At 38.1% G+C, this 243,793-nt stretch overlaps 3 protein-coding genes across 12 annotated transcripts; 1 reads left to right on the top strand and 2 right to left on the bottom strand.

The window, feature by feature from the left end:
• The first annotated feature begins 2,031 nt into the window (after window positions 1–2,031).
• DNAH7 (dynein axonemal heavy chain 7) lies at window positions 2,032–118,053 on the top strand. 4 transcript variants are annotated; one of them, XM_061376660.1, is made up of 65 exons: window positions 2,032–2,138; window positions 7,330–7,398; window positions 7,857–7,965; window positions 8,078–8,228; window positions 8,542–8,635; window positions 9,804–9,984; window positions 10,795–10,864; window positions 12,804–12,929; window positions 14,136–14,255; window positions 16,042–16,225; window positions 17,688–17,867; window positions 19,160–19,435; window positions 20,946–21,073; window positions 21,256–21,334; window positions 27,656–27,880; window positions 29,306–29,452; window positions 30,049–30,734; window positions 32,618–32,804; window positions 37,243–37,436; window positions 38,527–38,725; window positions 40,611–40,751; window positions 43,620–43,832; window positions 44,739–44,848; window positions 45,313–45,481; window positions 46,724–46,826; window positions 46,928–47,055; window positions 48,287–48,499; window positions 49,687–49,785; window positions 56,944–57,192; window positions 57,358–57,507; window positions 58,524–58,706; window positions 60,861–61,037; window positions 61,319–61,450; window positions 62,110–62,331; window positions 63,855–64,052; window positions 66,803–66,958; window positions 67,499–67,667; window positions 70,057–70,183; window positions 71,047–71,266; window positions 72,463–73,335; window positions 74,170–74,399; window positions 75,462–75,792; window positions 78,391–78,737; window positions 80,660–80,840; window positions 82,069–82,254; window positions 83,309–83,472; window positions 89,531–89,685; window positions 90,603–90,793; window positions 93,635–93,768; window positions 94,476–94,811; window positions 96,269–96,395; window positions 97,021–97,215; window positions 100,030–100,122; window positions 104,177–104,353; window positions 104,625–104,786; window positions 105,525–105,725; window positions 106,557–106,718; window positions 107,776–107,961; window positions 108,373–108,510; window positions 109,171–109,401; window positions 110,244–110,396; window positions 111,960–112,137; window positions 113,495–113,598; window positions 113,990–114,216; window positions 117,873–118,053. In XM_061376660.1, exons 1-64 carry the CDS (start codon window positions 2,124–2,126, stop codon window positions 114,194–114,196), a joined length of 12,021 nt encoding a protein of 4,006 aa, XP_061232644.1. In that variant the 5' UTR covers window positions 2,032–2,123; the 3' UTR covers window positions 114,197–114,216; window positions 117,873–118,053. The 4 variants fall into 4 exon arrangements, 3 of the variants coding, with proteins under 3 accessions (XP_061232644.1, XP_061232636.1, XP_061232652.1); XM_061376652.1 differs by lacking the exon at window positions 117,873–118,053 and having other exon boundaries at window positions 113,990–114,246; XR_009728958.1 differs by lacking the exons at window positions 106,557–106,718; window positions 107,776–107,961; window positions 108,373–108,510; ... (4 more) ...; window positions 113,990–114,216; window positions 117,873–118,053 and having other exon boundaries at window positions 104,177–104,337; window positions 105,525–105,659.
• Window positions 95,459–103,237, bottom strand: LOC133225026 (baculoviral IAP repeat-containing protein 5.1-B-like). Of its 2 annotated transcripts, none has more exons than XM_061377026.1 (4): window positions 103,100–103,233; window positions 101,977–102,086; window positions 101,583–101,697; window positions 95,459–95,678 (listed from the first exon to the last, which is right to left on the bottom strand). In XM_061377026.1, the coding sequence occupies exons 1-4, from the start codon at window positions 103,175–103,177 to the stop codon at window positions 95,622–95,624; spliced, it is 360 nt and encodes a 119-aa protein (XP_061233010.1). In that variant the 5' UTR covers window positions 103,178–103,233; the 3' UTR covers window positions 95,459–95,621. The 2 variants fall into 2 exon arrangements, with proteins under 2 accessions (XP_061233010.1, XP_061233005.1); XM_061377021.1 differs by lacking the exon at window positions 95,459–95,678 and adding an exon at window positions 100,638–101,128 and having other exon boundaries at window positions 103,100–103,237.
• Window positions 114,397–203,007, bottom strand: SLC39A10 (solute carrier family 39 member 10). 6 transcript variants are annotated; one of them, XM_061376922.1, is made up of 11 exons: window positions 152,414–152,529; window positions 133,835–134,884; window positions 132,584–132,785; window positions 127,115–127,284; window positions 125,874–126,092; window positions 124,394–124,514; window positions 122,244–122,612; window positions 120,622–120,702; window positions 119,652–119,842; window positions 117,478–117,646; window positions 114,397–116,547 (listed from the first exon to the last, which is right to left on the bottom strand). In XM_061376922.1, exons 1-10 carry the CDS (start codon window positions 152,420–152,422, stop codon window positions 117,488–117,490), a joined length of 2,571 nt encoding a protein of 856 aa, XP_061232906.1. In that variant the 5' UTR covers window positions 152,423–152,529; the 3' UTR covers window positions 114,397–116,547; window positions 117,478–117,487. The 6 variants fall into 6 exon arrangements, with proteins under 6 accessions (XP_061232906.1, XP_061232928.1, XP_061232919.1 ...); XM_061376944.1 differs by lacking the exon at window positions 152,414–152,529 and adding an exon at window positions 202,828–203,007 and having other exon boundaries at window positions 114,397–117,646; XM_061376935.1 differs by lacking the exon at window positions 152,414–152,529 and adding an exon at window positions 175,390–175,520 and having other exon boundaries at window positions 114,397–117,646.
• Between the last annotated feature and the right edge of the window lie 40,786 nt (window positions 203,008–243,793).

Genomic DNA, 243,793 nt, shown 5'->3' with positions numbered 1-243,793 from the left:
TCTAGGAAAAGGAGTCACAGCATCCAGCAGTATGTGGTGATGTGCTCTAAACATGCTACTGCCTTCTGTAGATAGAGTAGATAGTAATTGAATCATTCAATATTAAACAGAAATAGCAAAGATTTCCCTTTGCATGGTTTCCAGCTAGACTGTTACGTATTATAGCCAGTACAGTGTACAGCTTGTTTGAATCTCCCTAAGATATGTTGAGTATGAGGACATTTCTCATTTCAAAATCAAAACCAGGCTTTGGTACTGTTTTAGAAAATGACTGGGAATTCCAAGTGATGTTGGATTTTCTACAGCTGGACAAAGCAGAAATACCCTACTGTTCTTTGCCTGTGGTATTTTAACAAAGGGACTTTTATGATTAAAACTTGATAGATGGACTCTTATAAAGCTCTATGTACAGTTCACAAGGTTGGTTACAGGCCTGAATAATTTATAGGGATTTTCCAGTAAGCTAACTCTGCTGTAAACTGTAATGCTACCTTTTTTGTACTGCTGTGAGAAATGTAACAAAACCTCTCATTTGAAATTCACAACCTACATAACATGGCAACAGCTCTTTCATATCCTATTGAAATCCAGACCTGGTCACAGTGAAGTGTTAGAAGTCATACACACCATACCAATTTATTTAGATAGCTCAAAGCATCAAATTCATAATGCGAGGAACACCCATTAACTACCAATGAAACTGAAAAAGTGTTTATTTTCTTGTACTCTTTGATATACTGATTGGGGGAGGGGGAGGAGGGGAATAGGCTGTTTAAATCCCAAGTTGATTTTGCACATGATGGCCTGATGCACAGTGCAACACCTGAAGAAGTATTTGTTTGCTGTTGTGGTTTTGACACTCCAGCCCAGCCATTAGAGCTGATGAAGATTTCGCAAGCACAGCTGAGTTCTGTTCCATGTTCAGTTGGAGCACGTCTCAGTGCCTTGCCTAAAGACAAGCACCTGTGTTCACTTATTGATACATATCGCTATATTTAAATGGTGAGACGAAACACCTGCCTGACGAGCAGTGAATTGGCACCTCCTACTCAAACCAACTTTAACTATCCTTATTTTCTTGAACTTGGCAGGCCTTAGAAGGGCATTCACTACAAGAGGGACACTGAGGTGGTGGAGCAGGTCCAGAGAAGGTCACTGAAGCCCGTGAAGGGTCTGGAGAACAAGTGTGATGAGGAATGGCTGAGGGAATTGCTGCTGTTTCGTCTGGAGAAGAGAAGGCTCGGCGGAGACCTTATTGCTCTCTGCAACTACCTGAAATGAGGAAGAAGAGAGGAGGTGGCTGGTCTCTTCTCCCAAGTAACGTGGTACAACAACAGTGGCCTCAAGCTGCGTCAAGGGGAAGTGTAGATCGGATATTAGGAAATACTTCTTCATAGAAAGGATGTTCAGGCATTGGAACAGGCTGCCAAGGGAAGTGGTGGAATCACTGTTTCTGGTAGTGTTCACAAATCATGTACGTGAGGCCCTCAGTAACCTGGTTTAGTGGTAGTTGTGGCAGTCCTGGGGCAATGGTTGAACATGATGATCTTAAAGGTCTTTTCCAACCTAGCTGACTATGATTCTGTGGTTCTATAAGCATTTTCTACTGGAAGATGCTCTGAGATTAAAATGCAGCAAAGCTGAACTTCAGCTTGACATAGGTGCAAATACATTGCCGTAGCTTAAAAACAAACATCCCAAGTGCAATGCGTTATTCTCTATCGTTTATGAGCTTGTACACACCAAACCAGTCTCCATCAGCCCCACCTGAGCAGGCAGCCTTGCGCAGCCTCGGGCTACTCCACCACACGCAGCCGGGGCTGGGTGCGCTCACCTGCCGACAGGGAACAAGCCGTACCTCGGCTTCAGGTGCGGGACGTTCTTCCCCGCTGCAGCTCCACACGCCTTTTGCTGTGTGGTAACGCGGTGAGGGCCGGAGGAGCCGCGAAGCAGCCGCCACCTTCCGCGCTGTGTCCCGCTGGGGGTTGCCCGGAGCGACAGTTGAGAGCGGCGGGCGCTGCCCCCCCGCGCCGCGCCTCGCCTCGGGCCGGGCCGTTGGCCAGCGGCGGCCCTAGCGCTGCTAGGTGACGGCGTCCGGGCAGCGCTGCCTCGGCCGCGCAGACATGGACAGCCAGCAGGTACGGGGTGAGGGAACAGCGGGCAGCCCAGCCCGTAGGCAGCGGCGGGAGAAGGCTGGGAGTCCCATGGCGGGCCTGCGGGGCCGTGCTGGCTGAGGTGAAGGGCCTGGGCAAGCGCTCGCTGCCTGCGGGGCACAGGGCAGAATGTTCGTGTGCACTTGATAACGGTGGGGTTGGTTCTCATCTGAAAAGTGGGATTTTGCCTTTAAACCTTAAATAAGTCGCGTGAATTAAGCTTCTGAAATCACACGTTTAATCCCTGACGTTTAATTAGATGCTTGCGCCGTGTAAACTGAGACCTCCCGGAGGGCAGCCGAGCTTTAGTTGTATGCTCCTGCATGAGTTGTGGGCTGGTTGTGCCTCGTATTTTCCAGAAAAACTCAGCTGTGGTGTCCGTCCTGTGAACTCCTTAAATGAGGTCTCTAGAAACAACATGGTCCTTCTTGCGGCTGCCCAGATTCCCGTTAATTGGGGGGGGGGGGGGGGAGGGGGTGTTGTTAAACATGAACCATGATGAGATTTTAATTAGTTCAGTTTGTTTCCAGAATTGCAGGAAGTTCAAATGCTGAAGCCAAAAGCCAGTAGAAGCTTTTAGCCATGAATGTGATTTTAGATCGCTGGGCATTAACAGACACTGATTTGTATTATTCTTCTGGTGACCAGATCGGGTTGTAGTTGGTTAATGTAATTATTGCTGTTCTTGGTTAGTGCGTCAGGCCTTCTGTTTTGGTTTTGCCCTCATTCTAACTTGTTTCCCTCTAATGAAATCTTTGAGACTTTTGAAAGTGAAATCATTCAGTAACCTCCTTCAGTGAGTTAAAAGCTCACCACTTTTCCTCTGGTGTGTCTTTCCTTGAGGTGCGTACCCGAGGGAGTGAGTTGGCTGCTCGTAACTGCCTGAGCTCGTCCTCACTGCCCAGGACTCTTTCTAGCATCTCTTAGTGCCAGCAGGAAGTTTGTAGTATACAATGTTAAAACATTGGTGCTGTTTTGAGCAGAACTAGTTTCAACATTATCAGTACCAGCGGCTCAGAGGTGTAAATTGTGGTGCTGGATTCTGGTTTTCAACAAAAGAAAACCTATACAAAACTCTGTAATGTTTTGTATGAATACCAGGTAGTCGTAGTAATTTTTATAGCTCTGTTATTTGTAAAAATACCCAGGTTTCTGTTATTTGTTCCTAACCAGGAATCTGAGAATTACGACTGTGGACCTTGTCACAGGGAGAAGTAGACCATACTCTTTTAGGAATTCAAAACCATTTTCTTCTATAGAAAAGACTTATTTAAATTCTTATTTTATTTTTCTCCCTCCACTCCCTTCAGAGGGTAGTAGACAGCATCTGTTCTCTGGTTTAAAATCTGAACCAGACAAACAGCTTTGTATTTCAGTCTCATTCTGCAAGACATGGAGAACAAAGTGTCTCTGAGTTCAGAACCACCTAAGGTGACTTTTCCCTGAGCCAGCTCTGGTTCAGCAGCTGCAAAGCTGTTGATAAACCAGAATCCATCAGGGATGGTTAGGGAGCTGGAGCACTTGGTGTGTGAAGAGAGACTGAGGGAACTATGTGTGTTCAGCTTGGAGAAGGGAAAGTGGCAGGGGAATGTAGTTACTCTCTTCATTGACTAAACTAGAGAGAAAATGGTGCCCGGTTCTGCTTGGTGCTGTGCAGCAGCAGGAGAAGAGGTAATGCTCTTAAGTTGCCAGGAGGAAAATTCTGAGTAGGCATAAGGATGATGTTCTTCACAGTGACATGATTAAGCAGGGGAGAAGGTTGTCCAGAGAACATTTCCCATGGCTTTAGAGAACATCAGATCTCAACCAGGCAAGGCCCTGTGCAATCTGACCTAACTTTTTGTACCTAGAACTGCTTTGAGAAGGAGATTGGATAATCAGAGGCCCTTTTCAGCCTAATTTTGTCTATAATTCTGTCATAGCATGTTTGTATAGAGCTGTATCCAAAACAGTCCAAATTGTCCACAGGCTGTACTGCATCCTGTAGGCTTACTGGCTTGATAAGTAGTTTTATGATGCTATGTGGATCCACTGTTAGGAGATGCATTCTGCTAGTATTAAACGACACTGGTAGCTGTTACATGGTTTGTGGTAAGAATCTTTTTGTAGCTGAATATTTAGACTACAGAGAAATAAATGGCTTTTTCAGTAGAGTTACAACTGCTCTGCTTACCAGACAAAAGCAGACTTGTCATGTAAACTTTTCTGTATTATCTGTTATAATACTGCTTTTCCTGCATTGATGCTGAAATAAGTTCCTCATCTGTGTCACTGCAGACTGAGACTGATATGGGCATTAGAGTCTTGAGGTGTTCAGAATCTTGTATGTGGGCCATGCCTAGCTGGAAGATAGACTGGCCAGAGCATTAAAGGACTGAAAGAGATCTGTGGTTATTGTGGTAAAGTCTTCACTCACTTTTCCTGTGTTTGCCAAAAAGCTAGGTTAAAAACATTAAAACTGGCCTGCTTGGTGTTTAGTGCACTTAAATTCACCAGACATTTTGATCTCTATTCAAAGGGATGTGTTTAATCTCAGAGTTAAGAGGAATACAGAGCTATGGTTCATTAAAAGAGTAGTGTTGTTGATTTTGAAACAAGATACTTTAAACATTCTGTTGTATGACTCCCTCTTGCAGCTAGGGGTAGCCAAGGAACCTGGCCCCATTGCATTCAGGGAAGAACTCCCTAGAGCTGGAATGAGTTTGCTAACAACTGCTAATGTCCATCATATTTGAAAAATCATGGCAGTCAGGTGAAGTTCCTGATGACTGGAAAAAAGGGAAATATAACCCCCATTTTCAAGAAGGGGAAAATGGATGACCCAGGGAATTACAGACCAGTCAGTCTCACCTCTGTGCCTGGCAAAATCTTGGACCACATTCTCCTGGAAGGCATGCTAAGGCACATGAAAAACAACAAGGTGCTTGGTGACAGCCAGCATGGCTTCACTGAGGGGAAATCCTTCCTGACCAATTTGGTGGCCTTCTATGATGGGGCTACAGAACTGATGGACAGCGGTAGAGCAGTTGATGTGATGTCATCTACCTGGACTTGTGCACTGCGTTTGATACTGTCTCACATGACATCCTTGTCTCTAAATTGGAGAGACATCAGTTTGATGAATGGACCACTCAGTGGATAAAGAACTAGCTGGAGGGCCACACACAAAGAGTTGTGGTCAGTGACTCAATGTCCAGCTGGAGACCAGTAACGAGTGGTGTTCCTCAGGGATCGGTGTTGGGACCGGTCTTGTTTAACATCTTTGTCGCTGACATGGACAGTGGGATTGAGTGCGCCCTCAGCAAGTTTGCCGATGACACCAAGCTGTGTGGTTCGGTTGATACGCTGGAGGGAAGGAATGCCATCCAGAGGGACCCTGACACGCTTGTGAGGTGGGCTGATGCCAGCCTCATGAAGTTTAACCATGCCAAGTGCAAGGTCCTACACCTGGGTCGGAGCAATCCCAGACACAGCTACAGGTTGGGCAGAGAAGAGATTCAGAGCAGCCCTGTGGAGAAGGACTTGGGGGTCTTGGTTGATGAGAAAATGAACATGAGCCGGCTTCAGTGTGGGCTTGCAACCCAGAAAGCCAACCATATCCTGGGCTGCATCAAAAGGAGTGTGACCAGCAGGTCGAAGGAAGTGATCCTGCCCCTTTGCTGTCATGAGACCTCACCTGGAGTATTGTGTGCAGTTCTGGTGTCCTCAATGTAAAAAGGACATGAATCTGTTGGAACAAGTCCATAGGAGGGCCATGAGGATGATCAGGGGACTGGAGCACCTCCCATATGAGGACAGGCTGAGAAAGCTGGGGCTGTTCAGCCTGGAGAAGGCTGTGTGGAGACCTTCCAGCATCTGAAGGGGGCCTATAAGGATGCTGGGGAGGGACTCTTCATCAGGGACTGTAGTGATAGGACAAGGGTTAATGGGTTCAAACTTAATCAGGGGAAGTTTAGATTGGGTATAAGGAAGAAGTTCTTTACTGTGAGGGTGGTGAGGCACTGGAATGGGTTGCCCAGGGAACCTGTGAATGCTCCATTCCTGGAAGTGTTCAAGGCCAGGTTGAAGAGAGCCTTGGGTGGCATGGTTTAGTGGGAGATATCCCTGCCCATGGCAGGGTGGTTGGAACTAGATGATTTTAAGGTCCTTTCCAACCCTAACTATTCTATGATTATAACTGATAATGTCTGTCTGTCTGTATTTTATCACTGGCATTATTTTGAAGGATGTTATCTTTGGAGCCTGATTTGATTTTTGGCTCACTTGGGAATTGCCAGAGTTTATCCTTGACTGCAAAATTCATGTGAATAGTTAAGTGCCTAAAACTTACTCCAGTTCTACTCCACAGAAACTTCATTGCAAATGATGGCCAACCCGACTTGGTTAAGGGTAGCTTGGGTATGTCTACACAAACTTTCTGCGCTTTGTCTTTCCTCCATTACAGCCTTTACATAGGACACAAAGCAGAAAGAGAATGGCTGTAGCATAGATGTGCAATGTTACTGTGAATGCAGCTGCATGGAAAGAGGTGTTGTGGGCAGTGGTGGGGTGGACACGTTAGTGTAAACCAGAGGAGAAATAGAATAGCCAGAGGCAGTTGTATTAGAGCCATCTTTAAATATTTTTGCAACTAGATTGTCTTGTTTGTTTATAGGAAGGTGCTGTACTTTGTGCTAACCAGAGTCCTGGGCATGGTCGGGGAGTGCTTTTGGGCAGCCAGCTTTGATGTCTGATGCTGAGGGATCAGAAGTATGGAAAAGCAGAAAATACTGGACACTTTTGAATGAAAGTTTATAGATTAGAAAAAAAAGACCATTTTATATTTTTAAAATGGTGACTGAAGAATGGGAATAAGAAAATTGTTTATTTGTATTATTTAATAGTATCTTGTAATGTTTTAGTGTATAGCTTGGCAGAAAGGTAACATACATGCTTCCCAGCCTAAAATTGTCAGAACTCTCATTTTTCAAATTCATTTGAGAAGGTTGTATTCTACGTGGAAACATTCTAGCAAGAATATTGGAAGTGATATAAAACTGTAGGTGTAAAAGTTACTGTTTAAGAGATAAAAATGGAATTAGAGCTAGTTTACAATTTTAACTGCTCACAAAGGTGATATTAGTGGTAATTTTAAGTTTCTAGTTGTGATTTTCCTCCTTTTGTTTTCCCTTCCAAGCCTAGGCCAAGTGTCAGAAGGAAGTCGACAAAGAAAACAGAGAACTTAGTACTACCACAGTTGCCTCAGGTAGTTTTGTTGGCTTTTTTTTGTAAGCTTTCATGTCAAATATACTTCACAGCATGATTTTATGAAGACCATAGTTCTCAGATATATGCTGAGGTATATTCTCTCTCTGCACTATGTATTTTTATTATATCTGTATATGGAGCATTGTTGATATTTCAGTACTTGAAAAACATTGAAAGTTCAGTATTTGACCCGGTTTGAAAATATTTAAGTAAGGCATATAACTAGAAGGTTTACAAATATCATATGTAAGTTTAACATGCTTTTGTCTTATCCATATTCTGAATATTTAGAATTGGAGGGCAACTTATTAGTAGTTTATTGGACAATTTTTATGCTGGCTTATTCCTGCTATGTATTAGGCTACAGTATTGTTGATTTGCTATATTTAAGAAGTCTTGAAGTGCATATAATAAGTAGCACTTACAAAAAACTAAAATATAAAATACTCATTCCAGATAAGGTCTAAACCACTATGGCAGCAGACTTGTCCTTCATTCCGTCTGAGCAGAGAACAGAAAGATGATGAGTCAGAAGAGTTCACTGTAAAAAATGAGTGTTCATCTGGTAAGGTTAATGTTTTTTGGTACTAATAAAACCTCTCAGAAACATAAACATACGTGTGGTGCATTTGAACCTTTTTTTTTTAAACTTAATTTCAAAACGTGTTTTCTGCAAGAATATCTGGAGATGAGATCCAAGAGACGAAAGATACGGGATTCTACAGGTAATAAAGGAGGCGCTGCACCATCAACTTCTATCCTGCAGAGCACCAGCCGTCTGAAAAAACAACAAGAACGATTCAGAAGTGCACTTGTTGACTTTATATTGTGAGTTCCCTTATCTCTGAGTAATGTGTTTTTCCCTTTTGATAGATGAACCAAAAAGTATGTATATGAGCACAAAATATATCACCAGTTTTAAAAGCTACCTTAGCAGGTAAAATACAAACTTGGTCACATGCGTCAGTGTTCTTTTTAAATCAGAATGTCATATGCTCATTGTCAAGTTTTGCCAGTTCCCTTTTTTGTTCTGTTTGTTCACAACTGACATGTAGAATGACTATATGTTACTTACACCAGTAAAACTATCTGAAGAATGCGATGCATATTCTTTATTTTATTGGGTTTTTTTTTGTCTCAGGCACCAAGACCTTCCTGAAGAACAGCTTCTGTCCCCTGATGGAATCCAGCCTTCCAAAGCAGATTCTTCTACACCAATAGAGAAGGACATTTTGGTAGCAAAAGACAGTTTTCTAGAGTATTAAATGAAATGCAGTGCCAGTCACTTATTGTAAATTTTGACAAGATGGTTGATACAATGAGAGATGACTGACAGTGATATATTCTTCTACTATTAGTTTCGCACCATGTATCATTTGTAGTGTTATTGCTGAGAATGGAGCATTAGGAATGTATGGATGAATCAAAGAATTTCAGAATGGAATAAAAACGGGAGGATAACTGATGTCAGGAAGTAATAAATGAATCTTTTCTACACTTGCTGAAGGCGAGAATAACTTGCAAGGGAGGGTGCACTGCTTTGAGCAATTGAGCAATTCTCTTTGGGTTACCCTTATCTAAAGGCTGGGATGTTCTTCATTCTCATTCTGGTTTAAGATACCTTCTATGACACAATTGTATACACAATTTTGTAGTTTATGTATCTTTAAGATAGACCAAGTTCATTTTGGGATAAATGGATTGAAATAGATTAACGTTGATAAGCTTCCAGTTGGTAGTCCATTCTTCATTTCTTCATCTGGGTTTCCTTTAGTGCTCTGAGGTTTTTTGTTAATCACATTTCACATGCCTGTTGAAATGCTGGCATACAAGCAAATGTACTTATTTGTGTTATACATTCATATTCTGAGCTGTATGTTGCATATCCAAACAAAACTCACCAGAATGTACGGCTTGCTTTTTGAGTATGTGGACCAGCCCCAGAGCTAATGAATAATAACGGCAGCACTGGAATTATGAGGTAGATGAATACATATTGGAAATCTATTTAAAGAAAAGGTTGGTACTTGGGCAGTGCAAAGGAGAGGCATCTCATCAGGATTATAGAATTGTAAAAGAGAAACCCAAACAGAAGCCAGATTTCTGTGAGTTATGTCCATTCTTCAATAAAATTTTTGTTATTTTGCTCTTATCAGAGAAATGAAATGGGGCTTATGCCACTATGCCCTTTTTTCTATCTTGGGGCTTTTTTTCATTATTCTATCCACTAGTGTTTGACAGGCTGATGAAGGCATTGAGATCAGATTTAATGATGTAATTTAAAACATAATATTAATTACATCTATTTTTAGTAAATAAGCCCATATCTCTAGTTAAACCTGTAGTAGCAATGACTGTCTAATACTTGACTTAACTGATATATCTTACTCTTTTATCCTGCAGAAGTACTACTACTACATTCGCCATGGAATTGATACAGCAAATGTGTCCCCAGTGGATCAGTCATGGATAGACCACATCTTAGCTTTAATTCCACAACACCTGAAAGTACACAGTGAAAGTATACGTTCACTGACCGGTGAAATAAAAGAAGATTATCTTCTGAGTGTAAAAAAGGCTATAGGTAGATTTCCAGAAGTTTACTTGCATTTTCTCCTAAGTTGCTAGTATTAAAGAGTGTTCATTGAGTGGTGTTTGCTGCTGAGAGCTGCCATTGTGGAACCGTTATAGAAAAGTGCTCTCCTGGATGTTAGGGGCACATTTTAATAAAAAGAATACTCAGGTTTTCTTATCTTTGTTATAACCAAAGATAATAATATTCATTATTATTGATCTGTCAATAGTTTTTAAAAGCATTATGTTGTTAATAATGCTTTCTCCTAAATCCCTTTTCATGTATATTTAGGTATAATCATTCATTTCAATGAGTTCTGTGTTTGAGTGTTTTGATTGGGACATTAAGGTGCTGGAGCATGTCCAAAGAAGAGCAATGAAGCTGGTGAAGGGTCTAGAGAACAAGTCCTGTGAGGAGCAGCTGAGGGAACTGGGGTTGTTTAGCCTGGAGAAAAGGAGGCTCAGGGGAATCCTTACTGCTCTCTGCAACTACCTGAAAGGAGGCTGTAGCGAGGTAGCTATCATTCTCTTCACCAAAAAGGTGAATTTTTTCACTGAAAATGTGATCAGGCATTGGAACAGGCTGCCAGGGAAGTGGTGGAGTCCCCATGGCTGGAGGTATTTGAAAGACGTATATGTGGCACTTAAGAACATGGTTAAGTGGTGGACTTTGCAGTGCTAGGTTAATGGTTGGACACTATGATCTTAAGGGTCTTTTCCAGCCTAAATGATTCTATGATTCTGTTTATTTGCTGAGCTTATTTTGGCTTTGCTTTTCTTCTTCCTTCCCCCCCCCCCCCCCCCAAATACTTTTTTTCAGTTGATTTTGTTTTAAGAGACACCAGGGAAAAAGATGAAGACAAGAAAGATGATCTCCCTCATTGTGCAGAGTAAGAGAATACATATATTTGAAAACACTAACTGCAGAATAGTGGAGTAGAATAGCATGTATAATGAACAATCTTCATACTCCAGTGTCAGCTGTAAATAAGGCTTAGTTATTCATTGTGTAAATTCAGATAGTATCATTATACAGCGGCTTTGGAAAATCCCTGTAAAATACATGTTTATCTTGAAAGGTCTTTGGAATTACTTTTGTTTAGCAGTACTTAACTGGTAAAAAGTCTAACAATTAACTCTGCAGCATTGGTATAGGTGGCCAAATGCTTATGTCTCAGCTGTTGTAATCTATGTAAGAATGTCATGTTTACACAGATTTCACTGAAGCTCTGTCTTGTTTACAGATTGTGAGGGTTTGGCTCAGTATATACGCAGATTTAAGAATGTAATAAATATAGACTGACTTGTTCTTCAGAACAGTTCAACAATATGAAGTGTAAACAGTGATAGATGTTGGGTTTTCCAGTGTGTAGCAACTTCCAGTTTGGAGAAGTGTATTTCAGTCCCATTTATACTTGTCTTAAAAAGTCATCAGTCTACAGAAAGCAAGTGTAGTGATACTCCCAGGATCATACATCTGTACAGTGTGAATCAGCCTACCAAGAATCAACTTTCGTAGCGCATATTTAATTCTTCTTGAGATGTGAAGGTGAAGAGGTACCTCATTCATAAGTGTAGCCAAAAATGGTGCAATATATTTGCCTTGTAGAGGAATCAAATCTTATGAATCATGCAGAAACAAAACATTTCCACCAGTATTAATCAGGCTCTGTATTGAGAAGTTTTATTGTAAATAATTTCTGGCCTGTGGTTTGAGGTAGATGCTTTTAGATATCAAATGGTAAATTAGGTTAAATTATAATAAAAGGGGTGGCTGTGACAGTTGTTACTTAAGCAATTTGCATCTTAAAAAGTAATACTCATTATTTTTGTTATTGTATCCCCTGGGTAAAAGATACGCCGTTTACATTAGATTATTTGTAGATCTTCTATATCCTCTAGGAACTCTGTAGGACATCACAATAGTTGGTATATGGGCTTATGTCTCGCGTTTAGATGCAAATCCAAACCTACAAAATTCTTCTAGTAGGATAATAATTGGTAACAGTTTAATTCGATTAACTGTATTTGAAATACGAAATTTTCTTCTAAAGAAATACATAGGATACATGTGGAAAAACTTTTTAACTTCCTGTGACAGCTAATTCTGTTTATTACAGAATGCAGATTCACTGAGAAATGGCTGAGTTTGATATTGGAATTACCATTTTCTTTAATAGGAGTTCATTAAGGAAATGAGAACAACAGTGTTATATGACAAGGTTGTCAGGAGTGTTTTTGCTTTTCCCTTGCAACATAAAGATTGCAATGTATACGACTTAAGTTGCAATGCTTAGTATTTTAATAGTAAAATCAGACTGCCTGTAGAAGTTGACAGTTGTTTTTAAATCAAATAAAGGCTATGAGTATATAAAAACCTCCCCCAAAATAGCTTGATGTTTTAAAAAATTTGAAAACAGACTGAGTTTATGAAAAGGCATTAAATTTATGAGCTTTTGTAGATTTGATGTGCTAAGCATAAACAGAGATACAACTTATTGTAGAAAAATGTATTGACTATACACATTATGTATGTATAATGATTTTCCTACATATAAGGCACCATGAATAGGCTACAGATTTCTTAGGATCTGGCCAATATTTCTCTCGTATTATTCTTTATCATACACTAGTCAATTTTTGAAGACTTTTTTTTGGTATCTGGATAATGAGGAGAAAGGTAGATTTATCTCCTGAATTTTGTTCTTTCTGGGACGCTGAACAACTATCTTAAAACAAATGTATATATATTTTGGTTCTTTGCACATCTACATTCATCTTACTGTATCTTGATGGCTTTGTGGTTGATTTTCTATTTCTTTTTTTTAGAATAGCAGTAGTGCCAAAGCCTTGGAACAAGTCTTTCTTGTCAGCATGCCGTTACATGAAGGCAAATTTGCATACAATAAATCCTACAATGCTTGCTGTTCTGAACTTATGGGAGACCTCATTTAAGTAAGTGTTAACAACATCTCTTAGGTTTCAGCTGCTCAGTGATTTCTGAATCTGTATAGAGAAATAACAAATGGTGATATCTTAAGATTTCCAGTTTGCCCTATTGAATTTTGCACTGCTACAATATATGCATCTGATCATGGTTCTGATGGCTTTGTTCAAAAGGCATTATCCCAGATGTGTTCTGTGGTCTCTCTAACTTTATTCTGTGAATAATTTCTTGCCAAATGTTCCTCAATAGTGATCAAGTTTCCTATCTGTACTTCCCCAGAAATCACATGGAGGGCTTTGCTGTTTTCATTTCCTTTGGTATCTAGGCAGTTTTAAGCAAGAAGCTACACATGAAAGTTGAATAGCTTAGCCATTTCATATTTAATTTTCTTTAGAGCTTGGTCTTTCTCAGGTCAGGAACATTCAAAACAGCCTGTCTCCCAAGAGAAGGGTTGCTGTCTTGCCTAGGGGGGCACATACATTTCCCCCCCCTCCCCCCTTATCTGGTTGGCAAGGGCAAAAGGCATTAGATGTGCTATTATTTTCTGCTTTCCGGAGTAGACCAAACTGCTTGCTTATTTCTTGACTGATGAAACAGAAAGAATGAACTGACCTGTCCAGGTCAGGAGCCAGAACAAGTTGCAGGGAGAGGGTTTTTGTTTTGCTTTGGGTTGGTTTTGTTGGTTGGTTTGGGGGTTTTTTGTCTGTTTTGGGGGTTTTGTTCTATTTTTGTTGTATCTGCTGAGTAGGAGACAAAATGTAGCCAATGTCTTTGAAAAAATCTAAACCCTGAAAATGATTTTGAAGCTAGGTTTAGGTGGTCATTTTTTTTTTTTTTTTAATGTTGTTTTGCTGTATTTGTAAGAAGCCATCCAGTCCTGGAAAGGAATGCTATATAATATATACACAAATTCTGACTCTGAAAATAGTTATTAATATGCTCAATAATTACTAGTCAGTAGTAATTACTGACTTCAGTAATAATTACTACTTCAGTTTAAGACCATGCATACAGGTAGTACTGCAGTGCTTTTGTGTGGTTGGTCTGAAGCAATAAATGCTAATTTCCAAAATGAACATTATTTTTAAGTCTTTATGTTTAAAAATCCTTTAATCTTTGTGAAATATGAAAAGGGTTTTATGGAAAAAAAAAAAAGACTAAAAAACAAGTTAGAGTGAATATGCTCCTGAAGTATTGATGTTACATTGTTTCAGAAATTTCCGCCTTCTTGATACAAAAATATTTCACAATCAACCAGAAGCTGAGGACCTCTCAGGATTCCGGAATAAAATCATGAAGGAGATTGGAAAAGCCAGAGCGATTCTATCTAAGAAGTATGATCCGATGTATCTGTATTTTTTAAGTTAGAATTAAAGATTGAACTTTTCCTTCACCTGTTTCTGAAACTGAATTTTCTGGAGGGAGAAGAAATGTCCCATTTTAGTCATACATATTGAAAAATGAGTTGTAGTGTTCTGAAATTCTTTGAGGCATTCGAACAAAAGCTGTTGTGTGAATGTTGAACATGGTATCACAATTTGTGCACTTTATTGTAACTTTTGGTGGCATGTATTTTGCTCACTTCTTAGAGATCAACAACACAACGTATTTCAGTCTGTTATGACAGAAGCTTTTGTTTTGTGGACTGATTTGTGCTGGATAAGTGAGAAAATAAAATGTTGTTGTTATTATTAATAATTTCACAGAGTCATAGAATAGTTAGGGTTGGAAAGGACCTTAAGGTCGTCTAGTTCCAACACCGCTGCCACTGGCACGGACACCTCACACTAAACCATGCCACCCAGGATTCCATCCAGCCTGGCCTTGGACTCTGCCAGGGGTGGAACACTCACAACTTCCCTGGGGAACCCATTCTAGTGCCTCACCCATGATATTTGTTTGTTCAGTCCAAGATGTTTTAAAAGGCAAACGGCAGTTTTCTTGGTAGTGCGCTCAGTATGCTGCAGTTACGTTTTCAAATAAAGCGTCAAAATTGCTAGGTCTTTTTTTTTTTTTTTATGTTTGTGGCCAGACTGCATTCACAGAAATACAGAATCAACTAGGTTGGCAAAGACTTGTAAGATCATCAGGTCCAACCAGAGAACAAATTTTACTGTTTCAAGTAATGATGGGCTGTGAGGAACCCCAGAAACGCACAGCATGTTTACCAAGTTCCATGGTCACTTTTTAAAACCTTCCCAGATGCTGAAGTCAGGCAATTGCCTTGGGCTCCCAGCCACACATCCAGCAGTGCTGAGCTCACCCCAGGCCCTGCAAGCACAGACTGCTGGAATTTCATACCCTTTTCTTAGAACCAATGAGTGGTTTGGGTTGGAAGGGACCTTAAAGCTCATCCAGCCCCAACTCCCCCCTGCCACAGGCGGGGACACCCTCCACCAGACAAAGCATTGCTTGTATGCCTCTGATCTTTAATCAGTAATGCTTGATTCCTGCAGTTATATATTACTACATTTTTACTATCTCAGATTTTAATTAACTAACAGTTGAGACCACTACAGTCTCAAATAAGCTGTTTTTCATGCTTTTAGCCTTGAAGGTTTTTATTTCTGTGCTTGCCCATGATTTTGTTACGTATTGCCTTTACTGTTCTCAGGTGTATTTTTTCCTTGCTCTGAAGATACCTTTCTGCTATTAACTGAAAGCTGTTTGCTTCTGTGCTTTCTTCCTATTTCCCAGCAATACCAGAGCCAATTTCATTTTTGTTAAGGGCAAGTGGGCAGAATTCCCTTTGGATTGAGTTCACATCTTAACAGCTACTGAGGTTACAAGGCTGAATAACGAACTGTGTAACCCTGGCACTTAAGCATGATGCCTGCAAAGCCTTTCTCTCCTGATAAATACGAGACCAAAGCAAGATAGCAAACTTAACTATCATACTATCTTTTATTTTAAATATGGTTCCATAATAATAGATAACATTTTCAGGGACATGATTCTGTAGATTTCAAAGATACAACCATGTGACATACTTGCTTTATATGGTTTCCCAAGCATACTGCAGCATCTTTTGACCTCATGTAATATAAGCAATTAACTTAAAGCCACAGGTTTATTAATGCTCATCACTTGAAAAATTTAAAGATGTTGTATTCTTTTAAGTTGGCTTCCAGAAGTGCAGAAAATCTTTTGCCAGGGAAATAAACGGAAACAAGTACCCAGCGGTGCCAGCACCAGGAAATTAGAGTCTTTCTTCAGATCTGCTGCCACTTTAATGACTCATCAACTACAACATTTACTTTTACATTCAATTCAAGACTTTACAGATTTAATTGCTCAACCTACAGTAAGTAGTCTTTCATATGCATACTAGCAGCATTGTTTATCCATACACATACAGTTTGTTTCCTCTTTATTTTGTTTCTTTTGGAGAAAAAATAGAAAAGTAAGTATAAATTTTAGTGGCATGTGCTTTCTGGAAAAAAAAAGAGTAATATTTTAGGAATACATTTTTAGTAAGTAGAGTTAAAATAACTTTTTTTTTTCCTCATGTCAGAAGGGAAATATCAACATATCTTAGATCTGATATCCTTGAGAATATATTGCAGTCAGTTAGACATACAGTAGAAATTCATTAATATGAAGGCTGTTTGCATCTTGTGTAAGTGGTCTGTGTAATACCCATCTGCAGACAACTCTTATCCTCTCTGTTACTAGTAGGTGTCTGCTGCATGCATTGGCAATCTAGTTCTTGGGGAAAAGTAAGAAAAATAAGTTTCTCTTTTGCAGTCACATAACTTCTGTTGTAGGGGTAAATATTTCTTGTTGCTGTTTGGTGTCTCGGAGTGCAACTGGATCTTTATTCAGCTTTTTGTTAATACAGACTTCCCATCAAATATCCACAGAACTCTGGCTCCAAATAATATTGATGAAACAATAGGCAGAGAATATGAGTAAGGACTCACGTTGTGGAAGCAGAGAATTTACTTTTTTATTCCTACTCCCTTGTAGTTGTTTTTAATACTTCTGAGATAAGTGAACTTTGCTGTATACAGTACTATTTTCTGCTATTATTATTTCTAAGTACATATTTTGTTATCCTTCCCAATGATGATCCTATGCTACCTAGTAGTGATAAAATGTTTCCTCATGTTTGCTATTTTTTAATGTAGTTATAATATGTTAGCAGATACAGGAAAGTTAAGAGGTGGCTGAATCAGATTAAAGATACAATAGAAAATCAAAACATACCACCAAGGACAAAAGCATATACAATTTTTCATACTGGAATACATGGGAATCCATACTGCAAATATAACCATCATAATACTCAGTTTTGTGGATCAGATTATTGATAAGCAAGTATGATTGGGTATAACACGTTTTCATTAGTAGTTTCATAGTGACTGCACCAAATGATGAATACATGATGAATACTGCTGTACATGTAATAATTTTATATATTGCTACCTTTGTGAGGGCTACTGCTGTAAGGCTACTGTGTCTCAGTCTACGCAAACAGTTGTTGGCTAGCATATAGGGGATGCCTCTAGTGCCTGCTAAAAATAATGTGAACATAAGATTACGTGAATTGCATCAGAGACATATTTCCTACTTGCATGGGTATTTTTCTTACAATTGTAGCATGTCATTTGCAGTTAAAAGCCTGGCAATTTGAAATGCGTATGCTGGAGTAATTCTTAATGATCCTTTGAGTTTTCCTGCACAAGTTAGGTTAACTAATAATGTTCTTTCTTTCTTGTTGTTGTTGTTGTTGTTGTTGTTGTGTGTGTGTGTGTGTGTTTTAGAAATCATTCCAAGCCTACAAACAGCCAGGTTTAATCCTGAAGCCAATCCTTCAGAATAACAATATTAAATTTGAACCCGACTTTTGTGACTATGAGGATACATTACTTAATATTTACACTATTATGATTCAAGCTGTCAGTGATATACCAAGAATTGAGACCAAGTTATTTTCTAAGTGGGTAAGAAGTTACAATACTTATGAGTTTTGTTTTATCGTTATATTGTTGGTGCATTTAGTTCCTAGGTATTTCATTGGATAGCCCTACTGTCAAAACTTGCATAGTGATATTACAATACTCTTTCAGGATATTTGGGACAATTTGAAATAATTTTATTAATAAAAAGCCTAATAAATGTTCTCTAACAAATAAAAAGCCATGAATGCTGTTTTCTCCTATGAGCTATTGTCTGCAGCAGCAGCTGCTGCAAATGTACTACAAACAAAATGGATGTATTTAAATTTTAAACATATTTCTGCAGTGTTCTGGAAAATGCCTTCTATTTTGGTACTGAAAAGGATGATGTCCTTTAAATATGGAAACTTTTGAGCAGATTATCCTTACAGATAATAAACTATAATTTTTAAGCTGTTGCTATTTTAGTTGGTTTATGTATTCAGCCAGGATAAAATGATAATTCAAACAGGAAACAATCCAAGTTAAGTAAAAACATATTGTGAAAGAATAGTGATGATAATGTATCTACTTCTTTTAGGATTGTGTGTTATTTTCAGTATAGCAGTCTTAGTTTTCATGGTGGAGAGTGAAAGTAATGCCCTATGCTGGATTTTAATCATTTTCCAGAGAGCCGTGGGAGGTGAATGTTTCTTTTTTCCTGAAGGAATATAATTTGGACTTTCTGTTGTCCTTTCTGTTTAGCACCAATTTGATTTTTAAATAACTAACTCTCACCATTTTTGTTAATATGCTTGAACACATGACCAAGCAGAAACCTGAGTAGTATGCTATGCTTTATAAAAGCACTAACTAGTAACCTGTGAACAGACAAATGGAACATCCCAAGCATGTCTAAATGTACGAGAGCAAGACTCTAGATCTTCTGGAGGTCTGCAGGAAAGTGTTTTCCATATTAGTAATGTTACAGATTCATCAGTTGATAGCAAAATTGAAGTTGTGCTTGTGATTCAGGAAGAATAAAGTCCATGTAGACTAAATTTAAAATTGTCGATGGAATTATTTTGGGTAAATAGATAAGTTTGAATTTCTGCAAGCAGCAGCTCTGATTTCTTACTTGTTGGAGACAAACATCCGTAAGCTAAGACTTAAAGAAAAAGTATGGCAGTAGACTGTAAATAGCTGTATCTACAAAATCAGGCTTATAGTTGGACTCTAATTAGAAAGATTTTAAAGTAACAGTTGATTTTTTTCTGTCTATGTTTAACTTCCATGACATAAGTGAGCTACAGACATAATTGTAACTTGAAAATGCTTTTGTGGGTTATTTTTTAAAGCCAAAAGGTGAGTTTTCATCAACTGTCTTGAAGCCCATTATCCTGGATGAGATCTTGGATGAGCATAAGAAAAGGATCAGAGAAGAAATTATCAAAGAGAGTGCTGCACCTGTGGAATATCTCAAGCTGTATGATAAGTACAGCTTCCTGATAAACAAACAAGCTGAACGAGATATTGATCAATTCCTGTCAGGGGAATATACCTTTGAAGAAATTAAAACAGAAATTATAAAGTACCAGAAACTTGCAGAGGAAATAAAATGTACTTCTGGGAAGGTAAATGATAAAAATGTTCAAAAAGAGATATGGATATAATTTGAATGTTGATTTTGTGCTTATGAATGTTGTCAAAGGTGCTGATAATTAGCTGTGAGATGGTTAAAATGAAATAGAATATTTATTTTTTAAAGCATTTCTGTGGCGTATTTGTTGTATTAAACAAGTTATTTTTGCTAGAAATTGTTCTGGGGCTTCTGAAGGCATTCGGAGTATGTTCCTCTTAGATGCTAAGGAGTAAGATAAAGTGTGGGTCCCGCCACCTACAAATTGCTTCCAAGTGTCTAAGGCAGAGAGCGGATCTTTAAGATGAACCACACATTTTTTTTTTGTCCCTGTAAGGATATTCTGTGGTAAGAATCCTCTGTGCCTCCAATCTGAAAAAGAACTCAGAAGTCTAAAGTGGTTTTCCTTACGTTGTTTCTCTTGTAATGCTCAGTGCTGTTGTGGTTTAAACTCACTCAGCCACGCAGGTTTGCTTGCTCACTCTCCCCCACTTCCTCCCTCCCGCTCCCCCCCCCAAGGGATGGGGAAGAGAATCGAAAGAATGTAACTCCCACAGGTTGATACAAGATCAGTTTAGTAACTCAGGTATAACACAAATCACTACTGCTACCACCACCAATAGTAATGATAAAGAAAATAACAAGGGAAGAGAGTACAACTGCTCACCACCTGCCGATCAATAACGAGCCTGACTGAACAGTGAACTAGCCCTTCTGGGTAACACCCAGTTTACATCCTGTGTATGACGTGCTGCGGTATGGAATACCTCTTTGGCTAGTTTGGGTCAGGTGTCCTGTCTCTGCTTCCTCTGGGATTCCCAGGCTCCCTGGCAGAGCATGAGATTCAGAAAGTCCTTGATCAGAGTAAACATTACTGAGCAACAACTAAAAACATCGGTGTTATCAGTGCTGTTCCCAGGCTGAAAGTCAAAAATACAGCGCTGCACCAGCTACTAAGGAGAAAAATTACTGCTACTGCTGAACCCAGGACAAGTGCAAACCTCCCTTCTGGAGAAACTAGTACTTACAGGCCTGTTATGAGGGTGTCTGTGTGTGGAAGTAAAGGTTACTTGCCCGCAAGTCAAAAAGCATTGGATTCAGGGACCAATTGGGAGGCAGAGTCCCTTTTTAATCCTAAGGAATGTCATGTGCCTCTAACAGTAACACAAGATTACCTATTTTAGATGTATCTGAAACTCTAATTTCACCAGACAGCATTCCTTGCCATACATTTATGTAGATGCCCGTCATTTTTGAGGAAGTAGATTTTTCTTGTCACAGTCAAAATCAGTAGAGGTAAGATTTAGATGAATTTTGATGTACAAATACAGAGGAGTTACTTGCAACTGTGGCTTTTTCTTTCCCTTCTTCACTTGAAAGTTTGAAAAGTATTTTATGGTTTAACTAAATTACTAGATGAGATCCCTGGCATTCTGCTTATGACAGTGAGAGAAAATACGTAAAAGCTCTTCAGTGTTCTGACACCTGTTATATTTGTATTGCAGCGCCTCCGTCTAGGATTGTTTGAATTGCATTGTGATGATCTAATAAATACTTTGGGAAGGCGAGCAGAAAATATTTGTGAAAAAGTGATTTCCAAAATGCTCGACGATCTTCAAGACATAAATATGAGGTAACTCCCAAACAGAAAACGTCTATTGAAATGCATTTAATTTTGTTTACAGTGTTGAATCTTTTTATTCTTCAAAGAATGTGTTGATCTTGTTTCTGCTGTTATAAATGTATATGATTGGTCCAAGGATGATTAAAACAAAACACAAATGCCAAACTGGGATTTTTTGATGTATTTTTCAGACTATGTGATGGGTATGAGAGAATATCAGAAAAAGCCCTTTCTCTTCCAGCTAACACGCAGGAACTTATGGAGCTTAAGGTACTCTTCTTTTTTCATGAGTCCAAGACATAAGTAGCTACCAATACTTTTGCTCTGGCCTTAAGCAGTAAGATATGCAGGTCACCCCCTTTACAGGTATGATTGTGGCCTTGTTAAAGTCACTGGTGCTGTGTCTTTTGTTGCAAAATAGAAATGGATAGGTCTTTGGCCATGAGGCTGAATGTCATATCCTGGCCCTTATACATAACAGTTAAACTAGTTTTTCTCCACCAAAACACCATGGCTGTGATCAGACTGCTAGTTTGGAGTAGTTCACTGTCTGTGCTGTCACCCTATACAGTGGCATTATTGGCAAGAATGCCAGTTAGCATGGACCAAAGCCCTGTAGGGTGCCTGTCTCCAAAGTAAGGGGTGTGCAGTCCAGAGGGTGCACAAGGTGATCCATTGAAGTATTTACTTCTTATCTAAAAAAAAGTGAGAAAGAAATTAAGCTTTACCAATATCTGATCTTATCTATGTGTCAGAGGGTCCTGTATCACATACGTATGTCAGGTTTCCTGAGGAAAGAGTGGGTGTTCCACAATGAAGGGGAATTCACAGTGGCACCCTTCGCTTGCTGTCAGTGTATTACTATCTGTTGCAGTTTGCATGCCCAGTTAAACAGTTTTGTGGATTATGTTATCTAGTTTTAATTAACCTAACTCTCACAAAATGGGCAACTGGCTGAAAAAGATCATCATAGAATCATAGAATGGTTTGGGTTGGAAGGGACCTCAAATACCATCTAGTCCCAACCCCCCTGCCATGGGCAGGGACACCTCCTGCTAGACCAGGTTGTTCAAAGCCCCATCCAGCCTGGCCTTGAACTTCCAGGGATGGGGCGGCTACAGCTTCTCCTGGCAACCTGTTCCTGTGCCTCACCACCCTCACAGTAAAATGCCCTCAAAGAAACTGTAGATTTAAGATAATACTAATAATGTGAGCACAGGTGATCAAGAAAGTGGCAGAGCTGATGCTTCTACCCCTAATACGAGCCCTGCATTGTCCACATTACAGAGTAGAAATGATGGTTCTAATCAGATTTGACTAGTTGGCAAAAAAAGCCCCAAAACCAAATTGGAATTATCAGTAAGAGTATTTGAAGTATAAGTTCACGTTCGTTATTGTTAATGATGAACTTTGCCTAAAAAGTCTATTGTGCCTTGACATTGGTTAATGATAGTAGCAAGACATGTAAAAACTAAGCATCTGGCCCATGAAAAGAAACCTCTACAATTTTTCAGTGATGTTTCAAGTCATGTGATACTTAATCCTACAAAATGTAATGATCTGTGCTAGAAGACTCAGAATCCTCTTCTTACTCAATGGTGAAAGAAAAAAGCACATACCACTGGGGAAACATTTGTTCTTGCTACCTGAATGTCTGAAATTATACATGGAAAACAATATGGTGACAAACTCAAGTGTGTTTGTCTTTGAAGGCACATAGAAAACATTTCTGAAGATTTGTAGAAACAAGTATTTGGACAAATTATGCAGTGTGGAGATTTGCTGTACAGCTGGGTGAAAGTACAGAGGTTTATTATGTCTCAGTTTATGGTATTTGCTAGATTTGACATACATGAAGAACATACAATAAGGACATACATGAAGAACTACCTTTTTCTGAGCCACTTAAAGATGAGTTATGCGTTTTTCTTTAACAAAATACAAGTGTTCCTAATTCTGCTGACCTACTGACAAGTGGCTGTCAGTAACATGCTACCTTGCAGATATTTTGGTAAAATAATGACAATCTTTCATTCAGGGTGCAGGTCACATCTTTCAGAATGAGTGAGAAATGAACTGCTTTTCAAAAGAAAACTCTGCTTTGGAGAGAGAATTTTGAAAATGGATGTTTGGAAATGCTTCCATTGTTACGTGATTTTGTTGCTGAAAACTGTGGCACTCCTCCACCCCCCATATCTGTACACTTTAAAAGCTTGGTAACAGTTTTCTGAGCTGTTTTAGTGGGGTTTGAATGCATTTGTTAAAAATGCAACACTTTCCAGGTGCAAGAACAACTGAGTGATGGCAGGGAAGATGGAAATTTACTAGATTAATTTCAACAAAAACCTTTGCATAATTGGTGGATGGGATCATGATTTATTAAGCACAGCCAATGATGAAGTTCTTCCATTTGGATCTATGTATCTTTGAGGGTTGTTTTTTGTTGTTGTTTTTTTTACTGACAGCCACTAAAATCATATTTAAATAAACTGAACTTAGAACAAGACCTGAATCTCTGTACCTGAATCTCAAAGTATTAGATAAAGCACATTTGATCATATTTCTTTCACTAGATATATTATTAATAATAGTAAAAGCAGAAAGATTTCTGTAAAATTAGTAAATATTCAATGTATTCCTTTCATCTTCATGTAATCCTTATTTAATTTCTATTGTGCATGCTTTGTTGTGTACACAATATGTTAGTACAGTAAAAACTAAGCATCTGGCTCATGAAGAGAAACCACTACATTTTTTCAGTGGTGTTTCTCAAGTGATGTTTGCTAAAAACATGTTTATAATATATATATATGTATCATATATCATATATACATTGCTTTCCTGATAGAACAAGTGAGCTTTTCACTATATTATAGTATGTCTATATAACGTGTAAATAAATACACATATGTTGGGGTGCATGCTGAAAGAGTCCTTGCTGGCAAGAATGTATGATCAAGAACGCTGGAGACCATTGCTGTGGGGGAGCTCTAGCAAGCAGTGTGGCTGGCTGGAACAGTGATTGAGCCTGTTACTAATATAAATACTTAGTTAGTAATACAGATATTACCTGGAAGTTTTTTCACTGATTTTCTGGAAGCAATGTGTTTGTAAATGATGGCTCGGAGTAAGTGCATGGTTGTATTTCTATCCCCATCTACCCATTGCAACCAGCTAGGAACTAACTTCTGTAGTGCAGGCAACATGCCAATAAAATTAAATTAAGACCGTGTGTTTTTCATGCTTCTGAACAGATAGCATAGTCAAACAGTGAATACCCCTTAGTTCTCCTAAATTAAATTCAAGTAATTAAATTAGATGTGGAGCATTCTGAATATTCATTCCCAATATTCTAAACTAATTAAAGAGTTGAAACCTGAGGTGCACGGAACTTTAGTGTGTATTTAATTCTTCATGAGAAAACTTTAAAAGCACTCATTGGCAAGTTGTACTAAATAGTTTTACCTTTACATACTTTGTTAAATGATTATTTAAAATTTAGCAGGTGTAGGGTTTTGCAGTTTTATAACTGTAAAATCCCATCTCACTTACAAATACTACTTTTGTAATCAAAATCCTGCTGCTTCTTTGATGTATTCTAATTTAGATCAGCAAAGGACTTATATTCACACTTGAAAGGTAATGTGACTTAGTCTCTCGCTATTCAGCAATGTCCTGATGTATGTGTCCACTGTTAAATGTGTGGAATGTAGAGATCTGCTTAAAACAAATCAAGTCTCTGAGTGGTTGGATAAATTTGTGTCTGAGTGATTTGAACTTTTGCTGAAAGTTTATCATGGAATATAACTGAAGTAACTTTTTCAAGTAAAAAGTAAAATCTTTAGATGTTGAACTCTGTGCTATCTGAGAATATGGCACTATGCTATAATTTTGAGTTGGAGAATAAACAAATTGCATGTAATCATGGGTAGTATATAATAATTGTACCAGTGTGAAACCCCTTCTAATAGTTTTTCCATCTGATTGCTGAAAAGTTTTAATAGTCTTTGGGGGTTCTTTTAGTAGCCAAATATTCTCTTGATCTATAGCAATGAGTATATTCTGAAGCATGGAAACTGCTGTTACAAGAGCAAAAGTGTAGATTTGCTGGACCGTTTATGCCTACCTGAAAAGTCTTTCCAGTGAGTCACGTTGTCATCATTTAAAAATTTTCTATATGTTCAATTGATGGATATCAAGTAATATTTACATATACTGGTATACTATTGATCTGTCCAATTGGCCAACATTTTTACTAATACAGCTCTTGTTAAGAATGTTTCAGGGTGCTTCATAAAGGATTATAGTTTAAACTGGTCTGTGTTGCCATTCTAAGAGTATCAATGCAGTTTACTACCATCTCTTGAGATCTGAAGGAACAGTGTAATTTTTATTTTAATTATACTGAGCAGTACAGTAGATGCCTATATTCCTTACATTCTTACTGGTAGGGAAGACCTAATTTTACATTGGGCTATGCAGTACTTCCCTTTCCGAAGTGTGTCCTTCTTTTCTCTTGTGGTTATCACACTGATTTTTTGTCAGTAGCAAAATGTTTTCTTTCCCAAACCTGCAGCACTTACAACAGGCTGTCTGGATTGGCTTCCATTACTCCAAACCTTTGTGCATGCAGCTTCACCCATTCTTTGAAGTTTTATTCAATAAAAGGTTCTGAATGACTTCCTTGCCTTGGTCTTCACTTGCAAAGGCTCTGACCGCACCACCCAAGTCTTGGAAGGCAGACGCAGGGACTGTGAGAATGAAGACCTTGGGCCCACTGTAGGAGAGGAACTGGTTCGAGACCATCTTAAAAATCTGAACGTGCACAAGTCCATGGGTCCTGATGAAATCCATCCGCAGGTCCTGAAGGAGCTGGCGAATGAAGTTGCTAAGCCGCTGGCCATCATATTTGAAAAAACATGGCAGTCAGGTGAAGTTCCCGACAACTGGAAAAAGGGAAATAGAACCCCCATTTTCAAGAAGGGGAAAATGGATGACCCAGGGAATTACAGACCAGTCAGTCTCACCTCTGTGCCTGGCAAAATCTTGGACCACATTCTCCTGGAAGGCATGCTAAGGCACATGAAAAACAACAAGGTGGTTTGTGACAGCCAGCATGGCTTCACTAAGGGGAAATCCTGCCTAACAACTTTGGTGGCCTTCTATGATGGGGCTACAGAACTGATGGACAGCGGTAGAGCAGTTGATGTCATCTACCTGGACTTGTGCAATGCGTTTGATACTGTCTCACATGACATCCTTGTCTCTAAATTGGAGAGACATCAATTTGATGGATGGACCACTGGGTGGATAAAGAACTGGCTGGATGGCCACACACAAAGAGTTGTGGTCAATGGCTCAGTGTCCAGCTGCAGACCACTAACGAGTGGTGTTCCTCAGAGATCGGTGTTGGGACCAACCTTGTTCAACATCTTTGTAGCTGACATGGACAGTGGGATTGAGTGCGCCCTCAGCAAGTTTGCCGATGACACCAAGCTGTGTGGTTCGGTTGATATGCTGGAGGGAAGGGATGCCATCCAGAGGGACCTTGACACGCTTGTGAGGTTGCCAACCTCATGAAATTTAACCATGCTAAGTGCAAGGTCCTACACCTGGGTCGGAGCAATCCCAGACACAGCTACAGGTTGGGCAGAGAAGAGATTCAGAGCAGCCCTGTGGAGAAGGACTTGGGGGTGCTGGTCGATGGGAAAATGAACATGAGCTGGCTTCAGTGTGGGCTTGCGGCCCAGAAAGCCAAACGTATTCTGGGTTGCATCAAAAGGAGTGTGACCAGCAGGTCGAAGGAGGTGATCCTGCCCCTTTATTCTGCTCTTGTGAGACCTCACCTGGAGTATTGTGTGCAGTTCTGGTGTCCTCAGAATAAAAAGGACATGGAACTGTTGGAACAAGTCCAGAGGAGGGCCACGAGGATGATCAGGGGACTGGAGCACCTCCCATATGAAGATAGGCTGAGAACTTTGTGGCTGTTCAGCCTGGAGAAGAGAAGGTTGTGCGGAGACCTCATAGCAGCCTTCCAGTATCTGAAGGGGGCCTATAGGGATGCTGGGGAGGGACTCTTCATTAGGGACTGTAGTGACAGGACAAGGGGTAATGGGTTAAAACTTAAACAGGGGAAGTGTAGATTGGATAGAAGGAGGAAATTCTTTCCTGTGAGGGTAGTGAGGCACTGGAATAGGTTGCCCAGGGAGGTTGTGGATGCTCCATCCCTGGCAGTGTTCAAGGCCAGGTTGGACGAGAGCCTTAGGTGATATGGTTTAGAGCGAGGTGTCCTTGCCCATGGCAGGAGGGTTGGAAGTTGATGATCTTAAGGTCCATTCCAACCCTAACTATTCTATGATTGTATGATTCTAAAAAAGCTAGTAGGGCAGTTGTATTAAGAATCTGGATGCTTTTAAAGTGGCTAATACCATGCTGTTCCAAATAAACACTTTTTCAGGTCATCTGTTTCCAACTTTATTTAATTTTCCTTGTAAAAAATTGGCTTTTAAAGTTTAAGTATTAACTACTTCATGCATTATTTTGGCATTAAATGATATTAAAAAGTCTTGATTTTTAATTTATACTTCCCAGGACGCTGTAAAGAACATACAAACATGTGACTTAATTGAATTGGAGCAGAAATTAGCGGATGCTGTAAAATACATTGTTTTCCTGATAGACTGCATCAGCTTTTCACCAGCAGACATTCGACTGAACAGTAGCGTTTTTCAGTGGCACGATCGAATGCCAGATATCTTTGAAGGCCACAGGAAGATAATTGAAGAAAAAACTCTGCAATTTCAAGAAGAGCTTAAGGTTTGTGATGACAATATTTTAAAAGTCCTTGAGCTCCTAATTTTGGATGGCATATAGGACATGGCATAATGGGTTGAATAATCACTTTTTTCCCATATATTTTCGTTCGTGAAGTCAAGCCATGATGATGGTATTTTTAAAAGAAGTTTGAAGTAGATGGTTTTGTATTGTTCTTGGTACTAACAAATTTTTCCTGCTTGCCACTCATTTCTTTTTCACATATCCATGAGTACTGCAAGACAAGCGATATCTTACATTTTGTACTCTGGAATCTCTTTGGTGACAGAACTTCCAGCAATGTTGATGAAAGTTGTCTGTATATGAGATAATAAAATTCAGATACATCCTTTAAAGACATATGGCTTAAATTAAGCCATGTGTAAGTAGTCCCTTTAAAGTCAGTGGCAATATATGAAATTTCTGTGATAGGTCAGAAAACTCCCAAACAAATCTTGCATTCATTTGTAAGTGTGATTTTGTTGTTAGGATAATGTCAAATAAGGTAGTTTTGTAATGTAAGTGCATCTTGATCCAGATCTGGTTTATATGTTTTTATTTTTTAATCTGTTACACTTTACCTGCCTTTTATCTCTCTTAGCTTTTTTCATTCTATTTACTAGCCTTCTACAGTACAGTTTGTTATATTATCTGGATGATGAGGTCTCTCCGCAAGGATTGCTAATTACCAGGCTCCTGATTCATTATGGTTACTGCCTGTAGAGCTGTCCACTTTAGTTTTCTTGTGCTCCTTAGTCTCCTCATCATTTTATCTTAGATCATACGTATTTTGAGATAGTGAGCTTCTCTGTTTATGCAGTATATTTAAAGAAGTAGCTGGTAAGTGTTACTGTGTTATAAATAAATGTGCAGCATAGACTCTTATCTTAGAACACCTTACTGCTTTATATGGTTTAATACTTAGTTTCAGACACTAACCACTAATTATTACTCCATGTGAAATGTGTTGTGGAGTTGTATGTACGAGGAAAAAGCTGTCCTTGAACTGTATGGTTTTAAGGCAAAAAACACCTCTGTCTTGTGAAAGTGTTTGGCTTCATCTGTAATTTGATTAATCCTATTATTTTGTTTTGAGATATACCAAGAATTTGAATTCAGCTATTATGAGTCTGCTGACTACTGATCTACTTTCTGATCCCAGAAAGCAGAAATTTTTATGGCCAACTATATCCTATGACACAGAACACTCTGTCAGCCCAATAAATTGCTGTAAGTAACAGCAGGAGACAGGGCAAATTCTGTAATTTGAGTGGAATAGATACTCATGCAAATATGTTGGATATCTTGGGTATTCTTTAAGTATGAAGTGTCCTACTGTAGCAAATCAGAATAGTTATTCCTTTTTTTTTTACAGAATTTATTGTGATCTTTTAAAAATGAGTCTATGTTTCCTTGATGTTTAATTAGATGCACTGTCAGCAATTTGCTGAGGAACTAGAAAGCTACACTAAGCAGGTTGAAGAATTTAGCACATTTGGAGATGTTCAGGAACTCGACAAGTATTTGAAGAAAGCTCAAGCATTAAATGCGAAATTGGATGTTGCTGGTGAAAAGGTACATGTTATAGTTTAATCTAGTCCAACAGTATAAATTATATCTTAATATTGTGTTATCAGAATCATCAGTTTGCTTAGTAATGCAGTTACTGAGATGTAGCAAAATAATTCTTAATTCAGTTATGAAATGTTTTTTACATGCTTTATATTTAAACTGCAAATTTACTGAGCGCAGTGATTTGTTACTATGTGGTTTTGATTAATATGGCAGCACTTTGCGTAATGAAAAAGTAGATTAAGTTTACATGGGTTTGCATAGAAATTATAATTTTATGTGCTTGGAAGTGCAATTCCTGATGCCCAATATTACCTCCCATCTGCTAAAGCCTTCATGGTAATGCAAATTCTAGCAGAATAGCCAGGTAGCCTTTTTAATCTCTAAGCATTTTCTTCTATTGACTAGCATGAATACTGAACTGTTACTGTTAGTTTGCTTTGACTGCAGTCAGTGGCAACAATTATAGTTGCTGGTTTAGTAACTCAAAACCTAATTTGAAGCTTGTTGAAGACACCAGAAAACCTCCCTAATCCCTGTTGTAACAACCTGATATCACAGACAGCTTTGTATTTCACCCCTCATTTATATTTCAACAGATGGATCAGTTTAATTCAGAAGAAGAGTCCTTTGGATGGCCAGTATCTCAGTTCCCTCAGCATAGAAGTGTCCGGAATACTCTTGCTCCATATCTTTGTCTCTATGATATGGCTGTTGAATTCAACAAAAAACATGAAGGCTGGACAGGGGGATCATTTGCAGAAGTGGATGCAGACAAAGTAGAAGCAGATGTAGGAAGCTACTGGCAAGGACTGTATAAACTAGAAAAATCCTTCCAAAATTCTCCAAATGCATTAGCAATAACAAGACAGGTTAGATCAAAAGTAGAGGAATTCAAACACCATATTCCTCTAATCCAGGTGATTTGTAATCCTGGTTTGCAAGAAAGGCACTGGAAAGAGATGTCAAAAATTGTTGGTTTACCACTGTCTCCTTCTGAAAACTCAAATCTCTTGTCGTATATTAACATGAATCTTGAACCATACCTGGAAAAGTTTGAGACCATCAGTGAAACAGCCAGCAAAGAGCATTCACTTGAGAAGGCTTTAGTGAAAATGATTTCTGAATGGGGTGAAATGGAGTTCAGTCTCCATGTCTATCGAGACACAGGAAGCTATATTTTGTCATCTGTGGATGATATTCAGCTGTTACTGGATGATCACATTGTCAAAACTCAGACTATGAGAGGCTCTCCGTTTGTTAAGCCTTATGAAACGAGAATAAGGTATTTTTTTTGTTTGTTTTTCTAATAGAAAGTCACCAAGTAATGTTACCAAATAAGAAATTTTTTCTGCTTCATCTGGAGGGGCTTCAGTTGCTTTTATTTATCCCCTTAAGCAGTGAATTAATATTGTTTTGAAAGGGTAAAGCTCTAGTCAGCTACGTGCTGTTTAATCCCATAAAGATGCTTTTGGAAAAGAAGTCTTTTAATTAACAATATGGGAAGTGCTAATACATTGGAGAGGTTACTAAACATTTTTAACATGCTCTGGTACTTAAGGTACTGCATGCATCATACCATTATATTTGTTTTACCAGGTGAAAGATAACTGAGGTATAAAGGGAAAGGTTGTAGACTAAGAGAATATAGTCTAAGCTTCCTACCTAAATTATAAAACTGCTGAATATTTTAGCTCTTCATTAAAATTATTAGGTCTTATGTGAGGAGATAAAGAAAATGAAGGCAAGTATCAGCGGAGTGATGAAAGATTCTATTTTATTTTTTTTTTAATGCAGAAAATTCAATTCTAAAGCTTAGCATTGCATGTTAAAATTTCCGTACTTCCATCTTTGAGCATAGATTTTAATCTGGTTTTATGTCGTTCACCTGAAGTTGGGATATAGTTATTTAGTTATATAGGCACCTCCAAACTCCTATTAACCTGCAGAAATGCTATTTCAGATTTTAGCACGTTAATAAACATGAATATATATATACATATACAGACATGTACTTTCCAATAGCATTATTAAGTGAACACAAAGCATTAATTCTCTAATTATTACTCTACTATAGTGTAAGACTTCCTTCCTTATTGTAAAATGGTAGGTTTTGCCTATGAAAAAGAGGAAGCACCCCTCGGTAATTTCATCAATAGTTGTTTGGTGACAACATTTTTGATAATGCAAGCTGTTACTGTTAATTCGGACTTTGAGATCTAGGCAATAACAGAATGGTTGCTTTTCTCAATAACCCAGCAAAGCAGATAGAATTCCCGGTTGCTGCCAGAGATCATTCCAAATCCCTCATCTTCATTATGGTGTATTTTTGGTGGAAGTAAATTAATTGAGCTGCCTAACTTACCTCTTGGAAAGCCACATTTTTCTCTACCTCTTGATAAATGCAAAATCAACAGAGGTGATTACTGTAGACTTCTTATGCAGGAAATCAGGCTAGGCGAATATAATTTCTGTTGATATCTTAAAACATACCTGTTGCACTTGCTGAATATGCAAATTTCCAAAAAGACTATAGCAGTCTGCTGGTGTGGCTTAATACTAGCTAACAATTACCATGCAACCACTTGCTCACTTCCCCCTGCTCCTCAATGGGGTGGGGAGGAGAATCAGAAAAAAGGTAAAACCCATGAGTTGAGATAAAAACAGTTTAATAATTAAAATACTGCTACCACCAATAATAATAATAATGAAAACAGAGAAATAAAATAAACCAAAACCCAAATAACAACAAACAACTGTGATGCATAATACAGTTGCTCACCAACTGCTGACAGATACCCAGCCCACCCTGAGCAGTGATTCGGGCTTCTGGGTAACTCCCCCCAGTTCATATACTGGGCATGCTGTGGTATGGAATACCCCTTTGGCTAGTTTGGGTCAGGTGTCCTGTCTCTGCTTCCTCCTGGCTTCCAGTGCCCCTCCTCACTGGCAGAGCATGAGACTGAAAAGACCTTGGTCAAGTAAGTGCTGCTGAGAACAAGTAAAACACTGGTGTGTTAATCAGCATTGTTCTCAGAGTGAAGACAAAACACAGCACTTGCATCAGTTACTAGGAAGAAAATTAACTATCCTAGATGAAACCAGGATAGCTGGAGATGTTTTACAGGAAGTATCAATTCATGCATTTAAGCTAATACTATTTTATAGGGAATGGGAAGGAAAGCTGTTGTTGGTACAAGATATCCTGGATGAATGGCTGAAGGTACAGGCTACTTGGCTTTATTTGGAGCCAGTTTTCAGTTCTCCCGACATCATGGCTCAGATGCCTGAAGAAAGTAGGCGATTCACTACTGTGGTTAAGACATGGAAAGAAGTGATGAAATCAGTTTTAGAGGTAAGTATTGCTCTTCTAAGAATATAGAGTGAATTTGTAGTATGTCTGATAATCTGTTTTCTGTTTCATTTTAACCTCCTTTCTTAGGTTCTTTAAAAAAACAATGATTTTGTAGAACTGTTTCAGGTAGAACCATAGAAACACTGATTGGGAGGGGCCACCACTGTTAGCCTGACTTGTTTCTGAAAGCAGAACTTTTGCCAGCGCTACATGAGTTCAACCACAGCATTGTATAGCCAAATTTCGAAAACCTCCAAGGACAGACATTTCTTGGAATTACTTCCAGAGAATTCAGTGCTGCAGTATCTTCCCAGTGAATATTTTTTTCCTAATGTCCAAGCTGAACCTCCCAGGCAAAGATTTGTACCTGTTGCCCCTTGTTGCACTGCCGAGAAGTTCGCTCTTCACTTTCCACTTGGAATCATAGAACAGTTTGGGTTGGAAAGGACCTTAAGATACCTAGTTCCAGCCCCTCTGTCATGTGCAGAGACACCTCACCCTAGATGATGTTGCACAAGGCTCTGTTCAGCCTGGCCTTGAACACTGCCAGGAATGGAGCTTTTACCAGGTCTTTGGGCAACCTGTTCACCAAGCTGAACGAGTCCAGCTCTCCCAATATCTTTTCATAGGGTGCATGGTCCTGCATCTGGGAAGGCATAACCCCATACATCAGTACAGATAGGGGCTGACCTGGGAAGTAGCTCTGTGGAGAGGGTGTTGGTGGACAGCAAGTTGTCCATGAGTCAGCAGTCTGCCCTTGTGGCTAAGAAGGCCAATGATATCCTGGGCTGCATTAGGAAGAGCATTGCCAGCAGGTTTGAGAGAGGTGGTCCTCCCTCTACCCTGCCCTAGTGAGACCACGTCTAGAGCACTGTGTCCAGTACTGATTGTTCCTTTTGAAAAATGCTGTTTATTTGCATATTGAATGTTGGATATGCCTCTGTAACTTTAAACTGTTTAGATATTTAACTTGATTCAAAAGTACTATTCTCATCTACTACAAATCCATACATAAGGCAATTGTCAGACAGTATCACTGCACATGCTTGGCAGTTCAAATTTTAGTGTCTTGTCAGTCTGCTTTGACATTTTCCTGAAGTTAGCATAGTTTTTAGGATCAATTCCTGAGATTGTATTTTTGTTTCAGTAGTTAGATTTATATTTCTGCATATTGTGTGCTCAATGATCTCTTTTGAGAAAATCTTCAAATATTCAGTGCTAATTGAATACAAAGTATTTTTTAAATGTGATATATGTTATCACTGCAGAAAAAAGATAATCTCTTTTTTTTGTACAGGAGAATATAAACGCCAGACTAGAAGTTTAACAATCTCAAGTTGATTTTGGCTAAACAAGCATGCACTGTTTTCCAGAAGATGGCAGTCTGTTTCCACAAATGTAGTGTTTAATTTCATGGCTTAAAAGAATACTCTTCCCCAATCTATGTGAATGGTCTTTCTTATATCATATAGCTAACTTGAGTCTGTCTGTGCTTGTTTGCACTATACTATAAAATTGCTGTGCATTATAAAACTCCTCTATTTGCTTAGCTTTTCATCACAAATTTGAACAATCATGTTACTGCTTAACTTTAAATACGTAGTTAAGCAATGGACATTAATGAGTTAAGTTACTTAGTGATTTGCATACATTTAAAAAATCTAGGATACTGAAGCTTTACTGTCTTTGTTGGGAAGAAAGAGAAAAAATAGAGCCTGAAACCTATGGTATGTTAAAAATGATATTTGGAAACTAGAGTTTGTGATGGTCTCTTAATAGGGTACTGAAATTACTTTTATACACTTGATTTATACTGTTTTCTTGGTAGTTTTTTCCTTAAGTGACACTCATAGGATCACAGGCAAAGTAAGTAACACGGACGTTTCATAAGACTGAGAATGATGGCATTACCTTTTTTTTTTCTTCATGCCTTAGCAGAACCGTAAATAGAAAATCTGTGTTGAGGCATAAATTATTTTTTTGCCTGACTTTTTCTCATATGAAAGAGAAAACAAGCAAGAAGGCTCCCATTTATAAAACGGGCAACACAGCTTTGATGTGCTTTACCAGTTGCACTTAATTCTATTTGTTGATGATAAATAACACTAAGAAAGGGAACAAAACCTCTTTATGCTGACAACACATAGTTACACAGTTGCTTGTGCATAAAAAACTGTTTTAGAAAACCAATTATGAACTATATTTGTATACTGACAGCTTAATTGTCTATGTATAGATGAAAAGTGTATGTAGTTATTGACTTTGGGTTTGGTGTGATGCAAGAGGCAAGTGACAGAAGGTAAATGTAGTACAAAGAAACACTGGTTATTGTGTTAGGGTGGTGCACCCTCATGATGATCAGCTAGATAAACATAGAATTCAGTAGGTTGGAAGTACATGTGTAACATGAGCAGGGAATTGAACCAATGCTGAAAGCACGTTGCGAATAATTTAAAATCTTGTGAGTTTTTGAACTGAAGCTGAACTTGGAATTTATTATTAAATTCTCCAAACTGAAGCTGAACAGTAGTCAGGTTCTTGGGTCAGATCTGCATTGTAGCCCTGTGAAGAGTTTGTTTCTTACAGATAGATACCTTTCGCTCCTTCTGGGCTTTGCACAACCATCTAGCCTGTCTCTCACCTCTCATCCTTTGCAACCTGAGCCACCCATGCTTCTGTTCTTTGAGACTTGTTCTGCAAACCCCATCAGGGACTTTTCTGAGTAGGGCATTCTATATTTGTAATGGTCTCTGACAAAACTGTTCAAAATGGAAATAGTCTGGATACATCTTTGATTTCTGCAGTCCGTTGTTTGGAGTAGTCTTTGTCAGCAGCTCTTACAAGCCTTCAGTAGACTGACTGGTCTGAAATTCTCCTGACCGATCTCTTTGGTGTTTCTTATCATTGAATAGACCTGTGTCTTTTTTAATCCTGGATACCACCTTCTATGGTGTGTACTTACAGGTGCAGACTCACTGGGCAGAACAGGGGATCTAGGAGTTCTAGTTAGCTCTGTTTCCATCTCACCTATGGTCATTCTGGCCCCATTCATATTATGGGGAAATGCAGTGTGATGTAGGTGCTGGAGGTGTGCTCCCAGAATTTCAGAAGTTAAACAGGGGATTGGGGTTAATCACCCCCCCTCCCCCCCCCCGTTTATTTGCCAGAACTTTGTAATTATAAAATGTTACATATTGCAACATGAATAGGTTTGAATCAGTTCACAGTTAACAAGTCAGTTAATGTATTGGCACAGGCCTGAACCAGAACTGAATAAATTCAGTCACAGGTGAATCCAAGCCCATACTGGAACTGAGTAGATTCATTTGCTTGGTTTGGCTTCCACCATCATAAATCTGTATAATTTCCTCCTTTTCAATGCGTGTAGTGTTTTGCTTCCCAAACCCCATACTTGGTGATCAAGATTAAAAAATGCAGTGATGATTATGCTATAAATTGGTCATAAGGCATATTAAATGCTAGTACCTGGTGTTCAGACAGCTGTATTGCTTTAAAGCCTCTTAGCTTGGAAACCTTATAAAAAACAAAAATCATTTTTTAATTTGTATTAACAGAAAACTTTCATCTTATGCAGTAGCTTTCATTTAATTTGAGAGGCTAATATGGAAAGCAGTAGAAAGCATTTGGAATGCACAATATGTCAATATACATTTTGTCATCTACCCAGTCTATAAAGAAAAGAAACCCAGTGCTTATCCAGTAATGTGTATTGCCAGGTGTTACTGTAAAAAGAAATAAAAATATAATTGATGTTCTTAAAGCAAGTATAACTTTCCTCATTTTGCTAGTGAAAATGTATGCAAGCAAGTAAATTAATTACGATCAGAAAATACCTTTTTTTCAGACCAGATTACTAGTTGTTAGTACTGAAGTGTTGCCTATGTACAACTTTGTCATTTCAATACTTACAATTTCAAATATATATATTTATATACTTTATATGGAAGGAAAGCTCTTTTTTCCTTTTTTTTTTTTTTTGCATTGAACTCTGAGAGATGATTACCACTTGAAAGACGTGGCTGCATTGTTGTCATGAAAGTACACTTTGAAACATCTTTCCAAACCTTTTAATTGTTCATGCCACTTAATTACATAATCCAGTGGTAATCCAATCGGTGTAAATTGATGTTGCTCCAACAGAATGATGGGAAATCTGTTGTTTGAATTGATTGCATTTTGAAAATCATTTTCAACAATAGCAGTTTATGTTTTACAAAAAATTATTGTAATACCAACTGCCAAACTAGTTTTCCAGTGAGCCCTGCAATGAAGGTGGCTAATAAATTGTAAACCTGGCAGTGGTTTGAGTAAAACAGAATTTGAAATAGAGATTCTTTTTGCTTAAGAATTGCTGCAGTGCTTTTTGACTTTCTTAAGAAGGCATTAACATTTTTATCTGGAATAATTTCTTTTCCAGGACAAGCACGTTCTGGCAGTAGCAGAAATAGACAGTATGTTGGAAAAACTGAGAAAGTGCAATGAATTTATGGAGCTAATTCTCAAAGGACTTAATGAATACCTAGAGAAGAAGCGTCTGTTTTTCCCAAGATTCTTTTTCTTATCTAATGATGAACTCCTTGAGATCCTTTCAGAGACCAAAGACCCTACTCGGTATAGTAATTTTTAATAGTTATATTTGCGACTCATGGTGAATGCAGGTAGTCTTGTCCTGTTGTTTTTCTGAGCCCAGAACTGATTTTTTTCTCACTGAGAGTTGTGGCATTAAGTATCTGCTTGTTAGAGTTTATGACAGGTGAACGCAGAGTAATTTTTAATATGGGTAATTAAATTCAGTTCTGTTTTCTAAACTAGTAACCCTTCCATACACTGGTTTTCAGAATCAGAAATCCATATACTAATTCATGGTAAAATGAACATGCCTGATTTTTCCCACTAGAAAATTGAATATCAGATGGAACTGCTGATGTGAGCTTTATCTTTTTAGGAGCAGTCCTAATTAAAGTATTTCAGAAGTTTTTTGCCAAGTTTTAAATCTCCCTGGGATTTCTACTCCCCAACCACATTCAGGATTATACTGAATGAGTGTATTAAAAAAAAAGTGTAACTCAGTATAAGCCTTTCTTACACTGAATGGAATTAACTCTATGATGATTCCTGCAGAAGTGATCTTACACTTAGAGCCTTTGCTGTATGTGGAGAAACTCGGGTTTGATTCCCAGTCTGCAGACTGCATAGCATTTAGTGAATTCGGTGGAAGGTCATGCAAAAATAAGGAGGAAAATGAAAACAAAATGCCAACTCAATCGCAGAGAAATATTCATAAGTGCAATGAACAGGGCATGAGATCTTGTGGGGAAAAGGTATTGTGTTAAGGTCATACCTGATTGTTTTACTCAAATTCCTTGATAATTACTCTAGTTTGCTGGGAAGGTATAAATAATGGCATTTTGGGTACTGTGCGTGGGTTAGCAGTTAAAGGATATTTGTTTATCTTTACCAGTTTATATGTTACAGGGATTAAAAGTAATATTTTACAAATTTAAAATCATCTTCCAAAATTGTGGTAAGCATCTTGAAGGGGTAGTACACCTATTGGTGAGAATAAACTTTTTAACAAAGTTGGAATGATCATTTAAGAAAATGGTTCAGGTTTTTTTTGGTTGTTTAGTTAGCTCTTCTTTGGTAGTATTGGCAAGAAAAAAATTATCACTAGCTGTTTGATACTATTTTTGTTTTCTAGAGTACAACCTCACCTGAAAAAGTGTTTTGAAGGAATTGCAAAAGTGCAATTTACTGATGCATTAGATATTACACACATTAAAAGTCATGAAGGGGAGACTGTGGAACTCATAGAGACAATCTCGACATCAGCAGCTAGAGGTCAGGTTGAAAGATGGCTGGTTGAACTCGAGAAAGCTATGCTGAAGTCTATCCACAAGGTAACAAGCCCCAACCTCTTCTTTTCTAGGCTAATGATTTCTTCAGTAAACATTAACACATACTGGAATCACTTTTATTCTTTGCATCTAGCCTCAACATTAAACCAATGAATTCAGTCTTTAAAGGTTACATAGTTTTTTAGTTCTGGTGTCAATTACTGGTCATAAAATTATCTAAAATTCTTTAAAATTAAATAGTACAAAACACTTGCACTGAGGATCTTTTTGCCAGAGATTGTTGATGTCAGTTGATGTCACTTTGCCAGAGATGGTCGATGCCACTTGGTGTTGCGTGAAGGGACAAGATTAAACTGAAAGTTTGCCCAGATTTTGTTTTTTTTTTTCTTTCTCATTTGTTGTGGTTTAAACCCTGTCAGCAACTCAGCCACACAGTCTACTCCCCCCACCCTTTCTTCCCTTCCACCCCCGCCTCCCGGAGGGAGAGGGAGGAGAATCAAAAGAATATAACTCCCATAGGTTGAGATAAGAACAGTCCAGTAAATAAGGTTTAACACCCTTCCAGGTAACTCCCAGTTACATCCCAGGCATGACATGCTGTGGTATGGAATATTTCTTTGGTTAGTTTGGGTCAGGTGTCCTGTCTCTGCTTCCTCCTGGCTTCCCCTCCTCCCTGGCAGAGGATGAGACTCACAAAATCCTTGATCAGACTAAACATCAGTGTTATCAATGCTGTTCTCAGGCCGAAAGTCAAAAACACAGCACTGCACCAGCTACTAAGAAGGAGAAAAAAAGACTGCTACTGCTAAACCCAGGACATTGTTTTACCGTTTCTCTTAATTATGGCTAATCAAGACCATTAACTCTTCAGATTTTATTGTTCTAGCGTTTACAGTGTCTCATCGCTGCGTTTGTATATTTAACCATTTCTATTGTCGTCTTTTTTGTGGTCCTTTTCAATGTCAAGGGATGTAATTGAATTCGCACACACTTTCTTACAGTTACAAGAGTTTAATTATTGTAGTGGCATAGCAGTACAGAATAAAGTGAATAACCTGATCTGTCTGATGCATACATGGACAAACTGAGGTGCATGACTAAGAAATGTTTAAGCACCATCTGCATGCAGTTACCCTTGACTGCAGAACTTTCATAATGATCTACAATGGATAACATTTACATAGTTTTAATGTCAATGCAGATGCATTTTTCCCTCATAGATGTATATTTTTTAATTTAGTTTATTGTGTATATAGATTGCTAAAAGCAAAAAGGCTTGGAGCTGCAAAACAAGTAGTAGATAGACACTCAGGTTGTTTTCGCTGTTTGAGGAACCATCTAAATTTGTTGAGGAGTTTGTTGATAATAAGACTATTCTTTCTTGGGTTTTGTTAATGAGAGGAAAATGACCTGTTGGTATAGACTGGAAGGTTTTTTCCAGTGCAAGTTTTGATTTCATTGTGGATATCTTTGAGTGGCACTAGAACCAGGTTAATCATTCTGTTGTTAGAAAACACACTTGAAGTTAGATACAAGTTTAAATAATACAATCTGCAAAATTAAAAGCTCTGGGTTTTTATTAGTATTAATAGATGAGAATAGTGTGGGATGCTACTACTAACTAAACTGTGTTTGTGCTTGCTTTCTAATTTCATTGTAGATGGATGTATAAAATTTATGTATCTGAAGGCAAGAATCATTTTAGAATGTATAGAGAAATTCTCAGAAATTTTGCATGATCACTTGCTCATATTATGACATTTTGGGCTTTTGAGCTTTATTGACAGATTTGCTTGCAAAATTATCACTATTATAGAGTTGAATTTTTGAGGCTGAATCCAGATTATTCAACACAATCTAACCTAAATTCTAAATCTGATTATTACCTGCTTTCACATGTAGTTATAGTGTGCTTTTTGCTGTCTAGGTCATTGGGGAGGCACTTGAAGCTTATCCAAAAACTGCACGTATTAATTGGGTAAGAGAGTGGCCTGGACAAACAGTTCTTTGTGTATCCCAAACTTTCTGGACATTGGAAGTACAGATGTCTATTAGAAATGGCCAAGTGGTAAGAATCGTTTAAATTAATGTCAAGTTGATAAAATGGAGTAGTAAATCAGACCTTTGGTAATAATCTTTTTGGATGAATAGGTGTACAATGTAATGGTTAATCTTTTAAGTATTTTCTTTAAAGATCTAGCTCACATGTGATCCTTGAAATTTTTCATGTTAGTGTTTGCTTTTGGATATAGGCATTGTTGCTTCTGCACTATGTCAGAGTGCATTCTGACAACATGTAGATGACATGTTTCTGTGAAAGCAGCCCAGTGGGGTATTCAGGTGGTATGGACTAGCATAGCTTGTCTTGTTCATCTCTGGTTCAGAAGTCTAACTTTCCTTCATTAATATTAAGAGCTTTTTATGAAGATGGACTAGGACTAGCATTAGAAGATATATACCATCCTCACCCTTGTCAAATAATGAATATATATGCCTGACTGGTACAGAATTTATAATCTATTAGTAATGCTACTGAGAATAAAGGCACTTAAGGCACTGAATTAAGATTCAGGATATGTGTTTCGTGGAACCTTTCTACTGTTTATCACTAAGGCTTAATGTTCTCCTGTGTTGTATTTGGAAGTGTTCCAGAATTGTCACCATCAGATGAGGCAGCTAATCTTAGAGATTTTTAGAGGAAGTTAAGCAAAGGTTAAATTAATTAATTTGATTTTGGGAATGTTTTTTACAGAATTCTTAGCCTAGACAAAAGTTCTTGTTCTTGTCTGTATCAAGTCTTCTCTGCACATGGGCATGTAAGGAAACCTGTCCTTCCTGTAGCTTTCAATCAATATCTGTTGTAGTGGTAATTCTGCTCATCTGGCTTCAGCCCAGAATCTTTGTTCTGCTGTGAAAAGGGACTTGTATTTAGTGAAATGGTGGAAAGGCATTTGCATCTCCTGACAATCTGTTCCAAATCTGTCAGGGATGGAGCATTTACCACTTCTTTGGGCAACCTGTTTCAGGGCCTCAACACCCTCACTGTAAAGAACATCTACCTTATATATAACCTGAACTTCACCCTTTAAATCCATTACCCCTTGTCCTATCACTACAACCCCTTATGAAGAGTTCCTCTCCGGCATCCTTGTAGGCCCCCTTCAGACACTGGAAGGCTGCTATGAGGTCTCCACGCAGCCTTCTCTTCCTCAGGCTGAACAACCCCAACTTTTTCATCCTGTCTTCATATGCTCTAGCCCCCTTATTGTCCTTGTGGCCCTCCTGTGGACTTGCTCTAACAGCTCCATGTCCTTTTTATGTTGAGGATGCCAGAACGGTACACAGTACTCCAAGTGAGTTCTCACAAGAGCAGAGTAGAGTGGCAGGATAACCTCCTTCGACCTGCTGGTCATGCTCCTTTGGATGCAGCCCAGTACGTGGTTTCTGGGCTATGAGCGCACACTGAAACCAGCTCATGTTAAGTTTCTCATTGATCAACGCCCTCAAGTCCTTCTCTGCGTGGCTGCTCTGGATCACTTTTCCACCCCATCTGTCGCTGTTTGATTAATTTTAGGTCCCTTCCCACCCAAACCATTCTATGATTCTGTGTGTTCACACATACATGCACATGCAAACACATATGCTCGCTTTTGACTGTTTTTGAGTTGTTTCCAACAAGTAACTTTTGTACATAAATCAGAGGTGCAAATTTCTTATTAACACCAAACAATGAACTAAGATGCTGTATAAAACCAGAGGGGTTTTGTAAATTTTGAAATTATTGTCTTGCTAGCTGTGTGCATTCTCCGTGATATACAATCTTATGGTCAGAAGGATAGCACTGAGGAATGTTACTGATATGGGAGCTCAGGACATAATCTGTGCCCCAAGTAATATCTCATGTTTGCTGGGGAAAGCTTGGTGGTAAGCAGGTGGGTTGTTATCCCTGAGTTGAGAGAGATAGTTCAGATTTTGTGCTGGTCAGGACTTCTAATGCAACACTAGAAATTGATTGGCTTTTGAGCTCTGTGCTTGTTGCTTCATTCTCATGTATAGAAAGAATTCATATTAAGCAGATGACTTTTAATACTTAATGTTTGGAAAATAACTAACTGAGAGATCTCAAAACCTCATAGTCTGTTGAGAGCTACCAGTGCCAGTGTTTGGAGAGGAACAGCAGGCTAGCAGGGAGAAAAATCTAAAACAGGCCTAGATGAGTTTTTCTCCAGGCAAGTAGAAGCTATGCCTCTATAGAAACATGATTTGGTGTGAATGTATTGCTAAGGTTGTTCCCACTTTCTAATTTCAGTTCAGTAAAGCACTTAAATCAGATCTAAGTACTGTCACAAATAGAAGCCCTTTCCTTTACCAGAAACCTATTATCATGAAAGAAACTATCAATTACAGCGTAAAAGAAATGATTAAACTAACGGAACCCAGACTATAACCAGAAGAAAATAAACTTAAAAACTAACAAGAAAATGCATTTTCTTGTTAACTTCTTTGAATTCTAGAACTGGGGTTTCTTTCTGCCTGTTGCAGGACATAAAGGTGTTTCTGAGGTGACACTGTCCCTTAATCATAGGAAGTATATTGTATATATAGATATTTAAAACATACATGGCATTTTGTTTATGTTAATGTGAAATGTATAAAAAGTTAAGGACTATTTCCTGTGTTCTGGGAAGAAAAGAGTGTATGCTGTTTTGTTTCCAGGTACATATCATTGATGCTTTACATATGGCTCTTTAAAAGTAGGAAATAAACCCCCACAAAACCCAAATCCAAAACCCTATTGAACTGCCAGTGAATGAAGGTTTTTGAACTACAGTGAGAAGGAACTTTTTAATACAGAGAGATAGAAGTAATGCTAAGAAAAAATAATCATGCCTTATGACTAGCTGTGCAACTTTGTAAATTGTAAACCTTTTTGCAGGCACTAGAGGATTATCTGAAACAGAATAATAAACAAATTGAGGACATCGTCACCTTGGTGCGAGGAGAGCTGTCTCAGCAGAATCGAGTGACTTTAGGAGCACTTGTTGTGCTTGATGTTCATGCTAGGGATGTTATTGCATCTCTAGTAAGCAAGAAAGTCAAAGATGAGGATGACTTTGAATGGTTAAGTCAGCTTAGGTACTACTGGGAGGTAAGTGATAACTCTCAATCCTATTAGAAGGTAATTTCTATTCACAGCTTTTCAATTTCTGCTTGCTTGCTTACACTGAGAATGGTTAACCTACTGTTGGAATTTCTGCTGATAATACCTGTAACCAATCATCTTATGGATTACTAAGTAGAATGGCCAGTAGCCCAACATAGTTTTTAATTAAAATTACTTTTTTCATTACTGCTGAGTCTCAGTACATTTGCTGAATTTGCAGAGGGGTTACAGGCAGAATTTGTTCAGTCAAAGACTATTTTGGTTGTCTGATTCTGCAGGATAGAGAATGCTATAGAGATGACAATTTTCAGTTGGAGTTTTTTGTGTGACATTGTCAATATTATTTTGAGCATTACATGTATTGAAAAAATAATTATTTATACTGGAAAGTGGTAGAATATGGTATTTTTACAAGCATCAGGATAAGATTTCCCATACTACAGAGGAAATTGCATGTGATATTAAAAAATTTATATGTAGAGATTGTATGTTGCTGTATCAGTCATCAGATTGACCATAACTGTAGCTGCTGGTGATGATTATTTCTGTTTACCCATTTAGAAAGCCGTTAACCTTTTAAGTGGCTAATAAGACAGTTCTACTCTGCTATATGGTTAGTAGGACTTTCTTATGGATAATGGTTAATGTAAAAAGTGGTCTTATGTTTGATACTTTAGTATCTGTTAATTGTTGTGGGGGGTTTATTATAAAAATCACATTGAAACTAGTGTCCTAGAGCAATCAGATGTTTCAAGAGCATCAGGCCTGATATGGAACTTGAGAAATCCTATTGAATTGTGGGTATGTGGGGGCTTCTTATTTTGTTTTGTTGTTTTATGTGGGGGGGGTTTTAATTCTTTTATTCTATAAAATTAATGCCTTTTTTCTTAGGAAGGGCATCTAGAAACAAAGATGATTAATGCTGGACTGAGGTATGGATATGAATATCTTGGCAATACTCCTAGGCTGGTTATTACTCCACTTACAGACAGATGCTACAGGTAAACCCACAAGTTAGTGAATGTACTGAATGCAAGAATTTATTTAACTAAGGTATTTTAATTAGTCCAGAGAACATATGACTACAGGATTTTATTTTTTAATGTTGTAATAGGCATAATTAGAATAGGCTGCATTTCTTCTGATGGAATAAAGTTGGTCCTGTATGAACATTTTAATTTACATTTGTGATAAAATTAAGTCTTTTGTGAAACTATAATTAGTAATAAATTGCAAGACAATATAGATAGTGGAAAGCTATTCTCTGTTGTAAACTTCATATATTGCTACACGTTTGTAAACTGTAGCTGGCCAGAAGCAAGTAACCTGTGCCATCATAGGAAAATGCAGACATGAAACAAAGTTTGTAAAGTTTCTATAAAAGGTAGAGCAGCTGGAAAAATGGCATAAAAATTTGTACTTCCCTCCCCTCACCCTCCCAATTGTTATATTGTTTTGTTTCCAGAACCCTGTTTGGGGCGCTACACCTGCATCTTGGAGGTGCCCCTGAAGGTCCTGCTGGAACTGGAAAAACAGAAACTACAAAAGATTTAGCAAAGGCTGTAGCTAAACAGTGTGTGGTTTTCAATTGTTCTGATGGATTGGATTACCTTGAGCTAGGAAAATTTTTTAAGGTTTGGATAAATCATGATGGTTGTATTTGCAGTTATATAAAAGCCATTTTATTATTCTAGCATTTGTCATTGTCTTGAGGTATTTTAAATGTATCTTTAGCCATTTCCAGGCTACTATATAATGCTAGTATTGTGCATATAGATGTTATTGTAAGTAAGAATCCAACTGAGATACCAGAATGTTTTTATGTGCTTTGAAAGTGAAATATACCATGGTGATTTTATTTTCTTTTAATAGGCAATAGATGCTGTTTCTGTAAGTGCATTTTTCATACCTGATTGTAAATTTTAGGGGACTTTAAAGAGTCATTATATTATATAAATCAAGCATATATTCATTTTAATATTAGCCTTAGTAAATACCTCTGTATCATGAAAACCTATCCTGAATGGAGACATGTCTTATAGCCCAGTGTCCCATTTTGGAACCGAATGTTACAAAAATAGAGCAAGCATGCTTTCCTCCCTGGCATTATTCTTACCTTCTGAGTCAGAGGTAGCATTGGTATGATGTGATTTCAAAATTCAGCATGATGGAAGTTCACCAAAATAAGCTAAATGAGGAGTTTTTATTTAGAATGATGAAAGCAAAATTCTGTGTCTTAAATGGGAATTTTAGAATTACTTGTAGCAAAGCATGAGATACTGTTAAAGGCTACCTACAAATGCGGCAGAGACAGTACAGTAGTATTTGGGGAGCGTATCTGAGAAAAAAACCCTATAAATTAACCAGAACTGTAGGAAAAGAGAATTATTCTTTAATTGCACTTTAGATAACATGGTATGCCATGAGATTCTATAACCAAACAGTGAATCTGAGTTCTGCAGAAGTCCTACATTGCCTTTTGTCACTTTAAGCACTGTTAGCATAGACAAAATAAAAGAGGGTTGTTTGGAGGCTTGTTTGGTGTTGCAAGATACTAACTGTAAAGGTAAAACACACAAAATGCATGTGTTTGATAGGCACTTTGCATATGACAGAAGAATAAGGATTTTATATTAGTTCGTACAGTTTTTGTGTCTTAATTATTTTGGGCTTTTTTACAAGCAAACTGTTTCTAAATTTTTGTAATTCTTTTTGAAACATTCTGGAGTGATTTTGTTTAGAAGTTAGTGCTCTGGATCATGGATATAAGTCCTTTCTTTGCACATTAAAGCTTTTTCTTGTTGCAGAATTGTTTTGATCAGTATGTCCAAAATAAGTAGTTACCTATTAATTAGTCATATGTCTGGTTTTTCTAGGGTTTATTGACTTGTGGGGCATGGGCTTGCTTTGATGAATTCAACAGGATTGATTTGGAAGTACTCTCTGTGGTTGCTCAGCAGATTTTTACTATCCAAAGAGGTAAGCTGTTATTTTAATCATAATTTTCACTTACGTATGACAGAGAATAAAGATGCAACAAAACCTGCCCAGCAATGACATTAGTTTTTATTTCTCCATAGGCATTAATTCAGGAGCTGAAATAATAGTATTTGAAGGAACTGAACTGAAGCTGAACCCTACATGTGCAGTTTTCATTACGATGAATCCTGGTTATGCTGGGCGTTCAGAGCTTCCTGATAATCTTAAGGTATTATAGCACTTGTAATTTTATTTCTTTTAATAGCTAGTGCAGGAAGTAAAACAAGAAATAAACTTTTGCCTAATAAAGAAATTAAGAGTGTTTAAAATTGGTTACCTTCATTTTTTGATTATACTAGCAAAAAAAATCTTAGAAGAAAAATAAATTTAAAAGAATAACTAGCCTGAAAATAGGAATACAGTGAGTTTTTGAATGTCAGGTTGCTTGATTCAAGGTCTGACTGTCAGGACAAAAGAGAGTTAAAAAAACCCTTCTTGAACGTGTTTCTTAGCTAAGCACCAGTGCTTTGTAGTGTACAAGCAGTGAATAATATCTTAATATTGAATAAAAACGGGGGTGTGGGGGATGTGGTATTAGTTTCTGGTTTTTCTGATAGTTTGGTTTGATCTGATGGGACTTACGGTGTTTTAAATGTCAGAGATTTCTATTCTGTTTAAATGATTTTTACAAGAGTGCTACATATTTTCTTACCCTTTTAAATAAATCTGTCCTGTCTCCATGGAAAGAAAAGGAAAGCTGAGCAAATACCTTGATAAATCAATAAAACCAGAGAAAAAAGCAGTCTTTATAAATATTTCCCACAACTTTATGGGAAGTTTGCTCACTAACACAGTATGAAGAGAAGATTCAGAAATAGTACTTGTATAAACGAAAGAGGATAATTCAAAAAACTTTCTGGTAGATATGAAAAGCAGTGAAAGTTTTAACTTTTTAAAAATCTTCTGATGCTCGTGTGGTAGAGCAGTGGTGAAATTGAAGCATGGGTTGCAGCTAAACGGTGCTAGTAGGAGTCTGACAGCATCCCCATATTTGTGGTAGTAGCTGTATTGCACTCCCCTATCTGTTTACAGAGCTTGTGGTGTTTTATGTAGGTTTTTTTTAGCTTGAATGAAGACCTAAAACAATGGGTTGTCACAATGGAAAATAAAGTATTTCTAATCATCCATGAAAAGCCAGTAAATATATTGTAGTCATAATTGTGATAGTTGAATTTCATTGGCTGTGACTGTATTAATGAAACAATGACAGAAAATGATGTAATTGTATTAATAGAAGATTCGGAAATACTACTGCTATAGGTGAAAGAGGATAATTCAAAAAACTTTCTGGTTGAATACGAAAAATAGGAAAAGTTTTAGCTATATAAAAAAGTCATACATAATAATGTGGTATGTGGGGTTTTTTCTGATGTGATTTTTTTTGTATGTATGTTCAATAGGCTCTCTTTAGAACGGTAGCTATGATGGTTCCTGATTACGCCATGATTGCAGAGATTGTTCTTTATTCGTGTGGGTTTGTTACTGCTCGACCTTTATCTGTAAAAATCGTAGCTACGTATCGTCTGTGTTCAGAGCAGCTGTCTTCCCAGCATCATTATGATTATGGAATGAGAGCTGTGAAATCAGTACTTACTGCTGCTGGCAACCTGAAGGTAAATGGTTTTTTAGTAACCTGTCTCTTTTGTAACAGAATATACTGTTACATTCTACATAATGGCAAGTACTTGTTTAAAATTTTATCCTGTGGTACCTATGGAAATGAAAAGGGTATGTTTTAGGACATAAGCTGTAGCAAGTCCAGAAGAGGTAAAGCTACTGGGCCATTCACCACACCTGTATGGCCATTCACCACACCACTTGTCACTGAATGGTGCCTATTAAGTGTGCAGATTATCTTTCAAGAATTTGTGTTAAATGCAGACATACTGAGTTGTTTGGCATGTTGGCTGTTGCTTTGAGCTACCTTTCTTACCAGGTTCCTTTGCCATAGTATGTGAACACTTCGCTGGCTACTATCTGCTATGTGACTTTCAACATTCTTATGGTGTAGGATGTAGTATTTTGGTTTGGCTTACATTGTAGATGAATGCATACATTTTACAAAAACCTAAGCTGTTGTTTTATTAACTCACTACCTTTTATTTAGACAGACAGGTATAATTTATAACTCTCTTCTATTCTAATTTTTTTGCAACCTACAATCCTAATATTACAACTCCTCCTACAGAATTCAGAATTAGAGAAGGGCCACGAGAATGATCAGGGGACTGGAGCACCTCCCATACGAAGATAGGCTGAGAAAGTTGGGGCTGTTCAGCCTGGAGAAGAGAAGGCTGCGTGGAGACATCATAGCAGCCTTCCAGTATCTGAAGGGGGCCTAAAGGGATGCCTGGGAGGGACTCTTCATTAGGGACTGTAGTGATAGGACAAGGGGTAATGGGTTAAAGCTTAAACAGGGGAAGTTTAGATTGGATATAAGGAGGAAATTCTTTCCTGTAAGGGTGGTGAGGCACTGGAATAGGTTGCCCAGGGAGGTTATGGATGCTCCATCCCTGGCAGTGTTCAAGACCAGGTTGAACGAAGCCTTGGGTGATATGGTTTAGTGTGAGGTGTCCCTGCCCATGGCAGGTGTGTTGGAACTAGATGATCTTAAGGTCCATTCCAACCCTAACTATTCTATGATTCTGTGATTCTATCTACAGAGGCAAAAGAGATTATCAAGTAGACTTGAACCTGCCAAAATAATTGCAAATCAGGAAGTGTTCTTAAAACAAACAAGTGTAACATCTGAGTTTTGAAAATATAAAAATCAACTAACACTATTTTTTTTATCTTTTAGCTGAAATATCCATCAGAAGATGAAGAAATTTTGCTCCTTAGATCCATTACAGATGTCAACCTGCCAAAATTCTTGTCTCATGATATACCACTTTTTGAGGTAGAAAACATACAGATTTTCAATAATGCAAAGTGCTTGCTAAAAATACTAGTTGATAAAAGTACAAGGTTTGTTAGAGAGATGGTCCAAAGACTTTTTTAATATAGTTTGTAATTAGTTTAAAACTTAGCCTTAACTTTTCCTTTCTAGCAAATATATCAAGTATTTGGGTTTTGAGGGGTTAGACCAATGGAAGTTTCTGCTATGTCTACCACTTGAAATGGTAACTTACTTTTTATATGTCATATAGTCAAGATTTCAGAATGCCTTATAAGTGTTCTTATGAAATAGGTGGGTACTAATAGTCTCCTATTTTCTCTTTATAATTTCTCTTTATAAGAGAAAAATCTAAATAGTAAGTAGACTCAAATAGTTCAAATAATAAATAGACTAAGTGGCCCACATTCATTCTTGTCATGAGTTGATCTCAATGTAGAACTGAGCTGAAGAAGATGATCTGTAACTCACTCACCTGATTTACAGAATGCACTAACAGCCTGTGTCCTAATATGTTCCATTTAGATTGGATTTCTAATCTGTTACCACAGGATGGGCATGTTTAATATACCTCTGATCTATCCAGACATTCCCAACACAGATGTGAGTTGTGAACTTCATTAGGAAAAGTCTGAAATCTTCCTCAGTAGCTGTGAGATTTCTGTGCTCTGTTAGAAAAAAAAGAAAGAATCTATGTTGGTATACATAAATGTTTGGAAACTGTGAAAGCCTTATCCTTTGTGTGTACAGTGTGTAATACTTTCTTAATGTAATTTTATTATGGAATAAAATGAGGCAATTTCTGTAAGAAAACATGCATGGGTACATAAAAGTAGTGTGGAAGCTCTTTCCTTTAGGAATTTTAAGGAAAAGCCTTAGCAATCTGAATAAAATCTTAGAAATCTGTAAAAGGTAATTGCCTTGTCCAAAGTTATATGAAAATGTCATGAATTAGAAACTGAGCGTATGTCTCTGGACATTGTTACTGTAATCTAAAGAAGAGTTTGCCTGAATTAGACACTTGTTCCTGAAAACAACTTATGAGATGAAGGGAGAATTCATATTTTCGTAAGTTTGGAAATAGCGAAGATAAACTTAGGAGAGGTCTGGGAAAGCTGAAGCATCTTCACTAATTGTTTCTCTAAATTTTAGTCTAAAAATAAGAATAGCAATGTTAACAATTTAGTGTACAGAAATTAAGTATATTTAAGAAGTAATATTTCATATGAATGTTTTTCCCTGTCATAGATTAAGAAATCGTTTAGAGATAAAACAGCCTTGCACATACTAATATTTTGCTTGTTGGCATATCCCAAAAATAGGCAAAAATTTCTAAGTTGAAACTGGGAAGTGTCACATTATTGACTTGGAAACAGCAAAAGGAGGCTAAGGAATGTGAAGCTAGTAGAATTAAAGTAGATGATTGTGGCAGTACAGAACAGATGCATGTTACAAGGAAAAACACCGATGAATGAGCATGACACCACAATGTCACTGCAATTAGTTATCCAGTTGGGGACAGATTTAAGAGTCAACAGTAAATTAGGCCTACACTATGTGGCTATTGTAATAGCTTAATTCTGTTAGTTCTAGAATGCAGTCTCTTTCGTGGACACCTCCTTGTCGTGGGGAAAAAGCTTGCGTACCCTTGTGAGGTTGGGAGCTATGCTGGTGGTGGCACATGCCTCCAGTAGGGTCTCCCATGCCAGACAGGTCTCAACTGAAGGGTCAGACAATGTGTGTCCATGGGCAGGATGGGCTCACTAGCCTTCGGGCAACCATCTTAGGAGAAGTACAACTCTAACTTCAAACCCAGGCAGATGGAGCTCGTATAGCCCTGTAAGGCCATCCATCTAAGAGAAGGACACTATAATCAAACCTACGACCTGAGGACTTTGCTGTCACCGTCCAAGCTCACTGGGCCCTGGCAGATAAACCTCAGGTATAAAGGGTGGGGCCAGTTCTGCAGTGCCTCACCTAAAAAATCCACTGCACAGGCCCGAAGGGTTTACCCACACTTGCAAAGCGCTGTAGAGACAGGTGAGGGATGAAATGGCAGGTGATAAGGTGCACTGGAAGTCGCAGACCCAGCCCTGCATACAGGTAGTTCAGGACGTTGGTCGCTTGAGACTGACCCAGGAGATGACAGCCTTGTTCGGCAACATCCGGAATGACCAAGCAGCCTTTTTCAAGGACAGCACTGCTTGCTCCATATGGAGAGAGGCCTAGAAAAGGTGGCCTAACCAAAGCTCATCTCCCCCTCCACCTGGTTGGCTAGCTGCGGCCAACAGGCATTTTCTGTTGCGGTCGTTTAAAGACAAAGAGACAAAGGCATACACCTGCCTCCAAAGGTGTGTCCAGATTGACACTCGCATGTTGGAACATCAGAACCAGGCTTGATACAGTGAACAATGGGCGTCCTGAGCGCCGTTCTGCGCTAATTGCCCACGAATTGTCGTGACTTAACATCGATATCGCTGCTCTCAGTGAAGTTCACCTTCATGAGGAAGGTAGCCTCAAAGAACATGGTGCTGGCTATACACTCTACTGGTCAGGCAAATCCAAAACTGAAAGTCGTCTTTCTGGAGTTGGCTTCATGATTAAAAACTCCATAGCCTCTAAACTTGAAAATTTGCCGATAGGTCATTCCGACCGTATTATCTCCTTACGTCTTCCACTACACAATAAGCAGCATGTTGTTCTTTTCAGCATATATGCTCCAACTCTGCAAGCTGACCCTGCAGAAAAAGAAAAATTCTACTCCAACCTGCGTCACCTCACTCAAAAGGTTCCTAAGTTTAGATTGGATATAAGGAGGAAATTCTTTCCCCTTAGGGTGGTGAGGCACTGGAATAGATCAGCCAGGGAGGTTGTGAATGCTCCATCCCTGGCAGTGTTCCAGGCCAGTTTGACAAGGCCTTGGGTGATATGGTTTAGTGCAAGGTGTCCCTGCCTATGGCATGGGGGTTGGAACTTGATGATCTTAAGGTCCTTTCCAACCCTAACTGTTCTATGATTCTATGATAAGATTGTAATCCTTGGTGTCTTCAATGCCTGAGTAGGTAAGAACTTTGAAGCCTGGAAAAGAGTACTAGGCAAGCATAGTGTTGGCAGCTGCAATAATGGTCACCTCTTACTAGAGTTCTGTGCAGAGCAACAGCTTACCATCACCAACACTGTTTTCCAGCAGAAAGACAGCTGGAAGACAACCTGGATGCATCCTCGATCTAAACATTGGCACCTTATTGACTATGTTTTAGTGCGCCAGAGAAATATTCGTGATGTCTGCCAGACCAGAGTGATGCCTAGTGCAGAATGTCAAACAGACCACTGCCTTGTGCGTTGCAAACTTAATTTCCACTTCAAGCCCAAACCTAAGAGGGGCGGCATTCCGAGGAGGAGGCTCAATGTTGATAATCTTCAAACAGCTGCAGTGAGGGACAGCTTTCAGGGTAACCTTCAAACTGGGCTTGAAGACCAGCTGATAGATTCTTCTCCTGAAGCGCTTTGGCAACATATTAAGAATAGCGTCCTGCAGTCCTCCGTAGAATCCATTGGGTTCTCATTAAAGAAAAACAAAGACTGGTTTGACAATAGCAACCAGGAGGTCCAGGAATTGCTGACAAAGAAGAGGTCTGCTCATCAAGCACACCTCGCTCAGCCACTTTGCCATGTAAGAAAAGCAGCCTTTCATCTTGCATGTAAGAAACTCCAACAGAAACTTCGAGACATCCAGAACAAGTGGTGGCTCAACCTAGCAGAAAAGACTAAATTATGTGCAGATCTGGGTGACCACAGAGGATTCTATGAGGCTCTGAAGGTGGTGTATGGACCCATATTTCAGGTTCAAAGCCCCTTACTTAGTGCAGATGGACAAACGCTTCTTACAGATAAAATCTCCATCCTGAATCGTTGGTCTGAACATTTTCAAACCCTCTTTAGTGCTAATCATGTAGTCCAAGGCAAAGGAATCCAGCACATTCTACAGCATCCGGTAAAAAATGAATTGGATTTAGCCCCTACTATGGAAGAGACTCTTAAGGCTATACAGCAGGTGAAAACTGGCAAGGCAGCTGGGGTTGATGGAGTCCCACCTGGACTTCCAGTCCATCTGGAAGCACGGAGGCCAAGAACTTCATGCTAAATTTCATGAAGTAGTTGTATGCTGTTGGGATCAAGGTAAATTACCATCAGATTTTTGTGATGCAATCATCATCACTCTGTGTAAAAAAAAAAAGGTGTAAAGTCAGACTGCTCAAGCTACTGAGGTATAACTCTGCTCTCCATTGCTGGAAAAATTCTTGCAAGAATACAATTGAACAGATTAGTACCCGCTATCGCGAAAGAACTTCTACCTGAAAGTCAGTGTGGTTTCAGAGCTAATAGAAGTACCACAGACATGGTATTTGTTCTCAGACAACTGCAAGAAAAGTGTAAAGAGCAGAATAAGGGGCTCTATGTAACTTTTGTTGACCTCACCAAAGCTTTTGACACTGTGAGCAGAAAAGGCCTGTGGCTGATCTTGGAACGATTAGGTTGTCCCCCCAAGTTCCTCAAAATGATTATTCTGTTACATGAGGATCAGCAAGGCCAAGTCAGGTATGGCGATGCACTCTCTGAGCCCTTCCCAATAACCAATGGTGTGAAGCAAGTTTGCGTTCTCGCACCAACTTTATTCATAATCTTCTTCAGCATGACGCTCCAAAGGGCTACGGTAGACCTCGACGAACAAAACGACATTTATATTTGATATCGTACTGATGGGAGCCTATTCAATCTAAGGCGACTGAAGGCCCACACTAAGACCCTAAATCATCTTGTCCGTGAACTGCTCTTTGCTGATGATGCTGCCCTTGTTGCCCACACAGAAGCAGCTCTGCAGCATTTAACATCTTGCTTTGTGGAGGCGGCTGAGCTTTATGGGTTGGAAGTCAGCTTGAAGAAGACAGTAGTTCTCTACCAACCTGCACCGCAAGAAGATTACCATCATCCCCACATTACCATTGGTGAGTCAGAACTTGAGTCAGTTCAGCAGTTCAGCTATCTGGGAAGCATCATTTCCTCAGATGCCATGATCGACAAAGAGATAGACAACAGAATAGCAAAGGCATATAGAGCCTTTGGAAAACTCCATAAAAGAGTCTGGTGCAATAAACACCTAAAGAAAAGTACAGAGATCAGTGTCTATAGAGCCATTGTACTGTCTACTCTTTTATATGGGTCTGAATCATGGGTCATCTACTGCCATCACCTGCGACTCCTCGAACGCTTTCATCAGCACTGCCTCTGTACAATTCTAAACATCCATTGGACTGACTATGTGTCTAATGTCACTGCCCTCGAACAGGCAGGGGTCACCAGCATCAAGGCCATATTGGTGAAATTGCAGCTGCGCTGGGCAGGGCACATCTCCAGGATGAAGGATCACCGTCTCCCTAAGATCATGTTTTATGGTGAACTTGCCACTGGTAGCCTCAAGAGAGGTGCCCCAAAGAAGAGATATAAGGACTCCCTGAAACAATACCTTAGCCGTGGCCATACTGACTACCATCAGTGGTCCACCTTGGCCTCCAATTGGGAGACTTGGAGACACACCATACATAATGCCGTTGACTCCTTTGAGAACTCACGCAGGACTAGTCTCGAGGAGAAAACGTAGAAAGAATCGCACCCCACCTATACCACCCAAGGAGACCTTCTGCTGTGCTTTTTGCAGCAGGATTTGCCTATCCCACATTGGCCTTTTTAGCCATCAGTGCGCTTGTAGTAAGCGTGGGTAGAGCCCTTTCCAAATCTTTGTTCGCTAAGTCAAGCCATGATGATGATGATGATAATGCAGTAGCTTTGTTTGAAATTCTTATCAGATACAGAAAGAATTATAGAAAGAGTTCAGCAAAAGTAATATGATTTAAAATACTGAATTCAATTTTAAGAATTATTTATATTTTTTAATATAAAAATAGTTATTTCTTCCCTCAATGTATATATCTTGCTTGAAAGAAATGGGAAATCCCCATATCCTCTGTAATTCATTTTAATTTTGCTGGTTCTCATGGTTTAAGCCCAGCCAGCAACCCAGAACCACGCAGCCGCTCGCTCACTCCTCCTCCCTTCTTCCCCCCCACTCCCAGAGGGATGGGGAGGAGAATCGAAAGAATGTAACTCCCACGGGTTCAGATAAGAACAGTCCAGTAACTAAGGTATAACACAAAACCACTACTGCTGCCACCAATAATAATAATGATAAGGGAAATAACAAGGGAAGAGAATACAACCACTCACCAGCCGCCGACCGATACCCAGCCCGACCCGAGCAGTGATCTAGCCCTTCTGGGTAACTGCCCCTGGTTTATATACTGGGCATGACGTGCTGTGTTATGGAATACGTCTTTGGCTAGTTTGGGTCAGGTGTCCTGTCTCTGCTTCCTCCCGGCTTCCCCTCCTCCCTGGCAGAGCATGAGACTCAAAAAGTCCTTGGTCAGAGTAAACATCACTGAGCAACAACTAAAAACATCAGTGTTATCAGTGCTGTTCCCAGGCTGAAAGTCAAAAAAACCAGCGCTGCACCAGCTACTATGAAGGAGAAAAATGACTGCTACTGCTGAACCCAGGACACTGGTTTTGCCTTTGTTGTTCAGGTGTCCAGTGTAGTCAGGTGCATCTGGCTTGAGATACCTATAACTCTTCTGTGTTTATGTAGGAGCATGCAAATGATAACATACTTTCCAAGCCTTGTTTTGCTCAAAGCTCTCCTTCACTATTTTAAATTATTTATGATCTGTCCAGGTTTTTTTTAATTCTAGATTTTTAACACATTCAGTTATTGAGGGAAAAAAAGGTAACATTTTCTTCAATTTCTAACTGCAAGTTTTATGAACTATTTTAATAAAAGCTAATGTTTATCAGGAAAGAATATGCTTAGGCAGTTAATTGCTTCTCTATGTGCCCAGGTAAACATGAAAAAGATGCATGAAATAAATATCAATAATAAATTAAAAAGTCAGAATTTTGGCTGATGCAACGGTGACATGAAATTAATAACTATTTAATTTTGATCAAAATAGGAATTAGTTTGCTTAGTGTCAACAAAGGTTTGATTGCATGAGTTTCAAACCAAATTACTGTGAAATTAAGTATACTTTTAATTAATTGTTTGGATAGGGTATTACTTCTGATTTGTTTCCTGGTGTGAAGCTACCAAAACCAGACTACAATCACTTATTGGAAGCCATCAAAACAAACTGTGAAGCTATGAATTTGCAAATGACTGATGCATTTACTATGAAGATCCTGCAGATATATGAGATGATGATTGTGCGTCATGGCTTTATGATAGTTGGTGAGCCTTTTGGAGGAAAAACATGTGCATATAAAGTTCTGGCAGGAGCATTGGGAGACATATGTAAGAAGGTATCTAAACATTTTTATAAAAATTTTTTGGTGAAAATTATTTTCAAGCAGATTTTATTTTTAGGAATATTTAATAATATATAACTGTAAAAATAAACCCAAAACAAATGGCATAATAAATCACATGTTTGGGGTTAAAAGATTTTATTACTTTCGTGCCTGCAGGGACTGATGGAAGAAAACAAAGTTCAAATCGCTGTTTTAAATCCCAAATCCATAACTATGGGTCAGCTGTATGGACAATTTGATCCAGTGTCACATGAATGGTCAGATGGTGTCCTAGCAGTGAACTTCAGAGCATTTGCTGCTTCTCAAGTAAGAGCTTATTGGGCTTAGAGCATTTTGGGAAATTACTTTTCAATTTATACTTTTAAAATTTTAATTGTAGGATTCATATGCGTAATCATTTGAATGCAGAGACTGCAGTTTGTCTTTACTGAATTGTGGCAAGTGCCATGCAAAGTGGTTTCTGGTGAATTAAGATTTGTGCTTCATAAATCCTTATGTGAAGATAAAGGGCCAGGGATTGTTTTTTGCATGTTATAAATAAATGAATGTTTAAATTTTCTACCATATTGTCATCCCATATTTTTTCTGATTTGGCTCGGATCTGTGCTATTAATGTATATCGACATTTTGATGTTTATTTTGGAAGAAACTGCTGTCTGTGTGTGGCTTTTGGCTGAACTTCCATTAAAGTCCATTGAAATATTTTCAGCAAGTGTAATACAAGACATATCTTTCTGACTGATACTTTGCTCTTTGTTGGTGATTGTATTATCAAACTCTTTGACTATAAATCTAAATAATATATTGAAGTTGATCAGTGCAGAGTTTACCATCTCTAATAACATTTTCAGAACTGCGTAGCTTCCTTGTATTTTTCTGTAAGGAGTATAATAAACACCTGTGACTATTTGCTTATTTTGTAACAAATCCTATATATTACATTTAGATATTGCCATATTCCTTAAATTAGTCCTATTGACTTCTATGGTAAGTGTGTAATAGGTATTACTATTAAGTAGTAGTAACTTGTATTAACATTCTCACTGTGTTGTAAGTCAAAGTATTTGTCTGTGTTGCAGTTTGACAGAAGCAATGTACTGTATTGCGAGTATAACTGAAAGAAGCCAAAGATATTAACTTTCTATAGTTAAATACAGTATATCCTTTAACATTATAGAACTAAATTGTGAATATAGATTGTGATTTCAGAAACTGAAATTTTGAATTTTTTTTTTAGTAAGTAACTTTAGATCTATTTATTTTAAAGTAAGTGTAATCAAATAAATTGCAGATATTTGATAAAAATATTTTCTGCTAACCAGACTCCAGATAGAAAATGGCTGATTTTTGATGGGCCAGTGGATGCAGTATGGATTGAGAATATGAATACTGTGCTTGATGATAACAAAAAATTGTGCCTTATGAGTGGAGAGATCATCAAAATGTCAGATAAGATGAGTCTTATTTTTGAACCAATGGATTTAGAAGTTGCTTCTCCTGCTACAGTAAGTATTTGTCTTTGATAATGGTCTAGTGTGAGGCATTCTTGCCCATTGTAACATGGTTTACTTTTTTAAGTTTTTAATGATCTTACAATATAATGTGACAAATTATGTATTTACATATGTAATGTAAATTATATGTATAGAAGACCCTGTAACTGTTCAGTCTGGCAAGTGCCAGACGAGAAAAACAAAATCATTTACATCCCAGAAAAATTCTGATAAAACCAACAATTGCTGCAAAAAATAACAAAAAACCCCCCAACCCTTGAATATGAAAAAAGGTTCATAATAATATGAACAGAACAAATATCTGCATGTTGTGGTTTAAGCCCAGCTGGTAGCTCAGAACTACACAGCTGCTCGCTCAGTCCCGCCCTCCGCCTTCTTCCTCCCTCTACTCCCATAGGGATGGGAAGGAGAACTGAAAGAATGTAACTCCCACAGGTTGAGATAAGAACAGTCCAGTAACTAAGGTATAAACAAATGTTATCAGCATTGTTCCCAGGCTGAAAGTCAAAAACCCAGTGCTGCACCAGCTACTAAGAAGGAGAAAATTGACTGTTACTGCTGAACCGAGGACACTACATAGTCATTCTGGGAAGCACTTTTTACTTCAAAGTTACATAAAACAATTAAAAGACAATTTTTAGGCAAACTAGTAGTTAGCTTATTATCTTTTGTGATTTTAATGTTGGAAACTAATTCTATTTAAGAGGAAAATCTGTCTTTGTCAATAGGTCTTCTGTTGGCTGAAATAACAAAGCAAAGTTTGAACCTTGTGTGCCTCAGAGTTCACACAGTTCCACTATACACTTTATACCAGCTTCTAATACTCCCAGGAGCTGTGTGTTGTAACACTAAATGTTACATTATGTTCTTGTAGATAGAAAAAAAACACTTTGAAAATAGCTTAAAAAGACACAGAATTGTAGAATCGTAGAATAGTTGGAGTTGGAAAGAACCTTAACATCATCTAGTTACAACCCCCCTGCCATGGGCAGGGACACCTCACTCTAGACCATGTCACCCAATGCTTTGCTTAACCTGGCATTGAACAGTGTCAGGGATGGAGCATTTACCACTTCTTTGGGCAACCCATTCCAGCGGCTCATCACCCTCATAGTATATAACTTCTTCCTTGTGTCTAACCTGAACTTCACCCTTTGAAGTTTAAATCCATTCCCCTTGTCATGTCACTACAACCCTATATGGAGAGTCCCTCTCCAGCATCCTTGGACCCCTTCAGATACTGAAAGGCTGCTATGAGGTCTCCACGCAGCCTTCTCTTCTCCAGGCTGAACAGCCCCAACTTTCTCAGCCTATCTTTATACAGGAGGCGCTCCAGTCCCCTGATCATCCTTGTGCCCTCCTCTGGACTTGTTCCAACAGTTCCATGTCCTTCTTATGTTGAGGACACCAGAACTGCACACAGTACTCCAAGTGAGGTCTCATGAGAGCAAAGTAAAGGGGCAGGATCACCTCCTTTGACCTCCTGATCACGCTCCTTTTGATGCAGCCCAGGATACGGTTGGCTTTCTGGGCTGGAAGCTCACACTGAAGCCAACTCATGTTCATTTTCTCATCGACCAGCACCCCCAAGTCATTCTCCGCAGGACTGCTCTGAATCTCTTCTCTGCCCAACCTGTAGCTGTGCCTGGGATTGCTCCAACCCAGGTGTAGGACCTTGCACTTGGCATGGTTAAACTTCGTAAGGTTGGCATCAGCCCACCTCACAAGCGTGTCAAGGTCCCTCTGGATGGCATTCCTTCCCTCCAGTGTATCAATCGAACCACACAGCTTGGTGTCATCGGCAAACTTGCTGAGGGCGCACTCAATCCCACTGTCCATGTCAGCGACAAAGTTGTTGAACAAGACCGGTCCCAACACCAATCCCTGAGGGACACCACTCGTTACAGGTCTCCAGCTGGACATTGAGTCGTTGACCACAGCTCTTTGTGTGCGGCCATCCAGCCAGTTCTTTATCCACCGAGTGGCCCACCTATTGAATTGATGTCTCTCCAATTTAGAGACAAGGATGTCGTGTGGGACAGTGGCGAACACTTTGCAGAAGTCCAGGTGGATGATGTCGACTGCTTTGCCCCATCCATCCGTTCTGTAGCCCCATTATGCACCTGTTTGTTCTTTTGCTTTTAGGTTTCAAGGTGTGGTATGATCTATATGGAGCCCCAGTTGTTAGGATGGAGACCATTAATGATGTCTTGGCTAAATACATTGCATTCAGGAATCAGCTCTGTGCACAAAGAATTTATAAGAAGCCTGTTTGACAGAATGGCTCCACTCTGCCTTGAGTTTATTAGGAAGTATACCAAGGTAGGATGAATAACTTCTCTGAGAAATTGAGACTATATGAATTGTTTTCACTTCCAAGTGCCAAAGGAACAAATTGTTTTATTTGGACCATATTAATTTATTGACTTTTAAGAACCGCTGTTAAGATGAAGGCTGTGAGCAAGGTTTCTGTGTCTTGTTTAACTTAATTCTGAATGTATTTTAGACATATTTATGCTACTAGTTTTTTTATCTTCACAGTGAGGAAAAAAAACCCTACTATTTAGCAGTCTCTTTTCAGTGAGTCAAACCTTTCTTTTCAGGAACTGTCTCCTACTTCAGATACAAACTTAATTCAATCACTAATGAATCTGATGGACTGCATGATGGATGAATTTGCTGATGAAGACAAAGTTAAAGAAATGAATGACCAAGACATTTTCTCTTGGCTTGAGGTAGTCAGTTTGTTAATCATAAAGAATAGGTAATTTTAAACCAGGCTTTAGTGAAATGGAATTCACAAGCAATAAAACCTGTATTTTGTAATTACAATTACGTATTTTGTAGTGTCCATTGAGGAGAATATTATTGAATTTTTTTCATAATTGATACATGGTTGACTCTGATATCTTTGATATCTTGATAAAAATTTAATGCATTTTGTACAAACCAGCCAAAATTTTAAATGATTCTCCAGTTTACGGTATCTCAGTTTATTGCTGGTTAGAACAATGCTATATAAGGACTGCAATTCAAGGAAAGCTCTGTGAACAAGACATAGCTATCACTGTATGAGATTGGCCTTTGAATAACAGAAAGATAATTTAAATTGGTCTGGAATAAAAAGCAGCTTATTCGTGAACTTTCTCAAAATAACAGCTCTGCACTGAGCATGTCAAGCATTCTTCTGTACAACAGAAGTGATCAGATACTGATAGTTAACGTAATGGCATTCTATTTTACTAGCAGTATGGTTCCATACTATATACATAAAATCAGGTTTGTCTAGTGTAATTTTGCTGTGATTTGTGTCAAAGGTTTCTTTGGCGTCAATGAATAATAACTTTGTAATATGCAGGTATTGCAGTTACATTTTGTTTTTTTCCATCTCCAGGGTATTTTTCTGTTTTCACTGATATGGTCTGTAGGAGCCAGCTGTAGGGACGATGGTCGACTGAAATTTGACATAATCCTACGAGAAATGCTTAACGGATCACTTAGTGAGGAGACAAACAAACAATACAAACTGTTGACCAAGTTTGAACAGTCTTCAAAAGCTTTCACAGTTCCATTTCCAAAAGAGGCAACAATTTATGATTATCGGTTTGTCAAAGAGGTGAGGATTGCAAAAGAGAATGTGGGCTTCCAGTTTGTAGTAGTCAATGAATCCTACAAGGTGTGTGTTATTACTGCAGATTTGTTTCTGCTGCTTACTTCTTTTATCACTGAATAGGGCAGACCTCCATCCTTGCAAGCTAGTGATGGTCTAATGTTCTGGTTGGGATGTGTAGCACCAAAGCCTGTCTTCTTGGCTACCAGAATATTTGTCTGTTGTGGCAGAACAAGTTTGCAGCAAAACTTGACCAGTTACTTTGTTTCTGTCATTTTTTCATTCTTGATTTCTTGCAAAATAATTTTATTTTGGAATTCAGCCCTTTTCTTAGGTTTCGTTGCTGTGGTAAGCTTCTTCTCTGCCTCTTCTCTGCTTTTTTTTTTTTCCTGGGATTAAGATGTGAATCCTTGATCCTCCGCTCTCCCAGTGGAGAGGCAAAATTCACACTCTGCATCTAGTATACTCCAGAGACTTAAAGATAAAATCAATGTATCTTTTTTTTTTTACTTTGTGATTCCTGTGAAGTCCTGTAGAAGTGTAAGAACTACTTTTGTCTAGATTTCAGCTCATGGATGATTCTTGCATCTTGCCAAGTGGCTGAGGTTTCAATCATCAGTAAAGGCTTTATTTCTTCTTCTTCTGATCATAATCCATAAAAACATGTACTTACAGCAAAGGGATTTTTGTGTACAGAGGTGAGAATATGGCCCCTCTAAGAAAGACAGAAGGAGAGAATGACTTCTAGGAGTTTCATATTTTATCTCAAGGTAGAATTTTTTGAGGGGATATGATAGAACATGCAGTTGATTCAGGGCTATTTACAATTTTTAAAGATCTCCTTGTATTCATTTACTGCTGGAGAATTTTGACATCTTTTATGACTGCTCTACTAGCCTGATCTAAAAGAGAAATCTGTGCTATGGAGATTCAGTGTTAAAATTAATCTGCCCTCAAATTGGCAGATAGTTTGGAGGTATTTATTATTGGAGTCTGTGAAAAGGCTGACTATGCTCTTTTAGCTTTAGTGGTTAAATTTTTATACAGTAATTTCCTAATTTAGTACATATTTATATATGTACTGTATTTAACGTATTTATATATGTATATGTTTATAATATATTTAACGTATTTATATATGTATATGTTTATAATGTATATATATGTATTATATATAATTTATTTATATGTGTACTGTATATAATGTGTAAATAAGTATATGTATTATCTCATTTTGTGTATATAAAATATAAAAATATGTGTACAGATATAAAAAGTAAGGTACATTCTTTGTTTTTCAGTACTTGCATGTTTTAGGCTGAGGTGTTTTTTTTTTGAGTACTCTTGATTTGGAAACACTGAATTTTGAAACAAACTGAGCGACTTATGAAATTATTTTTAATCTTTTAAAAATTGGTTCATAACCTCATCTGTTAAGTCATAGAACTTAGATTTTTCTATTTCCATTGGTTCTATGCTCTTTTTTCCTGTTAATTATTAATACATGACTTTTAAATACATTAAAATAGGGACCAGGAATTTGGGAACCCTGGGTGGAAGCACTCAAATCAGCTCCTCCTATACGTAATGATATGATGTTTAATGAGATAATTGTACCAACTCTGGATACTATTCGATACATGGCATTGATGGAATTGCTGACATTACATCAAAAACCTTCTATATTTGTGGGGCCCACAGGAACTGGGAAAAGTACCTATATTACTGTAAGTACTTCAATTCTGATGCTAGAAATAGCTGTGAAAGGGGTAAGATGAGAATACAACTTTGCTTAGAAAAACAGGAAAATGAGAGATGAATTTTTGTATATTACAAAATGACATATGTGTAAGTAAAAAGATATTATATTATACAATAATTAGACATTTCTTGTACATTCATTATGATAAACTCTTGAACTGCATGGTGATACACTTCCATGCCCTCACCCACCATAGGATTCTGTAAGAGTAGACAAGTCACCTAAGTCAAAATTTTCACAGGCCGGACACATTTTCACACTATGTTCCTCGTTTTCTGGAGGGCTGATTTGAATCCATGTATTCTGATTTGCAGAAGTGCTGTTCTTAAAAAATCAAGTGGTTGTTATCTCAGTTATATCTAGCTGGATAATATTTTACCCATTACCTTCCCATATCTTTGTACTGATATATACCATAGAGAAGCTTATTAATTTTGTCTTTGAATATGATTTGAATTCTTTTTAATAAATAAGATGAGCACTCAAGAGAAAACAAATTATTGACAGCTGCTTTTTAAGTTTAAGTTTTATATTGAGAGTGTCAAGATATACCTAGTTCTGATTGGGCCTAATGATAATCAAAACACATGACATTAAGTAATGAAAGCCTTAAATGTAAGTAATGACTTAGTACAGCCAAATGCAACATATTTCTCAGAGCTTGTGAAATTCTAGTCAAAGGGAATTACAATCTTGTAAAAAGTATTTTAACTTCAGCTATTAAAATAAGAATTCAAGATAAAAGTTTTGGGTTCTATTCCCATGTCTACAAATATTACTTTTTCTGTCTAGAGGAGTAAGCCAGACTGTATGATTGAAAGCAGATTTTACTATCTTTTTGACATGAGTCATAGTTATTTTGGGATCGTGTTTCCTTTTTTTTTTCATCTTAAATTACCAAGTGATGCTTTGTTAACTTTAATTTTGTCATGTGGCTACTAAAATAACAATACAGGTAATATAGAAAATCATTTTAGTAGTCGAGATTAAAAATGTGAGTTTTAATTCTTTAGGCAGATCTGCCAGGTCCTATGGCTTAAATACGGATGGCATCTCTTTCTGGAAGACTATTAAAGCCTGACAGGCAATGGAACTGTGCCAATAGAATGTTCATGGTGTTGAGGTTCACTTACAGAAATGTCCAAATTCAGCATTTTTCACAGGGTTCCATCTATATCCATGGGAAAGTATACTTTTTGAGGCAAAAAGGGTAAACGTAAGTGGAGATAAGGCAAAGCCATTATTGCGTTTTTAGCTACTGAGATTCTCCAAGAAAATCTTAGGAGGTAGAAGCTGAGAGGCACAAATTTTATATTATTTGTATTTATATACTAGTATGTCCTTATGTAGAGGATTTTGCTACCGTTGATTGCTCCAATGCCATCAGTATGAAGCCTGTGTACACCCAGTTGTTTTGCAGAGGGAGCAAAACTTAAAAGTTATGTAAGCAGATAAAATACATTTGGCTTCATGGTCTTGAACCTATTATCTTTCATTCCTTTTCTGTGATAAAAATTAACTGTGAAGTTACTAATGATTATTTTAACTTATTTTTGGTTTTAAGTTAATTTTCTGAAATAATTTTGAACAAAATAAATACTAAGACTAGAAGGAGATCTGTTCATAAAGGACTGTTGCTAGAGTATTGATGTCAGAAATATAATAAAAGTAAAACATTCTGTTTAATGAAGAACTTAACTAGTTTCTACTGCCCAGTTAATTCCTGGGAGGGTTGTTAAGAAGGTGATATTTCTTGGGAGTTCAGAACTGATAAAAGAAATAAAGTAAATATGGCCATTAATTTCCACTGACCTATGGCTTCCGTAAGTTGGCATTATTATATTTTTGTGGAGTAGCTCAGATTTTTTTTTCAAGGATAGAGATTAAACATTTTTTTCTGCTGAAAACCCCCCTATGTACTCTGAAAGGTCTCAACAGCTGTTGACAGAGATTAGACTACTCATTAGAGACAGTACTTTATCTGCAATAATGCTCTGTGACAACTGCTGGGAGGGACGGGAGGATTTCTTCCCCCTATATTTTTTACTCACACGTGAGTAAGAAATTAGTCCCATTCAGTCTTACACGGAATGCTAACTTTGATCCAGGTTTCTCACAGAGGTTTATTGCAGCTAACATAATGGACTTCAGAAGGCAGCTAGCATTATAAAATGCTGCCAGTCTTGATGCTAGTATTTTAAAGCTTATCATTAGATATTCTTGCTATGCCCTTCAAATTAAATACTCCTGGAGAATCTTCAAAACCAGGCATGAATATTAGAACCTGTGGATACTTTTGCAGATTTGGGTGTGAATTAGTACAGACAATATTTATCAATTGTGATTGTACTATGTATTAGTATGAAGTGCAAAATATTAACATACTGGATTTATATAATACACTAGGTGTATATATATGTATATTTTTTCTTGAGAAAATTTGAAAATGTCTATATTGGAGGTAGAAATTTTTCCCTGTCAAATTCAGTTTATTATGTTTTCAGTTATTCAAGAATATCGGTTTATCTGATGAAATAGTTATTTATAGTTATAATAGTTATCTTAGAGATAACTATTTAGAGATAAATTAATGAATAATATTAAATGATATAAAAATGGTACAAAAATGTCTGATTGCTATTTGCTAAAGTGCCATAAGGTTTGCTGATACATGTATATAAATATTTAACTTTCTCCTTTTCACAATTCTTCCAGAATTTTCTTTTAAATAATTTGAATAAAGATGTCTACACACCACTGCTCATTAACTTTTCAGCACAAACTACAGCAGCTCAGACTCAGAGTATTATAACGTCCAAGCTGGACAAAAGGAGAAAAGGAATTTTTGGACCACCTTTTGGGAAAAAATTGGTAACTGATACATTTCTGTATGTAAATAACCTTTAAATACAAACAAAATTGCTAGGAAATACTGAAAAGAAATAAAAACCAAAGCTGCATATACAAAAAGTCTACAGGCATCCTGAAAGTACCAGTATTTAATCGTACATATCTATCACAACCTTTTGACATTTTTGGGGGTTGTCTTCACTCCATCTTTTTTCCCAAGAAAAGCCATATATGTAGCAGAGTAAGGTTTAAACAGCAAGTATTAGTTTACTGTCTTTCAGTAAATACATTCAGAAATTAGAAGCACGGTTTTTCTCTCCTTGGTAGGTATGTTTTGTAATGGCTTTAGAATGGCACAGTTACTTCTTAAGTTTGATTTTTATTTATCTCAACAGAAACTCCAATATGAGCTTAGGGCCGCTTTTCAAACCCATATATTTATTACTACCATTAATTTTAATGGGAGTGAATTGATGTGCAGTGTTTCCAGAATCAAGCAGAATAGTGGCATATGTTCAGTAAAATAAATAAATGCAAAATCCTTTCTGCTTTTCTTTTCAGGTTGTATTTGTAGATGATGTTAATATGCCAGCACGAGAGGTCTATGGTGCTCAGCCACCTGTTGAATTACTACGGCAGTGGTTAGATCACTGGAATTGGTATGACCTTAAAGACTGCTCAAAGATTAAACTTACAGATATTCAAATTGTGTGTGCAATGGGACCACCAGGTAAGAGATGTGTCTTATATGCTTTTTCATGATTCTTTGGTTTCCAAAGACTGAATGCTTATTGATGAATAGTTTTACAACTTGGGTCTTTATGATAGGACTCAAGGAACCCTTTCCTTGCAGGAAACATGAGCAGAAGTCATAGTAGAGTGGTTGAGGAGCAGCAGAGACTCGTATTAGTCTTTGGGAGAAAGAAATATTTCTTCTCAGGAAAACAAGAATGCATCCACAAAGTATTTATGAAATCCCTGTAGTCTAATGGGACCCTCCACTGACCTTCAGTAATTTTTATTCTTCTTCAAAACTTGTCTAAATAGGACTAGGTGATATCCTTAAGCACATGAACCTTACTTTATTTGTCCAAAAAGAAATTAAGCATATGATGTAAAGAGGTCATTACTTTTCTGATAGCCTGCATGCACATTTACTATATGACCTCTTTAGTTAAAATTAAAAAAAAAAAAGAATCTGGTATATTTTGTCAGTTAAAATGAGGAATTAATGTTTACTTGATTCTGTTGTGTTTGATTTTATAGAAACTATACAATCTGTTTCCTTCACTACTGCAGGAATCATATAACAATTTCTTTTTTACAGAATGGTTCACAGCCATGCATCTAACATACCATATTTGAGCACATTTACAGTATTAAGTCAGGCTATGATTGGTGCTTTCCTTCTATTGTCTGCTTCAGCCTCCTTAGACCTTCCTCCTTCATTTTGTAGAGTTATTTACACACACAAGCATACAAAAAGAACATGCCATTTCTTTGCTGAGACTGCTTTTGTGTTTGGTGATGCATGCCCAGTGTAATAGGGTCCACTGCTGTTTCACCTGTCTGGTTTCCTAAGGAAGCAAAACTGCTCTTACAGTCATTTTAGAGTCAGTGTTCATCCACACAGTTTAAACTATCAATGTGTGGAATAACTGAGCAGAAGGAAACTGTGAAAGAATTTTGAAATTTTACATGTTAATTTTTTGTAAAGTTTTTTTCTGTAATTTATCCTTTCGTATTATGTTCCTATTCCAGCACAATGGTGTGATTTTCAACTGCTCTGAAATTGGCTCTAATTTTCCTTTCCCAGGAAAGCTTGTAGCTAATTTTGCTCCAGTACTCTTTCAGTCAAATAGTGAAAAAAATGGACTGAACAAATGTACGAGTTATGGTCTTAACTATTTGTGTCAAATATTACAATTCAACTGACTTCAAGGCTGAATATTTTATTTCAGTAGCTTTCTACAGGGAGCTACTTCCAGAACTTGCAAAGTTATATTCTCCTTTCTATCCTGTGTTGTTTTTTTTCTTCTACTAGGAACTGAAAATTGGAAATCTGTGCGTGTATTGCTATTGAAATAAATACAAAGCTATTTAAAGAACGTTTAAAGCTACTTGGCTAAATAGATTTAAAATTTATATTAGGAACGGATTATCTTTTATGTGAAAGTTGTATTTATATCTCAACAGGTTACGTAATTTTGACATCAGTGCACATGTAAACTTCAAGAAGTATTGTTATCTGCTGTGACTGAGAGATGACCTTAGTTAGGGTAGAAGGAAGCAGGATAAATAACTGGCCTATTTCACATAAAATATGAATCCTCAGCAGATACTAGTAATGCATGCACAGTTAAATATAGACAATCACTAATTCTGCTTGCAGACTCAGGTGGCTGACTGTCAGACAGCTCCAGGCCAGGTGTATTAGTTTTATTAGTGCAGGGTGATGCCTTAGGTCCAAAGTCACATGTTTTAAAAGAACTTACCATGCTAATTTGGTTGCCCTTATCTATGCTCCAAGTGTTAGAGATCATAGATTGCCCACATTTCAGCTAGGTTTTTTTCTGATTGGCTGCTGTAAGAAGGTTGAACACGCTGTGCAGCAACTTAACCCTGAATTCTAAACAAAAGGGGCAAGTATCCAATACATTTCTGGTTTACACCCCCTTATTTCCATAAACAGCTTCATTGTTCAAATTACAATTTAGTCATAAAAAATCCTAACTCTAGAACTGGGATAAAATTTTTAATGAATAAGGTATACAACATTACTTGCAGAGTTGTCTTTCATTAGGATGCTTTGAAAATCAAGCACATGGTTTTTGAGTTTTATCATACAAGTTTTCTTATATAACAGAAGCATAGTTAAAATTGTATCAAATCTATCTATCTATAACTTGAGAATCCAATCTGTATTTTGCAAACTATTGGTTATGGAAGAACTGATTGTCACATCTTGTTTTTATTAGACTTATGATGAAGTGTGGTGCTTTTTAATGTGAGCCTGCCAGCTGAATCAAAGATTAGGCAAAAAATGTTAAGCTTTTACTGCTTTATTTTAGTTTTCTTTTTTTCTGTTAGTTATAGCATTAATATTTTCTAATACTTAGGTGGAGGTCGAAACCCAGTAACCCCACGATTCTTGCGACACTTTAATACAGTTACTATTAATGACTTTGATGATGAATCCATGTACACAATTTTTTCTAGAATCTTAGACTGGCACTTAACAATATGGTAAGTAATCTCTATGTACTGGGAAAAAACAAATTCAGTGTTTAAATTACTGTACTAGGAAGTCTCCAAGATATGTTTGTAGGATACTGCTCTTAAAAAGAAATTATGATCTTTTATATCCTGTGCCTTTTTGAGTTATTCATTACTCCACAGAAACAGGGCTCATCTTAAAATACTCTGATAGTAAAGTTCTTGTTCTGATGTCTCTAACAGAGGTTTATATTAGCTAGGGCTAATTCAGTTAGTTGAGGTATTTCTGTAATACAGAATTCTTTCATGTATAGTAACTAAGAATAGAAGTTGGTGTCATTGTTCAAAGAATAGAACTGGAAACTGCTCTTAAATTTTCTGTGTTTCGAAAATGCTTACTCTTTCTTTGGCCTTTCACCACTACGTAATTTTTAATTGCATTATTAGGAATGGACTTCAGCTTTTGTTATCTATCTGTTCTGACAGCTAAGCCTCAAAAGGTGATCATACCCTGTTTCTAGACCAAGTTTGTGACAGTTTCTGATCCTTTGAGGGAAAGAAGTCCCAGGAGACAGCAAGAGCTATGTGACCTGACTTCCCCGTTGTTAGTCATAAAAATGAGAAGAGTATAATTAGCTATGTAATATAGCAAAGTTTGTCAGCGTGTTCCATAGTTAATAGGTTGGATTTGCAGAGTTAATCTGTTAATCTAGTGACAGAGCTAAGATTTTTTTTAAAGCTACATATGAGGAAGTATAATCATAGAAATTAAAAATTGGCATGAACTTATAAGTAAATCTGTGTACATGTAAAATTTTATTTATGAAATCATATGCTAATATGATGGGATTGTGAGAATCACTAGATGCTTACCACCTTTTATAACTTGTCAGTTATAGCTTTCCATCAGAATATGTAGAACTGACTCCACAAATTATAAATGGAACCATGAATATACATAAGGAAGCTATGAAGAATCTGCTGCCTTCTCCAGCCAAATCTCATTATTTGTTCAATCTCCGTGACTTTTCACGTGTTATTCAAGGTGTTTGCCTGTCAAGGCCTGAAACAACAGAATCTGACAGCATGATAAAACGTCTCTGGGTTCATGAGGTAAATCACTCAATAATAAGGAATTATATTTGTTTCAAGTAAGAAAAATGTGAATTTGTGTATTTTGCAATTCCGTCTCCTGTTGGCTAATAGCTGTGAATTGGTATCACACTCATGAGAAGGGATTTATTTATAAGCAGAGGAAATCAGACATTTTAAAAAATATGAATTGTATCTCAGTAGTAAAGTTGATTGTTTAAACCTTCACATTCATGTGATTATGTAGACTCTGTTTGCTGCTTTTAATGCCTGCAGAGTGTTTTCTCTTTCTTCTCTCTTTCCTCCAAAAAAGGCCAAATCAACAGTGAGATTAGTTATTCTTTTATTTTTCTTGTTTTTCTTAGTTCTGGGCTGCCTTTAGAAGAAATTCTTGAGCTTACTCTCTTCAGCAAATGCTTCTTGTCTTTCAGTCATAATAGGATAGACACTGAAAGATCTGAAGTGATCTTTAAAAACGGAAGGGAAAGGCCTCATGTAGGCGATATCTGTTCTGGGGTTTCTGTGGTTTTTTTTGTTGTTTGTTTGGTTTTTCTTTTTCTAGATTAAAAGAAAGCAAAGTTATTGACAAATGTTGCTTTTAAGTATTTAGAATTTTAAGTTCACAGAATCGAATCAGCATAAAGTGACTATGTAAGTGATCATTAGAATGCATGAAAGTGATGAACTATGGAAGTGATCATCCATCATCCTTCCACAAAGCAGGATCACCTGAAGAGAGGAACAGCAGTAACTTCTGGATTACTTTTTTTCCCTCCTAAAAATTTCTTACAGTTCTCTAAGTAAGGATGAAAAATGTTCAGACTTCCAGGCAATCTGTTCAAGTTCTTCACTATCTTTTACTCTAATATCCAGTTGCAGCCTTCTTTCTTGAAATACAACCCTATAACTTGTCCTATCCCTCTGTAGTGGACAGATCAACATGTTCCCATCCTCTTTGCAGCAGCCTTTTATGCATTTATGTAATAACATTTATAAATATATGTATATGTATGTGTGTATGTATTTTCCATCTGGATTTCCGTTTCAGAAGCATTATTACTGAATTCTAAATATCTGTGTAGTGTTTTCTATGTAGTGAAGTTTAAGTTTATATTTTGAAGTCTTTTGAAGAATTGTATTTGTTTTAACTTGTTTAAAAGAAGTACAAGTACAAGAGCAGAAGCAACTATTCAAAGAATTACTTCTTTATTATACAGGTTCTTAGAGTATATTATGATCGCTTGGTGGATAATCCTGACCGGGCTTGGCTTGTTGGATTTATCCAAGAAGTAGTGAAAAATGACTTAAATGAAGACTTTAATGAACTTTTCCAAAATCTGGACTTCAACAGTGATGGCCGAGTTGAAGAAGATGACTTGCGTAGCCTAATGTTTTGTGATTTTCATGACCCTAAGAGAGAGGACACTACATACAGAGAGATTACTAATGTGGATCAATTGAGATTAGTTGTAGAGAGTCACCTGGAAGAGTTTAATAACATGAGCAAAAAGCCAATGCAGCTTGTCCTGTTCCGATTTGCTATCGAACATATTTGTAGAATTTCCCGCATTTTGAAACAGCCTCGCAGCCATGCCCTCCTTGTTGGTGTTGGTGGTAGTGGCCGGCAGTCTCTTACTCGATTAGCAGCCCATATGGCTGAATACAACCTTTTTCAGGTTGAAATAACTAAAAGTTACGGTAACAACGAGTGGCATAAAGACTTAAAAGTCATATTAAGAAAATCTGCTGAAGGAGAAACACAGGGAGTTTTCTTGTTCACAGATACACAGATTAAAAAGGAATCATTCTTAGAAGACATCAATAATTTACTAAACGCAGGTGAAGTACCCAACCTCTTTGCAGTAGATGAGAAACAAGAAATTTGTGATCAAATGCATCAAATAGATCGCCAACAGGACAGGTCAAAACAGACAGACGGCAGTCCTATAGCTCTTTTTAACATGTTTGTTGCTCGCTGTCGAGATCAGCTACATATAGTACTGGCAATGAGTCCCATTGGAGATGCTTTTCGTAATCGCCTTCGTAAATTTCCAGCCCTTGTTAACTGCTGCACACTGGACTGGTTTCAGGTAAATACAAAGCTTTTGTTGGTATTCCACTGGAAATGCCATAGAAGCATGACTTTCAAGCCTTTTTATAACCAAATTATCTTTGTTCAAGCTAGTGGTGGAAAATATCTTGAATATTCTTAGTGTCATGTTTTAAATTATTTACACCATTAGAACCATTCTGACTGTAATAAAGGCCAGTATAGGCTGAATGCAAAATCATCAAGGAAATACCTGTGGTATAAGACTATACATGAATGAACATAGAACTGTAGATATTACAGACTTAAATATGTAGTGTTTTCTTTTATTACTATGACTGGCAGAATCTAGGGTGCCAAAAATGTTTGAAACTGATATACCTGTCAAAGACAGAACTTTTGATACAGATTTTTTGCCACTACTTTGCAATTAAATTATATCCTGACTGTGCAAAAGAACTTAGAATATAGCAGATGTAGAATTTAATCATAGAGAGAATCTGAGGAACTTAATTTTCATCAAGTCTTAAAATGTAGTGCTGTATCTTTAAAGGTTATTTTGAAGAGGAAGAGTGGAGACAGTCTCACACAAACACACACATATGGACATAATGAAAATGCAAAATACTCCTTTTAGTAACAGTATTTTTACTGGATGAAATGAAAAGTGGGCTTGAACGGAATCCCTAAGTAGTTTGGTTCTTACCAGTTATTTTATTGTCCTATTTGCTGATCTTTTCATTAGGAAGTCATTTCTCTGTGCCTTAGTAACTTTACATATGAAATGAGGTAAAAATGCTCTTTTGAAAAATGTTTTAAGATTTATGACTGTGAAACACTGAATAAGAGAAAGGCATTTATTAATTTGTTTTAGTCATGGCCTGAAGATGCATTAGAAGCTGTTGCCTCTCGCTTCTTGGAAGATGTTGAAATGTCAGAAGAAACTCGAAGTGGATGTATTGATATGTGTAAAAGCTTTCATACATCTACCATTGATTTATCAGACTTATACTGTGCAGAGCTTCAAAGACACAACTATGTTACACCTACTTCATACTTGGAATTAATCTACACTTTTAAAAGTCTACTTGAAAAGAAACGCACGTAAGGATTTATAATGTGACCTTTTTTAAAGGAGCTCAAGTTTACTAAAAATATTTCCTCTCTTATAGCCAATTGGAACAAAACAAGTGAATTGTTTTTAGTTAATTTAAATTGACAGAATGGCATAAAATGGACTGATAGGACACATGCTTTCTCACTGGATGGAAGGTCTGACTTGATGCTCTCAAAACATACTTGCATTAGAACACTTCTAACATCCCTGTTGACATTGCTATATGTTGATTATGTATATTATGCTACCAGAGTAATTAATGCAGTCTGCTTACTCCTTGCTTCTCTGGGGGATGTAGGGAAGGTATTATCTGAGAAACCGGCTTTCAATTTGATAGGTTTCAGTGGCTTGTTAGCAGGGTTCACCTGTGCTATGCATGTGCACATCTGTTCTATTCTCATGGCTGGTGAGGGAAAGTTCCTCTTTATATCCTTTCCTACTCATTGATAAGACACTACCATAACAATTAAGACAAGTGCTTAATTTGATCAATACACTGTATGAAACACTGCATGAGGCAAGAAATTCCAGGAAAAAAGGAACACTGTTTTGAATATAGTGATCCAGTGCCTTTGGAATTTCTTGATTCTGACACTACTGGTTATCCCCAGAGCCATTCACTTCTGCTAAAATGATTTTCCAAGTGATATTAATTCTATTTCAACCTCACCTCAACTAATAATCTAACAGGTAACTAATATAACAGGCATATCCCCATCTCTTCCCTCTTCTTTTCTGGTCTGTTACTACCATGCCATCTTGACTTTGTAGCTCCTGCCAACAAAGAGGCAGAAGCTTAACAATCATTTATTCACCTGTAAGTGATCACTTATTTGTTTATATTCCAATCTTCGAGTATACATGATAGAATAGTTCAAGACTGGCTCAAGTAATCCCTGCTATGTTTACTACTTTTTGAACAAATCAAACAAGATTGGCAGAGCATTTGATTATTCAGAGTAGCACAAAATTTGGGGAATGGATCCCAATGAATTAAGTGATCAAATACTGATAAAATACCTTTATAATAAAGTACTATCTATTTTCAGTAGGGTGATGAAATCAAAAAGAAGATACGAAGTTGGCTTGGAGAAACTGAACTCTGCTGTGTCTCAAGTAGCCTCCATGCAGGCTGAGCTGGAGGCTCTGCAACCTCAGTTACGGGCAGCTAGCAAGCAGGTTGATGAGATGATGGCCGTTATTGAAAAAGAATCTTTGGAAGTAGCCAAAACTGAAAAAGTTGTGAAAGCTGATGAAGAAGTGGCAAATGAGCAGGCTATGGCTGCAAAAGCTATCAAGGATGAATGTGATGCTGACTTAGCACAAGCCATGCCTTTTTTAGAAAATGCTCTGGCTGCTCTGGACACTCTCACTTCACAGGTATGGCTAACAAGACATATTTACATACTGGAGAGGTATGCAGATATCAAAAGTATGGAATATCTGCATTTTCAGATTTTACGTTTACTTACAGTTTTATAATTTAGAAACTTCTTGAAATCTTTCAGTTTAAAAAAGCAAAGTGTTACTATGTCTATTTTCTAGTGAAAGAGCTGTAGCAAAGTTTTTATGGATTACAAGACCAAATATTCTGGACACTTCAAAATTCATAGTAAAAAAAAATATTTTGACTCAACAATGGAGACATTAGAAAATGTACGCTTTTAACTTCCTTACTCAGAACCTGCCAGCCTTTCGACTAATATTTTCATATCCAGTTCTTCAGAGTCTAGAAACTGATGTTGAAATTCTGTGCTTCCCTGTAAGAGTACAACAGTGGAGGCAGCTGCCTCTGGTTTTGTGGATATTCAGGTTTCCTTTGCCTGTATAATGGATGGACTATATACTCCAGCTATAGTTGCTGAAAACAAGATTTTCGAAAACTTTCAACGAAACAGAAAAATAGATTTATTTTTTTTTATTATTTACAACTATTGCTTGGTATCAAAAGTTTTAGATTCTGGCATTCTCAAATCATTGGAATGCTTTGTTAAAACAGCTGTTTAGTCCCTTCAAGGCAATTGCATTATACTTGGCATAACAAGGTAAGAATGAGGCTTTGAAGGCTAATGAAGTAATAACTTCAGCTGCTGTCAGTGCTCAGTGTCTCCAAGAAGGGAGTATTGTAGTACAAGAGGGAAAAAAAAAAAAAAAAGTAGTAGGAACTTTCAAGGGAAAAAACCCAGTTTTTTCCTCAAAATATGTTTAAATAGCATGATGAACTCAAAAAACTCTGTGTGCAGGGAGATCTTTGAGGATCTGTACAGGACTCTCATTTTTGATTCACCCTTCACCTTGGCCACCACTGATGGAAAGCAGAGCAGGACACGTTGCAAGTTGTGCCTGTAAATCTACATACATAAATGTACAGATTAAATGCTTTGTTTGGAGAAACAGATCTACACATAATTCAGTACTGCTGACATGAGTATCTGAAGTCAAAAGGAACTGTGTACCTCATATGGTTCTTAGTTCAGCAAAGATTAGAAAAAGTGTAACAGTCTTAAATGTTATTTATCGTTGACCATCTAAGTTTCTAGCAGTGCATATACAAAGACACTGAAATTTAGAACTAGGAGGGGGTCACTAGAAGTTGTCTTCTTCAGCCTGTAATCCTGGTAATCTGTTTCACTTTACACACTTTTCATTAAGGAGATTTTCCTGGTGTTTACTTTTAATTTTACTCATTACAACTTAACCTTGTTTCTGTCCTGCCCCCTGTGAACATGGTTCTTTATCTTTTATGCAGTTAAAGACTGTATTCATTTATCTCAGCACTTCCAGTTTTCTTTTCTATAAACTAAGTAATCACTATGCTTTTAGTCTTTTCTCATAAATCAAATTTGCTTTCCTGGTTATTTTTTCTGGACTTTTCCATACTCACTTCAGGTGTTCTTTCTATCCAGACTGCATTTATATGCAATCCTATATGGATCCTATATATGAATATGATCCTATATGAATTCTATATGCATATATATGCAAGCTCTCAAAGGCTAAAACTAGTTGGCAAAATAAACATGAGAATCTAAAAATCCTTTAATTCACTGAAGTATGTGTTCTCTGAGAAAAGCTCTTAGAAAGAATATTGGTATTTCCATGCAGAGTTATCCTTTGAGAAGAGTAAGAGAGATTATTCTCCATAAATCCTTATATTAAAAACCCTTTGCTTAATTAATTGTACACATATGTGTAGGAGTATTTCATTCTTTTATTATTCTATATTTGCAGTTAAAACTTTGCTTATTAATTTCCTGCTATTTTTTGTAATGTCAGTACTTTTTACCCAGTAATTGTCTTCCTTTTAGCTGCCTCTTCTCTTCCTCTGCTCACTCTGGGAGTTCCATAACTGACCAGAATACTAATTGATTTATTTGCTGTGCTTGAAGAGCATAGATCATTAGTTCTGGGTTGAAGGCAGTTTTTACCTTGTTATCTTAAATCTACTAATCCACTGCTGCTGTGATCCTGTAGGCTTGGAAGTATTGTGTTACAGCCTGAAGTGAAGGGCAGACCATAACACTGGAACATCTGTACTCCATAACTGAGCTGCCATGCCCATTACTGAATTAGAAGCAGAACAAAGTGCAACTAAAAATGAATTACACATAAGAGTTTGTTGTTTTGTCTGAGCTGATTGTTGATTAGATTTCAGATATTTTTGTTTAGAAGTCAGTGTTAGTTTCACCTGCATAGTACCTTAGAGAAAAGACCAGAAAGAATGGAAAAAAAATTAAATGCACATGAACATCCCCCCAGGCAAACAAAAATGATAAATATGCATGGACAATGCAGGCTTGTGCTATGAACTTGAGATCATAGATGGTGTTTTAAATTATCAAGTATGAGAACAGCAAATGTTTATGTAAAAACATTATCTTGACATAAAAAAGGTTATTATTATTTCTGTTGTAATAGAAGAATCAATACACCTGTGTTCAGAGCTCTAAAGGTGTTTTTTTTTACTATAATTTTAAGGATATTACAGTGGTTAAGTCCATGAAGAGTCCTCCTTCTGGTGTCAAGCTTGTAATGGAAGCTATATGCATCCTTAAAGGTGTCAAAGCAGATAGGATTCCAGATCCATCAGGTTCTGGGAAAAAAATCGAGGATTTCTGGGGTCCTGCTAAAAGACTTCTGGGTGACATAAGATTTCTTCAGTCTCTTCATGAATATGACAAGGATAACATTCCTGCAGCTTACATGGCTATCATAAGAAAACACTATCTTACAAATCCTGAATTTGTACCAGAGAAGGTTCGAAATGCTTCCACAGCAGCAGAGGGTCTGTGCAAATGGGTCATAGCCATGGAGTTTTATGATACGTAAGTATGTATAAAGATAATTTTTGAAAGGTTAAAATAAATTTGATTAAAGAGATCAGTTTATTTTGGTGTTAAGGTATAGAGCCTGATTTTCAGTTCTGAATTTTTCTAAGAAGGCATGGGAGCAACAGTGTGCTCAGGAAATAGTTAAAGGCATTATTGAAATGCCTTTGGAAGTTTCTGGTAGTCATATCAAGACAAAAGGATATTTTTTGTTACACATCCTATTCAATGCACTGAAAGAATGTGTTTATTTTTTGTGATACTTCCTAATCTGGAACATCTGGAGCTCACATTTAACAGTAAATTAGCACTGGGTGACTAAAGTCAACCTGTAGCTTGAATGTTAAGTGATGGTAAGTAATGCATGCCTTCATTTGAGAGGATATTGTGTTACTTTGCCAAAAGATTAGTAAATGCGTGCTAGAGAGACTTCTCAAATTGAGAACAACTATTAACATTACAAGTACCAACTGATAGAAAGTTGACTATAAAGGTTGACTTTTAAGCAGATCTACAACTTGAGTATGAGAGTGGATTAATTAATTATGAGGTTAATACTTATGAAATGCTATCTCAGTTGAGCATAGGGACATTCTAACACATTTTCTTGCATGTTGGTTTTGGATAGATAAATAATATGTTATTTCCAATACTCTCCTCACAAAAGTATCTGTGTAAAAGACTGAAATCCTGAAAACTGGAAAATAGATTCTTGGATGTGCAAAGCTGGGGGGGGGGGTTTCCGTGTCTTGTATTTTATTTTATTTTTTTTTGTACAGTTGGCTGTATATGTGTGTACAGTGTCTGTGAATATTACTTAATATATATGATTATGAATTTCTAATGGCACAAATCCATAATGGATTCTAAACTGTCTTCAAATATGACAGTTTGGAAGCATAATCCTTTTTGCTTTTAATTGTTACCTGTTATTAAAGAAAAATTTGCAGAAACTGCTTAAGTGGTGAATGCTCCATCCCTGGAGGTGTTTAAGGCCAGGTTGGATTGAGTTTGGGGTGATATGGTCTAGTGTGAGGTGTCCCTGGCCATGACAGGGATTTGGGACTAGACGATCTCCAGGTTCTTTCCAACACTAACTATTCTATGATTCTAAGATTAAGTAGTTCCAACCCCCCTGCCATGGGCAGGGACACCTTCCACTAAACCATGTCACCAAGGCTATGTCCAACCTCGCCTTGAACACTGCCAGGGATGGAGCATTCACAGCTTCCCTGGGCAACCCATTCCAGTGTCTCACCACCATAACAGGAAAGAATTTCCTTCTTATATCCAGTCTAAACTTCCCCTGTTTAAGTTTTAACCAGTTACCCCTTGTCCTACCGCTGCAGTTCCTGATGAAGAGTCCCTCTCCAGCATCCTTGTAGGCCCCCTTCAGATACTGAAAGGCTGCTATGAGGTCTCCACACAGCCTTCTCTTCTCCAGGCTGAACAGCCCCAACTTTCTCAGCCTATCTTCATACAGGAGATGCTCCAGTCCCCTGATCATCCTCGTGGCCCTCCTCTGGACTTGTTCCAACAGTTCCATGTCCTTTTTATGTTGAGGACACCAGAACTGCACACAGTACTCCAAGTGAGGTTTCACGAGAGCAGAGTAGAGGGGCAGGATCACCGCCTTTGACCTGCTGGTCACACTCTTTTTAATGCAGCCCAGGATACGGTTGGCTTTCTGGGCTGCGAGCGTACAGTGAAGCAGGCTCATATTCATTTTCTCGTCGGCCAACACCCCAAGTCTTTCTCTATAGAGCTACTCTAAATCTCTTCTCTGCCCAACCTATAGCTGTGCCTGGGATTGCCCCAACCCAGGTGTAGGACCTTGCACTATGTTAATTTTTAAAATAGTAATCCTGGAGCGAGACTGTAGCTTTTGGTTGTTTAATTTATTCTTTGACTTTATTTAGAGTGGCAAAAAATGTTGCACCCAAAAAGGTAAAGTTGAATCAAGCTGAAGGAGAATTGAAGATTGCTATGGATAGTCTAAGACAAAAACAAGCAGACCTGAAGGAGGTTCAAGATAAATTGGCTGTACTCCAAGATACATTGGAATCCAAGAAACAGGAGAAGGTGAACTTGGAAAATCAGGTATATGATGGATATACAGTTAAGTTATTTAAAATTTGCTTCTTTGTCAAATGATTCTTCCTTTTAACTGCCAATATGTCTTAATTTCAGGTAACTACTTTTTTATTTTGGTGTAACAGTCCTGAACTTATAAATGGGCAAAGCATGGGGAATAAATACTTTAAAGTAATAGGAAATGTAGATGTTATGAATTTACTGATACCCCTCTCCTACACTCTCACTTATATCTGCTTTGGATAATTTTTCAATGATTGCACTAAGAATTTGATTCATCTATTAACTTGCAAGTGAATACATTTAAAGTTTTTAAAGTTATTTATGCCTTTTTTACTAATGTAATTTTGATAATGTTTTTGGCAAACTCTGCTCCCGACTGGTAAGTAGCTGTCACATGTGCAGAAATAGGCAATATTTAGAAGACTTTTTTTAAAGATTTGCAGTGCATCATCTTGAGCTATTTTACAAAAATAGTTTTGGAATTTGAAATGAAATCTTAATTCTTGTCTGTAGTTAAAGTCAGGTCTTGCTGATATGGTCATACCATGTCATACCATGCTGATATGGTTTGGAAGTAGAAGGGAGGGATAAACTACTCAAGCATTTTGTTACTGTGGTGTAAATTGGCTGCTATGGTTACCAGAAGAAAGACAGGATTGTAACAGCAGGGAGAGTTGACAATTTTCCTCCTATCCTGTGGCTGAAATGTGTCTTTACTTAATAGTAAAGAATTCTAACACAGCTGAATTAAATTCCTGTTAGGTTATAAACATGCCTGTAAAGCTGGCTTAATTAAAAAAACAGCAACAGAAATGCAGAATATGTATTCATAAGGATGGGGTATGTTTAGGGGTTTTTGATTGGTTGATTCTTTTGCAGAAATACTTTCATGAGACAGTGATGTCTTTGGAGGTGTTTTTGTTTCTTTTATAACATACAGATAGTTTCCCTATGAATATCTTCCATATTGCATATAGAGCTATTTTGAATTGTATGATTTATACTGGTCTTCTTCCTTTATTTGGATGAAAATGTAACTGAATAGATTTTATTGTACTAGTACTGAGATTGTTTTTGTTCTTTAAAATTTTTATTATAATACACAACTGCTTTCTATTTGATGAAACTACTTAAGAAAACATCTGCACAGGAAAATAATCCTTGAATGCTTCTAATATTTGTAAAATGTCTTTAAAGTCATCATGTAATCAGGCATTTTTTTCATTCTGAGGTTGACTTATGCAGCAAAAAACTACAGCGAGCAGAACAATTGATTAGTGGCCTTGGGGGTGAGACAGTTCGTTGGCATGACACTGCTTTGGATCTGGGACAGAAGTACACCAATTTGACTGGAGATATACTTATTTCATCGGGAATTGTAGCTTACCTAGGAGCCTTTACATCCAGCTACAGACAAGTAATATGTGCAGGGATTTTGTCCCTGTGTTTTGTAATAATTAAATTTAATTAATTTTTCTTCTATTACAAAGTTTATATTTTTTATTTATGTTCTAAAAGAATCCATAAGTGGAACCGAAACTATTGTAGGATTTTGAGTTTTGTTTTTAAGACTCTCAGGGGAAATTCTTCCTTGTTCTACTTATTGCAGTGTAAAGCATGGAGTTCTTTGGTTGCTTCTCTGAAGCAATTGCTGGTAACTTTATACCTGATGGCTCTGGTTACTCTCATTCAATGGCTAAATTCTTTTTAACTTGAAAGAAAACAGAATTAGGTTCTATTTCAGCAGCATCAAAATTAAACAAGTTCTGAAATTGGTCTAATTCTGTGAAAAAACAGACAAAAGATAAAATAGCTCAATAATATAGCAGACTTGTGCCTGTAACTCTTAGTGAATTCTGAATACAAAAAGATTTTGACATGGAAGCTGATTTTAGCTATAACAAATGTTGGATGTCAAGATTACCCTGACTTTGAAAGTTTTTGAACTCCAAACCTGAACACCAAAACCTGCCACTGAATTCAGCCATATAAATTAATCTCCATTTATTTTGAAAATCAAGTCCAGGATATAAAAAATTGCTAAAAAAGAAGAGAGAAAAGAAATCAACGTACCTGATTTTAGCATAGAATTTGGTTGTTATCCTTATTTCAAATTTTCCTTCGATGTACTTCCTTCATTCATTTTTTCTTAGAAAATTTTGTACTGTTGTTTCAACCAAATATGAATAAAGTATATTGTTAACTATACTGACATGGTAAATGAAATCATACCAAGGCTTTGACCAAATAAACTTGTATTTCATACATAAAAGTCACATACAAAGGCATTTTTTAAAGACATTTTTAGACATTTTATACAGAAAGATGAGTTTCTTTCCATCTGAAGATCTAATGATCTTGCATGTAGCATATGTTATGGGAAATGGGTTGAAAACTACTTTTTTTTTAATGGTCTGAAAAATTTGGGAATAGGCAGAACTTCAGTTAATGCTTGTTTTCTTTTTATCTAGACGCAAACTAAAGAGTGGGTATTGCTATGTAGAACAAGAAACATTCCTTGTTCTGATGACTTTTCCTTAACAAATACCCTGGGAGAACCAGTAAAGATCAGAGCTTGGAATATTGCTGGACTACCGTATGACACGTTTTCTATTGATAATGGCATCATTATCTCGTAAGTAAACACATTAAGAAAAGGAAAAATATTCATTATGTAGCTTCTCACAACATGCTTTTCTACTTTTATAGACAGTTTTCTACTGTATATCCAGGTTAACAATCAGAGTTATAAAATGACTGTAATGCTCAAATTTATAAAAAAATAATAATACTTTTTAACTTTATAAGGTAATTTTTTTTAAATCTGTGAGTTCACTCCCCTCCTTTTTAACCCCTATGGATTGACATAATGATGCCCCCCACTTTTTATTATAAACGTGCTGCACACTAGATTCAGTTTAAGTCCCTAAAGTGCTCCAGGGGTTAAATTTTGACTACTATTCTTGTAATCAGTAGATACAGAAGTAATTCTCCCTAAAAAAGCTCTTTGTTTTTAAAGAAATGTGCTACCATCCGTTGCTGCCAAGAGGTGTCTCTGCAGAGGTACTGAAGATTATTCTGCTCATCTTTCTATGAGAGTCACACACTTTCCCCCTAAAATGGCCCTGGAAGTATAGACGATGTCTTGATTAGCTCTGTATGAACAGTTTTCCAGTTTATGTTGCCAACTGGTAGGAAATTAACATCCAGGCTTGTAACATACTTAGTATATAAAGCCCTGACATTTTGGAAGTGTTGGTTTGTACACTGGGAACTTTATTTTGCTAGGGCACAATAACAAAACAGTGAAAAAAGGCCCATGTGTACCTTTTACTGAAGGCAGTAAAGAAAGTGCAAAAAGCTAGAATGGAGAGACTTTCTAGTCTTTCTTACAAACGATGATCCTAACCATGTGGTCTGGCCAGTTTCTTCCTCTGTCTCTTGCCTTTTATTCTGTGTACTTCTAAACTGCTTCAGAAAGAAAAGGTGTGAGATTGAGCTTTCCTGCAGTAACTTCTGATTTCACAAATGTGGGCTTTCACATCCTGTTGTGCAGCTGGGGATTAGATATTGGTCTTCCTCATCCATGTCATAGTTTTAGATATTTGGTGAAAGGTGAAGAGGTGTATCTGCACTGACAGTTTGGTGTCTGTTTTCTTTAGGGACTCATTTCCCTACCGGTACTTTATACAGACTAGTAATTCCTAGGATCCCTTCTGGAGCTGAACAACCCAGCATATTCCTAGACAACAGCTAAGAGAGCTTTGGGTTTTGGGTTAGTGTAGGGACCTCTTTAGTAGGAATTATGAATGGGGCACCACAAAGTCTTCTTTGCACCCATTCCAGTCCTCAAAGAACTTCAAAAAAATAAGTGAACTCATAAACTTGATTACATCTTTGGAGCACTGGAATTGACTAAATACTATTTATGGTTAAAAGCATAGCAGTTACAATTGCAGCTTCCTATTGTAATGTAATTAGAATTACAATAGGCTCATCACAAATTGAAGAAAATTCTGATAAGGAAAGAAGGATTTATTTTTCATTTTGAAATCCCCTATTTGTTTCTGAATTTTCCCTTTTGAGTTTATCTTCAGCTAAATACAAATAAAATCCTTTGAATTTATGTAACAATACATTGTTTGATCTAAAGCATTTTTAAAATTCTGCATCTTTAAAGATACTCTCATTCTTCTTTGTAAGGTGGAACAAATTCTGAAATCGCAATAATACTGACGGAAAGAAAATACAGATCCCATGAACTCTAAATCTTAATATTATTGCCTTTCACTTTTAAGATGATTCTACATTCTTATGTGGTGTTCCAGTACATGCACATCTGTCTCACATTAGTCACTAGAAATATGTTTGTCTGGGCAGAGTTCATCTGGTATATATCAACATCACGATCAGTGCAAACATCAGTGATTTCTTTGACAATGTGTAGCTCACTAGTGATTATCTTTAGATTAATGAGTTTACTGATGACTGAAGTATGTATGGCACTGACACTTTTGTTAAACACAGAGCAGGTGCTTGCAATAGACTAAGCTTTGTGACCTTGCATAAGCAGTTACGATTTTCATTTGGACTTTGTGTTTGTGAAACAAAAAAACCTCTCAGTCCTGCCCAGTCTGCTTGCTAATGCCTTGGTACTGACTTTTAGTTTTCAGGTTTTGTTCTTAGTACAGCTGAAGCTGAACTGACTGTGGAACAACACTGTTTTAACTGCTTTTCTGTTTATGATTGCTACCCATTTATGTCACGTCTGTTGGTTCATTTTTCTGAATGATGAATAAGTAATTCTTAAAATTCTTTTCCATAGCCAGGTTAATTGTTGTCAGTTTTATACAGTATGCTACTGCAAAATCTTACTAATATCTTTTATGTTTACTATGGTTTATACGAAAATTCTTAGACTGAAAATTCTACAGATTGAGTTTAATGTACAGTACCGGTGAATGAATACTTCTTTTACTGTAGAGTGAATGTTAGGTTTTCACACATAACTGAAATTGCATATTATAGGGTTAACCTGTGGAAGCACAGATGCATGGATAATACTTCAGCTTTGGCAATGGGATATGTGGCAAAGGACAAAATGAAACAGGACAAAATAATGCACTATCTGAAGAATCTTAATGTACTTTCACTTGACTTCAAAATTGGCATTGATTGTACTTCTGGAAGCAAAACTGCTCATTGAAGTTAAAGGATATACGCTGGGATTATGACTGTATATGTTACTATTTTAGGCAATTACTCTTTTAATAATGCAATCACTCAGGCTAAACAGTTGACAAATGTTAATGAATTCCACACTTCTACAGTACATCCTAGCACTTCACTTTTTATAAAGCTTTGATCAAAATTATCTTCAAACTAATGGAGAGATAGTTAGCATTTTAAAAGTAAATAATGATAGCTTTTAATTCTGAAATGTGAGATAGATTCTACTTCAAATTGATGATACACATTATGCCTGTAGTTATGAGTTTATGGCTAGATTAATTTTATATAAAGACCCCAGGGACCATATAAAATGCAAGTGAAGCTTTTTGTAACAGATTTGTCAAAAGACAGAATGGGAAAGCTATTCAGGGATAATTTGCAAACATACAGAGTGACTGCTTTTATGCATTCCCATCAATGAAGAGGATTTTATCATTAATGAAAGCTATGTGTTTGGCTGTTATTAGAGAATTACTCTTCAGTTATGCAGTCTTAAGTATTTTATGTCTATTACACAATAGGTCTGAACTGGGATATGCTGAAAACAACACCTGAAGTAGTTAGGGAAAGAGGCACATTCTGTAGGTTTTGGCTGAGGTTTTATCAAATTTAAAATAAAAGCGAGCAAAATCGTTACAAGCAAATGACATACATTGTGCCTGGTTTAGAATACGTCTAACATGTAAGTTCACTATGTTCAGTTTACAGTTTGCAGTTGCTATATTGCCTTGTATCATCTTAAAATCACCTGGCCATATATCCATTGGGTCTCCCTTTGCGTTCTCATAAGAAACTGAACTACCTACCAGTTTGGGAGCTCAGCAGTACACTTGGGATCCATTGGTGAACACTTACCTGCTGTGAGTTTGTCTTCTAATGCTGCTGATGCTACTTCCTCATCTGACAGATGTTCAGATTTCAAATCCTCTGTTTACTTCTCTAGACCTAGTGTGGTACCTAATTTTCCCTTATCTGTGTTTACCAAATTATTCAAAATACCTGTAACTTTACAAAGCCCACATTTTAACTTTCTTAATGTCTGCTTAGATACCACACTGTCCTGGTGGATTACTAATGCATTTCCTGAATCTCTCAATGCATTTTACTTGTGAAAACTTCTTCCCTTATAGGTAGGCTGGGCATGGTTCCTTTTAAATGACCCGTTCTGCTAAATCATTCTGTAAGGGGGAAGAAAGCCATCCCCCTTCAGCTGGTGAAGGGTCACTGCCAAGTCCAGTTTGTGATCCATAACACAGAATGAACCTCTGTATGGCATGCCACGTATAATCTCAGGCTACTGCCATACATGGTAGATTTCTCTTCCAAAACTTTTGCTCCTAAACTGCTATTTTGCTTCCACAATGTCCATTTTCAGTCCAAAGAACCTCAAGCTGCTTCTGCTCTCTAGCTCCATATATATATATATACACACACACATATATATACACATATATATATGCATACATAAGCACAGTCACATTCATTTGTGCACATTTTACTGTGCAGGGATTCTGCAAGCAGCATCAGTCACAATTTCTAAGTAGTAGTTTTTCACTAATATGCATGCATGATAATTAGGACTAACAGAACTAAGCTAAACATCCCTTTGCTCATAACTACATCAAGAACACTTTGTATGTTAGCCAGAAGGTTGATATCAAGGTGAGGAAATGTTTGCTTCTGTTGCATCCTGGCAAAGGATTGGTTGTTGATCTTGCTGAGCTGCCAAATCTGACATCAGTTGCCAAAAAAATGAAAACCAGTTTCTGCTTTCTTCTTCTTTGCAAAATTCCAAACCTTCTTGTGAGTTGCTAAGCAACCAACTTCCCTTTCAGCTTTGTTTTCACTTTTTCTATCTTGCATAGTTTTGCTTATCTGGTCTCTCACAGTTTAAAATGAAAAACTCAGTAATGATAATCTTGTCACACAGCTGTGCCCCACAGAACTGTGCCTGAGTTACAGCTGAACCCTCAGAAAAAGGGTTACTTGCATGTTATTGTGTACTGTAGTATTTACACATTTATAAATAGGCCTTACAACTATGCTTGGTCCTTAATAAGTTTATGAAATAGAGATTGTAATACAGAACATCAAGGATTTTTCTGTCTTAAACTGTGCTTTACCTATTTTAAAATTGCTCTCTTAAAGAGGATCAAGGTGTATAATGTGTTACACAGTTTTGCCTGCCAGCAACTTTGAAACTAATAATAAGCCTGCAAGGACTTAGATTGCATTGAACTAAACTTGTCTTAGCATTGTCTTTTAGAACTTTCACTGTATTTACAACTAATTCCTCTGTACCTTTTTCTAATTCAAGACTTACCACTTTCTTTTGACAATTTATGGAAACCTTTCATGAAACATCACTCTTTCGAAGAAAAAGGTATAAATAAAGATCAGACAAAACCCGAGATTGTGTTTTACTTAACCTGAGATTGCGTTTTACTTAACCTGAGATTGTGTTTTACTTAACTGCATACATATCATCTTAGAATTTTAAGGAAACTAAGAATATGGAGTAGACATGACAAGTTTTATTTATGAATCAAAATTTTTCACGAGGAAGAAGTTCAGTTTTTAAAAATACATTAAACTTAAATAATTTGCCATTATCACTCTGTGTAAAGTAACTTGTAATAATGGTAGAGGCTGTAGAAGTAGTTTGAAAGATTTCTTTTTAAGCTAAACTGGGGAAAAAAAGCTATTACCATTTTTTACCTTCCAGTCGTACACTATATTGTATCTCCTAACGAAATGGGATCTGATTGGGCCTCTTGATCCAATTTCTTAGCACTACATTTATTTTGGAATTCTCACTTCTGCCTGTTTAGATGGTTTCTAATTTAGGTGCTTATTGTTGTAATTGGCCATTAAAATGTTTCACTAGGTTTAGATATCTTGGTAATGTAACTACATGTGGTAGAGAGCTATAAAAATATCTGTGAAGTAGTTACTAAGTCTGACAGGAACAAAGCATAGAAGTTCTTTGTGTCCATATCTGCTTAAAGATTAGGGATTAAAAGGTCTTTGAATCTGCTTACACATTTTCCTTTACACTAGCTCTAGAATGGTTCTTTGGTGGAAATTTCCATTCATTTTCACTGAAAAAATGCTCACTTATGTATATGACTGTATTAAAACTTCAGAATTTCAAAACTAAGTGTGCTATTTTTATTTTGAAAGTGTTATAAAATTAAATGTGATTAAGATTTCTAGGAAGCAAGAAGTCTTATTCTAAGTACTTTTTTTGAAAGAGGAAAATTGTAGGGTTTTTTCAACAAAGAACTTTAATCTGTCTGCCCTTAAATTTGTTAAGGATTATAACTGGGTATGTGCCTACTATGATTTCATAGTGACATACTTTTGTTTTAATGACAAAAAGGAATAAATACCTTATGAAGTACTTTAAGGTACTGAAAAGCTTATATTTCAATTTTGAAAGGTTTTATTTTTCCATTCAGTAATGCAAGAAGATGGCCTCTCATGATAGATCCCCAGGGTCAAGCAAATAAATGGATAAAGAATATGGAAAAAAACAATAATTTGCATATAATCAAACTCAGTGACTCTGAATTTGTTACAACCCTGGAAAACTGCATTCAGTTTGGAAGTCCTGGTAAGTTGATTAATGGAAGTGTAAATTCCAGAAGAACCTGGAGGGGGCACAATTAGCTAAGAAATGAAACTCCGATGAGTATCGAATATTCTCATAATTAAGGAAAAGAGAATTTTTTTTTTCTCATTTTGAGTCAGATTAGTACTAAAGTAATTGCAGTCCTCACCTCAGGTTGTAAGATACTTCTTAGCACAATATAATACTCAGTTTAATTTGTATCTTTTAATTGCCTTATGAGATTTGTGATTTCTTTGTTTTCATGTTACAATAATTTTATTTCTAAAGAGTAACATTAGTTTTATTTGGCTCTTCAAGACTATAAATTCTGGATTGCTAAACTGTGGTCATTAATGATTCTTGTATTCTCTGTAGTACCTCTGTTGCAATTAGTCTTATTACACACAAATAGAAATAATGAAAGAAACACATAGTTACAACTCCAGCAATTTTTCAGTGGCTGACTAGAACACAAGTGAAGAAATTGTTTATTCTCCATTCCTTATTTCTTTATTTTGACAGCCTCATATTTTTACAGTGAAAATCGAAGCGTAAGTAGTAACCCAAAAATATTTCTGTGGCATGTGGTATTTAGTTTGTTGTTACTTTCTTTTTTAAGAACGACAGACCTAAAATGCTGTTCTAAGCCATTGGCAGCAGTAATAGTGATAGCATTTTAGTTCCTTCTTTTTTTTTTTTTTGCAAGTTGATATGATATTAGAAAAAGAAAAGTACATTTCTGTAATTCATTTTTCAGTCACCTGAGTATTGGAAGAGACTTAACCTTATCTCTAGATATCGACTGATATTTTTATTGTTTGCACACTGTAAATACACATTATACATACGTATTGTAAAGAACAGTTAATCGGTAATATAAATGCCAAGAATGTTCTACTAATTCTTGTGTTATTCTGAAGTGCTACTGGAGAATGTTGGGGAAGAACTTGATCCTATCCTAGAGCCACTTTTGCTCAAACAGACATTTAAGCAGTCAGGGAGTATATGCATGTGCCTTGGAGATGCCATTATCGAGTATGCTCCTGAATTCCGCTTTTATATTACAACTAAGCTGAGAAATCCACATTATCTTCCTGAAACATCTGTTAAGGTGAGAATCTTGTAAATGAATGTGCGACTCTGTTTTAATTTTAAAATGATTCCTTGGCTAAAGCCAGGGAAGGATTTTTGGTCCCCCCCTTCCCTGCCAACATTGCCTTTTTTTATTTTACACTGCTTGAAGACTAGTGTCACCTTAGAAGCGTTGACATTTCTCATATCTAATACTTCACCTTGCAATGCTGTCATTCTTTCATACTGTCAGTTCTTTAATTGAGTAATTTTATCACTGTTCCCAGTCTGTATCTCCTGATGCTATTTAGTCATCTTTTATTATAAATATATTTTCAAGGGTTTAATAGAACAGTCAGCTTGCATTCAAACTTGGCATTAGGCCTGCATATTTGTGGTTTTTATCTGTAGTATGGTTAGGGACAGGAGTCTGAGGAATTCCTGGCATTGTGCCTTGTTTTTATCAGATAGAAAATATATTTATAGATTTATATAACTATAGGTAGTCTTATTTTTCTATCTTAGGACAAAAAAAGGTGGTTTCCCGCTTTGAAAAATTGGTGTTTTAGTCTTTTTGAAGTTGCTTGGGAGATGTATTCCCCCTTTCATTTATTATTATTTTTTAAGAACTGTTTATAGAAAAGTATTGCAAATTTACAGTTTGGCTAAACATAGACTATATTGAAACCCAGATCCTTGAAATCAAACTTTTTAAACTGTTATGACATTCAGTAAGCTGTTTTGATAATGAAGAAGTACTGATGCAGAAAAAAAATGTACATATGTATTTTAAAGCTATACGAATCTTCTGTAGTTGGGTGCTATGCAGCATGCAGTCAGACATCAGCTGTTAATTGTTCTGATAAGGAGCAGTTCCTTCATGCCATGGTTGAGTATACTCCCAGCTACAGCACATACTGCTGAGCTATCTGACTTAAGGTAGCTCACATACAGGGAGCAGGAGGCACAAAAGTAGTATTTCAATATCTTGGTCTGAAGCCAATTTCAGCATCCACTGGTGAATTTTCCGTGAGTTTTATTCAGGTGCTAGCTAATGAAACGAGTCTGTGGAAAAGGGTTATTGATATGGCTTTCATATCTCACAGAAAAAGACTACTGAATTCTAATGTTACTTACATAGTGAAGCCTGCAAAGAGACATAGGACATGGATTTACAAGTACCTGCATATATATGTATTTGCAGTTATTACCCATTTGGAGTACCTTTTTCCTGCTTCTAGAAGTATTAATTAAATGCAGTAAAAACCACTAAAAAAGTCAGATAATTTTCAGGACTGCTGAGGGAAAGGTGACTTATTCACATCCATATGAAACACCAGCCTGTTCCTCAGAGACCAAGGAGAAACATAGAATGTATACAGCAGTTTGAGCTTAGACCTCAGAGGTTCTGATGGCTGAGCCAGCCAACCTTTTGGAGCGTGGCAGCTCTGATTAAAAGGTAACTCATAATATTGTAGCTAGCCTTTTACTTTGAAGGAGAGGAATTGAGCTTACAGAAAACTCCTGAAGTTTTGAAACGGGTCCCTCTTGTACTTCCCATTACTAAAATTGTTAAATTAGGTGTGGAAGAAATAGGCCATGCTGTTTGTGAAGATCTTACTGATTCTTAATGTCATATAGACCTGAAGCTCCTTGCAAAATTCCTGTGTGAAAGGTGTGATGTGCTCCTAAATTGTTTTTTTTCAGTTGAGGCTGTAACAAAAACCTATTGTTGATGTATTTTAAGGAAGTTAAAATAGTACCCTCCTAACTTTACAAACAAAAGTCATGAAACAAGCCTCAATATTTGGACAGCTTTCAGATATTAGTGGCAGAAGCAGATCAAGACAAGTTAACTTCACAGGTATCCCATATTGTAACTGATCATTATGCTCAAGATGAATGTTTTTTGTAAATATAAGTCAGTGGTATCTGTACTCCCCAAAAAAGCCTAGCGAATCTGTAGTTACTATTACCTAGTCATGAATTAAACCCAATACTATCATCAATCTTGATGACTGATAAGTAGATTATTTTCTTGGGTTTGGACTACAGGTGTTTCCTACCCTTCTGCTGGCAATTTATTCCATCCCTTTTTCATGTGAAATATTGTATGTTTTTGCCACTTTTGCAAGATTATGTGGGTTTTTTCTGGATCCATTATAAATATGGCATAGGATGGGAATTCTTTTAAACAATAACTGTTTTTCCCAGTCAGTTATTTTCTCATGAAAAAAAGAAAACATGTTGCTATCCTGTTCTGGGATACGAATATCCCTGTAATAACACCACCACAAATTGTATGTGAACAAGGCCAATAGAGAGAAAATATGTGGCAGAGACAATAATAGTTTGAAGTACAACCCCAGTATGTATGTTACCACTTACTTTATGAAAACAGCAAAAATTTCATGGGGGAAACATTTGTAAACACCAGAAAATGTGATCTACCTGTTCAGATGGAATAATTTTGGAAAACAAATGATAATCACATTTACTTACAAAATCTGTACATTAAATTGAATCTTCCATTCATAGAAATGTTTTGCTTCTTTCCCTGTGAAGGCTGTTTGATATAGACAGGCATGAAATGGGCAGATCCTTCTTGAACTGATATTCAAATATTCAGTGTAATTTCGAGGAACAGAATGAAGTTCTGTAAATCCTTGTCACATCACTTTTGTAGTTAACTTTCTGGGTTAGTCCTGAAGTTAGCTTTCTAACACATAATCTTAAGCCCACAGCTGCAATTCATTTACTCTCAGACTTTGGTTGAGTATAATACATGACATTATATAAACCTCATCTTGTAAACAAAGAAGCATTTTAAATTGCATCTGGCCATAACTGTTCTATCTCTCAAAAATATTTCTTCTAACAGGTAACATTATTGAACTTCATGATAACTTCAGAAGGAATGCAAGATCAGCTTCTTGGAATTGTAGTTGCAAAAGAAAGGCCAGATCTTGAAGAAGAAAAACAAGCCCTCATCGTTCAAGGGGCTGAGAATAAAAGGTATCAAGATAACTTCTCTTGTTAGAGACAAGCAGATTTCTGTTTAAGGAACTACCGTCATGGGAAATGTATTTGAGAGACCCTTTTTTTGTTGTTATTGTTTGATTTAACAGGAAATTCAAGACTGCTATTTTTGAGAGCCCAAACTTAGGCTTCTGTTTGGGTTTTTTAGGTGGATTTGGATAAATACTCTTATTTATATTCCTACTGGCTGTGCCTTCTTTCTTCTGATATGGTTTCCTATTTGTGGGATTATTGAAAAACATTAAAAACTTAATTGCAGGTTGTGTCATTGCAAAATGTAACTCTTGATCCTGTCCTCTGGTTTTATGCATCCCTTCAATGATGTTGGCGCATGATTTGCAGTCCTCACAAATTTTCATTAGATATTAAAGGTTGCGTTTTAAAAATGTTTTCACTGTGTGCTAGATTTACACCGATTTTACATGGCAAAGGGCATCTTTCCCCACGGGTCAAAGCATGAAATGTGCAGTATTCAAAGTGGTCTGTCATTTCCTCCCTTAGCCATATGTTTTTAGCCTGAGTGGATATATTTTTAACATATTTAAGGGAATATTTAACAAGAAAAAATGTTTTTAATGTAAGTTGCATACCAAGAATAGAATTTACATGTTGTTTTATTTTATAGAAACTAACAGAAAACAGTTGTAATTTTGGTATGTAAAAAATCTCGTATATTATTTTAGGCAGCTGAAAGAAATAGAAGACAAGATTTTAGAAGTTCTTTCGGCCTCAGAAGGAAATATTTTGGAGGATGAAACTGCTATCCAGATATTATCTTCTTCAAAAGTTCTGGCTAATGAGATTTCTGAAAAGCAAGCTGTAGCTGAAGAGACAGAAAAGAAGACTGATGCTGCCCGTATGGGCTATTGTCCTATTGCTGTCCATTCGACAGTCTTGTTCTTTTCTATTGCTGATCTAGCCAATATTGAGCCAATGTACCAGTATTCACTCATGTGGTTTATTAATCTTTTTGTCATGTCTATAGATAATTCAGAGCAATCAGAAGATTTACCAACAAGGTAAGAGTGATAATTCACCATTTGTAGTTAGTGATGTATTTCTAGCTACTCCAGAAATGGTACTGTCATTTCTCCAAAGTGTATTGTCTCAAGCACTGCGTTTTGAAATATATTTTGTACATAACTATGTCAGATATTTTCAGGGAAAATGATTTATTCATAGGAACAAAATGGTAAAATATATCACAAGTGTAATGTATTCCACTACTTCTATTTAGTAATTGCTACCTCAAGTTGTGTGTAAAATTACAAAGTATCAGATTAAAATGGCCCACTTGCTTTGATTTTATATTTCATCTAGTGACTTCGTATGCCTTCAAGAAACAGATAAGAAACTTTTTCATACCACTGGTGAGAGAGAATGAAGTCTTGTGGTTGGGGTTTTGGCTGTAGAGTGTGCATGGCACTAATTATCAACCCAACCAATTTTTATTTAGTTCAGTTTCATTATTTATTTTTTAAATAAGAAGGTGTCCCTCCATCTTTCAGATCGTTCATGAGAACAGGAGAAATTGCAATTTTTAATGATCTGAATTTATTTTACATGTGATGAACCTCACTATTATAATTACATTAGGAATGTTCAAACTATATCCTTGAAGTGAATTGTCTACACAGAGATTATTTAAAGAAAGCTTTTCAGTGTTCTGTCACATCAATTACTAAACTCTAGTGGCTTTATTTGATTTTCGAATCACAGAGCATTGCTTCTGTTACTTAGCTATTTGCTTCTTCATCAGTCTTGATCTTCTATCAGAAGTTTTCCTCTTTTCAATTATGATTGATCACACTTAGGTTTCTGAATGATCGCTATCTTTGAACTGCAGGAATACCCTCTCGGTTGCTCCCTATCAAGGGATTGGTGACCTATGTAGTTGAAAAAAAAGCCATAGTACACAAAAAGCCAAGTTTCACATCTTTGTTACTACCTTGAGAGAAGTATTTGAAATCCTTGTGAAAGTTCAGATATTGAATTTCTAACCAACTAAATGGGCTTTTCCTTTTTTTGACTAGGAATTCAAACTTAAACCTTTATAAAACAATAGATGGCCTCCTTGTTTTGTATTTAAAGAAAAATATTTATAATAAATCAAAGAAATGTAAATACATTTGTAGTATAGTACTTATTTCAGATAACCTTTAAAGATGGACTGCTTTGGTTTTGCCCCAGTATTCATATTCATAATGAGTTTTTAAATTGCTGCTCTTTTCTGTCTGTCCCAAAAGGGACCTCTCACTTCCTCTGAAAATCACGTGTTACTAAGATATAATTGCACTTCATTTTTTTTATGTTATTTACTCACGAAATAGTACATGCATTTAGTGATTGCTTGGGGGTAACTGACCAGAGAGTATATTAGAACAAAGAAGATGCAATGATTTGTAATAGGTTTCCAGAGCTGCACAGTCTTCCGAGTGGTATTAATGGAAGGTTGTTCTTTTTCCGACACGTACAGGTTGAAGACTGTCAAGGATCATTTTACTTATTCACTCTACGTCAATATCTGTCGCTCCATCTTTGAAAAGGACAAGCTGCTGTTCTCTTTTTGTCTAACTGTGAATCTCATGAAATATGAAAAACTGGTAATTAAAAATAATTTGTAGTAAAAGAATAGAAAAATAAATTTATAAATAAATAGACCACTTAAGGTTCAGCTTTGTGCTGGTTTATTTCCATTTTAATAAGCAATTTAGAAGCACTGAAAAATATTCTCTAGAATAAAGTAAATACATAACAAAAAGGTACGGCAAAACTGAGGTAGATGATAACAGTTTTTCTAAACATTGTTTAAATCAAAGCCCAGCCTATGTTGTCCTTACAGAGAACATTTTGTAAAATTTTACTGTAATGTAATTCTGAGTTCTAAGAGAATATCAAAATAAACTGTAACCACTGATTTGAGAAACTACTCTTTCTGACTTAAGGTGCACAATGTGTTTATTTTTGCATAGAATTCCTCAAAATCATGCACTCTGCCAACTGAATTATATTAATTTCTAGGAATTCTTTACAAAATGTTTCTTACCTGGACTTTTAAAATTCATAATGAAGCACACACATTTTAACTGTATATAAGCTTTTAGTGGTTGTATAGAAGCTTTTTCAACTAATGCAAGAATTCAGATAAATGTATTTATTTCTTACATAATATACTAAAACCGTTAGATTTTATTTATTTAGTCCTGAGAATAATGTTTTTCATTGTAGATTAATGAGAATGAGTGGCACTTTCTGTTGACTGGAGGCATAGGTTTGGAGAATCCCTTTTCTAATCCATGTTCCTGGCTTCCTCAAAAATCATGGGATGAAATCTGTCGACTAGAAAATTTGCCATGCTTCACAAATATTAGTAAGGATTTTGCACAACTGAAGGATGGATGGAAATCAGTATACGACAGTCTGGTATGTTAACATTCCTGATTGCTTGCATTCATAAGCCAATTAACATACTGAAAATATTTATACAGGGAAAAAAAAGTGCTGTCATTTTACACGGTATGTTCTTACATATATTAATGTAAATATTTAAGCAAATAGCGTGTAGTAGATCATTGCCAATTTGTCAGGTGGCTTCTGAATAGCAAGTCAGGATTTGAAATGAATTTGGATGGAGAAAAGGCAAGAAAACCTGGAATGGGAAGGTGAAACTTAAATTTGCTAAATTAAGGCAACCATTTTCCCTTGTCAGTTTATACATTTGTTTACTAAGCTTTGAAGCTGCCTTTTCCTGCTGTTACATAGTATGCTGCTTTCCTGAATAAGTGTAAAAAAACCCCAATTACTGTCATGTAGAGAAACTAGAATGGAGTTTAGGAGATCTGTGATGCCTTATTCTCACAGTGACCTGATGTATGCATTAATGACTTTGTCTTTGACTTCACCACTGATTCCTTAGAATCTAAATATGGGCACTTTAATCTTAGTATTAAGTCCTTTTTTAATTTTATTATGCTCCTTTCTTCTGCTTCTTGATAGGCAAAGCGCTCATTGTACACATACTTCCTGGACAAATGATTAAAAAGTTATCCTTAATTCCTGCTTGCCCTATATCTGACCATAATAACTTCCATTTTCAGATAATGCTGTCCATTTGTGCTAGTCCATTGAACCACTTTTCTTACTGTTAACTTAAATGATGAAAATTTATCAGCAATATTCAGTCAAATGACCCAGGACTTCTTACACCCATTTAACACACCATGTGTTTTATTCATTGTAAATGTTAAGGATTTTGAAATCCTGCCTATTTAAATATGGGCTTAAAGATACAGCAACTTGAGGACTTCTGTTCTTTGGGAAATAGTTGCTTGGAAAATGAAAAAAAAAAATTACAGCATTTGAAAAAGAGACTGAGGGAGAGGATGACTATGTCCCCTTTGGAATTCTAGCTTTTTAAAGCAATGCCCAATATAAATGAAAGGTGCTGACTTTCAGAAGTAAAGATTCAGAAATGTGTAATGGCTGTGTGGGCATTCACATAGCCAAATGGAAATAAACAGAAGTTTCTTCATTTAAGTAGTGTTCAACAAAATGAGATCTGTGGAATCGTGTCATCAGTTAGTTAACTGATAAACAATCTGATAAATAGTAATACTAAAGCCAAGAACATTCAGTTATTGAACCTGTAGTGCTAGGAATGGCATTATCTATCACTGTTCTGATATAGGAGAGTCACTAGGCCTTTTACCTGCTACGTAAAAACGTTTTCATTACCTATCTAGCTTTACTATTAGTACTTTCATGTGAATGCACTAACATTTTCAAAAATGCCAGTTAATGGTCTTGGAGAAAATTCCTTTTTGACAGTTGCATTTATTTCCTTTTAATTGCCAGGATCCTCAGTAATGTGCAACCCACTCTTTTTCCTGTATTGTCAGTGGTACAGGAATCTTTTTAAAATGGCAGCTTCATGCATGTATCCATTTGCGTTAGAACACACAAATTGGTGTTTCTTGAGCCACTCTGTCATCAGCAACCATATGCAGAATAGGACTTTTTCAAAGGAGTTTGACATGCACTTTTCTCCTATTGATATAGATCAGGTCACTTCCAAAACCAGGGAACTCCTGACTTCAACTCCCCAGTTCAAGGATTCCATGTATTTTATCTGAAGTTATATTGCATATCATCTTGGAGTAGGGACCGAAACTCACTTCGCTGCTAGCTGGCTGACTTGATCTCAAAGCTACTGATGCATCCCTTCTCGTAAGAAATTAAGAGTTTTCAGCACAGTGGCAATACTCAGTGGAGTCCTCAGTGTTTCTCAGTTCACTCTGGTTTCTACAAAGCTTGCAAATTTTTAGCTACACTCTTCAACAGCCATTATAAATGTCATCCTTAGGTACCTGTTTTTTCCATATATTAATATAAAAATATTGCAGCATTCTGGATTCCAATCTGAAACCAAGTGCCTAGAAACTGGGGAAGGCAGGAGCCATGCTGCAGATCCTTAGCAGACTGTGAGCTCTATTATGACTTGATTTGCTAAATCAGTGTTGCTCAGAATGCAGTTTGTGTTCATTTGTCTACACACCTCTGTGGCCAGCCTTCCTCGGCAAGTGCAAGAGGCTCATGAGCAGAGAAAAATGTTTCCAGAAAGGCATAATGTACTTCTGTCTAAAAAGAAGTTAACACGGCACACAACGACTGCTGTTCCTAATCTGATAACTGCAATAACAACAGTTGGATTATTCATAGGCCATTCACAAACTAAGTTCCCTGGTGCATTGTTTGGCTTAATTTTCCAGTTCTTGTTTTCCTGCACTCATTTTCTGCAGTCAGATGCAACCTAACTCATAGTTGTCATATAATGCTGTAATGATTGTCATTGATTATATGGCTATCATTGTAATACTGAAGACTGACACCATAACTCAGTTCTAACAGAAAGAGGGAGGTAAAGTGCATTTTCAGGTTTCTTCTACCTCATTCCTTCTCTGCTTCCTAGAGAAAAAAAATTGGTTTATGGTCTTCTAAACACTTAGAGATTACTGTAACTTGCCTGCTATAAGAGGTTGTTTGTGTCTTTTGCTTTTTGGTTTTGGGATTGGGTGTGTTTGGTTTTTTTTGTAGTTTTGTTTTAAAGTATGTCAACCCCATTTGTTTCTGTAGATTAAGAAATACATCATGTATTAATGTGGCATATTAAAAGATAATTTACTCTCACTAGAGGTAATTCACAAGTGTTTTAAATAATGTTAAAATGTGTGTTTCTAGAATCCTCAGAATGAAGATTTTCCTGCTGAGTGGCAGGACAAATTGGGGGAGTTCCAAAGGATGCTTGTCATTCGCTGCCTGAGGCCTGATAAAGTACGTATGAAACTTTTATTCAAAAAGGTCTGTCCATCTTGGACGCTAAATGTATTTATAACCATGCATTGTAATTGTGTTGTCTACAACCATTCTGCAACAGTCTGTCATAAAGGAAAATGGGAATTAATGAGATTATAAAAAAAAAAAAAATCAGCAAGTTTAAAATTGTAATTAAAAAAGATATTTAAAACAGAAGGTAGGCCTTTAGGTTTTGTTAAGCGTCATGTGCATAACCAAAATCTCCAGAGCTCTTCTTCCTTTAGGCTGTCTTACAAACCTTGTGACTTTCCTTTCTCAGTACATTTACCGTATTTGCTTACACATCTTTTTTGATGGATGTCATTATGGTGAATTTTGCCTGATCTAAGAAGATAACGTAGGTGTTTAAAGGTGGCAATTACTGCACACACAGTGATCAATTTTGTTCTATGGAAGGTGTTTTGAAGCAGAACTGTTCTGATTTAGTCTGTCTAGCTGTAAGGCTTGAACATGGCACAGGTCACAAAAGGTGCTCAGAGTTACAAATCTTTATTCCAAAGAAGTCAACCCACTAAAAGCCGGAATACAAATATTTGCTTGGACAGTTGACATATATACACAGGTTGAAGGGACTATTATTAGTCTACACCTAGCCATAATGACAAAGCATACTGTGAAAGATAAGAGGTAATATAAGGAATTAGGGCTTCTATTCCAGAAAGCCTGTGAAAGGAATTCACTATACTTCCTCACACAACTGTTTAGCTTTACAGTAGTATTCAGATAAAAATATGAATGTTTGTACTATGTGAAGAAGAGAAACCTTCAGACTTTACACTTCACTGTTGTTTTTTTTTGACTGGTGGTGTAAGCTTTTAGAATGTTGGGCAGATGGCTCAGCATGGAGAGGCACTGATGGGAGTGGTGTATACTGATGCTTGGAGACAAAGTTATCCAGAAGACGCTGCCTAGTTGCAGCGACTTCTTCTTCAAAAGCGTTTATGATGCTTCTGCCAGTTTTGCACTTAAAACAAAGCAAAAGATTGAGACTTTCAGTTGAGCAATTTAACTGTGTAGTTCAACTACCTTCAAAAATTAGATCCTCATTAGATCCTCCTCCTAATCTCCCCCTAATTCTAGTTTAGAAGTCTACTTTTAGCCTGTGGTTAATACTGCTACCTGAATGATGCAGTTTGCCAGCTATTTCATATGCATAGTCCCATTTGATTCAGAAACTTCTCAACTAGTCTTCCAGTAGGGCTCAGTGACCACTTTCAGTTATGTCTACTATACTTTTAAAGTATACTAGAAGTGTTCAGGTGCAGATTTCTTAGCCAATAATGCACCTAAATCATTACTTCAAAGTAAGTTGTGTTCTAGCCTTACACAATCACTCCTTGCTAATGGATGGAAATACTAGACATGAAAGTTCTTGTTTTCATTCTAGCTTATATTAAGATTATTTGGTTAACACTTACAAGGAAGGTTCTCAGCCGTGTCATCTCCAGCATGTAGTACTCCTCCATGGTCAGGTCATCGAAGGGCTTAGTGAGGGATAAAAAGCCACAGTTGTAATGTTTCATGTGTTCATTCCTGCAATGAAAACACAGAATAAGAACAGATACTAAACCCGTGCAAGTTCCATTTCAAGCAATAAAGATACCTGGACAGTTCTCTTCAGTACTTCTGCCATCTATCATACAGAAAACATATAGATCTTACTTTATCTCAGATAAAAGCTAGCCAAACTTTCCATAGGCTTCAGTTCCATGAACCACTACAGAGGAAACTGGTAATTTTATAACAAGTAAGGGGATGTTGTCAAAGAAATTTGGAGGAATACTTCAAGAACATTGTCACATCTGTGCTTACCATGGGTCATCATTTGGTTCCCAGCCTTCCAGTTCTATCAAGCAAAAGAAACATTTTACTACATCTGGTTCATTTTCATCCGGACAGTGGATAAAGCCCGCCTTTGCCATCTGTAGGTGACAGTTTGGAAGTTTAGAGCCTCATCCAACATATGGCTCATGTTCACATCAGTAAACTCTGAAAGCTCACAAATAATGCCTTTCCCCACGATGTCTATCAGCACAGATCAGAGTGAAAAGTATGTTTTAAGTGCGAGGGCTGCAAGCAGGCAGATAAGCAACTAGTAAATGAACAGGCTGCAAGCAGGGAACAGATTTATGCACAACTGTGGCATGTGCAGGCTGCCAGGGTAGTTTTGCTCTACCAGAAAACATCTAGTAGATGTTGTCATGCTACACATGCATTTCAGTAGCAGTGCATGAGATCTGCCATAGCCAGGACTATAGAGAAAAAAATAGCACAAGCCCATGGCCATACAAACTCAATAAGTTATGCAAGTAGAACACTACATCTTTAACTGGCCACAGAGGGAGCACCTCTGGTCAGAAAACTAAAAGTACATTTGTTTCAGTTATCAAACTTCACACATTCTCAGAGAACTCTTGCAGTGCGACTCATCTGGGATCCAGCCTGGAAGTTTTATGTATGAGCCAAAGTACAAGTCAAGTGGATTCCTATTTAATTATTTATTTTTAATGCTCAAGCCAAAGGCTGCAGGGACATAAACATCAGGTTTTCTACAATTTAAGTAATTTCAATTTCTGAATTTGAAGTAGTGATCATTCTGCTACTTCATCCTTCCTGCTGGATGTCTGCTTGTTTCTTCTAATGTAGGGTTGTTTTTTATGAATGAAAACTTGCAATCAGAAAGACTACAAAATATAAGAATTAACTTTTAAGCAACAAGAGCATAAAACGAGTAAAACCAAGAGAAGTAACTATATTCAGTTCTGTAGGTAGATATGCAGAAGCCAGTCATATTACTATAGTACTTCTGAGCAGGGAACAGGCTTAGCTGAAGCTCACAACTCTTCCTGAATATGAATATACTTAACAAAGCTTCACATTCATGCACAGTATACAAAAAATAAAGCATAGCCAAAATAACCAATTTCAGACTTACATTCTCTGGAGTGCACTTGCAGTTCTCTCTAAAAGGCCAGTTTGTGAAGGTTTTTAACCGGTTCTCATATTCATACATATCCCTAAATTCAGTCAAAAGCTTGGAAGCTGAACCACATTCTTTCAAGAGCACCTCCATCTTTAAAGCCTGTAACTGGTGTAGCCTACAGACTCCCTCCTGCTCCCAGATTTAAGGCATTATACTAATTAGTGACACAATGCACCTGTAAAGCAGGGTAAGTTTTAAAGGAAATAAAAACACAGGTGAGTTTGTGAGCAGGACTATCAAGAGTAATAATGCTATTGGAGCTTTTTCCCTTACATCACATTCTGTGCACTTTACATTACATATTTATTAACTAAAACCACCTATGCTAATGCAGTATGAAAATTACCAAAGTGGTTGAATTAACATTGCTGTTTGAAACCTTTAGCATTTCTTGAATTTAGTGTTCAGATATTAAATCTCAGTATCACATTTGTGAATACTATTGCATTATTGCATACTAAAGGGGAGGTGGTTATGGTACAGCACTCTAGAGTGTGTCCACAGGTAGAATGAATGGTGATATTTAGAAGAACTATAAATAAGAGTTTACAGGATGAAAGCATTAAGCTGACATTTTATAAATTCTCATTTTGGTCCAGAGCCCAGTTGACTTCAGTAGGAAGTTTAAACACTAGTATGTACAACAGGGCTGTACACAGCAGTTTTCTAAGCCAAGATTTTAACACCTTTGAAAGGTGTTGCATTATGAGATTTGAAAATTGAAATCCTCTCCCTAATACAGATCAAGTAAGTGCAGGAAAATATCTTTTTTCCTATACCAGCACATTAGTCTGTTCTGATGTGGTGACAGAAATGAGATTAAAGGTCATTTGCATAGCACTTCCAATTTCAACCCTTTTAGAACATATCTTTTTTTTTTGCCTAGGTTTGCACCTGCTAAATCATTGATCCCTCTGGGACAGTATCTGATTTTACATGCTGTCCTTGAGATTTATATGAAAATATTTAATGTGTGCTAATGCTTACACAAAAATGGGACATTTAATTCTATTTTTCCTTTTCTTTTAGATAATACCAATGGTGCAGGAATTTATCACTCACAACTTGGGCCGTCCATTTATTGAGCCACCTCCATTTGATTTGTCAAAAGCATTTTCTGACAGTCATGCTTGTGCACCACTGATCTTTGTACTCTCCCCTGGTGCAGACCCCATGGCAGCCCTTGTCAGGTTTGCGGATGATCAGGTATTTTAATATCTCCAGGCTTTTTTAATGTAGTCGATGCGTGTGTGTGTGTGTGTGTGTCTGCATACCTTTGCATGAAACAAGGAACTTCAGATAGAATAGAGGTTTTCAGTCAACTGTAATGACATGAAAAATAAGATTTAAACTGTATTTTAATATATGCTGTACATTAAATATTTAAGGAATACATATAGATATGAACTCTCATACCAGAAGGTTTATTCTATTTATGCAGTATTATTCTTTCTTATAACATGCTTTCTGTATGCAGGGATATGGTGATGCAAAGCTTAGTTCTCTGTCACTTGGTCAAGGCCAAGGCCCAATAGCCATGAAAATGATCCAGAATGCAGTAAAGGAAGGAACATGGGTAGTTCTGCAAAACTGCCATCTCGCAAGTTCATGGATGCCAACACTGGAAAAAGTCTGCGAGGTAAAAATAAGTATTTCCTTATAAATACCTTTGAAGGCATGTCTGATCCATTCAGGTGACTGAAAAGCCAGCTTAGCAATATTTCATGATGATTTCCAGCTTAGCAATATTTCGTGATAATTTCTATCATATAAGGGTAATTGTCACATACTGAGTTTTTCCTTCTGCCTGCTGGAATAGAAAGTGCTCACAAGCATGATGGGTCTGGCCTGTTCCCTGGATGGTAAATCCCAGCTGCTACAACAGTCTCTTCAGGGCATCATATGTCATATATAGATATGACATATCATATATAGCAATAGACATATGTCAAATGTCTATCACTGCAGAAATGCACTATGTTAAGGAATTTTACTCTTGAACAGCTATAGGTTTCCAAAGAGGTACTAGTGTATATTTCTTTCTTTTCTTTCCCCCTTAATAAACTTAACACATTTCTGATGTGATACTATTACTATAGCCCTCCCCGGAACACCTGTGCGACACTAAGTGCGTTTTGGTCACATATTGCACAAACGTGCACAGAGAGGACAAATTTTAGTTCAAAATACTGAAAGGCTTCAATAAAAATACACCAGCTGTGGAAGGGAAGTTGTCATTTATAACTGTGACTTTCACTATAATCTCATATAAGTATCTAAGAAATTAAAAGTATAAATGGCTTTAATAATAAAACTTGTGGTGTGTATTAATTTAGCGTGTCTTCCAATTGCCTGTATTTATATGTGTTTATTATAGGAGCTAAACCCGGATACAACACATCCAGATTTCAGACTTTGGCTCACCAGTTACCCATCTGCCACGTTCCCAGTGTCTGTACTTCAGAATGGAGTGAAGATGACTAATGAAGCACCCAAAGGTTTACGGGCCAATATAATTAGTTCGTATATGATGGATCCAATATCTGATCCTGAATTTTTCAACAGCTGCAGCAAACCAGTTAGTAATGTCATCCTGTAACTTTGCAAATCAGTTAAAGCAGACCCTAATGACTCTATGAGTGCTCTGAGGGAAAAGAACCTCCCAGATTAAATAGTTGTCTTCACTGCAATGAAACACTTTTGGTTACTGGCAATGGTGAAGTTATTTTTTTTTTTTTTTAATTTCATTGCTTTTCTCCTACTTCTTCAAGTGAAATTTTGTGGTGGGGCATTAATAATAGAGCTCTCGAGTTAAAAAAAAACCCAACACAGTACGACTGGTGATAAAAAGTCTTTTCATAATTAGATGTCTGTTTGGATGCATATTATTTTACGTTATTTTTCTATAATTAATCTAGTTCTAAATGAGGTATTTCGCTTTGCTGAATAGTCTCAATTGAAAAACAAAAGTTCTTAGTGAAGTTTTTCTTTACAGGCCTCCTTCTTGATAAAGAGAAAACCAAACCCAAAATCACAACAGAGATATTGTATGAATGAACAGTGTTGTATAATACAGTGGTGTGAAAAAAAATCAGAGCTCTGTGGTCTCATACACATAGTTGTATGTAACATGTATATTATATACATGTATATATAGCTTTTAAATGAAATTGCTTTGAGGGTTCATACAGTTTTAAGTGAGTATTCAGAACTGATGTTTATGAAAACTGTTGTTTATGCCTTTGTATGTCAAGAACGAGCTACCCCTGACTTGCAAACAGTATGTTAACAAAGCAGGAGAGGCTGCTATTTGTGTGACTCAAAGACAGCACTGTTATGCAGGCTGTGAGAAAAATGAAATGGTTTAAACCAGCTATGATTAATTAATGCTGTTGCATTTGGTTTTAAGGCTGAGTTCAAGACACTGCTGTATGGCCTGTGCTTCTTTCATGCGCTCGTGCAAGAAAGGCGGAATTTCGGACCATTGGGTTGGAACATTCCATACAGTTTCAATGAGACCGACTTGCGCATCAGTGTGCAGCAGCTTCACACCTTCCTCAACCAGTATGAGGTACAGCAACCTCTCAATGTGGTCACCAGTCCTTGCTTGCACTTTCTTGAGCTGTTAGTGCATGTGTCAAGGCAGGCTGGGTTCTGCCATGGCAAATGGGGAGCAGTGAATTAGAAACCGAGGTCTACTTGCAAGGTACTAACTACAAGCATTTTAAGTGGTTAGCACACCTTGATCAGTATATAACTATGTGGGAAACTTACTTTCAAATTACAATTTAGAAGTTCTGCTATGCAAAATAGAGCAGTGTTTATTCCATACAGTTGTCTTATTCATTGGAATCTTATCCTATCTCTAGACAGGAGCTGTAGATTCAGCTGATAGTGATGTTACTGCAAACTGTAAAATAGTGTACTAAAATACTTACTGCTAACTATGATTTACTTAATGATAGGGACAATATTAGACCCTGGCCTGTTGTACCTTAATCTATTTGTGTAAACTTGGCAGGTGACATTTCCTTCCCTGTTTGCAGAGCTAGGCAGTGTTTCAAAGCTGCTGTGGAATTTGCTAGCAATACATGACACTTCCTTATGTTCCAGCTTTCTAAGCAACTCCCTATAGCCAGAATCTGTTAAAAGTTGTGGCTGGGGACAGGAAAGGGGAGTTAGTTTTATAACACTGGCAGCCTGGAGTGGGTTTGGTTATCAGTGTGGTTAATAGGTAAATTGTGATTCAGCATGAGAAAGTGACTTCAATAAGGTGTGTGTTTCTTTCCCTGCAGAAGAGTTAAGGGGAGGTGTCGGTGATGGAGAGAGAAGTATGTATAGAGAAACAAGGAAATTTGGTAAAGTTTTCCAAAAACATGTACTCATGAAGTTCTAGCTGGACTACTACAGAAACTTTTGAGGCTACTGTTCTTCAAAAGATGCAGTGCTGGGTGACTTGATGGATGATTATTAAAGTAGTTGAAGCATGAACTAGCAGAAGTAACGTAACACTTTTTAAACTTCTCAGTGAGAATTCTGGATGACTTTCAAACTACAGTCACACCAATATGGCTGCCCAGAGAAGTGCTATAGACTGCAGTTCAGATCATTGTCTTGTTTTTTTTCAGGAGGTGCCATATGATGCTCTTTGCTATATGACTGGAGAATGTAATTATGGTGGCAGAGTCACCGATGACTGGGATCGGCGTACGCTCCATAGTGTTCTAAACATATTCTTTTCCTCAGAAATCATTACAAATGTAGATTATAAATTTGATTCAAGTGGCCTTTATTTTGCTCCTCCTGAAGGAGATGTAAGTATCCCAGAACAACAGGATTATCAACTGCTTACCTTTTACAAAAATAGATCTCTCTTTAGTGACGTTGCTATGAACCTCAGAGCTTACTGCTGTCACTGCCTGCTTTTGTGGCTTAATCTGTTTTATTAGAATTTATTTCATTGACTTCTAAGAAATGGAAATGATGTGAAGAACACACCCCAACTACTACCCACTACATTGCCTTTGTTCTGTGTGAGCCAGCATCCTTAGGGGATGGTAAGAGAAAGAGCCTGCTGAAGTTAAAAGCACTACAGAATAGGCATAAGAGAATTAGTTGATCATACCTGCTGTAGCTAAAAAAGACACAGTAAGCAGCTTAATTTATTGCACAGGAGAGCGTGGGTCTATAGGGTTTGTGGTTTTTTTTTTTTTTCCATTTTTCAGTACCAAAGCTATATTGACTATACAAAGACACTTCCACTGAATCCTTCCCCAGAGATATTTGGAATGAACGCAAATGCGGATATTACCAAGGATCAGTCAGAAACACAACTGTTATTTGACAGCATTCTTCTTACACTGGTATGTAAAGTATGGAAATCACAAACCATGTTGCCATAATATTCTACTCTATCTCTACATTTTTTTTCCAGTTTTTGCCCTACCTTATTGCGTTGTGTCTCAATTCTGGTGAAATTACTGTTCTACTTAAGAATCTTCTAAGGCTTTTTTGGCTTTGCATTTTTTCCTGTCTTCCCAAGGAAATGTACCTACACTTCTCAGCTTTTAATAATTTTCAACTTCTTGGCCATTTTCAGTTCAGTTTGAAAGCCAGGTACGATCAAGGAATATTATACTTCCTGTAAGCTTCATGAGGAAGATGAAGAACAGAGAACAAGGGGAACAGCAAGACAGAACTTGTTCTGTGCCATTTCACAGTACCTGGCCAGCCACTGTCCTGATGGGTACACTGGAGATGGGGGTAGAAAGACTGGTTTACAATGGAAGCAGGATTTCCACAAAAAAAATGAGGAGGGTACAAAGATGAGGGAAACTAAATTTTGTTAAACTAATTACTTATTGCAATAATATGGGCAATTCTGAAACAAATTAATTTCAATCCATCACAGGGAAAGAGGGCTGGAACTGTAATGGTCTTTTAAACAATGCCTTTGTAAGACCTAAATTACTCTCCTAAGTCGTCTTTCTCAAAATAAATGTGATTTTTTGGCTCTCCGATAGTCCCAGGCATCTGGTGGTGGTGCAAAATCCACTGACGAAGTTGTCCATGAAATCACAAATGACATCCTGAGCAAACTTCCTCCAAATTTTGACACTGAAGCAGCAATGAGACGATATCCAACTACTTATACCCAAAGCATGAATACTGTGCTTGTACAAGAGATGGGACGCTTTAACAAGTTATTGGAGACGATAAGAGACTCCTGTATTAACATCCAGAAAGCAATAAAGGTGAGCTGAAGACAACCTTTAAAGGCATTTACCTAGAACCTAGACTTGATCTCTGTCAATGCAAGTGCCCAGCAAAACTGACCTTGGATTCAGGTCAGTCAAATACTTTAATGAATCCAAGTTTGAAATGGATTTATTGGTCTGTATCTTAACATCTGGTAGGAGTACAATGGACTATAACAGTACTACTGTGCCTGTTGTACAGAAACCAAATCAGAAGGTTTTCAGCTACAGCTTTTCTAGCAAGACAGGCAGTATCTAAGTGCGCATCTGTTTTTCTGCCTCACTGGTATGAAAGACTTGAAGCACCTCACAGAATTTCTCACAGATGAAAGCAGATGTTCTCAACATCTCAAATAGCAACTTACTGCTAGTGAGGATTCCAGTTAAGATATCACAGTCTAAAGTCAATGCTCATTCTCAGGATCAAAACGAGTAAAAGCTACAGCTGTGCAAAATACAAGGGGAAAAAAAAAAAACAAACCAAAACTCCACAAAAAAAAACAGGGGAAAACAAAGTTTAAGGAATTTTTACTTATCCCCAAAACCACTACTCCTCTCCTTGTTAAAGCCAAACTACAAGCTAAAAAATCTGCTACTTCTGAATAAGGCACTTGCAGCAATGTCACAGAGTTTTCAGGAAACTTTAAATAATGATAAATAACAGTTAGTAAACTCAGAGAAGACCAGTGGGATTGAGTGCACCCTCAGCAAGTTTGCTGACCACACTGTTATGTGGTTCAGTTCATACATCTGTTGGACAGAGCACTACGTTGATTAGCATTAAAACAACCTGCTTAGGCCACATGTTTTGATATCTTCGTTTCCAAAATTTACTTTAGGGGTTAGTAGTGATGTCTGCTGAACTGGAAAACGTGGTGGATAGCATTCTGAAAGGCAGAATTCCAGAACTATGGATGAGTAAGTCTTACCCAAGCCTCAAGCCTTTGGGCAGCTATGTGACCGACTTCCTTCAAAGACTGAAGTTTCTGCAGGTGAGCACACTCCATTTATTTACACACGTTTGTTCAATGCTGTTTATTATTTTTGCCTGTTGATGGCAGGTGACATCTCCACCAGTGAACATACACACGCCATTTACTTACACTGAATAACTGACAGGGTCAGTTCATCCGCACATCCATTCTGTACAGCCCTTTACCCATCACAGCATCTGATGAAGCACTACATTTTGCCACATACCCTCCACCTCACAAAGAGCAAGCTCCTGTGTGTCAGTAATACTGTATGACAGAACTGGCCTTCTGATGTAAATTTACTAAGGGCCTCTTCATACAGATCTGGTGATGGTAATGAATTTAATTCAAACAGAACTTAGTAAAATACTGCTGAGTTTCTTTTCCAGTGTGCAACCTTATAAACATTTGAACACAAAATCTTTATGTTCAAAGTCAAATACCAAGCTTTCAGTAAAATGCTGAAAGCAAGCTGGATGAGTTAATCAATCAGTGGGGCTCTTTCACCTATAAGAGTGCATTCCCAAAACTTGACTTTAAATGAGTAACAGCTAGAGTTTCAGCACCATTCTATGGCTTAGTAATCACTATCAACTTAAGAAAACCAAACTTACAGCAGGTCGCCCTACTCCATACCTGTTGTAAAAACAGGTCCCAAGATAGAACTAAAATCAAAAGTAAATTAAAATAGCAAAAGCAGCAGCCAGTTTTGGGTCTAGCAGGATATTCACAAATTCTGCATTTCCAGAGAACCTCAATTTTACATGCTGGGGACACGTCACGCAGTCCCCATGCCTCGGTAACTCCCACTTTTATCTGCAGAAAGCCTGACAGTAGCTACAACGATATTTATTTCTTGGGGAGAAAACTCTTTACTAGCAGAGACAAACGGTGTAGTTTCTGCACTGTAATTCTCTGCAGTGTAGGAATTTTTTTCAGACATTAGTCAAAACTGGTGTTTGCAGCAATCAGAAAAAGGTCTTCTTGCACCCAGTAATTATTCACCATTGCAACAGACCTCACATGTATTATAACCCAATCCAACAAATGTTGTCATTTTTAAAAATATTTCCATAGATGCCTCCACAGTGTAAGTTATTAAAAACAGAACAAGAAATTAACCAAACACAAGCCCCCAAACACAGCCCCCTACGACCAGATTACTTTAATTATAAAACATATTGTCCCTCCTCATCTTCAGCTTGGGTGTACACACAACACGTGACTTTGACCCTGGAAGGGAAATATGATCCTTTCAAAGAGAAAGCAGCCTCCAAAAGAGACCTGTCATTTGCACAGAGAAACAAAGATACATAAGAAGGGAGAGAAGGAGGATTTGATGAACTTAAGAGGGATGATGCATGTTTAACGGACTTATTGAAACTAATCTTATTGTATGTGATTTCTTGTGTGGTTGTGCTCAGCCATCCAAAGTTCCACTGCTTTCAGAAAAGCAGCCCTGGATTCACAAAGCAAGAAATTACTTCTGCTGTTATTCTAGAAGATATATGCTTTCCTAATTTCTAATAAAATCAAAGGCACATTTGGTTATTTTCCCCCCTCTCTCTTTTGCTGCTGCAGTTGTGGTATGAAAATGGAGCTCCACCAGTCTTCTGGATTTCAGGATTCTTCTTCACTCAAGCATTCTTAACAGGTGCCCAGCAGAACTATGCCAGAAAATACACCATTCCAATAGACCAACTAGAATTCGATTATGAAGTGCTGGAAGATAAGGAATACGACACTGCTCCTGAGGATGGTAAGCAAATGCATCAGAGAATTATTTGCCTTTGCTGATGTATTTAGAAGGTAACATTGATGTGCAGGCTCAGTTATGCAATTAAGTTAACGAATTCAGCAGGCAACCATGCACATCTGCACTGCTCCCCATGAGATGCACAAGAAGCAAAGAGGCAATTTTAAGACCCTAGGAACAGCTGAGATTAATTCACATCCTGGATTAGCATGTAGATACAAAATAACACCAACAGAGGACATTCCTTGACCCAAACTTCCCACAAGAGATTAAACTTTCTTTTTTTTATCACCCCCCCCCCCCTTTTTTTCACTCTACTAGTACATACATCTCAAAATGCTTATTTTTCTAAGCCAAGGAAAACCAAGCATTCAGCAGAGAATTTACGTATGCTACCTTAACTATCCCTAGACAAGTATCTTACACACATGATCACAATGGGAAATAGGGGACCATTCTTAAGACGGGAAAAGCTCTATCTTTTATGACACTGCTTTATCATATACTACTTACCTTAGGTTTCAGTTGCAGTATGTTTGTTAGCTTACCCTTCCTCAGAAAAAAGGAGAGATTAAACAGAACTGTTCTTAGTACTCTTTTTAATACCTTTCTGAGGATCAATTTGACTGGAAGTTGTATAAAAAAGAAGGGCTTAGCATGTTGCCTGGGAGAGCCACATCCAGTCAGTTCAAGTCATTTTCTATTAGGGCTGGGGCACGTTTATTTTTTGTTTTGGAAGTTACAGTTTTCAGTCTACAGAGCAAGAGGGTGCAAAACTGATGAAAACCAGGCACTGTTATCCTTTTTTCTTCTGGAATTCTGAGGGAATATCATATCATGTCATCGTGACATGTCAAATAAAGATATTTATGGTTTTTAAACATTTACTTCTTTAATGAACAGCCTTAGAAAGGTATAAGCAAATAGCAACTTTAAACATAAGCAATGAAACAATGTGAAGACTAAATAGCAAAAGACTGTTTATATGATAAAATCTCCAAGTTTGGAAACAGTAAAGCTGACAATATGTAGTATGTACAGAAAACTTTATAATAGTGACAAGTTTAAAAAGAGCGTCCTGTACTGCGGAATCATTCTTCAGCTGTCACTGACCATTCAGAAGAGCCTGGATACACTGCGATATCACTAGACATTGTAACTTTAAAACCTCACAGAGTTGTAGCTATAAAGTATATGATTGTGTTTGTTACACTCAAAGTTATTTGATCATCACTTAGAACACACAGAAGTCACACACACTCAGTTAACTGACAGCTAAGTGCACTGCACTAGCTGCTGCTCTCAGCTAGCAGACATTTGCAGGTTTTGGGTAACATGCTATCCTTTCCAACTGATTCAGGTGTCTACGTTCGGGGGTTGTTCTTGGATGGAGCACGCTGGAACAGGCAAACTAAGATGCTTGGAGAATCTCATCCGAAAGTCCTCTATGATATAGTGCCTGTGGTCAGTATTTCTTGTTCGGTGACATTTTATAGTATTATATACTAACAGATGATGTAGAATTAGTACTCTTGAATTTCTAGTCTTCAAGGAATTAACATGGTAATTCTTACAAAACAATTTAATTAATCTGTTTTGTGTTGAAATAGAAATAAATTGTGTGAGAGGAGCTAAGATTATCTGCTATTAAAGACAGCACCAGGAAGTTTGGTGTTGCGTATTTTGGGAGAGGAAGCGATCTTGTAACAAGAAACAGGTTGCCAGGGCTATCTTTTACAAAGCAAACAAACCAAAAACCTAACAAACAATGTCCCAATACTTTAGCAAAGCTGAGACTGTTCCCTGTTTCTTTTTTTAACTGAGATGAGGAAGATTATTTTATTCTTCACTGCAGATATGGCTAAAGCCGTGTAAGAGATCAGAGATTCCAAAGCGACCGAGTTACCTGGCCCCATTGTACAAGACCAGCGAGAGAAGAGGGACTCTGTCAACAACAGGCCATTCCACCAACTTCGTCATCGCAGTAACTCTTGCTTCAGACAAACCCGAAGAGCACTGGATCAGAAGGGGTGTGGCGTTACTATGTCAGCTTAACGCATAAACCTGTCCCCATTTTGGGAGGTAGGTGCATTTTCCAGATCACTTATAAAGGATGCATGTTGGTCCTGAAAGGCCACGTTAAAAGAGAAATCACAATGAATTTGTTTGCAATGTTGCATTTGTGCCCTTCATGGAATTTGAAATACCAATACTAAAATACAAAGATGCACAGCAAAACTGTATAAAAGCCAACGAAAAATCTCTGCTCCTTGAATAATTTTATTTCTGGAAGCTCCTTATTTATAAGGAACATACATAAAATGAGCACAACACTGTTGACAATGAACAAAACAGCATTTGATCATTTCCAGCTTTATAAAATTTAAAAAACCTATTTAGTTTTAACAAAAAGACTGACAGCTCAGCAAGTTATATCTTATAGGACCAGAATCACATTTTAAACCATAGACTTAGTTGTTAACGGGGAAAGAAAAACAAAAGTTAAAAAAATTAAAAGAAATCACACTGCATCTAGCAACTACAGTATTTTCGAAGCATAATCACAGCGGATTGAGTGCAATGTGATCTACATCAAAATTCATATGGGATGTCACACAGTGACAGCATTGTAATATACATTTATGCCCTCCAACAAATACAAGTTAAATGAGACTCTGGATTCAAGCAGAATGGAATGTTGAAGCCAAGTAGAAATGTAGTGGAATTCAGATTGTCTGTAACATGACTCAAAAGCATACATTAGAATCACCTGGAACGCAATACTGGTGGAAACATACAGAAGTCACAGCTGTTAGTTACACTGCTCTTCATAACTTGCAATAAATACTAGAAAACAAAAGGAAATAACCATATTTCATGAAAAATACAGTACCTACCTTCAAGGACCATGTTTTTCCCTTGTCTGAAGATGGTCTTGGAAGGAAGTTAATTATTTTTCTATAGAGGCAGTGTATTAAGCTATAACCATACTCCAACTAATACACAAGTAAATATACTACCTGAAATACAGAAATCTTCATTTGAACAGATTTTAAAGGAATAACCTTTGAAAAATTATTTGACAAAGTATCAGTTCAACCACATAATAACCCCTTTATACTCAACAGAATTAACAGAAAAGGGTCAGTTTAATACCTAAGAAACAGGCTGTTTAAAATTAGATCCTCAGAAGGTATGCAGTGAGTTAAGTCTCTCTGAAAATGGTACTTGGTGACCTGACATGGGCACTATGAAAAAATGTCACCCAGGATCTTTACACTGCAGAAATTCAGTCATCTGAAGCTAACAACAGTGTGTTTGCTAATCAGGGTCCAACAGTAAACGTGTTTAAAGAAGGAAAAAGAAAACTTGAATTCAGAGCATCAAATGGCTGCATGCCTGAACTCTGGGCTTTTGGCTTCTTCACTGAAGAAACTGTGCCCGTCTTTGAAATGGACCCTTAATACTGTTTCTTGATACTGCATTAGAAGAAATACTGGCAAGAACCAACCGATATCTTTAACATACATGAGCTGCTCTCAGTAAAAATTAAATTGACCAATGAAGCTTGAAAAAGTAAAAGGGCCACAGGAAACACATTAACTTGAAATGGAATGAAGATACCAACTGGCTCTCATTAAAGGCGTTAGAATCAGTGTTCTTAGCAGTTACACTGGCACCAAGCAGACCTAAACAAAACTTACGGCACATAGTCAAAATACAGCTTTTATCTGGCATACACATAAAAGAAGATGAACTGCATGTTTTAAAAAACGCTACTACCATTACTTAGAACTGGTACTACAGAATCAACTTGCACTCCTCACAAACTCATGTTTTTAAGGAGATGGGTACAAGAACTAACTCATGTCTGGCAATGTAAGAATATCAGCACAATCCGCTCTAGGACAGCTGATTGGAGAAGTTAAGGCCCAAATTTTCAGTCTATCTTTCCAAATTACACATACCATGGGTCTATCATATCTGCTTTTTAATAACCTAATTAATACTGAAAGTGTAAGAAATATCTTAGAAATTAACTAACTGGTTTATACTGGAAGTAGACATCCTCTTACATACTCTCTACCACCAGAAATGGCTGGTGCTACAGTATCTGATATCAAAGGCATTGCAGAAACAGATTTTGATCTGGTATTACAGTATTGTAAATAACCTACCAGTACTACATCGCAGACCATAATTTAACCTTTGTGCCTAGGTTCGGTAACCTAGTTATCTTTCTTACACTTTGGATTGTTTTAACATGAGGAGGAGAAAACAGACCAAAACAACTGTTACTAAAAATGGAGAAAATTCCCATATGGATTCTCTGTTAAAAGAGTTTGCACAAATTCACAGCCACAAATCTTCAGTAGTTTATGCTGCAAGTGGCACACAATACATGTTTAGCATCTGTAAAAAAGAACCAGAAATAGCTCAATAACTCCAACATCAGGGATCTCCCCAAACTAACACTAATTCTACTGCATTTTGCATTTTCCTACTAATATCAAGGAACAAACATCAAATAAATCTTAGTCAGGAAAAACATCGTCAAACTGATCCTCGACAGAACATAGCACTTTGCAGAATATATTGCAACAGCCTGCCTTCTTACACATGAGATTTATAATGATGGAGTGTAGCTTAACACATATTCTAAGAATTTAAACAGTGTTTAGCGGGTTTTGGTTTCTTCTTCAGAATTTAAACCAGCACAGTGGTTTCCAGTCATGGGCTGTTGTGAGATTTAATACTTCAAGTCACCACTATGCAGAAGAATCAGCACAGAATGAATATATACACACACACGCACGCACATGTACATGGCATGCACATCTGTATATATCTATATATCCATCTCTATATATATCTATATATACATACAGATATATATATATATATATATATGTGAGCTACTTAAGACTTATGTGGCACTAAACGCTTACTCAGGTTCCTTGCAGAGGTATGAACTTCAGCTGTAACATTTTCTGGGTTCTGTTCAAATGTACTAATGAAATGGCATTTTCCCACATGTGTAGATCATTCACTGCACTTTTTATTTCTTAAACAAGCAGTGCTTCCTATCTAGTACATGAACTTGGCATTTATTTCTCATATTTAGTATTTCCTAATTGTCACTCACTTGAGTTTATAAGATGCATTGGGTAATCTCATCCGATTTCAATCAGAAAAAAAGCAGAAGTTAATCTACACAGAAATGAATATACTGTACTTGTGTAAGTAGTGCAAGCCACTGCTTTTCCTCTGAGCAATGTGCATACAGTGAAACAGTGCAGACTCAAAGCCATACAGTAACATTATTGTAACCACAGTGATTACCAGAATTAGGTCAAAACTGGATGTCAAGTACAATTTTATCTTCATAGAGGGCAATCACCAGCATGATAGCAAATCCAAGGAGCAGGCCTAGATTCTGAAGAATGAACTGCCCCACAGGACAATAACCATGCTCTTCATTATCTCCATCTCCATGAAGCATTTCTGGAAGCTAAAACAAACAGCAATTTAGGAAGTTATTTCACCTTCTATTCCATTTATACACAGACAAGTGATGATACTGTAGAGAATAAACACACCAGGATTCTATTACAAAAACAATACACTAAGACACAGATTAAACTCTACCTAACCACTACATCTGATAAAAACATGATCACATCATGTATTTAAAAACAAACTGAAAATGCCTTTCCTTTCCACTTTTTTTTCTTCAGCTTCTACTGGATCAAACATCTACTGAAAGTTCCTCAAGATAAGGACAAGCCCAGCATTCTTCCAGCTCTGCTCTTCTGAGTTTTTACTTGTTTAAAGTTGTCATGTTCAAATAAAAATAATAAAAAGCTTTGACTATTTCTACAGTAATTACACTGCTATAAATATACCCTTAATAATGTCTTTGCTGATTAACTTAGCCATTTGTCATGTTACATGCTTACACATGTAAATACACGAATAATAGCTACAAGTAATTAAAGAGAAATTCTATGTGATGCTATAAAAAAATCTGAAAACTTTGGATATTCCTTATATTCCTCACCTGTGAAGAAAAGTCCAACAGTACTGACAAAGGCAACACAGAAATAATAGTGGAGTTGGAATATGTAAAAATAAATCTGATGAAGTGTCTTACAAAACAACCCATAGAGAAGAGAAATACAGAGTTTTACAAAGAAGTTAATTCAAGAAAGCATGAGGTAAATGAAGGAATTCCTTCAAGAAACACCTAGTTCAGAAAAACGTAATACAGTTAAAAATGGAAACTTCAGGTAGTACATAGCAGAAGTCTCTGTATTGCTCTTCACTGGATAGGCTAGAATAGTTTGTTAATTCTGAGTACCCGAATACTGTACAACAATGACAAATTATCAGAGAATCAAATGTATAATACCCATCTGTTCTTGTATGACTGTATTTCAAAATGATACATAAAGCTGACAATTGATTCCACCCACTATTTAAATATAAAAATATATACTGGTGTGCAGAATATTTATCACCTCTACGACAGACAGCTTAACAGCAAGTAGTATGCTAGATTTCAAAGTACCGTTAGGTAAGTCATTAAGAATAACTGAAGCAATCAGTAGTAAAGATTGCTATATAGCTGTCATGTTGGCAGGCAAGAGTTGCTGCAGAACTATTTTCATTTTAATAAAATCACACTTGTATTCACCAAGTAATAGCAAACCCAATCAGAAAACTGTGCTTGACCTGTTGCTGCCAATTCTCACTTCCATGTTTTCTGAATGGAAGATCTGCATGGAATTCAGATTTTGTAACTGACTTCTACAGAGATAATAAATATTGCTGTGCCAAATCTGAAGATGCTTTTAAGAGTAATCCAAGAATATTGTGGCAACTGTTGCAAAACACAGTGCCTCTGTCTCCGTAACTTCCAGGGTTTCCTGTTCCATGGCCATGAAAACTGAGAGTATGATGAGTAGAAGTGAAGTCTTAGTTACGGATAGTGAGAGATGTCAGATATTTCACCAGGTAAGTTTTTATAAAGCTAATCACCACAAAAGCCATCTATTACCAGCTCCTCATGCCAAGAGTTCAGATTAAGCTTCCCAAATCTATGAAGATTAAATTTTAATGAAAAACAATTCTAAATACTGGATTGATCTCCAGCATGTAAAGGCCCATCCATAAAACCAGAGAACTGTCCTACTTTTTTTATTGGGAAATTATTAACTTTATTGGTTTATTAGTGGGAAGTGCGAGTGTCTTTCCCAGCCTCTCTCTACTTTTTTATATTTTAACAGGAGTCACTGGCAGGCTTTGGTAGCAGAAACCCAAACAGGCAAACAACTGTAAAACTTCACTACACCTCCCAAAGTATCTTTAGCATTTTAAAGTCATGTAACAGAAACACCCATCTACTGTCTACACATATTTTATGTGTTGTAACAAAAAAAGTTCTGTTGCAGGTGTCACTTCACATCCTAGGTTTTATGAACAGCATGCAAAAATGACATAAACAACAATCTTACCATGTCAACCAATGCCACATAGAGGAACATGCCTGCAGTGATTGCAAAGATCCACAAGGTGATGTTATTAGCATACTGTCCTACTGCTGTGCCTATCAGCATCCCTATGTAAGCCATCATGGCAGACAGGAGGTTGTACACAATAGCTTGCTTTACTGTCATACCTGCTTTAAGAAGCACAGCAAAGTCACCTAAAATGGAGACAGAACACAGGAGTTTAGTCTCAGTGCTTCTCAGGAGAGTAAGTGGTAGATAAATTAGTCTGTATTATTATGAGTACATAAATTGCACACGGTTTAATCTAGTACAAGTTTCATGCTGCTGGCAATAAGGATGATGAGTCTTCTCTCTAGTGGCTCTTAAGTCTCAGGATGCATGCAATGTAAAAGCATGTACAGTAAAACAACAGTTTTCATCTTGGTTACCTAACCCCAAGAAGAAATGCTTCAATTACAGGGTAAGAACCAGTGCATCAATGGCACTGGCAACTATGTCTACAAGTTTCACCCTAAACAGTCACCCACACCTACTGGACTCGGCAACTACTGGTACAAAGCATCTTCTGAAGATCTCTACACAGAATTCTACTTTTGTAAACTTGTGTTTACTCATGTGATTTTACTTAACTTTGTAAGGCAATGCCACAGAGAGTAGTGTGAAATGCTCTCTATAAAATGCAGAGGTGTAACACCAAAACTAAGCTGTTTGCTCCTAAGAACATTTCAGAAACATGTTCACAAAGCCTCACAGAACTGCTGCAGCCAGCTAACCTGCAGTACAAGCCTGCTTTAACATTCTCATTATGTACTTACTCTGAAGCAATATGGCTCCACTACTCTTTGAAGTTCTGGTTACCCCTGCAGCATCTGCACTGCATTATGCTTATTAGGATGAGTATCACAACAGCTTTTAGGTAACTGTTTTGTAGAGATGAAAAGCATGAACACATTGAGTATATTAAATTAGTTACCTAATTCATGGGGAAGCTCGTGACAGAACACTGCTATAGAGGTACTAATTCCTCCTGTAAGTCCAGCACTAAACGCTGCTCCTGGGGAAGGAGAAGGAAAAAAATGAAAAGAAGGAAAGATTCGACTTACATTTTACTATTTTCAAGTCAGAAAATTTAATCAACAGTCTTTCCAGAGGTGATGCTCTACTCTTAGTGCATGCTCTCATGAACGCACACTCTCATGAATGCGTGGTTTATCATGTCTGTGCCCTGTCTGCATATAAACTGAATTACGTGCATTGCCACTGCAGGCTTTATTAATCAGTTTATGTGAAAGGCAAATCCTGAGAGAGGAGAACACACTGAGCAAAACAGAGACATAAATGCAACAAGCTAATAAACAGCACCACTTTTACAGTTTTAGGAACTCTCAAGCACATTAGGACAGTCAACATGAGCAACAGCCTGAGCAACAGCCTGGCTCTCTCCAGGCTGGAAATCCAAACTAATATTTAACCCACAACCTCCCTATATCCCCCGTATGCTTATTTGTAGAGCACTTATCAGCAATATTAATAAGCCAGATGTGGGAAATAAAGACAAAAAATGCTGGCATAAAACTCTTTCAGTAACTTTTGTGTAAGCTAATTTAATTCAATCAACTTTAGTGTACAAGCCCTTTTTGGCCTTAGAAGCGAGTCTAAATGTCTTAACCTATTTAATGTGACAATGAAGAAAAAAGTTTATGGAGTTTAGTTTCTTTAGAAATTGCCTGGAGAAAGTGGAGAAATTTTAGTAGATTCCATTGTGAACTAAGGACCCTCACACATAGCTTATCCCTCATCCTTCAAAGTGAGTATGTTCCTTCTGCTAGTAGTTTGGAACCCTGTGCACTCTTGGTTGCTACTTTAGTAAAAAACATGCAGTTCAGTACCCTCACCATCATTTTCGTTTGTATGATAAATATATATTCAAATTAATGTGTATTTTACAGTTCAAATCACATTTAGAAGTCTATGTGAATCAAAGTTGATTTAAAAAGATCTAGTAAGATCTGCTTGGTACTTCAATCTCTTCTGTGTTTAGTTAAAAAATAGATCTAAACTGACCATATGCCAACAAAATACTTCGCTCAAACAAAAACTAAATTATCCTAAGTAGTACTTTAAAAAGAACTATTTCAGCAACCTAACCATAGTACATTTCTTATTACTGTTTATTACTGTATAATTCTATGTATTAATAATAATAGAAATAGTATTAATATTACTAACAAGTATCATTATAAATAAGACTGAAAGGCCCATTTTATTATCCAAAGGGACATATTAAGACACTAAAACCAAATGTGCATTACATGTGCTCCATAATTCATAAGGAGGTTTGTCTGCACCTATCGTTATCTGGCAGAGATTGCAACTGTCACTACATCAAGACTACTGTAATGATAGAAGCTGGTCACAGAATATTAACAAAGGGAAGACTACTGCAACTGATGGCCTTTTAATTTCTGCTCTGAAGGAGATTAAACAATGCCAGCAGTCACAGGAACTAAGTAGAAACCTTACCTGTGATCACTGATAATTAAAATATTACCAAAGTTACTAAAGATAAGAAGAAACTTGATGCTTTTTGCTTACCGATTGCTAAGCCATCACTAAAGTTGTGAATGCCATCTCCCATAATTACCATCCATGCAATATTAGCTATCCCAGTATCTTTCAGGTCTTTTCCAGAATGACAGTGGCCATGGGAATGATGGGAATGTTTGTGATGCCAGTGGTGACTGTGCTTTCTAGCTATCATTTTATCTTCGCCGTGGCTGTCATACTCTGAATCATGAAGATCATGCTCTTGAGCACTGTGTGAGATATCATTGTGAGAATGGTGCATATTGTTGTCCTCTTCCACAGACAAGAAGTTTTTGGGAGGGGATTCCAGCTGGCCATCTAAATCAGTTAGTTCAGTTTCATTGAGTCGATCTTCAGACAAAACTGAGTCGTCTGCTCCTACATTGAAGCCAGTTAGGAGAGACATGGCATTAATTCTTATTTAAAATACCACCAGCAACTACTGAGCATCACTGAGTTAAGAATTCAACTGCTTTGCAAAAGCAAAAGGAGTATTTTAACACATCCCAATCCAGCAACTTTGTTGTCAACATTCAGTTTAGCCCATAATTTTCCTAGTGACAAAGGTTATGGCTCAACATTAGAAAAGGACAGCTGACAGAACAATAATAATGTCTCGCACATTGCAGATGGAATCTGAACGGCTCAGGAAACCTTAACTGGCTACTCAATGCACACCCATATGGGTCACAACTTAGCCTTCACTGAAGCATTCCAGCATCTGCCACTGATAAAACAGGTCTTCAAATAGTTTCTGTACTGCATGCATCTTTGTGTCAGACACTTGTGTCATACGGTGAGCTCCTTCAATGTTGCTTATTACGCCTGCTTGCAATCAAAGCTCCTTTTATAAAGAAATACAAAATGAAAACTATGCAGAAGGCAAATGTGCATTAATTTTAAGTCTACTAGTATTTCTAAGGTATTAATAAATAAATGAAACCGTCGATCTGTGCTGATGGAAACAAAACTGGTTGTGGGGAAAAAACGGCAGTTCTGGACAATGAAGTTATTAGCTCACTATAATTCAACAGAAATATTCAGTCAAAAATAAGCACAGAGTGCCTAAGCAGCAATGAGTTCAAGGAGTTCCAGATAAACAGGTTTTTAACCATCATTTGGAAGCTTTCTGAAAAGAAATGGCATGGCCATTCAGGTCAGTGGTAGTGGCACTGCAATTAAACATTCAAATTCAGCATGGGCTTACAGTGCCAGTAGCACGAATGATTTACTCATCCACAGAAGAGTGCAGTTTTAGAGGCAGTGTAATGAAATCAGTACGTGCTCCATGTTATTAGAAGCAAAATTCTGCTGATTGCCAATTGAAAGAAAATGAAGACATTGAAAGAAATGAAGACATGAAGACACATACCACCATCTGAAAGCTGAAAGCTGTTCCACATCAATGTCCGAAATCTCATTTTAAGTTGTTTGAGAAGACTACAGTCCTAGCTCCCCCTTTCACAGACCATTCAAATTAACAAAATCGCATTGGTATAAATATAGCCTATGGATTAATCATCACAAATTAATTCAGCAGCCACACAGGCAACAGGAAGGGAAGGTTATGAAGCAAAGCCCTTCCCTCATCCTTTTGAGAAGGGCCGTTCCACATGAGCATCCAAACTGCCATGAAGGAACAGCATCTGAAAGTTGTTTTGGATGTTTGAATAATATCCAGAGTACTCAGTTTTATTTATGAAAATACATTAATGTTGTTTAGCCCTCTTAGACAAACTATAATTGGTCAGAGGCTGGAACCTTCAAAGTGAAACAGGCAACCCCTTTCAAATTGTGTGTGCTCATTTTTGATCTCATTTTTGCCAGGGCTGAGCTAGTCAGGCACAGCTTAACCAGAAAACACCTCAAAGCCAAACAAATAATCCCCCCCTTCAAAAAACCACAGCCACCCAAAACCTCGCTGCTTCAGAAGTCTGAGAACCATTTGTATAGCATATTAGGAAGCATTCAGAGTGCTCTCAGATCTAAGGAAAACAAAATAAAGAAAGATTTAATAGGGAAAGCCTATTAAGTCTTATTAATGATGATTTGCATAACAGCAGCAAAACTGTACAAGAGGTTACATGCTACATGCCATAGGTTACGTGCCATTACTTTGAATCTCAGAGTCAGAGAAAATGCTGAAAATGAAGGCCTACCTGCAAGGGGTTTGAGCTGAAGCCAGTCAGCATCTGGTCTATTATTTAACTTGTGATCAGAAAGTTTCCTTCCAATTGGTGATTCTTCAGTCTGGGGTTTTTTGCACCATTTCTGCTTACTCTGTAACAGGAAACAAATAACATCTGCTTTGTAAAAGCACATCGGTGGAAATAAAAGAAACTGAATGGTTGGTCAAAAATCTCTTCAAAACAGACTTAAGTTACTCTCCCTACATCCAACAGAAGTATGGGACTTCCAGGGCTCAGCATCAATACCTATCCCAGTGAAAATTCTTAGCTGCCCACCATAGAATCTCACTCACACACAGATGGTACTTCATTTCAATAACAGAGTACAGGATGGCAAGGAAAGCACATGGAGGCAGTTATTATATTTGCTTGTTTTGCTCAACAAACAGCAAGAACAGCTCCTCTCCTTTGTTCAACTTCCGTTTTTTTTATACTCCCATAAGTTCCTTGTATTTCCCTTTAGAGAAATGCTTGCTACTTTTCTACCTGAGGCACATAGAACAGAGATCATATTTTTGGCAAAGCAGCGTGGGGATTAAATTCCTTAATTAACCTCAAAGAAGAAATGCCCAATATGACAGCTTTTATCTCTTTATCAGAAGATCTAAGAAATACCTCCTCTTGCTGCCTGTCCAGCTGAAGCAGCAGGTCTGATGTGAAAAAAAAAGAACTTCTAAAGTTTCCATGCTCATCTAGGTGAAGGAGTTACAGCTTCACCAAAATAATTTAATTACTCAAAGCTGAATGATGGAGGCAAAAGCTGAAAGTGTATTTATGGCAGGGTGTTGGAACTAGATGATCTTAAAGTCCTTTCCAACCCAAACCATTCTATGATCCTATACTGACTGTTGGAAGAATATGGCTCTTTGGTTGCTTGAATCTCAGCCCACTGTCATTCACGTACCCTGAGGTTCTTCCTCTCCTTTTAGACCACATGCTCCCAGCCCTGAAAATCCAATCATTTTCAGGGAATCAAGTTAAAATTTGACTGGCAATTTATAGGAAGCAGGAGGTCTGCAAATTTTACCATCTTCTCATGTAGAAAAACTGAACAGCTCTTTATGCTGGCCTCATTAGCTAGCAACATACAGTTAAATTGTCTGACAACTGTCCGCTCTATTCCCAGTTCTTTCCTACACACTGCCTTTCCTATTTTGCAAAACAGAAGTCCTGATGCTTTGGAGAAAGAGCTGTCATCTCTTTTACTCAGGTCTACCTCCAAATATATCTGGCCAAAAAGCTGCAATCTCCCCCATCAGATTTCTACTCCATCTTCCCAAATTACCTCTTTTTACAAAAGGGTTTCCTCTCATAAAATCAAACAGAATGCAGATAAGCAGCACTCGTTCATCTTCACAATATAATGAATCATCACAAAGGTAATTCCTCAAAAGGCAGAAGAGAACTTCAGGTAATATATTTTAACACAGCATGCAATTTTAGCGCATACCTTCTGTTTATTGTAATGCTTGTACATTCTTAAACAATGTTCAATAATGAACAAAACATAAATGCCTCCAAGTGCCACAAGACCTTTCAGCACTGGATCATTTTCTTCCAGAAAACCTTCTGTCTGCACTCCATGTCCGTGGGCATGTCGATGAGAACGCTTGTGTTCATGTACATGACCTTGGCCATGGTGGTGACTGTGGTTGTGGCCTCCATGTGACTTAGGAGAGAAAACAATAAAACAGCATGACCTGGTGCAATCAGGAGACTGAAATGGATCCAAGCTCAGATGACAAAACACGTAACATTGCCAGAAAAGTAGCAGAAAAAGACTTACAAGTTGGGTTGTGTGTCCGTGTGGTTTTGGTTGTTTGCTGGGTTTTGTTTGTTTGTTTTTAAAGCACAAATGCATTTTACTATGGAAACTTCTCACTACACCATTCATTACCATAATGAATAAAAGAATATTCCTCTGGGAAATTTTTCAGCGGTGAAAGGGAGATAATCTAGTTTCAGCTTTTTTCCTGTCATAATGCTGAACATAATGAGGTTGTCACAATGCTACAGCTAACGAGACTAACACTCATACTGTCACAAGGAACTACCATTCCCACACTCCCATTAGCAACCAAAGATGATTTAACAGTTACAGCCAGTTACAGTCTTACTTCTGATATGAAATCCAAACTTTGAAAATGTTTGAAATTTGTATTAAAATTTACACAAAGGAAACATTCAAACATTAGACTTTATGCTGAAAGAATTAAGATAACAACATTCAGAATTACAGTACACCACCACAAACTAAAACCTGCTTACCTTCCCAGGAACTGGGACAACTTCTTGGTTCAGTAAGTTAGAAGTTACTTTCTCCCCAAGGACTAATAACTAATGAGGAAGTTTAACCCCCCTAAATACTTTTAATTGCTACTGATACACCTATTTCAGTAGACAAGAGGTAGTAACACTTTAAATACTATTGTTGGTCTCACTGGATGTTTTAAGGTAGTGTGACACAAGTTAAAACTATGAATACACAACTACTTTAATCCACATTGTCTTTCTTTTTGGTAACAGAAAGTCTCAAACAGTATCAGGCTGTCCCTCACAGTTAAGTCAATCCGCATCAGCAGCAGTGAACATTTGTGTTGATACTTGTCAAACAATTCTTTGACAATGCTATTATCTAGTTACAATTAAGAGGAAGGAGGGGGGGAAAGAAGGTAAGGAAACCATACTTACATGTGGCAAGAGATGGAGTAGTGCATCTCCACTCATTGTGCCTACAGCCAGAGCTACCAAGAAAGTTAGAAGAAATTTGAAGCACCATTGGTTAATGATGGGAACCAAGATCACACCTAGTAAGGAAAGCAGGCTAATGACGGTGATAGAGATGATACCACAAAACCAGGCTGTGGGAAGAAATGAATACAGAAAGATTATCAGAACAATACTTGTAAGACTTTTAAGGCTGGTTAATGAATTTCAACTCTCTCCTAAAATGTCACCTTCCTTTAACCTAATTGTGACTGTTCATTCACAAAATGCTGAAAAATATGAAGGTAATGCTGAAGTCCACAGCAATACACACACAGGCTTATCTGCAGTACAGTACAATAAAGGGAAAGACACCAGAGAAGACTTCCTGGCTATAAGTTCCAGGCTTACCTCTGTAGCCCTTCATGAAACACAAAAAGCAAAAGATTTTGTGTTGGAACAAATCAGTCTCTGGATACTTAACAGGGGTCTTTGAAGACTAATTCATATTTAACACTTGTTTTTAAAACTACTCTGCTGCCAAATTTAACTGCAATCAGTATTTCTTCTCCTTTGTTAGGAGGCACATGTGCAGTTAGGCACCATTCATTTCACCTGGTGCTTTGAAACACAAGTTTTTATTTGGGAGAAGACCGAACCTTTGACAGAGGAACTTCAAAATAAAATGCTAAGAGCTTGAAGAGCTGAAATTAACTCACTGCCAACACAAGGCATTATGTGATAATAGGAATATGGTCACCCAACATAATCCTATCAGCAAAGAAACATGGCTCTTCCAGTCAGCATCTCACCCTAATAAAATATTTTCTCTTCTACCTTCAAGTCGTCAGTAAGGCTATGAATTAAAACTGATGGGGTTTTCCTCTTCTCTCTTTGCCTATCACTTCTCATTTCTTTCCATCACAGAAACTTCAAAGAACAGTAAGTAAAAACTGTTCTATTACAACAATACAATTCAAAAGGTTCACAGACCCAAAGACAGCAATAGTTGGTGCTCCTATTTTACAAACATTAACTGTTTAGGCTGAGATTTTTCATGAACATGACTTCCTCAGTCTGAACTATTCTTTTGTTATTTTAGCCTAAATGCTTCCGTTTTTTCCAATTTTTTTGCTATCTTCATTCTTAATCAAAAATGTTGACATAGTTTGCCAACTTTCATGGAAGTTAACAACTCATTTGAAATCATCAGCATTTCCATACTTTGGTGCATGAATTTTCCTTACGGGTCCACTCATTTTTGATCAAGTGGGATAAAAACACCCTTGGAAATGGGGGGGATGGAGAGAAGAGGTGAAGAAAAGAGGAATGAATATGTTGTAGCTGCTCAGTGAATTACGTGATTTAGCAGCCAAATGTTCCAAGAGTTCTCTCTGTACCAAAACCGCTACAGATCAAATTTGACAAGACTTTGCCACTCAAACTGTGGCTGCTGCAGGCCTGGTCTGTTCAACACCAAGACTTGCAACATCTGCTGGTTTCCATCTTATTTTGGATATCAGTTCTTATGAAATCTGTAGCTGTCATTCCACAACAGTGCAGAAAAGGAAACAATCCAATTCAAATAAAAGGGTACAAGAGCACATTCACCAGGAGAAACTGATAGAGAAAATCTGTATAAAGTACACAGTGTACATCGAAATGCATATTGATATCACGCGGAAAACATGAGAGCTGGTGAAAAGGCAAAGACTGCCAGCAGATGAGGAACTAAGAAACCAAGGTTGGAAAATGAGAATACAAAAGCAGGTCTAGAGTAGAAGCATGTCCCTGCTAACCAAAATGCCACCACTACACAAGCCTTGATTCATCCCCAGAGCACTTCAGTCATGTAGTCTTGATTAACAGGCTCTGCTGAAAGAAAGAGCATACATGGCCGTGTAATTCAATGCTGAATTATGCAACCATGCACAAGTAGCCCAAATAAATATTACACAGTCATTCGGCAGGACTTTGGATCTCCAAAATGGACACGGACATTATGATGTTAAGTGCCAGGTTAGATGACCAAGAGCCTTACATGGAGAAAAATGGAAAGAGATTATGTCTTCAGTTTCATATATCATAGCACAGATGTGGCAAATGCATCTTGGAAAGTCTTACATACTCTGATGAATTATACAGTATCTAAACATGGCACCATGATTAAGATAAGGCACATGAGAATTAGAATATGGCATCTGTGCATCTCTCAGATGTTGGTCATCAGCTTCTGACTCTGTTTAAACCAAAATTATCAGCAAAAGATTAAAAGGTTGCTCTCAAATCAATGACTAAAAAATATATACAGAAACTGTACATGGCCCCACAGCTACATCTATGTACCAACACTCCTCATATAAAAAGGACTACTAAGGAAGACTTGTGACAAAATTCCAATAAAATAAATTTATGGAAAGATTTCATTGATCTGTAGTGTTCAAAACACTATTATAGAAGTGGAACTAATATGCAATATTATGCACACTGCAAGAGCTCTTAAGTTACAAAAGCTTGTTGTATAACACTCCTAGGAATACTGTATAAAGCCTTGGCAATGTAGGTGAAGTTATTGTGCAGGTGCTTATAAAATGGAAAAAAAGAAGAGGTTTGTGACTGAACAATTTCTTCAGTAAGGGCCCTCTGTTCCAACAGTGGGTAACAAACAACAGACAGCTTATCAAACTGGATTTGGACAGCTACCTGTAAATTAAAACAGACTAATTCCATAGTAAGGCAGACTCCTTGGAAGGCCAACAATGGTTAGGTAGCTTGCTTTTCTTGTTAAGGCTTGCAGATAACAGAAAGGCTCCACTGAAACAAAGCCTTCCTGGGTTCAGGAACACTGGTACCTGCACAGGCAGATGTACAAGGTATTGGAAACACTTTTAATTGATAGCTCTAACTGATCTCCACTATAAAAAGACCTGTTACTGTTTACTTGTATCAATTCTATTAGCTTGATTCATAGTAGGGTGTACCTTTCCTTTTAAGTCAAATTATTTAGAAGCCCTTGATGATTTCAATGCCTCCTCTCCCAGCAAGGTACACTGTGAAAACTCAGCTGTATTTAGAAGCCCTTTAAAATACTCTATTAGTAGAACTAACTGCAGAACTATCTGTAAATTACAGGAAGAAAACCTAGCATGGCTTCCTCAGTTTTTGGTCCTCAGTTAACTAAATTAGCTTGCTTTAGAAAACTGCACTATCAGAACTAAATGGAAACCTTACAGGTTAGTATCAATGAACAGGAGCAGCACTGCTCTTTGGTTTTTTGAAAGCTTTAATTAGAACTAAAGAAAATCAGAGAAAACAAGTGTTTAAAAATGTCTGTATCCTCCTAACTTTGGCAAATACTCCTATCTAAAAAGGTTTACCTTAGCTCAGGTAAGCACACATTTTCATTTTCATAGCATCCTACAACCTGCAGGTTAAGTTACTCTATGACTGACATTCGTCCTACACCTCCTACAATCCCCATATAGCAGCTAAGATTTGTTATTTTGTGATTCACTTCCTCAAGAAAGGAAGATGATTATTACAAAAACTGAAATCTCACTGTAGTTAGCACAAGGGTACACAGAAGATTGTTATGAAGAATGATTTATCATTATCTAGCCAAGCTGACCTGTTTTAGAGGTGTTTTCACAATCCATAACATAAAACCCGATTTTTCACAATTAACTGGCAAACACACTATTTATACTTAAGATCCCAGTTGCCATAAAGCATGTTAAATGTTCACAATAAGCTTCACTGATTTTGCAAACTAAGTTCCTTAAAATGTTGAAGGTCATCAAGCCAAGTTATTCATCTACTGCCTTCCTCATTATACAGAAAATGCATTCTTTTAAATAGAAGCACTCATCTGTAGAAACTTCCTAATTAAACTGGCTCAAAGCATGTGCAACATGGCGGTTTTTGTACATGGTTTCCACCTTTTAATTGGCAGAAAATGCTTAGAGCTACCCTAGAAATCCTCTTGGTAATAAGGCAGGGGTCAACCCTTACTACAGTGAAACTACCCCACAAAACAATCTGCTGCCATATAAAACACACACTAGATCTGGCTTACCACCTTTGAACAGTTAACAAGATAGTAGCTGTGTCACTGCAGGAGATTCATGTGTAAAAAGGCAATTATTTTAATGACTCCAGCATTGTTAAGAAAAATTAGCAGCAATGCATTCTTTCCAACAGTTATCTACGAGAATGTACTTACTTCATGCTTTATTTTGAATGGTACTAATAAGCACCTATGTCCTAATAAATACTCGTAATTACCAGTATTGTTATTCTCAAAACATGGACATTGTACCCAAGACTTTTTAGATTTTTAACACTACACCAGAGCTAAACACGTCAACAGTTCCATTATAACTTCAGAAAGACAGCAAGAGTAAGCATGTATTGTAAAAGCATGCTCAACTATGAAATCACAATGGATGCCACCCTTACAGTAAGTGCTTTAACAGGAGTAAAAATATTTTTAGCTTAAAACTATGGTAAGAAGAAACAAAAGTCTACTGATTTTAACTCAAGGCAAACTGCCTTAAAACTGCCAACAGAGGATTCTGGTTGAATACTTCTCATATGCTTAAGAGAGCAGCAGTATAGAAGAATTGATACTGGAAGTCAGAAAAGGGAAGTGGTTTCAGAAATGGCAATTTGAATGTTTTTGTGTCTTGCCTAAGTCTTTGTATTTCTTCAGTTCACAAAAAATTCTGGATGGCAATTTTACAAGTTTGCATTACTGCTAGAACATAAAACCAGTAACAGCTAAACTAGTATTTTGCAGTGAATGAGTTCTGATGAAGGTGTTGTTCTCAATTCCTGAATACATAGATCCAGATCAAATTCATTAAGAAAATTTCTGCCAAACTAATGCTGCAACTTTCCAACTTGGAGATAGTGACGCCAGCCCACCTCAATCACATTAAGAGACAAAGTACGTAACAGAGTTTAAGAACATAATCGAAACTGTGGGTAGACTTGGTCACCTTTATAGGTCCTTTCATCCCCAAAGATTCTGTACCTTGCCTAGGCTCCTAAAAGAGCCCAATATCCAAAGATATGTGGGACAAATCCAGGCCAAAATGCCTGGGCCACAGGCCAAAAGATAGGATATTAGGCCCCAGTGACAGAAGACCCATAAAAGGAAGTAAAAATAAGCAAACATAAAATAAGAAGTGAAAATAATGAAAAAGGATAAAAAGTTACAAGAAAGAAAGGTATGCCTCCCTGAGCCACTGTCACTTAGAAGCCATTATACTGCCAAACAGGATGCTGTTTCCTGATTTAAAGGAGCATGCTGTCTCAAATTTCTTCTAATAGGTATGTTAACTTGTAACTGTACCTTTACAGTCAATACTAAGTTGTATGACAACTTTAAGCTTTCAAGTTAATATTTACAATGCAAAATGATTTTGAAGACTTTAGATGTTAAACACCTACCTGATGCACCTGTTTTATCCTTATTCTCAACTGATGCATTTTTACTTTTCATAACATCTTCAAGCTCATCATAATGTACAATACAAAGCCTTCTCTCAATCTGGTATAGCAAAGCAGGACACATGTATACAAACAATTCAGGAGATATTGGAGAGCTGGTTTCCAGACCATAGTACCGTAGCAGCTGGGTAACATTTAAGCACTGCAAGCAAATTGTACAAACAAATTAAGTATGAAAGCAACTACTTCATTAAAAACTATACTTATGGAAAATATAAGCATACAACTTGAGAACACAAACAGAAAGTGGAAACTCCGGCCCACAACATTTCACCAGTGCTAAAACATGTCTTAGCTGATCTAAGTGGTTTATGAAGAAACAGTAAAAATATCTGCACTATAAATTCAGACACCAATATGATTTTTGATAGATGTCAGTGAGAATGAGTTTCCATAGTCTTACTATTACAAAGTACAAGCAATGAAGAAAGAGCAACAGGAGTGCAAGAACATATATCCAAACCATGTTTTCTAACACTTCTCTTGGTGACCTTCTCTGTTAGGAGCTTCATTTCTTAATTCAGATTAAAACCTCAACCTCAGCACACACTCCATCCTTTCCTATCCTGACTTCTTGCTTAAAACCATGACAGCAAAATGCCCTGCTTCAGTAGTTAACTGCAAGGGGGAAGGGAAAGTATACTTATGGTCCAGGCAGAAATAATGGATGCTGCAGGGAGAAATGAAAGAGCTTACACTGACCACAGTGCTACTGAAGCTTCGTTTACATTGCTTTGCAATCTCTTAGGACAAAGAAATTCGAAGCATGTTGAAAAAAAAGATGCAGTTGTTTCTTTGCGAAAGAGTCTCCATGCAGTTTCCAAATATGTTAATCATCTTAGATTCAGAAAGAAATCCAAAATAAAGGGAAGAAGGTTGTGAGTGAAGTATTAATGAATACTGGGAAGAGAAACAACCCCACCTGTAAGCACGGTATCTCAGAAAGCTTTAAGGAGCTCTTTTATACAGGTAAATATGTATGAAAATAGATCTCTGAGAAAAGACAGGCAGACAGAAAGCAACACCCCTACAGTAAACTCAAAACTGTAGCAGTAACCTCTCACCTTTTCACTCTGCAACCTGTGTTATGCAATGGTCTCAGTGCTTCTGCACTTATTTGTGGGCATGTACCTTCAATTGTTACGTAACAACAGTGAAAGTCAACTTACCGGTTCTTCATTTAATACTCACCTCTTCACGACCACGTTCATCCTCATTATGATCCTTATGACTATGCGATGGAAAAAGAGCACGTTTTCTTACACTACCCTGTTTACGAGGTGCCTCTCGTTTGCTGGTATGGTGGTGCCCATCCTCATTACCTAAACTGGAATCTTGATGTCCACGACTAGTAGAACGATCGCTACTGTGCTCATGACGGCGTACATGCAAGTGAGATGCATCATGTGCATGATCAAGTTTATGAACACGATTGTGCTCATGCTGATCACCCGAATCATGATCTGAGGCATAATCTCCTGAAGTCTCACTGATCTTCTTTTGCTTCTTCTTCTGTTTGCGCTGTTTTCTTTCTGGCTGATCTTGAGTTGTGTTTGTCTCGGTTGAAGGTTCATGGTTCTGTTCTCCATGTTCACTATGACTAACTGAATCATTACGAGAATGATGTGTACCATTATGGTCATGATGATGTAGACGAGGGTGGTGATGACGATGATGACGACTCTGGTCATGACTGTGTTTGCCATCATCTTTTACTGATAGTGCTACTGTCTCTCTCTCAGGGTCACATTTATGATTTCTCTTTACAGCCATGGTTTGGTTTTCTGAATCTGAGTGGCTATGAGGATGGTTATGAGAATGAGAATGCTTTCCTTCCTGGACTTCTAAAGCATATAAGTGAGAAACATGATCATGGCCAATATCATCATGATTTATCATCACTACTTTTACCTCTCCTAAACCAAGGCTTATTAACAGCTTTTCCAGGCCAAAAAAGGATAATCTTCCATTTTCACCATAACGATCAAAAATCTTTTCAATGTAGTATTTTTGTTCATTTTCAGCTTCCAACGTTGAAAATTTACTCGGCATAGATTCTGTTCCTCCATTCTGGAAGTAGGAATCATTTGAGATCTGACAGTCATTATGGTAGTGTCCACATTTCCCTTTGGGACCACGGTGATGTCCATCTTTATGGCAATGATTGCACTGATGAAAGGTAAATGTCAGCAAACAAATGATGCAAAATTTTGTGTGCATGTGTACCTTCATCTCTGTTTCCTATAAGAAACACAAGGGGAAGCACTTAGGTGTGAGAGCAATCTTAATGTTTGTACTACATGATTATCAGTTTGGTGCTTCTTTGTACCAACTGAATTACTCACAAATCCTCTTAGATACCGCCATTCACAGAATAACAATCACAGTATTTTTACTGCATAAACTGTATTAATATACTTATCCAACAGTAAGATAGGCTCTGTGTATTTTACAGATGCAGTCTTACATACCATACTAACAGGAGGCAGTTACAATAAAAAGATCAGCATTTACAGTCAGTCATATCAGAACATTTTTTGTGTATATTTTCAGAGGCACCTGTGTTTACAATATCGTGTAATACCGAAAATCCTGTTAAAATACAAGTTACAAAGAATAAACATTATTTTAAACCAACCATACAGTATTTTCTTATTTATGAGGATGACAGGCAGATAATACAGTTGAAAACCCACAGATCATTTGTTCTCTCGTGTACTGTTAAAGTACCCCCACTAAAGACACACACTGCACAATTCCCTATTTCACAGAATCACAGAATAGTTAAGGTTGATTTCGATTGGTAATTAGTGATTTAAAAATAAATTGTCATTAATGAACTTCAATATATTGTTGAAATGTTTGTATTTTTTGTACTTTTTACTTACATGAGTTTACTGATTTCAAAGATCTAAGTGGATGTTCATTTAAAAATCACGTTATATGGAAAACATCTGTTTATGCAACTTAAAGTGCTGTTAATGCTGATACAATCAAGCTCAAATAAGTAGTACCAATTTATAGAGATTCTATCATCTACACATGTGGTTTTCAATTTTGTATTAAATGCAAGAAACTTACTATTCAACATCAGATAACAAGAGGACACTGCAGAAGTCGATCTCGTGTTCAGAGCTGGAAACAATTCACTATGTTACAAAGTACGACAGTGTTCTTTTGTCTACATCTGCTAGTAAAAATACATGTAAAGCCAGAATAATTATTCTAAGAAAAACTTTAAAGAAAAAACAATCCAAGCTTATGTAAAAATGTCAATGAATTAGAAAGCTAAATATAAGCCAAGAACTGTATTTTATGAATTCTGTTTTCTAGAGACTTAATTTTGGGAAGAGAATAACCTCTAAAATACTTGGAGTTTTTAAAGAAAAAATAAATCATGTGAAGACTGCCAGGGTTTTCTAGCAAGACTTAATTTGTTCTGCTGGTTACCAAGCCAAACGAAATGTGGAACATTTGCAAGAGTTCTGGTACATACACATAGCAGATAGTCAAGCCCCCCTATCAGCAAAGGAGCAAACAACAAAAAGAAAGCAGCATAGAGCTTCCCAATCGATCTGAACAGTTGAATGACTAGTCTGAGCAGTTTAACAAGGTTAACTAAAATAGACAAAGGAAACAAGTACAGTAGGGCTTTTTACATGTAACTAGTTAAATTTAAAACATGGCTGACAAATGAGAGCTGAGAGAAAGGGTAAGGACAGAAGTTCCATCCACCCTGCTTTCTGCATACCCGAACGCTACCACAACATTACGGCAAATGCAAGGATGTAAAATAACAGGAAAACTGGTGAAGTTTATAACTCTTTTTACACTGAAAGCAGTTTTAGTTCCTTATGTGCACCTTGAGTAGAGCTGTGACTGATCCTACATTCACAAAGATGCACGTGACCCTGTCCACACATCCTAACATGATACTGTCTTTCAGACAACAAATGGTAAATTTAGTTGCCTTTCTCAAGCCCTCCCCAGCTGTGAACTAAAATGTGCTTTGTTAAATTGGTCATGAAAATGCTTTGCAGCAAACCACAAACATTTAAGATCCATTTTAATTTCCTAAAATATCATTGTGGGTTTTGTGCTTAAGGACTTCCAAAACTAATGCACAAAAAAACCCACAAATAAATTCTCTTGGAAGCTCCTATACATGCAAAAGATTGACAGAGGAAAAGAATCAAAGGTAAAGAACGGATACCTTTTAATGACTTTATATAGAAAATAAATGTGTTGACGAAGACTGAGGGAAATTTTTTTCCTGTTAACCTTCACAGAAGATGAAAATTGAGTTTTCCTGAAGCTTCAAAGCTTGCAAGATTAATAACCACAACAGAACTCTCTTTTGCAATACTGACCCCTCTTCAAATATAAGACCAGAAGAGTAACTGTCAAATGGAGGCACCTGCAACAAAACTGATTCCAGGCACGCCAGAGAGCTCAATGCGTAATCACTGTATACTACTGTTTTATTTTTATGAACACCAGCTCAACCATCAGTCTGGAATGACCCCAGTTTGCCTCCAGTTCAATCACCTACATTGCAATTATTATTTTAATGGCTGTGACCATCTTTTCAAGTAAATTAGTCCACCTCCAAAAGTTACTGAGATATTATTTTCATATAGTCATTTTCACTCATGGATTCCATGTAAGGCATCCTTAATGTTTGTATAAATACATCACTGGCATTCCAATAGAAACACTGAAAGCATCTCAAAGCACCTTCCAAAAGCTTTCTGAATTCTCCTTTGAGGAAACAGATAAGTACAGAGTTGTTACTAGTAGAGTACAATGAAACTGGTTGCAAATCTTTATCCAAAAGTCACTGGACTAAGTCAACTCTCAGTTTGTATAATTGTCTGGAAACTCACTCCATAACCTTTAAATAAAGAACATATGCTCTTTCTCACACGGGCTGAGAACCTGGGCTCTGTGACTTACATCATCCCAGGAAGCAGAAACATTCTGGCAGTTAAGTAAAGGTACTGGGTCAGGAGTATGACTGGTGACAGATCAACAGAGCTCCACATTTCTATGCAGATTTCCATCAGTGGGATTTACAACGCTGAATGTTACCGAATGCAAAGAACAGGTTCAGGATCTGGAATAAGCAGTTAAGATACACACAAGACAAATGAAAACCTCGGGAGAAAGGTGAACTTGAATATGCTTGCACAGAAGACGTCAGCAGCAGGTAAGTACACGCAGTGTACTGTAATGCTCTAGCAAATCGTTCAGTACCTTTTTAACTTCACTTTCTCACTAGTGAAAACAGCTTCTCAAGTTTAAGTAAATTTTAGTTACTCAAAGGATACTACTTCTGTAGGTAAGACACCTTTTCTCACTCTGCCACATAATGGTAATATAACCAGAAGAAGTTAAATTATTCTCATTTAAACAAGCATGGATTCAGACTAAAATATCTCTACCAGGAAATTCATGATCATAATCCTTTTCACAACCTCATGATCTTTTTCATGTGACTGTCTCATACAATACTAGGAATACATTACTTTGAAAATTTAGTCATGCATCCCTAATTCTAGTGTTTAGCTTTGAACGGTACCTTTTCTCCATGCCCTATTGGTTAAAATAGTTTGTAACCGATGACCACAATTCACTGCTGAAATACAAGAGCTGACAATTATCAGACCAATTTCAAGATCAATTAGACATCTCACTATTTTCAGTTTAAATAGTAATAACCCTAGCACAATATTTTTAATCTTCTATTATACAATCTTCTGTATCTTCTATTGTAATTCCTGTTACAGAACAGAGACGCTTACAAAACAAACATACCCATCATAAAAAAGCCTCAAACAGGAGAACTATTTAAGAGTTGATTATTTATTTATTTTTAAACAAGCTTCATTATTCTCTAGGCAATTATAAATAGCTGTCATCTTTAACCTGTCAGGCAGTATTCATATGTGTAGAATACCAGAAACCTGAAGTTTAAATTCTATACATTTCAGTGGCACAGAATTGTATATAGCTGATCTCAATATAGGAACATTAAGATTCTTGAATCCCTCCAAAACAATATGGAACGGCAGCCTGAGGCCAAGGCTACAACAAAGTTGAAAAAGATTCTGCCTACTATTGCTGTCAGCCTTTGCCGTATTTTATTCACTCATTTGACTCCCTTCTGCCTCCCCAGCTCAGTAATGGTTAGGAGACATGGGGGAAACCTCTCCTAGCTAGCTGTCAGGTAAGAAACTACAGCACCCGTGGGCCAGAGCTGGAAATAGAGCACCTAATCCGGTTTGAACTACAAACAAGAACAAGTATTGCAGGATTCACACAGGCAGTGGGACACCTCCACCCTAAGTCAAGCTGCAAAGTTAGAACAAATGTGTAAACTTACAGTAGATAAGATAAATAGTTCGGCCACACCAGCTGACATAGCACAAATCACATACAGTGCTGCCAAATGCACCCCGTCGCCTCCTCATTCACAAATGCAAGCAAATCATTCATACTAAAGGCAGTACTGACTGCATATGCATATACAATGTTTTAAATCAAAGGTTTGAGGTCAAAGTCCCTGAGCAACACATCAGCAAAGTTCTCTTTTCTGTACGGAAAACTCACGGTATTTCTGTGCTAAACCACTGTCTGCCTTTGGTGTTTCATCTATTAAACTAAATCACCTCTGATGAAAGTTGGTATTTTTTTTACAGCCTTTTTCATTCAGTTTCCCTTGATTCCTAAAACTTCTTCACAATGCCTTCTATTTCAACTGCTCTTCTTTTCTAGCACTTTATTTTTCAGAAGACCTCATTTAAAGCCTGGAATATAAAAATGATTTCGGGAGATATTTTATCTATCACAAACTAGTTTGATAGCTAGGCTTTACTTAAAACAACAAACTTTGGTTCAAGTAATGTGGTCAAACAAAATTCAAACTCAACTGAAAGTCCCATCTATCATTTTTTGTTAGTGTACAACACCAACCAAAATATTCTGAACTGCCCAATTTTCTCCCCTCTTCCCGTTTGCTCCCAACAATTTTAATAACCTGAAATATATGTAACATAAATGTTCTCCCCTTCCCATGCGCCGTTCCAGGTTGTTTTAGTTTCAATCCCTTTTTAACTCTTTGTTTTCTCTGAAGAATGTGTTGCCCTCTTTTTTTCTACATGGCGAAGAGATCTTTGAAGAGTATCTCTTACTCCTCTAAGTAGTTACTCAGCTTGAATACCACAGTGAGTAAAGTGCCTTAGTAACACCTCACAGGCAACCAGAAGTTTCAGAGAACTGAGAAACACAAAAGGTGTTAAAGACAAAGCAAAATCCTTACCAAACTACTTCCCTTGTTCAGGACTGGAAAGTGTTTATGTCATGAATTTCTATTAAGAGCTGCTCAGAATAACAGCTCTGTGATAAATGGCTTTTTTTTTTTTTCTTAAAGAGATGACAGCTTTTCTTACAATTCCTGAAAATTTAGATTATTGCCTATATTGCAGGTATTTACACCAATGTACATGCAGGAGAGATGCCTGCAGCCCCCAGCCACTTCCACTCCAGCAACTGTGGACTATTTCATACCAATACTCAGTTCAGAAAAAGGCTGGAATCTGAACATCCAAATGAACCCACAGTTTATTTTCCAAATTCCAAGTTTTTAACAAATGCAGGAATATAAAATCCTGTTAATCTAGCACATATTTTAAAGGTAAATCATGTTTTAAAATATTAACGTGAATTTAATATATTGCCATTACTGAACGATACCTTAAGAAAGCCATAAAAACATTTAAATAATAATCACTTTTTGTTTTATCAGTTTTAAGCTGATGTTAGTTTCTGGATATGCAAACAGGAAAACACACTACAGAGCTAAAAAGTTACAATTAACCACTTCTAACTTGTAGTTCTCACCCATCTCATGTATTTTCTTTCCTCTTCAATTTCAGTGAAATAGGTTTGTGGATTTAAGTAAAAGTCATTTGAAAATCTACAGCATGGTAGGAGGGGCACTTTGTAAGAAGAGACCTTTAACTAATTGATCCAAGCCATATTTGCTTAATGCCAGATAAGACTTAAGTAGGACAGACAGCATTTATGCATAACTGAACACCCCAGGAAGCCTTTAAAAATCTGAAATGTTAAGTATTTGAAATGCTAAATCCTAAGCATGCTAGAAAAAGATCCTAAACTAATACAGTAGCAATCTACTAGCTCAGTTATCCAGAAAGAGGCATTTATTTTATTCTGAACAGAAGTGGACAGCCTTCTTCAAAAAGCCAATTTGTAAGAAATTGCTGAGTACAGGATCCTTCTCAAAGCTCAAAAGAATATAAATCCATCAAAACAGTTGGAAATTGTGTAAGTATTAGTTTTGCTTACCAAGAATTAGCTTTCAGTCTTTCATATATAAACCGTACGTAGTCCATAAAACATCTATTAATGCACAAAATTTATAACTGAGCTGGTTTGATTTTGTGCCAGCATTCTACTGCTTAATGAGATTCTTTCAAGATACCAGTGCTGGGAAGAATTAAATACTTGAACCAGTTACACCTGCATTTTAATATCTTATTTTTCTACTGAGAGTAAGCAAATGTTTTTGTTAGAACTAAGGCTGAAGTCCAACAAACATTTTAAGATGGTGGTGTACTTAAAGCAGCAGTCCCGCCCTCCTCCACTGCTTCATTCACTCATTCCCACAAACCATTTTTGTCTAGCATCACGTTTGTTTGCTGATCTGTTCACTGTGCAGCTGTACAACTAGATTCTGCTGAAAAAAAACAGCCTAGAAAATAATAAAAAGATTATTTTCAAGACAGATTACTTTTCCTATCTGGTTCACTGTGCAGCTGCACAAACACCACAGTCCACACAAAAAAAAGATTAGTCTTGCTTTTGGTGGCAGCACCAGCTTACAGATTTGGTTGACCTGCAGCCTTACAGTATTTTGGCCTTAGCACAAATAAAACAACTGTTATTCACATTCAAAATGTGAATAACACTGAAAAAACAGCAGTAGACAAATTTCCTATTGAAAGCTACTTGAGAATAACTTATCCAATTTTCTCTTCAATACAGAATAATGTTTGCAATAAAGTGTTAAAACCAGTTGCGCTATTTTTCTTCTTCCTGTAACTTAAACCACTATTTCACTATACCTATTTCATCCTTGTGCTGTTAAAATACTTGAATTATGCTTAAAGGAACTAAAGGCATGGCTTTGGTATGGGTTTAATTCCTACTATTACAGTTAAAAACCCCCTATCACAGCTACAGTCCAGAAGGGATGATGCATGTCTACTATAAAGCTGATAGACTTTATTAAAGCTAGCAAGTATAAAAGTCCATTAAAAACCAGGACTAAGGCATGTTTCTGTTACAAGTGCTATGCCAAATTAGTGCCTGGAGGACTATAATTATTAAAGCCTATGTCTAGAATTTAGAGGTTGCAAATTTTTTTACTTGACAACATATACCACTGATTGAAAGATGTCTTCTTTTTTTTTTTTAATAGATTAAGTTAATGAAGCACTGTCACAGACTTTTATAAGGCCCTCTGTCAATGTGCCATTCAAATTATTCTTAGCAAATTCATTCTGTCAAGACTACAAATCAAGATAAATCTTAAGAAAGACAGAGCCTTCTTTTCATATGAATGTACAGGCAATTTGGGAGACACAGGCAAGCTGCTGGAACCCCTCATACCTTGAGTTAGTGGGCTTCCAAAGATGTCTTTGTTCAATAGATGTGGGAGACAAAAGTGTAAGGACATCTTGGCTGACTGAGAAGTAACACTGAACCAGTCTGACATGTGATCTAAAATATCCATATGTATGTCAACCGGCACATCCACAAGGAAAATGCTGAACAAAAATGTGTAATTTCCATCACGTTGCAAGTAAGACATCAACAGAATTCATTGCCCAGCTCTCATTTTATTTTAGCCAAGATTATTGTTAAAGATCTACATGGCTGTTACAGGTCTGGCATGATTGAGGCAACCATTCAAAATGACACAAAATACTATCAGCTTCAAAAAATCACCTACTTTGAACTACTAGCCTTTCTTAAGGTATTAAAGCAACTTTGAAGGGACACAACTTTGAGGTGAATGAATGAAAATGTACTTGCAGCATTACTCTTACTGCAGGATTAGAGGCAGAACAGGGGAAAGGAAGAACAGCCCTTAAGAACCTTAATCTAAAATGCAAACAGAGATATCTTCTAAACTAATCCAATTAAAAACACTGATGGGCTAAAACTTAAAAATAACATTATGTATATGTACTTCCCTGTGTCAATCACCATGCAAGTATAGGTACGTTCCAGTAGCAACACAGACAAGCAAGGACAGGAAAGTGAGACTGCATTACCAGTTTTTCTAAAACTATATTACAATTAGATATATCTAACCCAGGCTATGTTGTAATTTGATCTAGTATCAGTTCCTGGCTTTTAAGGTAAATGGAATTTGGTACATTCGTCTTCTATACCTGTCCTGAAACACAGATGTTCCCCTGTCATTTTCCTTGAGTGTCACCATGTCTTCTTCTTTTTACTACTTAAGGATTTTCTGAACTAACTCCTGATTTGGCTCAATAACTATTGCAGTCACCATCTTTCCCAATGGGATCACTAGGACATTAATGTTTTCTATGCCACTCCTGGATCACTGATACGTTCCATCTTTATTACTGTTTTCCCTTGCTATTGGGCTGTCTTCATTGTACCTGATTCTACTACTTCTTAAGGCTCTGTGTAACTTCTGTAACCCGTTTCAGTAAAAAAAGAACACTTTGCATCAGGAACTTACTACTTTGATACATCCCCCTAATTATACAAAATCTGTCAATTCAGTTAATAAGGCAAGTGAACCAACTTATTATTATTTTTCTCTATCATTAAAACTTTCTACTGTCAAACTGTGGTACAAGAAACAGTTAAAAGTTACTTGAAAAGCTACTTGCTGTCTCTACCTTTAACAGGAGTAATCAGTAAGTGTATCTCAAAACAAATCCATTCTTTTGGAAGAACACGACTAATCAAGAGGCACATTCCACAAAGGATGATGTAAAATACTTGCAGTTTTTCTCTTCTGACCAACAGAAATGGCTTGGCAGCATACCACTGAAATTACGGGTTACTGAATGTCTTAAAGATGTTTATGCTCTTTGGCACTAATAGCTGAATCCATATGAAAACTGGACTCTTAACTCCAACATCAAAGGGTCAACAGTCAGTTGTTAATGTTACTTCACAGGTTCAACGTCAAAAATAGAGATTCACAGAATGTAAACATGAGTTTCTGTAACAAATGCTTTGTTATTCCACATGGATAGCATTTTCTGTTAAATGATCCTCCCTCCCTCTCCTTTTGCTATTCTAATTGCCAGTACATCACCCCCTTCCCAAGTCTGCTGAGAGCATCAAAGCTGTATTACAAAATACCTGACTGCGATCATATTAAAGCTACTGAAAGTAAATCCATTATGTGATCAGGGCTGCCCATCTTTTCTACAAATCTATCCAATTAGAACTATGCTATTTCAAATTACATGTTTAACTAATTAAGAGACTACAAAACAGACTTGTGGTAGAAAGCAGCTTAAACCATCAGGCTAAACCAACAGAAATCTATCAAACTGATAGGCATCAGCAAAATTAAAATCTACTGGAAGAACCAGTTACGAATCAAGACAGTTACAGTCCATCCACACCTCTAAACTTATTTTAATATCTAAAATAGTTCAGTTTAAAGTATCATGAAACATAAACAGTAAGAGAATTTAATCCTGAGAAGCTTTTCATTCCAGCCATCAACACCTGAAGACACCTAAGCACTTGGGTGCTGTTAGAAGAGTCTGAAGTTTTACTTTTCTTTTTTCTAGATGCACAACAGTTGCTTGTGAATCCTCTGATGCTCTTCGCAGTCATTTAAGTTCTTACGATATCTTGTCACTAGCGTAACATAGCCGGCCACCTCACTGCCAGGTTAAGAAGTTTAAATACTTCAATAAATAGGTTCACTATTTGGCACCCAAACGCGTATCTGGCATCCATATCTAGCTAGTCCTCTACCACAGTCCCTGACCAGAGAAGTTTTCAACATAGGGGGAAATCTTATAACCTGATACCTGAATAATAATTGTTGAAATACCATTTTAGAAATTTAGCAAAGCTAACAATGGATCTTATCTTTGGCCAGCATAATTGCATCCTCAAAGCAAAGCACAACAAATAAACAGAAATACTAAAAAGCATTTTCTTGTCTGGTAAGCTAAGCTCACTGTTTACCCATTTCTGATTAAACTGCATGTACTTTCAAGTTTTTAGCTTTAACTTTAATACCGTAAATGTAAAGTTTAATAAGTCATTACTGGTAAGAGGACTGCAAGGTAAAGTTAAGGATCTTCCTTTGTTGTCAAGTAAAACCAAAGCAAAACATAACTGCATGGACAGAAGAGAAAACAGCAGAGCACATGCTACTTCAGATTATTATTCAACTGCTTCCTGGAACTACTGTGTTATGTTTTTTATAAGGGCTAAAAGTCAGGAAAATGTATTTTTTTTTTCACAGTTAAACCACGTTCTTTTTCTTTGAAGAAGTATGCACTTCTCTCAATGTTTTGCTTTGAGAATATTTTGTTTACGAAAATGTAATTAATCCTTTGCTTTTCATGTCCAGATTCTGAATTTTTTGTTAACAATTAAGCTGTGGTAAGATAGAAAATTCCAGTACATTAATTTATTTGTACAAGCACTCAGAATTTTCCCTGAAGTGAAAATTTGCCTTTTTCATATTTTTTTATGAAGAACTCAGCAAGAATTATGCTGTCTTGTTCTAAAACACTATTTTGATTTGTCCACAGTCCAATCAATAAGAACCCATTAAAATATTAAATCCATACATTTTAAGGGGTTTTGACTTAAACTACACCACAATTAAACTATGAGAGGTGTTCCTATGCATTAAAGGCTAAAAAGCACAAAAATAATGCACTCTTTCATTAGACAAATGCAGCCACTTAGCACTGATGAAACAGCAGTTTCTGTGGGGAATACAAGACCAGGTAGGTCTTCAAAGGCAGTGAAAGTGTTTTTACATTGCCTAGCATGACTGCTTACTGCAACTAATTTGAGCCACAAAGTTTGATTCAAAGAAACAGAAGTGAGTCATAATAATTTGTTACAGTTGCAGCATCATTAAACCATTTCATCTTAATCCATTCTTTTAGGAGTCAGCATAAGCCCCTTGCATTCCTCTCCCTACTATTTAATATACACAGTCAGCAAAAGCCAGCATGGGAATTTTTGCCCAGAGCCACTAAAACTGAAATTCTCCTGGGATTCTCTGTACCTTACCCTGCAAGATGAAGATGCATAAATTTGGACTACACACTTCACACAACTCAGTCACTTCCCTGTAGTATAAAAACAGTAACTGTGTCAAAAAGTAAGTTTTGCATGGGAGGGAATTTTGGCTGTTTGAGAACAAGCAAATAAAAGTCTAGAATATAGAACAAGCATTAAGAAATTATCTATGGGCATATAATAAAAAGCTAAATTTTGTTATACATCCTGCTGTAACTACTGTATAGTTAACTGAATATATGGTACAAGTCTTGAGAGCAGCTGGACAATTCAAGCACCATTACCTAATACAATGCATCTGCTAGTCAGTTGCCTCAATACGCAGTTCAGAATGGAAATGATGGCTAGTCTATCCTGTTTATGTATTATATTAGACATCAAATAAACAAGAATATTTTATTTTTATTTAAAAAACCCAAACAAACAAAAATCCCACAAACACCAAATATGGAGCAATGCAAGGCTACCGCATCATTTAGACTGCAGTCAAGTAGCATATCTCTATAGTTTTAGTGTAAGCTAGCACAAGTTAGAACTGTACTTTTCATCTGAGATACTGTATTTTACAGAGAGATATATTCAGGTCAGTAATAAATAAAATGCTTCTATGCTCTGCAAACAGAACTAGCAGATAAATATAGCCTAAATTAGATGGTTTGAATTTCATGGAGTGAGAGTACTTACCAAGGTAGCGGAGCCCTGACTTAAAAGAGTTCTTTCTTTATAGGAATGGATCACAGAAATTGCACAGAGCCTTGAGAAGTAATATCTGTTATAACATAGACTACAATATTCCACTTGACAGTAAAGAAGCTCTTCTGGTCTGCTCTGTGTATGATATGAAGTAGTGCCTACAGTGGCAAAATAAGACTTCAACCCAGATGAGTACCTGTGCACTACTGCCCTTGCAGGAAACACTCAGTTGTAGTATTATTAGTAATTGTGAAAGGTGAGTTAAACTCAACTTACAGCTGTAGAAATGACATATGGTTACTATCATGAACAACTTCAGAACCAGTCATCCAGGTATACAGTGCTACTCAGTCCTACTTAAAATGCAAATCAATATTGGCAAAATATTGCAGATCAAGTCATAGGCTCATGGAATGGTTAGGGCTGGAAAGGACCCTGGGCCATCAGCAGGGACGCCTCAACTAGATCATGTCACCCAAGGCTTTGAATATTAATAGAATACTCAAAACACCTATTTGAGGAGAGTACCTTGGGTATTAGCTGTATTTTTAATTTGTTTGGCTTTGATACTCAAACCTAAGTTTGGCTGCAAGCTATCATCAGCAATAAGCTTGCTTAAAAGAGGAACTATTTATAGGCACGAATCACCAGCTGTAAATCAATTACAATTTAGTTATCTTTCAGAATTCAAGATATTATTTTTGTCCATTAATAATCATCACACTGCAGTGATAACAATGCTGCTGCAATAAAAACATACGAAGATCGGTTTATTAATGTGTTACAAGTCAGGTAATCTTGAGGCATCTATCTTTCTGTATAAAGTTTATAACACCACCTATCTGGAATTCACTTTTTATTACTACGAGCTGTGATTGGAAACTATTTTGAAAGTGTTTACGACCTACATGCAGAAATACTGCACAGTCTGTTGATCACGATTCTATGGAAATCCTGCAGTCTCGCATAAACATCCTTCATACATTCTTAATCTGAACAGTTTTTTATTTCATGTATGCATTTACAAAAAGACTAACCACAGGAATATTTTTACAGGGCTTAATTTGATTAATAAGTTTCAGATGGGATCAAGAGTTATTCACTGACTTTCAGCACTATGCAGACTTTATCTCAGTTCTAGATTGGTTTAGCTACCTAGTATCAAGGACTTCAGAAAGTCTGCCACTTAAGAACCAAATGCTTACAGGTACCATTTTCTGTACCTTTTAACAGTTAGAGCTCTAACTCCTCTCTAGTCAGTACTCCACATTTTGTACATACTTGATATCTTGTTTAATACTGAGATGATGTGATTGTCAACACAGAAGTAAAACAGGAGTAGGTTTCTGTAACAAACTTCATCATAAGGCTACAGATATGTTCCTTGTAAGTGAAAATGAGATTTTAGAAGTGCTCTTCAAAAAAAAACCACCTTAAGAAAACCAAATAACACCCCCCCCTTCCTCCCCCCCCCAAAAAAAAAATCAAACCTGGAGATCAGTTTTATTAATTTGCACTGCACAAAAACTCTAATAAACACAATCTAACTGATCTAGGTTAATTTTGCTCATGTTCAAGACCCATTTAAGAGTATTTCCTATTCTGTTCACATTGTTCACAGAACCACAGTAACAGACAAATACACCTAAATTCAGACTCTTCAATAGACAATGCAGTATAACTTTTGTAACAGGTCCATACATTTTTAGCAGCAATCTCATTTTGCAGTAGCACAACCAACAAGATTTTCTTCATTTGTGCTTCTCCTTTGGAAAGCATCAAGCTATAGAAAAGGTGATAGCCAGATGAGAATGAAGCTCTTAGGTCATCAAAAGCTGAGAAAGAACAGACAACAGCTGAGTCATTCCTCCTCTGCAGCAACAAAGTCAGAAAACTGAAAGGAGAAGATGAGGCAGCACAATGTGATACCCAGAAGATGAGGATTTTTCCAGTATAATGAACTGTGTCCTCCAGCATGAGTACAACACCCTACACATAATTTCAGCATCCCTTCTTCTCATAAGCTTTTGAGTTGAACACCAGGAAACTATCATCTTATCTTCCCTGTCTTTCATGCTGGCTTCCAGCTTTTTGGGCATTAAAACCTGTACAGGATTTGGATTATCACAACAGGTAACAAAACACAAGTGACTTCAAACAACTACTTTTTAGCTTCTTTACCCATCCGATTTCTATTACATAAAAAAGGGAGAAATAAAAGGAGCAACGGCACTGATGCAGTAGCACATGAATTAGTATGAATAGGTGGGCTGATACAGTGCATACCTTTCCTTCAGATTACAATGTAGGCAGGACAGAGTTTCCAGCTTTTCAATCAGTTTCTGAAACTTTAAAAAGAGCTTTGATATAGCTTTGCCTAATGGGTACACATTTCCTTTTCAGACTTTACTGGGTGCATTTCAAGTAATATCTCAGTTGTAATTTAAGAATGACCTAAAACCAATCTAAATTCTTTCTGCATCAAGCGTTACTTCAGGCCTTTATCAAACTAAAATTACTAGTTCTCATTTAAGGTAACTTCAGCGGCCCATCCCCAAAGATGAGATCTTGTCATATGATAAAATTGTTTTAGATAATTGCTCTCTAAATTAAGTTGGACTCCCACAGAAAAACAGGAAGTGATTCTGATTCTCTCTCTTCACATTAGGCCAGAAATTGCGTCCCTAAAGACAATTCTTAGTATTCAGAGAACTCTCCCAGCACCTAAAGCTAATTCTGTGAAAAGTATACCTACACCAGGGACAGAGGACTTCAGATTAAGCTCACCTTCTTTGAAACATCTGCTAGTATTTTCCATTGTGTTGAGAAGAGCCAGGATACACTCATTTGACAATTCTGAAAACATGCTACAACATGTGATAAAACAGCAAATGCTCTGACAGTTGATAACCAAACTGTTAAGAAAATGGAATGTTTTCTTGTTCTGACATAATTTTCATTGATACATACAGTTATGCCTGTCCATCCCTGATTTGTAAAGATGCCACAATCTTTTCATTAAGTTTCATCAGTTAAGGACCAAATCCTGACTTGCACGAAAACTGTCATGGAGCTCAGCTTTTAAGTAGTTTGTGCAATTTTAATTCAGTAATTCCATCTGATGGAAACAGTTGTTTCAAATCCAGACTGATTTATCAAGTGCCCATTGTACATTCAAAATAAACTTCCACTTCCATAAAAACTGTGACAAGAGACAGGAACAACAGTCATTACAATAGGCACAATCATGATCAAACAACATGAAAATCAAACAGCCAAAGCAAACAAGTCTAAACATACTTCCTTTGGGACTATACACCCAAGTTTGAGGTCCATGTGATCTGGGCACTACCTAAAAGCTTCTTCCTAGCTAAATCAGCCATTGTTTTGCTGAATATGTTTTAAGGATATAAGTATCTAAATTACAGTTGCTTGACTTAGTGAAGACCACCAAGGAAATCTATGCCAGTTGGATATAGTAATTTTTTTCTATGTGCATATATCTGTACCTTATTTTTGTAAGTCAAACTACACAAAAAGTATGCATCTTAAGAAGGCTTCCTACCGAACACTCAGAACGGTTTATTAACACGAGGCCTAAGTACCAAATGCACTCAATAGTCTCCTCCTGACTTTTCACATCTAACTCCAGAAGATGGATACTGTTACAATGCCACACAGATCTTAGCCTGAGATCACTAATTAAAGAAGTATTTCCAAGCATCGCAGTAGACAGAGGTCAGCACCAAGATCTGCGCTTTTTCACATGGAACTTTCTGCAATATACTTGAACTACCCTGATGATTCAATTTCACTCGATTTTTTTTGTAATGGGAGAAACGAATGTTAAGACAAACGAGCCTATGAACACATTTGCGTCACTGTAAACGACTTTTCTGTAATAGCACATTCTATGACTGACTGGATACACACTCCCAAACTTGACAACCTGGAAAAGGCACGAAGACCTACATGAAAGCAAAGAACGTTAATTAAAATAAACCTTGTTGGAGTTTTTACCTAGGCAGAATCACTTTTCATGTTGCCTATTCCAGATAAGCAACTGCATATGATCCTTCCACATCTGCCTTCTTGTGGACACTAGGACACATACACATATAGAACTACTACAGTAATCTCATAAATCATACACAATTAATTCACAGACTATATACAGGCCACATTCTCTTTTAGAAGTGGATGGCATGGCCATGTATTTTCTTTGTCACAAGTATGTAAGTGTTGAAAGCAGTTTAGAAAGCAGCACTGCAGGACAGTGCCACCAGTTCTAAGTTTACAGCAAAAATGTAGTTAGTACTAAGTCTATAGTCAGTCTCAAGAGTTCCTGGGAACCACAGGATTTTTTCCACATTATTTTCTTTTATTATACTGAGCGTTAGCCTAAGAAGTTACTATTAATAAGTCTGACTCTTGCTTTGAAGTTGAGTCATATGCTCCACCAGTGCACACAGAACACCCATTCCCCTATGCACCTAATGGAAAACACATTCATCAGTGACAGAACTCGAGTGTGTTCTGTTAAAATAATTTTTAAGACATAATAGGATACCTGTTTTGCACAGAAATACTCTTTTATTGTCATCATATCAGTTACTACACTGTGACACTAGAAGATACCAGCTGGAACACTCCAGAAACATTTGGTAACTAGATGGCAATTGCTTCCATGTTTCTGAAAATTTAACCAGGCCTTCCAGTGTACATTTCTCAACAGTGCATTAGGCTCCATGTATCAGTTTCCCTCAGTACTATCATACTGAGGCATGGTAGGACATCTTCACTTAGAAGAATTATGATTGCTGCTTAAAGGCATACCGTTTTTAGAGTGCTAGAAACCAGAACTGTTTCTAAGTCACGCAGGTCTTGCTCAGAGGCAACAGCTGAACAGCCAACAGGTATCAACTTTTTACAGAAGCCCCCCCCACAAAAGAAAAAGATAACTAAACGTTTTTAAGAGTAATTTTATTCCAAAGTTTCGACATTAGGTATGTTTCCAATGCATGCAGCGTAAGCAGTAGAAACAGCTGAGATCAGTAATCAATCCCTTTAACTCATTTCTGTGTACGGCATACTACAACCAGCGACAAAACCCCCAGACCCGCTCGTAACTTTAAGGTTACATGCAGGTTACAGCCCAAGTGCTATTTCTGCAGTTTTAACGCTAACTAGAAACGTCAGGCCAAGAAGAATTCAATCCTGTGGCTTCATCATCCATCATCACTATGTTGTCCAACAGATACGACAACATACGAGACAGCCCTACACAGACACAGCACCCAGACTTCCCTCTCCCGCACACCCGCTGGCAGCGACCCTCTCCTTGCAGCAGTACCCTGTGCGGAACCGTAAAAGCACCAGCACCGTCTGCCTGCACCCGGGAACTCCACATGGCCCCGCACAGACAGCCACTCCCCAAATCGCTCTCGGGACAGGAACGGGACGATAAGGAAATGACAAGCGCCAAGGCAAAAAGCGCGCTACGCGCTGCCCGGCGACACCCGCCGCCCCGGACATAGCTCAGCCTGCGGCGGGACGCAGCGGGATCCCTCGGCGCCCCCCGCCCCCAACCAACCGCCGCATCCTGCCGCCCCCCCCTCCCTTTTCTCTCTCCGCCCAGAACGGCGAGGGCAGTTACGGCCCCGTAGCCGCCGCCACGTCCCAGTCCCCTCAAGAGGGAAAGGGGGGCGGGTTTACCTGCCGCATGGTCGACTCAAGAGCCGGAGAAAGAAAGGGGTGGGGGGAGATGCGCCAGGACTACGGCGGCCACTCATGTTCCGCTGCCTCAGGGGGGAGGCCGGGCACAGCTCCCCCTACCCCCTTCCAACCACCGCCCCCCGGCTCCCCGCCAGCTTCCCTCGCCCACCCGCGCAGCCCCCCGTCCCGATGGCGGGTCTGGCCGCCGACACGTGATGAGACGGCCGCGCCGCCGTGTCCCCCGCTCCGCATCCCGGGGAAGCTGGTGTCCGTTACTGCCGATCATCACCGGCTCCTTCTCCTCGTTCGCAAGCCCTGTGCGCCCCTCAGCCCCCACCCCGCCGCCAGCCCGCGGCCAGCCACCACCCGCACCGCAGCGCCGGCCGGTTGTGGGGGAGGGAATGTAAACAAATGGGGTTTTATAGCTACCTCACTCGAGTGCCGTGTGCATCTCCCTCTCCGCTCGGTACCAAACCGCCGCGGCGCCTCCTCCTCCTCCTCCTGCAGCTCTTGCTGCGGCCACGCTATTCACTAACCGCGGCTACGCCAGGCCCCACACTCGCCACTACGCACCATGCGGCCCGTTCTACACACGCGTCCCCGCAGCCCGCTTCACCCAATACGGAGCCATTTCCTCCCCTCCCCCCCGCAGCTTCACTCCGCTCCCCCCTCCTCTGCTCCACTACCGACTACGAAAATGGCGTAGCGCGGTCTGTGCCCTCCCCCCCTCCTTGCGGCGGCTTGCGCTCATCACTCAAGCGATCCGAGCGGGGAGGCGGCCGGGGCGGGACGCAGCCCCGGGGCAGGAGGCCGCGAATCGCGGGCACCGCCGGACGTAGCTGCGCCGCCTGCTCCAGTTCGTCTGGCCGCACAACGTCCGCGGGGCCCGGGACAGCAGCCTCCGGCCCAGAGCCTTGCGGCCCGCTCCTGGCGGGTGGCGGAGGGGGGAGCGGATCCGCCGCCCGTACTATGAGGCGCCGTTGGCCGCTACCCCGGCGTCGAACAGCCGGCAGCTCGGAGAGAGCCGGGCCTGCCCTGGGGTCGGGCCTTCATCTGCAGCCGCGGAACTGTCTCTGCTCTCGGTGGCAGCGGGAGAAGGGGTGTTTCATGGCTGGAGCTTGGCGTTCGTGTAGAGATGCCTCTCCGAGAAGGGGATACGTATTACCCGCCATTTATTTAACTCTGGAAACCGCTGTTTATCTAGATGATAAACATTCCCCCTGTCGGAGGAGGAGCCCCTCATCACGATGCATTAGATTCCTAGGCAACAGCTACAGAACTAAAAGTAATACCGTATGTAAATTAAAACCCTTTCCAGAACAACACCGAAAACGTCTTGGTTTACGACAGAACACCTACAGAATACAGGAGTCCTTCACATCAAATACTATTTCAAAATAGACCAGCTTTCTCTAATGGTTAGTTATAGAAAATTATGTTCAGAGGCTGAAGTGCTGTTGCAGAGACACCTCAAATGAGTTTTAGACTCTTTGATTTTTCTTTTTGAGGAGTTCGTATGCAATTTTAAGCACAGTTTCTTCCAGAAATAACTGAAGTTTCTGTAGCAGGCTTCAGTCTGCAAGCAAACCACCACCACCTCTCCCTTCGTTAAGGACACATGTATTTCTCTTTTAGACTCTTAATGTTACCAGATTGAACTAACTCACCTTTCTAAACTTAACCCTTTGTTAAACCAGATGATTCACACCAGCACAACCTAAGTCTGGCCTTTCAGATCCAGAATCCTATCCTTCCCATAGTCGTTTCTCAGTCCAAGCCTTGGCTTGAGATAGCCAATCTCAGCCACCCTAATATCCTGCCAAAGTCATTATGTGAATCTTTGCTTGGTGATACGTCCCTAGAACACAAAACAAGTACAGAATACCAAAAATGTAAAGGATTGATAGTACTTGCTTAGAAACCAAACAAAGTTGGATATCTGTAAGACTCAAAAAACCCCACATAACACTGAAGTCACAGTGCAAAGGAAACCCAGAGTAAACCTTCCTTAATAAGTTGAATAATCATGAAAACGCAGATAATGTAATAAACTGACTGAAAGACATGCAACCTATCAAACAGGACCTAAGACCACATCAGTTCTGTGTTATGCTACACCAATCTTTCAGTCATGTGATGCTGAATCTTTACTGAACTTCTCCAATTACTCCTTTGTTGTTTTTTTCTCTCCATAAATTTCATACCCAAGGGATAGACTTTCAAATTTCCTCCAGCACCCTTTCCTCTCTTTAGTATTTATTTGCAGGGGAGAAAAATAACACCTGCATTCCCGCCCTCCTTTCTTCCCCAATGCCTTATGGAATCAATCACAAGAATACAAACCATCCTAGTCAAGCATTTGACAACCTCTGCTCAGGTCAAGTTTCAGGGACTGTGAAACCGATTATGAGGTTCTAAACCAAACTGTTACATCAGATCATTTGCACATGGATTTGAATGGTTCCTGATTTCAAAGCAGGTCTTTCATCTCTCAGAATTTTCACACAGCAAATAAAACACAGAGCTGCTTCTAACACTGGTCATTAGACACCTACCACAATACCCACTGCTGATCACTAGGTGTGACTGAATTCTGCTGCTCTTTGGTCTAGAATAGAAATGCACTGAGTGCAAAGAATATAAAAAGTGTAAAGTTTTGTATCTTCTTCGTTCAGAGTTCAGACTGAGTGAACTGTACACAGTAATAAAACAGAGCATATGGGGTTTGTTAGCCTTTCCAAATAAAACGCAAATAATACCATAAAACCCCAAAATTCAGAACTCCAGGAAGAGCTCCAATTATAGAATCAATTGAAATTAAGGCATTTACTACAGAAATGTCCTCTAAAATTTCAGGCTTGGTTGATTTTGTACTAGTTTTACTGTATTTAGAAAAGTTACATATACTGGGGGGTAAAGAAACTTTTCTGAAGGCAGCTTTACCTTGTTGTGGAGGTACTGATGCTATGTAGTTATTTTCCAGAGATTCACCCAAACAGGGTATACCAATAAAAAAATATCCCTATATTGGTGGTTTCTCTCTGCAGAAGCCTTCCTCCTCTCCAGCTGTTACACGTTGTGACATGCAGCTGTGTATTTTAAAGCCAGAAGGGACCATTAGCAGGCCTGCCAGCACTATGAGATGAGAATATCGTTTCCTGTTAAGAAATGTGAGTCTCGTTTGTATTTTGACTTAGGCCATAATCATCCTGGTTAGTCTGCTCTGGGCTTTCATCTGATACATTGAAAAGCTTGTTTTGTATTTAGAATATTTTCCCTATAGTTGTACATTGTATCTTGCAACTGGGTTATATCTCCCTAGTTTTAACTGTGTATTCTAATACAAGAACTGCTTACACGTCAATAAAATTAAGTACGACTTTCTATACCTCAACTTCAGAAACCAGAACAAAAACTATTAAATCAGGCATTAGTACGAAAAGCAGAGAATATGCTTCCCTGTAAAGCATGTGGAACAGCATTCTATGCTGCAAGGAGCTGGTACAACAGAGCAGGGTAGCCAGCATTGCTGATAGCTCAAGATAACACAGATCCATGCAACAAATCCAAATTGACTTTTCAAGCTTCAAACAGAACAATACCTTACTATACTTTTAGAACAGAACTGTCTTTTATTTTTTTCATCCTCTCACAGGGTGTGTACTTGCTGAGTAACACTGCATGGTACACACTTGTCCATTGGTCTGCAGGAAAGTAATGCATCCTATCAAGTAATATAGAAGGACTTGGTGTATAATGCTGCGAAAGCAGATTGTGGCTTCTAGTGGAGCTCACCTCAGGATGGGGACCTGTCTAAAGACACATCTCCAGCTTCAGTAGAGTGCTATGACCTTTCCAGTACCCTGTGGACCTGATGCATCTGGTCAGCAGACCCCAGTTTTGGGTCAGCCAGTTGTGTTGACATAGAAGATTGTAAAGGAAGTGACAGGACATAGTGTCATGGTTCAGTTGTGAGACGCAGGCCTAAAGAGAAGATGTGTGAGACTGGACAGTCTGACAGATCTCATATGCTAATTTCTCTTCCTTGTAACAGCCCAGTTTTGCATGTGAGGGATAAAATGCTGACATACATACATGTATACATGGAAGTAATAGCTAGTTTAGAAGCAACCTTTTTCTCAGTATTAATAAATAATAGAAAGAATTTAGATTTTGCTTCCACTTGTATTCTTACAGTCAGTGTCCTGGTTTTGGCTGGAATAGAGTTAATTTTCTTTCTAGTAGCTGGTGCAGTGCTGTGTTTTGGCTTCCACCTGATAACAATGCTGATAACACACGGATGTTTTAGTTGTTGCTCAGTAGCACTTACCCTGATCAAGGACTTTTCAGTCTCTCATCCTCTGCCAGCATGGAAGAGCTCAGCTGGGAGGGAGCAGAGACAGTACACCTGACCCAAACCACCTAAAAGGATGTTCAGTACCATATGATAGCAGGAAAAGGGACTTTCAGCCTGAAGGAGCAACCATGAGAGGCACCCCTGCAGAAGGGGAGATCACCGCTTTCCAGTCTGCTGCCATACAGGAGAGCTTCATGACACCCAGTTAGTAATTCTGCATGCAGGTTTAATTCTTAAATCCTCATACTGCATCTGACTGTAAGCAGAAGAAAGAGTCTTGTGAACATTCTTTGGAGATTGGAAACAGTATGTTGAAAAAGATTTTAACTGGGAGAAATTAATTTAGAAAACTAGTAGTTGAAGGTGTACGTGTCTTCTACTATTTAAATGGGGGAAAAAAATGTTACTGTTTCTTGCCGAGATGAAATTTTGTACCCCTCTGGCAAGTTTAAATTCTTTGGCTGAAGAACCCAACTTAATTTTCTTACTTTTGAAATACTGATGTCTCCAGAAAAGCCAGTGTAACAGCTTGAAATGTCAATTTCCTCCTTTATTTGGAATCATTCAAAGATTTAATCAGAATTTAGGGCAGTTTGAATGCCAACACAGCTGGGTTTGTGGTATGTATTACATGTGTGTTTTCTTTCCTGTTCTTTTCTAGCTTCTGTCCTTCCCTTTGTTCATTCTGAGAGCCTGGATCAAAGTCAGAAGTGCCATTTCTTATTTCACAGTGGCCAACAAGTATTATGGATCTTGCTGAAGAGATTTCACAGAGTTAGCTAGCAGCAGAATTAACCATGAGGAGGTAGAGAACGGTTCACAGGGCACAGCTATTGTCAATGCTGACTTGCCTACCAAAGAGATTTTACCAAATTCCATAGAAGTGAAAGAGTTTTACTACAGGAGGCTTTGCTCAGAAGTGCACTGATAAGATCTGCTGAAGTGAAATATCAGGGCATCATGCAGAAGACACTTTCTTTCCTCAGCTACAGAATTTCCTAATCTGGATCTCAAAATATGACCTGCTGACAGTCATCTCTTCTGCTTTGAATTTACTGATTTACTTATTGTATGTGGTCAGTCGTATTTTACAGACTTACTTGAACTTTAATGATACAGTAGTTTGGTATGTATTCATTCCCAGGCTGTACAAGAGGGTGCTGAGATTGGGTACTGAAGCAGCAAAAACTTTGCTTATGGCAAGGACATAAGTGAAGACATTTAAGCATCAGGGTGAGCTTAAGTATCCCTATAAGCAAGTAGTGATATGGTGATTAAAGTCATGCTTGGAAGTAGGCAGTGATGTCCTCTGGGGGATTTCACTGCCTCAGGACTACTTGGCTTAACTGCAATGAATTTAAAGCCCAAGTTTGTTTAACTCCAAGGCCGTATATAAAAATGATACTTTTTGTAGAGACTGTATATGCTTTTTTCCATATTCTTGCTAAACTGGGTGATCTTGTTTAAGCATTTGCTTGGCAGATTTATTTAGTTAGTTTTAGTTGGTTTCAACTCTGTAAATTCCAGTGATAATTCAAAGTAGATCTGGCTAGCATTGCAGTATCTGGAAAGTATAATTTGAAGGTTTCTTTACTCCTGAGAGGGGACAGAAAGAGAAACCTGTCTGTTTTGTTTTGTTTTTTTTTTTTTTTTTTAAAACAATTCTTACCCTTCTCTTACAACAGCATTGTCCTACAACCCATGTACATACTCCCCTGTTCAGACTGTATATAAACATGTATGGGCATATATGTAGGTTTTTAAGCAAATATATTAATGTCAATGACAGAGTCTGTGCAATTTTAAGTATGGTACTATTGAAATACTGACGGGAAATTAGTTTAAACAGAAGCCCATGGTTTTTATTACTTCTTTTAACATCAAATCAAGATACATATTTTATAGACCTGTCTTTTAGAAGTATGTTAGTTTGTCTCTTTGTGGGTGTTGCAGTTTAACCCCAGCTGGCAACAGAGTACCATGCAGCCACTGGGAAAGGGCTAGGCTTTCTGGTTTTTGTTTTTAAACATAACCTGACATTTTTGGTGAAAAACAAGTTCAGAACCAATGAAAAATATTATTATTCAAGGTTACATAAACATCAAAGGATATACGTAAAAGGTTGTGATGCTGCAGCAGCAACCCAAGTGTTTGTTCCACACAAAGCCTTTTTTCTGCAATATGGAAAAAAGCCAGTATGACTCACAGACCATTGGTTAAGTTTGCAAAGCTGGCAAACACCAGTGTGGCTTATCCACAGGAAAACTCCTGCTGGGCAAACTTTACTTTATTAAATGACTCTCCCATTGTTTTGTTATTATTTGTTTGGAATATAAACTTGCCAGCCCTACTCTCTAAAGCAGCCCAAAGCCCCTTCATTGGATTTGAGACACATTTTTTGCTGGTAGCAGGGTCAGGATAAGATTCAAAATGCAAGATACTAGAAATTGAGGACAGTGTGTCACAGCTTTGTTCCTCTCTTGCAGACTTGAGTTCATTTGCACACTTGGGTTTATTTATTTTTCTCCTTTCCTTCCTGTCTGTTGAGAACACCTGCTTGCCTGTGGCATCTTTTCTGTACCCACTGGTTGCAGAAAGATAACCATCTTCATGCCAAAGGGTATGAAGGGAGGGAATGGCCAGTCAGCTGCTTCCTTTAGCACACGAGTGGGGTGAGAGTACTGAGTACAGAGAACTTACAATCATATCCATAGGAGAGCTCTGTATCAATAAATACGGGATATTCTCTGCTGGAGCTAGGCAGGGTTCAAAACATTAAACAAAGCTGGTCTTGCTGGCTGGGTGGAATAAACTAAAAATTCCTCTGAAGGCTTACACTTAGGAAAGTAAACTGGATCAATTCCAAAACTGGCCTACCTGATCAAAGAGGAAAATATTGACTTTAATGTACTCTCTTTACATGCTGAGGAATTTGTTTTACGCCCTTTTCTCAAACAGAGTGTAAAAATTTAATGATACTGCCCCCAACATTATTGGAAAGAATCAGTGAGCAGATTAAATGAAGAAAATGAAAGTCAGTAGCTTTTATGTCAGTACCTGCCAATTTTTAACTACTAGTTTGATTGGGAGTCTTTATGTGTGACCTAGACTTAACTGAGTAATGCAAGTGTGTCTCTTCTAAAGCCGGACTGCAATTCCTCCACTATCAGCAGGCAGAACCAGGAAGCCAGGACATCCTTAAGTTACTGGCTACCTGTTTTGAATATATCAGAAGGAACTAAACCTCTCTGGAATTTCAACAGTGGAAAGAGGAACCAATATGAACTACTGTGGATATGCTTCAGTAATCTAAGCTTGAATGAATGGGCAAGCGTGTCGTACAGCTGCATCCCTTCTTTACCAAAGATCCAAAGCCTCAAAGGGACACCTGCAGAGATGACAGGAGACAAGAACATGCACTGGCAGGGTAAACAAACAAAGATACTGCTGGCAGAAATAAAGCAAATTATGAAATGGGTGTTTTGTTTGCTTTTAAATCTGTGTACCAGTAGCAAAATCTAAACAGAGAGGCCCATCGAATTATTGATGACTGGTCCACAGTGTAGGGAAATAATTGGCTAAAACTTACTTCCATGCCTGATAATTACATAAATGGGAATTGGAGGGAGCAGTAGGATGCTGGCCTTCAGGGTGACGTCAGTGTTGAAATGGATGACTGTGGCTTTGAAATGCTGGCATGCATTGAAGTAGTTGGTCCCCCCCATAATTTATATTTTTCTATTTGTTCCACCTGTATTCCATGATGTAAAAGCATGGTAAAATCCCCATTTATACAGAAAGCAAATAAGGGGGCACCAGGAAGTGTATGAATGACATTAGGAAACACTGTGATTTCATTTGGCAGTACTGCTAGGTGCTGCAGCTTTATTTTCTGTGTTGCTGCCCCAGAATGCTTTGCACAGTTGGCTGTTAATTCGAGTTTTAGTGATACAAGTAGGAGTGTGAACTTAAGCATAAACAGCTACAAAGGAGAGAGTTAACTTTAGGTGATATACAAAGAGATGAAGCATGAAGAAAGGACACAGAATATGGTCTAACTGACAAGAAACATGAAAAATCAGAGATGAACACCCATGAAATTACATGGAGAGACAGCCCACGGGGATGTTGCAGAGCTAGAAACTGGAAAGAGTGTTGGGGAGGCCCATTTCATTGCTGGTTTTCAGCTGCATGACTTCACACACTCACTCGATGCCTGTTGCTGTAAACCAGTAGTAATTCCACTGAGCAGCAGAATGGAGTAATACAGTCATGAATAAAGCCAATTATCAAAGGAAAGGAAGAAAAGGGAGAGAAGTTTTGAAGCATTTCCTCAAGCAAGCATGGGACTAGTGGCACTGCTTGTGAAAGAAGGGATGCTGTCATGTGTTTTTCCTCACTATGTATTTGGCATGTATTAGAGCATTGAGAGACCTCTGAGAAAGAAACAAGCAGAGAAAAGATAAATTTCTGCAATGGTTGTGTTGGACTAACATTGCTGAGATAATGGACTAGAGAACTAATGGGGAAGCAAACCAGTCTGAGGCAAACTTAATGCAGTCCTATATACACAAAGGGCAAACTCAGATGAACCTCTAACGGTAGCTGTAATGAAGTTGCTGTAGTCTTCTCTAACAAAACCATACAAATTTGAGTTTGCTCCTTTAGTTGGTAAAGCAAAATATTCTGAGAAAGACTGAACAGCGAAAGCTGTTCTTTATAACATGTTTACATTACTGAACGTATGCCAAAATGCTCCACAAGTTTGCAGTGATGTAATTCGAAGCTGAAAATTAATCTAAAAATGCAAACAAATATTACAGCCTTCTGGACAGGTAGGGGCAGAGTTTGAGCTCTTTAAGGTGAACCATTATTTTGTCACTTCATCATGGTGCCACCTCTCAATAAATCTGTCTGCTTGTGGAACTCCTTCCAACAGGCATCTTTCTTTAAACATACAAAGGGTATCTGTATAGCTACTGAACAGGTTTTCAGTATAAATTACTGCTGAGGTTTCTTAGCTCTTTCTTAGAAGAAATCATGGTGCTTCACCCTGTTCATATATTAAACTGAGTATCTGGTGTTTCTAACCAAAAGCACTCTCACAGTAGCTTTTGGTTATCAGACAACTTATGTAGTTACTAAACCTGGTACCTTAACACAGTAGTTTGAATCATAGCCTTTGAAAAGTAATTACTTAAGATAATCATCTTTCTGTCTATTTTTTTGCAGGTAGTTTAGTCTTAAGTCTTTGTAGCTGGGTAAACACTAATTCACATTTTCAGAATTACTTTTCTATTAATTAGAAGTTAAAATATATGAGACAAATCCACAGGATTAATTGCAAATCTGAGTTTGAAAGCCTGTAATCTAGCTCACTTTTAGCTCACTAAAATTCTGAGAATAAGTTTCTGAAGCACAACATAATATCCTTTGGCAAATCAATATACATAATGAAAAGAAGGAAACTGTACACAGGAGCTTCAAGGCATTGTTTCTTAAACCTAAACAGAAGCTAAAGCTAAAGTCAATACTTATTAATAATTTGCAAGGATGCTTGGAATGAGAATACTTTAGGCAAGCCAGTTACATTAAAAGAGACTGCTTGGGGCTTTCCGGCTCGCAGGTACCTGGGGCTGGGCTGACTCATTGCCAAATACCCATGTGAAGCAGAGGGACGCAGAGATTCTGAGAAATTCTCATCCCCAAAACAGTTCATGGAGTTTTATTTAAGTTTATCTGAAGTATCTGAAAAGTACTTCATTTGGACAGTGTGGTTCTGGGATAACATTATTTATATTTCAAGGTGTTTCAAATTCATAGCATAAGAATGACAAGCATTCGTTGCTGTTTTTCCCAGGGGGGGCTTTAGTCATCTACACTTCTTCTTCTTTAGTCATCTACACTTCTTACCCTAAGAGAAGTATACAAATTTTGGCCCCATCTCAGAAGATATTAACAATATCAAAACTATGACTAATTAGACAACAATAGACTTGGATATGCAGCTCCTAAACAGCAGTGAATCAGAAAATTAACTACCAGCCATGATGCTCCAGAAACTACTTCATGTACTCCCTTCCTGAGAGCAGCACACACACATTACAGAACAGATCAGTCCACTTACATGATGTTAAGTGCCACCTTCATCATTCAGGACAGCAGTGTTTGATTCTTGTAATTCTCCTCTTCCTCATTTGCAGGAGGGAAAGTCTACATGACCTATAGTCACTTCCCTCAACAGCAATAGTTGCAATCTTTGCAGTTTCCTTTCTAAACTACTGTATTTTTAAGGAACTCTTTGAACAGGGGGCTTTTATTTATTGTTATATTGAAACCAAACTTTGAGCTAGTAAGAACAACATTATGGTAGTGCTCTGGTTCTAAAACCAGAGCTGCTGTTTTCACAGGACACTTCAAATTGCTGCACAAAACTTCTGTTAAGCGCTGAGATGTGTGCAGAGCACAAAGCCCCAGTTACTCTGAGCAGCAAAGCAGCAGTAGGCTATTTTTCAGAGGTTATTGCTGATCATTAGGTTTTGGGTTACAGTTAAAACTCAGAACAGTGATTTTTGCAGGAGAGGGCAGGGTGGATCAAAATTACTGCAACTTGTATTGCAGTGCAAACCAGCACAGAAACAGCGTTCATTTCAGAAGTTAATGATCTCATGAGAGCAAGAGACAGCAGTCTTAATGTAATATGACCTGATCAGCAGTTGTTCAGAAAGCTGAGTGAGAAGGAAATAACTAGACTTCAAGAACCTGACAGAGGCAGACAGAGTTGTTCTGAAACACCTGTCTGTGCACTGCACCCTGTTCTTTCTTCACATATCTCACAGCTTTCTGTCTTGCTATGGCTCATGTTCAGCCCTTCGGCTGGAGCCACCAGCGAGGTCATGCAGCAATTTTAGCTTACAGAATGGCATCTAAATAAAGACAACACTCAGCTCTGCTCTCTTGTCCTCATAAAATTTGCTTTCCTAAACTCTGACTGATACAGAGAAAATACCTTGGCCATAGAAACCTTTTCAGAGATGATTCAGTCTTCATAAAGCAGTAGTTTGTACTTTCAAGAATCTCAGCAAAAGAAGCCCACCTTCTTTTTCCCAACGTGACATAAATTAATGGTCTCATATGTATAGAAGCCCCAGAGAGACAGATGTTGTGGTTTCCAGTTGTAGGAAACCAGACCAGCAATTCTGTTCCTTCTGGGGACAGCACTGCCATGTCCTTTTCTCAGCATATACTTAAACAGAGCCTAATCTGTTTAATTTCCAGCTGTAGGGATGGTCATGTTCACAACAGACCACTGCCTTGAAATGCTGCAAATCCAAAGATACTCTATCTAGGACATGCCCTAAAATAGATTTCCTCCTCTGAAGTGGTCTTACACCTGACTTTGTTCTCTCCTCATGTTCCTCCTACTGCTATTACCAATGCAGCTCTAGAAAAGTCTTGTCTGTATTCGGATACTACCAAATTGTCACGTGAAGTATTAATTTGAAGGTCAGGAAACATAGTAGTTAGACTAGTGCTGATGGTTCCTCAGTGGCAGCACTTGCCATGTTGGAATGGTAACAGAATAGTGACAAGTACAGAGGAATCAATAAGAAAAAGAAATCTGTTGCTGATATGGGCTCCTGTAAAACATAAGCCATCTCTTTTTTCACCACCCAGTCATTCTCCTCACTGCAGAACTTTGAAGTCTGTAATTGCTGACTGTTAATTATGTATCATCCCTCTCACACAGTCATGACCTGGTGATGTAGAGGACATGGAATATGTAGGTACTCTGTTCCTGAGATACTGATGGGGAATAGTCTTCCCAGGATTAAGTTTTAAACCAGTTTTCCTTCAATATCATTCAAGGATAGGCAGCTTGAGAATGCTTTCCTATTTGACACTTGCATAATGAACATACACTGGAATGGCCTTTCACAGCATTGCTGAAGTTAGTGCCCTAATAAAAGCAGCTTCTCCTCAATGGACTTTGTTTGCTTTACCCTGACTTTATCCTCAGGGGATTGAAAATTTAGCAATAATATTTGTATGGTCTTGAACTCTCTTGTTTTCGGAAAAAAAGCACGTTGTTAAGTTGAGAGAGGAGTCAAAAGGTGTTTTCCTTTAGTTTCATTTTGTCATGTTCTAGGAGGAACAGAACTGAACAGCAGGAACCTCCCACAAAAAAAAAAAAAAAGAATGCTGGCCATTAGAGGTGTTTTAGAGAACTTATTTCAACACTAATCTTTAAAAATATACATATAAAAAGTGTAATAATAATTTGGAAATTCCTACAGCAATAGGAGTTTGGTGAGATGTTTGAAGCTAGGATTTAATACAATTTAGTTTTAAGTACTGCAAAGCACCCGCAAACTACAAGGCAGGAATGATTACTGAAGTACTTAAACAAGCAAGCCATATGTAAGTGATGACACAATTGTCTTCTTTACCCTCCTTTTAAAACACAGACATTATCTTTGGCAGAAAGATGCTTTCCCTCTGACAAATCTGTGAGCTGCTGGAAAAATTGACACTGATGTTCAATAGGGAACACCGAGTCCTCTGGAGACAATGGGATGTAAGACTTTCCTCCCTCCACCCCCCATTGTGCTTGTTGCTGGTGGAGTTCCAAGAGAATGTGGAAAAAAGATTATTTGGTTTCTATGGCCCTGAAGCAATCATTTCCAGTAGCCACCTAGTGAGCTTAAAGGAAGTCTGCTTGCTTTAATTTTTTCCCTGAAAATGATTATAAAACAAGTTAATAAAGGAGCGTGGTACTTACCCTTCATCAGGCTCAAATTCAGGATTTTAAAGCATGTTGTTGACTTTACACAGGCAAGTATTCCTTGACACCTGGACTCAGTTGCTTAATAGCTCATATCAATGGGAATGTAAATGTGCTATGAGTGAGGCGCATGCTTTAGGGTCCTGCTGAGTCACGTCCTTTGGGTGTCACATTCATTACTGAAAAATGTGGTTGTGACCATACACCAAGTTAGGACAAGAGCATTTGTTATGGAAGGTAGAGTATGGCAGAGTATGGTAGTCCATGAAGCTGCTGTGCATGTGAATGGCAGGGTGGGGAAGGACTGCCAAGTATTTAGACCTCTTCCAGATTCTGCCATTTCTGGAGGAGTCCTACATGCTGGAAGACATTTATTTTGAAAGCAGTGTTATTTCTTGAGGTACACTGCATGCATACACACAAAATCTTGATTTCTGCAGGTACATGATGGCATAACCACATCACCACCACAGCAACATAACAAATCTGCTTTTTAATGGAATGCTTTGTACATACTGAATTCAGTATGAAGCAAGAGAACATAATGTCTTTCTCCATTTGATAGTAATATTTAGGCCTCTAATATGCAGTGTGTGTGCTAGTATGTGTGGCTCTGAGAAATGCAGTGTACCAAATGGTTGATGCAAAATCTACTAAAATTAATATGCTCACTTCAGTAAGCTCTGGATTAAACTTCAAAGTCAGTTTTGTTTCTGAAGTTTTAGTTTCAGTAGAGATTTCTGTAATGACAGTGGAAGAGAAAAATATAAAAGATAAAACCACATCTACAATTAAGTAGTAATGCAGAGCTATCATTAAATGGCATGGCTTGCTTTCCTTCCCATAGAGATCTTTATATATGAAGAAAGGCACCTTCCCTCTCACCCCTTCAAGAAAATTGTTTTAGCTTTTAGTTTCTTTGAGCCATTGTAAAAAATTAGTATATTTCATTGTAAACAGCAAAGTGTTTTGTTGCTTTCAACTGCCAGAAGTAGATGCAGAAGAGAGTACAGCAGGAACCATATTCCAGAAACTAGGTACTGTCTGCCTTAATAATCTGCATCTCCACTTGCCTTCATTTGCTCATGTTCATATTATTAGCCTATAATTACTAAGTCCAGTTTACTCATAATGACAGTTCTGGATTAAGAACAACCTTTCTCTGTGCTGAGGGGATCTATTAAAATACTAAATTGAGGAGTAAGTGATTCTTGTTTTGCCACTTCACAGAAATCTTTCCTTTGCTGCTTTGAGGCCCACTCCTGTAGATCAACTGTAGGAAAAGCCTTAACTGGAATCAGCAAGGGTAGCATATGAATGAAGGTTCTAACCACATGTATTTTTCAAGACAACAGGGGTTGAGCCTCTGAACACACTGAGCCACGCATACTAGCCTATTCTCTACAAATAAATTAATTATAAGTAAAGGGATACATAAAAGAGAATAAATAATACAAACTAAATACAGAGGGAGACTGTGACGTCCATAAGATGTTCAAAAGCATGGGTACTTGTATTTTTGCAGTTTAGGTGATTTTCTTACAATTACTTTGTGTTAATGTTAACAATAGTCTAAATTTCAAATCCACCAAAATATCTTCATTCTAGATTTATAGGAAGCAAGCCTACATTTAAAGCTGCTGACTAGCACTGTAAGTTTATGACAAACTGTATTTGTAACACACGTCATTTCAGCTCCAGTGTTGTAGTCCTGGAACTGGACTAATGCCTATTACCAGCAAAGGCACTTTGTTTTACAAACAAAACGCTACTTAAAAACTCAACTTTTTTTTCCTTCTTTGTTTTCCCCAAGACACAGGAGTAGTGCAGCACACTAAACACAAACCATTGACACTGGTTTCATACAAAAACATGACCAGGGTTCTTGAGCCATGACAGTGGTCTTGAAAGGTGGACTGCAGAATATTTGAAGCTGCCTCACATTTGACTGACTATGCCAGTATAGTCTGACCTTTGCCAGTTTTTCTGTGAATCTTTAAAATATATTTTAAATCAAGTTATGCAGCACAGAAAGCTAAGTCATGACCATTTACAGAACACAAAACCACCAAGATTATGATACCTAAAAAATGCTGACACCAAAGCCCAGTGCCACTCACTCTCTCTCTCTTACAGTGTTAGCTAAACCCAAAACCTGATGCTGCTTTGATTTTGGATAAAAAAAAAACAGCTGGGTCTCACTGTTGTGATTCAGTGCTTGATGTGTTCAAGGCAGGTCACTGTAATCCTTTCAGGAAAAACTATTAATCTGGTCAAACATGTTTTCCATATCTAAGTCATCATTACTCCAGCAATGTCTTAAGACTTACAGCAAGTCCTACTACCTTTACTCAAACTAGTACAGCTCCTTTTCCAGGGATCAGATCTCTCCAACCACAGTCAAAATGGATTCAAATTCTGTTTCTCTAATGCTTAGGTATGCCAAAACATTTAGATATGTCTAAAAACATTTCATGCAGAGATGGAATCAGGATAGATCTTCCTGAAGAAGAAAGGAGCAAGCATCTTTTAATTAAGGAAATAAAATTTTCTAATGAGCTCAGAGGTGGAAGTTTACTAAATTAAGGCTGCAGAACAGGAATAGAAAACAAGCTGTGCCCTGAGGATGGCCTTCCAGTTGAAGCATAGGAAGACATGTTCATGGAGTAGTTAGCTCAGACAAGCCTGTTGGGTGCACAGCATTCAGTTTGTTAATAGACTCTGTCTCTATTGGTTGACACTTTTCATATGATCAAGTTGTTTTATCACAATGTTGGGGGTTTTACCAGATAGATTAATGATCAATAACCTGAAAATAAATTATAACCTCCAGTTTACCTGGTATAAATCTGAAAAATACATGCATTTCACTTTGTATTGTCAAGCATAAGTTACCATGCTCTTTCCAGAGTAGGATATCTGTTGTGGAACTGCTTTGATTTAGGATTCCTCTCAATGGTTGCACATTAACTAATGGTTGAACATCAACTAAATACCAACAATGGTATTTTCTTCTAGTTCCTTACTTAGAACTTGATTTGTACATTCAAGTCTAAACTACACACCAAAGAGACTGCAAATTTCAAATTGCAATGTTAAAACTTCCTCCAAAATACCCTTTAAGTATTTAGAATTACTTTAAGAAACACACAAACACACTGTAGAGGATAGGTACCCCATCTGTGCAAACCCAGGGTGCTTTCTTCTCCATATGAGAGAGGATGGTCTAAGGTTAAGCCAGCAAGGTATGGATCAAGTAGCATTAGGTCTGACAGCACTACAGTAAGAGACAAAATGGACCTGAAGGACATTGCAGGTATTCCCTGCAGTCATGCTCTGAGCAGTCAGTCACAAATGCCTCTCTTGTGCTACAGTGTTTTTACCTTCTATTCTTTCTTCTGGCTACTGAAGCCCTTTATTCAGGTGGAGATTTACAGACGGTGATATGTGGAAGTGGGCTAATTTAACTCTCCAGTTAATCCTGTTTCTCGCTGTTTTCCTCCAGAGCTAGCAACAAGTAACAAGACATTGGAGAAGGGTACTAGAGTGCATACCAACAGAGACAACAGTGAACCAATTCTTGAGGTGGTGAGCATCCTTTATCCAGATGGAATTGTAATAATGATTCTTCTTGGACAAGATGGATACAGCTATAAAAAGCCACAACTTTTGAAATTCTGCTAATCTAATTGCTCTTGTGAGCCCAATTTGGTTATACTGATGTGTATATATTTGAAAATCATAATAGAAGAAAGGCACAAAGTGAACAACTGATGTTTTTAACCTTGCACTGTCTTGCCCTCACTTCTTTCTTGAGACAGTTGAAGGGTTAACAGTTTGCTAGCTACATCTGGACTGGAACTGGGCTCTTATTAACTGGAGATACTGCTCCACAGAAAGAGTTTTAGCTACAAACTTCTATTTCACGGTGCAGTTCAAATATATCTGAAGACTGGATGGCAGGAATCCTCAATTTGAAAAATACAATTAAGATGTGGAGCATGGGCTTGCATCACAGAGTGGTTTAAAATGTAGTTCAAGATTGTTTCAGGGTAATTAAGACCAAAGGATCAGAATCATTTTCAGACAAAATTAAAGAGGTGGAAAATGCACATGATTATATGTTCACTGCTTTAATAGAAGAAAATAAAGGGTTTGACCTGAAGAGAAGCAAAATGGAAACTCATCTGGAACAGACAAGTGTCACTTGAGTCAGGTGCCTGAAGGAACTGGCAGTGTCAAAAAGCTTTCTGCTCCCACCTCCTCCTTTGCAAAAGTGGATGGCAGATATGTTGAAGTAGTGTTTTAGGGAAAATTCAGAAGGTATTATGAGCTAGGAGAATGCCTGAAAGGAAGTGTCTGAGAATATTAAAGTAGCTCATTTGACACATTTAACCAATTTTCATAGTGACATAGGTTATAAGAGATTTTTTTTATCTTCAACTGTGGCAGTTTTCATACTGTACACTAATGTCCCTGAAATGTCTTGGAAAAAAGCTCTAGCTATTTGTCATTCATACATCCCTCTTCCCAATATTCAGACTCTGACTAGATTAATAGGCCTGCTCCTAGATTTCCCTCACTGTTGTATGCCTGGAAAAAAGTTAGACAAATTGCTGTAGCAATAGAGAATTACCTCAGCAAGGGTAAACTCTTGAACACTCCTAATATTCAAGCTTTACATATATGGAAATCCCCTGGAAGATCTACTGGTGCAAGATGATCAGCCCAATAATACTTCTATGCTTTCCAGTCTTCAGCTCCTAGATAGAATCTTGTTTAACAAACAGCTTTGGTGTATTGGTCCCATTCTCAGTGAAAGACTTCAGAGCTCCTCTCATGTGCAATTACTGCAGATAGATGCAAGCGCATGATCTTTTTTAAACCATGATTGGATTTTACTTGGAAATTTGTGGCATTCACTGAGCAGGCATCCTTATTACAGCTTAAGTGCGGGGGCTCCCAACATAAGGAGGACATGGACCTGTTGAAGCAAGTGCACAGGAGGGCCACAAAGATGGTCCAAGGGCTGGAGCACCCCTGCTGTGAAGACAGGCTGAGGGAGATGGGCTTGTTCAGCCTGGGATGAGAAGGCTGTGGGGAGACTTTATAACAGTTTTCAGGTAGTTGAAGGGGACATACAAGAAATCTGGAGAGGAACTTTTTACAAGGACATATAGTGACAGGAAGAGGGGTAATGGCTTAAAACCCAAAGAGGGCAGATTTAGACTGGATATTAAGAACTTACTTACTGTGAGGGTGCTGAGACTCTGGCACAGGTTTCCCAGAGAAGCTGTGGCTGCCGCATCCCTGGCAGTGTTTGAGGCCAGGTAGGATGGGGCTTTAAACAACCTGGTCTAGTGGAAGGTGTTCTTGCCTATGGCAGGGGAGTTGGAACTGGATGATCTTTAAGGTCCTTTCCAACCCAAAGCAGTCAGTGATATAATGTGAAGTCTTATGTTCCTTACACATCACATTTATTGTGTGACATAGCAAACGGTGCCCTTGAAATACCGTCCTTATAGACATCCTATGTTGGCAGACAGTAGCCCTGAACTATGACAGAGTTTCCATGTAGGCCACTTCTCCCAAGACAAGAGGAAGTGATTCCAAGTCTTCCTCTTAGAATCAGCTTTGGACAGACAGGCCCTTCATCCTACACAAAACCTTAGAGATTATGTCTTTTCAGCCTAATTGGAATGTAAAACTAAGTCTTAACTAACAGGAGCATAAAGGAAAAATATTTTCTTCAGTTCCCTTCCAGTGATATCTAGATGATCTTGTTCTGGACAGTGAACATTAACTTGACATTTCAATTTAATATTAACTCCATGATAAATGATGGCATGAAAAAACCAACCAGCACATCATCATTTCTGACACTACTGCAGCTCTATGAAAAGGCAGCAAAAGTGACTTAAAAGTACTGATGAGGAAGGAGAGACAAAACCTAGAAGCCATTTAATATATCTGCTATTATAAAAAGATTTACTGGTCTTGATATTTAGTAGTTTACCTGGACCAAAATCACAGTATCACAGTATCACAGTATCACAGTATGTTAGAGATTGGAAGGGACCTCAAAAGATCATCTAGTCCAATCCCCCTGCCGGAGCAGGAACACCTAGATAAGGTTACACAGGAACGTGTCCAGGTGGGTTTTGAATGTCTCCAGAGAAGGAGACTCCACAACCTCCCTGGGCAGCCTGTTCCAGTGTTCTGTCACCCTCACTGAGAAGAAGTTTCTTCTCAAGTTTAAGTGGAACCTCTTGTGTTCCAGTTTGTACCCATTGCCCCTTGTCCTATCATTGTTTGCCACTGAGAAGAGCCTGGCTCCATCCTCGTGACACTCCCCCTTTATATATTTATATACACTAATAAGGTCACCCCTCAATCTCCTCTTCTCCAAACTATAGAGACCCAGCTCCCTTTGTGCTTCGAAGTTAGACATACTGAATTAACATTGTAGTTTCAACTGGTCTGAGGGAACAAGACTTGTAGAAGAATGCAAATAATGAAAGTGTGCTAGCAAGTATTAAGATGAGCATTGTAATACCTAGGCTTAGAGGCTGAAATTAGAAGCACAAGAAAATCCCAGTAAGTTACATACCAGGTCAGATGAACAACTGGAAAAGCAATATAGAGTTTCTGACAGTCAGTTTCATGCTGTCTCCTTGCCAATAAAGCCCAATTTTCTTTAGTACAAAAGGAGTACAACTCATGCCTATTAATTTAAAATAATTTAATGGCCAGTACTACTTTAATGCAGCCTCACCTGGAATGATATGTTAGTGTTTAAATGGGAGCTTAATAAAATGAGTTAAGGAGAATAATAATGAGAATGGACCAAATGATGGGGAAAGAGGGGGATGGAGGGGAGAGAGTTGTCTGTTGGGCCAAATAAGAAATCATAAAAGCAATGGAGATTCTGGAATACAGATGAGGGAGTAAATTGGATGAATAAGACTGTATTTAAAAAATGCAGATATGAGGTAAAAAGAAAAAGGGAACGGAGAAGGACAAGGCAAAAGTGGTTAGTGAAAAAATCTTGGGGAAGTTTTGTTGACTGAACAAGTGCAGTGACCTTAAAAGAACAAGTTTGACAGAGTGAAAACCTAAGTAGTACTTGAAACCTTAGGAGACATTTTAACAGGGAAGACACTTCTTGACATTTATCAGGATCAATTTTGGTTAGGGTTTCAGTTTGTACAGTTTCAGCTCAGGAAAAATAAACTCTGAACTCTTGTGTAATTATGACTTTACTCCTGAATCCCCTGAAAGATAATGTTGATAATTGGTAACTTTGGTACCAATACCTTTGGTATTGTAGGTAGAATTTTTACAGTATTATCAGTTTTGGTTAGGAGCCTGTATAGTCCATCAGTTAGAAATAAATGTGTAAAAAACATTCATACAGGCACAGTCTAAGCAAGGTAATGGCTAGCACTAGGCTCTCAAAACAAAGTACACATGGTGAATGCCTCAGTAACTTAAGTCAATGGATTATCTCCTTGAAATAGAATCCATGTTCTTATATCTTCTGGAATACCATGCTGAAACACTGAACAGGAAACTGCCAAAATTCAGTAACAGGAAACATTAAGTATTGTTAGGTGCACAGGCCCCACTATCTTAATGTATATGAAGATGCTTCTTGGCTATTACTGCCAAAGATGTTTCTTTGACCCACATTTCTGAATTGTCATCTTTATGGTAGTCCACATGAGTACAGTGGCACACTTGGCTAACCTTTGGGTACCTGAGAGTGATAGTGGAGGGGAGTAGGGAGGGCACATTATGAAGATAGTCCAACATCCCAGTTTAAAGTTTGCCATGCCTGTAGAGGGTGAATACCTTGATATTAGTTAGGTATCTTCAAGTCATTAAAATCCATGTTATTAAATTCAGGTTAAGAACGAGTAGCAAGGTTGGTCATACAAAATCCAAAATAGGTAATTGAATTACATACAAAGCACTTACAGACAGAGGACAGAAATAAGAGGGACCGTCTTACTGCAAGACGAGGAGTTCCTTCTGCTTCCCTTCTGTCCAGTTGCAATTAATTAACAGCCAATGTGCTGTCAAATTCTTAACACAGATATTCAGAGATCTGGTCCATTTGCATAACTTCTGTCCTGATGGAATCAAGAAGCCTAGTATTGTGAATCCCTTTTTTGTACTACCAACACACTGCTTGGGGAATTAAGAATCAAGGCTTCTTCCTCACTCCACCCTGATGAGAAGGATTTCTTAGTATTCATTCAGCCCCAGGTAACTTCAGAATTCCTCTTTGTCGCTGAGCACCCCTTTATGCTTTCAAAGCATTCATTTCCTTTAGGCCTATCTAGGAGCAATCATCACCTGCCAAGACAGTGAACAGGTTATGCTAATGGTACTCCAGAAGAGTTTTAATGTGCTGTAATGTAAAACACCCTTTCTTTTCAAGCAATTCAAGACCCAGGCTGATGCTTCTTTTCCACAGAGCTTAACATACAACCTGATATTTTACGTGCATATGCAACCTGCCAGTCTGATTTGATGTAATTTCATAATCCAGTTTACTTGCAGTTTATCCAAGACTTTATCTGAAATCAAGCGCTGCAGCATTTTGTCAAAGTGGGTTTGGGAAGACTGCCCCTTCTGCCCCTGAACCCTTTCCCTCCAGAAACTGTTTCTGGGGGGCAGTATGATCTTGCAACCCCTAGATTTGATATCCAACTTAGAGGTGGTACCCCTCAACCTTGCATGGCTTTAGCTATTGATGATCCATCACTGCCAAATTTAATTTTCAATTATCTAACATATTTCTTAAACACAGACGCACACTTTTAAGCACACTATGTAACATTTATTGCTTGATAAGAGTGCAACAAATTTACCATAACCCTTTTTAGATGCAGGTGTTTGAGAATCCATTTGGATAGCTAAGTTATCTTCTGCTCTACCATATTCACATCACTATCTGTTCGTTTAACATCTAAAACAAGAACAGTTCTAGAGGAAATGATGTAATGCAATTGTTTCTGTTCGAGTTTCTGAGCCTATGCCATTAACACTCTGTACATGAACAGTGGGAAAGTAGTTATGATGTGTCATTAAAGATTGGTGATGAACACACTAACAGCAAGTTTCTCATTCGTTACTGATTAACACATCTGATTCAGGTATATTCTTCACTTATTTTGTATGTGTCTTCTCTTTTTTTTCCTGATCACCCAGCAGGTCTTTACTTACCAAATTGTGTATTTTACAAAGTAGACAATACAAGCTGCTGAGTGCATTAAGTGTGCAACAGGCTTTCGTACCACCTCTACTACGTTTAGAGCTAACATCCAACCCTCCTCTATGAAAAAGCTGCAAAACTTGCAACACTTCTGAATTAATACAAGAGATGGTCCAATGTCTGTATTACATCTGATATCACGGTTCCCACTTATGAACCAACCAACTTCCTGGGAGAATATTTTATGCCCACATTTTAATCTGAAACTACAAAGCTAAATTTCCAGGTTTACTGCTTCTGCTCACAAGCTGTAGGAATACTTCTCTCTCTTTGCTCCCCCTGATGCTTCATAAAGAGTCTGTGGGACAGGAAAAGCTAACTGACTTCCCATAACTCCTGTTTTAACGTAGTAACCAAAGTCTGCCCTCAGATTTATACCTACAGGCTTAAAGTTAGGGAGTTTTGAACAGACTCAGATTCTTGCTCTGCATCTGCAATTTTCCTAACAGTTCTGTAGAAGTCTATGCTATTTCACCATGTCATTGTCTGATAGCATTCTGTCTGCTTGGCTAGGATAAAAAGAAAGAAATGAAACATCCTGTTATACTTACTGGCTGTCCCGGAGATGACTGGACTCTGTCTTCACAGGGGAGAAAAGGGACTAGATATTGTACTCTAATTATATGCAAAGGATTCCCTAAGCCTCTTATCCACACCACTGCCACTGAAGACTACTGGGGTAGCATCTTAAGGACAAGGAGGTCCAAATCACATGGAGAATGCTTATTAAATGAGATTGCTACCAGGAACTGGCCATGAAACACGCCATGTTTGGGAAAAAGCTTGTCCTGAAAACTGCGTAGGATTCCTGCCTCTCTGACTGCTGGTAGCAGCTTTGTGGATTTCCTTGGAATACTTAACAAACAAAAGACACCAAAGCTGCAGAGGACATGATTATGGGCTGTGTAATTGTGAAGAAACTTCTGCGCTACAGAAATAAGATTATAATAGTAATAAATGGCTTCCCCCCCCTTTTTTTTTTCTTGCATCAGACAATAGAACATCCAGTATCAAATAATCAAGAGTTGACTTGTTTCCCAGGGCTTTTACATCAGTTCTGACAGGAAGCAATTACAGGTAGTTTGTTTGGACACGATACTAATATTACCCGTGTTTCTGCTGGAAAAACTGCACATTTAACTAAATGGAATTATTATGATAAACTTTAGTTATCAGCTGTACATATCTAAGAGACCAAACTTGTCAAATATCTTTTTAATAAGTTGCTTCAACATTGCAAGCGAAGTTTAGACACGTGTGTTTGCAGTTTAACACAGCAACATTCAAATGAGGGCAACTGATCTGTAGATTAGAATTATTTATACAGGTAACAAATTAAAATCTCCTCATTACAAAGCCTTACTTGAATACTATGTGATTGTTCAACTGGGATAGAGTTACACAGTTGAAAAGTGACATGGTTGGAAACTAAAGTCAGGCTATTCTGAGCAGTGTTTCAAAGTCTGTTTTCAGATGTTCCTAATCTAGTTTTGTTTTCACCATTACATTTGCATTATCCCCAGAAGCTGTTACTAGCCAAGCATGAAGCAGCACTTTCTTCACACCAGTAAACCCCCTTGGCCTCTATACCTGCCAGATTAGCTACATCCAGTGGAAAGCAGTGTAGCCACAGGGCAGAAGGTCAGTTTGAAGGAACAGTAGCTGCAGTTGGCAAAAAGGATCATGTTCTGCAAGTCAGAAGAGAGGCACTTAGGAAAGAATTGTCCTCCACCCAGGAGGGTCTCAGTACTACATGTGAGAGCCTTGCCTATCAAAGCCTTCCTAGGGGCATCAGTGTGCTTTAGAGTTTTATGATCATAGAATCGTAGAATAGTTAGGGTTGGAAAGAACTTTAAAATCATCAAGTTCCAACCCCCCTGCCATGGGCAGGGACACCTTACACTAGACCATGTCACCCTAGGCTCTGTCCAGCCTGGGCTTGAGCACTTCCAGGGATGGAACATTCACAGTTTCCTTGGGCAACCCATTCCAGTGCCTCACCACCGTCACAGTAAAGAACTTCTTCCTTATACCTAACCTGAGCTTCCCCTGTTTAAATTTGAACCCATCACCCCTTGTCCTATCATATAATTATAGAGTTAAATAATAGTAACATTTGGTTCCCCTAGCTGAATAAAATACTAAAAATCTGATGCAACTGTTTTGGGAAGGCTTATTACATATCTACAAGGCAAAGATTACAGATCAGCGTTAATTATCAAGACCTCATTTAGATAATCAAATTTACCTTTCATTATTGCTCCGCTGCATTCTCTGTATATTTTAACATTTGGCCATGAACATCTTAACATCATTACAAGAAATTATATTATCTATGGTAGGATTTTTTTAAATTATGTGAAAAATCAATGTGAACATACCTACATACAGAGCAGTTTAGTACTCTGAGGAGTAAAAAATATCATTACGACTACAGAGCAGTTGAGAGAAAAATCTTTGAGTAGTCCTCCTAAGTACACTCATAAGACAGAAAATAATAAGTAGCTCACTAGAAATCCACATTTAAATATGAACTGCCTCCTAGGTGCTGGACTTTTATTTCAGGGTAAAGCTGATATAGCTGAAGCTAGCAGACCTGTAAATTTTCTGTCTAAATAACTTTCAAAGCTATTTTTGAAAAGGGTCAGAAACTTTTTCTTTCTTGCACAAAAAATACTTGTTTTTCTAAGGATGATTACAATTATTCTGTCAAACTCACAGGACTTCAGCACAGCCTAATTGCAAAAATTGACTGACTGAACTAAGAAACGAATAAGGGAGAGAAATGCAAGTATCTGCTATCAACAGTACTGTTGTTTCTAGGTGATGCAATAGCTAGGAAGAACAGGACTGCTAGATGCAGGAGACTTTATATACAAACCCTGAGGTAATGAGTGACACATTTTAATGCAGATGAATGCAAAAAAAGATAGGACCAATGAATAGATATTTGCTGATAAGAAAGAAACAAATAGATGTTAATGCACGGGAGATAAAGAGAGACACGTCTGTTCACAATACACCTAAAATGGCCAAAGTGATTAGGGAGAACATCACTATGTAATGTATGTAATGCTGTTGGATTATAGCAAAGAAAAGCACAAGTTGCCTCTTAAATAATGAGCAGCATTGGTCTGATTTTATACTCTCTTGGATCTCCCTTGAATACAGCCCTTTGTCTGAAATACAACACAAAACAGACCTTGGATGTAAATACATTTCAAAATGCTTTAGAAGAAAACCAGTAGCTGTACAAGAAATTCCTCACAGTAAAACCAAAACTGTTACTTAGGGCTTGAATTCTGAAGACACATAGTACTTGACTTGTGCTGCAATCCCAGTCATTTCAATGCCTCAGTTTGTTTCTGTTGAATCTTTCCCTTCCTTGTCATTTGGTCACTCTGATAATTCACCTTGCATTTGCCAGCTGACAGGAGTTCTGGAGAAGCTGTTTAACAAAAGCCACAAACCCTAAAAGCACAGCCCTGGAAACTAGCTGTCTGAAGGATGGTTAGAGAATCTCCAGTTTCACACCCACCACACCTCTCCCCTGCTATGAAATACCAAGAGAATTTGTTTTCATGAAGGCCAGACTTAGAACATTCAGAATTTGACATGTCACAAATCACCAAAAGAATAAAACTCACCCCCCAAAACTGAGCTAACCATTAACTTCTTCATTTGAAAGCAGATTTTAACATAATCAGGAAGCATGAGGAGTGATGCCTGAAAGATACCTCCCATAGGTAAGATGCAGGAGGACAATGCTACATTTTTTCCCAAGAGGGAATGAATCAGCAGGAAGACAGCATGTGTCCTGTAAAAATCAGTAGGACAGGCCCTATGATCAAAACAAAGAATGAAGAAAATTAACTCATAAAAGCACTAGCAATTTGCCTTAGTTTTAGAGTGGTGAAAACTACAGGAGATGGGAGTGCTGAGAGCTCGATCATTTTCTTTGGAAATAAACACCAAAATACACATACAAAACACCCACCCCAAGCCCTAAATACAGCATATTTGACTGTAGGAAATGGAATGTGTTTGGTGTGCATGGAATAAAAATGTTAAATGGCTTTCCTATACAAGTTACTGTCTTGGATTGCCAGAAGCAGTTGGTTAATCATGTAATTAGATGATCTGGGACAAGATCTTACACATAGCTATGATGGCATTTAAGCTTTCACTCTTCAAATGCAGTATGACCCATTCAGCTTTCATTAACTTGAATAGGATCATGATCTTTGAATATGGTAATACCTGCCTTTATTTCACCCACCAATTACCCTGAGCTGTGTGCCACTCCAGGGATGGCTTAGCTGGTGACAGCTATTCATATTTATAAGACCAGAGTGTTCCTTCTACTTCCACTATTCTTCCCTCTTTCCTTCTGAGCTTTCTTTGAAAAGAAGTCTGTGCCACTTTACATTCATTCCCTTTTCAGCCTTCACCAACAATTCTGGCTAGAGTGCTTGATCTAGGTGTACTCAATTCAGTCTGGCTGAGCTGTGTCTCCTCCATAACTGAGAGGCTCAGGTACATGTTGCAGGAAACCTGATGGGTGTTCTCTGTGAATGCAAGTCATCAGCCTGCTGGAAATCTGTTAGACCATGTACTGGATTTACTACACATAGCTAATAACACATTGCTGTACATCTGATCTGTCTTACTGTGCTAGTCGGTATAAAGTTACTGTAGTACCAAGCTTGTAATCCTCTGGATGTGTGGGGATACAGTGGTCTACACCGCTGAGCATCCAATAGGTAGTACATTTAAAAGGACTGGCATATTCCAAATGCTGTACACACACGCAAAACCAACCCATCAGCTCTTGTAGTGTTAGTAGCTCATATGGGAGGGGTTATCTGCACATGGTCCCTTCTACATTATGATCTCTGTTGCTCAGAAGGCCGCACACCTCTTTGCCCCTTCCTTCCATCCCACTGCTCTGCCATTCTGTGTTCTTCACCAGGATTGTTCTCCTCATTGAAATATTAGTTTTATGTATATACCAATAAGTGTTTATATTTATTTGGTTTCATATTCTGCAGCTTCTTACATATGGTCTCAGTTTATTTATAGAATGCTAAATACTCGCTAGAAAAAATGGCCTCCTGTTTATCATGTTTGGATTTTATACTCACAGTAGGAATTATGCAACCCAAATTTGACAGGCATTATTTAATATAGACAGTATCAAATTGGGCTGAGAAGAAGTATTCACTCTTGATTTAACCATACTGCCTCTTACTACCATGGAACATCCTTTCTTGAAGAACAGAGGGTTATAATCTGTTTTGTATAATTCATTTAAAAACCATAAGGGCCTCTGGTTGTCAGCAGAAACCAAACAGCCTCTTAGATTTTGTATCTTAAGTAGGTTGACATAGGCTAAGCCAAATGGGAGAACCAGCAGCAGACAGCATCATTAAGTTTAGTCTGTACCATTATTAAACCAATGCCTGTGACTGCTTTTGAGATACTAGCTAATGGCTTGAGGTGCCTTCCCTTGGAATCAAGATCAAGGTGCTGATTATATTTGGTTATTAACAATTTTATGTATTTTTCTGACCTTTTTTTTTTTAAAATTAATTTATTTAATTAATTATTTATTTTAAAGCTGGGGAGTGTTACTCTTTGTGGTGCTCTTCCTGCCAAAATCCAGTTTGGGCTGTTGAGCACTCCTTATCCAGCACAATCTGGTTTTGTTACTGCCTGTTTTCTTGGAGAGAATATCATGCTACAGGGTATGCATCTGGTAGTTAATATACTTATTATCAAAAGTGCCTTTTGCAATACATCTGCATTCACAACCCAGGAAGCCCAGTGTTGAAGGATCCCAAAACTGTAAGTGTTCCCTGTTTTTTCATGGCAACACCCAGCAGCAGAAGTACTGGGGTTCAGTAAGATCCCAAGCTTAGGTTGGGATCTGAGAACCATCTCCCACCAAGGTGACTGCAGTGTCCCATATTAATCAGTTGCACTAGGGACACCATGGCCTCATCTCACCTACACAGTGTGATTGAAATCTGAACTGTTTTCTGGGGACAAAGTAATCTTTAGGAGAGCAGGATGCCATATCCACCCCCTCTCACCCATCAGTTCTCTGGTTTAAGCTGACTGACAGGCAGTAGCTGTCCCAGTGAAAGTACGTATTGTTGACAAACTGCTAGCATGCAAGGTTATTGATGGTTTGGAGGAAATGGGGTTTCTGAACTCTGTAGGTGTTACTGCTGTCTTTTGCCTCCCCTTCCAAACCAGACATATTTTCCCACAGTAATGCAAAACCTAGTTCACTTCTATGCAGTAAGCAGCATATAACTTACTTGGAATTAGGCTTTCAAGAGCAAGGAAACAGCTCACATGAACGTGGAAATGTTTGTCTTCCTGATCAGCATTCCCCCAAGTATTACAGCCATTTACCTATTATACCAATGAGCAGCTAAAGGGTAATGGTAGATAATAAATGTTTGGCAACCAAGGTTGCATCTTCCTGCTTTACTCAGAACTCGGAAGGCATCCAGCATCACCCAGTTCGTGGTGAGAATGGAAGTCAACAGGAACCTAAGAGCTGAGCTTAGCCTCCCTTTTGGCAAGAAAACTACCACCTGGTGAACCACTTCTGCAAGAAGTAAGCTGGTTTGCAACCAGCTTGTGAAGGCCTTTGTTCTCACAAATAATAAGCTAGAGATACTGCACTGCAGTGACACCAATCAAAGAAGGCCTAGGGATGTGAAGTGCAAGATAAAAGGAAGCAGCGGTGCTCGTGGTACAATGCCCAGCTTCACATGCTTCCCAGCCAGTTTGTAAGCAGGTTCTCAGGTAAGAGAAAAAAGGGTTTGTTTGAAGGTCACCCATTCTTCTGTGCCTAAATAGTTTCTGGTAAAGTGTTGGTTATTCTCAGAAGAATTAAACCATCAGAGTCACAGCTTCATGCTGGGCCCAAGGCCAAAGGGAAAGTAGTTTTGTGAAGCCTAGTAAAAGCTCGTATAGTTTAAGAATTTTCTAGGCTCTTTTCCATCCTTAAAATTGACACCCATGTGTATGTGTGTATGTGTGTATATAAATATATATATACATATACACACAGTTTAAGTGTTACACATTTGCATACTCTTTAATCAGCTGAATTGAAAAGCAGTCACTGCAAGCTGCATATGTTTATGAGAAGTTCACAGAGGCCACTAGATTTACTGTCATTATATGTTACCTTACTCTGTCCTTCTCTGCAGTAATATACGCAAAACATTTCCAACTTCTGAGTTAGGAAACAAGGGAACAGTCTATGAATGAGAGATTCAGGACAAAGAAATCAAAGATTCTGAATCAGGAAAAGCCTCCTGTTTAAGATGAGGCAGTAGGATGATATTATCATACTGCCATCACATACTGGAACACCATGAAAAGATCCTGAGGCCAGTACCAGAACTGAAAACAGTATAGCTGGGAAACATGGCTGAACAGGACTGGAATTAGTAGCTGCTTTTAGTTGTGACTGGATGTCTGACATAGAGAGGATGGTGCAAGGAATGGATTTTAGTTGTAGATACTCTGGTTAATGATTAAGAAGAGAGAGGTGGTTCCTGGCAAAACTGAAAACTACCTTGAAAATTTGAAAATTGAAAATTTAGAACTCTTACCCCTCCCCGCTCCCTGAGATGCTTCCACAAGTTTATAACTATCACCTTTATGTATGGAATATATCATTTCTTATGTTAAGCCTGTCAATAGGAAGGTCACACCTGTCATGCTACTAAGAGAAAGCTGGACCTAAAAGAGTCACACTCACAGGGAGGTAGTTTCAGAGGTAGTGGAAGAGCCCTATCAGAGCACAGGAATTTTTGCTGACAGTTCTACTGAGATGCCACTTCTTTACGCTCTCACGCTCCTTCCTAGCATGTCCAAAATAGAAAGAAGATAGAAACAGCACAAGTCCTAGCTCTGCTGCAGACTGCATGGAACTCTAGCAAGCCTGAAGGGAGCATGTCTGCCACTTGCAAAGTTATCCTGTTTTCCTTCTTAAGTTTCAAAGAAAGAGAGTCCATCAGGCTGTTAAATCTATTGATTGATTTATACGTTTTAGACTTTCTCCACTACAATTAGACTAGAAACATTTTGCTGAAAGCAATCTGGTCCCACAGCAGGGCTCCTGATTAGCCTTTGCTGTTCACTCTACCTCCTAAGATGGAAAGATACAGTCTTTGCTGTGTGGGCCTCCAAAGCCCAACTGTGCTTAGTGGATCTAAAAGCGCTGGTTTGGGATTATAAGCAAGAACCAAAGAATGAAGGAAAGCCAGGAAGTCATCAATCTAGGAAAAAAAGTTTTAACTTTGGCTCCTCCTGCCAACTGATTAAAAGCCAACACAGCAGTTTGGCTGGAAAGACTGCTTCCCTCCCAAGCCCCAAGGTAAGCAGGTATTGTAAATGATCTGGGGGAGTGGCAGCAGAAAAAAGTAGAAAATTGCTATTAGTTTGGACCCAAACAAAATCTAAGCAATGCTTCAGCTACAGGGTGTGTTAAACTTTGCTATGGATTGGAGCTCTGCAGCTCATGACCATTGTCAACTGCGAAACTCATGTACTATATTTAAACAACAAAAAAAAAGATGTAATATAGCATAGGCATGTGTTGCCGAGACAGCGAACAAGCATGCACATTCACTTAATTTGAATGGTAAAGCTTCCTCTACTGAAAGAAGACAGTTGCCCCAAACGTTGGGTTGAAGACAAGTGCTCTGCACAGAGCTGGGCATCATTTAACATATTACTTATGTGGGAAGTCACCCGTGATGTGGATGAAGCTACATATTTGAAAATATCAGAGTCATTATGTTAATTGTTTACATCAATGACTACTGAACTTTACTACAATGCTAATGAACCTATCAATGGAGGACAGATGCAAGAGTACAGAGGTTACAGTATGGTAAGGAGTGCTGATAAAGGACGTGGATAATGAAGACAAATCTCATTCCCTTTTCCTCCTCATTTTGTAGATGAGGCCACTGTGTGCAAGAAAGGAGTGAAAGGCAGGTTTATCTCATGCAGTCAAAAGGTAGGAAAATGATTACTCTTATCGCTCTGCAACATTTTCTCATCTACTGTAGAAGAGAAGCCAACTCTGCCTTGAGCTACATCCTCATGTTGGTTGCTGCTGCCTAGCTGTAGTTGTTATTACTATTCTCAGAGAGCTGGGGGGGGGGGGGAGGGGATAAAGGAAAAAAAAGATTGCTCTATCACCTTATTTTCACCAGGAATGTCCTATTCTAAGGGACCTCTTGCTGTATTAATTTTATGAAGAAAAACCTGTGGCATTACCAGTATTTTTACAGAGAACTGGAGTTCAGGCATTCCTCCAGAACAGAAGACAGCAAAATCCTCATGACAAATGTTGTAACAGCTTCATGTAAGGAGGATGTACAAGGAACTAAAATGAGGCTGTATGTAGTGTAGATTGGAAAGAACAGGAACTCAGAGACTTTTAACCATTATTTGACAACAAATCATGTTTATGATTCATGTTGGCCTTTACTGGCATATGAAATGGCAACTGAAAGTGCATGTGTGGGAGTGTTGAAGTGGGTGTGGAATACTGCCCTTTCATTTCCTTACATAAGAAAGCCCCCTACTATGGTAATGGCAACATATCATATTTCAAACCTGAGCAGGACCAATAGCAGGAGAGAGTTTAGAATTTTTTACATTCTTTTGATCATAAGTGGGGGGAGGGAAAGAAAACCCAAAACAATTCAAAACCTCCAAACGACAACCCCTAAACTACAAAGAATAGATCTATTTTCAGTGAAGAATCCAGAAGAGCGTGTGGCAGGCTTTACAGAATATATGTCATATATAATTATCAAATAACATCTATATATATAAACTAATTTTGGAGAAACTAGTAGGAGAGCAAAGGATGGAACACTTTGAATTATGGTGCTAAAAGAGTCCAAGCTAGGTCCATATAAAGCTACTGAAAATACAGAGTGAATTACAGGCCACAAATAACACAAAGCAAGCCAGCAGCACCCACCATAGAATAACTAAAAATGAGATCTCTTCACTGGTAGAACAAGTTATGATGCAGAAGGCATCGAGACCACAGCCACTGGCAGTTACAATACACAGTAACTTCCAAAACAGAGGCTGTATAAGGAGTACAAAGAAAACTATCTCTCCTCCACTTCTTCAGTGAATTGCTGACATGAGTGATGTGTTCAAACACTGACTAACCATGGTTATCCATTCTCTGCAGGACACACTGCACTACCAATGATAACTCACTCTAACTGCCAATCTGAGAACTGGCTTCAAGTTTCTTATATAGTAAAAAAAAACCCCACTGCAAACAAAAAAAAGCTTCAAACCTCCGATAGAAATATAGTACAGCATATAACTGAAGTGTGTGCCTGTAAGATTGCTCCCTGCAAAGCTCCCTACAGCTTGAGAAGAGCTGAATTATGCTCACTTGTATGGAGATGGGGCATAGGCTGGAGGTGCCAGTCCATTGCATATATCCTCCCGGCTCTTACAGATGCTGCAGCAGATGAGGGTGTGGGGAAGAAGAGGAGCATCAAGGAGGCAGAAAGATGCAACATTAACAATAGCTAAGATTGTTGAGATCCATTTTAAATTTCAGGGCTTTCTGTCATGGCAGTTACAGCCACAGTAAAGTCAAATGTGTTTTCAAATGAAACCACTGCAAAGCAACATGTTAGGCTGAGCCGCTTGTGAAAGTCTGTTTTTTTTCCACTAAAATTCAATAGGCATTGCACCCCTGGACTTCACTGGACTCCTGAAAATCTCAGACTTAAATTTTTGTAATTTTGTAATTTTGTGTATGGGAGATTATTTCAAAGTTATTAAGAATAAAGTTACATGGATTTGAGAGAGAAACTCTTGAGAAATCAACACCGGTTACATTGCTTTGGGAGGAAGAGATCAAATGAGTCATTACCAGATTAAACATGCTTTTCATTCTTCGGAAGCTTTGCTAGATCACATGGCTCAGGTAGTTAATTTAAAACCTAGCCCCTCTGAGTTTCCCACTTTGTTGTACAGATACAAGCAATTCTAAATGCAGTTAGGCATTATAGTTTTGTAAGCTACTGGATTTCTATTAAAGTTTTCTTAGCAAAATATTACCTGTGAAATAGAAAAACAAACTGAACATTACTGAGCATTTTAATACTTACAACAATACAACAACAACAAGAAACCACACCAAACATACACAAAACCTCTACCACTATTTAAGTTTGCAGATTTCGTTACTTGAATTAAATGTTTCTGCCTCACATTTAAAATTTCTTCTGCTTTAGAACCCATACCCGTAAAATATCACTACTCAAAAAGAAAACCAAAACTATTTATATATATAATAAAGAAAGAGAAAAGGACAAAAATGAAAAGCAAGATCTGGTTATCAATGCTGCTTCCAGCAGACAAACTGGTGTGCAGAACAAACTTATGATTAAGCATCTGTATTAAGGGCTGAACCACAGAAATTCTAAATACTGCCATAATCTTTGGCTTACTTAATGATTAGCACAGATGGGAACACGGACAGAAAGGCTGAAGGAATGCTAGTGGCTATTGGCACTAAGCAGAATAGGTTGTTACATCTTCTGCTGGTGTTGCTTAAAGTCCTTTGGCATCAAAGAGCTAGAAGGTACTTCTAAAGTTCATACCTTCCCAAGTTCATACCCTGTTCATCCTGAAGTCATAAGCTATTAAGTCACATCACTTGCTAAAATTCTTTAATGTTTTGGGAATGACAAATCATAGAATGGTTTGGGGCAGAAGGGACCTTGAAGATATCCAGTTCCAACCCCTGCCATGGGCAGGGACACCTTCCACTAGAGCAGGTTGCCCAAAATCCTTTTCAGCCTGGCCTTGAACACTTCCAGGGATGAGGCATCCACAAGTGCTCTATGAGTTTGATATAATTGCCCTTACTTTTATAATAGCATGGCAACACCAGAGAGATGGTCTCAGAATTCAGTTTAAAACAATTACAATGCCAACAGAATCAAGAACTCATCTTCTAGATGTGTTCCAACTGGGGTTAGTTGTTTCTGTTCTTGCCGCATATGATTAGTGCTGAATGCATTTTAAAATGCTGACAGTGGAATTCTGGGAAATTTCTTTTTCTTATACACCATTTGTTAACCTCAGCTAATATTCTAAAGAGGTAACCCAATTCAGTTTCGTTTTAACGTATAATCTGTTCCAGCGATCTGTTAAATCATATGTCTACATTTCAAGTAAAAGCCCAATTACTGACGTTTATTCACCTTTTTCAGTGCAACTCTAACAAAAATGGTTGCTGGTAATAGCTCATGATACTGATAAAATACTCTGCGGTTAGGCTTCACACCAGCATAAGATGAATCTGCTGTTATTAAAGTCTCACAATATGTATTGCAGCTTGACTGTGAGAATTCTTGTTTAATGAGTCTTTTAACTTGTAAATCAGCAGCCCATTTCTCCACATTTAATTTCTCCACATTTCTGCATGCTTGCCATTAGGTCAGTAATAAAGTGCCCTTAGAAATGGATTAATGCTTTGGAATGCTTACAGGGATACAACACTGTCACATAACTGTGCACATACACACACAGCATTAAACACAGTCATACATGCTTACAAGAAGTTCTGCTCTACCACAGTCAGTCTGTCCTTGCAGGATCATCAGAAGGCATTTTACTTGCACACACATGCTTACTTAGCTTTACATATGTGGCATGTAAAGTAAAATAAAAAAAGATGATTTATCTGCATAAGAATATATGGAAGTCTTGAAAGGTTACAGACCCAAGTTTTTACCCATCTGTTCCCCAAATAAGCAAGGTTTTCACTACTCAGTCCCTTGCACACTTAAGTCCTTTGAAGAACCCAAATTCATCATACAAAGTGTCAAATAGTATGTTTTTTGTTCACTAGGGAGAGAAACAGAGAGATTAACTTCACTTAGTTTGGAATTTTCAGCTTAAAAAATGACTTTCAGTTTTCATTGTACACATCTTCTGATCCTAAAATTCATACTGTATCTTTGGAAGCTTCAGAACTCACTCTTGGGGGTGGCTGCCACAATATTTGTCTTATGTTTTAGTCCAAAGACCACCAGAATTTCTTTCTCTGATGCACTAAGACTCTCTGCTCTATTTTGAGTTTTCTATTGAAGAGGCAATAACATAACTTATTGTCTGTTCAGGTTCCTCGATACTGTCAGTGTTTGTGCTGATTGCTTCCAAAGACACAGCATACTTTTTTCCATGCAAACTCTGTCTAAGCTGCATTACCTCACAAAGGGGCCAGATAAAGAGTGTCCACATAGACTATTACTGTGATTAATTTGGCACGCAGCTATTTGTAAAATACTGTAATTTTACTGTGTGCTGAAACCACAGTTCAGTCTGTGAACAAAAACTTGCTTTCACTTATTTCACATTCTGAACTAGCAGCCTCCTCCCAGGCAGACTATTATTTAAGGGCTGATTATCTTTAACCTTAGTATTTCAAAGGTTTTACAGCCTTGCTTTGTGTAGGGCACAGTGTTTAGAAAAACAGGGTTCTGATCTCAGCTAGCCTGTCTAGATGCTAATGATGCAAAAAAATGCATCAACAGAGAAGAGCTGGTTCTACTGTTAGTACACTGAGACAATCAAAAGCAAATTGAATACAATGGTGTTTAGATCATACCGCTATATAGTGATGAATATTTTGGTTTGGACCAAGCAGCACTAATGTGAGATAGGATAGACTGTGTGTACATTGTTGGTGGGTTTTATTTTGTTTTATTTTTAAACATGTCTGAGATCCTACCGTTAATATTTCTCAGTAACAAGATTAAAAGAAGATCAGATGATGAGAGAACTGATACTAAGGAAATTTGACTAATCATTTGTGACCACACTGGAATTTCACTGGGAAAAGGAGAGAGGGTAAGCAAAACCAGAAGAAAAACAATCTGACTGAGAGGGTGGAAAATAAGGGAACAATTAAAGATTTCACATATGCCAACCCTTCCCTTCTGACTGCTTCATTTCTTGAAGTTCTTTCAGCCTCTGATTAAAGCTTTTGCTTCTTCACTGGGGCACAGATAAGATTTCCTTCACTGGTGTACTTATTTAGATTCTTTAATGACAACTTTGTCAGGTGAAGATCCCGACGACTGGAAAAAGGGAAACGTAACCCCCATTTTCAAGAAGGGGAAAATGGATGACCCAGGGAATTACAGACCAGTCAGTCTCACCTCTGTGCCTGGCAAAATCTTGCAGCACATTCTCCTGGAAGGCATGCTAAGGCACATGAAAATCAACAAGGTGCTTGGTGACAGCCAGCATGGGTTCACTAAGGGGAAATCCTGCCTGAACAATTTGGTGGCCTTCTATGATGGGGCCACAGAACTGATGGATGGGGGTAGAGCAGTTGATGTCATCTACCTGGACTTGTGCAATGCGTTTGACACTGTCCCACATGACATTCTTGTCTCTAAATTGGAGAGACATCAATTTGATGGATGGACCACTCTGTGGATAAAGAACTGGCTGGATGGCCGCACACAAAGAGTTGTGGTCAATGGCTCAATGTCCGGCTGGAGACCAGTGGTGTCCCTCAGGGATCGGTGTTGGGACCGGTCTTGTTCAACATCTTTGTCACTGACATGGACAGTGGGATTGAGTGCGCCCTCAGCAAGTTTGCCGATGACACCAAGCTGTGTGGTTCAGTTGATATGCTGGAGGGAAGGAATGCCATCCAGAGGGACCTTGACACACTTGTGAGGTGGGCTGATGCCAGCCTAATGAAGTTTAACCATGCCAAGTGCAGGGTCCTACACCTGGGTTGGAGCAATCCCAGACAAAGCTAGAGGTTGGGCAGAGAAGAGATTCAGAGCAGCCCTGTGGAGAAGGACTTGGGGGTGCTGGTTGATGAGAAAATGAACATGAGCCGGCTTCAGTGTGCGCTCGCAGCCCAGAAAGCCAACTGTATCCTGGGCTGCATCAAAAGGAGTGTGACCAGCAGATCAAAGGAGGTGATCCTGCCCCTTTACTCTGCTCTTGTGAGACCTCACCTGGAGTATTGTGTGCAGTTCTGGTGTCCTCAACATAAAAAGGACATGGAACTGTTGGAACAAGTCCAGAGAAGGGCCACGAGAATGATCAGGGGACTGGAGCACCTCCCATATGAAGATCAGCTGAGAAAGTTGGGGCTGTTCAGCCTGGAGAAGAGAAGGCTGCGTGCAGACCTCATAGCAGCCTTCCAGTATCTGAAGGGGGTCTATAGGGATGCTGGGGATGGACTCTTCATTAGAGACTTTACTGATAGGACAAGGGGTAATGGGTTAAAACTTAAACAGGGGAAATTTAGATTGGATATAAGGTGGAAATTCTTTCCTGTGAGGCTGGTGAGGCACTGGAATGGGTTGTCCAGGGAGGTTGTGAATGCTCCATCCCTGGTAGCATTCAAGACCAGGTTGGATGAAGCCTTGGGTGATATGGTTTAGTGTGAGGTGTCCCTGCCCATGGCAGGTGGGTTGGAAGTTGATGATCTTAAGGTCCTTTCCAGCCCTAACTATTTTATGATTCTATGATTCTAACTTAGAGTGCTGCCTTTCCCTTCATCAGGATACTTTATAAGTATTCTGTCTTCTTAACCTGTCATGTTTTTTACTGCCTGTCCTTTATTTGACCATCAGCTCCCACCCCTTAAGAACTTAATTATATTTCTGTTACATAAGCCTGTTTTCTCTCTGAACCACAATTATGTTACTACACCACCTGCAAGCTTCATGTCACCAGACCACAACTAGCTGAAGTAGGAGCAAGGCTAAACCACCTGCAGATCAAGGAGGTCAACTACATCTCTCACCTCCATTTCCATTACTTCACTCGGGCAGAGAGAGCCCTAACAGCTTAAGGCAATTTCATGCTCTGCATGACATTCCTAGAGTGTTGTTTGTGTGCTGAGATTTCTGTATTCTGTATTGTGTTGGTCTAATTTTGTCTTCATTCTCCACTATCCCTTACTTATTTTCTAAAAACATGTGAGTTGGAAGCTTTTTGACCCCAGCCCCTTATTTCCTTAAGCCAATTTTAAACCAAACATCTGTGGATCAGTTGTAAAATATTAATAAATATTTGAATACAGCACACAGAGACTGTCTACCGCTGGAGATTAACAAACATAAGTACACTCAGTTCTTACAATAAACATCTCTGCCACATCTCCTCTCCTCCCCAGTGCATACCTCTGATATGGTGTATAACCACTCAAACCTTTGCCCCCCTACAGAGAAACTGGCAAGAGAAAGGGAAACTAATTGCTCCATCTATCAAACATCCTCTAGCCCAAAGCTGTGTACTTTTCCACAGGGGATCTTTACTGTAAGCACATTTTGTGCTGCAGAATGTGTGCTAGTTTATGTCCTGTTTTCATTCCTACAGATGAAAGTTTACCTCCTAAACAATGATGGTTAGAGATTTTGTAATCTCTTGATTTGACAGGCTGTATAAGAAGTTGTGTTCTTTGAGCAACACAAATCATAACTGGCTTGAAATCTACACGAGGCACATTGACCTTGAATCTTGCTGTTACTGTGCACAGTGTAAGTACGCAGACCAGTAGGATTACCTTTGGAGAGTTTATTAGGAAAAATCCAGTTGTTTATTGATTTACCTACAAAGAAAAATATAGCTAGTACATTACTTCCAGTGGAGTGCCTGGCCTTTATGCTATCAATTCTGAAACATGAAGAGATTAGACCTTACTAATGCCTAGTTGCTGACCAGCTCCACTACCTTTACACCATTTGGTGTAGGCATTTCCAACAACACCAATCAATAGCAATATCACATTTCAGAATGTCTGGTACTCCATCTTACTTTCTTTCACTGTTACATTCAGCTCATGTGTTTGATGAATTCTGTAACCTGGTAGCTTAATAGCTTCCTTTACTAACGCAGGAGTTCTGCTGGTTTTACTGTCAGTTTTTCAGGTCCAGCCAAGTATATGCTGAAGACTTGCTTTTTCCTTGTTCATCATTAGAACAAACAAATAAAATGAAACACCAAAAGAAAAATGAAGGCTGGGAGGATAATTACTTATTTTCAGCCAGCAGCAACTCCGTAAGATTATGCAGTTGTCAGTGAAAATACAGTTTGGCCCATATACATTTTATTATTGACAATGAACCAGAATGGAGAAATCTCTTGGCTTCCAACTCTGAGTTCAAGCTTAACACTTAAAAGAAAATCTTATTATTTCTATTTTATGAGATTAATCACATCTGACGTGAATTACAGAGAAGCAGATAGTGGTTTATAATGTTTTCCAGCATGTACTAAAAGCATCCTGCACTTCAGATGTTAAGATTTAAACCCTCCAATATTCAAATCTCATTTGTCTTTCTTACTTAACCAGTCTCATAACAGGTAAGAGAACACAACAGGTAAAGTATAACCTGAATGAGTTAATGGCCAAGCTTCTAACATTAATACATATTAATATACTTGCTCATCACTTCTTTCACATAAGCGATACCAACTGCATATCATTTGGGCTTAAATATTTCAGGCCCAGTGGACGTGAGATCATAGATGAATTCAGTGGGGTTTCTTTTTTGTGCCCCTTTGTCCTGGGTTTAGCAGTAGCAGTCATTTTTTTCTCTTTCTTGGTAGCTGGTGCAGTGCTGTGTTTTGACTTTTGGGCTCGGAACAGAGCTGATAAAAATGATGTTTTGGTTTGGCCAAGGACTTCGTGAGCCTCGTGCTCTGCCAGGGAGGAGGGGAAGCCAGAAGGAAGCAGAGACAGCACACCTGACCCAAACTGACAAAAGAGGTATTCCATACCACAGCACGTCATGCCCAGGAGGTAACTGGGAGTTACCTGGGAGGACAGGGGGTCTGCCGGGTCAGACTTGTTGTTCTGCGGGTGGTATTGTACTCTTTTCCTTTGTTATTATCTCTTATTTTGGTGGTGGTAGCGGTGGTGATTTGTGTTGTACATTGGCTGCTGGACTGTTCTTATCTCAACCCGTGGGAATTGCATTCTTTTGACTCTACTCCCCATTCTTCCGGGAGCAGGGAATGGGGGGAGCCCCTGGGGGTGGACACAGGCCTCGACTTCTTTTAGCCCGGCACCACTCACTGGGAGTGAGTGCACAAGCTGTCTGGCTGGGTTTAAACCAAGATAGTTCTTTCTGGTGCCCAACATGGGGCTCAAAGGGGTTGAGATAACGACAGATCTGACTGGATTAATAGTCACTTGTCACAATGCTGATTTATTGGCTCTCAACGTTGTTCCTCTTGGTCTCACAGTTTCAGTATATCATACCTTACTTCCAGCTGGTATTTGCTGTACTAGTGTTTTTCAAGTGTGGGGCTTGGGCTAAGGTTTTTGTCTCATTGTACTTTATGGTAATGGCTTGTAATACAATAGAATCATTGATCGTGAAACTGATCTGGCTTATGTTTCCAGTATGGTCACCACCTTTAATACTTTGAGAGGTATATAATAAAAGTGCTTAGCAATTACACATATTTTTTCTCCTTCTTGGGTGGTCAGCCTGTGAAGGAGACATTCTTTTACCCTCCCAGTTCCCCCAAAAACGTGACGTCTCCTTCAAGCTGGAATCCCAGCTTAATCCCTCCAGGGTTTGTGGACAATAAGAAGGCATCAATGCTGCTGCTCTCAGATGACGCAGGAGTGCACCCTGTGCTCTGATCCTGAGGAAGAGGGAAGGGTATGAAACCTGCTTTGAATGCTTCTGCATCCCCTGCCATGAGCTTTCACTTTGCACAGACACACACCAGAGTGCCCCTGTCCACCCCGCCACCCCCCAGGGCAGCCCTGCACAGTCGGGACCACCCCATTCGGGGCTCCCCCTGGCCCACACTCACGAGAACTGTCTTGGTTTAAACCCAGCCAGACAGCTTGTGCACTCACTCCCAGTGAGTGGTGCGGGGCTGGAAGAAGTCGAGGCCCACGTCCACCCACGGGGGCTCCCCCACTTCCCCGCTCCTGGAGGGATGGGGAGGAGAATCGAAAGAATGCAACTCCCACGGGTTGAGATAAGAACAGTCCAGCAACCAATGTACAACACAAATCACCACCACTACCACCACCACCAACAATGCTAAGAGATAATAACAAGGGAAAAGAGTACAATACCACCTGCAGAACAACAAGTCCGACCCGGCAGACCGCCTGTCCTGGGAATTCCCAGTTACCTCCTGGGCATGATGTGCTGTGGTATGGAATACCTGTTTGGTCAGTTTGGATCAGGTGTGCTGTCTCTGCTTCCTCCTGGCTTCCCCTCCTCCCTGGAAGAGCATGAGGCCCACAAAGTCCGTGGCCAAACCAAAACATCAGTGTTATCAGCTCTGTTCCGAGCTTGAAAGTCAAAAAACAGCACTGCACCTGCTACCAAGAAAGAGAAAAAAATGACTGCTACTGCTAAACCCAGGCCACCCTTTTTTAAAAACGTGTGTGTGTGGAAAGCTCTATCAATTCAGCAAGAATCATGGTAACATTTTTTTCCTATGCATCACGCAGCAGACTATGGAAACAGAATGAGAGGAACACATGTCAGTTAGGGATCCTGTGTTGTTCCAATGACAGGGGGGTGAAATCCCCCCAAGTTCAGCCAAATTATAAGCTTTTGATTTATATATCGAAGTGCCACATGGAGACCCCTCCCCAGCATCTTAGTGTCTGACAGTGGTGTAGGTTTACACTTGATGATTATGTCCAGGTTCCTTGTAATTCCTAGCACATAGTTCTTCAGCCTAGAAAGTGTATCCCTAATTCAAGAGGCAAAGCTGGACTTTCCTAGTGATGCTAACATTGGACCAGGGCAGGCACTGAAAGCAGGAGCAACCTCTCAGTTTTTCCTGAACTCTCAAAGATTGTCTTTTTATGGACATTCAGGAAGAGGAGGAAAAAGACTTTAAGTTTTAAGGTAGGAGGCCAGAAAGCATTTTGAAGAGGAATCAGATGAAGCAGTCAAGACCCTGCAAATTATTAACAAAAGCTTCACAGGGAGAGTAGCTGTGCAGCACTAGAACAAGTTATCCAAAGAGACTGCAGGATCTCCAAGCTTGGGGAGGTTTTAAGGACTCCTGAACCAGCTATCCTATCCCTCCTTGACTGTAGCAGGTACCCACCTTCACTGTAGGTTTGCTAGAACATCATCGACAGTGCTGGCTTCCTGCCTTGAAGGACCCCCACAATAATAATGCCTTTTGGGCAGCAGGCAAAAACACAGGCTACATTTCAGTTCCCTATGTAAAAGGCATGACAAGGCTGCCTGAACAGCACTACTTAAAGTAGCTTGCTGTATTGTTGTTTGTTTTTTTTTTTTCCTGGCTATATTCAACCTTGTTTTGTTACCCATCTGGTTTAGCCATTGCTTGAATATTATTAATTGCTCTTGACTGTACAGGACTCATGTTCTACACCTTTATTTTTTCCTGTAATTTGGTGGCCTTATCAGTAAATATGCTTCCCTGTGGAAAAGATATATTTAGTTAATTTTGAATTTGGCCTTGAGCTCTTTTAGCTGCACCCTCAACAAGTAGCTTGTAAACAGTTACATAGAAAGCAATAAAGGACTCCCAGGGCTCATGAGAACAGGAAATGGCCCTACAAGTGTAGGACAGATAGAAACCCTAAAGGGGATAAAGACAGCTAACTACAGAGACCAACTGTTTAAAATGAATGGGATGATGACAACAGGTAACTTGAAGATAGGTGAAGGGGCTCTGGAGAACAACATAGCTGACCTTTGGGTTACATCTAGTAAGTAGGAAAGTTCTGTTGCAGGCAGCCTGTAAGGAAGCAGGGTTTACTGCTTCATACAGGAGGAGAAAAGTGGTATTTCTGCTTTGTAAATAGTAGCAGCTGAGTTAGGAGGAGAGAACAGCTCTTTCCCCAGCAGAGCAAGTATATTGCTTGCTTTTTGGAGAGAAGACTTGTCTCCAGCTAGGAATTCCCCTTAGTAACAGCCCCAGATCCTCACAGCTTCCAACATGTTAATTGGGGTATTTACAGGGTACATTAGTGAGCTGTTATGAAAAGTTGGTTTAAAATGACTTTATTAGCAGCACAGAACAATTCTGTTGGAGAAACAGAAGCCATACCCTTACCCTCAGACCCACACTCTTACTTGTCCTACTCTACTTCCCCATGCTTCTTGTGCCACACCATCGTTACTGAGAAAGGACGCTGCTGCAAGTCTCCAATCTTAACAGGACCATCATGGTCAACTCCTCTAGCACTTGCTATAGGAACTCTCTTCGCTGCGCATACAACAGCTGTCATGAAACTTTGGTGAACTTCACTATCCTTAAAAACCTGCCTGTCAAATTTGGCCGAAAGCAGACATGTCCAAAGCTGTCAGGGGAAAATGAAACAACAACCCTAGAAAACATGCTTATTTTAGGTCCTTAGCTTTGCATTGTAATAGAGCTTTCAAAAGCTGTAGTAGAGATTATGTTCCTCCTGCACACTTGTTAGAAATACTAAAAGTATTTGGCAAATGTTTGTTTCCTCTCAGTCTGCTTGATTTCCCCCTCAAGACCTCAAAAGCATGTCTCATGACAAGAAACCCAAATTCTCTGCAAAAGCCATTTTTAACTCTTTTATGCTTTTGCTAACACTCTGCTAAGCTTTATCTGAACTATCATTATTAAGACACTTTCAGTAACAACAGTATATAGTTCAAACATTTTTCCTTAACTCCCACCCGTGTCCCAGAAGAAAAACCCTCCGGATCCCCCATGAAGTAAGAATATATACCTAGACAGATGGGAACAAGAAATAATAGAGCTGGTTTGTACTTATGCTGAAGATACAGCTATACTTTTAAAGCAACCAGCATCATCAAAATTCTTGTTCAAGTAATTTGGTGATTTAAATACCCTCTGTTTTATATGTTGTCATCAACCCAAACACAGTTTATCCTGAGTCTCAGGATATGACATCAAGCAGAGATAATTGCTTTTCCAGAGCAGTTGTCTGGCTACCCAGCCTTGCAGTTTTGCACTGGTTATTGACCTATCTGTAAGCTTCTACATGCTCTTTATCATCTTGACTCATTAGAAAAACCCACTTGACGCTGATGCAGTTTGGCTTGTAAAGATTTACAGCATTCACACTTCATGCGTAGCATGGCCTGGGGAAGAGTTCTGGGATTTCACTAAAGGGGAGGAAGCCTAAAAACACCCAAAATGAAGGCTGAAAAGACTTATTTCAGCAGCAAACACAGAAGAGATGAGGTTGTTTCCTGAGTGGCTGCCACTGCCTTTAACCATTGCCAAAAAAGTGCAACTTTCAGGTAAAAGGCAGAGGCTGCAGCATCCACTGCTCCTCATGGAGACAGTCTGACGTGCTCCAACCCAGTCAACCTGTGGTCACAGCTGAGCTGTTTGACTGATTTGAGGCCAGAACACAGACAGCTGGTACACACTGCAGCCCCAGGGCAGTGATTTGTAGCTGAGGCTGGAACCTGACTACATGAGCCATCCTTAACCCTTTATGTGGTTTATGTGTCCCAGGTGAGAGGTGCTGTGTCCCAAGTGCCAGGCACCCATATGCAGTCAGGCTCCAGGCCAACTCCAGCCAGCAGCAAGCAGTTCAAAGGCTTGTCAGGATTAAACAGTTCTTCACTCATTCCTCAGCATGCACACACACTTGTGTCCTCAGTGCCAGAGCTCAGCACAGTGCACAGTTAGTCAATGGACCCAGGAACTACTGAGACCCATGGTTTAGCCTGACTTTAAACAAGCTAGGCAAGTCATGCAGCAGTGATGGAAAGCTCAGGTCTGCCCCAGATATGCAAGTAGTTACTGTCCTGTGTCAACCAACACTTTGAAATGGGTCTGTAGTTGGTTTATTCTGACTTAACATAACTAGAAAATGTGCAACATATTAAGATTGTGAAGAGCAAGGGAAAGAAATACGTAAAATCTTGTGGTCTTTATTGTTTGCCAGCGAGTTTGTCCCATTTTGTAGCATGAAAAAGCCTAGTCAATAAAGTGCTTTAGCTATGCAGCATGATATGGCTCATTCGATGTTCCCAGTGTTGAAGGTGGTGTGTGGCTATCTGTACCCACTAAAGGAGAATTGACTTTAAGTGTGGATAGCCATAAGCTGTATACCCACTGTTGACTCCACATTTGCTCCAAGCAATTTAATTCATCTGTACAACACCTGTCACGCATTTCAAAGACAACTCTTCACCCGAGCTGTGTCTAACAACCTCAAATGAAGAAAAAGATTTAAAAGGAAAAAATAAACATGTAGTTTTCAGGAGGATGTTATAAAAATGTATGTGTAGACTGTAGACAACTTATACAAGATCTGTTGTTTGACCTGCCAACAGTTTACCTGTGCTTCAAAATACGCAGCAAACAGGTAAAACTCTTGCAAATGCTAAGTTTAGTTTCTGCTTACAGAAGCATTTTGTCATAGTAATTGTTTATAAATATTCTGTTCTTCTTTCTTTCAAATTCCTCCTTGCCAGTGAAAGCGTCCCGAAACTGACAGTAAGCCACATCTGAGAGCTTGCTTTGTTTTGCCATGCCTAAGACCTCGAGATTAATTGCTTAATGCCGGGTATGGGCAAATGTAAGCCACAGAAACCTGGCAACAACATTTGAGTCACTAATGCTCTTTTTCAAGCTATGCATTACTGCCAACTAGCCCCAAATTTAGCACAGATTAAAAAGAAATCATAAATCAAAGCTAATATTAGGGAAGTGCACTGACATTTCTTGTTGCATAACGGATCAAAACTAGAGCAGCTCTGGCTGAACTGTGCTGAAGCTTACTGTGAATAAGCAATGCTCATCAATGGAAACATCCAAGGAAGACAAGACTGGCAGTACCAAGGAGTTTGTGAGATTAAAGTTCAGCATGGTATGGCTCTGCTGTAAAACACACAAGCTGCTTCATGCACATGTAATTCTAGGATTTAGCTGAAAGGGAAAGTGGGTAAAGCAATTCTCTAGCAAGTTTGCAGGGTTAGACTTCTACACGGATTAAGAAAAAGGGTTGTAGCAGCTTTATAAAATAAGTGCCTAAGTAAAGGAGGGAAGGAATCTATAGATTTTAATCAAAATTGAAATATTTGTCTTGAGTATGACAGAAGTCTTACAGAGAATATAGTTAGCTTTCCCCAGTTTTCCTAGTCCTTCAATTACAATCAACCAAACTCCATTCGAAGTCAATTATAACAGCCCAGTGATCCCTGTCCTCTAAAAGATGTTGCCAACCTGAACCATATTTTCTTTCTGGCTTACTGGGAGCTCAATGTGCACAGCCAGAACCCACACTTTGGATTTGCTTCATTTTCATCCTGGTGGCACCATTTGCTCTCTCTTTAACTCAAGTTACCCAGGAGGGAGCTGTCTATTGTTTTCTTTTGAAGAAAACCCCAAACTACACAGTGCTGTATGAAACTGTTCCTCCTCACACAGCACAGTCCATACCTTATGCAGGTATGTCCCTGCTTGACAACACCCATTTTATCCTTGCTCTTTAAACATGCTATTTTGGTGCAACAACATAGAACTGTTTGGGTTGGAAAAATTTGCCTCCCTCCATATCCTCAGATACTTCCTTCCCCTTTTTTTTGGTCAGGTTTTGATGATGGGAACATGTATAATCCCATTCATCCACCAATTAAGATTTCCCATTTGCTTGCCGAGGCAGCTGCCCAGTCAGCAGCAGCATCACCACCAGGCAAACTCCCTGTGTGCTGTTCCCATCTGTGATGGCATCAGCACTGACTGGAGCACAGCTGGACAATTTGCAGGGTGTTGCACACTGACTGCTAAAGCGTCACATGTGATTATTATTGAGTAATCTTCCACCATCACTGAAAGTGATTCCCTTCCCTGAAGGCCTTAAAGCACAGCGAGCACAAAGTGCACTATGCTCACACTTCCTAAGCCTGCTGCCCTTCCTGACTCAAAGTGCAGGCTGATTCAGGTTGGTGATTTCCAGATTTATATTTTTTCAGCATGACTTCTTGGCCTGTTAGGTCATGGCATTACTTTCACTTGCAGAGATTTTGTTGGCGTGAAGATACATTCCTGAGGTCAGCCATCAGCATTCTTCCAGCAGCTGCCCCACAATGCACTGCTTTGTTCCAGGGTGGACTTACCTCTGTATTCATCAACACACTGCACTTGGATATTACCTTCTCATGTAAGTGCTGTCCATCATTCACATTGCAGAATGCATATTCTCTATAGTACATATCCCAGTGTGAGATCTGCCTAGTGTTTCTGAGCTTGCTTGTTCAGTTTGGTGAGCTATTTATTCTGTCTGATCTGGAGGAGTCAGAGCAATACAATGACCGGAGAGATGCACACAGTGTGTGCCCCCAGCATCAAGACAAGACAGAGGATCTCCAACAGAATCTTTTGAAGGAAGTGAAGGATTTTGGCAGACTTCCACTGTTCAGACCGGTGACAAGAACCGTTTCACTCGGTAATCTAACTAGGAACAAATAGTTCATGAAGACCTACACAAAGCAACAGAAAACCTATACATAATCTGTCATTACCCGTCAGATGGCTAAACATGGACAACATAGGAAAAAAAAAGATTAGAAGAATCAGATTCCACATTCTTTTATTTCTGGGAGACATCCCATAAGGTATTACCAAAAAAAAAATCCACTACAGGTAGCAACATACCTTCAAATATCTAAGGAGAATGCTGCCTGGTTCATCTGACCAGTATCCTGTAATTGTTCACAGTGAGAAACAGGGTGACCGCCTCAACTATTATAACTTGCACGCCTTGTTTTAGGGACAAATAATGTCTGATAGAGCATTAAATTGCTCAAAGGCACAGCTTTCTGTTTCTCCTTTCAACCAAAGGAGAATATCAATCTCAGATTTAGTCTTGGTGACCAGGAGAAAGGGAAGTTTTCAAAATGACTTTGATAATATTTTTTCCAAAGCTAAACAGACTCACAATGAGCAGAAAGGTACGACAAAAATGAAGTATGAGCTACAGTGGATGTTACAACCTTCATAATCACCCAGTGAAACTAAACCTATGTGTGTTTTATACACTCGTAATGTATATTTTGAGGGTGTTGTTTGTATGAAGTTGTGCTATTATTTAATCACTAAGAACAACCATATCAACATTAGATAGGATCCTTCACATATTAAAAGTTTTTAATCAAATGATAACTTTAACTTTTCTTGATGCTCAGGTTCTACAAGACTTTGATATTCTGTTTACAGAACAAACCCATTGCATTAAATATACAACAAAGAACAGTGCAGATCCCATAACAGTCATTGGCCTGAACTAGTCAAGCATTTAGTCTTCTATTGGATTTCTGAAAGGAGAATTATGGTACTTGCACACACACACCTATTAAAAGGATAATGATGCTGAAGAAATTAAAGGAACTACACATGACGCCTCTAGCTGTTGTACAGTTCTCTTGCAGTCTGCTTTAAAAGACCATTGACTGCACCCACTTTTTTTCCAGATACAGGGAAATACCTTCCTTTGAGACTGTGCCAATCTAAGCGGCAGGCTTAGTCACAGACCATAATGGCTTGAAATTTTGAAGAACTCCAAGGTGAGAGCACCGAGCTCATGTTTGGGCTGGAACCGTGGCCCTAGTTGTTTCAAGTCCAAGGACAGCCTACAGGTTGATTCAGTTCTTACATAATGTTGTAAAACAGTTCTGAAAGTCTCCCTCTTAATCATTTAGCAAGAAGTGCTTCTTATCCCAGACTTATGGGGCACAACTGGGCAGCACAAGAGAGTTATGTCAGCTGAGGGTGCTTAATGAGGGCAGGGCTGCAGCTTTTCATCAAGAAAAAGCTTTTAAATAACAAGTCCCCTTCTGCTGTGAGTTGAGCCTGAAATGTTATCTCCCCACCCCTCCCTGTGCAGCAGTCAGCACATAACATTACAAGGAAAATAAAAAATAGAGCAAGTTCAAAGTGGTTTCTGTCTTTCCTTTTTTTATACACATATATATTTAAATTAAGACATCAACTGTTGCAGCTGTTTTAAGTAACCATCAGGAATCAATCCCAACAAAGGCTTTTAAGGTCATTTTACATTTCATTTTTTTGCTGGAGATACGCAATAGGGAAGCATAGCACTCAGATTTTCAAGACATCCCTTTTCCTGTGATGATTAGAGTCAAAATAACAGTTTAAACCCTTCCCAAGGAGGAGTTTAGAACCTCTGCACCACAAAAACACAATCTTCTGAGACGCAAACAGAAGCCAGATGCTCCTGGAGCCTATCTGTTGTTTCTGGAGGTGGGTCAACTGGACATTGCATTAGTTCTGTTTCTAGTTAGCTAATATTTTTAGGGTATTCTCACCTCCTGCTTAGTATTTGCTGAGAAGAACATGCAGTTGCAGTAACAGGTTATTATTTAAGTCTCCCAAAGTCCCTCAGACCCTGACCCTGTCCTATACAATCATTCTCCTTTTATTACAAACCATCTTTCATGCTTTACCTCTAATTACATTAGTAATATATAGCAAGCAAATAAAGTAATTCTTTACAAGTTCTGCTTATAGCTGATAGTTTTCCACTGAACTCAAGGACCAGTCCTTAAATTAAATTACACCTGTTTGTGCATAGAAATAAGACTACTTGAAAACACAAGACAGAGCAAGGGCCCAAACCCATCATTACAGCCAAGCACAGTTTGTATGACTGTGGGGAGTCCCATTACACCAGTAGTGAGGTTTGGCACAACTGACCTTCCAAAAGAAAAGGCAGACAGTGAATCAAACAAAGTAGAAGAGATCCTCTTTAACAGGCATAAAACTTTAACAGCAAAACCCAAACTGTTGTCTTCAAACTGCACTTTACGTACAACATATACAGCCCATGCTTCTTCTCCAGCACGCTGCAGAAGAGCTCAGCATAACCTTTTCCTCAGCCATTGCTCACAAAAGAACAGGAATTCAAACACACTTACCTGAATATCCGTGGGCTACACAGATACTTGCATAGGCTGGATCCCCTTTATATGGCAAGCCTTCCAGTGCTCCCTGTTCCCAACGTTCAAGTCAAGTAGAACTGTTTATGCTACTACACTGATAAAAATCACCTCGAAGGGCCCCAGAGCTGCCCTCATAGCTCATAAATTATACAGCTTTACTCCGCTTGGCACAGGCTTGAACCCTGCTATAATTTAGGCTAAAAGACAACACAAAGTTTCTGCCTTTTTTGGAGCCCTTCGGCAGTTTGCTGCTGAACCACAGGTTCTGGTCAGGCCTCTGCAGGTGCTCTTAATTAGGAGAGAATCCACATAAGGAACTGGCCTTAAAGATACAAGTCTTTTAAGCACAAGCATTCAAAACCTAGCCATATCGCACTGGCATCTGCACTGAGTGATGCTTACAAAGAGCACAGATAAAGCAGCATTTAAGCACAACTGCTGTTTCCCTTTACAAGCAAAAGATCATGAAATAGCATTTACTTATCTCATCCTAAATGTGAGTGCCTAGTTGATTCACCTTCCTGCCTTTGACTTGCTTTAACACTTCTATTTAAGAAGTACTTCTGTGCTTAAAAGAGCAAGAGAGAGTAGTGTATAAAAACTAGCACAGGCACTTCTTGCAGAGTTTGATTATCTTTGGGAACAAATAAGCTCTTATTCACATTTGCAAGAGAAGACAGAATGACTTGAAAAGTAAAGACTTCAGAGAACCAGTGTGAAATCATGCACAGAAATAAATATACAGCTTGGATGATCATTAATGGCATATAGCCTGTAAGGATGTATGGAAATAACATTCTTCATTTTGAAAGCGTCAGAGGAAAAAAAGACACATGCAATTAAACCACACAGTGCCAGGAAATATAGTAGGCTCTTTCTCAATACTGGATAAAATGAGACAGGCTTACACAAGTATTGCCATTAACACACTCTGAGGGCTGGAGCACCTCTCCTATAAAGAAAGGCTGAGAGAGTTGGGGTTGTTCATCCTGGAGAAGAGGAGTCTCTGGGGAGACCTTATTGCAGCCTTTCAGTACTTTAAAGGGGCCTGTAAGAAAAATGGGGAGAGACCTTTTAGCAGGGCCTGTTGTGATGGGATAAGGTGTACTGGTTATAAGCTAAAAGAGGGGAAATTCAGGCTGGATGTGGGGATCAGGGTGGTAAAATACTGGCACAGGTTGCCCAGAGATGTGGTGGATGCACCGTCCCCGAAGATATTTGAGGCCAGGTTGGATGTGATTCTAAGCAAGGTCTAGTTAGAGATGTCCCTGCTCATTGCAAGGGGGTTGTGCTAGGTGACCTTTGAGGACCCCTTCCAACCCAGCTATTCTAAGATTCTGTGATTCTATGATTTTAGTCCCTAGAGCATCCCTGGAAGTAAATATTAGGCTGACTTTGTCCTCCCTAAGCATTGGGCTGTGACATCTAAATTACAATTTGGGAGGCACAAAGGAAGAGGGAATATCAATGATAATTTAGATGTTATTCTGAAACATGTCCTGTATTAGTCCTCACCCTCTGCCAACATTTATAGATAGCCTAAGAACACTAGCCCCTGCATCTGGGCTTCTCATCAAGATGTCTAAAGTATGTGAATAACTTTATAAAATCCACATCCACAGAGGAAATGTGGATCACTTGATAAAGTCCAAAATACAGTTAATGCAATTTCTCTAGCATAGCTCAACAGACCTAAACATGAAGTAAAATCACAGGGGAAGCCTTTCCAGAGAGTATCTCTGGGTTAGACTTTGATCTGCTTGATCTTATGCTAATCTAAATTAATTTTCATTAATTTAGATTAATAAATTAATTTATTTAATAAAAATTAATTTAAGAAGGGTGATTTTAATGTCTCAGTAGTCCCACGCATATTTGACTATTCTCAGAACTACTTAGGCTACACTTTGATTGATGACAGAAACCAAACACGAGTTTGCATATCATTGATACTGGATGTTTTTCAGGACCTCAGTTCCACATTGCTCTAGCAGCAGCCTGAACTGAAGCTGCACAAAACTCTCATCTTCCCTGTAGCACATGATGCCAGGTTCTTCTCCAGGAAGGGGTATTTTCTCATCCTGACACTGGCCAGTAGATGTTGTAGGAGAGAACATACGGACTGTATGATAAGCAGCATACTCATCAAACTATATTGCAATAAGTCTGAGGATGACCAGTTTGTCCCCCATACATTTCACTATTATAATAATATTTTCCTTCAGCATTTGTTGTTTCTGAGGGCTTCTAAATAGTTGCTGAGCTTTCTTCACCATCTTTTATTCCAGAAACCTAGAACATCACATTTGTGCCATTTCCTCCTAACTTGAATTGAAAAATAACTAATCAAGTTCTGCACTCAGTCAGATTCTTGTAAGTAGAATTTTTCTGGCTTTATACAGGTAAAACGGAGTACAGAACTGAGTTCAAGGCACTGCCATGGAAAATTAAATGGTATTTGGTCATATTAGTTCAGTTGCTTCAACTTGCCCATTGGCACCTCATTCAGAGGAGAACAGATAAGATACCATCATAGTTTAACTCCAGTGGGCAACTGAGCACCACAGAGACATTTGCTCACTCTCCCCCACAGTGAGATGAAGAAGAGAATCAGAAGGATAAAAGTGAGAAAATTCGTGGGGTGAGGTAAAGACATTAATAGGTGAATTCATTCACCACTTCCCATCAGCAGGCAGGTGTTCAGCCATCTCCAGGCAAGCAGGGCCCCAGCACACGTTAACAGTTACTTGCGAAGACAAACACCATCACTCCAAACATCCCCCCATTCCTTGTTCTTCCCCAGCTCTATATGCTGAGCAGAACACCATACAGTATGGGATATCCCTTTGGTCAATGTCCTGGCTGTATCCTCTCCCAACAGCCTGCTCGCTGGTGGGGTAGAGCAAGGAACAGAAAAGGCCTTGACTCATTGCTCAGTGGTAATAAAAATATCCCTGTGTTATCAACTCTGTTTTCAGTACAAATCGAAACCACAGCCCCATACTAGTCACTACGAAGAAAGTTAACTCTATCCCAGCCAAAACCAGCACAAATACCTACTACAGCCTTTATGGATATTTCTAGGTGGAAGAGATCTGGGGAGGGTCAGGAGAGGAGATGGCTAAGTAGGTACAATGAATATAGTGTTCCAGTCCACCTTCAGGGCTACTCTGAGGCTTCCAGAAGAGAAGATGGTAGGATTACTTACCACATCTACAATGTCTTTTCATCATCAGCTTTCTGAATCTGCAATTACTCTTGTCGCAGTTGTGTAACTCTCATCTGTCTCATCCTAACTATGAAGAAATCTATTTTACACAAAGTAAATGACAGGTTAAGCTAAACATCTAAAAAAAGTGATTGCATTTATCACCGAATTCTGACTGCTCAGAGTATAAAAAAGGCAGAATTGACTACAATGGTTATAAAAGAGTAAAATGTTTCTTACCTCATCTGGCCTTAAACTGATCTCTTCTCTGAAAAGTCAGTTCTTAGCCATTCTGGGAAATCCTTATTTACACTCTGCATTATGTAATTCTAACAATACTGTCATTTATGTTTTACAAGATACCTAATTTTTTTAAGAGTCATCATATGCACATTGAAATCAAAGAGAGAGAATCCTGATGAGCAGCACACAAGTGTCTCACCAGAGAAAAAGAATGCCTAAATTATGCACAGAGGACAATAGTGAATCAAACCTTTCTAAGCCCACTGACTTCAGAGGTGCCTTGAATAGACTTACTGGCTTAGTGTAGGTCAGTGTCACCAGCTGAATTAGGGACCTATATTTGGCAATGGGACTACTTCCCACTACCTCTTCTGGAAGTGTATTTTTAGCTCTGAATGTCTAGAAAGTCCTCAGCATCACCTCAACAACTAATGCCAAATTGCCATTAATTTCTGCTGAGTTCTAAGATGAGAAGCAAATATGGAAAGTAAGATTCTTGGTTGAGAGAAACTGATGTTATAATTAAACATATCTGGCAAAGCAAAAGTGGTAATGATATGAAAAGTAAATAAGCACAGGAGATAATATAAAGATGCTGAGTTGGGCAGGAAATTATTTCTAATACGAACTAAGTCGCTTTTTTTATAGTACTCATTCCACTGAAATGGATGCATTTAAATTGCTGTTTAGGTACTCTTACTCATTGCTGTTGAGATCATATTAGTTTAAATGCAGAGTTCATTTAATTCTGGCTAGGCCAGTAATTGTGATAATGAACAAGGTGTACCCTCAACCATTGCTTTCAGATGAATTAATGCTCATTTGTAAAATAAAATGGCTTTTTTTTTGTAATCATAGAGGCATACAAAAAAAGGAAATGCTGATCTGTGCAGGCTGAAGTGAAAAGTTGGATGCCATGAAAGTTTAAATTAAAGACAAGACAGTTTCTCATGCGCTATAAAATCTGTGACTGCCATAAACCAAGACCCTGATTAACATCCGTGCGATTTTAATTCTTAGCAATAAGTTTTACAAAAGAAGAAAATTAATTATTGTTTGCTTAACTAGTTAATCATGGTGTTATAAATATTTTAGAGAGTTCCCTTTTTCCCACTGGTAAATTCTTGTTACAGAAAAAAAATTACTTTAGTACCAATTATTTCTAAATAGTTTCGATTAGAGCCTTTCCATGAGTGTTTCTACTTTGAATTGCTGTACAATGAATAATTATGAATTTAATCCTGTACTGAGAATGTCATATGTATAAACAATTATTTAATTTGCTACAAAATAGATGAGGAAGCTAGCTAGGATCTTTTTAGGATCTTCTGTAATACAACCCAAACTTAAAGGATTCTTTAAATCTTATCGTACAAGCCAATTTCACCCATTCTCAAAGGGCTTGATTCAAAGCTTTGAAACTAATGCCAATCAGTTTCTTTGTTATTTCTTCATAAATCACAGCATGATCAGTGAGTTCTGTGAGACAATTCTGTGTTTTCTGCATCCTCTGTAGAGAGCGCACTGGAAGCCAGTTTGATGTACAATTTGGGGCATGACATGACAAGTTAATGCAGAGGACAAAACCACAGAAACGAAACCTAACGGATTGTCCTGGATTTAGCAATAGCAGTTATTTTTTTCTCCTTCTTGGTAGCTGGTGCAGTGCTGTGTTTTGACTTTTGGGCTGGGAACAAAGCTGATAAAAGTGATGTTTTGGTTTGGCCAAGGCCTTTGTGAGCCTCATGCTCTGACAGAGAGGAGGGAAGCCGGGAGGAAGCAGAGGACACCTGACCCAAAGCAGAGGACACCTGACCCAAACTGACCAAAGAAGTATTCCATACCACAACACGTCATGCCCAGGAGATAACTGGGGAGTTAGCCGGAAGGGGGCGTGGACGGCAGGGTTGGAGGAGGTATCGGTCGGTGCTTGGTCGGGCTGGGGAGAGCAAGTTATCGGTTGCCTGGTGATGGGGTGTTGTATTCTCTTCCCTTGTTATTTCCTTTATCATTACTATTATTGGTGGCAGCAGTAGTGATTTGTGTTATACCTTAGTTGCTAAACTGTTCTTATCTCAACCCATGGGAGTTGCATTTCTTTTTGATTCTCCTCTCCGTCCCCAGGAGTAGGGGGAGGGCAAGAAGGGGGGGAGTGGGTAACAAGCTGTCTGTCTGGGTTTAAACCACGACACGGATGTACGAAAAAGGTGGGAGTGGGTTTAGAAGTGTAGTAGTTTTGTAAAAGAACTTTTATTTAATGGCAGTGGTGCTGATGTGTTTGATGACTAACTTGAACACTGGCAGAGTACCTAATGGGACTGCCCCTTGAAAGCAGAGATGGGGAATGAGAGAATGGCCCTTCGAAAACTGTTCTATCAGATTTCTCACAGATGTAATGGTATGTATATCTCTGAAAGAGGATGCTGTATTTATAATTGTAATAAAGGTGCTTTCAGTTTTGTATAAGAGAATAAAAATGTTAAGTTATGGCTATGTGCAGTAATGCAGAAAATTTCTGTTCTTTTTAGCACTAACACATAATTTAAAGGCAGTAAACTAGTAAATTATTTACTACCTGTGTCAATCTCCCAGCTGTAAAATGTGTTTAGTGATGCAGGCAAAACAGCAAAATGCCATATTATCTATTTTTTGATGATGATGATGGAAAGAAGCAGGAAGAGAAAGAAGCAGGAATTGTGATATGCAAGTAAAAACTCAAAAAAGGACGTAGTAGGGGACAGTAAAGTGGAAAAAGACAATTGGCAAAAAGGATATGAAGGAAGAGAAATTTGAAGCAAAAAAGAACAAGAAGCAGATGGGGAAACAGCCAGGTAAATAAAGCAATTTGATTCAGATACTAATTTATAGTAAAAGTATGAAGTCTCATTAAATACACAACTATAATGCAAAGGAATACTCTCACAAAACTTGTTTTGGCCAGATGCCTATGTTACTGAGTCCCATAAAACTCTGTTATGTCTCCATTTGAAGGTCAGAAGGGCTCACCAAATCTGACTTCCATATGCAGTGCATTTCAACCAGCTTTCACTGTATTGAGCACAGTTACTGCACAGAAAGAAATACCTGTGATTTTTTTTTAAATCTATTTTGAAAGTCTACATTTTCCCCATGTTCTCTGCACCCTTTCAGAATATCCAAGCCTTCAATTTATTGAATGCAGTAAGTGTAGGCTCTTCTTTTATGTGGGCAGGGATCAGTCAATGTGTTCTTAGAAGAGCTGCCAAGAACTAAACTGTCTTGGAGAATGACTTGCTACAGTTTTCATTTTAAGCTCAAAACCTTTGTAGATGTTATTTTCCTCATTTAACACAAGTGTTCAGCGATAACCTGTGGATCCAATTACAATGAATTACTCAGAGGTTTTCAGTTTTCTTAATTTCTTTATGACCAACAAAAACGCTCCCTTAATATGAAATACCTTTTAATTTATGAATTCATTTGAAGAGATGCCATCATTCCATTTACTACTCATGCGTTAAATTAGTACTTTTCAATTCGTACACTTTACCAGTGAGCCTCAACATCTTTTTCCTTCCCTGCACATAACACGACTTCCTACCTTCCTTTCAGTCCTAAATAGAGAAGTGAAGTCATTGCCAGTGTTTGGGCCCTAGGCAGTTTTTGGCCTCAAGTTTTTTTCTCACAGTTCTTTCCTCCCCCCAGTGAAGACTCAGTGATTATACCTGTGATCTGCTGATGTGTCCCTGCCTGTGCATGTAGGAACCTCTCCTTGTCAGTGAGGCTCTGCCTAGGCACTAAGTACAGGAGTGTTGATTACAATGCGAGTTGGGATTGAACTCAGTACCACAGGGCTGTGTTTCTTCTCCTGCATAACCATCTGAAACAAAGGGTGTCCCGCCATCCATGGATTTTTATTGTTATTTAATCCCTAGATTTACTAAAGTCCAAAGAAGAGTACTCACCAGCACCTAACAGTACTGTGTTCCTCAACTTACTTATGTACATAAAGCCAAGTTTCGAGGTTTGAAAATGAGCCTTCTTCCCACGATTTTATGTCCGGTTTGGTAAACGGTGCTTTATTCCTTTTGCTGCTTCAGCAGCAGAAGCCAGGGCAGCTTTTTTCTTATAGTTTGCTTGGAAAATTGTATTAAATTGTCCCCCCCAAATTAATTTACTTTGGTTAAAGTTACACAAGCCAATGAACTACTTGTCACTAGACATTCAGGTTTTGTCATGTTTGCATATACAGCAGTGGCTCTGGTATTCTGATTTGTCATATTATAGGTCAGTTGGGAGTTAAGAGTATGTTTTATTAATTGAATCCTACTCCAGTTTGGTTGATCATAATAAAAGGGAAAAATCCTTATAGGCATCTAAGAAGAACAAATATATAACTCATCTGTTTATGTTCCACTGAGGATGCTGAACATTCTCAACTAGAAAGATCAAATAGGAGGCTACAAATCATTCAAACTGCCCAGATTTTATTAATAAAATCTTACAAGGTAAGAGGGGATCCATGTGCTCCACTGAATTTCAAATGGCATGCATTAAGTGTTAATAGATACTCCATTCAGAGCATTTTCCTGTATAAAAATGGCTCTTTTGTTTGTGAAATTTATCATCTATTAGGTGAATCTTTATAATCTGCACTCTTCAATGCCTGAAACCTGTGTTGGGACTTGCATTCATCCTCATATTCAAAATGAGGTAATGAGAATACAGCTAATGTGCTCAGTCCTTTAAAGAACTAACACGGAAAGTCTTGGAACACAAATTTTTGTAATTAGCATGTTTGCTGACAAAAGCTATTTGTGTGTTGATGGCAAGCTGCATCCTTATTATATTTTATACACAGATGAGACTGTATGTAAGTACCTTTGGAGCTGAAACATGTCTGATACTGAGCAACTTTCCTATCCATTGGAAAATGCCTAACAGGCATGATTGAAGAGAAATTACTTGGGTATGGATACCAACCTTCAAGGTTAAATCTCAGCTCCAAGTATAATTTATACTGTTTTTTTATGAGACTGTGTTGTGTGCTTTGCTTTTATTGCAGGGTAATGTGATGGAGCACAATGCTGCTGCTGAAGTGGAGACATCCCTTAAGTGTCTACTGTATCCATTAGGCTCTGAAAATTGCAAATCGCTGACTACATGAATTACTCTGGAACAGTTTAGCATGTGCATAGAGTTTGCACTATCAAAAAGCTCTAGTGATTCCACATTAGAAAGCAATTTTCAATATGGCTTACTGGGAATTTAGGCACATAAACAGATACTCAGCAGTGATATTTAATGGAGTTTACGGAATAGGTTTACAGATTAGGGACATAATTTTCAGAGCTTTGTCAGGTTCTGTCTGAGCACACTGATTATGTGCCTGGAAATTTGACTTTTCCCTGTGTGTTTTATTTTCCTCTGTTCTCCATTTGGATGATAAAAGGTAAATGCAAAGGTAGGATTGTGCTGATGCAGTGGAAACATACTTCAGTGTAGTTTATAGTCAGAACCTCTGCAAGAAATAATGTTTATGAGATCATCTTGTCTTGCTGCAGATGTTTTACATTAAACTTCTTGCTACACAGTCTGCACAAAGTACATGAGCAGATACTGATATTTTGCACAGAAAATTGAAATGGAATAGAAGCTGATGTGAAATTACAATGAGCAATTTAAGTGCAGACATGGCAATATCTAGTTGTTTCCACTTAAATGTTTATGAGCAGAGTAGTAACTGAACACAAGGACCTGCTCCATAACCAGGTCCACTGGGTGCCCTAAGAGTATATAAATATAAATAGCAACATATGGGGTATGGATTTATTTGTACTCTACTCTAAACAGTTTTGAAACATCTTCCTTTTGATAGAAGGCAAACAACCAAACATAGCAAATGCATGATAGTGTACAAATTTGTCTCAGCCAGAAAATGCAGGACAGAATGTTTCTGATCCACTTGATATCTCCTGACTTCAGTGCTCCGTGAGGAAGGCTATATGACTGAGAAGGCACAGTGGCACTGTTGGTGATGTGACCTATGGGGAACTGCCTGTCATGTCACATTGGGGGTTTTTGTCTTGGTTTTGGCATCCAGAGTTTGGCCTTAGATAATTACTCAGCTCTGGTTTAGAAACTTGCTTCTTTTTTCTCCCCATAAGCAGATTTCCTGTTTCCTTTTCCCAAACCTACTTTTCTTTGGCTTTGGTTTTTAGTGCTTTTAAGTAAAATTTGGTGCTTGAAGTTCATCTTTTTAATAACTGGAAATATTTCTCTGGTTAATAAAGGCCATAGCTAAGGTTCTAGGCTTAGGTATCGTTATAAGCTGCTCTACCAAGCTCCTTATAAATCATTCCCAGCAGATTCCTCTTCTAGTGTTTGTCATGCTAACATGATTTCAATTCAGAAACACAAACAAATGTTATCAGGGCTCATTGAAGCAAATGCAGGAAAAGATCATTTAACATAATACTGATAATACTGATAAAAGCAGCAGGTTACAGAAATTTCTTGTCTGAGTTATGCAAATTACTTAAGTTTCTATATTTATGACGTTTTCTTTTGAATCATAAAGTTTCATGTGTTAATTTTATGGGTAAACAGATTTTGGTTGGGTTTGTTTTTCAACTCATTTTTTCTATATATAAATTTTTTCAGCCTGATTATGGATTAACAGTATTTTTACACATAGCTCTTAATAACAAAAGAGAGAATTGTGGAGATATCTGGACATTAAAGACAAAATATACCACTGAAATTGAGTAATACTGTGGTGATTTGTAAAGCTTGATGCAAGCACAAGCTAACAATGGGGTCTTTACCTAAGATTCATAATATGGGCAGAGAGTTTGGTAACACAGCATCTTCATTTCAGTAACTAATGTCATCCAATCTCATCAGTGACTAGTCTTATCCAAAAGAGGTCTAGTCATTGATGTCAATGGATACCTGGTCAGGCTTTAAAGTGAATGCATACACATTATATTATAAAAGCCTGAGGTTCCTTTAATTTTTATACAAGTATCTCAAAGACCAATATTATTAAATCCTTTCCTTTCGGGAGGGAAATGGGGGAGGGCAGCAGGAAGAGAAGTAGCAGATTAAAGTATAACTATTGGAGGAAAAGGATTCAAAGTTTCTACATCCCTTTGAATATAAACCAGTGTAAAAAAGTTAAGATTTGGACTTTCTGTGTCTGAAATGCAATTCTGAAAATGCCCTTAAACTTGAAATAGCTCATTTGAGAAACTGTAATGCTTTTTCTTGACTTTGAGTCTGTTTTAATAGAAAGTATATTTCAACTTTTCATTTTACTCTACTAAATCCTATTAACTGGTCTGTGTCAAAAAAAGATGTAAGTATACACTTGGAATAGCCCTTAATAGTTTTTCATATGAATAGCAGCTAGTGCTGTCACATTGTAGTTAAGCTGACACACAGAAACATCGACAACAGGAAGAAGTTATTTTGGTGTTTGTGAAATATCCTTAAGAGCCATAAAATTGACACTGCGCCTTCCTCTCATCAGACATGACACCTCCCATGAAGCAGACTGAAAAAGGGTGTGCATAGTATGGGGACGGATGTAGAAGCTGCTCTTTCATGGAATGATTTATGCTAACAGAGCTCACTTAGATACCTTTGAAGAAAAGCAGCTGGAAAAACAAGGTCTATGGATGAATTCTTGAGTTTCTTCCAGAGACAAAGTGACCCAGATTTATAATCTCTGCATTCCTATGATGGCATTAAAATGCATAAGTGTGTCCCAGCAGTAATTCCCATTCACAACTTTACATGTTTTTTCCTTATATTCAGACTCATAGGTGATACTGTTAAACAGGCACAAACCTCTGATCTTTCCCAGAGTCTAAATATTTCCAAGTGTAAATCCTGGGAATGATGCAGAATTTACACTGAATGGGTTCTGCAAATCAAAAAGCCTTGAGCCTCTCCTTTAATGAATTTTCAGGCTGTTATCTTTCCTTCTTATTTGCACATTATCCTTTTTAATTGTCCTTCTGATTGCCTGCAAAAAATTCAAATTTAGAACAAGTATTTTCAGTCTTATCCAGCCTTAGTTGTTCCCCTATTAACAGCTATGCAAAACATTAATTACTAAATTGAACTTGCAAACATTCAGAAAATGGTTTCCTTCTCTCTTTGAAAGCATTTCATTCACAGTGCAGTTTCACTCTTTAAAAGCATTGAAGTGTCTCAGGATACCTGCATTCCCTCCCTGCCACTGACACAGTAAATTTATGCTCTCTTGTTTTTCCTAATCTGCAAGGCAGCCAAGGTGAGGATTCTCTTCTGGGATTAGAAGGTGGCATGAGGAAGAAGCTGCAGAAGGAACACATGTGCAACTAGGAGGAGGGAAGACTGTTTTGGGGATAAAAGAATTAATTGTTGGATGTTGTGGGTGTGTGGAAAATTAGGTCACCCTAATTTTTCAGGCTATTTTAAGACCAGACAACTATTCATAAACCAGTAGTGCAATAAGGCACTGTTGTCCAGATGTGTGTCTGTGACATCTGGACAAGTGGGAGAGCTGACAGGATGTGTGAGCTCAACTAGGAGAAGCTCAGCAAGGTTTTTGCTGGATACGCTACCCTGTAAGCACTTCACTATGCACGTATTCTGATTGATCATGAAATCTCATACAGCTGATTTCCAAAGCCAACTGAGTCAGACAGTATCCTTTACTCCTTAAACCACAAGCGGAGCCTCTCCCTGCCCCTCTCCAATGGAAATTCTTCTCCAGGAAATATCTGGTGTAAATCATGGCAAGGCACTGCCAGGTTGACTTGCTTCCTAGACTTTTAGTACTTCTCTGGATTTGACTTTTTTCCTTAAAACGGCAATTACTTTGGCTAAGCAAAACATCTATCCTGCTTTTTCTCACTGAAATGTAGAAACAACCACTACTGCATCTTCCTGGTTTATTTTCTTCTTTCGTAGTGTAGGGGGAGACACAAGAAAGAGTTAGTTTATTTCATTTGAGATCCATGAATGTCCTTGGCTTTGAGGCAGGCTGATGGCATGCCTGCTACATTCAGGAAAGGTACCTCAAAGAGCAGAGACATTCTACAGAACAAGCAGTGCAGCACTGCAGAAAATCCAGGTGGGATGTTTAACAAACCTTACAGATTTATGAGGCAGGGGAATTAGAAGTGTGGACTATGCTTTAATACAATCATTCACTGGGATAAGAGAAGCAGAACTTGCTCTGTAAGTCTGTAATTGTTGAAATTAATAACTGTGGCTCATCACTCTCTGCAGTACTCCACCAATTTACTGTGCTCTTTTATCTCAATTACTTTCTGTGTGTGTCTTACATTTCTCTATTAAACTTCAGTAATTGTAATACTGTGGTAATAACATTGACATATAGAGTATTATATGATGGGCTATTTTACATTATTCTGACTGCCTTATTTATATTATAATTATTAGCGTCTATATGAATGTGATTCATTGAACTAATAAGGTTTTCAGACAACTGCCATAGCTCATTGATTTTCTTCTCTTATGCATGAATTTACCTCGCACTGCTAGTTGGATTTCCCTTCATTTTTAATGCAGGCATTTGTAGAATAAAGGCCTTCCACTTCAGCCTCAAAGTAATGATATTTAATACCTCATTCTAGCTCGATTCCATTAAGATGACAAAGCAAATGGGAAGTACCAAAGATATATTTTCTCACCTAATCTGTTCTTTTGTTCAAAAGTACTTCCAAAATCACCCATTCTCACTAATCCCTGCAGAAGTGATGGCCAAAACATGATTTGTTTGAATTTAAGCAAGTTAGCATTCTGAAATCTCGTGTAGATTTTGTGTAGTTCGTTAGCCATGCAGTTCTCCTCAGAGAGGAATTTGGGTAATGCCTTCTGAATAGCACAGTTGCTTAATCCTTTCAATATCTCAGAGTTGAATGAACTGTTTACCCTATCTGCTCTGCAGGGACCTTAGCCTGCAATCAGTTCTACCACAATCTGAAAGTCAATTAAGAATGTGGTAAATGAAGGTGATCCAGAAAAATACACTACTTATTATAACCTCATCTATTTTGGGTCTTCTACATGTAGTGGCATTTTATCAGATCCTTCAAACTACATCTAGCACACCACTAGCTTATAACAAACCATATGCATGTATTAGACCCCATGGTAATAAGAAGCTTGAGAGAGCTAATGCAAAAATGCCAGCCATTTCATGGGAGGAGATCAAGACTTGTGCCTGTGGAATGGGTTTGTTTCCAGTTGCTTTGCTTTCTGAGCAACTATGATAAGAGGGTTTTCACTCCATCTCTTGTTATTTCTGAGCATTTGTTAACAGTAAGCGGTGTACAGCACTGTGAATTGCAATAACAGTATGTTATATTTTGTGTTGGCCCTTTGTTCTTGGCATGTATTGATTTTCTTTTTCCTAAGGTGACCTTCATACTCTGCCTGTGTTGAACATGAAGGCTATTTATTTCAAGCTCTTTCCTTGCATGCTTAGCTAAGTTCTGATGATGCTATATGAAATTACAGAAGCACCAAGACATTGGGAGACCCTAAATTGCAAGTGTCCAAGGGTCAGAGATTCCACTGTTGCAATTCCAAGTCACAGTAAAAAACACTTTCAAAGTTTTCCGGTGTCTGACTTACATTTCAGATATTGATTCCAGCTGCTAGAAACAATAATAAACAGCGACACCACCATCTGGTGTGTAACACCTCTGTAAAATGTTTATCTTTTGTAGTCTTAAGTATGGGATAAAGGACTATATAATATGAGTAAAGAGTTGAAACTAGAATATCAAAGGTCTGTGTTACATTTTCCCCTTTTGTGGGTGTGATATTTTGTCATTAGTGGTACAAATTCCCTACCCTGTTTATTGATGAAATACAGATGCAAGTACACTCATTTCTACACTTCTAACTAACCATGCGAGTAGAACCCATAGATAAGATGATCTTTGCACAGACAGTGACTATTAAACTTCCATTTAGCAGAGCTTATGCCCTACTATAGTTAGTATCTAGATGCACAGCCTCATTATTAATGCAAAGAGTTCTGAAAGTCAGAGCAAACAGTAAGAAAAATGACTATCAAGGCAATTATTTTGCAGACAGCGGAATAATGGTGATATAGTTGGCTGATTTATCCCTGTTTCTCTTCTGTCTACAGAACATTAATGCAGTGTTTTGATTATCTTCTCAGTGGAAAGAAACTGGACAAAATAAGAACTTGGTGAAAGACAAGCCATATGGAACTGGGATCTAGGTCTGGAATATTATTTATATTCTAGGCTTAAATAATTTGCATTTTTATTGCAAAGTAGATGAGGATGGTGGACTCAGTGCAGACCAAATTCACAGTAATACGGAACCTTTTTTTCAGGCTTTGATTCAAGAATTTGTGTTGGTGGCTATGCAAGGATTGTACATCCACCCTCAGACTACATTGAAAAGGAATGGGAAACAATACAGCTCCTCAAATGTTACTTGCTAGATAGGAGACTGTCACTGAACCAGATAAAGAAGTCTTCTCTCAAAGATGAGAATCAAGAGTTTTGGAGTTTTGGTTTTGAAGTCCTTTTTGGTCCTTGGAAAAGATGCTGTAAATTAGTCAGTAGTTCAACTTGAAGTTCCTTCTAATTTTCACAGCTGATTCAAACAGAGTGGAATAAATTTATCCCTCTTGGAATTGAAGTATATAAACTGTTGTGAAGCTCTCCAGCACGGAATAAACACACCAACCCTGCAAAACACCTAATGTTCCCCAAGGATCTTATCTCTCAGAATCTAAATATCCTATTTTCAAAGTGCTATCTAGTTACTGTGCAGTATGCAGGCCACCCATGAGTAAATGTCAGACTTTTGCTCTTAGAACTCCCATTTCTGATGTCCTAAAAGCTGCTGCTTTCATACCTTCTCCGTTACTGCCGATCCTGAGCTATGAATCAAGAGAGGTGCACATTCCAGTTCTTTACAAACTTACATAAGAAATCAATTTTACCTCAATGAAAGACAAAGCTATTGGACTGGAAGATTGATGAACAATTCCAGTTGCTTTAGAGCAGCAGAATCTCAGTGATTGATCCCAAACCAGACAAAAGCCTTGTACTGCATCACAAAGCTGGGATTCTGTACAAAGAGAGACTGATACATAATTTGTGCATGTCACAAAATTGCTACACAGGTCGATATAACTAGCACTTTAGACAGGAAAGGCACAGAAATAGGAACAACCAGTCTCTACTGAACTGGAGAATAAAGCAGCAATGCTTGTCTAAAGCAAAGGTGTTACTCGCTTCTCTTTCCCAGCCTAAACCAATCTCTAAAACGTTTGCTACATTTGAGCAAGTGAATTAAGGAGATTCTGTGATTACATCTGACAATTATTTTGGTCCAGAGTATTTTTCTGTGAAGATAAACTGTAATTATCTGCATAATTTAAAATAGATTGACAAAGTAATTATATTGCAGACATTTCTGCACTGTTGGTATTATCCTTCTGAACAAAGCAATCTTTCAGGACTGTTCATTTGAATGGCTATTTTAAGTATAAATAAATAAATAAATGGATGCAAAATAATAATTTAAATAAACATTTTCAATGAATGCTATTGGGTTGTCAAACTTCATGTTTAAAAGAGTGCATTAAAGCCAGACCATCAGAGCAACATAATTAAGATATGGCTTGCAGATGTAGCATCTGTAAATCATATTCAGAAAAAAAACACCCTAAAGAATAGCCTTTAATTTGCACTAGAAGCAAGCCCTAGCTGTTGTTAGTGTTTTCTTGAGTCTGAAATGCTCAGATCCAAATCCTAACTTCTCCACAGTGGAGAGTATTTCTTTGCTCTTATGCTTTTAATGTATTTGCTACATTAGTCAGATTTTCTCTGAAGGTTCCTCCTGCTAGACTCATTTTATGAAGACAGTTTCACCCTCTTTCACCTTCTTCTGAATCTCAGGGGCAATATTTGTGGCATTGTTTTGAGATACCAGCAAATATTTAGTACATCTAGTACAGGATGCAATGAAAAACATTAATTTGCATAACAGAAAGTGCCTGAGAACTCCATTCTCATGTAAAAAAGATGCTATAGTTTATGGGCATATCATACCTTTCAGTCATAACTTTGAATGAACTTTCATTTGGGTTCCCATGACAAGTAGGTTGATTCTGCTATTTCTGCGTATTAGTGTATCGCGGGCCAGTTTTATTTGTTGTGCTAAAGTCTCCATGGACTGTTGCTAATGTTTCCTGTTACCACATTGGTGATATGATATTTCCCCACTTTCCTTGGTTTTGCTTTTACACAGGAAGAGAATACTGTGAATTCTGGGATAGGTGCGAGACAGCGTATGTTAAAATCCTTTTGCTTAGAACATGAGTGACCACAAGGGCCAGATCAGAGATTTAAGTGGTTTGAAGTCCACTTACTGCATAGAGCCATTGCTCTTTGCTGCTGTAGGTTGAATAAATGGGAGGATGGCCTAGAAAGAGAGAAAGGCAGTGTGTCTGGTCTGACTCAAGTACCTCTAAGACTAAATTAGAACAGGCCTAGTGCCTGGAAGGACACCTTAAGCCACATTATGCCTGAGGCATGCCTAATATCTGCCTGACAGTTGAGGAGTCAGATAGAATCTAGAAAGCCACGCCTGGCTTCCTACAGGTGCCCGGTATGCTTGAAGTTCAACTCACCGCAAACCATTTCTTAGCTTTAATAGCTGTGAGTAGCAACATGTTTGAAATCTCAGTGGGCTGGATGGTTTCAAAACCAAGGTGCTAGAGGAATAAGAGAACTTGGGAGGGTTCTCATTCTACTCCTGTGTTTGTTGCTGGGTCTGAGCAATTGTAAAGCACAGCTCTCTAACCTCACCGGTGCTTTGCTGAAGTTAAAAGGGTTACTATTTTAAGCATTGCATACTTGTTGAAGGGTTGCTTGTTAAACATAATCACCGATACATATCAAGAAAAAATTTCAGTAATTACACAAGAAAACACCATGGCTCATTTGAAGTTAAATACTACATAAACTGGATTTCTATACAAATTATATGGCTATGTTTGAAAAACTACAAAGAATAAGATTATTTTTAGAGTCAAACTGGCATGTGTGAGCTGTGAATTGATAATGGGCTTTTAGTCTGTCATCTCACATGAAATGTCTGAGGCTAGCTTTCTTGCTGTTGGCACACAGTTACTATCCCTAGCAACTATTTCTGTCACGACATCTTATGGTAATGAATGCCATGAAAGTTGACTTAACAGTTATGTTATGTACACTATATATAGCAGTGGCATATAACAGTGACAGAGACTTTGGAATGGAGAAGTCAAAAATATAGAAACCAGAAAATACCATTTTAAAATGGCTTACAAAGATCAATTCCATACTCATTCAGATAACTTCTGCCTTCAGTATAAAACTTGGATTTACAGGAAGAATGATTTGACCTCAGTTTAGAACAGAAGAATATATTTTAGTAGATGTCAACTTGATCTGCAGCTAATAACTGTATGGTGTTGAACAGCAGAAGGTATATTCAGTGACAGCAGAGCTCAGTGAAGGTGGTGTAATCCTAGTTGTATACAGCACATTATGTAGCATGCTAAGTACCTAAGCATTTTTCAGTATTGATTTCAATACCATGGTAATAAAGAACAGGTGCCCATAAATTAGAAGAGAGGCACTCCAATTGTTACAATGAACTCCTTTACAATAAGATCTTTACATAATGAGATGCATAATTAAACATTAATGACTAGAATCGTTAGTGGCAATTTTATTCCACTTACGCATGATTTTGGCCTTAGGTGAAGCCTAATGTTTTAGTAAAGCTGTCATTCATAATGTTGCTCCTTTGTTTGCTTTACAACCACATCATATTCTAGTCTTGAAAAGTCTTCTGGATATTGATTTCTAATATGGATTTAAAGGAAAATTGCTTCCAGATTCAATCCTGCTTCTAGCACTAGCGACATGGATGGCAACCTAATAAATTACACCAGAAATTATGATGAACCAAGAAATCTTGTGGTCCAGTATCTCCACAAAGCATTCAGCAGGAAATCCAGATCAATATGCAAGTGTGCATGATTGGATATAAGGAAGAAGTTCTCACGGTAGTGAGGGTGGTGAGACACTGGAATGGGCTGCCCAGGGAAGCTGTGAATGCTCCATCCCTGGGGGTGTTCAAGGCCAGGTTGGACAGAGCCTTGAGTGTCATGGTTTAGTGTGAGGTGTCCCTGCCCATGGCAGGGGGGGTTGGAACTTGATGATCTTAAGATCCTTTCCAACCCTAACTATTCTATGATTCTTGACCGCAAACCGTCTTGCCAACCTCATGAAGTTTAACCATGCCAAGTGCAAGGTCCTACACCTGGGTAGGAGCAATTCCAGGCACAGCTACAGGTTGGGCAGAGAAGAGATTCAGAGCAGCCCTGCGGGAGAAGGACTTGGGGGTGCTGGTCGATGAGGAAATGAACATGAGCTGGCTTCAGTGTGTGCTTCCAGCCCAGAAAGCCAACCGTATCCTGGGCTGCATCAAAAGGAGTGTGACCAGCAGGTCGAAGGAGGTGATCCTGCCCCTTTACTCTGCTCTTGTGAGACCTCACCTGGAGTATTGTGTGCAGTTCTGGTGTCCTCAACGTAAAAAGGACATGGAACTGTTGGAGCAAGTTAAGAGGAGGGCCACAAGGATTATCAGGGGACTGGAGCACTTCCCATATGAAGATCAGCTGAGAAAGTTGGGGCTGTTCAGCCTGGAGAAGAGAAGGCTGTGTGGAGACCTCATAGCAGCCTTCCAGTATCTGAAGGGGGGCTATAGGGATGCTGGGGAGGGACTCTCTTCATTAGGGACTGTAGTGATAGGACAAGGGGTAATGGGTTAAAACTTGAACAGGGGAAGTTTAGCTTAGATATAAGGAAGAAGTTCTTTACTGTGAGGGTGATGAGGCACTGGAATGGGTTGCCCAGGGAAGTTGTGAATGCTCCATCCCTGGCAGTGTTCAAGACCAGGTTGGACAAAGCCTTGAGTGAGATGGTTTAGTGGGAGGTGTCCCTGCCCATGGCAGGGGGATTGGAACTTGATGATCTTAAAGTCCTTTCCAACCCTAACTATTCTATGATTCTATGATCTTCTCTGATTTAATCAGGCAAAATCTATTGATTTTTTTTGTGCTGTTTAATGATCTCCATTTATTTCCCAAAGTGCAAAGACACCTTTTTTTTTTTTTTTTTTTCACTGCAGGACATTTCTACTGTGGCTTTTTTATTTCCATTTTCAGTGTCCATACAATACTTCCTATCTGTTCTGAGATTCACAGTTGGCAAAAACACAGCCAGAATTGCAAAAGATCCTTGCAAGATTGTGTAGGCAAATAAAATGGCAGGTGAAATTGAATATAAATAAATGATGCACAACAATCATGCATGAAATGTTGAGCTCCCAGCTGAACTCAGAAATCTCGGTGTTATGACAGCTGCATAAAAAAGAGAACAGTGCTCAGTAGCAGTCAGAAAGGCAAACTGAATGAAGGTGTCTTCGTATCCAAAAAAGAGAATTCTAGAAGTGGAAATCACTTGACAGAACTATGATAACCTCAAAATGCCCTAGGACTGCAAATGACTGCAGGCTGGGAAATACCAGTTGTACATATGCATACACTGTACTTATTCCTGCGTTCTCCCCTTGGCATCACAGGTGGAAGAGAAGTCACCTTTGGTGTGACCTAGTACAGCCATGCTACATTCCTCTTTTCATCAATATGTAGAGACAGGATATTTGTATATGGGGCACATAAAGAACAGTGACAGAACTATGACTGAAATTCCTCTTCTAATTACTAACACAATTGGGTTTGCTGTATCTATAAGCAATGCTTACCTTGGTCTCGCTTTGGCCTCAGCATGATTGAACTGTGTGTCTAACCAGGGTCAATATACTTGCTGCTGTTCCTTCCTAGGAGAGAATTTGGACATTGTCAGAGAGCTTCCATTCCTTAAGATAGCTTACATACATAGACTGCAGAATGAAGAAAACAAATTGAAGTTTTGATCTCTGTTTGGCTTGCTGTGGACCAGCTGACCCTTTAAGATTTGCTTTTACAATACTAATTTAGTCTCATGCTTATGTCTACTCTTGTCATGTCTTTGACAAGGAAAATGACTATTTGCTCGTAACCATTTTCTACATAATATATAGAATTTATATGTAACATGCAAAAATGTTTCAAACACAAAAACATAGACAATCCCTTCAGGAATTTCCTAAAGAAAAGACTGTAAGAAATTGGAAAGGAATGTCAAGGGAATTGTCCCCATGTGCTTACCCAGTTTCAGTGCTCTTTGTTTAGACATCTCCCACTAACTACCTCCCACTGACTGTTGTCAGAGACTTTTGGTCCATCCTGTGAGAGCTCAGTCTCTTATTACAGAACCTATATTTGTATAATAACAGTGGCAAGCATCACTTGCACAGTTTTTTATGAACCCAAATAACATAACATACTACTTTCAGATAAAAACATTGACATATAACAATAATTTAGATAATAACTGTAAATGCCTCAGTTCTATTTCAGCACCTTAATTAACTAAATATTCTTCAGAAGAAGAAAGAGATTGGGATCCTGCTCATTTTGAGTGCATGCAAAACATCCTCATTTCAGTGGGTGGTTTGAGTAGGCAAAGAACGCAGAAGCTAGTTTAGAAAATAGGTGGAGAGAGCCCATCTGTAAGTGAGAGGTCAGCTCAATCTCCAGGCGCATCCAGTGCTCAGCAGCTGGTGCCAACACAGACACCAGTCAGTGCCAGCTTCAGTGATGGTTTCTGATTAGCTATCCCATGCCCATCAGGAAAGATCAGACCCTGGAATTGGACTGAGTGTTCTACAGGGAGCTGGGACAGATAATAGAGTGGAAAGTTGATAGCAGGGAGCTGGCAGCTCTGACTGCTGAAGGAGTGGGTTGATGTAACTGGAGCTGTCTCAAGGCAAATGACTTCATTCCTAGCTATAATGAATTGCAGTAATCAGGCCTAGAAGTTATGTGTGTGCATCACTGTTGCCAAATTAGGGTCTGACAAGAAAGGACAATCTTCTGCTGCTCTGTAGAAAGAAAGACATTTTAGGAGCCACTACTGTGGATGTTCAGATGCAGCAGAAAAGATCTCACGCAGCACATTTCTTATGCGAACAGAGGCAGCATACCTCTGGTACAGTGACTTAGCTGTGTTTATGTTAATTTTCTAACACCAGCTCTTTTTCAGTTCAAATTCAGTTACATTCTTCAGTGGGGTTCTAATAAATTTCAGTTTGCCAGTGGTATTTTAAGGTGATCCTCTTTCCTTGTGTCCCTGCATTACTGTTCTTCACAGAGAGTCATTTCCAGCAATAGCTTCATACAGGTGAATTAGAGAAAGAAGAGAAATGAACCTCTCCGGACTTCTTTTGTGAGGGGCTGAGAGGAACAGCTGGCTTTCCTAGTGTTTTCTGATCAAAGATGAAAGATTTGAGCTATCTGTAGTCTGTATTTGTCTGTGACAAAAGCCTGAGGTTCATCAGGCGAATGGCATTAGGTACTAGATAGACTCAGCAAAATAAGAATAATGCAGTCCTTATTATCCCTGGAAAACCGAGTTAAAAATTGTGTTGACTTTTGGTGTGTCTTGAACATCTATATACACAAAAAACAAAGTTAAAGGCATACTACTTTGATATGCTTACATAAAGCAACAGGAGGAAGTTCTGCTGTAGTAGGGTGCCTGTTCTCTTACATAAGGTCCCCAAACTTTAACTTTATTCTGGAAAAAAATCATTCAAAAAGAATTTTTCTCCAGCAATCCCACTTTAGAGCTTCTTGTGCCTCCAGCAGATGTAGATTGAAGTTTTATCCAAAAGGAAATTAAAATAAAAATCCTAGCATTTTGCCTCAGAGGAGAAAAGAAGCTACATGCTTCAAACAAAAAATACATATACCATAGGGAATTTACTGGGGAAAACCACATTTTGAACTTAAGGAGGGAAAAGCACCTTCAACAATGTCATATGTATCAGAGCATATGTAATATCTTCCAAGCCACTTCTGCCTAATCGCCTAATAAAAAAAAAGGTTTTAGTATGATCAGAAAATGGATTGGTGACATTAATACAGACAATAAAGACAGCATATTCTCATCATGACTTATCCACCACTAACTATTAGCTCCGATAATGGAATTTTTAATGTTGATCATTACATAAAACTTGTATCTAGATTTGCAGTTTGCTGGGGTTCTGTAACATAAAAAATCTGGTACAAAGTATTGGTTTATGTAAGTTTTCCATATCTCTGAAGGTCCTATTTCTATGATACTCCCAAGCCACCGATATTCAGAAGTACTTCTGTGCGCAATGTGTGCTCCTGGATGCCTGCAATAGTTCAATGGCATGAAATAAAAACAAGTAATAACCTAGGTAAAAAAACTTTTACTTTTGCATGTTTTGGGTGAGACTAAATTCTGATTTTAGTTATATTGAGGTAATCTCATTTAGCTGTCTAAAATAAATATATGCTTATTCCTAGCAAAGGCATCATTAAGTAAAATGAACTGCAATGGTTATTCTCCGACTCATTAGGAATACTTTCATGTACTGACTATGAAGGAATATTTTACATACACTGAGCTTTATTTAAGAAATTATGCACTTCAATGACAAGGACACCGTATCTATTGCTATTATTATTAAGTACAGTAATAAGAATAAACGGATTTGGAAAAGTTCAGTGTCTGTAGCAATTATGCTTTGAAATTTCTGTGATTTTTGTATTTGCAAGTTTATCTTGCACAGGAAAGCCACTTGAAATTAAAAAGGGAATAGAGGTGATATCACAAGGAAAATATTGGGGTGCTTAATTAGCATTCATGGCTAGTCAGACAAACTGCCACTCAGAAAAACACGCACAGTATAGTATAGCCCTTTTTGCTGTGTTTCTCAAAGTTTGTAAGCAAAAAAAATGTTTTGAAAACTCTTCAGGAGCTGAGATTTCTCATTTTAGACACTAACAGTGTCCCAGGAAACAAAGGTTATTATCATCCTGTCAAGTGTTAGGAGTGCCAGTCATACTTGAAATGATAGGATTAGATGAACAGATTTTGTGTTATACCATAACTCTGTGGAAATGCTTCTTAACTCAGTTATGAAATACAGAGAAACTAATCTCAGAGAAGCTAAAACCCCAGTGAAAAAAGCTTTATTTAATGGCATTGTAGCACCATTCAGGAAAGCAATGAAGTACCGAAATTCACATGGTTTTTACACTTTTGCAATACAAGCAAAAATATAAACACTTGCTGGAAGTTAATGCAGCATGTTTTTTTTTCTGAACAGAGAAGAACTTGGGCCCATACTGCAATAAATAAGCTTTCACACAGAGGAAGACTTCTTTTTTCATGAGCATGAGGGTCAAACACTTTATTTGGACAAAATGCTGTGTATCAAATGTGCTGGTACTAATATCTGAGCTGCTTCCACATTCACATACAATGTTATCGCCACAGCATCAGTGTTATACAGCCACTTACGGCACTTCTTATCCTCCTCCCTCAGCTTTACTGGAGTATGAGGCATCAACAGCAAGCACTTGAGATTGAAAGCACCAGAGAGAGGCTTGTTTTTTATTACACCTGTATTTTCTAGGAAATGTATGCCTACATCCATTGGGCTTTATTTGTAAACTTCCATGTGAGGCACATAATGAATTTAACCCTGGCAGTACCAATCTGAAATGATAATACTGGTAAATTAAAAGATCTTTCCACCCTGAAAGAAGAACAATGCCTTTCCAAGTGGCAGTTTAATACATCTGTAGGAGTGCAGCCTTGTTCAGAGAAATCAAAAGGATTATCTCTTCTTCTCTTTCTGTGTATCATATCATGCCTCACTCTCATTCTGTCAACTTCTGAATCATTTCTTTTCTTCATTGTGGGTTCTTCATCACTTCTGGGCTGTGCCATTGATGATGCATTGGGATATGCGGATTGGAAAGATGACATGTATCATGTCTGACTTTCACCTTTTATGTTTTAATATCCCACCCCTGATTTCTTTTGATGACCACTTTTTGGACACACCTCCAGGGCTGTAATTCCCTGTCCATCCAGAGACAAACTAAAGATGGCAATCACTGCTAGCCTCTGTTGAACTGTAGGCTGAGTTACCTCAGTTCTCCTCTTTGCAAGGTAAGAAGAGGGCATGGCAAAACTGTGTACTCATTAGCAGTGCTGTGAACATATCATCATTCTCTGTATCAATCACATAATTAACCAAGCACTTCTGATTCAGAGCATTGTCTAAACAATGTTAGTTCTTTCAATATTGCTCCTCGAAGATATAAACCTGCCATTATATGTAACTACTCCATCTTGCTATTTCATTTGAAAGCTCCTTGAGACCAGGAACTGCCTTTTGGATCTGCAATACTTCAACTTGAATCAATGAAAAAAATGTGTTTTCTATCGTGATTTTCCAAGTTCAACATTGGCTTCAAAGGCAGGAGGAGTAGTCTTCCTCTGATTTGCTTACACCACTTCTCTGAACTCAACTGAGATAGAATAACAGCTCCAAGTCCTGTTAGATTCTGGGTAGACTGCTTTAGGTAAATAAGGTTCCTTTAAGAACTCCCCCGCAGGGTAATATCTTAACTAGACCAGTTTGTGTTGTTGAACACCACAGTGACAGCATCTCTATAGAGTCTCCTACCTTTTGGGAAGCCATAGAAACATGCAAATTATTTTTGAGATAGAAGGTATTTTAGACTGACAATGAAGAAGAAATATTTAGCTCACAGAGTGCAAGGTTTTGCCAGATATTATGGCTGCTTGCAAGGAGAAAAATGAGTCTGCCAGTTATGTTACTGACAACTGCATATTCACTTCCTAAGTAAACTCAATTAGAGGCATAGCTATGGATGGGAAAAGGCCTAAAGCTAGATTATTGTCTATAAAGGGATTAGAACCTGATAATTGTATAATGGAGAGTAAGCAGCTACTCCTGTTATTTTAGGAGTAGCAAGAGGTGCTTTGTAAAGCAGTTATTCAATGTTAATCATGGACTACCTTTGTGACAGAGCATTGCTTTCCATGATTTATCCAACCAGAGTGCAAATGTTGTTAAATAACTGTCATAGTTTAAGAAATATATGCCCCTTGTCACTGCTTAATTCAAATCCAGGATCTGCTGCATAGCTGGAATAATCTGTATCTTCTTTTCATAGCCTGCTTTATAAGAGAAACCTCATATTCCTTTTCATAGCTTTCTGCCAGAATTCTGCAGTTCATTAAATCAACAGAAGCTGTATTTACTATCTTGAGCTGCATTTCCTATATGGCCAAGTCTTTTGTGTCATGCTGAAATTCAGAAATGGACTAAGATTTATGCAGGATAGCTGCTCATTTAAGCTTTATCAAAGAAAAGATGGCAACTTACCTGTATTTTCTGTGAGTCCCACAGTATAGTTGCCCTGGTGCTGATGAGAAATAAGGTGCACTGCCACGTATTCTCTAAGTTACTTACTTTGGTGTTAATGTGCAATGGCCAGGCATATGAGAAGGCAAGAGTCAAGGAACGGAGAAATACTTGAAGGGGAGCAGAAGTAATCAGATCTCAAGGTCCTGCAGGAACACATGGGAGCTCATGAAGAACTTGAGTGAAGCATTACACACGATTTGAACAAGGACCAGGAATAGAGAAGGGCAGCCAGACTGGCAGGGAAGGCAGGCTTGAAATGGGGATGGAGTAGATGGGGTTACTGCCACGACAACATTTCAGTTCCCACTGGCTTGAACTGAAACTGGGCTCTAGATTTCAGTTATGGGGAAAAAGAAAATTTCTGCTGCCACTTTTTTCCACAAGTCACTTCATTACTTACAAATTTATCACCATTCTTTTGAAGTGTTAGCTCTAAAGACACACCAAGAGAAGCCACCCACTATGCTAATATATGCAAGATTAGGGGAAATTCCATGCTTATGGGAAATGGAAATATTTTTACAAAGCTTTAATTGTTGGCTGCTTGAGATTGCTTAGGGGCTTAAGACACTAGATTAGAACTCAAAGAAATGTAGCTGTGGGGAGAGAACAGTAAAGATCTGCTACATGCAAAGGCATCAACATCTCTGCTCTTTTTCACTGGCTATTATTCCCATATATGTGTGCATGTACACGCTATAATAACTATATATTACAGTAAAAACAATTGTAAAATTATCTTTTCATTCACATTTTGGTAACTTGTACTGAGCATTGCACCTCTTCCTGTTTAAAAGATCACAGTGAGGTTCACATGTTGGAAGTAGGTTCCCTCTTAGAGGGCACAAAAGACAGCTTATTCTGACACACCAGAAAAGAGAAATATTTCTCATTTCAGCTATGAAGAACAAAGAGAAGACATTTCAAAAATAAATCTGACAGGATTCCAGTTGATTTGAATTTACATCACGTCTGTACTGGGATTTACATAATTTTTGAGGAAAAATTACTTTTGAAAGCTATGAATTATAACTCTGCAAACTGAATACAACAGATTGATTATTCAAACACAGCTCAGTAAGAGAAGCAATTTAATCACAGCACAAAATTTTAAAATTGGATTTTTAGAATTGAAATTTAAAGGAAAGCTCTCAAAATCAGCAGCACTGGGGACTATTACAGTCATGTGATTACTTAATCCTTTTTCTTGCAGATTTGAGACTGATCCACTGTAAGGACAGCATACACTAAGAATAGGAGAAATCAGTTTCCACTGTGAAATTTAGGTCTGGATCTAAACTAAGATTAAATGTGTTTAGATCTGAGTTTTGATATTCTTTATAGAAATAACAGTCAGTTAAGAAGCTGTGATTTGAATGCACCAGATTTTGATGACATTTATATTCAGACAAGTTTCTGCATGACATGAATATTTCAGGACTACAGGACCTGAATAAACTCAGACATATGTCTATATGCAGCATGCAAAATACTCCCCAAAATATTTGGAAGTTGCATCAGTTCATTAGCTTAAAAAGGATCTTGTAATCCTGAGTTCCATCCACAGAATTTCATCACTGCTTTGCTCAGGAGAAGTTAAGGATCCACTTAACTGGGAGCACAGCACCAAATACCAAAATATTAATGAATCAGAAGCAGAAAACATAGCTTTTTTTATATATGTTCTTAATACTTTTTGCTTCCTTAATACCTCCAGAAAACTCTGTTACTTTTTTACATGCTTTTAAAAAAATAAAGCACTAGATGTTAAAATGCCTGTGTCACACCACACTGTATCTTATTTTTACCCTGAATTGAAATGATAGTCTTGCTAAAATATACAGCACTTGAAAAAAGCCACCTCAGCATTTTGCAGATGTTGTCATCTAAAAAATACTGATACTCTCTTTCTCCTCAATTAGAATTAAAAAAGACAAAGCCCCAGACTCAGTTCATTATCTCTAATGTAAAAAATGCCCTGTGGAAAGCACTCTGCAGAAGGAAGATTGAATCTGGAATTCTTACAGGAAATCCAAGTAATCCTTTCAACCTGATACCCAGAAGACAGCATAAGGATGGGAGAAGAAACACAATCCAGATCCTGAATGATGACAGAATGTACAGACAAAAAGACTTGTTCTCCATTTATGCTGTACTGTCACTTACTTCCCACTTGTAGTCCAAGTGCTTTGCCAGCTTTTCATCAGAATTGCATAAGGCCAGTTGGCAACTCATCTGTTATCATGTCTATATAAGTAAGTTTTGTTGTTCCTTCCAAACAATTTACTAAGATCAGGGCTTCATATCCTTTTTGTCCTCCAAAATGTGGCAGGTATGTTTTTTCTTCTTTTAATCTCACAAAGCTGCTTTCCCTCAGTGTCCCTGTCATAAATTAGTAACTTGAAATCACCAAAGCCTGAGGGTTTACTGACTGATCAAGTGTTGGAGAATACACTTTCTGTATCAGACTCCTTCTCTGACTGCTGTCTAAACACAGTACATAAATTGAAGCATGACGTCTCTCTGCCACTCACAGCGGAAAGAAATGCATTGAGCTGGTAGTGGGAGCACACTGTTTTCTAGACACTGAACCAGAGCAACAAAGCCTTCTGCCTGTCTCTTAGGCTTAACACCTTACATAAAGATTAAAAATCACCTTGAAACAAAAAATTCACAACATACAGCTGTTTCAAAAAGCTAGTTATAGCTAATGCTAGCTATAGTTAATGCTTTAACTATAGCTCTATATTATGGACTGAGAAAGGAATGAGAAAACATTAGCAAAATGTTAATTTTAATAACTGAAAATTCTTATCTAAGTAGTTATTTTTGAATTCTAAGCAATGAATATGCATCACCCAAACCAATAGGGAGCAGATTAATCAAAACCTGAGAGAATAAATGACAAGTCCAGAATTAGTGACAAGTTGAGACAGACATTTTCATTAAATTACACTGAATACAAAAATGCCTTTACTACTGGTCTGAAGCCCCCTCTATCTTCCACCCTATTTAAAAATATTGGTGCTGCTGTTTCTAGGTGGGTCTGTCAAAAACATCTAAGTTTCTTTTCTCCCTATAAATTAAGTGAAATTAATGCTTTCACATCTAACGACAGATTTAAATATACAAAAAGTACATACAATAAGAGAGGTGCTTATGAGACTAACAGTAATAAACCTACTGCTTTTGTAGGGCAGGCAATGAATGTATAATGCACGCTGTGGTGGCTTCACCATTTTTTCATTGCTTTTAATTTCCAAGGAAAATTCTGAAGACAACATGAAGTGATTTATTGCTTTTGAAGGAATGCATAATAATTCTCAAGGAGTCATTTGGAAAACAAAAAAAGAGTTTGATAGTATCAGCTTCAATTCCATGTAATTTTTCCTTTTCATATTGTTGGAAACCTTTATATGCGTACTACTGTGATCTGTTTTGTATATTTTGCAACGCTGTCTTTGGGAAGGTGCAGTTCTGTGGTGGTTGAGGAGATTCCTGTGAGAAGAGGTTTCTTAACTGACTCTCTTGGGTGCTATATAGCATAACTAACTTCTAAGGTCCTGCAACAAAAGATGGTCTAATAAGCCATATTACAGACTGCTACTGTTTATAAACAATGAGAATTGACAATAAAGCTGAGTGAGACAGAGTTCTATTAGAAGAGGAAAAATAGCATACCTCTCTGCTACAATGGAATATATGTACAGGCAGTGGCACATGATAAATATCTAAATTATAATTCACTGTGCATTGATCATGCATTTGATATTTATCAGGGAGTAGCTGTTACAAATTCACACTGCAGTTTGCGCCGTGTTATTCTGCTCTGAAATCCCAAAACAAAACACATTTAAAACACAGGTGATGCAGAAGATACTGAGAAAAAACCTATACATGTGCACAGGACAGACTTTGGTCACTTACTTTACTACATCTTGATTCACAAGATACTTGTGCATATGCTCAAAGCTTACACCTCTTGAAATGCTTATTTGAATTATAGAGTGCATGACTGTTCCAAGCAAGCATTTGCCGAATGAGTAGCACATAAAATGAGAACTGATCTTAGGGGAAATAATATATAAGAGGAGTACTGCTGGTAGAAGACAGTTTAAAATATTCATAAGGCTATCAAAGAAGGCTAAGCAAAAATTTCATGAGGATGAAAAGAAGTGTTCATTGGAGAAAGAGCCTGTTACTCTTAAGTCAACAGCTAGAGTGAGTAACACCACAGCTGCTCCCATTAAAGACCACGCTTTATATATCTTGTTTCAAAAGAATAAGGTTTTTATATTCCCTAAAGGATTTTGCCTGTATGTGGGTGTGCCTGAGTGAAATCAGCAAGCGATTTGGTGGCCTATGTGAAAAACAAGTGTGAGGCTGCAATAACAGATTAATGCAGGACATACAAAAAGCCTCCAACACAAACTTGCTCAGGTCACTCTCAAATCTCCACCTGCAGAACACCCACTAAGGAAAAGGAGAATAAAAAGAATAACAACCAAGCTAGTGTTTGCTGACAAGTGCAGATTTGTTGTGTGCATGCCTCTATTTTCAACAACAGTGGCAGTAAGGAGTAATGTTTCTGAAGGTGTAGAGTGGGAAGTGGGCTTTTGAAGTGCAGAAGTAGCAGATGGAAGAAGCAGATTAAGATAGCAATGGTGGGGTAGTTATGGGTAGCATGAGACAGCATAAGCCCAGGGACAGCAGCAGCTGGGAGGAGAACAGTGGGCAGCAACTGCATTGGAACTTGAGAAGTATTTGTTAAAAAGGAGCATCAGGAGTCACAGGCACACAGCCAAGTGCATCAGAAAGGACTAGCTGCTGTTAAAGAACTTCATCCATCTCTGGTCGGTTGCTACAAAGATAGGCTCTGTTATGGCCATCAAAAAAAGATAAACCACAGCTGCTCAGTGGCTAGAACAATGCAGAGCTTCACAGATAAATCAGGAAGAGAACAAAGAACAGTGCTGCTGAATTAGTAGGGATGTTTCCTCCCCCGTGGCTTTCATGTCTGTTCTGAGCTTTGGAGAATGTCTTTGCAAAAACTGATGCACAGCACAGCCAACTCTCTCCAGTTTTTCAGGCTCTCAACATTCCCGATCCTGAAAGATGCTGGCTATTAAAAAGCTTTTAAATTCTGATTTCAGAGGTGCTCAGCCCTTGAAACTCCGGTCTCAAAGGGAATTGCAAATAAATCTCCCTAAAATTGTATTTATGTAAAAAGAACTCAATTATCTTTCAACTTCAAGGCTGAGATTGCTTCTTTCTCATCATAAACTGACATTTCATTAAGAATTTATAACAATAATGTTATTGTTTTACCTTCAAATTAGAAAAAACCTCATGAAATAACAGACAAAATACCCACTTCCTTCTCTCCTCTTCTGTGTTTCTTGGAAGTCATCTGTTTAGCTTTGCTTTCTGTTTATTTTCTTTTCATCTTTGTGAATTTCAAGTTTCAAGTATACAATAAGAAATCCTAGTGCTGCAGTTTCCTTGCAGGCAAGTTGATTTATCTGACATGTATTCTATCAGAAGGTTAAATCTTTGCCATCAAAGCTGTGAATTCTGTGTGAGGAAGCTCTGATCCCACTGGAGCTAATATTGCTTGGTGCAGATACAGGACTTGCCTCTTAAAAGCAATTTAAAGAGGAAATACTGCTAACTTAGAGAAAACCTTAGGACCAGTACAATAGTTTTAAAAAGATTAATGAAGAACCATAAAGAAAACAAGGTATTTTAATTTAGACATTCAATCAAGTCTAATTTCATTTTCATGTGCTGGAAATTATAAGTAGCTACTCAAGCTTTTGCCTTTTAGATCATATAATCTCCAGAGGCTATGATCAGAAGATCTAAAGGCAGGATGGTGATTCTGTTTCCCATGCTGACACAGGTTGTTCTAGCTTTTCAGATGAAAAATGTTGCATGGGAGGAAAGCACTAGTTGTAATGATCATGAGAATTGGAAATAAGCTATATTAATCGTTTCCCGTCTGTCAAGAAGAAGTCAGGAGCATGGTTAACTGAGATGCTTTCACTCTTTTGCTACTACGTGAAGTTTACCTTTAAAGGACATATCTCTGAACAAACCCTCAGTGAAATATCAGAACATACTCCTGCTTAATGGTAGAGTATCAAATGTGTGCAAAGGGTTCTTCTTAGCCTCTCTGTATGCATTCTCTTTTGTATTAAAAAGTAAACACAAGCAACATAGCTTTAAAATCATTATGTGAACTAGCATCCCAGAAGTCCTTCAGATGAATGGTTTGTCAAAGGTAGGGATTAAACCCACCGAATTTAAGGCACTGGAGGCAATATACGTATTTGTCAGGTCGCTGTGTCTGTAATGGGGTTCCCTTCAATGTGTCAAACAACCTCTGTGCTTACCGAGTGCACTGCTCTGTTTTCTGTATTGAAACATTCCTTTGTTACAAAAGGCTCCTAATATTGCAGTGGCAGAAGGCTCAGGGTTATCCAAATCACACTGATACCTTTTACACAGTTATTTTACTTTATCAAGGATGAATACAAATGGAAGGGGACAAAGGAAGAAAATCTGAAACTATAACAATAATTCTCAATAAAACAGAGTTTTTCTTGCAAGATCATGTTTCTTCTCTAATGATTACTAATTAGTATTAGAGGAAATTACTATGAAGTGCCAGTTCTGAAAAAAAAGAGGATGGGTACTGGCTTCATTTTTCCTTTGAAAATACACTTACTATTCATTTCTTGTAGCTGTTTTTAGATTATTGGATGAAAAAAGTCAATAACCTTTGCAGTAAACCACAGAACTGTTGCCTTTTCACTCCCGCTTCACCTCTCAACACTACCTTTATTACCTACTCATCCTTATTATTTACCTCCTACAAATTTATAAAAGAATATATGGTTTATCATACATTGAGACATGGCCTACTAGAGTTGGTAGATATTGGTCCATAACAGAATGGTCCAGTTGATCTGCCAGTGCATGAGTGGGTCCGTACACCCAACACTACTGCAATGACAGTCTCTTAGGAAATCACTGGTAGAGATTAAAAGACAAGTAGATGGTGGTGTAGTACAGATGATGGAGCATTAGGGAGTGCAAAAGTATTACCAGAGGACAGAAAATTGTTAAAGAATCATATTCTACAAGACTTCTAATCAGTGCCCTGACCTGAGATCTGACATACAGCATACCTCTGCAGAGTTACTATATTTCCTTGCTCCAAGGACAGATCACTAAGCTCTAGGGAAGGCAGTGGAAAAACACCAAGTGAATTCCAGGTTGACATCAATCCATTCAGGGTTCATGGTTGAGGTACAGGTCAATGGGAATTTTCTTTGTCTTTTTTAGTGTTGGAAATATCAAACTCCATGATTCTTCTGGAAAGGGGAAAGACCAAAGATTCAGTCAGCTAATGAGAACATAAACTGCTGAGATCAAAATGTCAGTGCAAGCACTTACTCTGAAATAGGGTGTCCTAATCACTGGAAGTGATGGATAAGAAGAGAACCATTTCACATCTGACAAAGCAAAATGTAATTATTATAAAAGTAGTGATAGGGGAGGTAAATGACTTGCCCCCAAATTTAAAAAGTCAAACCTAGTTAATTATATCTGAGCTAATAAAAACAGAAGTGATAAGACTCTTACAGATTAGTGAAAAATTAATGAAGTCTTTAATGAACTTTATGGCAAATTACATAAATCAGAGCTAACTTAATAAAAGCCCAGAAGATTTTTAGTACTGATTAGATTTTTTGAATTGCTGAAAGATAAAGAAAATAACTCTACTAAAGTCCTCTCTTCCCTACTGGAAGATTCTGAAAGACTATTAAAGTAGTGGAAACGGTGCCAATGAATGAGAGGTTCAACAGTCAGATCATTAAATAAGCTTAGAGATTTATTTTGAAATGGTCATTTACTGACCAGAGAGTATTTTGAAAACCCTGCATATCAAACAACAAAGGCAATGTTTCTTTTTTGATGAATATGAGGAAAGATCTGTGTGTGCTGTGTAGACACACACATATAAAATAACACGTTTTACAGCTATGGCTTTTGCCAGACGCAGTAAGTGATAAGCAGTTTTTGCCTGTAGAATTGTTTCAAACTCCCAAGCCCCAAAGAGAAACAAAAGGCAAACTTAAGTTTTCAACAGAGATAAATATATCCAAGTATATTACTAAGATCAGGGCTCCTCACAGCACTACTGTGAGATAACCTTGCATTAAATATCCAAGTATATAGACATATTTGTAAATAGGCAAAAATTTCAACAGGAAGAATAGGCACAGACAGCACCTGGGGCCTCATTTCCATTACAAGTCAGTATGTTTAGAAACTTAGTTTTCCTTTGTGCCTCTGAATCTGTATTTGCATTAAAACATTAAGAATCATGTATTCAAAAATTTATTTCAGATTCAAAGAAGAGTTCAAGCCTCCTGCAGGTTTTTCTAATTTATGTTACTTATCAGGGACTAGTAAGGGAGAGGGGAAAAAGAAAAAAGATTGTACCCTGCTTCCTAAACCATGCCAAGAAGCCTTGAGCCAAATTAGTTACATGAGAATTGTTGGCAAAGTCATTCAAAAGGCTGGTTTATTTCTCAGTTTTTCAAAGTGGTGAAGAGTCCTCCCTCATTTTCAGAGTTGTGTCAAACATGACATTCTAAACAACTATGTCTAAGCTTGTGCAAATGGAGAAGTCCCCTACAGGAGTTAAGGATATCATGAAAGGGTGGATGAAGAATGCTGGGCATTTTGTGACAAGTTTATACAGCAGTTACTATTCTGTTCAGTAAGCACGGCACGCTCTGATGCAGCCAGAGCAATAAAATGAAGCAGAATAAAGAAAAAAAATGTTTTAATAACACTTCCTCAGCAGGACAACTGGCTGCCCAGAGAACGTTTGTCTTTACACAAGGAGGCTTCTGAAATTACCTTTCAGCAACGCTACAGGAAAGGAGACCGGAGCAAGGGTTCTGCTGTTTGTACTCCATACTGCGAGCAAGACAGCAGAATTTGGGAAGGGGGAGTCTTCCCAAAGACTCAAAAGTCAGTAATATCTTCTTCTAAGGTAGATTGTACAAAAGTGCTTTTTACCCTGCCCACAGGAAGGAAAGAGTATGTTTTCAAAGCAGCACACAAGGCTGTTGCTCAGGGAAGTTGTGCTGTCTCCAACCTTGAAAGCTTTCAAAATCCAACTGGATAAAGCCCAAAGTAACCTGTGATAGCCACTGAGAAGGAGGTCCAATAGAGACCTCCTGGGTTCCACCCCAACTTGAACTGTCCAATGGCTCTGAGCACATTTGGACAGTCACTCTGCCCATGCTCAAACATGGAACTTTCCCTGACAACTATCCTTGTAGCTCTCACTTCAAAGTAAGCTGGAAAAATGTGTTCCAACTATTTGTATATAAATGTGTAAAACTTGTGATAAAATTGTGCTCCATGCAGAATTGTGCTGTAACCATGGCAACTTCCATTCAGAGAGACAGACATTGTAAATCTATAAGGATCTCATTTAGAAGAGATTTAGTTGTACTAGTCACTGATTTATGAATATTCCAATCATGTGAAAAACACCCTAGTTTCTCACAGAATTGTTTTTAAATAGTGCAGCTGTGTGAGTAAGAATGCTATCAGAAGCATTTACACTGAACAGCTCCTAAATTTCTTTTTTATGATTCTTCTGCAACTTTGATATTTTGGAGGCTACACTGGAATCCTTTGCTATAAAATCATTGCAGGTTTATTTAGTCTGGCTTTAGCATTCCACTCTTTTTTGCACTGTTATATTTTTCATATAGAGACAACTGGTAAATGTGTCTTTCTTTAAATACTCAGCCTCTTGTGGGAGAGTAAATACAGAAATAAAGGAAAGTTCCCCTCAGTTAGTACTTTGGCTGGGAGTACTCCATAAAATTATTAGTTACCTGTTGCCTCTCACCTGAGACAAAACGCTGAACCAAAGTTTCTCTGTGGTTTCTGTCCATCTTGTAACCTTTCTCAGTGAAATAGTTACCTTCATTTCTCCCTGACTTTTTGTACATCCTCCAACTGTGGACTTGTATCTAATATATCGAATTCAGCATTGAAATTTGGGATAGTTGTTTTGTTCCTTACTGACAGGCTGGTTTACTAGTACAGTCAAATGCAGAAAGAGAATGAATCATGAATCACATAAGCCGTCTACTTTTCTTAATACTAGAGGAGACCAAATCTCATTCAAGCTGCATTTCTCTGCATGGGAAGGCATCAGCCAGACACCAATAAATCTGATATATTCCAAGTAGCATTTCAGAGTAGCCATCTCAAAAAAGCACAGCTCTGGGGATAAAATAACACTGGTGATGTCAGATAACAGTGTATTCATGGAGCATGTAACACAGCTAAATATACTGGTAATGGTTTGGATTTTATTTGGTCTTTTTTTTTTGATACTGTTCTGATCCCATTTAGTTGGGTATTAAAGACAGCATCCAGAGAAGCCCAAGGGCTTTCTAACAAACTATGCCTGGCGATTAACTGTGCAAAGACAGGAGAGGCTTTGTGGAGCCTCAGATTACATGCATCCAAGCTTGTACAAACCACGTTTTTTTGTAGTGACAGCAGAATTTCTGCAGATTTTATAAACAGTAGTATATTTTCCTGAGGAAAAGGGACTTAAGTCCCAAAATGGTTTGCAGAAAACCAAGTCCATTACTAAAACACACCTGAAATACCTAAAGCAGGCATGGCCTTTCACACAGATGTGTTTTAATACATGGAGACTTCCACTACTCTGCTGTTAAATTTGTTTAATGGAAGAATGCTTAACTCTTCAGAGTTGTTTAATTTTTTTGGACCTTTTATGAACAATACCAAACACATTAGCGTAATTACTCGTTTCTATACTTTTATTTCATGAAGAAGAAAAAGAAATGCTGTTTGTACAGCAAGAGCACTCAATCCAAACTCCCTTTTCCATTACTCCATCTCTGATACACCCAAGTATTTGTTCATGTCTTGACCCCTTTTTTTATCTCTTTACAAATCAGATTAGTGTTAGGAAAGTTTCACTTTATCAGCAACACTGCATCCTGCTGTGCAGATAACACAGCTTGCATGTTAATACTGCCTGCAGGTTACAATTCTGTTGGGTACCTTCATGGAAAAGGAAAAAACGTCATAAATTTTGGAGGCAGCTATTTTCTTCAGTTTGCCAGAGGGTTAAAAGCAATTAGTTTCATCTCATCAAAATGGTAGTCTTTTACAGAGCATATACTTATCCTATTTTCCCATTTATCTCCCGTTTAGCACAGTGGTTCAGGACCGTGCTTTAGAATTTGAGATTTGACCAACACCTCATTTTTAAACTAAAAACAATCCTCCCCCACTGACCCCCTGTGATCACAATTTTCTAAACAGGTCACTTTGTTATTTTTGGAAGGCAGCAATATGTGACTTTGGGCCCCCATTCTTCCTTCACCCCAAGAGCACACAGAAAAGGGAAGACAGAGATTTTCAGTGTGACAGCATGTATGCTCAGCCCAAAGAATGAGTGCATCCAAAAGTACCGGAGGTTCTGGCTTCAGTCAGGGTCTCATTAAAGTTTGCAGCGGCAAACTGTCAAAACTATTCATTGATTTTTGAAAGCATAATTTGCCACCTTACAAGAATATTATCCACAAACTCAGAGCACTTCCCACAGCATTTCCCCCTCACCTGGAGAGCTGCCACTGAAACACAGGCTGGAGTTGTTCTCTCTCATGCATGCAGCTGAATGAAGAAGAAAGACTGATGTGCACGGCAACATGGCTGGATGGGTGTATCCAGTTACAGTACATATTATATTCCCATGTGTTTTCAGCCAGTGCCTTTGGAAGTTTCAGCCTAGTAGTAATGAGTTCACATTTTTAAGTGTTCCTGTAATATAGGAATGTCTTCCTTATCATATGTCAGTCCTTCCCCCCTTATTGAACATAGAAGCTTATGGGATAGATGGGTTGAACAAGCTTTTGTTTAAATACAGCTAGTGTGGCATTCAGTAAATATGAACTGGGATTTCTTTCTATTCCATGAACTTGAATCTGAAGTTTCTATGAGCAGCTGTTCTTCCACTGAGGAGAACAGTTTTATACTGACTGCGGTTCACAGCATTCGCGCATGCAACGCTTCCTCATGGGAACCTCAACTCCTGTTTCTTTCACAGTGCTAATAAAAGCCAGATCAAAAATATGCGGTTTACCTTTGTTATGGAAAACACAACAGTGCTGTTGCAGGTGGTTAACTAAGTGGTAAAGCCCAGAGAGAGGAATAATTCCCTATGCTCTCCTTCTGTCACCTGCCAAGCCAAGAGAGTACAAAACTATCAGTTCTGAGCTGTACTTTTACAAACCTTCCTCCTGTCAGGGCCCATCCTTTCAGCTTGATTTCCACTCCCAGTCTCTCTGCATTAATGTATTCAGATATGAATATCAGCTTTGCTACACAGCTCCAAACCACCAGTTAGAATCACAGAATATTTAGGGTTGGAAAGGACCTTAAGATAATGAAGTTCTAACCCCCCTGCTGCTGTACATTGTAAGGTTGGGCAGTGGGGAGGAGCTGATCCAGTGGAATGTAAATTCCATGTGCCTGCTCATTCGTAGAGTAGAAGTAACCATACCAGACAGTTGCACAAAATATTCAACTGGATAATTTATCTTGGCTACTGTCAGAACCAGATAAGCAGAACACACTGAAGCCTTCAAAGCCAGCACCTACAGCTAGTAACGTGATTACATGAGAAACTCAGGTTTGGGAATAGAAAAACAAGACAGTATTTCTAGCCTTTAATTTAAAAAAGAGAAAAAAAGCCGGAAAGCCAGAAGGCATCTCTGTCATGTTACTAAAATGTGCTAAAAACCCCAGGCTGCCTTAATTCAGGCCCGGGAGTCATGCCCATCTTTACTACCTAATTAATTGCAAAGATGAGCTTGCAAGAAGTGTAATTATCTGTCTTTTCTGCTGAGTTTCAAGGTATTTGGCAAAGAGATAGGCAAAATTTTGTATTTGCTGAGCAGGAAATTTGTCACTCATTTCATTTTAGGAAGCTAGAAGTATTTGCAAATTTGGCAAATAATTTCAGTCAAATGAAGTAGGGTTTTTTACAAGAAATGTTTCAAATTTGAATAAAGCTTTGTTCAAAACAGCATTTTTTGTTTTAAAGTAGACTTTTTAAAAAGTTCAAAAGATTTAGAACAAAATTTTTCAGATATAGAATCATAGAATAGTTTGAGTTGGAAGGGACCTTTAAAAATCATCTAGTCCAAATGCCTGCAATGACCTGGGACATCAACTAGATTGGGATGTTCAGAGCTCCATCCAAAACTTGATTGGTCCGCAATATCATGTATTGTGTTCTGCCAAAAGATCCTGAAATACTTTATCTCTTTGCAACCATAAATCATTTTCTCCATCAACGCTTTTCACCTAGGCCACAGAACTCCTTCCCCGCCAGTGCTCTCACATCCAGTGTGCCTCAGTCCTGACACAAGAGCCACTTGTATGTTAGAATGCAAAGTCTAATGTGGACAGTCCCAAAATTCAGATGTTCAAATACAATCTTGTTCAGAGCACCTTCCATGACAAGTATTCTTCAATTTCCAACTAGACTTTTTAAAGTAGTAAACCCCTATGGTTTTAAATATGTCTAAATATGTTTTGAGCTAGGATGCTGCAGTAGTTGGCAGAAGAACTGGGTCCCTTCAGAGGAATGTTTCCTTTACTAGAAGGTTCCTGGTTACACTACAGCAGTCATACATAACCCCGCTGCTTAGAGTAGAGGCTTTAAGGGATCAGTTTGCTGCTGTCTAGGTGTCAAACCACTCTGAGATAGTGCTAATATTAATCAGAAAAGTAACAAATGAGTTGCTGAAAACAGCTTCAATATATAGAAATGGTTTTAGTTCTTTGGACGGAATGATTATAATACAGCAGCCATCATAGAAAATAATGAATGAGGTAAAAAAACCCAACGAAATCATGATTAGTCATTTGGGCCCAAGATTTTAGAAAGGGAAAAGGTTTATTTTAAACATAAAACCTGCATGGGAAAAAATGTCAGTAAATGTTGGCATGCTACCTGAAATGGCAATGTTGGGTTTAGTTTTGGTTTGATTGGAAGCAATTTGAAACTGAAAAATGGTAGTTGTACACTGGCACTGAAGAGCTTATCAGGCAAGAAATCTAAGGAGCTCATGCACACGAGGAAATCACTTTGGAGGAGATAACCCTTATTAACTCTTATTCTAGAGCTTAAAATGCGTTATTCTGAACTCTGAGACTCTGAACTGGATTGAAAAGCACTATTAATCTACTGTATGAATCTGCAAAACAAAATAATTTGAAATAGCAATTCCACCATAAATTTAAAAGCTGTTTCTACACAAATTAATGATGGTCTATAAAAATTCTAACTCAACAGTCTTATGTCTGAGCTCTTCCTATCAACTTGAGTTACAAGATGACAGGAGGTCTTCCACCACCATTGGAAACTGAGAAAAAGCAGTTCAGCCTTTGTACCAAGACCCTATCTCCTGACTTAGTGAGGTTGTGCTAGTAACTAGGTAGGACAATGCCTAGGGAATGTTCACTATACAGACTTCATGTTTCTCTTGCATGAAAAGTTGAAACAAAACACAAAGGTGTGTAGACCTCAAGAAGAATTTGATAAACCAACGTGTTATTTGGTATAGATCTCAAGAAAAATTTAATAACCTAAAGTGAAATTAGGGAAAAACAGAAGTGCAAGGCTGCTATCTTAATCCTGAAAGCCTTTATGCCATTACATAAAACTAAGTTCCTACACTTAAATCCAAGGCATTACTGTGAAGATCCTGAAAATGCTTTACTTCACTTAATAAAAATACTGTGTAAATAGAAATAAAGAAATAGAAGTATTATTTACTTAAGTGTGACTACAATAATACATACAGTCTCAACAAGCAAAGCCATCTCTGAATTTTTAAGGTTTGT

This window comes from Neopsephotus bourkii, unplaced genomic scaffold, assembly GCF_033783945.1.
Source record: "Neopsephotus bourkii isolate Nb327-2 ecotype Australia unplaced genomic scaffold, CSIRO-AGI_Nbou_v1 NB_196, whole genome shotgun sequence".
NCBI classification, from domain to species: Eukaryota; Metazoa; Chordata; class Aves; order Psittaciformes; family Psittacidae; genus Neopsephotus; species Neopsephotus bourkii.
Note: the sequence above shows the minus strand (reverse complement) of the source record. Positions and strands in the feature narration are given on the sequence as shown.

Excerpts from the sequence above, each read along its gene's own strand:
- DNAH7 (XM_061376660.1), top strand. Across the intron at positions 8,636-9,803 it reads CAATAGAGAAGGACATTTTG|AAGTACTACTACTACATTCG; the intron begins GTAGCAAAAGAC and ends TTTATCCTGCAG. Across the intron at positions 94,812-96,268 it reads TCAGAAGATTTACCAACAAG|GTTGAAGACTGTCAAGGATC; the intron begins GTAAGAGTGATA and ends CGACACGTACAG.
- LOC133225026 (XM_061377021.1), bottom strand. The coding sequence starts at position 103,237 with ATGGAGGTGCTCTTGAAAGAATGTGGTTCAGCTTCCAAGCTTTTGACT. Across the intron at positions 101,698-101,976 it reads GAACCAAATGATGACCCATG|GAATGAACACATGAAACATT; the intron begins GTAAGCACAGAT and ends TTTTCATTGCAG. Across the intron at positions 101,129-101,582 it reads CACGGCTGAGAACCTTCCTT|TGCAAAACTGGCAGAAGCAT; the intron begins GTAAGTGTTAAC and ends CTTTGTTTTAAG.
- SLC39A10 (XM_061376914.1), bottom strand. Across the intron at positions 132,786-133,834 it reads ATGAACGTGGTCGTGAAGAG|TGCTTAAATGTTACCCAGCT; the intron begins GTGAGTATTAAA and ends ATTTGCTTGCAG. Across the intron at positions 120,703-122,243 it reads TAGTGATGGCTTAGCAATCG|GAGCAGCGTTTAGTGCTGGA; the intron begins GTAAGCAAAAAG and ends CTCCTTCCCCAG.